The 273,418-nt window shown below is 46.3% G+C and overlaps 81 protein-coding genes across 81 annotated transcripts in view; 39 read left to right on the top strand and 42 right to left on the bottom strand.

Moving 5' to 3' along the window:
- Positions 1 to 637, top strand: part of BP5553_00081 (uncharacterized protein) — a gene marked incomplete at both ends in the record, with an annotated part of 1,113 nt that extends 476 nt beyond the window's left edge. Inside the window, 2 exons of the mRNA XM_032008704.1 lie at positions 1 to 106; positions 165 to 637. The exon at positions 1 to 106 is cut by the window's left edge and continues 113 nt beyond it. Of these exons, the coding sequence (XP_031872758.1) occupies positions 1 to 106; positions 165 to 637 (579 nt within the window). The remainder of the gene's footprint in view (positions 107 to 164) is intronic.
- Positions 638 to 1,310: 673 nt separating this feature from the next.
- On the top strand, positions 1,311 to 2,156 carry BP5553_00080 (Uncharacterized protein; the record flags this gene model as incomplete). Its single annotated transcript, XM_032008703.1, has 2 exons — positions 1,311 to 1,323; positions 1,372 to 2,156. 2 exons carry the CDS (start codon positions 1,311 to 1,313, stop codon positions 2,154 to 2,156), a joined length of 798 nt encoding a protein of 265 aa, XP_031872757.1.
- A 309-nt stretch (positions 2,157 to 2,465) lies between these two features.
- On the bottom strand, positions 2,466 to 5,111 carry BP5553_00079 (Uncharacterized protein; the record flags this gene model as incomplete). Its single annotated transcript, XM_032008702.1, has 7 exons — positions 2,466 to 3,229; positions 3,285 to 3,358; positions 3,414 to 3,493; positions 3,545 to 3,683; positions 3,730 to 4,257; positions 4,313 to 4,849; positions 4,903 to 5,111. The coding sequence occupies 7 exons, from the start codon at positions 5,109 to 5,111 to the stop codon at positions 2,466 to 2,468; spliced, it is 2,331 nt and encodes a 776-aa protein (XP_031872756.1).
- A 1,335-nt stretch (positions 5,112 to 6,446) lies between these two features.
- BP5553_00078 (uncharacterized protein) lies at positions 6,447 to 9,754 on the top strand (the record flags this gene model as incomplete). Its single annotated transcript, XM_032008701.1, has 5 exons — positions 6,447 to 7,605; positions 7,657 to 8,414; positions 8,461 to 8,572; positions 8,619 to 9,001; positions 9,080 to 9,754. 5 exons carry the CDS (start codon positions 6,447 to 6,449, stop codon positions 9,752 to 9,754), a joined length of 3,087 nt encoding a protein of 1,028 aa, XP_031872755.1.
- A 7,295-nt stretch (positions 9,755 to 17,049) lies between these two features.
- Positions 17,050 to 17,820, bottom strand: BP5553_00077 (uncharacterized protein; the record flags this gene model as incomplete). The annotated part of the gene is made up of 3 exons (XM_032008700.1): positions 17,050 to 17,323; positions 17,379 to 17,590; positions 17,650 to 17,820. The coding sequence occupies 3 exons, from the start codon at positions 17,818 to 17,820 to the stop codon at positions 17,050 to 17,052; spliced, it is 657 nt and encodes a 218-aa protein (XP_031872754.1).
- Positions 17,821 to 20,062: 2,242 nt separating this feature from the next.
- BP5553_00076 (NAD(P)-binding protein) lies at positions 20,063 to 21,190 on the bottom strand (the record flags this gene model as incomplete). Its single annotated transcript, XM_032008699.1, has 1 exon — positions 20,063 to 21,190. One exon carries the CDS (start codon positions 21,188 to 21,190, stop codon positions 20,063 to 20,065), a length of 1,128 nt encoding a protein of 375 aa, XP_031872753.1.
- Positions 21,191 to 21,676: 486 nt separating this feature from the next.
- On the top strand, positions 21,677 to 23,821 carry BP5553_00075 (Cytochrome P450; the record flags this gene model as incomplete). The annotated part of the gene is made up of 11 exons (XM_032008698.1): positions 21,677 to 21,811; positions 21,876 to 21,974; positions 22,031 to 22,153; positions 22,206 to 22,392; positions 22,442 to 22,537; positions 22,595 to 22,691; positions 22,744 to 22,870; positions 22,917 to 23,036; positions 23,099 to 23,264; positions 23,322 to 23,592; positions 23,650 to 23,821. 11 exons carry the CDS (start codon positions 21,677 to 21,679, stop codon positions 23,819 to 23,821), a joined length of 1,593 nt encoding a protein of 530 aa, XP_031872752.1.
- A 955-nt stretch (positions 23,822 to 24,776) lies between these two features.
- Positions 24,777 to 26,327, top strand: BP5553_00074 (Uncharacterized protein; the record flags this gene model as incomplete). The annotated part of the gene is made up of 7 exons (XM_032008697.1): positions 24,777 to 24,996; positions 25,047 to 25,066; positions 25,128 to 25,164; positions 25,220 to 25,293; positions 25,347 to 25,729; positions 25,784 to 25,879; positions 25,943 to 26,327. The coding sequence occupies 7 exons, from the start codon at positions 24,777 to 24,779 to the stop codon at positions 26,325 to 26,327; spliced, it is 1,215 nt and encodes a 404-aa protein (XP_031872751.1).
- A 581-nt stretch (positions 26,328 to 26,908) lies between these two features.
- BP5553_00073 (MFS general substrate transporter) lies at positions 26,909 to 28,328 on the top strand (the record flags this gene model as incomplete). Its single annotated transcript, XM_032008696.1, has 4 exons — positions 26,909 to 27,054; positions 27,125 to 27,522; positions 27,592 to 27,650; positions 27,711 to 28,328. 4 exons carry the CDS (start codon positions 26,909 to 26,911, stop codon positions 28,326 to 28,328), a joined length of 1,221 nt encoding a protein of 406 aa, XP_031872750.1.
- Positions 28,329 to 30,614: 2,286 nt separating this feature from the next.
- BP5553_00072 (uncharacterized protein) lies at positions 30,615 to 33,875 on the bottom strand (the record flags this gene model as incomplete). The annotated part of the gene is made up of 4 exons (XM_032008695.1): positions 30,615 to 31,607; positions 31,707 to 31,767; positions 31,956 to 32,033; positions 33,136 to 33,875. 4 exons carry the CDS (start codon positions 33,873 to 33,875, stop codon positions 30,615 to 30,617), a joined length of 1,872 nt encoding a protein of 623 aa, XP_031872749.1.
- A 970-nt stretch (positions 33,876 to 34,845) lies between these two features.
- On the bottom strand, positions 34,846 to 36,363 carry BP5553_00071 (uncharacterized protein; the record flags this gene model as incomplete). Its single annotated transcript, XM_032008694.1, has 3 exons — positions 34,846 to 36,048; positions 36,117 to 36,239; positions 36,343 to 36,363. 3 exons carry the CDS (start codon positions 36,361 to 36,363, stop codon positions 34,846 to 34,848), a joined length of 1,347 nt encoding a protein of 448 aa, XP_031872748.1.
- A 1,423-nt stretch (positions 36,364 to 37,786) lies between these two features.
- On the top strand, positions 37,787 to 39,915 carry BP5553_00070 (uncharacterized protein; the record flags this gene model as incomplete). The annotated part of the gene is made up of 6 exons (XM_032008693.1): positions 37,787 to 37,833; positions 37,934 to 38,336; positions 38,499 to 38,766; positions 38,858 to 39,521; positions 39,577 to 39,702; positions 39,759 to 39,915. The coding sequence occupies 6 exons, from the start codon at positions 37,787 to 37,789 to the stop codon at positions 39,913 to 39,915; spliced, it is 1,665 nt and encodes a 554-aa protein (XP_031872747.1).
- A 944-nt stretch (positions 39,916 to 40,859) lies between these two features.
- On the top strand, positions 40,860 to 41,785 carry BP5553_00069 (Succinate dehydrogenase [ubiquinone] iron-sulfur subunit, mitochondrial; the record flags this gene model as incomplete). Its single annotated transcript, XM_032008692.1, has 2 exons — positions 40,860 to 41,214; positions 41,313 to 41,785. The coding sequence occupies 2 exons, from the start codon at positions 40,860 to 40,862 to the stop codon at positions 41,783 to 41,785; spliced, it is 828 nt and encodes a 275-aa protein (XP_031872746.1).
- A 2,108-nt stretch (positions 41,786 to 43,893) lies between these two features.
- BP5553_00068 (Uncharacterized protein) lies at positions 43,894 to 45,565 on the bottom strand (the record flags this gene model as incomplete). The annotated part of the gene is made up of 5 exons (XM_032008691.1): positions 43,894 to 44,185; positions 44,237 to 44,941; positions 44,993 to 45,072; positions 45,123 to 45,177; positions 45,249 to 45,565. 5 exons carry the CDS (start codon positions 45,563 to 45,565, stop codon positions 43,894 to 43,896), a joined length of 1,449 nt encoding a protein of 482 aa, XP_031872745.1.
- Positions 45,566 to 47,674: 2,109 nt separating this feature from the next.
- BP5553_00067 (uncharacterized protein) lies at positions 47,675 to 48,323 on the bottom strand (the record flags this gene model as incomplete). Its single annotated transcript, XM_032008690.1, has 3 exons — positions 47,675 to 48,058; positions 48,127 to 48,150; positions 48,201 to 48,323. The coding sequence occupies 3 exons, from the start codon at positions 48,321 to 48,323 to the stop codon at positions 47,675 to 47,677; spliced, it is 531 nt and encodes a 176-aa protein (XP_031872744.1).
- A 3,394-nt stretch (positions 48,324 to 51,717) lies between these two features.
- Positions 51,718 to 52,842, bottom strand: BP5553_00066 (uncharacterized protein; the record flags this gene model as incomplete). Its single annotated transcript, XM_032008689.1, has 4 exons — positions 51,718 to 51,928; positions 52,066 to 52,219; positions 52,366 to 52,613; positions 52,664 to 52,842. 4 exons carry the CDS (start codon positions 52,840 to 52,842, stop codon positions 51,718 to 51,720), a joined length of 792 nt encoding a protein of 263 aa, XP_031872743.1.
- A 1,517-nt stretch (positions 52,843 to 54,359) lies between these two features.
- On the bottom strand, positions 54,360 to 55,740 carry BP5553_00065 (uncharacterized protein; the record flags this gene model as incomplete). The annotated part of the gene is made up of 3 exons (XM_032008688.1): positions 54,360 to 55,478; positions 55,545 to 55,594; positions 55,650 to 55,740. 3 exons carry the CDS (start codon positions 55,738 to 55,740, stop codon positions 54,360 to 54,362), a joined length of 1,260 nt encoding a protein of 419 aa, XP_031872742.1.
- Positions 55,741 to 56,867: 1,127 nt separating this feature from the next.
- On the top strand, positions 56,868 to 57,936 carry BP5553_00064 (uncharacterized protein; the record flags this gene model as incomplete). Its single annotated transcript, XM_032008687.1, has 2 exons — positions 56,868 to 57,493; positions 57,582 to 57,936. 2 exons carry the CDS (start codon positions 56,868 to 56,870, stop codon positions 57,934 to 57,936), a joined length of 981 nt encoding a protein of 326 aa, XP_031872741.1.
- Positions 57,937 to 58,348: 412 nt separating this feature from the next.
- Positions 58,349 to 59,482, top strand: BP5553_00063 (RING protein; the record flags this gene model as incomplete). Its single annotated transcript, XM_032008686.1, has 1 exon — positions 58,349 to 59,482. One exon carries the CDS (start codon positions 58,349 to 58,351, stop codon positions 59,480 to 59,482), a length of 1,134 nt encoding a protein of 377 aa, XP_031872740.1.
- A 940-nt stretch (positions 59,483 to 60,422) lies between these two features.
- Positions 60,423 to 61,424, bottom strand: BP5553_00062 (uncharacterized protein; the record flags this gene model as incomplete). Its single annotated transcript, XM_032008685.1, has 1 exon — positions 60,423 to 61,424. One exon carries the CDS (start codon positions 61,422 to 61,424, stop codon positions 60,423 to 60,425), a length of 1,002 nt encoding a protein of 333 aa, XP_031872739.1.
- A 379-nt stretch (positions 61,425 to 61,803) lies between these two features.
- BP5553_00061 (uncharacterized protein) lies at positions 61,804 to 63,561 on the bottom strand (the record flags this gene model as incomplete). Its single annotated transcript, XM_032008684.1, has 1 exon — positions 61,804 to 63,561. The coding sequence occupies one exon, from the start codon at positions 63,559 to 63,561 to the stop codon at positions 61,804 to 61,806; it is 1,758 nt and encodes a 585-aa protein (XP_031872738.1).
- An 837-nt stretch (positions 63,562 to 64,398) lies between these two features.
- Positions 64,399 to 66,740, bottom strand: BP5553_00060 (Eukaryotic translation initiation factor 3 subunit B; the record flags this gene model as incomplete). The annotated part of the gene is made up of 3 exons (XM_032008683.1): positions 64,399 to 64,812; positions 64,876 to 66,424; positions 66,475 to 66,740. The coding sequence occupies 3 exons, from the start codon at positions 66,738 to 66,740 to the stop codon at positions 64,399 to 64,401; spliced, it is 2,229 nt and encodes a 742-aa protein (XP_031872737.1).
- A 418-nt stretch (positions 66,741 to 67,158) lies between these two features.
- On the top strand, positions 67,159 to 68,850 carry BP5553_00059 (Uncharacterized protein; the record flags this gene model as incomplete). The annotated part of the gene is made up of 3 exons (XM_032008682.1): positions 67,159 to 67,267; positions 67,318 to 68,741; positions 68,794 to 68,850. The coding sequence occupies 3 exons, from the start codon at positions 67,159 to 67,161 to the stop codon at positions 68,848 to 68,850; spliced, it is 1,590 nt and encodes a 529-aa protein (XP_031872736.1).
- A 1,957-nt stretch (positions 68,851 to 70,807) lies between these two features.
- Positions 70,808 to 71,886, bottom strand: BP5553_00058 (Arsenite methyltransferase methyltransferase; the record flags this gene model as incomplete). The annotated part of the gene is made up of 5 exons (XM_032008681.1): positions 70,808 to 70,839; positions 70,901 to 71,077; positions 71,130 to 71,472; positions 71,526 to 71,630; positions 71,695 to 71,886. 5 exons carry the CDS (start codon positions 71,884 to 71,886, stop codon positions 70,808 to 70,810), a joined length of 849 nt encoding a protein of 282 aa, XP_031872735.1.
- A 428-nt stretch (positions 71,887 to 72,314) lies between these two features.
- Positions 72,315 to 73,226, top strand: BP5553_00057 (uncharacterized protein; the record flags this gene model as incomplete). The annotated part of the gene is made up of 1 exon (XM_032008680.1): positions 72,315 to 73,226. One exon carries the CDS (start codon positions 72,315 to 72,317, stop codon positions 73,224 to 73,226), a length of 912 nt encoding a protein of 303 aa, XP_031872734.1.
- Positions 73,227 to 74,805: 1,579 nt separating this feature from the next.
- On the top strand, positions 74,806 to 80,320 carry BP5553_00056 (Uncharacterized protein; the record flags this gene model as incomplete). The annotated part of the gene is made up of 8 exons (XM_032008679.1): positions 74,806 to 77,176; positions 77,223 to 78,240; positions 78,681 to 78,733; positions 78,880 to 78,913; positions 79,164 to 79,422; positions 79,485 to 79,946; positions 80,006 to 80,056; positions 80,132 to 80,320. The coding sequence occupies 8 exons, from the start codon at positions 74,806 to 74,808 to the stop codon at positions 80,318 to 80,320; spliced, it is 4,437 nt and encodes a 1,478-aa protein (XP_031872733.1).
- Positions 80,321 to 81,354: 1,034 nt separating this feature from the next.
- On the top strand, positions 81,355 to 83,778 carry BP5553_00055 (RING protein; the record flags this gene model as incomplete). The annotated part of the gene is made up of 2 exons (XM_032008678.1): positions 81,355 to 81,669; positions 81,847 to 83,778. The coding sequence occupies 2 exons, from the start codon at positions 81,355 to 81,357 to the stop codon at positions 83,776 to 83,778; spliced, it is 2,247 nt and encodes a 748-aa protein (XP_031872732.1).
- Positions 83,779 to 84,652: 874 nt separating this feature from the next.
- BP5553_00054 (Uncharacterized protein) lies at positions 84,653 to 85,531 on the top strand (the record flags this gene model as incomplete). The annotated part of the gene is made up of 3 exons (XM_032008677.1): positions 84,653 to 84,894; positions 84,967 to 85,254; positions 85,357 to 85,531. The coding sequence occupies 3 exons, from the start codon at positions 84,653 to 84,655 to the stop codon at positions 85,529 to 85,531; spliced, it is 705 nt and encodes a 234-aa protein (XP_031872731.1).
- A 1,246-nt stretch (positions 85,532 to 86,777) lies between these two features.
- Positions 86,778 to 88,046, bottom strand: BP5553_00053 (uncharacterized protein; the record flags this gene model as incomplete). Its single annotated transcript, XM_032008676.1, has 1 exon — positions 86,778 to 88,046. One exon carries the CDS (start codon positions 88,044 to 88,046, stop codon positions 86,778 to 86,780), a length of 1,269 nt encoding a protein of 422 aa, XP_031872730.1.
- A 435-nt stretch (positions 88,047 to 88,481) lies between these two features.
- BP5553_00052 (uncharacterized protein) lies at positions 88,482 to 89,228 on the bottom strand (the record flags this gene model as incomplete). Its single annotated transcript, XM_032008675.1, has 3 exons — positions 88,482 to 88,708; positions 88,768 to 88,979; positions 89,032 to 89,228. 3 exons carry the CDS (start codon positions 89,226 to 89,228, stop codon positions 88,482 to 88,484), a joined length of 636 nt encoding a protein of 211 aa, XP_031872729.1.
- A 2,724-nt stretch (positions 89,229 to 91,952) lies between these two features.
- On the top strand, positions 91,953 to 94,057 carry BP5553_00051 (GTPase activation, GAP; the record flags this gene model as incomplete). Its single annotated transcript, XM_032008674.1, has 3 exons — positions 91,953 to 92,418; positions 92,485 to 93,315; positions 93,354 to 94,057. 3 exons carry the CDS (start codon positions 91,953 to 91,955, stop codon positions 94,055 to 94,057), a joined length of 2,001 nt encoding a protein of 666 aa, XP_031872728.1.
- A 1,599-nt stretch (positions 94,058 to 95,656) lies between these two features.
- BP5553_00050 (Uncharacterized protein) lies at positions 95,657 to 96,327 on the bottom strand (the record flags this gene model as incomplete). The annotated part of the gene is made up of 2 exons (XM_032008673.1): positions 95,657 to 95,977; positions 96,043 to 96,327. 2 exons carry the CDS (start codon positions 96,325 to 96,327, stop codon positions 95,657 to 95,659), a joined length of 606 nt encoding a protein of 201 aa, XP_031872727.1.
- Positions 96,328 to 98,590: 2,263 nt separating this feature from the next.
- BP5553_00049 (uncharacterized protein) lies at positions 98,591 to 99,781 on the top strand (the record flags this gene model as incomplete). The annotated part of the gene is made up of 1 exon (XM_032008672.1): positions 98,591 to 99,781. One exon carries the CDS (start codon positions 98,591 to 98,593, stop codon positions 99,779 to 99,781), a length of 1,191 nt encoding a protein of 396 aa, XP_031872726.1.
- Positions 99,782 to 100,475: 694 nt separating this feature from the next.
- Positions 100,476 to 101,967, bottom strand: BP5553_00048 (SGNH hydrolase; the record flags this gene model as incomplete). The annotated part of the gene is made up of 4 exons (XM_032008671.1): positions 100,476 to 101,055; positions 101,126 to 101,236; positions 101,299 to 101,729; positions 101,782 to 101,967. The coding sequence occupies 4 exons, from the start codon at positions 101,965 to 101,967 to the stop codon at positions 100,476 to 100,478; spliced, it is 1,308 nt and encodes a 435-aa protein (XP_031872725.1).
- Positions 101,968 to 102,426: 459 nt separating this feature from the next.
- Positions 102,427 to 106,513, bottom strand: BP5553_00047 (uncharacterized protein; the record flags this gene model as incomplete). The annotated part of the gene is made up of 5 exons (XM_032008670.1): positions 102,427 to 103,715; positions 103,831 to 103,941; positions 104,039 to 104,230; positions 104,281 to 106,253; positions 106,329 to 106,513. 5 exons carry the CDS (start codon positions 106,511 to 106,513, stop codon positions 102,427 to 102,429), a joined length of 3,750 nt encoding a protein of 1,249 aa, XP_031872724.1.
- Positions 106,514 to 107,126: 613 nt separating this feature from the next.
- BP5553_00046 (Uncharacterized protein) lies at positions 107,127 to 107,728 on the bottom strand (the record flags this gene model as incomplete). Its single annotated transcript, XM_032008669.1, has 2 exons — positions 107,127 to 107,576; positions 107,645 to 107,728. The coding sequence occupies 2 exons, from the start codon at positions 107,726 to 107,728 to the stop codon at positions 107,127 to 107,129; spliced, it is 534 nt and encodes a 177-aa protein (XP_031872723.1).
- A 501-nt stretch (positions 107,729 to 108,229) lies between these two features.
- Positions 108,230 to 109,414, bottom strand: BP5553_00045 (HisG-domain-containing protein; the record flags this gene model as incomplete). The annotated part of the gene is made up of 4 exons (XM_032008668.1): positions 108,230 to 108,462; positions 108,509 to 108,649; positions 108,714 to 109,265; positions 109,327 to 109,414. The coding sequence occupies 4 exons, from the start codon at positions 109,412 to 109,414 to the stop codon at positions 108,230 to 108,232; spliced, it is 1,014 nt and encodes a 337-aa protein (XP_031872722.1).
- A 1,115-nt stretch (positions 109,415 to 110,529) lies between these two features.
- On the top strand, positions 110,530 to 112,138 carry BP5553_00044 (uncharacterized protein; the record flags this gene model as incomplete). The annotated part of the gene is made up of 4 exons (XM_032008667.1): positions 110,530 to 110,538; positions 110,913 to 111,138; positions 111,195 to 111,415; positions 111,515 to 112,138. 4 exons carry the CDS (start codon positions 110,530 to 110,532, stop codon positions 112,136 to 112,138), a joined length of 1,080 nt encoding a protein of 359 aa, XP_031872721.1.
- Positions 112,139 to 112,894: 756 nt separating this feature from the next.
- Positions 112,895 to 114,785, top strand: BP5553_00043 (Uncharacterized protein; the record flags this gene model as incomplete). The annotated part of the gene is made up of 2 exons (XM_032008666.1): positions 112,895 to 113,302; positions 113,454 to 114,785. 2 exons carry the CDS (start codon positions 112,895 to 112,897, stop codon positions 114,783 to 114,785), a joined length of 1,740 nt encoding a protein of 579 aa, XP_031872720.1.
- Positions 114,786 to 115,267: 482 nt separating this feature from the next.
- On the bottom strand, positions 115,268 to 116,323 carry BP5553_00042 (Uncharacterized protein; the record flags this gene model as incomplete). Its single annotated transcript, XM_032008665.1, has 1 exon — positions 115,268 to 116,323. The coding sequence occupies one exon, from the start codon at positions 116,321 to 116,323 to the stop codon at positions 115,268 to 115,270; it is 1,056 nt and encodes a 351-aa protein (XP_031872719.1).
- A 568-nt stretch (positions 116,324 to 116,891) lies between these two features.
- On the top strand, positions 116,892 to 118,161 carry BP5553_00041 (Uncharacterized protein; the record flags this gene model as incomplete). Its single annotated transcript, XM_032008664.1, has 5 exons — positions 116,892 to 116,996; positions 117,053 to 117,353; positions 117,423 to 117,874; positions 117,933 to 118,057; positions 118,113 to 118,161. 5 exons carry the CDS (start codon positions 116,892 to 116,894, stop codon positions 118,159 to 118,161), a joined length of 1,032 nt encoding a protein of 343 aa, XP_031872718.1.
- Positions 118,162 to 119,804: 1,643 nt separating this feature from the next.
- Positions 119,805 to 121,726, top strand: BP5553_00040 (uncharacterized protein; the record flags this gene model as incomplete). The annotated part of the gene is made up of 3 exons (XM_032008663.1): positions 119,805 to 120,668; positions 120,876 to 121,237; positions 121,291 to 121,726. The coding sequence occupies 3 exons, from the start codon at positions 119,805 to 119,807 to the stop codon at positions 121,724 to 121,726; spliced, it is 1,662 nt and encodes a 553-aa protein (XP_031872717.1).
- A 791-nt stretch (positions 121,727 to 122,517) lies between these two features.
- On the bottom strand, positions 122,518 to 126,127 carry BP5553_00039 (DNA mismatch repair protein msh3; the record flags this gene model as incomplete). The annotated part of the gene is made up of 2 exons (XM_032008662.1): positions 122,518 to 125,126; positions 125,176 to 126,127. 2 exons carry the CDS (start codon positions 126,125 to 126,127, stop codon positions 122,518 to 122,520), a joined length of 3,561 nt encoding a protein of 1,186 aa, XP_031872716.1.
- A 456-nt stretch (positions 126,128 to 126,583) lies between these two features.
- On the bottom strand, positions 126,584 to 127,813 carry BP5553_00038 (uncharacterized protein; the record flags this gene model as incomplete). The annotated part of the gene is made up of 1 exon (XM_032008661.1): positions 126,584 to 127,813. One exon carries the CDS (start codon positions 127,811 to 127,813, stop codon positions 126,584 to 126,586), a length of 1,230 nt encoding a protein of 409 aa, XP_031872715.1.
- A 370-nt stretch (positions 127,814 to 128,183) lies between these two features.
- BP5553_00037 (Uncharacterized protein) lies at positions 128,184 to 129,956 on the top strand (the record flags this gene model as incomplete). Its single annotated transcript, XM_032008660.1, has 1 exon — positions 128,184 to 129,956. One exon carries the CDS (start codon positions 128,184 to 128,186, stop codon positions 129,954 to 129,956), a length of 1,773 nt encoding a protein of 590 aa, XP_031872714.1.
- A 2,434-nt stretch (positions 129,957 to 132,390) lies between these two features.
- BP5553_00036 (Uncharacterized protein) lies at positions 132,391 to 134,026 on the top strand (the record flags this gene model as incomplete). The annotated part of the gene is made up of 6 exons (XM_032008659.1): positions 132,391 to 132,608; positions 132,660 to 132,961; positions 133,048 to 133,287; positions 133,338 to 133,480; positions 133,542 to 133,689; positions 133,743 to 134,026. The coding sequence occupies 6 exons, from the start codon at positions 132,391 to 132,393 to the stop codon at positions 134,024 to 134,026; spliced, it is 1,335 nt and encodes a 444-aa protein (XP_031872713.1).
- Positions 134,027 to 134,349: 323 nt separating this feature from the next.
- Positions 134,350 to 136,748, bottom strand: BP5553_00035 (FAD protein; the record flags this gene model as incomplete). The annotated part of the gene is made up of 4 exons (XM_032008658.1): positions 134,350 to 134,644; positions 134,704 to 135,818; positions 135,887 to 136,659; positions 136,715 to 136,748. The coding sequence occupies 4 exons, from the start codon at positions 136,746 to 136,748 to the stop codon at positions 134,350 to 134,352; spliced, it is 2,217 nt and encodes a 738-aa protein (XP_031872712.1).
- Positions 136,749 to 138,609: 1,861 nt separating this feature from the next.
- On the top strand, positions 138,610 to 140,447 carry BP5553_00034 (MFS general substrate transporter; the record flags this gene model as incomplete). Its single annotated transcript, XM_032008657.1, has 6 exons — positions 138,610 to 138,723; positions 138,799 to 138,843; positions 138,913 to 139,121; positions 139,171 to 139,240; positions 139,290 to 139,428; positions 139,528 to 140,447. 6 exons carry the CDS (start codon positions 138,610 to 138,612, stop codon positions 140,445 to 140,447), a joined length of 1,497 nt encoding a protein of 498 aa, XP_031872711.1.
- Positions 140,448 to 141,396: 949 nt separating this feature from the next.
- BP5553_00033 (Alpha-galactosidase) lies at positions 141,397 to 142,879 on the top strand (the record flags this gene model as incomplete). Its single annotated transcript, XM_032008656.1, has 4 exons — positions 141,397 to 141,490; positions 141,543 to 141,637; positions 141,701 to 141,764; positions 141,828 to 142,879. 4 exons carry the CDS (start codon positions 141,397 to 141,399, stop codon positions 142,877 to 142,879), a joined length of 1,305 nt encoding a protein of 434 aa, XP_031872710.1.
- A 2,883-nt stretch (positions 142,880 to 145,762) lies between these two features.
- BP5553_00032 (uncharacterized protein) lies at positions 145,763 to 146,767 on the bottom strand (the record flags this gene model as incomplete). The annotated part of the gene is made up of 2 exons (XM_032008655.1): positions 145,763 to 146,183; positions 146,304 to 146,767. The coding sequence occupies 2 exons, from the start codon at positions 146,765 to 146,767 to the stop codon at positions 145,763 to 145,765; spliced, it is 885 nt and encodes a 294-aa protein (XP_031872709.1).
- Positions 146,768 to 148,787: 2,020 nt separating this feature from the next.
- Positions 148,788 to 150,590, top strand: BP5553_00031 (uncharacterized protein; the record flags this gene model as incomplete). Its single annotated transcript, XM_032008654.1, has 1 exon — positions 148,788 to 150,590. The coding sequence occupies one exon, from the start codon at positions 148,788 to 148,790 to the stop codon at positions 150,588 to 150,590; it is 1,803 nt and encodes a 600-aa protein (XP_031872708.1).
- A 1,285-nt stretch (positions 150,591 to 151,875) lies between these two features.
- Positions 151,876 to 153,701, bottom strand: BP5553_00030 (FAD-binding-containing protein; the record flags this gene model as incomplete). The annotated part of the gene is made up of 6 exons (XM_032008653.1): positions 151,876 to 152,403; positions 152,454 to 152,504; positions 152,560 to 152,820; positions 152,875 to 152,918; positions 152,968 to 153,153; positions 153,209 to 153,701. The coding sequence occupies 6 exons, from the start codon at positions 153,699 to 153,701 to the stop codon at positions 151,876 to 151,878; spliced, it is 1,563 nt and encodes a 520-aa protein (XP_031872707.1).
- Positions 153,702 to 156,630: 2,929 nt separating this feature from the next.
- Positions 156,631 to 158,190, bottom strand: BP5553_00029 (Uncharacterized protein; the record flags this gene model as incomplete). Its single annotated transcript, XM_032008652.1, has 2 exons — positions 156,631 to 158,070; positions 158,119 to 158,190. 2 exons carry the CDS (start codon positions 158,188 to 158,190, stop codon positions 156,631 to 156,633), a joined length of 1,512 nt encoding a protein of 503 aa, XP_031872706.1.
- An 810-nt stretch (positions 158,191 to 159,000) lies between these two features.
- On the top strand, positions 159,001 to 159,987 carry BP5553_00028 (Uncharacterized protein; the record flags this gene model as incomplete). Its single annotated transcript, XM_032008651.1, has 2 exons — positions 159,001 to 159,052; positions 159,104 to 159,987. 2 exons carry the CDS (start codon positions 159,001 to 159,003, stop codon positions 159,985 to 159,987), a joined length of 936 nt encoding a protein of 311 aa, XP_031872705.1.
- Positions 159,988 to 161,352: 1,365 nt separating this feature from the next.
- BP5553_00027 (uncharacterized protein) lies at positions 161,353 to 161,928 on the top strand (the record flags this gene model as incomplete). Its single annotated transcript, XM_032008650.1, has 1 exon — positions 161,353 to 161,928. The coding sequence occupies one exon, from the start codon at positions 161,353 to 161,355 to the stop codon at positions 161,926 to 161,928; it is 576 nt and encodes a 191-aa protein (XP_031872704.1).
- Positions 161,929 to 165,003: 3,075 nt separating this feature from the next.
- Positions 165,004 to 172,835, bottom strand: BP5553_00026 (Uncharacterized protein; the record flags this gene model as incomplete). The annotated part of the gene is made up of 2 exons (XM_032008649.1): positions 165,004 to 172,179; positions 172,254 to 172,835. The coding sequence occupies 2 exons, from the start codon at positions 172,833 to 172,835 to the stop codon at positions 165,004 to 165,006; spliced, it is 7,758 nt and encodes a 2,585-aa protein (XP_031872703.1).
- Positions 172,836 to 173,796: 961 nt separating this feature from the next.
- On the top strand, positions 173,797 to 175,533 carry BP5553_00025 (Uncharacterized protein; the record flags this gene model as incomplete). Its single annotated transcript, XM_032008648.1, has 4 exons — positions 173,797 to 173,810; positions 173,861 to 173,957; positions 174,013 to 175,301; positions 175,380 to 175,533. 4 exons carry the CDS (start codon positions 173,797 to 173,799, stop codon positions 175,531 to 175,533), a joined length of 1,554 nt encoding a protein of 517 aa, XP_031872702.1.
- A 582-nt stretch (positions 175,534 to 176,115) lies between these two features.
- Positions 176,116 to 178,545, bottom strand: BP5553_00024 (Uncharacterized protein; the record flags this gene model as incomplete). The annotated part of the gene is made up of 10 exons (XM_032008647.1): positions 176,116 to 176,565; positions 176,635 to 176,744; positions 176,802 to 177,182; positions 177,229 to 177,370; positions 177,427 to 177,554; positions 177,620 to 177,826; positions 177,991 to 178,038; positions 178,098 to 178,110; positions 178,238 to 178,258; positions 178,321 to 178,545. 10 exons carry the CDS (start codon positions 178,543 to 178,545, stop codon positions 176,116 to 176,118), a joined length of 1,725 nt encoding a protein of 574 aa, XP_031872701.1.
- A 1,198-nt stretch (positions 178,546 to 179,743) lies between these two features.
- On the top strand, positions 179,744 to 181,096 carry BP5553_00023 (uncharacterized protein; the record flags this gene model as incomplete). The annotated part of the gene is made up of 1 exon (XM_032008646.1): positions 179,744 to 181,096. The coding sequence occupies one exon, from the start codon at positions 179,744 to 179,746 to the stop codon at positions 181,094 to 181,096; it is 1,353 nt and encodes a 450-aa protein (XP_031872700.1).
- Positions 181,097 to 182,251: 1,155 nt separating this feature from the next.
- BP5553_00022 (uncharacterized protein) lies at positions 182,252 to 183,925 on the bottom strand (the record flags this gene model as incomplete). Its single annotated transcript, XM_032008645.1, has 1 exon — positions 182,252 to 183,925. One exon carries the CDS (start codon positions 183,923 to 183,925, stop codon positions 182,252 to 182,254), a length of 1,674 nt encoding a protein of 557 aa, XP_031872699.1.
- Positions 183,926 to 184,645: 720 nt separating this feature from the next.
- On the top strand, positions 184,646 to 185,411 carry BP5553_00021 (Uncharacterized protein; the record flags this gene model as incomplete). Its single annotated transcript, XM_032008644.1, has 2 exons — positions 184,646 to 185,234; positions 185,314 to 185,411. 2 exons carry the CDS (start codon positions 184,646 to 184,648, stop codon positions 185,409 to 185,411), a joined length of 687 nt encoding a protein of 228 aa, XP_031872698.1.
- Positions 185,412 to 185,598: 187 nt separating this feature from the next.
- Positions 185,599 to 187,119, bottom strand: BP5553_00020 (uncharacterized protein; the record flags this gene model as incomplete). The annotated part of the gene is made up of 3 exons (XM_032008643.1): positions 185,599 to 186,574; positions 186,635 to 186,848; positions 186,906 to 187,119. 3 exons carry the CDS (start codon positions 187,117 to 187,119, stop codon positions 185,599 to 185,601), a joined length of 1,404 nt encoding a protein of 467 aa, XP_031872697.1.
- A 501-nt stretch (positions 187,120 to 187,620) lies between these two features.
- Positions 187,621 to 187,992, top strand: BP5553_00019 (uncharacterized protein; the record flags this gene model as incomplete). The annotated part of the gene is made up of 1 exon (XM_032008642.1): positions 187,621 to 187,992. One exon carries the CDS (start codon positions 187,621 to 187,623, stop codon positions 187,990 to 187,992), a length of 372 nt encoding a protein of 123 aa, XP_031872696.1.
- Positions 187,993 to 191,598: 3,606 nt separating this feature from the next.
- On the bottom strand, positions 191,599 to 196,351 carry BP5553_00018 (uncharacterized protein; the record flags this gene model as incomplete). The annotated part of the gene is made up of 6 exons (XM_032008641.1): positions 191,599 to 195,274; positions 195,323 to 195,565; positions 195,616 to 195,695; positions 195,752 to 195,892; positions 195,950 to 196,172; positions 196,224 to 196,351. The coding sequence occupies 6 exons, from the start codon at positions 196,349 to 196,351 to the stop codon at positions 191,599 to 191,601; spliced, it is 4,491 nt and encodes a 1,496-aa protein (XP_031872695.1).
- Positions 196,352 to 197,402: 1,051 nt separating this feature from the next.
- BP5553_00017 (NTF2-like protein) lies at positions 197,403 to 198,032 on the bottom strand (the record flags this gene model as incomplete). The annotated part of the gene is made up of 3 exons (XM_032008640.1): positions 197,403 to 197,531; positions 197,637 to 197,766; positions 197,869 to 198,032. The coding sequence occupies 3 exons, from the start codon at positions 198,030 to 198,032 to the stop codon at positions 197,403 to 197,405; spliced, it is 423 nt and encodes a 140-aa protein (XP_031872694.1).
- A 1,396-nt stretch (positions 198,033 to 199,428) lies between these two features.
- Positions 199,429 to 200,133, bottom strand: BP5553_00016 (uncharacterized protein; the record flags this gene model as incomplete). The annotated part of the gene is made up of 1 exon (XM_032008639.1): positions 199,429 to 200,133. The coding sequence occupies one exon, from the start codon at positions 200,131 to 200,133 to the stop codon at positions 199,429 to 199,431; it is 705 nt and encodes a 234-aa protein (XP_031872693.1).
- Positions 200,134 to 200,591: 458 nt separating this feature from the next.
- On the bottom strand, positions 200,592 to 201,431 carry BP5553_00015 (uncharacterized protein; the record flags this gene model as incomplete). The annotated part of the gene is made up of 2 exons (XM_032008638.1): positions 200,592 to 201,052; positions 201,314 to 201,431. The coding sequence occupies 2 exons, from the start codon at positions 201,429 to 201,431 to the stop codon at positions 200,592 to 200,594; spliced, it is 579 nt and encodes a 192-aa protein (XP_031872692.1).
- An 879-nt stretch (positions 201,432 to 202,310) lies between these two features.
- BP5553_00014 (uncharacterized protein) lies at positions 202,311 to 203,448 on the bottom strand (the record flags this gene model as incomplete). The annotated part of the gene is made up of 2 exons (XM_032008637.1): positions 202,311 to 203,087; positions 203,149 to 203,448. 2 exons carry the CDS (start codon positions 203,446 to 203,448, stop codon positions 202,311 to 202,313), a joined length of 1,077 nt encoding a protein of 358 aa, XP_031872691.1.
- A 1,371-nt stretch (positions 203,449 to 204,819) lies between these two features.
- Positions 204,820 to 208,636, bottom strand: BP5553_00013 (putative peroxin-1; the record flags this gene model as incomplete). Its single annotated transcript, XM_032008636.1, has 2 exons — positions 204,820 to 208,452; positions 208,511 to 208,636. The coding sequence occupies 2 exons, from the start codon at positions 208,634 to 208,636 to the stop codon at positions 204,820 to 204,822; spliced, it is 3,759 nt and encodes a 1,252-aa protein (XP_031872690.1).
- Positions 208,637 to 209,092: 456 nt separating this feature from the next.
- BP5553_00012 (DNA helicase) lies at positions 209,093 to 211,774 on the top strand (the record flags this gene model as incomplete). Its single annotated transcript, XM_032008635.1, has 5 exons — positions 209,093 to 209,141; positions 209,201 to 209,463; positions 209,516 to 209,649; positions 209,699 to 211,619; positions 211,682 to 211,774. The coding sequence occupies 5 exons, from the start codon at positions 209,093 to 209,095 to the stop codon at positions 211,772 to 211,774; spliced, it is 2,460 nt and encodes an 819-aa protein (XP_031872689.1).
- Positions 211,775 to 214,109: 2,335 nt separating this feature from the next.
- BP5553_00011 (putative Glycogen debranching enzyme) lies at positions 214,110 to 218,880 on the bottom strand (the record flags this gene model as incomplete). Its single annotated transcript, XM_032008634.1, has 3 exons — positions 214,110 to 214,196; positions 214,258 to 218,602; positions 218,660 to 218,880. 3 exons carry the CDS (start codon positions 218,878 to 218,880, stop codon positions 214,110 to 214,112), a joined length of 4,653 nt encoding a protein of 1,550 aa, XP_031872688.1.
- A 1,257-nt stretch (positions 218,881 to 220,137) lies between these two features.
- On the top strand, positions 220,138 to 223,459 carry BP5553_00010 (uncharacterized protein; the record flags this gene model as incomplete). The annotated part of the gene is made up of 7 exons (XM_032008633.1): positions 220,138 to 220,199; positions 220,270 to 221,411; positions 221,466 to 221,528; positions 222,122 to 222,147; positions 222,230 to 222,287; positions 222,340 to 223,242; positions 223,296 to 223,459. 7 exons carry the CDS (start codon positions 220,138 to 220,140, stop codon positions 223,457 to 223,459), a joined length of 2,418 nt encoding a protein of 805 aa, XP_031872687.1.
- A 243-nt stretch (positions 223,460 to 223,702) lies between these two features.
- BP5553_00009 (Cytochrome c1 heme protein) lies at positions 223,703 to 225,170 on the top strand (the record flags this gene model as incomplete). Its single annotated transcript, XM_032008632.1, has 4 exons — positions 223,703 to 223,954; positions 224,078 to 224,238; positions 224,374 to 224,436; positions 224,483 to 225,170. The coding sequence occupies 4 exons, from the start codon at positions 223,703 to 223,705 to the stop codon at positions 225,168 to 225,170; spliced, it is 1,164 nt and encodes a 387-aa protein (XP_031872686.1).
- A 655-nt stretch (positions 225,171 to 225,825) lies between these two features.
- Positions 225,826 to 229,654, top strand: BP5553_00008 (uncharacterized protein; the record flags this gene model as incomplete). Its single annotated transcript, XM_032008631.1, has 3 exons — positions 225,826 to 226,053; positions 226,131 to 227,698; positions 227,728 to 229,654. 3 exons carry the CDS (start codon positions 225,826 to 225,828, stop codon positions 229,652 to 229,654), a joined length of 3,723 nt encoding a protein of 1,240 aa, XP_031872685.1.
- An 818-nt stretch (positions 229,655 to 230,472) lies between these two features.
- BP5553_00007 (uncharacterized protein) lies at positions 230,473 to 231,744 on the bottom strand (the record flags this gene model as incomplete). Its single annotated transcript, XM_032008630.1, has 1 exon — positions 230,473 to 231,744. The coding sequence occupies one exon, from the start codon at positions 231,742 to 231,744 to the stop codon at positions 230,473 to 230,475; it is 1,272 nt and encodes a 423-aa protein (XP_031872684.1).
- Positions 231,745 to 233,223: 1,479 nt separating this feature from the next.
- BP5553_00006 (uncharacterized protein) lies at positions 233,224 to 234,008 on the bottom strand (the record flags this gene model as incomplete). Its single annotated transcript, XM_032008629.1, has 2 exons — positions 233,224 to 233,398; positions 233,455 to 234,008. The coding sequence occupies 2 exons, from the start codon at positions 234,006 to 234,008 to the stop codon at positions 233,224 to 233,226; spliced, it is 729 nt and encodes a 242-aa protein (XP_031872683.1).
- A 1,118-nt stretch (positions 234,009 to 235,126) lies between these two features.
- BP5553_00005 (uncharacterized protein) lies at positions 235,127 to 238,261 on the bottom strand (the record flags this gene model as incomplete). The annotated part of the gene is made up of 4 exons (XM_032008628.1): positions 235,127 to 235,159; positions 235,214 to 236,211; positions 236,275 to 236,497; positions 236,546 to 238,261. 4 exons carry the CDS (start codon positions 238,259 to 238,261, stop codon positions 235,127 to 235,129), a joined length of 2,970 nt encoding a protein of 989 aa, XP_031872682.1.
- A 601-nt stretch (positions 238,262 to 238,862) lies between these two features.
- On the top strand, positions 238,863 to 240,002 carry BP5553_00004 (uncharacterized protein; the record flags this gene model as incomplete). The annotated part of the gene is made up of 1 exon (XM_032008627.1): positions 238,863 to 240,002. The coding sequence occupies one exon, from the start codon at positions 238,863 to 238,865 to the stop codon at positions 240,000 to 240,002; it is 1,140 nt and encodes a 379-aa protein (XP_031872681.1).
- Positions 240,003 to 240,284: 282 nt separating this feature from the next.
- Positions 240,285 to 242,454, top strand: BP5553_00003 (uncharacterized protein; the record flags this gene model as incomplete). Its single annotated transcript, XM_032008626.1, has 3 exons — positions 240,285 to 240,612; positions 240,663 to 241,420; positions 241,486 to 242,454. The coding sequence occupies 3 exons, from the start codon at positions 240,285 to 240,287 to the stop codon at positions 242,452 to 242,454; spliced, it is 2,055 nt and encodes a 684-aa protein (XP_031872680.1).
- A 420-nt stretch (positions 242,455 to 242,874) lies between these two features.
- Positions 242,875 to 243,640, bottom strand: BP5553_00002 (uncharacterized protein; the record flags this gene model as incomplete). Its single annotated transcript, XM_032008625.1, has 3 exons — positions 242,875 to 243,024; positions 243,093 to 243,363; positions 243,432 to 243,640. 3 exons carry the CDS (start codon positions 243,638 to 243,640, stop codon positions 242,875 to 242,877), a joined length of 630 nt encoding a protein of 209 aa, XP_031872679.1.
- Positions 243,641 to 244,913: 1,273 nt separating this feature from the next.
- Positions 244,914 to 247,015, top strand: BP5553_00001 (SGNH hydrolase; the record flags this gene model as incomplete). The annotated part of the gene is made up of 2 exons (XM_032008624.1): positions 244,914 to 245,295; positions 245,349 to 247,015. The coding sequence occupies 2 exons, from the start codon at positions 244,914 to 244,916 to the stop codon at positions 247,013 to 247,015; spliced, it is 2,049 nt and encodes a 682-aa protein (XP_031872678.1).
- Between the last annotated feature and the right edge of the window lie 26,403 nt (positions 247,016 to 273,418).

Raw genomic sequence — 273,418 nt, 5'->3', positions numbered from 1 at the left:
GCATGGGAAGCTCTTACTGATGTCGGGGTTGTCATTATAACTGGCGAGGAGGTTTCAAAGTTGGGCAAAGACCCGAGCAAAACAGTGAAAGCGCCACGAGAATGGGGTAAGTCCCGTTCGAAGAACCTTTTTATATATTCTACTTATTAACATCTGTATTTTAGGGCATGGGGACGATGCTCATCTAGCCCAGCTTGATGGCCAGCACGCCCTTCACTGTTTAAATGCGGTCCGTCGCTATGCCTACCGCGAATACTACTTCCCGGCAGTGCAAACCTCGAACACCAGCAGAAGCAGCCCTTTCGAGCCTTTTGATCAAGCGCACCTCTCTCACTGCCTGCACGTTCTTCTGCAGACTCTGTCGTGCGACTTCAGTGCCGATGTGATTACTCACAACTGGATGGATACACAGAACTACCCATTTCCGGACTTTGCAATCAATAAGAAATGCAAGGACCATGAAAAGCTCGTGGATTGGCAAACCAAACATAGGATCTCGCAAGATCAGTGGATGGAGATGGGGATGCGGGGTGCCTCCAGAAGAGAACCAGGAGAATATGTCAAGCAACTCCCACCCATGATGAAGCACTGGGTAGAGCATGGAGAGGAGGATGGGCAGACTGGACATAATGGTTGACACTGACACTTGAATAAAAATCTATCCAACTACAAATTCTTATAATAAATGTTTTAAACAAAATACCAGTGGGAGTTTCCTGCCTTGACCTAGCAATGCTCCCCACTCGAGTTTAATCCAAGTTATTCCACAATAGTGTTTACAGGAACTTTCTCTAGTAAATTGAGTTCGACTCCTAAGCCACAACGTGCACAAGCAGGTGCGGGGGTGGTTGATCCGTAACACTGTCACACATCAGACGGAACAAACCGCGAAACAAGAACGATGCAACACTGGTAACCTTAGCAACACAAAATGCATTAGCCTGATATACTGTCGCAAGATGGTGCTAATTTTCGCAGTTAACTCGGCACTTGACTCGGAGTATTGGCACATTGTGGCGTTTGGTAGCGATGCATGCCGACCGTTGAATGCAGGTTGACAATAATAGTATGCATGCGCGGCTTGTGACCAAGGGTCGAATGGTTGTACCGAAGGAGCATCCTCCATACCAGCTGAAGGAGCACCAATTCAGCCCGTCTATCTTCCGAGCCCTGAAACCATAACACTCTGGAGAACTTGACCCTGGGGCTGTCACCTTTATCGTTGGGTATCTTGTAGTTTTGCGTTGGCGCATTTTGTTTCGGTGCTGCTTGAGAGTTGCTCCAACTTGATCATTTCATGATATTTCATTATGGGGGCAATAGGTGAGATCTTAAAGGAATGATTTAATAGCACTTACTCATGCATAACAGATGAAAAATACGACAGCACGCTTTCTCGTCCGCTTCTGGATGAAGAAGAAGGATCAGATGCACCATTGTCAAGGTCCTCGAGAGCTTCACTTCGAATAAGCAGCTTTTATCGGCCATATGTCTTCGGCTCACTACAGATACTTCTCATAGCCATATACACCGTGATCTTCTTCTACATAAAGCCCACATCATCTCAAAACCAAACAAATTCTGCTCAGTTAAGCGGCTTCCCACCCGCCCAGGAAACCCTAAAATACCAACCACAAGTCTTCTTAAAACACGGCAATCTCGTATCACCGTATGCGAAGCCTCCTTCACCAACAACATCTCGAGCCTGGGCAGAACTCATGCACGGTGGCAACATGCGGATCTCTCAGTCAGAAATGGACATGTACAACGCCACGTCTGTACGTCTTGCTGACGGGTCTGGGTATCTGGCTAAGATGGGCTTCTACCACGAGCTACACTGCTTATTCAAGATGAAAACTTGGCTGTATCCAGAACATTTCTATCCTAATGCCTCATCCGAGTGGCGAGAGGAAGAAAGAGATCACTTAGAGCATTGTATTGAGTGGGTTCGGACCGCGGCTATATGTCGCGGGGATACGACATTGACGCTCTTTGAATGGGTCGATGGGGAGTTGGAAACAAAGTATCCTATTCCTCATATGTGTGTCAATGGAGAGGAGTTGTTGGGTTGGAGCCGCGAAAGAATTGTCGATATCGACCAAGAAGGGGCTCTGGAGGGTCCTGATGGAAAGCCGTCGGCGTTTGGGCATGGTTGAATCCTGGCTGAAGATGCCAATTATCAATCTGAGACCGAATGTAAACAGACTAATGAAATTGACCGAATATGCGCATTCCCAGATTCTGCTTGTGATGTGTCATGTGTTTTGGTACCGCGGTTGCAAGGGTTGAGTATCAGATACTATGATCATTAAATAATCCGGCTCAAGCTGATATGCTGCAGTTAACCTAATATAAGTTCCACTATCCTCCATGACACCTATAATAATCCTAGAAATAGTTGAGAAGCGGATTGATCACGCAAATACCTCGCACATTGCCCTGTTGCTCTCCTCTATGTCGACGCCTCAAACTTCCAAGTTAAACCAGTTTAACCAGTCCAACCCCGTGCGATCATCCATTTGCAAATTGGATAGGTTCCAATCAAACTGATCGCCCGCATTATGAATTGCTTCGTTTATCTGATCATCGGACATGGCCGAGAACTGTAATAATTCAGCTGACATAGGAACAGCTGCCGAAGCTGGCCCAGGTGTCAAATCGAGTTGCTGATGAGGATATATCTGTGGACCCTGCGATTGCTGACGTGTATTGATAGGACTGTTGTTCTGGTCTATAGGACAAGAACTTTGCGTATATAGTTGCTGGTTATGGGCACGACTATCCCCTTGCCCTAATTGACCGATGGTGTTCGGCTGATTAAGCAAACTTCGCACCACTTCTCGCAGATGCCTACCATACAAAGCGGATGTTCCATTGCGATGAGGGGGATTAGATCCGATCCTCTCGAGAACACCAGCCGACTCCTCGATCAGCATTCTAATACTTGGTGCTAAGCTCAAGTGCCCTTTAGGCCCAGCGCCCATAGTACTTAGATAAATAGCAAAGCAGGCGGCAAAGGAGATCATGATACACGTATTGTTCGGTAAGGATTGCAGGCTACTCTCGCCTTGAACTGCGGCGCGCATAACATTAAGGGAAGATGAAAGGCCAGCAGCTCGGAAGAAGCTCTTCACTTCAACAGGCGCGGTGGGGTGGTTTATGACCGAACTATAAATAGACAGACGACCATGAATGACTAAAATCTCAACGTAGGGCGGGACGGAGTTATCTATCACATGAAATTAGAAGAGATATATGAGATGGGTTAGGACGAGGGAAGCAACCTTCTGTTCCACCAATTGCGAAAGCCCACGTCGCATACCAGCGGTTGAAAAAGCCGTCAATCAATTGTTGAAGGCTGAAATAATATTAGCAAGGTATAAACCTCTGTTTGGTAACGAAAAGAGACTTACGACTGGGCTATTATGACCCCATTGATGCTTTGAGCACGATTGCTGTCGCAACTCTTCTTGACATCTGAAATCAGATCAACCTACAATTGTTAGTCAGCATATTGATAACGTTGTACATTGTGGTAGCATACGAGGTCTCTTCTTAAAGCCGTTATACAAATCGCGGAGCCGTCCCAACGATCTGCAATTGAACATAAATGCCAGTCGTCACATGTCTCGATAAGCGGGGTCACTGGCACCGTGAAACTTCTTCCTCTTGCCAGGCAAACTCTGACACGTCAGCGCAGTTCAACCAATTTTGTATACAGTAACCTACCCTCTGTCAAGTATAAACAATGCAAGCCAAATCCTTTCCCTCCGGCGAAGGAGTCTTCTTCCGTAGTCGGACATTGGATCGACATCTCGGAAGCCATCCATGTCTAAGACTTTCCTCGCGGTAATGTACTCTGATTGTGTTCTACCAGCTTGGCTATTGCTGCAAGGATCAATCGGAGACGTGATGATGAGCTTGTCCAGCGAGCAATCCATTGCAATATTTACAGCCGTGGCCATATATGAGCACGTCTCGTCATCTGACCAGTGAGCTCCTGGGGCCATCCAAGGTATGTTCATCATGAATCCCAAAACGATCTCTGGTGATCGATGCCGATGGGCAATAATATTGCGAGCTAGGAATTTGCAATGGGCAGACAATCTTTTGGAGATTGCAGCGGCCGTTGGGATAAATAGTGCAGAGGCAGCGAGGATCGATGTGAACAAAAATGACGATTGCCCCTGGACAAATTGAGGAGTGTGTAGTACAGGATCCAGTCCCCACCTTGTATGTGAGAGGGTTTTGTGAAAACTTGACATATTATTAGCTAAGTTCATATCTCAAGGCGAGAAAACGAGTAGCTCACTAATTGAAGAGGGCATCTGTCTCTTCCTGGGTAACAAGACCCATCTCAATCGGATCGATGTCTTCCCCGACATCTAAACTAGGCCTAAATGGCCCGAAGAAATCCCGGAGAGCCTGGTCTTTCGGGGCATCCAGCCGAAGGGCAGCAGGAGCAGCCGGAATGCTTGGGATATCCTTTGCCGCACGGGTAGGACCGGAAAGATCGGATGCTCTTGCAAGCAATTGAAGCGGGTTTTCCGCATCGTCGACAGCAAAATGGTCGTCAGAATTCTGATTAATAGCTGCATCTGACTCTGGTAGGCTATGTCCAAGGGTATCGTGGCGAGGTATCCTTTCGGGTTGAGAAAGGTGGTTCTCCATCTGGAAATTTGATTCGACATCATGGGAAGGATGTCTGGGAAGTAGATTCTGGGCTTCATGTAGAAGGTTCTCTAATTGTTGAACCGTTTGCCCGTCTTCTGGCTCGGGGACGTGTGTCTTGCGCCGCTTGATCGCCTGCTCAATCCGGTATACGGCTTTTTCTAAACCGTCCCGTTTGCTAATTTATGAGTGTTTGCTCATATTCATTTCAAAGGTATACATCATACTTACTTCTTGATGCCTTTCTTCCGCCCAACCCGATATTCTGGTATGACACAGTCCAAGTTTGTCTGAGAGCACTTTTTACACTTGAGATCCCCAACATCTCTAAGGCAACGGGTCTTGCTACGTCTACAGTTCAAACAGGCCGCTTGCTTACTGTGACCCGACGTGTCTCCCTTCTCTGCCGTACTCGAGCTCGATGGAGACCGGTCTTCCATGTCAGCGATTCTGAGGGAAGGGATAGGGACAATGTGAACATCGCGCCGACACGGTCATCGGAGCTATCAGGTCCCAGAGGCGTCTTTTGGGATATGGTTTGCAGGGCCAGCAATACTCGAGTATCTCGGGAGAACGCGTGATGTCGCGGGTTACAACTGATGCAACTGATGGGTTGAGTCTCAGACCCTCGGCCATGCGACGTCTCCTTCCGGTCACACACGATTCGCGGAAGTTCGACTGTGCACGTGATCAACCTGGATGCCTCACCTTGAAATCGCTTAATTTCGCTTAGATAAACGTCACCAACCTGACGACCGGGACAACGTTTTAGTAGTTGAAGGTATCAAGTATAGGGCTGAAAATAAGAGGATATTATTCTCTTATTCGCGTGGATGACCTGCTAATTCCAACATTTTAAGGTATATTTGCTCTCAGGCTCTGTTTTGACTTTGTTGCATGGGCGCAAGAATAGGCTGTAATCCCGCAACGACCCAAACAGAGTCTACTCTGTATAAAGGGCATTTATTTGTCGTTGTGAAGGTTTCTAGTCCTGTTAATTACCACCTTATCCGTCGGTTAACCTCTACTTTTAGAGCCCTCGAGAATGCCAGAACAGAGGATTGTACGCCGTTATGCCGCACCCTTTTCCTAGTCAATAAATTCATAGCCCTATAGTAGAAGTAAGTATTGCTAAATGGATAGAAATACAATAGTCATAAGGGCAATTTATGAATGGACCAATGACTCTAGTGGACCGAGATCTGAATAAACCGAATAAAGACACACCTTATCATGAACCCGTGCAGTCGTAGGGCACGGTAAGTGGTGCCAGCAGCGAAGGCTGCTAGGCGATGAATGTCAGAGTTTAGGGAGCCAAGGACAACAAACATCATCTGGCCAAAACTTCGTATATGAAACTGTTAAACTTCTCGTCTAATTGGTGAGCCTAACCAAAGTAATAAGTACAAAAATTTGGTCGCACAGGATAGCCCAGCCTTACTTATGTGTTCTTCGAAGTAGAGCCGGTCGCGAATAGGGATTTCGGTGAGGTCAGCCCTGCATCATGCTGCATGTATTGGGCTGGTTTGGGCACCGCCCGCCTCAAAAAGAACCTCGCAAAACTGCTCCGACCCATAAACTGGGTATTAATCACAGATGTTCTTGAGGCTGAGAAATATTCCTAATACATAACTGTTTTAAACCAGGACTGTTGCCACAAGTGCGGCAAGCAACCCAGGAATGCAAATGTTCTTGGACATTTTGTTGTCACGTGCGCAACACCCGGCGCTGACTAGTCGCAATACCCTTGCTAGCCTTGCCAGATATCTCACAAGATGCAGCTGGCAACTCAACCCAACGGCAAGCGTTCAGCAGTTGACGCCTTTTCCACACTCGGCACCTTTGACTTCAACCCGGGGGGGCTCCAGAATCAGACATCACCCCACAAGCGTGCTCGACTTCTTAGCCCGCCGTGCTACTTGACGGACGAGTGCAGCTGGAGTACTGTGACAACGGATGATCAATACCAGCTCAGCACAACCGCCGCCATTTCCTTTCCCTGTGCGCCGTTAGTATCCTTCCCAGGCTATTACAATCCTTTTGAGGGGAAGGGGGATGCAGCCTGCTTGTTATCGACTGTGTCTGCCAGTGCTTCCGGTAGAGACGTTCCATCAATACGGGCCCGCCCAGTCCAGTCGTCAGATACGGGAAAAGGCACACCGATAAAAAAATGGGACCTTGAAGGTTCCTGTTCTAGACAGCCTAGCCCTTCAAACTCTAACAAAAATACTCATGGGTGGGCCCCTCGTCGTCGGCCTCGTCGTCGGCCGTTTCCAGGGGAGAACGCCTCTCACTTGGCGACCACGTGGGGGGAGACAACTTCCTCCAGGGGGGCAGAGAATACTATCAGTGGACGAAGTCAAGAACAATTAACCCTTGTTACTGCTTCCACGCCCAGTGTCTCATCTTCCGGTTCTATGACTGATGCTTTGGAGTTTTACGACTATTGTAATATTACATCTCGCAGGTCGTCATCCGCTTTGAATTTGAACTTTATCGAGGAGCAGTTAAAGGCAAACTGTACCGGACCCGGAGAGAAAATAGCTTATCATGAAAACGATCCATCAATCACAGAAGTTGATCAAGAATGCCGTGCCACTTCAATCGATTTTGAAATCTCAAGCACTGAACCCGTGATGGCCAGCAACTGGCTAATACACCCGGCGGATCCTAGCTTATCTAACATTTTCGACGATAGCAGTGTAATCGAAGGGCCACTTGAGGGAATTGGATCGATGAGCCATGATGCTAAGAATACATCCTCCTTTCAGATACCGCCAGCTGATACATTTGAGTGTTTCACGGACTTTACCTCGGCCAGTTTCGATTTCCTTCCTCCACAAAAGACTACACAACAACCACCCACCCATGAATTGGAAGCTAGAGGAAATTTGGAACGAGAAGACAATCATCTTGGTACTCAGGGCACTCAATGTAAGTGTCTTGTATTGTCGAGCAATACTTTGAGGCGCTAAGATTAATTAGTGAAAATTTTTCGTCCTGCGAATAGCGACCGTTTAACCATGGGACCTCCATTCCAAAATAATATGGGTCTTGGTTATGCTGACTTTTGGGGAGTTCCTTCCTTCGATGGCTGGCAGGTTGTGGAAAGAGAGCTTCCTCTGAGTTCGATGGCTCTTTCCACTTTGCAAGCTGGCCCATGTAACTTTCCACTTCTGCCAGCAGTGCCAAAAGAACAACCCCTGGAACGCAGCTCAAATCCGCATTCAAAAAAGCCTCCGATTGATGCGGCCATTCGACTGCTAGAAGCGATACAAAGTCATGAAAATTTCGACGAGAGTAGCGCCAAAGAATACTCAAGTCTCCCGCTTCAAAATCTACGAGAAACCCCTGCTGTAGGCAAGCCCCTGGCTAGCTCGCGTTTTACTATTCCAGATCTTAACACCAGTGAAAAGAACGAGTCCCCACTACTTGTTATCGTCGAAGACACCAACGATACCCAGCAAGAGGTTCAAGAATTTTTGGCAAAAGCAAATCAACCGTCCAAGGCCCGGAATAGTAGAAGTTCGAATGATTCCTCGACACGCGAAGTCGCGACGACCTGGCAACACACCTTTGTCCCGAAAACCCACTTCACAGAGGCTGGAAGAGAGTCGCCCCCAAAACGTACTGCACAAAAGCTTGTCGGGAGGACACGTCCTTTATCCGTGGATGCAAGGACAAAGGCCAAAGAAATGAGGAAGATTCGGTCCTGTTTACGGTGTAAAGTATCGAAAATTGCGGTAAGTTGTAAGACCTGGACTCAAGATTGTTTACTCATGTCTACAGTGTACCCAGGGTGAAATATGTGAACCATGTTTAAAGGTACAATCACCATCGTTTCCCAACAAGATCTGTTTCAGAGCCCATCTAAAAGATTACTTGAATCTCTTTCTACCAGGTCTGTAATATGCGCTCTTTAGCTGATGGTAACTAACGTGCCACAGAACAAGCAGTACGTCCATTCCAAAGGGCATCAATTGATCAACTCGTGGGGAAAAATATTTCTGGATATGGCGACAATCGATTCAAAGTCTCCTTATCATCCGGCCCTTGTTACCCACCAATTCAAGTCACTGTTGGTCGGTTTCGTACTAAAGATTGGTGCGATCCAAACTTTTCAGCAGTTAAGAAAATCGTGTCTGTTGACAAGAGTAAAAAATTGCGCTTCGTCGAGTTCTACTCCCCCCCGTTTGGTATCACCGATTTCAACCAAGATCTGGAAGGCAAACTCACGAGCCATATTCAAGTTATCGCTAAAGGCGAGAGAAACTATGGAGAAGTTCTATATGGCAACACGTCCGGACTAACATGGGATTTGTATGAGGCTGTGAGGTATTACCAGTGCGCTAATCCGACGGTAATATTTTCGGTCCTTTCCTTGTTTACCAGCTGAATTTTCAACCAGGATCAACTACTCCGAAAGGCGTTGATACTCTACGCCATGCAGTTTTTCATGACGAAAACTATTGTGCTGTTACGAGAAGAGTCTGAAGACGCTCTAGAACATCTTTCTGTCCCCAATGAGTTAAATATGCGGAGGCCCAACCTGCGCATGATCAACATTCAACTCAAGCATGTGATGCTCCATTTGATTCGCGACGCCTACGCCGAAGTCCTTGAGAAGTTAGAGAAAGATCTACGACCGAAAGAGCTGAAGTTATGGGCACCAACATTCTGCTGCATCCTGATTCTGTGTATGTGCGCGGAGATGGTGCAGGTTACCTCTGATCACCGAGTTGTATGTGCACTAGATGACATGTCGAAGTCCCGCGATGGGAAAGATAAGAATGGGAATGAAGCCTCTCGAGACGCCAGCTTTGACATCTGTCGTAAGCTTGATGATTTGCCTATTGCGAGCGCTGAGAGCAGCTTCCACGTGATCTACAAAACCATCAAGCTTAAGGACGGACCAGGCCCAAAACGTGAACATGGGTTTAATCCAATACGCGATGGACTTGATGCTGTGAGAAAGGCTAAGCTAGGCGCGGATGTGGAAGAGTTTGTGGGTAGGATTCGTGACGTTGTCGCCAAACACAGTGAGTATGCCCGCGCAAAACGCTCCAATGGTTATAGACATTAACGTGATCAAGAAAATGAGCTTAAGCCCGAAGCAACAATCCCGTCTTTCAACCGTCTCCCAGACGATTTTCTCGGAGATCATACTATCTTTCGAAAGCACAACTCGGGACGACTGGTATCTAGATTTCTACAGTCAATGCTCTGAAGTGTTTTCGAGGGAGTCATAAAGTCCAAACATGATAACACCAGAAGGCAAGGGCGTTATGAGGGGTTGCGCTATGTACGCAGAACTGTATGGTGGGATCTGAATAGTACGAACAGTTAAGTCCATGTAGCTATCCAAAAGCTTGAATAACTGCTTGATAGTAACATATACGAGCTTTAGCTAGAGAATTGCACTACGGCGGCTCGCAAGCTCGTGGGCGGTAAGCAGTGAAATATTCCTGTACTAAGCTCGCCCAGTGGGGCCCGTGGTGTACTGGGTAGAGGCTGACTGAGGTGGGATGATTGTTTTGATAAGAGCTTGGTCATATAGGTAATACCTTAGTCAAATATAACCGTACAGTCGGCCAGCGTGCCTACCTACCGACGCACCTAAATTAGCTATATTCCTACGTATCGAGCCCGTAGTTGCATCTATAATTGTGAGTGAGTAGCTTGCTTTGACCTGTCGAAATGGTCTAAATACGACGTGTACGAAGGCACAGCTAACCTGTGATCTGCACGTGCGTACTCGCGTGCGGATACAAAATGGAAGAGGCGTCCAGGGGGGCCTCCCTAGTAGGGGGGGGGGATATTATATAATTTGACTTTTTTTCGTATAATCAATGATCAAAAGGGGCTATAATAATGCAATATAGTCACGTGATTAATTTTAACCGTATTAGGACTACGATTATACAAATTATATAAGGCATTTTCCATAATAATAACGTAGCGGTGTCACTATTATATAATTATATATAACGAAAATATCCGATCCCTACACCTTGACCTACCCAGCCCCGGCAACACACAAAATGACACGTGCCCCATTCTGATCTACTGGTGGCTGGCAATATGCAGGATACCGATACCCTAGCCCCAATAAGGCAATTGAGCCGACTCGCGCACGGCTCACACCGAAATGCTCAGCTTTCATTTGCCGACTAGTAAAAGTCTTATCCTACCCCGTTTTGTGCCGGGCTGTACTGTATGGGGGGGTGGTTCGCCCTAAATTGCTGCATCGTGGCCGCCTGAACACTCTTCTTACCATCACCTGTTTCACCACCTCTCAAGTGGGTATGCTGTTACTGCGCAAGAAAAAAACTCTTTTGCCGATTCTATTGATCTTTCCAATACGTAGGTATATTTCACTACTTTCCATCCAAGGAAGAAACTATGTCCGGAACATGCGTGTACGAAGAATGCGTGCCTATGCCCAGCAAATTCCTTCCCACGCCCACCCACCTCGATCCTCGACGGATTCAATCACTACTCTGTACACGCATAGAGTTAGCGGTACTGCTGAAGGCAATGAACGGCGCGAACTATCCGAAGAATCGACAAAGTGTTTGCAATCATTGCAGAAGAAACACGAATGACGAGACGAATCAATAGCCAACCCATCGCTTTGTGCTGAGCCGAAACTGTCGAGATTGAGAGAAAGAAGTGTTCGCCAAACTGCCATCGAACTCCAGCATCACACTGAACGAAGGGACCTCTTCTCTGCCGTCTCTTGACACAAAGATAAATCCGGCAACTCCCAACTTCGAAGAGGCCATAACTATAACGGGCAAGGGAGAGAGGGAAGGGAGCGACACCCGATCCGCGAACACGATAAACAAAGGAGACTTTTGGTGGGAATGGCATAGTGCAATGGGATATGCGCAACGTACAGGTAATGCCCCCTCCTGCGCTTGAAGATAGCACGATATTTGTTTTTTTTCTTCAGTATTCCTGGTCGCCATCAGCGCTGTCGCTCGCTCCAACGGCATCACTTTGGAAGTCTCAATGTCTACTCACGGGGTCGTCATCGTTACCGGTCTCGCTCTCGCCACCTTCGCCGCGCTGCGAAACCGTCGGCGGAACGGACAGCTCCCTTGCGCCGCCCTGGAATCTTGGTTAGTCCTACCAGTCTCCATTTCTCTAATCAAAATGGCCTCGGATCATCCTGATCATCCCTCTCGCTTAGGCTCCATTTCTCGCCTGCAACCCCTTTCTCGCTTACAATCCCTTTTTCTTTTTTCTCGCCAACGTCACATGTGGGTCACACGGCTCCGAATTTGACACCTCAGGCCACGATTTCTTGTCCAGCTACACCTCCGTTCCTTGCACATCTCCCAGCGCGGTGGAAATTGGCAGACCCGCCTGCCCAAAGGAGCAGCACAAAAGCAGAGGAGATCAGAGGGAGGAAGGAGTGGAATACGTACCCCGATTCTTTCCGTCTTCGAAGCCATGTCACCGAGCCCAACACCCCTTCCACCCTTCGCGCCAAAGCCGAAACCAAAGTCGAGGATACCCTTCACCATCCCAACTTCACGGCAGCCAAGTCGTGTAGGTAGGTTGGCGTCTGAAGCGATTATAATTGTTCGGGGCGGCAGTTGCAACGGAGCCGAGCGTAGCCGTCAGGTTATCTCGCAGAAGCTGGGGTGTTGGAGGTAGATGCTCGTTGCACCTTACGGGCTGCCGACGACGGAGGATGGAGGAGTACTTGCGGCTCCTGATGTGGCGAGATACAGTATATGGCCGTCGAGTCTTCCGGGGTGACGAGTGTTGCCTCAGTGGTGAAGCGGAAGGGTCGAGAGCTTTCGCCGTTGATCTTTTGGCGTGGAGGAGTATGGTCAGGTAGGAATGCAGAATACGCTCGATTTCCAGGTCCGAGCTATGGAGTCGTCAACTTCACCAGTGTTGGAGCCGTGGTGAATCAGCGAGGTCGAGTTGTCGTTGCTGGTCGCTGGTTGCTGGTGGTTTTGTTTTTAAATATAACGAGAGTAAATCCAGGGTCCGAGCTGTCGTTACACACCGTCCTTCGACGCTAAAGTGAAAGAGACTCGGGCACTAGTGGTGTAGCAATTCACGTCCGATAATACGGTATAATCTTCAAGCATGTTTCTTGAAATGTAAAAGATATTGTCATTATAGTATTCAGGAAGCTCTCAATCACTTGCACAGTTTTTTTTTGGGAATAACACCTCGTGGTTGTCGATTCTTTGTAATGGACTGCTATTTGAACCCAAATCGACCAATTCTCTGCCATATGCGGGTTACCCCGCTGCTTAAGGCTGACTGTCGCCTGCGCCCCTGAAAAGTATGGTATTTGCCACCCAGACCTGAAAAGTGATGCTTTTTGCCACCCGGACCTGACGCCTTCCTTGGCATTCTGGGATACGGGCACCTAGATCAACAAACAGACAAAATAGATGTTTTGATTTAACCCGCCTCCTAATAGTTGGGTATTTGTACGAAGGTCGCGGTCATAAGTTTGGAGAATACAGGCCCGAGACCCTGTAATGCCCTGTAAGAAGCCTGTAAGGTCTCACCCCCTAAAATGTAAGGCCTTTGCCCCTAAAATTCGCTGCCGTTAGGTCTTTGATTGGCTGGTTAGGCCTATAATCTAAACCCATCGCCCAAGCTTAACCAACCAGAGGCTCTAGGGTTACATTTTCGCCTAGCCAGACAATCAGAGGCCCTGAAGCTTGAGAATTTTAGGGGCAAAGGCCTTACATTTTAGGGGGTGAGACCTTACAGGCTTCTTACAGGGCATTACAGGGTCTCGGGCCTGTATTCTCCAAACTTAAGTTATGACCACGACCTCCGTAGTGGAGTTTACTACTCGTGCGGCCAGTAAGTCCTAAAATTAGAATGAAAGGCCCAATTCGGCAATTTGTTAAGTAAGCAGGTAGCGAGCCACTGGCAGTCCAGCTTGCCGCTTAACTATACAACTCCTTACTAAATATTTGACTTATACTAAAATTAAAATATATTAATTAATATTCCTATTTTTAATAGGCACGTATAGTATTATAAGTCTATAGAATTATAATTGAGGTATAGAAAAAAACACCACGTCATATAATCATGTGACCCCCTTTGATTCTCGTCCCGCCAGCCAAATGAAATTCGTAAGCGTAGCGAATGAAATGGCTCGCTTAACACTTCTTCCACACGATCATTTAAAATTTAGAATAAGCAGAAACCACTCAATAATTGGCCTGATAGTTCAGTGGTAGTGCGTTCATCCAGCCCTCAAACCCATTATCGCAGTGTCTAACAATCAATTCAGGAATTCTTGCTTTGGGTTGTCATTACTCATAATTGTAAGAGGTCTCCGGTTCGATCCCGGATTAGGCCCTAAGATATTTTTTTCCTTCTTTTTTGCTTCCTTTTTCTTTTGTCTACCTGGGTAGGTTTCAATTTGATTTAGCTGCGCGACGAAAGGGAGGTGCTCGACTCTTTTGAACTTACTTCTAGTGGTAAAGTCTACTACTAATAATACTAACGATTCACTATATCCCCCATCCGCAACCCAAGCGGCGCTCCTCCAGGCTGCAGGCATGTTGCAGATGCCCCTACTAGCACCACCTTCTCACTGCTCTGTGCCTGCGATCCCAGACCTGCAAGCCACCCATCCGGACATGGATTCGCGACCTTCTACAAGAACTGAAGCATATCTAGCAAGGCTTTCTCAACTCGTTCATGGCTTCCTTTCCTTGGAAGCGGAACATACAACCACTGTGTGGAGGAGCCTCTTACGCAAACGATCACCTGAGGAATGGGTCGCTGCTATTGATCATTGCACGACGAATGATTTCAAGCTTCTGCTAAGCTGCGATGCCCCACCTACTTTTGATCAGCTGCAACGATTAAGCTGGAACGACACAACTAGGCCTGGGGTTATCTTGGATTAATCCAAAGGACTGATGGTACAGGGAGTAAGTTTGTCTATATTGGCTCGGCATCAAGCCCAAATGGTGGCCTCAGATATCGAGTTCGCCAACATCAGAGTCCCCAGTATAGTACTAAGGCTGCGTAAGTCTCTTAATACATCGGTTAACATTGATACTGATTCTACTATGTCTAAAGTGCAAAAGGCTCCTTCCATCACGGCTTGCTCCACCAGAAAGGCGTCCCACGTGTTGAAGCATTTTTCACCCTTGCTATCAGTAGCTTCGAAAGGAATTCACCAGATTCGGTACAGCAGGCTCGTGTACTATGCCTTCTCACTGAGGCTGTCTATACTCATTGGCTGCAAGCTATCTGCCTCAACACGATCCAGGATCATAAACCATACCTCCTGCTTTGCCCTTGGCCCCTAGCCTCTATCACATATCTCGGGGCCTGTAGAGAGAGGCCATTGCACCAAGCCTTCCATAGCGCGCCCCACCGAATGCCACAAAGTCAATAGGAGATGCGGTTAGCTAGGAATGAATACCAGAAGCTCGGGAATATAAGTTCTACAGTATATCAAAAGAAAACAAAGTCGGAAAAGAAGCAAGTTTATCGATTGTCTCACAACGAGAGAAGGAGGCAATTGAGAAAGAACGAATCTATCCAGGAAAACCGGAGGCGCCTACAATGCAGGTACCAAGAACCAAAGTACACAGGAAGAAGCTCGACTAAAGGTACACTAATGACTTGCCACTATTGTGGAGGAAAAGGCCACAACAGAAGGTCCTGTCCTGACATTCCTGATTCCAAGCGGGACAAATCGCGGTGTAGCCATTGCCACAATTCCGGCCACAATATGCTCTCCTGTGAAGTTATTAAACTAGCATTCAATAATATGGAATAAACTAGAGGGCACAGGATAACTTGGGAGTAGTTATCCATATTTTTGCAAACTGTGCGTACGACCTAGTACCCGGCATGTGTAGGGAAGGCAGAAGAAGAGCCAGGAGTCAAAAGCTCAGCTGGCCCCACTTATCCTCCTGTTCTAACAGCAAATCCAACTATTTCCTAATGCTCCTAGGCAAAAATGAATCCCCGGGCTGCCCCGCCACAGTATATCGGTGCTACCTTGGACAATGTCAATAACCAAAATTCCCGACGTTAAAGCATCGAGTTCTACTAGATCTAGAGATAAAGATCAGGGTCCAAGGCTCCAAGCTGTATAACTTTGCGTTCCCGGATTCGACTCGTGCATTTGCACATCCTCTTAAGTTAGTTGTCTCAGATAGTCTACTATATATGTACTGTAGGTTTGTATCATTGCTCATACAAATATGACCTGCCTCAAATAGCAGCTTTCCCGGGTGTCGGGTATTATATGTGCAGGTTAAATTGTTAAGATATGGGACTCAAGTCGAGTCATAGAGTTGAATGTATTGAATTAGTTACTTGCTACAAAAAGTAGCTGAGAGTAGTAAGTATGTATATAGCGTTGTTAGAAATACGCATATAGACTAGAATTGCTAAGTTAGGCTTACACGTCTTATATAACCGGCTACACGGCTTACACTCTTGTAATTAGATTAATCGTCTTAATCTATACTTTGGGGTACACTTACGTTAACTACATCAATTATTAGAATCCTGCAATACCGCTGATGCTTTCTTAGCGGCAAGATGTGTAATGAAGCTCTTTAATCGAGGACCAACTTCCTCTTCCTAGGGCGGTATGCTCTTGTACGGAGTATTACGGTTGATTATATTATAGCGTCTAAATGCTACAATATTTAACAACGTATTAGCGACGATAAACATTAGGTTAAGACGGTGCTTCGCGATTGGCTACAATCCGAATCCGAAACTGCGCTCTTTTACGAGTGCTCACACATTATAGTCTTAGATATACTAGTAGTAGAGTTTAGTGCTAAACTAACTAGCTATTTGGATGATAATGTGATTTTCACATCCAGTTACTAGCCAGTCTTAACCGACGACACAAAGTAGTTGCTCGTCGTCGTAGAGAACTTTATAACCTTAGTCGATATTAACAGGCTAGAGCGTGGGTCAGTAGAGTTACTTAGGGGATATGTCACAAATGTGCTTCCCGATGAAAGACCAGCTTACATTTAGGTACCACAAGGAGAGCCACGAAGCTAGATGGTGGAACTGCTGCATCGCGATAGGGCATCTGTAGGTGCATGAATGGAGGGGTTTCAAGCAAGGCTAGAAAGATCAGAGGAAGGCATTTTTGATATCTGAGCCTGACCAGGGCATCAAGACCTAATAAATGCGCACGAAAGAAATTGGCAAGGGAAAATGGGCTTGAAGTAAATAGGCTTGATTGTATAAGCATAGGTGCCTTTTACTATTTTCATATCCCTCATAGAATCATTTAACCCTAATGACCTATCATCTAGCAACCCAGCCATCCATCCATCCATCCAGCCACCCATTTGTCCACCCATCCGATCTTTCTTTTGTGGCGATCTATTGGGCAGCCTTGATCTTCTTGGTGAAGAAGGCAACAGCCTCTGGGACTTTGCGAACATAGTCCAAGTGAGGAGCTAGGATGGTAAGAGTACCGGAACAGACCAGGTCGCCGACGTTGCAGATGACCAGGACCTTGTCCTTGGGGAAGTTGGGGATCTGGCCACGGTCTTGGAGGTTCTGGGTGTCACCGTAAGTGACGGCAGCGGCGATCTTGTCCTTGACGTTTTGTGGGAGATCCTCAATGGCGCGATGGGTAAGGGCGGCTCCCTGACTGTAATGGCATTAGCAATCTGTAGAAGTAGAATGAGGGCAAGAAAACAGCATACCTGTAACCACCACCGACGAGGATGGAATCTGGGCACTTGGAGGCAGCGCTGATGAACAAATCCTTCATCTTCTTGATGCCAGCGAGATCAGCTCCACCTGGAAGGAAGTTGGTGGAGAGCGCGGCGGAATAGTCGATTCCCTCCACAGCAACGTTGCCACCGCCGAAGGCCTTTTTGATTCCCTCTCCAGTTGGTGGTCCAACGGTGCTTCCCTATAGCGCCAATGGTTAGTCTGAAAGCTGTCTTGTGCTGGGTCGTCAAGAACACATACCATGTTTCCGATTTCAGTGGATCCTCTGGCGAAAAAGAAGATAATGGGCTTGCAGCCACCCTTGGTGAATTCATTGGCAGTGATTCCGACATTGGTGCTTTGGCGACCCTCGAGAGGAGAAGCAGTGGCAAAGGTAGCCAACAATGGCAGGAGGATTTGAGAAGTCTTCATGATGAATATTTAAGAATCGAAGTGATTTGCAGCGGTGCTTGAGCAAAGAGGAGTATGAACGAGTTCAGGAAGACCGGATGATGATTGTGAGGATGATTGTGAGGATGGCTGTGAGGATAATACTTTATGGCGGATGGAATGAGGACTTATATACTTGAGGGTCCCGGGGATGTAGACAGGAATTGAAATTGTATTCTATCAACATTGAAGCTGTCAGATGTGGGGTGTCTCCAGGAGGCAGTCACACAAAATCCGATGTGCGGCCCAAAGACCCAGAAACGGCTTGTTTTGCGGCGAACTCAAGACTTGGGAAGCTTCCGGCCGTGTAACTGAGGCGGCCAAGAGGTACCATCGAGGCTAGAAAACGCCATTCAGAAAACAATTTACGCTAGGATTCTTGGGCTGAGCTTTCCGCAGATCGGTTTTATAGAAAGAGCCACCGCGATTGGTTAGAAATAGCCTCGGACCATTCTGTGGGGAAGGAGATAAAGGGGGTGGACCAGGACCATCAGGCCCCGAGATCGATGCGATCGAACTCCCGTTACGCCCAGCAGCAAGCTACCGGTGCCAAGAATAATACCAGTAGAACGGCTGATGCCCCGTTTCAGGGGAAAGAATAGTTGCGATTGGCAGACTCTGTATATAGAACAATCTGCTGCTAGAAGAATGCGGGGAATCCTAACATAGCTCTATAACTCTAGAGAAGTATGAGATGCGATTGGCCCCAGAACACCTCGGTATCTACTCTACTTCGTAGGCACCGCGACCTGGGGATAATATTTATACCAGTAATTGGGATAATGTTTATCGCAATGCGGGGTACTTCCCTATCTTAGCGTGCAGGAGATCTTCAGATGACTTCTTTTTTATCCCTGCTGAGCAAAGGACACAACACCACCTCAGAGAGTTCTCCGCAGCAGCATGCATGGCATACCGAGGCCAAAAAACATGGTCTCTGATTCCAAAATAACAGGCAGTACAACGTCCCCCTCACGAAAACCCGATCAGATCTCTGTCTCAACTTGAACTGCCGTCATTGCGTAAGAAGCCATCAAGTGGGAGTTGCGGTGCTTCGAACAACGTTATCCGGAAGCAAAACTTGCGATAAATGCCGATACAACCAAAGACAACAGCTCCATCAAACCCAGTACTCAGGATCCTGATACATCCCACCGCTAGAGGGTGATAGAAGTCTTATGGCACTAAATCCTATCATCAGCGCGAAAATCCCCTCGTGGGAGACAGCTCATCGACAAATTCATCGCCAAAGGTGGGACTGAGAAAGCCGAGAATAGTGAACATAGTCGATATGAGAAGGTAGATAAGCGCATCGAAAACGCCAACATGGCGGCGGTACTTTGCACTGCAACCCAGCTCTGAACGAGTGGATCCCACAGTAAAATCTGTTTTACAATTGACGGTGATGTAGCCGTAGATAGTGCGTTTAGATGGTAGGATTGACTGCAAAGAAGAAGAAGAAGAGGTGAGTAATAGCGGAGGGAGAGATCCAGGACTTGTCCATCCGCACACTCGCCCACTGACTCAATCCTTCGGAACGTTCATGTTGCAATTGTTTGTTTTCGGCGTCGAGGAGGTGGCTGGCATAGCAGAGCGCACATACTAGTATATAGGAATAAGATCAAGGAGTGAGTGGTTGTTGAAATGGTGCCGAAAGCACGCACTTGTGGGTACTAGCCATAACGCGTAGGGGTCTTGTAAGGCTATGATGAGGCGCACTTTGACGGTGTTAAAGGCGCTGAGAAGGTTGTAGCTGAAAAGCTATATTTATCGAAGATATGTCTTGGGGGGATAGTGGGGATAGTGGGGATGGCAGCTTGGTGGACGCGTTTTGTGTTTGTTTTAAAAATTCCACCGAAAGTTCCAAGGTTAACTACGGACTATGATACGGAATACGTCGCTTAGTTCTGCCGAAGTGGCGCCCGTAAAAGGTCAGTAACGTGACTTTTCGGGGTCTTTGCGTACGAGTAGGGCCCCTAATTTATTTCTTGAATTTCAGGGGGCTTTACTGTAAGACCGACGTTCTCTTCTCCTTTTGCTCTACTTTGTATAGCCCGACTGGAGTAGTGCAGACTCTATAACACTGACTTTGATTATATCTACCTAGGTACTTATAGTTACTAACTTACGTACCTTAACAGGCTTCTCTTGGTCAGACTTAATACTATTATATACTTGATCCTACCTGCAACTTCGCTGAAGCACAAAACTCGCTATTTTGCTATCAAGCACTCTTCTTCCCTCGCCTTTCAGCTCTATTCTTCACTGCCCATTCCACGCCTCTTCGAGCCCCTTCCTCCAAGCTTACCTTCGGCTCCCACCGCAACCGCTCCTTTGCCTTTGTAATATCAAACGTCCGATCCAGACTACAATTCTCCATTTGGCTTTTGTTGAACTTCTCTGGCCGCTTCGTTCCCGCGCTCAACGCCCACACGGTCCACTCCGCCATCCATGCCACGAAGAATGCCAGCCACATTGGAACCACGATGATTTTCTCTCGGGGGGTGCGGTCGCCTGCAAGACGCCATACGAGACGCGCGAAGCCCCAGAACTCGATCGGCTCGCCATTCGTGATGAAGAAAGCCTCCCCAGCGACCTTCTGGCCCTGAGGCCCGCCTTCCATCTCGGATGCCTCCTCCTGCTCTGTCTCTCTCACCATCGCCTCGGCGCAGCACACACATGCGTCGGCCACGTTCCCAGCATAGACAAATTCAAACTTACTCTTCCCGTCTCCAAGCTGGATGCGCGCCATGCCTTGCCCCAGAGCTGTCAACAGCCCGGGAATAACCTGAGTGTCCCTCTCGCCGATAATCCCAGAGGGCCTGAGCACGGCCGTCCGCAATTGCGGAGGGTGGTTCGCGGTAAGGACCATGGTGTCGGCGGTGGCCTTGGCCGCGGAATATGGATCATGATGCGAGGCGGGATCAATCAGTGTTGCGGTGGACTCGGTGAGGAGGGAGAAGGGTGCGCCGGTCACGATAGAGCTGCTCGAGATGTAAATGTAGTCTTTGACGGAGGGACACTCAGCCGCGCAGGCGAGCGAGAGGCGGGTGCCCGCGATGGTAGTGGCCGCGGAGGCCTGCCCACCTGCCTTAGCCAGCGGAGACGCAGCGTTAATGATGATAGTTGGGCGGAGGGTGGAAAGGATCGCCTCGAAGGCAGACTGCTTGGAGATATCGCCCGCGTGATAGTTGGCGCCGTCGACGAGGTTACGGGTGGGCGAGCGACTCACCACAGACACCGTTGGACGTGAAGGGTGCTCGAGCAAGGCGTGCACAATGTGTGAGCCGAGGAATCCACAGCCCCCAATTACGAGTACATGGGGCAGTGTCGGCGAAGCTACGCCTGCCATATTATCTCTGGAAGAATTGGTATACGAAGTATGTGCAGGAGTAGGATCAGAATGGTGGCAAGAAAATGGTGCTTGCAAAGTTGCACTCTCCAATCGCCCATGTTATGTTATATATGTTCAGAGGCAGCCGCCGGAGCCCACGGCGTTGTATGCAAGCTGAATATCAATACCACGTTGTGCAAGAGCAAGGCAATAGCCGGAGACATTGGGATGTATTCTGCCGGAAGGCTTAGCATGGAGCAAGGTACCTAGGTCCAACAACTCGGTATGCAATTGATTAATTAGTACCTAGGTACTCTAGCTACCCTGTTTGAGTACCGTACGTACATTTTGATTGGATAAGTGAAATCGAATCAGTTGATCCGGGAGCAGATAAAGTATAAAGCGCCATTGGAATATTTAATCCCATTTCTATGTCGCTCATATTTCTACCCCTTCTTTTTGCAACGAAATTAAAGGTTGTCTTACATATTCCTTATAGCAAGAATGACTTCTATAGACTGGAGTGCCGTTCAGGATGTCTGCTTCAGCAATGGCGGCGTTATCCTCGGTATTGCCTTCTGTGCTGTACTTTTGGGCATCTGGATTCACAGAAATATTCCTGACTTTCCTAAAGCTCCTGTATGTTGTATGTCTCACTTACTCTGTGCCACAAATCTCATGGCAATACTAACTCACAGCCTAGAACGATCTGGATATCACAACCGATCTCTCGCTCGCCACCCGCTGGATTCAGAGCAAGAAATGGCTTCTCAGAGGGCGGGCTATGTTGATTGATGCACATGTAGGTCCCTATGGGACTCTTCCAACATGCAGACGATAATACTGATATCTGCGAAGGTGCCTGGGAAGACGTATATGCTCCCAACGCCAAAGAATTACTGTGTGTTCATTTCCGCCGAAAATAACATCAAAGAATTTGCCTCGTCGTCAAACTTCTCCCTACACCAAGCTTATGATGATGTACGTTCTGGGTGTGGCTTTGAATATTGTTCTGGCCCTGACTTCTTTGAAGCTCTTCTCGTATAGATACAACAAACTCTGGCACGACGAGGGCGAGTCCGTACACATGACCCAAATCTACTACTTTCGAGTCTTGCGGGAGGGCTTGACAACGAAGTTACCAGTATTGTACCCTTATATGCATGAAACACTAGTCAAGGGAGTTGCCGATCATCTTGCACGCAAGAAAGCGGTAGACGGTGAGTTTAGCATGTAGCAAGGACTTAGGAACACCAGGACTAACATTAGTCAATCGCCAAGGGTGGAAACAAATTCATCACTACCCGTTCCTAGAGTATATCACAGTCTCGGTGATTGGCCCCATATTCTGGGGCGAGTCGCTGTGTAAGGTGGCCCTCTTGCCTTTGATTGTAGCAGCGGCTAATATGTGCTTCTCATTAGGGGCTAATCCAGAATTCCAAGATGCTGCACGCAGATTTCCTGCACAATATTTCGCCTTTGGAGAAATTGTGCAGCATGTACCGACTTTTGCAGTGCCGTAAGTGACTGTAATAGAATTGCCGTCTTTGAATCTCCGCTGATATGAACAGACTTGTAAAATTCGCCGTCACGAAGGGCAACAAATATCGCAACATTCTGATTAAACACTTGCTACCTATTGTTAGCGAGCAGATGGCTGAGGCAAGAAACACGCCTAAGAGTGAAGAGAATCTCCCAGTATGAACCGTTTACCCCGAAGATAGGACTTTTTCTTACATATTAGTTTATCAACTTTATCCAATACACGGTACTTATGACCCAGGGCAAACCGTACTGGACCCAGGAAAGGATAATACTCCTGCTGGAAAGTCTTTGGCGGGCTGGTGGTCACTCGGTTCCTATGGTAAGTAGCTGCCAGAGTTGATGCAGGTTTTTTTCGAAAGTTGATCTCTAATACTAAGTTAGACGCTTACACATATCATGAACTCTTTGTGCCAATACCCGGAGTATATGGAGCCCATACGGGAAGAACTTGACCAGCAGCCGCAGATGAATTTCAGCGTTCTCGAGAGCCTTCCGTTATTGAATAGCTTCATAAAGGAAGTCATCCGAACAAAGCCATTGGACAGCGGTGAGATATCCCAGTAAACTTACATATGATCTAATGCTGACATGGCCGATTCGCAAGCCTCGACCCGCCGCAAAGCTCTCAAGACACACACATTCAAAGATGGACCGCACGTTCCTGCGGGAAATCTGGTGTGCATTCCGTCCTACGGCATCATGAATGACGCCGCCCTTTACCCAAATCCGGAAGTTTTCAACGGCTTCCGCTTTACAACCCGGCCAACTTCCGATAACCAAGAAAGTATCAAGGGGAAACAAGGGGAAACAACAAGGAGCAAAGTCACGGATGTGGATCTAAGCTTCCCATTTTGGGGTTATGGAAAAGAGGCATGGTACGTATAGCACAGTCACGCTCTATGGAAGTGTCCATCACTGATATACCTGTTCAGTCCCGGTCGTTTCTTTGCATCGTTCGAGATGAAATCGGTGATAGCCCTTTTGGTTAGCCGATACGATTTCAAGCTGGCGAATGCAGACAAGCCTACAACCTGGCTATGGCGTACATTTACATTGCCCCGTAAGGATACTGTGCTCTTAATACGTGAACGTTCTGAACATTAGGGTAGCGCAGACATGTTAGGAGTGGATTTACAATGTAACAGAGTTATAGAGTGTGGTGTTGTAAATTTTTCTTTAGGTTGGTGACGAGTTTTGTACCTTGCTTTTTGAGCTCCAATGAAGTAATTATGACATATCTAAATATAACTAAAGCCTTCTTGTTCTGTTACTATTTTCAACATCTAACCAGATATCTTGATGTACACCAACTGAGTGGTTCTCTTTACCTGGAACATAGAGTAATGGGTTGGGAACTAGGTTCCCACTCCTAGGGGCCCGGAGCGCTGGCTCCGAGGAATCCTTATGTAGGTAACTTTGTAACTCAACTATTGCTATAGACTGCACTAGGATCCAGCATCGCAATCTTTTCTTTCTTGTATAGCTAGCCTATATGCACACATTTCTCAATCAGGAGTTTTACGAAATTGCATATATCACTTCATAGATTGTGTAGCCGTTCTATCCCAAAGTATGAGTTGATCGTCGACTCTCGGGTAGCTCGGCGATGACTTCTAAATAACACATACGCGCTGAAGCGGCGTGGTTGAGTGACCACACCACGAGAGTCGAAGTGCATTTTGGAGCAATGATTTATCCAAACAATGAGGACCACTTAATTGGTGAGAATTTATCATGAGCCATGTTTTACATATATCCGCGAACGCCTTACAACTCTCCAGGCCAGCTGAAAACCCCGGTATGTCTAACACGCCGCACACCTACAGCAATTTATCCAGTCCACACTAAAGTGCTCATGTACATCGCCCTCCATCAACAATGTCAATATGTTTTATACCCAGCGGCGCAGCAGAAGCATCCTGCAATTGCGGTTCGTATGGGTGCTGAAGATAATGCCCAGCAGTTGCCAGCCCTAGGCAGTGGGCTCTAATACCAAGTTCGCCTCAAGGCCGTTACAAAATTATTTCTTCGCAGTTCTTGAATTGTAAATGCAAAGATTATGCCTTCGCTGAACATTGACCCAAGCCTGTTGCCGTTGCTGGTCGACCTCCCGGCTGGGACGCCTCCGAAGGGAGTCGAGGCCAACTTCGAAAACCCTTTTACTTTGGCTCCTCTCGTTCACTCGATTGGTTCCATCTTTGTATTTATCATGCTTTGCTTTGTTACGGCGCGGTTTTACTACAAGATATTTCTTATTCGACGCTATACATGGGATGATTGTGAGTCTATTCACTGCTTTATTTGTTTCCAGGACTAACTCTCCTCAAAGTGACCTGTCTAATAGCAACGGTATGTGGCCCACATTTTAGTGTGTCGAAATAACTCCAAGATGTTAATATAATGAATATAGCTAGGCACAATCGAACAGCTGATCACGGCCAGTATAAGTGAATATGGAATCTACTTAGCCTTCACTGCGGTTCGTTAACCAAAATACTACAGTCTCTAAAGCCGGAGCCGGCACTCATCAGTGGGATCTGAAAATAGGTCAGATAATTACCAACGACTTCTTAATTGTCAGTCCGCTCTGAAGGCCTGCCTGTGTTCAAAATTAATTCCCATCATCTAGGGGGGCGCCGCCTTCGTCGTATCAACATTGCCAACCATGATGTTTGCAAAGCTCACATTCTTCATATTCTACCTCCAGATATTTCGACCACGGCCAGCCCTCGCGCGCTGGATCTGGGCTGGCGCACTGGTCTCCACAGGCTTCTATATTGCCACTTCGATAGTGCAATTTTACTACCTGATACCCGGAGCTGGGCAAACATGGATCAGCAAGATCGATCTGAATCCAAACAGCCCGTCGGCCACAGTGGGAATAGTTACTGCGTGCTTTGGCATGGCAAGCGATTTCTATTTATTCTTTTTGGCTGCAGCGGGAATATGGCAGCTACAAATGCAGAAAGAACGCAAGCTGGGAATCATTGGTGTATTTGCAACCGGGCTGTTGTAAGTTTTTGCTTCCTCTGTCGGATATCCTAAACGCTAACTCTGTTCCTATAGAGCCTGTATAGTTAGTATCGTGGCTCTTATTTACCGGCTCCAGTCGAAAAACGGTTTGGATGGAACCTACCAGTTATTGCGCCCCATCTTGCTCATGTAAGTGGTGCCACGCGGTCCTTACCTAGGCACGTTGCCAAAGACGCTAACTCTCTAATTTAGCATTATTGAACTCGCCGTCGGCGTCTCCTGCTCCTGCATGCCCTCGGTTGGGAACTTGACCAAACGCTATTCTAAACAATTCTCTGGTCTCACGTCTTATTTCTCACTACTTCGAAGTCGAACATACCGTCGAGGTAGTTCCCGCGATGAGAGAAGTCAGCCGGAGGAATACAGCGGCCTGCGTGGTACAGGGGACAGCAATATTCATGTGGACCAGTCAGCGCAATACTCCAAGCTCGAGGGAGGGGAGCTTATGCAGTTGCAACCTGTCGTGACTTCAGGCAATCGGAGTAGGAAATGGGAAATGGAGGCGGCTGTGATCAATGTGCAACAGGACGTCCTCCAGACTCGGGAGCCTCGACCCGTTCATGACTCTAGAAAATGAGGTAACTCGTTGAGGTTTGATAGGGGTTAAGTAGGCGTGCGACTTTCATGTTTAGACTTTACGTAGATATACAGTCATATACTTTGTTGCTCACTCGCAATTGGGAGCATCACATTGGCCTAGCCATAGTCGCTGTAGGTGTGAACAGGGCAGACTTTAGCCTTTCTACTCTATATACCGCTATGTTGGTGTGATAGGGTGTTGTAGGCTGTGATTTTGCAGGAGAGCGACAACACTGTACATAATCGTAGCACCATGGTAAAAAGGGACAAGTACTCCGTACATATCTGAAGAATCCTGGCGCTAATATGCCTGTAGGCCATGCTTGCAAAACACCAACATACAGCCTGTGCTGACATGCACGCAATATCAGACACTGCACATCGGTTGTTCCGCAGCATACCTTCGTACGTATACATTTCCAACTTATCCAGAGATGGACTACGAAGTACTCGGCATTGTATCTTCTATGGCGAGCTGGCGCCCCAATGATCTACCGCCTACTGGTAATGCTTTACTTCAATTATACGTTCCTTAGCCACGCCGCGTAAGGGCAAAATCATCGCGGGTACCTGGACAATATGAGCGACCGGGAGAAGGCCTCAGGAGCGGAGGATGTGGACAGCGTCGACTTTAACGGGCTCGATGACCCAGCACGAGCTCAGAATTGGAATCCATTCAAGAAATGGATGATGATAGCGGTACTTGCGCTCATGACCTTCATATCGTAGGTATTCCGCACCTCCTATTCATATTGGCTTTCATCAGTCGTTCTAATTCAGTCATATATTTCACAGCACCTTAGCCTCCACCATGTTCGCGCCTAGTGTTCCATCAGTCATGATGGAATTTCGGTCGAAGAGCTCGACTCTGGCCACTTTCGTGGTGTCGGTATATGTACTGGGGAACGCCGCCGGCCCTCTCATTCTCGCGCCGCTATCAGAGGTTTATGGGCGGGCGCCCGTCTACCATGCCACGAACTTCATCTACGTCGTTTGTACGGCAGCATGTGCTCTCAGTGTAGATCTGCCTATGCTGATTGTGTTTCGATTCCTCGCCGGCGCGATGGGCTCGGCAGTCTTGTCTCTGGGTGGAGGCACTATCACTGACCTCTTCGTTGCTGAGGAGCGCGGAAGGGCGATGGCTGTGTGGTCGCTGGGCCCTCTGCTGGGTCCCGTCGTAGGACCAGTTGCAGGTTGGTTTTCTCGATGATTTGCCTCTACTGTAATACTGTTAGTATGGAGACGACGTTGACGACGAATAGGGGGCTTTATCGCTGATGCAAAAGGCTGGCGATGGATTTTTTGGATTCTCACTATTGCAGTATGTATTCAAGCATTTCAGACCTGCGGTGCAAAGCTCAGGGACTAAAATCCAGTCCAGTCCGGTGTAGTGACAATAGCCTACTACTTCTTCGTGCCAGAAAGCTACTCGCCCGCCATCCTGGAGAAAAAAGCGTCGCATCTGCGCAAGACAGAGAATCCAAATCTTCGATCTAAGCTCGCGTCTCCTCTCCCCCCTGGCTTGACACTTTACAGAGCTGTTATCCGCCCGTCCCAGATGCTGCTGTTCTCCCCAATCGTTACCCTACTCTCGGTGTTTATCGCCGTTGTCTACGGCCAACTATACCTCCTCTACACGACTATCACCTTCGTCTTTGAAGCCCAATATCACTTCGCTCACCGTGTCACAGGTCTCGCCTTCCTTGGTCTAGGCGTTGGTATGCTCCTCGGAGCCGGAGTATTTGGCGCTGTATCAGACCGTACACTGAAATCCAAGGCGAGAGTAAACGAGGGTGGTGAACTGAAGCCTGAGTACCGCCTTCCGGTCATGGTGTATGGTGCCATTCTCATCCCTATCGGTCTATTTATATACGGATGGACAGCAGAGAAAAAATCCATGTGGATTATCCCTATTATCGGAACGGGCTTTGTTGGCGCAGGCATGATGGCTACCTTTGTGAGTTCCAGGTCAAATTCATCCAGCTTTGATCGCGCATGACGAATAGAAGCCCACTAATTGAATTACAGATACCTACACAAGCGTACCTTATAGATGCCTTTCCATTGTACTCAGCCTCTGCGGTGGCGGCAAACACTGTTCTTCGGTCTATCGCTGGAGCGTTCTTACCACTTGCAGGCCCGCCTATGTACGCTTCCCTAGGACTCGGCTGGGGTAATTCTTTACTGGGATTCATTGCTATATCATTAATCCCATTTCCCCTTTTTTTAATTATATATGGGGAGCGTATTAGAAAACCTATTTCCACATTGAGTAACTCACTCATGGAGGTTCGTCCCTAGTGGATTATTTTATATATTTGGTTGGTGTACAGAAAATATCAGAATATAACAAACTTTTGTATAGATAAAGTACTTGGATAATATTTTTTTCCGTAAGGGTGCGCGTACCATGTTGTGTGTTGATTCTAGCTACCTAGAAATAAAGGTGTAATTTAAAGTACAAGTGTAAAACTATACGATAGGCAGCTCAACAGAGTGTTTTAGACAAGTAGAGTGGTAGACTTATACCACGACATCCACGACAACGACCCCATGCGAGTATAAAAACTGTTCATTAAGCTCGGGCTAGAACTGCTGTGTGATAAACTACATCTTAGTTTAGAAAGGGACTCCAGAGGAAAAGTAAATGTTATTGTTATTCTGATTATAAGTAACAAAAAAGCCAAAATAATAACTATAAGTAAGGTAGATATAGTAAGAGTAAGAGTAACTTAATATATAAATACGAACGATTAATCTAGTTATAAGAATATATACCTCGTAGGCGGTTATATATAACGAGCTTAGACTAAGCGTTAGTTATACTGCTATAGCTAGTATGGCGGATCGAAACTAGTATAAGGTTGTAGAAACTCTGTAAAACTAATACTAAGATAGAATTATTCGGAAAATCCAACATAGCCTTGTATTAACTTCACTTATACTATTAACAAGCAGGTCTCCTGCTACAATTGCTCAGATTGTATATCGCAGTGTCGATGCACACCTCCTTGATCAGAGCGCCCAACTTGATCGACTTTGTGAATGACATAGCGGGGGAATTATTGGAAGCTTGAAGGAGTTTGTGACGCACGAACACACAAGACGCGCGGTAAAAAGGAGTATAATAGCAAAGTAATGGGTCTTTCGCCACATTATTAATTGAGCAAGTTATGATTCGACCTAGCCAAAGAGCACTCCGTTGCAGCAATCTCAGTATTCTCCCTAACTTTTCTCCCTCGAGTTGTTCCCCGTTATCAACCGACGTCTTATTCTTCACCAATCTTTGCTCAGGGGAGCATTTCGGGGGCAAAATACCCTCATCCGGTTGGAACAGGGCCGCACCCATAACATTGCGTCCATCCACGCCTCGAAACGTCTTCTCAGCTTCTGGGTTATATGGATCTCTATCAAGGAACTCTTTGATCTGCGCCTGGCTCAGGCCTCACGCATCGAGAATTGAGCGGTCGGCTGTGAATGTGCGGAGAACCCCGTCCAAGCCAATCGAGGAGAACCCCTTTCGTGTTGAATCGCGCTTCATGGGGTCTAGTATTTCTCTAAGTGATTGCGAGCCTTCGTTTCCTTCTACCACGGGCTAGGCTGGAATTAGATGCTACTTCCTGTAGCTATTAAGAAAAAGGTAGTAACTAGATACTCACTGCTTACTATTTATCAAGTGATCAAGGATCTGCCTGTGAGTGCTCAGGCAGGTTGTTATGGCTACACGTTGGAGTGGGGTTAAATACAGAAAAATCAGGTGCGAGTATATACATAGTAGTTGTGCGAATATTACTTTAGGCATGATAGTAAGACCACGTCATAAACCTTGTGCCGACCTAGTTTTCAAAAATTGTACATACGTAGCAACTAATCCGACGGGAAGGTAACTGTACAGCAGGAGATCTGGCTTTCTACTTTCCGTGTTAGCTTACCTAAAGAATCCTATGTGGTATAATTGTAGAATGGGGTGTTGGGACTGGTAGCCGGGGAACTACTATCGTTGCGCCTGAACTCGCGAGGATAATTCCGAGGCTTGTAGAGAGAAAGAAGGGAGGATAAAGGGTTCTAGATCGAGGGGCTTGTCACGAGAAGTATTTCCAAGGTCGTCTTTCTATTGCGGGCCAAAGAGATGCTATGAGTGCGATTTCTAGAAGCTGCAAGGGGGTTCTAGTAGGAATTCACCATAATAAAACTTGGTTCAGTTGTCTGTATTAGCACTAGACTCGTGTATACCTAATACCTTAGGGCATCCTGAGCTACTTCATAATCGTCGACCGCTCTATCATTACAGATCCCACCCTTCAACCTCCCGCTCCCAATCATCCACCGCCTCCTCGTTCTTCATCTTCTTCGCCAACTTCGTGCCCAACACAGTAAACGAACTCTTAACTCCAACTTCCCCCACTACAGGTGCGTTCCTGCTACGGGCCGCTCCTTTCGCTACTTGACTCCACCCCCCAGATTCAGCTGTGCTCTCGTCCTCCCTGCGCAGCACGTTCAAGTTCCCATCAACAGTACAAAGCGTGGTTCCGGTAGCTAGGCTTAGCGACTTGATCTTGTTCGCCACGGCCACTTGCATGCTCAATAGGTTCGCTTCCAATTTCTGGCCGGGTAGGAAGTGGGCGGGAAGTGGTTGGACCACCACATCGCCTGAGGGTAGGAATGATATGTTAAATTCATGGAAGTCGCCGGCAACAAACTCCGGTTGGATATCTGAGCGCAGCTCATCAATTGTCAAGCCAAAACGTGGGTTGATGAGCAGAAAGGCATTATAAGGGACCGCGCTTTTCACAAGTTTGGAAGACGTGGAAGGTTCCGTACTTGTAGAAGGCACAGGGCGCACTTTGATGCACTGCGAAAGCGTCTTCATAGGAGCAGACACGAAACGGGGTGTTTTGAAAATACACACATGTCGATGGGGTTCCGGATCCTGGCTCTCACTGTCAAGGCCGAAGTCCTCGGCCAAAGAATGTATGAAGGCACGTTGCTGTGGTTGCATGGGTTTGAACCGGATACGTATCTCCTTCTCATCGGCAGCGAAGACGCGGAATTCTCTTTCGTACTGCTGGCCAAACTTGACGTTGTCCTTGAACGCATCAAGCGTCTGTTGAGAGTATGGAATGTGGTCATCCAAATGGGTAGCCGGGTCAATATTAAGCGCTGCGGCAAGTTTTGCGTTGCGCTGAAGCTTGAGGCACTCTTCATTGCAACTCAAAACCTTCGTCGAGTTACCCTCGCTAGTCTTGGAAGCAAGGCATTTGATGGGTTGCTTCTGGTTCTGGCAAGCACAAGTGATAAAGGTCTTCGCTTGACATGGAGTGGTCTCTTTGCATGGATATGGCGCGTGACAAGGATCGGAACAGGTATGTTCACATACTGTTTTCTTCCGACCGCAAGGTTGAGCACATGGTGACGTTGCATCTTCACACTGGCCGGTTCTGTGGCATGTCTTTTGGCAGAAATGGATGCCACACTTCAACTTCTTACCACAAGGCAAGCCACAACGCACTTCGGTGAACCAACATGGCTGGTTCTTCAATGTCTTCTTGCCGCAAATGCAAGGTTTCTCAACTAGGAACGGGCATTTAGGGCATTCTTCGGTATCTGGATGGCATTGATGCTTGACTTGAGGATGACCACAATTCCGTTGTCGAGAACAATCAAAGCGGCACTCGGGGGGTTGGGTTCCACAGGGCTGTGGTGGCTGCAGGATTGTTCTGCCGCAAGCACAGGCAATCTCCTCAAAGACAGCCTCGAGGCAGCTTGTGCAAGGCCCTTTGTGGCATAATTCCTCACACAAATGATTTCCACATTTCAATGGACGGCCACAAACCCTAAGGCAGATATGTTCCGCCTCGACGTTCTCGTCGGCAGGGCGGGGCCCAGAATTCAATGGGCGATGCCTCCGCTTCGAGGATTGCCGCTCTGCCGCTTTTTTCTCTCCAGGGCAGCAATGCTCTCCGCACTCGTGCCTACCACAATTCATAGTAGCCCGACAGATCCGCATACAACTAGGAGGCTCGTCTCTACCCTGGTGACAGAAAGTATCCGTTGTCGTCCTCCCACAACGACAGGTTATCTGGGTTGTTTGGAAACAGGGCCGGCAGTCACCTTCATGACATGTCTCCTGGCAAAGATGTCCACAGGGGAGTAGTTTCTGGCACTTCTCTCTGCAGCGAGGAATAGGTGCCGAACAATCCTTCCGCGGCTCATCGAGAAGATCAGACAAGGCGGCCTTTCCACAGGGGCAATGTGTAACAACGTCGGGAGAATATGGACAATGAGCGGGCTGTGCATGCTGCACATGGCAAGTGCTCTTGCAGAAATGATCGGGATTCCCACAATCGAAATGTCTTCGGCACTCAGAACCGCAATTAAACGATCCTATCCAAGTCTCATCATCCAACTGACTCTGAAGTTCGTCATCTCTTTCGGAGCATGGTACCACTTTCTGTGTCTTGCCGCAGTAGCATCGAGAATCAATGGGCACTTCACAACTGCCACACAGCCCCTCATGACAGCTTCGTTGGCAATTGTGGTCTCCGCAGGGAAGGATATCATCACATATCTGTCCGCAGCTCCATCCACTATCATAATTCGTATCAAGGCATCTCCGTGTTGATGTCCCCTTTCCGCAAAAACAAGGTAGAGTAGGCCCGGTATGGCCACAGGGCGGGCATGGGCCAGCATGGCAGACAAGCTCACAAGGATGGGGACAGTGGCCCGCCCTTAACTTGGAGCAGGTCTGTCCACACGAATGTGGAGGTAGGCCAGCTATAGAACGAGGTTCTACTTCCTTAGCACACCAGCAGGTATAAGTTTCCGGTAAATCAACCTTCGGTAGGTTGCAACCGGGGCACCGCCATTGCCTTGGGGGTGGCAGCTCTTCATTCTCTGATGCCCGTTGCTGATGCGTAGAAACATCATTTTTCGACCATCGTTTTACACATGATAAATGTAGTACCGACCAGCACGATTTGCAAGTCCATATTTTGGAATTCGACAGAACTTCATTGGTGCAGATGACACACTCGTATTGACGGTTTGCAATGTCTTCGTGCGTTCTTGTAGCTATATCCGGTGCTTGTGATTTGGACATTCGTCGTGGGCGGGGTGCCTGGGTTCGAGGCCTCGAGGCAACTGGTCGACCAGGCACGAAGACCGGAGCGTCGCCAGCTAATGATCCCTCGCCGTTAACGGATGCAGCTGGGGAATTCGCGGTGAGCTGTCCGCCAAACGCTCTCTGTCCGTTGACCATTGGCTGCATTCCACCTCTCCTCCCACCTCGTCCTGGTGCCCCGCGTCCCCCACGCCTGCCACGATTTCCTCTGCTCGGATTTGGATTTGGATTTTGAGCTGGTGCAGAAACTGGAGTCGATCCGGGTTCTGCAGCAGCGGGCCGCAATGGTAAAGAGCCATTGGGATCTTGAGTGGCGGTAGTAGGAGCCCCAGAGCCTGCAGCCCCTCCACGGTTTCCACCTCTTCCACGACGATTGCGGGGAGGTCGGTTTCGTACCGTTGGAGCGGGAGTTTCGATAGTCGACATTGTGCTTGGAGAGTGCAGCAACTCGATCGAGAGCTGGGAGGCCGTTGTGATAATGTTGCGAGGTGTCTCTCGCAGCGTTGTGAAGGGCGATCCTTTGGTTATTTTGTGGGGGGCGTTGATTGAACTCGATATAATATCGGGCAGTTCCACACTATGCGTTGAATCTCGTGTACGTCGGGGTACTACTTAGGTGCGCCTTTCAAATACGGCGTCTTCGAAGATATAAATATAAAAGAAAACTCAGAAACGAGAGGTAGACGGTGTTTGTGTGTAGAGGGAGGCGGAGGTGAAGAAAGTGGTGGTGGACGAGGCTGACTTTATTTATTATAGTCAGTGGCGACGGCGGGAGGAACGGGCCAGGATGATGGAGACTCACACACAACAAGCGAGGGTCAGCAGCCAGAACTCAAGTATCGCTGAGTCATAGTGGGAAGATCCGTTGTTCTGATTATTATTAAACATGCATGAAAGCGAAATGCAGCATGCACGGGGAACGTTGTTTGGGTCGGCGATAATAATGTCAATGTCAACGTCCAGTGTCAACATTATGTGTCATCTAGCACTGTCGATCATCGTCAGGGGGCAAATTGTTCTGGATTTCTTCTGGCTTTCGTCGTAGCCGGAGTATCTAGGATGCTTGGGATGGTCGATATAAAGAATAATAAAGCGACCGGTTCTTCAGATATACCCAATAACATACGAATCACCTCTGTTTAGCCCGAGTTAAGTCACCTTAGGTATGTTTAGAAAGATGCTGCCTTTTATTGGGCTTGAGTCTACTTGGTAACTATAACTTATTCGTATATACTGAATTAATTAGCTCCCACTCCGGTGGCCAGCCAGGAGCTCCTATACTTGTCATGCTCAGATGCAACCAGATGCAACCAGATGCAACCAACAAAAACGGTGCGATGCAGATGCAGATGCGCCCATGTTCCTGAAACCTGACAAAATAAAAACCCTAGGGGTATCATAGAAATAGAACGATTTCTCCTCGGTCATTCCGCTTCATCCTCAGACTCCTCCAAAGCTCCTTCTCCTCTAACCCCTTGGACATCGCTGAACCTGTTGCGTTTCTTTCGCGATGATATCTCTTTAATGCCTTGTGCATGCTCATACCTCTTTCGCTCTCGGGGCCTTTGTTGATAAAGCTGAGTAGCAAATCTCCTCGAGGCTTGTAGACAACCATTTCCTGTTGGCCATCATAATGCTGAGTTTCGTCGTCTCCGTTAGGCTTGTACTCAATCATCTTCCGCGATGGTTTCTCAGATGCCTCCCGGTGTTTGCGGTGTTTCCTCTTTGGCTGGTCCGCGGAATGCTCACGGGATGGCTTGCGACTGCTTATTAGCGACATAATATTGTTTCCGATTGTGTCAACACGGCTTCGGCCCCGCTTCGAATGTTTCGTCTTCTTCAACGGGCTACCGGGCGAGGCATCAGCTACATCCCCGCCAGAATAATCGGGAGAGGGCGGGAACACCGACGGACGAGACAGGAGTCGGTTTAGACCGCCGGTCAGTCCAGAGTGAAGCACCGGTGGAGCATCGGTCATGATCTCGTCGCCTTGGCGCGGTGATAGGTCCTGTGTGTCGACATGTAGCCGTTTGCGCTTCTTGTCCTTCTTCTCCTCCCTGCTTAAATCGCGATCCCTCCTCTCCTTCCTCCTCTCGCGCTCACGCTCTGTTTTTGGCACTGGTGTTTCGTATGCCGAAGTGGGCACGGGTCCATTGCCATATTCCACTAGGTCCGTCACGCTCTGGCCGGCATCCTCGAAATGGACACGAACCAACTCCCGGCTCTGATTCTCTTCATGCGCCTCTTCGATCAAATGCATAGGTTCGGGGGCGGGGAGCTCGAGTTTGGAAGCATTCGGAGTCTCGCTATCAACAAGAAAGTCGAAGACGTTGACGTTGGCAGGGTCGGACTGCATGGTGAAGCCAGGAGCTGCCGAGGGCGGCTCAGGGGCCTCTGGCATGGGTGGATCGACGATAACAATATGCGAGTTGTGATGGTACTCATCCTCCGCATCTGCATCCTCGACATACGCGTTATGGGGGACGAGGGCCTGCGAATTCGAATGGTTCTGGTTCTGGTTCTGGTTCTGCCTGTTTTTCTTCTCCTTCTCCGGCCTGTAGAGGGCACCTTGGTACTTCTGCGCTTCACTAATGCAACTCTTGAAGATTATTAGACGATGATATTTTTTTATGGCTCGACATGCGGCTGCTCGGCATGAGTACGTACGGTGTGGGCGCGATACTCGTTCCCTTGAAAATGGACCATGCAATCCAGGCAGGTGAAGGAGGCGCCGCGACATTGGTTGCGATGCTGGTCGAGTTTTTTCTTCGTGAGGACGTCTCCGCAGCCCTAAACAGTCAGAACAGAGGCTTCTAGCGCGCAAATGTGGGCATCCGCGATGGGTTTCACGGTTCCACGGCGCGTAGCGGGTGGGAACCAGATGTAAACATACCTCACAGGAAAAAGAGACCATGGTGGGTGCTGGACGAGCGGAAAATTGATTGCTGCCCGATTTGTGGGATTGTTTGCTGCGGGCCGACGATGTTGTTTACGCAGTGGATGCAGAGGGATAGCGATGGTTATGATTGCGCAAAACAGAATCTCGTCTCACAGCAGCGGGGGAGAGGAGGGCGGCCTTGTATGGCAGCCGTAGGGGGGGGCGTAGGGGGAGTCTGAGGGCGATGGATCTCCGTCTGTCAGAGGATGTTTCCAAGAGCCTTCGAGCCCTATTTTCGGAATGCGAAATCCTGGGAGCGGGCGCTGCTGCAAGGTCGCGTCGCCGGAGTGCATGAGCTGATCAGCGCCGCTGTTTGGGGCCTGAAGCCTGAAGCCTGAGCCTGAGCCTGAGCCAGCGGAAGGGGGCGGAGGGCCGCGGGCGGAGGGGCGGTTGGTTGGTTGGACTGCGCTGGCTCTGATGCTCTGATTAGCCCGGGATAAGGCCAAATGCGTGCTCACTAGGTGGATGCTGCTAATAAGGGGTTAGGGATGAAGTGGGAAAAGAGGCGTAATCTTTCTGAAGGAATGCGACATGCTAGACATTATGGTGGAAGGGCATCCGGGGTATGTGTGTGTGTGTGCGTGTGTGTGTGTGTGTGATATGTGAAGGCTTGCGAGTTGTGGCGGTGGTGGTTCATGGTTGGTGTTTCGTGGGAGCAATGGTCGCTTGCACGGCGAGTAGCAATTAATAGATGATGCTCTGTAGGCGCCTGTTACAATACATGAGGGTGCGAAACACCGCACTGGATCTAATCAAGGGGTGCACCGCTGGTACTGTACAATGATGCGGTACATGTACATAGCAGTTGAATACATTAGGTTGAGGAACTAAGAACACCGAGTGGAGGGGAGCCAGATACTTCCCGCCTCGCCGCCTCCAGGGAGCAAGTTGGGTAACTTGGGTTGTATTATTGTCATCGCAAGAATGGATAAGGGCGCGTTGCGGCCCAATCAGGAAATTGGGCGCACAGCCATCGTCCGCAAGGGATGGAGGAGAGGGCGGAGGGAGGATGATGGATGGAGGAGGAGGTTATAGGTATGAGAGAATAAGTACCAGGTTAAGATCCCACTTGGATACAGAGCAGTCCCTACTACGTAGTATGTAGAGTACAAGGTGGGAGGGTTTTGGGTGAGAAGTTACTTGTGTAGAGCACTCAATAGCTACGAGATATACATTCAAGGCCTGGAGTTGCGAGTACTCTCGTAAGTACCTATCTAACAATCTATACTTAGTAGTTGTGTAGAATGAAAAGGGGTAACAGGTAACAAGGCATTGATTGGTACTCGTACATGTACTGTACAGCTATCGCTATGCCTTGCTGAGATGTACAGTCAGTACAGTAGTACCAACTTACAAGTTACACAGTACTGCCATACTCGGGCAGGCTTATCCCCAATCCATGTGGCCATCTCCAACCTCTGGGATCGTCCTTATCCGCTATCTAAGGTACTGTATCTTGGTGACTTGGTCACGTACACGGTCTCCCTCCACATGCCCTCGGGCAGAATGCTTCAGCCCTGGGTAGTAATACCGGGACGCAGGTCAGGCTACTATCTACCTTCACCTTACGGTATCTGCCCGGTCTTCCGGATGTCTTGGAAGAAGTTGTTCAAGTTGTCAAGTTGTCAAGTGGTCACACACTCTTCTCGGGCCTCAGCAACAAAGGATATCAACCTCCTACACGTAAATTACACACGAGCAGAGAGTCACGGCGTTCGTACAGTGGTAGGTACCTGACGTGGAACGCGTTGTCGGCGTCGCACAACACGGTTCTTAACTTCTTCGCTATCAGCCACCTGGATCGCCGACCCTGTGGCAATCAACAAGCATGGAAATACCCGCATGAACCCACTCTCGCATCTGCCCTGATCTTCGTCGTTTCTCATGCGTCGGAGGTTAAAGACGAGAGGGAGGGAGAGAGCACGAGCAAGAGAAAGAGAACCCCCAAGGTAAGGAAAGGCATAGCGTACGAAGTTATTAGCTCTCCCTGGCCGAACTCTCCCACCAAATAATGATGCGCCGCTGAGACACCTCGGTCAACCACTCGAACTTGCTGCCGCACGGTTGGTCCACGAGACAACATCACCAGCGCAGGCTTATTATTGTTCCAGGCAAAACCCCGATTTCGAAACATCAACTTCGCCGGCTCTTTATCCCTCGCCTTGGACTCGTCGAGTGAGTCTTGGGCTCCCTTCCCTGCTGCTGCAGTTGCCGGAGTAGTATTACAGACAGTCAGAGCAATTGCCATTGCCATTGCCATTGCCCATCGCACCGAACATGTCCTCCCAAGACACCGCCTCCAACACTTATCTCCAGCAGATGACCTCCATCCTCAGTTCGGTCGCAAGCTACATGCGCCTCCCGGTGCTGATCTCGTCGGTACCTTGATACTCTCCCTCCTCCCTCCAATATCAATCAATATATTTATTGGAAATCGCTACCGCGCATGTCAAACTTACCATGGCGACAGGGCATTGCTGCGATCCTGAGCTCCCTGTTGTATTTCAAGCAAAAGCAAGTTCACCCGTCCCCACCTCCCACCCACCCATTGTCGCAGTCAACTGTCAAACACACCTCGCGCACTCCTACTTCGTATTATTAACAGTTCTTTTTTATTCCAGAGCTCTGATCTACCCCTCCCACGTCCCGAACCTTGCCCGCACCGATGTCCCTCGACCGTCTCAATTCGGGATCTCAGACTTTGAAGAGCTGATGATCCCGACTCCTGATGGCGAGAAGCTCTCCGCATTCTATATCCGAAGCCCCAAAACCCCGGCCAAGAAGAATATCACTGTATTAATGTTTCATGGAAATGCGGGGAATATTGGGCACCGAATACCTATCGCCCGCATGTTTATGCAGCGCATGGGCTGCAGCGTGTTTATGTTGGAATACCGTGGCTATGGGCTCTCGACGGGATCCCCGGACGAGGCCGGCTTGATGATCGATGCACAGACGGCTTACAACTACCTCCGGAAACGCGCAGAGACGAGGGATAATGATATTGTCGTGTTTGGACAGAGTTTGGGCGGTGCTGTGGGCGTGCAGCTGGTGGCTAAGAATCAGAACGATAGCAGACTGATTGGCTTGGTGCTGGAGAATACTTTCCTGTCTATGAGGAAGTTGATCCCTTCGTAAGTCTTTGCCCTTTCGACTGTTACCATTTTTAATACTGACTAACTGGGCCAGTATCATACCACCAGCAAAATACCTCACCCTTCTCTGCCACCAGGTCTGGGCGTCTGATAACTATATGCCATCCATTACAGAGGTCCCAATTCTTTTCCTCTCTGGGCTGCAGGATGAGATCGTACCGTTAGTCTCCCATCACCCACTCTCCTATGATTAATATACTTACGGAAATACAATAGGCCGTCCCACATGGCCCGTCTCTATGAAATCTGCCAGTCACCGACAAAGATCTGGAAACCCCTTCCGGCCGGTGACCACAATTCCAGCGTTCTAGAAGACGGGTACTTTGAGTCTGTTGAAGATTTCGTTGCAAATCTAGATAGCAAGCGTGAGTAACTGCTGGGGGGTTTAACGCAACTACTTCACTACGAGTTTACGAGTTTATGCACCGGGTGGCTTGGAGATCATTCCTCTTTCTTAGCATTTGGCGTGGCGTTCGGGGAATTGGCATATTGCAAGGACTGGAAACTTATGTTGCGAATAAAAAGCGAATTTAGATTGCGTTGCCATGATCAGTGGCGTGTATAGTACCCGGAGCTTCGGTGGTTCAATTCAATATTATATCACGAGTATAGAGGGGTTTTATACGTTGTACAAAGCCTGATTCCCCTGCCTTTAGGCGATGGAGTATATGGCCACTCTTATATATGTTATTCTACTTCGTAACCGTTTGCATTCTTCGCTGGTACTATAAACTCCTGAACATACCTCAATGACATCTCACATGCTTTGTAGTAGCCGAAAGCTCCCGGAGAGATTACAGGCGGAATAAAGTCGCAGGCGGGGCGGATTCGATCGAGGCAACTGAAGCAGTGAAATTTAACTTTGCACTTGATATAACCATTCGAGAGGAGAGATACCAAAAGTACCTCTAGCCACAAGTGACCATAATTGTTTGTTGCACGTCGACTGCTTGTACTTTGTACTCCCTTTATACCGGCAACCAGCCTCCGAGTTGCTCCGTCCACTCCCCGCCATTTAGTGGTTGTGATTCGCAACACGCGCGCCCTGATTGGTGGCTGGCGGGCAGGCGAGCTTGAAAGCTCACTCGTCAAAGTTATTCCCGAGGTCAATGGAGAGTTGCCCATCAACGGCTTCAACTTTCACTTCCAACTTTGCCTCTTCAATTGATCCGCCACCACAACATCTCGTCCTCCCTCTCCGCGCAGTGCGCACAGCCAACGTCTGCCGCTCTACCGCACATTGGAGGCATTTAGTCACTACCCGGCATCGATTTCCTTCTTACGCTCTGCACGCTTCTCTCCACTCCACCCGTCAAAATGGCAGCTCTTCGCACCACGTCACGCCTGTTCACGGCCACACGCCCCATCTTCCGCTCCCAGTTACGGACAATGGCATCGGTGAGCAATGCGCCAGCCGCTGCTCCGGCCGACGAGACTGCCAAGATGAAGTCTTTCAGCATCTACCGATGGAACCCGGATGAGCCGTCAAAGAAGCCGCACATGCAGAGCTACTCCTTGGACTTGAACAAGACGGGGCCCATGATGTTAGATGCGTTGATCAGGATCAAGAATGAGGTTGATCCCACTCTCACATTCCGGAGGAGTTGTAGAGAGGGTATTTGCGGAAGTTGCGCAATGAATATCGATGGCGTCAACACTCTCGCTTGCTTGTGTGCGTAAATTATTCCATTACCCTTCGGAATTGACTTTCATATTGATGGCAATCATTTTGTTCAATATGAAGGAATCGAATACTAATCTCTGATACAGGCCGCATCCCCACCGACACCGCCAAAGAGAGCAAAATCTACCCTCTCCCGCACACCTACGTCGTTAAGGACATCGTTCCCGATCTCACCCATTTCTACAAGCAATACAAGTCAATCAAGCCATACCTGCAGCGAAAGGACCCCTCACCAGACGGAAAGGAATACCGCCAATCGAAGGAGGAGCGTAAGAAGCTAGATGGTCTCTACGAGTGCATTCTCTGCGCCTGCTGTTCGACCTCCTGCCCATCGTACTGGTGGAACTCGGAGGAGTACCTAGGCCCCGCAATCCTGCTACAGAGCTACAGATGGCTAGCGGATTCCCGAGACCAGATGCACGAGGAGCGGAAGGAGGCGCTGGATAACAGCATGGCATTGTACCGGTGTCATACTATCTTGAACTGCTCGAGAACGTGCCCCAAGGGATTGAACCCTGGATTGGCGATTGCGGAGATCAAAAAGGAGCTGTCATTCTAATTAGCTTGTTGATGGTCAAAAAGTGGCAGTAGGGGACGGAGGCGGAGGTAGATGTGGAAAAATGAGGATCGCTTGCTCTGCGTGAGTGATTGGGGTGTTTTGCACCGTGGGCCAAGGTTCCGGCCTGTGTAGATTTGGCATCTGTTAGCAATATCAATTTTCCTATGTTATGTTTACTCATCTCGGCTGCCCATGCGTTATCTTCTTTTGGAAAGGTAAGAGCCAAAGAGTGCGCGGCTGGAAAGTGCCTGGGGCTATTTCTGCCCATATATATCGACCCCCTTTTCCGTCCTTGAAACTCATTCTTTCATTCACAGCCATCTCAAATCCCCTACCCAGCCGCATACCCTCTTCCCTTCAAAGAACAACGCCCTATCCACAATAGTCTTTGTCTCCCATATATCCCTACTCTCCCCCTCAAACAAACAAACCCATTGTCAAAGCTTGTACAAGCTGATTTCCACTGTTAGCCATGAAACAGATAGTGTTGCCCCGTAATTTATTACTAGCAAATACCAGTGAACATATATATCCAAGCACCATCACAAAATAAGACGCTCTACATCGACCAAGACATCTTCACCTGCTATCAAAAGCAGAAGAAAGCTACAGATCAACCACCAAAACACACCCATCCCATAACCAAAATCAACAAGTATACTTACTCGCTCCCTCAAAATGTGCCAAACAATCAAAGTGCTATACGAGGTGTGCAACCACGCCATGCTCGAAGTCTGGGAGTGCCCCCGACGCGATCGACGTACACAAATGGACACATGCCCGGACTATAAGGAGAAGCGCAAGTACCTCCTCCGAGAATGCTCCAACTGCCAGCAGAGGGGATGAAAGTACTTTCCTACTTCCAAGTGTCTCTCCTATCAAGATTTTGTGCTAATTCCTAAGCGTAGATAGCTAGCGTAGATTCTGCGATTATATCTCAGGATGTTTGATATTCTAGGGAGGATGAACTAGCTGGAAATGCCCATGTAGATGTTTCTTTCTTCAAGGGAATTTTTTTTTTTGGCTTTGATAAGAAGGTAGTTCCTATTTTATCTAATACAGTAGAGCAATAGACAATCATTTTAAAAATAAAACTTGCAAAGAATTATAAACTTACAATCTACCTAGTTATCTTTTTCTGCTAATTAACTAACAAAATCACACCTATATAGCCACCATAGCCTTTGAACTATAAATACCCCAAGTATACCTTTATATATCTTCCCACATTCTCTCGTCCCACCTTCCATCTGCTGTCGTCATTATGGTCTATGTAACCTTTATACCTCAAACACACAATCTGAAAAAAACTTACGTAGTAGTACTTACCAGTAGATGAAATATTAGTATGGGCTAAACCGACCATTAATACATTGAATCAGGAGTGACCGAGCTAGCGGGGCCGGATGAAATGTGGATAGCGAGGTTTAGTCTTGTATCGATGTACGTAGTATACCTAGGTAGGTACTTAAGTACGTTTCTTCCTGGCTATGAAACAGCACTTGCTTGGTTCTAGAAACCGCAACTCATACACTGGTTGCTACTGCGGGGGTGTTTCTGACTATCATGGATGGCAGAGGATGGCGCCATATATAATCGTATGTTTTATATGTACCTAAGGTACCTATGTGATGCACGCCCAAGCAATCAAAAAGCAAGTAGTTACGAGTCCCGCACGACGATAATGGTATTTCTAAAATGCTCTCAGCACATCCTCATATTACCATGTCAGGCTTCAATCCACAGCTGCGTGTCCTCGAGAGTTACATGCAATGTCCTTTCCCATGTCATGCTAAAAAATCAATCAATCCAGCCGCCCAATTTCCATTTCATGATGCATCGTGCAGGATACCTATTCCCAGCAGGAAAAAAAGTTCACTTGTGGATAACACAAACACCTCTGGTGCGACTCCCGAAACGCCTGCTTTGCGTATTTGGGCTAACTTTGAATGTGTACCAAAATTTCACGCACTCCTGCCGCCAGCTAAAAATAAAATAATAAAGTGAAAATGAAATATGCAAAGCCAGCGTATATGGTATTCCCGGTCTATCCCAAAGTAAACCGCCGAAAAAAGAGGAACAAGGATTCAATGCGTTCAATGTCACAACTAATCATCCTCGTACTCCTTATCCCGATCCGCTCTAGTCGGTCCCTGACCGTCCTTGCGGATTGGGATCTTGATCCCCTGTGTTGCAAAGCACTTGCTGAGGTTCGTGCTCTCGACCACACCTGGGAATCGTTTGGCTGAATAAACGGTAAAGCAATCCGAGAAACATGCGGCCAGAACAGGCGCTTTGCCAGTGTTGACTTGTGTCATTGGCTGCATACCATTTGAGGAGCCAGTGGCGGATGTGGGCGAGCTGGAGGAAACGCCAACATTTACGAACGAGAAGCGGAGTCTATGGGTATGTCAGTATGAGGAAGACCGGGCGGAAGCAGAGTAGAAATACCTGAAAGTGCCTTCCGTTCTGACGGACAAATCCTGTAGAACAAACCAGATACCAATTCGATCATCCGGGTCCGTCAGCCTAAACGCGCTGGCCGCGAGGCTTCCAATGAGGTTTCGGGTAAACATTCCACCAGGCTGAGTGCTCGTCACAGGCATGCGGTGCAGGTTCATATCTGCAGGTGTGTACGGACGGCCCCCATATGCCGCTGACTGGGACGGGAGTGGTTGCGGAGATGGGGCATACTCAAGACCTTGACCGCCGTGGATTTGTGCTCCAGTGGAAAAGTATACCGGTTGACCAGGTGCTTGACTGTAGCCGTTCTGGGGCGGGTATGCTTGCACGGCGTTGGGATTATTGGGATAGGCGGCGTGATATTGAGGGGCACCACCGTACGCAGGAACTTGAGCGGGAGGTGATTGAGTGTAAGGGTTTACTTGTGGGGGCCCAGGATATGGATTATAATTTGACGTTGTGTAGGAAGCGCCTCCGCCGTGTTCGAATTTAACATCCCTTGGAATGGCACCTTGGCCAGGAAGTATGTTCGAGTATGCCGCGCCACCCGCATCTTGGACTTGGGCGTAGGAAACAGGTGTAGTCAAGGAAATTGATGGCGATGTTTGCGAGTGCCGGACAAGATTCACTTCTCGAGTGCCATCTGCGGACCACAGATCAACATTCAAAACGAACATCCCATGATCAATATCACTATGAGAGGTCAGTGGGAGAATGTGCTTCGGCAAGCCGTGTACCACTCACTTGACATCACACTCCTTTCCGGTCTTGATATCAGTGATGATAAGTCTGACACATGGCGGAGGGGTGATTGGCCGTCGGTCCTTCAAATTGTCAGCTGTTGAGCTAGGCCATTCCAGAGAGCTGCACCTACCTTATCTCCAAACCCGCACATTCGAGCTCGCTGAGGTTGTTGTGTCACGCAGAGTCTGGAGCAGAATTAGTCTTTCAGTCCCTTCAATTTGACCCCCACGCCAACCCCACCACAGGAAGTACATACTCATATTTCCATCCATTCTCTATGCAAGATCGAGGCAGAGGATCTGGGGCGGCCGGCTGGGTGCCCGGCACCAACGGAGCCAGCCCTTCTGAGGGATGCGTTTCGGGTATAGGAGCTCTTGTGACTGCCATCGAGTTGTATGGATCGCTATAGCCTTGGGCGATTTGTGACTGTGATGGGAGAGGCATGGTGTGCGAAACAGGATAATGGGGGGCGGTCGGCGCACCAGAGCGGTAGGCCGCCTCGTGCATGTTCGGTATCGACTGGCGATGCATGTTCGAGGGCGAAGGTGGTTGTTGAGCGTAGGCAGTATTCATCTTGAATCTTTCGCGACTGGAAGGGCGGCGGGCAGTGAGGTTATGTGGGGTTCGCGCTGCTGAGAAGCTACCAGCTACGAGCTAAGCCTACGTAAAGACTCGCCGCCGGAAGCTTGTTCCTAGTGGCTTTGGGCGTACTCGAGTACTTCGGAGCGGTCAATGACGGATTTGAGGATTTGAGGGTTTTCGAGCCTCGCCTGACTTGGTACTAAGGCCACGCATTCAACGGACGCAATGCCAAATCCAGGGACGCGCCGGGCAAATATGACGAGCACCCAAGCCGGAAGAGGTGGTAGTGGGCCAATCAGCGGCGGAAAATGGGGCGATGGGAGCAGAAACTCGAACAACGTCGGGCCTGATTGATATACTGGCAGGTCAGGCAGGATGTACGGATGTATGGTACTGCACTGTACGAGGGTGGGCGGGGCAGCGCCGAGTATATAGATAAAGAAAATGCGAGTGGAATGGGATGCTGGGATTCTGGGAACAGAGCGTCCGCGCAGGCGAGGTCGGGGAGGGGAGCACAAAGGCTCTTCTTTGTAACAACGGGCGAGGCTCGAAATGGAGCAGCGAGGAAGCTCGAGGCAGCTTGGCAATGGGCAATTGGGCGGAAGAAGGGATTGAAGGGGTTTTAGGGGCAGAAGGGGTCGAGGACTTGAAGGGGCATGGAACAGAGGAAGTGGTCTGTAGCCAGCACGCTCACTGCTTGCAAGTCGCAAGTCGCAAGTAGTCAGGTTGCAGGCCTGTCCGAGCTGTCAGGAGGCTGCACTTCGTAGCTCTGGGGCCTATGGCAGCTTTTGGCTTGTGGTCTCGGGGGATTTTTAGGATTCTGGGATCCTGGGACTCCAAGGATTCTGGGATCCTAGGATCCTAGGGCAAGGGAATCGGAAGCTTGGATGCTATAGCGCTGGGTCGCGATGTATAGCGTTGTATAGCGCTGTCGTGGTGCAGCGATGCCCTGGAGCGCGATGCTTGGTGGTGGACGGTTTGGCCATTCGGGGCGGGCGACCCGATAGGCACTGGGCAGGCCTGGCACCCCCGGGGCTCAGGGCTGCGGGCGTTGGGAACCTGGGATGACGATCTCCCGGCAGCTCGATGTACATGTACGAAAGTACGAGGGGAGGAAGGCTCCTGCAGATGCAGAGGAAAAAAATATGATGAGGAGGGCGACAAAAGGGGGCCCGTCCAGCTCGGTGGGTGCTATGGTATTGCTGCTGAGCCCGGGTGGAAAATGGGGGTTTAGAACAAGTTATATATACGCAGACTGCGAAAGTAGTAGCATAATGGCATAGAACAGCACCGCCCACCACTCAACCCCGAGAGCAACACCCACGATCAGGGATATCCTGTCCAGTTCGCAATGTAGCTTCCAACGATGGCTGGCGATAAGTCGTAGTGGTAGCACTTCGTAGCAGCGGGGAGATCTGGCACGCCGCGCCATCCCGCCCCCCATGCGATATCTCGCCCCTCTAAGCAGCCCAGGATCGGCCTTGGTTTGTTGATACGTTGATACGTACGGGGGTACTGGACGTCCTTCGGACTGGATTGATGAATGATAATACTTCCCACAGTTCCCTCTCTCCCTCCCTCTTAGAGTCTCATCGCCGCCCCCACCATCCATCGTCCGTTCTCCCCTTTTAGCTCCTCGCCGTCCTCATGCGCCGGCTCAACCTTCCTTCCTGCCTATCCGATGGCTCCCCGGTGCCGTGGACAGACTGTCGGTATGCGCTCGTTATGCGCTCGTTCCGTCTGCTTGGAGAGTAGGCAAGCGTCGGACAAGATTCCACGCACGCGGTCCACCAAGTCCACCAGAACGATTCCATTAGATGTACACAGTACGCACCGCAGTACTTTGCAATTGCCAGCTGCACGGCCGTTGGATTTCAGAAGCTTCCATCGCACAGGTTCCGCTGAGTCGGCCGTCACTCGTCACTCGATTGGCACGGATATTCTGGATAAGGTTGGCCCGTACGGAGCATCGGTATGATATGATATTTCTCCACGGCAAACTGCAGACTGCAGTTATTCGAGCGCAGGACGCAGCAGGATGAGATTGGCACCAGAGCACCATCCACGGCAACTGGGCGAAGAGCCCACCCCTCTAACCGATCAGGCAGTTGGACAACCGAATGTCAACCTCCATGCTTCGAGCTGTAGTACCAAGTGTACCAAGTGTACCAAGCGTCCTTGACCAACCAACCTTTGTTCGGGCCGTGCTCGGCACTGCCTCTGTTGGCTTTGCCGCTGCTGCTTCTCCATTGTGCGTGGCAATCGCTCCTTAACTGGAGAGTTTCTCCTGCTCCGGGTACGAGTAGTTGTGGGTTTCGGCCAACAATGGCCCTCGGGACTGGAGTCGCTGGCCTCGGATCTGCACTGCTCTCGAGTTTGGACGGGTGTCTCGGTCAATCTGGATTTTCGATCGACGATTCTCGATCCCGTGCAAGTGGTTGTGCAGTGCGCCTCCTGCACGCCGACGCTTTGAATATGCCCGTCCTTTCAGGGTGTAAATGGTGGCTTTTGGCGCTACGGAGGGATGGACCACCTGGGCTCCGCCCGCATACCTGTGGTCTGGGCTCGTAGACAGTCTAATCTGTATGAAGTATGAAGTACCTTTACATATAGGTACCTTACGTACCTTACGGGCGAGTACTTCGTACCGAGACGCCGCCGATACGACAGCAACTCTCTCGAAAGAAAGTATTGCTTCCCATGGACGTAGCGAGACCAGCCTCACAGGAGATCGGAGCGCGTACTCCATCTGTCTGTCTGTAGTACGAAGTATTGCGGACACAGTTGATAGACTATAAAATCACTAATCACTAAGAAGACAAACAGGTTGAATATAGACGAGAGACGAGAGAATTCAGGGTGATGTTGAAGTTGACGACCCCTCGCTTAGAAGCCAGGCCCGTTGCCCATTTCCTCTATCGCCAAGTTACTTCGTACTCATGTGCAGGTTGTCCCATCCCATCTCATCCTATCGCACCTCATCTTTCCCATTGTCACGCTCTTTTACTTCATACCTCGAGTTTTATCGGCGTATCGACGCGCGAACGGACAATGTCAATGTCCAGGAGAGCGCTGCCAGCCTTAAGACCCCCGCGCTATACCTCAGGGTGGCTGGCCGGGTCAAGTTCCTAGCCCGTACAGAGGACTTCGTATTGCTCGTTAAACGGCGTGTGCATACCACGTACTACCTAGTTCCTCAACGCCAGGACAAGGTTCGGAGGGACATTCCCAGTATCATATCCTGCACCGGGCCCCATTGTTCGGATATCCCGCTACTGCTGCAATTCCAAATCAGAATCCCGTTGTGGTTGTGGTTGTGGTTGTGATAATGACATTGCGGAGGAAAGCTGCCACCGGACATCAACGCCACTTGGATGTATTGCAAACTGGATAGGGGGAGAGGAGGTATTGGGGGGAAGCTTGATATCGGCGACATGACGATCTACGTTTTTCGGGAACGCTCGGATGCTGTATTATTAAGGGAAAGGAAGGATCGAATCCGGCGTGGTGGACTTCGGTACCAAAGGCTGGCCGACTCTGGAGTGAATACGCTTCCCACATGCATTTGGTGCGTGACTTAGCAGGACGAGGTCAATCTACCTACACGACATTGCGCTTCCTGCGGAACGAATTTGGCCTCTGCCCAAAAACCAGCATTGCCACACTGAAAGGGAGAATTGATGTGCATCGCGCGGCCGCAGCGGCAACCATCGTCAGTTTCAGCATCTGCACGTCACCCTCTGCTGGGGGCTCAGTGGACCTTCGAAGCAGGTTGAGATGGCTCACAAAAGGAGATCGCCAAGGTTGAGGTTCTCCAGCCCATTATGGCACTGCTCTCTATGCATTGGATGCAAATTCAGTTCCCTTGCTCTGATTCCCGTGGCTGCCTCTGCTCTGCCGTCCCGTGTGCCTCTGGCAGCGTTCCGGGTGGCCCAGCAGCTCGGGGCAGGGTCCTGAAGGGACGCATCACAATGGCCCCCAGTAACGCCCCAGCCCCAGCTCTCTGTTTCTGGCATTCTGCCTGAAACATCCCCCCCGTTGGCTGTGCTGTGGCTTCCATGATGCGGGGGGTGGTAACACAGCTTCTCTCCCACAGCCTTGCCTGCAGCCTTGCACACCAGTCTCCCCACCAGCATTGTTGTCTTTACACCAATCTCTACTTCATTTCTAAGAGCATTGCTTGTCCATACATGACATTGCACCTTCGGTTGTATTGCATTGTCAGCGGCTAAGGAACCAATGCTTCCCCCTGACTCGGCGCTACAAGCCTACAATGAGCAAAGTACTCGAGTTGCCAACCAACCTTTTTTCAGCCGTGAGAATATTTTCTCTTTGTTTCAGCAGTTTGGGGTCTGGCCAGTTTATCCACTCCAATGCTACCGCAATCATGGCTGTTATTCCAGCCTTCTGCACGCAGCGGGCCCAAGGATAGAATGCAACCCAAGGGATTGGGAGGTGCCTGCCTGTCTGCACGAAGTCATGCAGGGCTAATGCAAACGCAAGACACGTCGCCAGTCTGTAATTGCGTTTTACATTAGTTACCTATAGGCAATGCCTGAGAGAACAGCCAAATTATGCTTATATGTCGATCTAAACTTATAATCATGCTTTTCATGCTCGAGTTTTTATGTAAAGAGTTATTCCACCAGTTGCGTGCAACCAAGTACTTCGTAAGGCAGACTTCGGCTTATATAGAAAGGCCGAACAAAGCCGGTTACGGCAACTGCAAATCAAACAGCACATTCTCCAGCTCAGCTCTGAATTTGTTCATCAAAGTAAGACTTACCTATTAATGATTCATAGGCATTAGAAACAAACAGTCCGTCCAGCCGCCGCTCCAAAGGAATGCAACATTAAGTTGCCAAAATAAACATCCACTGGAATCACCAACTCCTATGCTTTCCAGGAATCACACCTTCGGTACGTGTCCCAGTATCTCGGCCTAGGAACTGCCACTGCATAGCCGGCCATGCGGCGAGTTCAGTCCCGATAAGCCGGCAACGTGGCTCATGGTCACCACCAACACAAGAGCACCAACACCAACACCAACAGTAGCAAGTTTAAGTTTATTTTCATCGTCCGCCTCGTTACACACATCCACATCTACATCGACGGTATCAGACCCCATGATACGCCTCAATCTCGTATATAGCTCCTTTACCTACCCAGCATATGGGGCCGGCGTTTCTGAAGCCGTGGCTATGGTTGCTCTCTATGCGTTATCATCAAGCACGATTGGAGGGCTTGGTGTGGGGGTTAGTGTGAACAAACAAACATCTATGAAGTAATAATATGCTTAGGGAGTCTTTTGCCGCGCAGGCCATACATAGCCACTGTCCCAACGCCCCAAATGACGAGCTACCAACTTCGTATAGGGCTGAGTCGTTTGATGAAACACCGAAGGCCAACATCAACATCTAACTATGGCCGCTCCTTGTCTTTTGGATTTGTTCTATATATTCTATATAATAGCTACTTCTGTTAGCGCCGGCACCCCTGCATGTTGCACCTACCTCGTTCTTATAACACTAAAACAAACATATATATACGCTTTACTAGGTTAAGTTTCTATTGCCATATAATATAATATAAAATTATTATATCCCACCGGCGAAGCCTCGGATAGTAATTATAATGCTTATAAAGCTCCGGCACCAATTTAACTTATTTAATGCCGCACCTTTCGTAAGAAAGTACTGTATATTATGTTCCCATTAAATCAGTGTGGGCATTGATTAAGTTAAATTAAATTATTACTAGTGAATCTAATTCACACACTAAATTTTTTAATTTAATTTTACTAATTAACTTTGCCTACACTGCGTTAAATACTTGCCAGCTTGAAATACTTTTTCTCCTCCGCTAATACAATAGACATAAGCGTAGGCATTCTTGATTTGACCAAAGTTCATTATTATAAACTTATTAGCGGACGTAACGGTAGGTGTTTGCCACCCGTCAACCATTCGGCAAGAACCCACAGCAGAACAATTGTAGTATACACACACCCAATTTCCACCATCCAAGGGCTCCAAACATACACAGGTAAACAGTTACAGTAACGCCGGATATCATCCCCCAATCCCCCCATCCCAAGTTTTCATTTTCACGATTTGTCTGAATCATCCACCCTCGGCACTTCCTCATTTCTTCCCAAACAACCACTCTTTCCCCTTATCCGCCAACCCCTTCTCTGCAGCCTTCGACTTGCGGTGCTCATCATCAGCCACTGGGCTCTCCCAGCGAGTATTTTCCCGCGTAGCCTGTGCGATTTCCTCGGGACTGGGCCGGAAAACGTTGGCTGCGCCGCCGCGGCCGACGTGTGCTGAGGAGTTGGATTCGCGGCGTGGGTGTCTGTGGGATACTGTTAGCTGGTTGTCTGTTTTCCTGTTTCTTGTTCCTGCTTGGGATGGGAAAGACTGGGAGGAATTTGTATTTTGCAAATTCGCTTTGGGGATGTGTCATAGATGGAGATGTATAAATCGACATACCCAACCACATCCTGTGCCCGCCGCGCCTCCTCCGGATCATCGTTCTTGGCCATGTTGCCGCTGCCTCCTCGACCTGTTGTGTATACATCGCTCTTGATAGTAGGCGTCTCCAACGTTACGGGGTCGAGGTCTGCATTATTGCTGCCGATATTGCCTTTTGCAGTTAGTAATTGTTGCGCTTTTCATTGTTTCTCTCTGGTTCTTTGGTTTCTGTGCCAAGTCTGGCAAGCAGGAACGGGGAATTCAGAAAGAGAATATGAAGCAGTAGACATGGGCAAAGGGAAAGAGGCAAGGACATACCAGCGCCGCCTCGACCATGGGAGAGGGGGACCTGTCGCGACGCTGAGGAGCTGCGACTGGCGGAGGGGTCGGTGAGGGAATGCGGGACTGCGGCCATCCTTCTGGTGATTATGATTCTTTGGTATCCTTGGCAGACTGGAATAGGTTCCTCGCAGTTCGTTCTTGGTGTCTGCTTTGCGCGTCCAGAAACCTTGGGGTTCTGGGGTCGGTAGTGGGGTGTAGGCGTAAGGGTCTTGACGACGTTGACACTGAAGTCACCAATCGGAATGTGCAAATTTCCAAGTCGGAGGGAGGGTACGAGGCACTGGAGTGAATCCAACCACCAATACCTATGAGAGCTAAGAAGAATACGTTGGCTTTCAGTTTGTCTTTTCCTGTCGTTTTGTTCTGTCGTTGATCTCGAGATGAAGATAAGGCGCCGGGGTGGCGTGGTGGGGTTGCTGGCTGGTCTTCAACTAGCGCGTGTCCCTTTCCCATACAACAATCCGGCGTGATCTCAAGATTCGCTTCCCTCAATGCATTTTTGTTCTTCTCCCTTACTAAGGCAGCTAAAAAAGTCAAAATCAATTCTTACCCTTGGCAACCATGTGGTAGCACAACCATTTCCCGGCCGTACCATGGATGCTTCCACCCAGGTCCTTACCTAGCTTCGGAGACTTACGAGTACCAAAGAGAAGACAGTATATGGCTTACTGGTGCAGGATGCGTATGTACATTGCGTAGTACCCGCCTCCGCCGCCTCACCACTCGTCCAGAGCACGAGATGGACTGTTTCGTGGACATCATACTCGTGCAACACGGCCAGGCCCGGGCGAGCAAATAAACGTAATGGAAATCCGCGGCTTCAGACTTTCGTTGATCCGCTGATCTGATGTGTCGGTACCGAACGATGGAGTCAACTTGCTAGTGTACAGTACAGCGCCACCTGTGGAGTACCGTGTGGTACGGCGTCTGCAGCCTTAATTGGCAGCCGTGGGGGATTTCGAGTGGCTCTGGCCTGCGCTGAGAAGCATTTGTTTGCTTCTTTGGAACCTGGAGCTGGCCGGGAACGAGGAAGAGCGTCTTCGAGTGGAGTGAGGCTGTTGATATCCCGCTACCGGAGCTCTGGCTCCTGGGAACAGATGAGGCACAGAGGGCCATGCAGTTGACAGAAAACTCAACAAGATATCAACCTCCACGCAATCAAATTCGTTCCCGCCGTGCCTCTGGATCAGGGTAACCATCACGCATTGCGAAGGTTTCGCTTTGACCGTTTGCATTATCCGTACTTCGTACTTTTGCTTATCTTAGGTTTGCTTATTTGCGCCGGCTTGGCATGCTGTATGTCAACACTGGCTTGTTCGGAGTACTTCCGTATGGAGACCACGGGGGAGACTACACCTGCAATGCGGGGTCCGGCTCCAAGGGAATGGCCCTGCATGTTGGCATTATGATATGTTTTCTTCTGAAAATGATATCTTCAAGCCCGTTGGTATGTAGTGTAATATCAAGATCTCGTTGTTTCTACCGTTGTTGGCTCCAATGCTTGTTCGTTGGCTCACACGTGTCCGTGGATCGTGGACGATATCTACCCGCCCTATGGAAGGGAAGCATGTTAATATATGTTAATATGCTTAAGGTATTTACCGGGTCTAGTATGCAGCTCCAGAATTCCAACACTATAATACCTTTGGTCCATGTTCAGAAGCGATGGCAATTTTGGGATAGGAAAGGTCACACCTGTATCTCCCCGACATTGCAACAAGACCAAGTTTATTTGAATTGACTTTTCGGACGGTGTTCAAAGTAAACAATAAAGTTTGCTCTCCTTTGCCTATCTCTCGTGTAATTTTACAAAATACAGTATATTCCCGCATTTCTATATCCATATCTATTTCCACAAGACCCTCTCAAACATTACCGCGCCTTCCAGACCATACGGCCATCCCTTGACGAAAATTTTCGCTCCTTGCTTTTCTTACACCGTTCCTCAGTTGCCCAAATGCAAAGTCATCTTAGTCGTCATCTTCCTTCCCACTTCCATAGTCCCCCAGCAGCACATCATTCTGCCCTGGCGACCCCAAACCACCAGTACTTGTGCCCCTCACCCATTCCGTCTCCACACGGAAGAAAATCCAGATCCAGCGTCTCACTACCTCTAAAAGCCCCAAGAAGAAAATTCCGCTCTCGATATCGGCGAAGTGGTCTAGGCTTGAACTCAATTTTAGAGACCATGTACAACGGAGGAGAAGGTCCGTGACGATGGCGATGTAGTATATGTTTGGATGCGGGAAGTAGAGGCGGGGACGCAGGCCGAACGGGTGAGAGGGGCAGTTGCGTTCATGAGCTGGCGAAAAGAGTGTCAAGTCCCAATCTTTTGCAACGTCCCAGTAGAAGCTGTAAAAGCTATTAATCATAGCGGCAAGGACCCATAGGCGGAAAAGAGATGCTTCTGTGATGCCTCGCTCGTCAGGGCTAGGGCTTAAATTTCGTTGCATGGCTGCAAGAATGATGACAGGGAACGCAGTGGAGTATTTTAATGCGTTTGCGAGGTGCTGGCCTCCCCATCCCTGGGAACCAATGCATCCATTCCGTCTATTGCTGTCCTTAACTCGGAAGTATTCTATCATGCATTGCCGGAATCGGATGAGTGATGGGATCGCGATCACGATCGGCACTATATATTTCCCCCCACACCCGCGATCTGGTCGTTTTGTAGCGGAACCTTCGCGGCTGAAGAACATGCACAGAGCGACGAAGAGATCCGCAATGATCTTTGCGTACGAGGTCAACACGTCTGCCAATATGATATCTCCGAATTTCCCTTCATGGGCATGGGCGATTCCGCCAATGGAAACGCGGCGGATGGTGGTGAGGAAGCGCCTCCGTCCCGCGGAGGCAAAACGTCGGAGGGGGAGTAGGAAAACAGCTAGAATTATGCCGAGGTAGGATATCGGGAGGAAATCGTAGTGGATGACCAGTGTTGGATCGCGGTGGGAAACGGCCCAGAAGAGGAGGAGGGAGAGGCCGAGAGGAATACTCAGGAGGGTTGCGAGACGGTATGTTGAGAGATGGAGTGAAGGGTCGGTTCGAGGGGACGACCGAGCCGGGTATTTTATTAATGAGGCAACATCCTGTGTGATAAAGTGTTAGGTTTCGATTTGCAAGATAAAAGGGTGGTGGACGAGGGACAGACTCACGATCTTAACCGTGGAAAGATAATGCAGATTCACACCCCATCCCCAAACTCCTGTACGATATTAGGAAGTGAAAACAGGAGCGGGAAAAGTCAAGCAGTGCAGTACCTAAAACAATAACCAGAGCAATCCGATAAGGAAGAGGAAGAGAAAGACTAAAGGAGTCGAGCTCTGGCTCCACAGCCGGGTCACCGTCCATTATTACCGCAGAATATGTTATGGCACTGCATCGAGGGAGTGCCTTAAGGAACGACTAGTACGGGACAGAGAAGTGAAGTTGGAGATGCTGGGTTTCGTTGGAGTTCAAGGAGGTAATTACTTACTCAAATGTTCTACAGGGCACGTAGATGTTAACCCAAAATAGAAAGATGTGGCTTGACCCTTTTAAGTGCGCAATTGATATAGCCACATTCCCCGCCACATTTACCAGCCACACCTCCCGGCTGGATAACCCCGTCAATTGCGGAGGGTTAAGAAGGTTAGGAATAGACATGACTTGAGCTTATAATTGATCTCTTTTAGCGCGTTTATCGTCAAGTATTACGCCTAGATCAACGTTCTCCGGCTTCTTGATAACTTTCGATCGCCAAGAGTACTTCCTTATTGTAAAGGAGGACACATCTTGATCCAAGGCTCAAGCTTCTTAGAGCCAACCGCGTTTGTAGTTAAAACAAGAGCAATCCTATCTTTTATTTTCTTGCTACCACTTCCTGCCTCTATTTCTAATGATCGTATAGGTGTAAGCTTCCAAAACAGCCCTATTTCATCCATATTAAAGACATCGCGATGTAGGTATTTAGCACAAAGTGCTTAGACATCGTTTATCTAGGAAATCCTCTATGGGTTATTAATTTCAGTAGACGCGGCATTTCCATATTGAATAAACTGTCGAATGTTGTATCTCCTCTTGAATCCACTTTGCTCATAATACCAAGATGCCAGAGATGTCAGGGAGCCAGGGTGTTTAGTATTGCGCCTACGAATATTTCGACGATCGAGATCAGCCAAGGGGCGTCTCTTTTGAGGAATATTCGAGGACTTTGGAGTGAGCTCTGGCTGTGCAGTTGGCATGGCTGCTGTAGTATACCTATACGCATATGCCCATATAATTGGTAGTATCGGACTAGGATCTGTAAGCATGTGCTAATAAATATCGGTTATGGTTAATTGCCTACGCGTACAGGTTGTGCTTACATCCAGGACGCCTTTTGGGAGTTTTACTCTGCCCACTCTTTAAAACCAACATCGTCTCCTGTGCAGCGCTGAATCTCAGCTTCAGCTTCATCAAGGTCTCAGAGAGAGCAAAGCGTGCTCAGTGCCAGATTCATGTATGCTTTCAGGCTATTAAGTACCCTAGGCTTCTTCGCCATAATTAGAGATGTGGCCGCCAACAGCCCCTCCCCCCTCCCATCCAGTCAGCCACCTCTAGATAGCGGCCAACTGCTATCGAATTCCAATTCCATTCAATACTTCTGCATTCTTGATGGCATATTTACAGCCAATGCGACTATAGCCGCGAAAGGCTGCAACACCACGCAGACCACGCTCCCGCACTGGCTGGCCAATCTATACATCGGATCGGTGCAGAACGGGACCCAGTCATTCGACCACAACCCATGGGACTTCGTGGTGCAAACAATTGTATCTCTAGATGGCGATTTTTCCAACTTAAAGCTGTGGGATCTGAACTTCGCTAGTGCAGGGCTCTTTGACAAGACTGGAAATAGTGAAGGGGAATTTGATGTGTTAGGGGGGGTTGATATGCTGAATCTAGCGCACAATGCCCCCGGTTCGCCCCAGATCGAGAAAATTGAAGTCGGCGGGACACCGGGATACAGAGCCAGTGGTGATCAAAGTGGATATGTTGGGAACAGTAGTTATCAGAATGCAGTGAGGGTCGCCTCTGCAGACCTAGAGCCTACTTGCTCGTCGTTTTATCAGTGGTTTCATTGGTAAGTTACTCTCTCCTATCTATTATCTCTGGCCAGAAGCGATGACGCATGGAGAATTCTAATATCTAATTAATAAATTGAACCTTAGGGACAACACAAACAATTGGAACTGGACACTTTCGTTTACTAACAACACTGCCAATGTTTCCATTTTCACCAGTCAGCCTGTCGGGACGCTGAACGTTGGAGCGACATGCCAGAGGATGCTGAATAACTCTCAACAGGGAGATCTAGGAGCCTGGCCGGTATTTCGGGGAGATGCGATTGAGTTGTGGACTAATGGAACAGAGCCCGCCTTCCACAGTTGGAATACCTCACAGACATCATCAACGACCTCCTCTCCTAAGTCTCCTTCGACAGCAGTGGTATTTTCGAGCCCGCCATTACAAGCGGTCGTTATCTTCTTTCTTCTAGGACAGATTGGATCATGGATACTTTTGTAACGTGTTCTAGGTTGATTTTGCGTCTTTTAAAGGGGATACACGACTTGCCTTGTGTAACAATGCTGACGTGGATACTCGACACGTTTGCCAATCACGTGATCTAACACAGTCCAGAGCCATGTCCTTACAGGAGGCCTTGAGCCCTGACAACTATTCCATAAGCACCTAATCCGATTATAAAGTACTTAAAATAGTGAGATATAGCTTGATCTTACAAAGTACGTAATTAATAAAGCTAAATTCCGTAGCTAAATTTACAAGCTACGGTTCCCGGCTAGCGAGCTGTTTAAGCCGAGGTCTCGACAACCTCGTCACAGGCAGAGCGTAGTTGTAAACGGAACCATCACGACGACGTGCTTTCAAGCTCACTTTGACAACGACAGCAGAACCCTGGAAATAGTTTCTATTTCAAATGGCTGATCACGTCTCTGAGAATACCGTCGAGACGCCTGCAGATAGTTACAAATACCCCTTTGCAGCTGCGCCAGATATCATTCGATCGCATCAAAAAGATACATACTTCGAGGGCGTCCTCCTAAACCACCTCTCGAATCTCTTACGGCGTCTCTATGGAGCGCGATTTATCCACACTTATACGTCAGAAGCGCGCACATTCTCCGAGCTTCTTTATCTCGGACTTACAACCTTCATTGGAAACCGGACGTTGGGAGAGGAATACTGCGACATAATCCAAATCGAGGATGATACCCTCAAACTCCCAGCGATATCCCGCCGAGCGGGCTATATCATCACTTCGATCCTTCTCCCCTACTCTCTAAATCGAGTCCTCCCCTCATTCCGAACGCGCATTCGCACCAAACTAGAGGCCAATATCCGCCGACTATCCCGAAATGAACAACAGAAGTCAATATCATACAAACTCCAATCCTATCTTCTAGAGCACCTATCAACAATCACCTCACCCACGCCGCTTCATGCCTTAACAATTACAGTCTTCTACTTTACGGGGTCCTATTATCAACTCTCAAAGCGGCTCTGGGGCCTCCGCTACATCTTCACTAAGCGCATTGCGCCATCCGAGGCACGGGTAGGATATGAAGTTCTCGGCGTGCTACTGGTATTGCAAATGGCCGTTCAATCATGGCTTCATTTAAGCTCTACACTCCGGTCTGCAGCATCCGCGAACGCCCCTGCGATGGTGGGCAGCTCAGCTGTACTTGAAGGCGGGGTGGAAGTCCCGCTGGACCATAATGCTTACTCGTCGAATAACGAAGAACTATTCGAATCTTCGCAGCGCGCGGATATACCTCAGCCGTCTAACTCTGAATTGGGGAAGATAACACATACCCCTATGTCGGAAGAACCGAGGATTAGCTTGAGGAAGGAGGAGACGATGAAATGGATCAAGGGCGAGCAGCAGAGGAAATGCACGTTATGTTTGGAAGAGTTGAAGGATCCGAGTGCCGTTTCTTGTGGACATGTGTTTTGCTGGGTTTGTATAGGGGATTGGGTTAGGGAGAAGCCTGAGTGCCCTTTGTGTAGAAGGGATGCACTTGTCCAGCATATTTTGCCGCTTAGACACTGACGTTCTAGCTAACGGGAATAATACTGTTATATCTAGCAGTAATCAAATTTAAAACTACATACCCACTTATCTCCAATAGCCACTTTTTGGGTTTAGCATTACTATGGAATCTTGCAAAGCAGAAACGCTTAAACGGTGCTTACGGCACAACGGAACTAATGAGAAGCGTATGCTTAATATGACGGCAATATTGTTGACTAAGGCTGGTGGACCTTATGGGTTGGGTTTCCGTCTGCTCTACTTGCTATGGCAATATTTGGTGCTTTCTCGAGGATCCAACAGATATCGACATTGAGCGACGAACTTCTTTGGGCAAAGCAATGATAGACGAGCTCCGTGGCATCCATTTATGTTGGCCACGGGGATTTAACATGTAGTAATATGCCCTTAGGCGGACAACTTACCGCTAAATCGTCTGACTTTAGTATCTCCTCCATATACCGATCCCGTCTTCTTATCGTAGTAACAACTAGGTGCCGATGCCCTAGACCCTCCCTATCTATCCAAGGGGATATCTCCGTATTTGAGACTACCTTATATCAGATTATGCCGCGAGTTGTTCCTCCCCTTCCTTACCATGATTTGTCTAACAAGTAGATGAAAGATCGGTATTTGAAGGGTGAATTTCCTGAACAAAGTCTCTTGCATCAATTGGAGTTATTATTTTGGATTGTTGGTCAGTTAATATAATAGCTTTGATACTATTATCGCAGATATCCATAGTATGTATGTGTCTATTGATTATTGATTTGTAGCTAATACATGTATGCTTTAGAATGTTATTCGGCCGCAACCTCACCCCTGATGATGGAGCCGAGAATGGAAGTACAGTAAATATTTGTTATACCTCCATGCCATGTACCGGGTATAGTCCATACAAGCTATGACATTTGCGATTTGTCAAACCCCTCAAACTTGAATCCCCTCACCCGCTCCTCACCTATTTCGAGTAGGGTGGATCCGAACCTCTTATGAAAGGTATCCGATAGGAGAGAAACTTCGGAAGAGCTTCCACGCTCACGGGATTACATACGATTTTCCCCTCCTCCAACTCGAAGGTTCCCAACAGCGTCCCCAGGATGACGGCCATCTGGACCACATCTAGATTCGCATCTAGGACCTTTCGCAAATCTACCGGGACGCCATCAAATACCTCCTGCCAAAATCCCCTCTCCGACTCATGGAACTCATCCGGCATGTGGAACTTCTTCTCAGAAAACTCTCCAGCAAGGGTATGAATTCGGTCAAAGCCCATTCCGAAAGGGAGGGGCTTCGAGAACTCCCAGTCAACCATGCCCGATACCTCACAATTCTCGTCCAGCATGACATTCAACTCATTCAAGTCAAAGTGTGACATGAATAGCGGAAGTGTCTTCAACTGATCCAACTTTCCAAGTAAATCTGTGATCATATCTTTGAATGGGAGAATTTGTCCATCGTCGGAGGATAGAAGCAATTCTAGACGGGGGCGGAGCTTGTTGTCGACAACTTCATCACTGCTGCCCTTGATATGTCCTTTCGAGAGGATTCTGCCTAATGACTTGTTGATAGTGACGAGCGCCTTTGGGCCTTTCCTATTTCTGGCTTCAAACCACGGTTTGCCGGGAATGCGCGTCATCCAATAGACCCAGATGTTATCGGACTCTAGCTCTTTATCCTCGAGGAGCTCAATGTCGGGAACGAATGACCCGAATGCCTCTCTAGCGAGCTTGAAAGGCTCCATATCTAATGGTTCAGGACGAAATTGGATGACGACCTCTTCACCATTTTGCAAGGTTACTATCATAGTTCTGCTAAAAAATCCTTGGATTGGCGGGCCTTGAGCTGTCTTCGCAGGAATGCCAGAGTGAGAGTGAGCCAACTGCATTGCCTTTTTGACTTGTTTTGATTCTGTATCCAAACATTTCGGAAGGTCGGCGTTGGATGTGATAGAAATTGTCATTGTAATGATTCGGAATGTAGAGGCCGAATAAGAAATAAGAACTGAGTTTGTATACTGTTGAGCTGGCGATGGAGAGGTAGAGGAGCGGATGGGAAGTAATTGAAGGATGTGTTGTCACGGCGACGTTCATGCAAAGCGTGAAGTATTGATACTCCTCTGTGATAGGCTTCATTTGCACCACCAACAAAGACCTGCAGGGTTCCAGCCTAACCAGTTATAGCTGACTTCCTTCATTGCTCCCAGGCTTAGGCAAGGTTACGAATCATTTTCTAATATCCTGAAAGGTCATAGTGACATACTTGAGCGGGCTCGTTGGGGGTGGATTTTATATCTGAACGTCGAGAATAAGCTTCCCCAGGTGATGCAGGGCCATTAACCATCATATTGCAATCCCACTTTCCCACCAATGTTTACCGGTGTACCAGCCGATACCGATATGATCGCCCCAACACCACCATCCATCACCTTTTCCTCCAAACCCTAGTCCCCTCAAGGGACTGAATGGAATTGGCTCGTAAAGCCAAACTCCGCCTCTCGCAAAATCATCCGTGAGCAGCCAACCAGTGTAAAACATCCATCCCACAGCGAAAACTAAATTCCCTGTCCGTCTTACAGTCTTAGGAAGGGCCTTGAGGGATGGATGGAAGATGGTGCAGAATATAGCTTGGATGAAGATGCCTAGTATCTGTGACATGAAGAAATACATTGGATTAGAGGGATGTGAGTGCGGGAGTTGCGTAATTGAGCCACCAGCATGGAGGAGCCCGGAGATCCCGAATGCGAAGAAAAGAGCAATGAGCTTTGTAGCCTTCGATCGAGCATGAATGTAGCCGTTGCTTTCAAGAGAGACTGTCGGAGCAGCGAAAGCAAAACGGAAAGTCTGGTGCCACCAACTTCCCCAAAGACCGTTCAAGCCTTTGTCTAAGACTATGGAGAATGATCCCCATGTTGTTGGGTAATACCATGCTTCTGCACGTTGACCTAAGACCTTTGGCCCTAGAAGAGAGGACATTCCTAGAGGAGCTAGGAAAAGTAGCATTTCGAGAGTGACAATAATCACACAGGCGCTCTCAACTTGACGGACAAACCTCAGAGCCTCAGGGTGTAGATGCTGGAGGAGCGGAGGCAAATCGTAGGTATTTGGGCCAAAAATGAAGTATGGGTCTTTCATTAACAGGACTTTGAGGGCGTCAAGGACGAAGTAGCCAATTATAAATTGTGGGAACCGTGCCCGGAATAGCTCTCGACGTGTGTTATAGCACTTAAGACCGGTAAAGGATCGTCCGGTTCGAGAAGAGTCGTCAATAGGGCCTCCGAGTTGCTGACTGATATATAGAGGGGGGAGGGGAAGCGGGTCAATCGCCCAGTTCCATCCTGGTCCACGGAAGTTTAGAACAAGGTCAATGACCCATGAAATACGTTCTCCCAGCTTGTCCGGGTACGATTGCCAATAGTATTCCTCCACTTCAACGCCCTTTCCTGGGACTTTCCCGTTTGAAAGACTTCTTCCCAAAGTCGAAGAGCTTGTTCCGGCATCCTGTGCTCGTCCATTTGCCTCCACGGGAGTTTCGAGAATTTCAGAGCTTTTCCGGAGAACAGCTCCATTTTCCTCTGCCCTGTGGGAAGGTCCCCCTCTTCGTTGTTTAAGAGTTGAGTCTCCGTTTGGCCGATCCATAACATGTCCGTTCTCTCGCGATGTCGAGATTCCAGCAATAGCCTCACTTCTTATTCTAGAACTCGTCTCTCGTCTCTGTACCCTCTTTGACTCCGATTGCGGGCGGTAAAATATCAACCACACCCAAGCCCACACCCAAATCCACGCTGCCACCAAGCCCGCTGCAAAGCTTATCGCTGGACTGGCGCTACTGGTCTGCCACAATGTCTTCCACTGGAAAGCGGATATCACCCCTAGCACTAGCCATCTCGCTGTATACAGCCAGGGCCGCTTTGTATGAGGAATGCAGAGGTAGATCATAAGCAAGACATAGCCGTACATATGATACGGAAAGACAAAGGGTCGCAGAGTACCCGCCTCGACGAGCTTAGAGAAGGACTGCCGGTACACAAAGGCAACATCACGAGCAGATGGAGGGGGTCCCGTTGAGGTAAGGTGAGGGAAGGATGTTAGATTCGGCATCTTATGCCTATGAGGCCGGAAGATGAAGATCACTCGTACTGCTCTCGAGGGGAATAACAGTGCTGCAGTGGTGGATGTGTAATTGCGTCCATGATGTGAAGTTAACGACGACGATGTTTTGGCTTGGACGTCGATCACCCAAGTTTGCCTTCGGTCTACGTAGTACCAAAACAGGAAAGTCAAGGTACAAGTATTCTTTGAGTGACCGAGTGGCGTCAGACTTCGAGATCCATCCAGTCAGAAATCGTGGACGCCGAGGCATCGTAAGCTAAATCAGCGCGACCCTTGTTCCACAAATTGTGGAAATATGGACTTGTACAACGCTGCGAGTAACAGGTCACCAAAACCAATGCACCAAGTGTATATACTCACAGATTATCTAATAAAAAGAAAGTTAATTTTTCTGAGTTCATTAAGCCCTTTTCATTGTTTCGTGATGCTTCTTCCCAAACCCTAAATTTCTAAGTTTAATCAAAGAACCAGTGTAGCATGTGATAAAGAACTCTGTGCCCAGTCACAAGGTTTATATTACCTCTATTGGTAAAAAACCCCCCCCCCCCCACAACATCAACATCATTCATTGAAGATATAATGAAATTGACAGCCTCATTAAGTGGCAATGGAACATCAGAAATAAGCCTATAGTTCACACATACAGAACTTAATTTAATTGAGGGGATAGATAACATTGTGCTATGCTATAGATCATCGATGAGTTCGTCTAAGCACCCATGATGTGCATCATTATGAGGACTTTTGATCCCCCAACATATGATCAGATCCCGACGTCCGAAAAAACCAAACGTTAATGACATGCGACGGAAAAATCTACAACATTCACGGCATAATCTCCTCAGACTCCTCCACGATTTCTTCGACAATCTCTTCGATGACTTGATCCTCGCTCTCATCCGTCTTCTTAATCAAGCCCTCGATTGGATCCTGTGGTAGACCTCTAGCCTCCCGCTCCTCCTCGACCTCCTCTTCCACGCTTGCTCTCCACGCCATCCACTCATCTAGCAATCTTCTCCTGTGCTCGACAACAGCAAGATCGGCTGATGCGTATCGGTCTGCATCTTCTTGTTCGAAGATCTTGCTAAACTCGCGCAGATTTTTGCGAGTTTGTTTTTGCTCTTCCTTGGTAAGCAGCGTTGGTGGTCGTGGGCGCCAAAGCCATTGCTTGAACTTCTCCACGGGCTCCTCACGGAGCTGCTCGCCCTTGAAGTCGTACAGATGGTAGCCATTTTCCATCTAATATACATGTTAGCTGGGCTACAAGACTCCAGGTTCTGAATTTGGGGGGGGGGAACTTACAGCATGCTTCCAGATACTGGCGCTGGTGGCGACAAATCGGCCAGTAGGGTCCCAGTCAATATCAGTAACGCCATAATGGTCAGCAGTATTCATGAGTTGCAGGTTCGCCGTTAAGTCCTTTTCGCTCTCTGGTTTCTCTCCTCCTTCAAAGTCCATATCGAAGAATTCCATATCGTAACTTTGCTGGGAGTGGACTGTAGCAACGATGACAAATCGACCCTTTGGAGACCAATAGATACCGTTGCTATTCTTCTTGTCATAAGTCCGGATGTGCTTGAAGTTGCCAACACCGGGACCCTTGACCTTCTCCGGGCAGTAAAATGAAACGGACGTCTTTGGCGGAACAGCAGACGGGGCAACCACTTCAGCCGTAGTAATGATGACAAATCTGTCGCCCTTTGGCTCCCATGCGAAGTTGATGACAGTGTCCTTGATGGAATCGACCACTTCGACTGGCACTCCCTTTTCGCGGACACGGAAGATTTCAAGACTGGTAGCCAATGACTTCTTTGATTTGGAGTGTCGGTCAACTTTAACACACAAGTACGAGGCATCAGATTGCCAATGGAGTTTTGCGTCCGTAACACTGAAGAGGTTCATGGTTCTGACGACTTCCTTTGAGGGGATGCTCATCAGGCCCACCTTCGCAGGGTTACTACCGATTTCAGGGGTCCAATAGCACAACAACTGCTCATATGTCTTCACACCATCTCGGTGAGGCGTGGCAGGTGCCCACTCGAAATCCATAACGCCCTCAATCTTGATCGTAGTCTTGTCGAGAAGAACCATATTGGGTAGCTCATAAACGGAGATTGCAGTACCTTGCGTTAATCGGGCAACATATTTATCATCAGATGACCATTTGAACGCTGGCCAGATAATCTTTCTCTTGATGGGCTGGCCTGCTTCATCCGTACTATTGCTTGGAAGCTCGATGTTTGCGAAGGAGCGTAGAGGTTTGCCGGTCTCGATATCCCAGATAACATAGTTCTTGCCATCATCATCGACAGATAATGCTGGGTGGCCTTCCTCAGGGATTAAGATGGGGCGATTTGACCAGGTAGTAAGGTACTTTTCTCCGGGAGAGAAGTCTACCAAATTGACAAATGGATGAGCAAATCGCTTTTGTCTAGTCCACGATGGACCTCCCCAAAGTTGCACACCCTGCTGATGCATTGAGGTAAGATATGTTCCTTGTGGCGACCACTGGACAAATGACTCGGTCCAGTGTTGGCGATCCACGATGGATTCCGGGGCGTCTTTTTCGCTGTTCCAGTACACTGCTACCCGGTCGTCCTTGTACATAACAAATTGATCCCGACCACGGCCACTAGGATCAGCCAACCAGGATCGCAAATGCTCCTTCTCACTAAATGCGTCCATCTTTGGAGGCGTGTATTGTTCATCGACACGTCCTTCCCGGCCGAATCGCTCAATATCCGTCAGCTTGTTAACTCTCAGCTGATGCTTCTTGTCGAGTTGGACTTGGTCGAGAGCCTTGCAAGCGGCAACTGCTTCGGCTGCAGTGGAATATTCCACGAATGCGAATCTATTCCAGTCAGTATCTAAGCAACTAGATTGCGGGTTTTCAATGCTCACTTGTTGGACTTGCCATCCTCTCCGATAGGCATGTATATCGAGTCTTCCCGAGTCCTGCCCACGGCATTCAACTTCCGTAGCAAAAACTTGATAAGCTTTGGTCTCGTTTCCTCCGTGACCTCTGGTAGGCCATCAATCACAACAAAGGTATCCAACCCTTGCTCAAGTTGAACCTCGTAACGTTGGTGTAGATCGCTGAAGTCGAGCTCCTCCTCATCATATTCATCCTCCTCTGGGTCTGGCAGATGGTCAAAACTGGGCGCCATGATTGCGGTTTGATACGAATATATCTGTCGCCTTGCTTGGCTTTGACTTTAAACGTTGCGCTCTTGCTCAGCGGAATGTGGGCGACCGAAATTTGGGATTTTTACCCCACTTGCCTCGTGGCTAGGGTTTTCGAATCAGCCTGGATGTTATAAAATAGCAGAAAAGCCGGGCAGAATTTTGCAATATTCAAATTTCTCTCGACAGAGTAGAGAATCGTGGGAGGGGCGTAGGTGGCTGTTGTGTTCTTGTCGCCTTTGATGTTTCGGGCTGCTTTTTTTGATGGTGGGAGTTTGGCGAGCCTGCCCTACTAGCGTGGTTTTCCAAAAAATCGCGTCGTCCATCGCCGTCACCAAAAGAAGCTCGCGACGTTGAGACTGGCAGACTATCCCTTTCCTACGAGAGCAATAACACATTACCATGGCATCCTTCAACCCCACCCAAATCTTTGATGATGGCACTACAGAGGAGAAGGGCGAGAATGCTCGTCTTTCAGCATTTGTCGGAGCTATCGCTGTTGGCGACCTGGGTAATTTAGCTTTTTGTCTACCTAATATTCCTCTATCTAACGAATCCTAGTAAAATCTACTCTGGGACCAAAGGGTATGGATAAGATATTACAGTCTGCTTCAACTGGTGAAATTTTGGTCACCAACGATGGTGCTACGATTCTCAAGGCTATAGCTCTCGACAACGCTGCCGCAAAGGTCCTCGTGAATATCTCGAAGGTTCAAGACGATGAGGTTGGAGATGGAACTACTTCTGTTACAGTCTTAGCTGCCGAGCTGCTACGAGAGGCGGAAAAGTTGGTTGACAAGAAAATCCATCCCCAAACGATCATCGAAGGCTACAGAATAGCGAGCCACGCCGCTCTGGCAGCCTTAGAAAAGTCTGCCGTTGATCACAGCAACAACACCGAAGCCTTCAAAAAAGATCTCCTAGCGATTGCAAGGACGACCCTGAGCTCCAAAGTCCTGTCGCAAGATCGGAATCACTTTGCGGAGTTGGCGTGCGATGCGGTCTTACGACTGAAAGGTTCTGCGGATCTCAGCCACATCCAAATCATCAAGAAGGCAGGCGGAAAGCTCAACGACTCCTATCTGGATGAGGGGTTTATTTTGGACAAGAAGATTGGTGTGAACCAACCGAAACGTCTTGAGAATGCCAAAATCCTGGTCGCCAACACGGCTATGGATACTGATAAGATCAAAATATTTGGAGCCCGTGTGAAGGTGGGGTCTACTGGGAAGCTGGCAGAGCTCGAGAAGGCCGAGAAAGACAAGATGAAGGCGAAGGTCGATAAGATCAAGGCACATGGCATAAACTGCTTCATTAACCGACAACTTATCTACAACTGGCCTGAACAACTCTTCGCAGATGCTGGAATTATGTCAATCGAGCATGCAGATTTCGACGGCATAGAACGACTAGCATTGGTGACTGGGGGTGAGATTACATCGACATTTGATAACCCAGAACAGGTGAAGCTCGGCCACTGTGACCTGATCGAGGAGGTCATTATTGGGGAAGACACTCTCCTCAGATTTTCTGGGGTTGCAGCTGGTAAAGCTTGTACCATCGTTCTCAGAGGAGCCACAGAACAACTCCTTGATGAATCCGAGAGATCACTACACGATGCTCTAGCTGTACTATCACAAACCGTCAGAGAGCCAAGAACCACATTAGGAGGTGGATGTGCCGAGATGCTGATGGCCAAGGCTGTTGAGGGTGCCGCATTGAAGGTAGATGGAAAGAAACAGATTGCTGTTGGAGCCTTTGCGATGGCTCTCCGACAGTTGCCCACCATCTTGGCAGACAACGCCGGGTATGACTCCAGCGATTTAGTTGCCAAGCTTAGAACTGCCATCTACGATGGTATGTCCACTTATGGACTGGATTTGCTCACCCCAGGGGGTGGAATTGCCGATATGCGAGAGTTAGGAGTAATTGAAAGCTACAAGCTGAAGAGAGCTGTGGTCTCATCTGCCTCCGAGGCAGCAGAGGTAAGTGACCCCTCCGTCCTATTAATTTTATAACCCAGCTAACTGTCTTAAGCTTCTTCTCAGAGTAGACAACATCATCCGGAGTGCACCAAGGAAAAGAGAGAGGTGAGGGACTGGTGGAAACGTGTCTTAATACCTAATGAAGGCGAACGGCTGGGAAAAAGAAATTTGTACCATACCACACCATACCATGATTTGTGCCAGCCTTCGCTGCGGCCATCCTAGCCCACTTATAGACCGTCATGATTACACTACACTGCACTTCATTTCATGATATATGTACCATCTAGACTATGATGTTGCTATTACTCTGTATGGGTTGTCTCTACCTACATGTCAAGGCGGTCACTGACTTGGCAGTATCTGAAGTAAAGCACTGCATTATGAGTGCTGCGAACCTGTAAATGTAATATGCCTCGAACAGCACAATAACACGGGCACACATTGACACAATTAGATTTCAAGTATCGACCGTGGCTCGTGGAAGAGTGAAGTCCCTGTAAGTTCCGCTGTTTCTTTCATCAGGTAACAGCGTGGCAGGTAGCATGCAAAACTACCCAGCTGCACACCCCCGAACCGATCCCTAAGTTAAATACCAAAATAAGCAGTTTCGGTTTTTAAGGAAGATAAGGGCGGCCACTTGGCTAAGTGGTTCTGGTCAAATTGTCTTCTGGAGAGGATCGATTAGGGAAAAAGCGACAAACCGACAAAACGACAAAATCGACAAGAGATGTAGGCATTCGACATCGGGCTGAACTCTTTTGCCTCCCGCGACTCCTTTTCTGTTTAAATATCTCCCTGGTATTTTTATTTTTATTTTTCCAAGTGTTGTAGCTGAACACGTGGTGATGTTCTTTTTTTACTTCTTCGCGTCGCTAAATCGGGTTGGTTCTAAGCGAAACATGAAGGAGAAGCGGAAGCGGATGAACTGAGAATTCGTAGGTGATATAACCTCGTTCATAGCGAAAGGCTTTTTGTAGTCTATCATTATGGCTACACTCTTAAGGCTGTTTTTATATATGGGAGTTTAGTAATCCAATACCCACGATTAGAAAGACAATTCTGCTTCTGGATCACATTTGCGCGGGTGAGATCGACCTAATAATAGCAGAATTAAGGTATATATGCCTAGCTATTCAAGTCACGAATTCAAATTTACGTTATTACACAAAAAAGATAAATGAAAAAGGCTCATGGATAGTAAAGTAATTCTACCTTGAACATCGACGTTGAATGTAGTTGTACCTAGACCAATCAGACTCGCATATTTTCTTAGATCACTCACATGTGTTAAGCGCGCGAAAGAGACGCGATATATGAAGCAACAAAAACTCTATCAAAATCAGCTAAGCAAAGACCTGACAATAACCTCTCTTTTTAAATTAAAAAAAAAAGGGTTTGGTGACAGAGGTCACTAGTACAGGAGTACCGTATTATACCGTCAATTTCGGGTTGCCCTGAGCTGACAGGCGTACGTTTGTTTTGCTTAACGCCCGACGGCTACCAGGACCCGGCGCCCAACGAGGCTATGGCTCTAACCCCCCAGTTTCCCACTAGGCCATCCGGCCAGTTTATTTTAAGGGAATATGCGTATTCCATATTATGTATTTACGTTTCGGTTTTTACCCGCATTCACCTACAGTTAGATCATGTGACCTCTATATGCTTACTCAGCACTGCCCATAAATCCTCTTCACCTATTAGGCTTCTCCTGTTCAGATTTAATACTATCAGATACTTGATCCTACACTTACTCACGCAAGCAACGATGTTCTTATGTCATACGCCCCTATATTTCAGGATTTCAGAGTCCAGCCAGTCGTTATCGAGTATCCGTCTAGTGAACCAGCCTTGGCAAACCATAAAAATAACGACAATCACGAGGCATTGGTAGATTGTCTCTATTCAGTTCAACATAATATATTTTCTAAAATCGAAGGTTTTTGTAACGCCCACTTCTACATTTGAAGCCCGGTAGTCATACCACTACAGTATCTCGTTTAATTCATAAAATGCCCCTCTCTCTAATCTGGACTGGAAAGTCGAAGGTTCTGATTCGGAATTCTTCACGGCTTGACGGCGAAGATCTTGTACGAAGCTAGTATAGCAACAATATTAGCAAATATTGCTAAATGAAGATTCTGCACTTAGATACTCACCGGCCCATTCATTGAGATTAATATCACGCGGGGTGCCGGCCGCGACGACAGTCTTCTTCTTTCCGTCGCTTATATTTGCGCAGCAACCAACAGGCTGCTTGTCACCGCCGCAGCTCGGTTCCTCGAGCATGTCCATATAGACATTCAAGTCGCTGTTGGTATCGACGATCCGGAAGCCTTTTTACCACATTAGCTATGACTTTAACTCTCCACTTGAACCCAAACTTACTATCAAACCCAGCCTCACGCAGATATTTCTCGTAGCCCGAGACCTGACTGGCTCCGGCTACACACCCAACATACAGTGACATGTCCTGTACGATCTTGTCGGGGAGCGGCTTTTTCGCTAGGATATCAGAGATTGCAAGACGTCCACCGGATTTCAAGAGACGGAATATCTCCTTGAAGACAAGCGGCTTTTCGGCCTCGGGAACAAGATTAACAACACAGTTGGAGATAATGCAATCAGCTATCCCGGATTCGAGATTGATTTTTGTAATTTGCGACTCGACAAACTTGACGTTGTCAGCACCGGAGTTTTGCTTATTTTTTTCTGCCCGAGCGAGCATTTCCTTTAAATGTCAGTCTTTTGTATGTCACTTAGATATGAGCTGAATCAATATACCTTGTTCATATCAACACCGATGACACGGCCGCTGGAGCCAACTTTCTTTGCAGCGAGGAAAACATCGAGACCAGCGCCAGAGCCAAGGTCGATGACTGTCTCTCCCTATCTAGTATATTAGTACAGTATGAAAAGTGTATTGCATAGGAAAATACGATTCTAATCTTACCTCTGATAGACTTGCAATAACGAGTGGGTTACCACAACTCAGTCCCAGGTTTGCCTCTTGTGGGATGTTGGCCAGTTCCTCCTCGGAATAGCCAAACGATTTTGCTACGGATGTGGAATATTTGGCATCGCCACTATTGGCAGCGGAGCCGTAGTGGTCTTGGACTTGCTGGTAGATGTGGGCGGAGTCCATGGTGTTATCGACTGGTGAAAGAGATGTTAAATAGATTGATTGAAGTTTGGGGCGAGTAATTGAATTGAAGAACGGTATTTGAGTTGACTGGTTATAATGCTGTTCTCCGCTCAGAAATGCCCCAAGTTTTATACCTGAACGGCTCTTGAGGATCTGTCACCACTTCGATGCCGAGTTGGGTTAGAGTCTTCTTCGCGACTTATTAGCACCACGGTATGGATCTGATTGCGTTGCCAAGACGCTGTTATAGTACGGGCTAAGCGAGATCTAGTAATTTTTCGATATGTCACCGCGTGGTCAACCAATGTAATTCTCTCGGCATGCATTGGTCCGCCCCCACAGCTACACATCCTTGATAGGGAATATATACTTCGTACTGAACATCAAATTCCACTCCATACTGTGCCATGAAGGATGGAAATCAAATCATGACTGCCGCGAAGGTACCTACCAAACTCTCTGCCATGACTGGCAAATGGTCAACGAAGCCACCGGACCATGCGATTACCCGTGTGCGGAACAATCAGCGCCGCCACCGGGCCAGAGTTAAAACTCACATTTCCGACCTGGAACAGAAGCTGGGAGATACGCAACGGCTCCTGAGCCACGCAGAAGCACGTATTGCCCAACTCACAGCTGAGCTCGACAGCTTCCGAAATGGCCATCTTCCTAGTCCTCCCTGCGAGGAGCCAGGCCCAGAATCGCCGAATGGAGACTTTATTGCCTCTGCTGGTGGCGAACTAGCCGATTCTAGTATGAAGGAGCACATTGTCCCCTACGGAACTCATATCTCTCGCTGTTCCAGCGATCCCAGGTCCATCTCGATCGAATCTGAAGCCGAAGCGGTCGCTGGTACCCAAACTGAAGACCATTTTGCTGTCTCCCCATTAGCATCAAGCATAGGAAGGCCCAGATACTCATCTGTGGAATGTACTGCCCCTATCGCAGTCGACGAGCCGCACCCGCTATGTTGCTCATCCGGCCGAGTACAGCCAAGTCAGCGACCGGCGGACGAAGCTTCTGGCTGCACATCGCAGATATCAGCAGGAGCAAAGGATGCTTTGGAGAAGGCCTTTTTGTCGTTGCCGATGCTCCGCGGAAACAAAGAGAGCGTCGATCAGCAATATCCTGATCTAGATCCTGAGCAACCCGATGAATCGACAACTCTCTGTAGCAACGCATTTGTGCTGATCGAGCAACAGAATGTCCGCGGCCTTGATATTTCGGTCATCTCTGAGCGACTACAACAGGGCTTCCGGCGGATTGAAAGCGGGCATGGCGACTGCGGGGTAGAAAACCGAGTTCTGTTTGCTTTGCTCGACCATATCAGCAGTTCATGAATTGGATTTCCGTGTCAGCCAATAGAGGACCAACTTTCTTTGATGGGGTGGACGGCCGCATTCTTGCTGCTCTCGATGGAGAGCATCCCACAACCGGGTTTCGTGAGTGGCGATAACGAATGGTCGATTGTCTACGGTACGGCGGAGGCGCTGGGTAGCCGCGGTCCACCGAGATTGCCACTCTTCTTAGTGTTGCTGAATACTACGTAAGTACCACGTACTACGGTTTGAGAAGAGAAGCACTCGAGTAAGAGAGGTACGAATAGTACGAAGTACTACGTACTTAGTACAGCGAGGTTTGATGAATAGGAGACGAATGAGCCGAAGTTAGGCCGGGGACCAGGGGCATCGTGGGCCACTAAGCGAGAAGTCGGTGAAAAAGTCGTGGCGCTGGCTTACCTAAGTACGGGGTATTCTGCATTATTAGCGGCGGATGACCCGATCTGACAGGGGAAACTTCGTAGAAGGATTGATTTAATTGATATCTGATAATTGGTGATGGATACTTGATGATTGATACCGCTCTATGCTCTACGCTCTTATACTTCTCTCTCTGCACAGTACAGTACACTCCGTACAGCTCAGTCCAGCACAGTAATCCTCGCACAACCACGGCAGATCCTGCCCCTTGCTGCCAGGGAGACGACTCGGAGGTGTCGGAGTGTCGCAGAAAAACGCACGGCATCGGCGATGCTGCATATAAACGGACGATATGACGAATAAAGAGCGCGGAGGGTGATGGGTGATGGGTAATAGTGATAAGCTGACGGCGCAACTCTTCCTGGACCTGACCTGGCCACAGAAAAAAAAAATGAAAAACAGAAATCCGTGCGTGGTACTACGTGCTTCGTAGGGAGTAGGTATGGTGAATATCAATGTGAATATCAATTTATCAGCACCATTGTGAATCTTTTTCTTTGCCGTCCGCCCTCTCTCTACCCCAAACCCGACGCGGCTGCAAAGAACCTCGTGGCCCCCGCCCAGAGACGCTGGATGCTTCGTGCTCTGTACTTGGCTCGTTATACGTGGAACATCGTTCGATCCCTTGCGAAGTAAAACGTTCCAGCAACCTGTGCCTCCTCGCCCTCCTCGCCCTGGTTCTCTCTCCTCTCTTTTTGCGGAGGCGGAGACAGACGGAGGCGGAGTGAGTGGAGCGGCGGACAACCAGCACAGCGTTCCACGCATTTCTAAATCGAGACCCCAATTATAATACGTGCTACTCGAGTACGACGTTCAACGCGCAATACGACAGTACAAAGCCCTGGGAACGCCAACCTCCAGCATCCAACATCCAACATCCAACCTCCCCGTCCTGCCACCACCAAACATCCTTCTCCCCCATCCTCCCGAGGGCATTCGATCTTTATCATTGTGTTGTTTTTCTCGCGTTGCTTTCGCATTTAGCAAGCTATTTAGCACCCGATCTACAAGCCTATTGATTGTCGCTTTCGTGGGCTCTGCTCGCATTACCGCCCGCTACTAATATCGTTCCCGCACACGTTCATTGCGTCCGCTCACACACACAAAGACATCGCCTTGGCGACGTCGCGATCCAGCCAGCAACGTTGAAGGCGCCAATATGCCGCGACGGCGGCCCCCTCGAGATGGCCCCGTCGTAAATAATCTAATTATCTTTGCAGCAGCCATACTATTTCTCCCATGGCTGGTCGACGCTCAGCAGCAGCAGCGACCGCTCCGCCAGCGACACGAGTCGCCCCACGAGAGCCTGGAGGCAGAGGCCGTACACACGATCGGGGCCACCAAGATCCCCCATCCCATCGAGACTCCCCTCACCTCCGGCCGGCGGAAGAATACGCTGAGCGTGAACAACGAGATTGAACATCAAAACCGACACATCAACATCAAGAACGATGCGAGCGCCATCGCAACTTTGGCTCCGGCGGATTCCGCCGTTGCAGCACCTCCTGCAAGACAGTCCACCACCACGCGTGCTGGGCTCTCCTCGCCGCATATTGCGCGGAGTCTTGAGGATTGGGAAGTGGAAGACTTTGTGCTTCTGGCGACCGTCGATGGGAAGTTACATGCCAGGGACCGGAAGACTGGCAAGGAGAGGTGGGAGCTGTCATACGAGCGTCCCATGGTCGAAACAAAATACTTTCGACGGAATAGATCGGAAATCGAGGAGGATTATGAGTCGATCCCGATCGATGACTTCCTCTGGATCGTCGAACCGAGCCGAGATGGAAGTCTCTACATCTACAGACCCGGTGGGCCAAACCCCGGCCTTGTGAATACCGGTCTCACCATGAAGAAGCTCGTCGAAGAAATGTCTCCGTATGGAAATGAAGATCCTCCCGTCATGTATACTGGAGAGAAGAGGACCGATATGATAACGGTGGATGCCAATACAGGCAAAGTTATCAAATACTTTGGCCCGAAAGGTGCTTTGGTCGGCGGCGAGGGTAACTGCGCGAATAGGAACTTCCCTAGTGAGGAGTGTACTAGCGCAACCCTGACAATTGGCCGGACGGAGTACACAGTTGGTATCCAAGCACGAAAAGATGGCCATCAAATTGCTACTCTAAGCTTCTTTGAGTGGACACCCAACACCTACGACCAAGATCTACAACGACAGTACCACGCGACGCCCGATAACAAGTACATCTACACAAGCCACGATGGTGGTGTCATTGGATTTGATCATGACCGAAGCCGGGCGGATGAGCCCGGGAGGCTGTTCAAACATAAGTTTGCATCGCCAGTCGTCCGGGTCTTCGACGTCGCGAGGCCTTGGAACACTGAAAAGAATGATCCAGAGCTGATTATTCTTCCGCAACCAATGCCGCCTGATCATGATGATGAAACAGCAGCTCAACACCGGGCTAGCAGTATCTTCTTGAACCACACTGAGGATGGCAGTTGGTATGCCATGTCTGGTAGAACATACCCTCTTGCTGTCCAGGGCACTCAACAAGCCCAGGTTGCACAGCAAGGGTGGCAGCAACACCGACCTTCATGGGACATCATGAACGAATTGCAACTTTCAGAAGCGCTTGTTGGGCTGCACTCGATTGAGCATGCTAGAACGGAGCCCCTGTTGACTATCTCAGCTCCCCTGGACAAAGATCAATTGGACCACACCTTTAACGACAATGTTCCTGCATTGATGGATGAACCAACTGTGCTACAGCGTTTCCAACAAATCCCGGGCATTGCAGCACATAACCTTCTTGAATTCGTCAAGAATCCCGTGTTGATAATTTTCTTGATCGGCTTGCTACTTACCAACCAACGGCAGGTCCGAACTTGGGTTGGCCGTTTGAGTGGAGACAAGAGGTTCACTTCATTACCGGAAGGTCCGGTGCGTGAGGATACTCCAGAAAGCGACCAGCTACCCCAAGCCCCGGAAATTCCCGTTCCCAAGGTGGAAGAAGAACCCAAACCAGCGCCCGATGCAACTACTGAAAAGGAAGCTCCGTCCCCTCCAAGAGAAGCTCCAGCGCCCCCACAGGCAGTTTCAGAACCAGATAAGTCAGCCGATAAGCCAGTCGATAAACCGGCAGAAAAACCGGCCAAGAAGGCCCACAGGGGGCGTCGGGGTGGAGTGAAACATAAGAAAGGAAAAGCTGCTGCAGGTGATGGCTCTGAACCTGCTCAGGATCGTTCTCAAGATGGCAATCCGCCAAAGCCGCAACCTACGGTCGAAGATGCTGTTCGTGATGCCCAGAAACTGGGCGAGCAGACAAAGCTGGAGCCCGACATCCACACCATATCTAATGACCCGTCAGAAGTGTCGGGGCCAATTATCCGCATTGGTGCACTCGAAGTTAATACTGAAAAGCTTATCGGGACTGGGAGCAATGGGACAATGGTCTTCGAGGGCAATTTTGATGGGCGCTCCGTCGCTGTGAAGCGGATGCTCATCCAGTTCTTTGACATCGCGTCTCAAGAGACCAAGCTCCTTAGAGAAAGTGACGATCATCCAAATGGTAAGTTATTAGAAATTTCGAAACGGTCGAATACTAACAGTAGCAGTCATCCGATACTTTGCTCAACAACAAGCGGCCGGCTTTCTATACATCGCCCTTGAGTTATGCCCAGCATCTCTCGCGGATGTCGTTGAGAAGCCACATCTGCATCAGGATTTAGCTCGAGGCGGCGAGAGGGACTTGCCGAATGTTCTCTATCAAATCACCAACGGTCTTCAACATCTGCACAATCTTCGTATCGTCCATCGGGATCTGAAGCCTCAAAACATTCTAGTCGCAATGGGCAAGGATGGCAGACCCCGCGTCCTCGTCTCGGACTTCGGTCTGTGCAAGAAACTAGAAGGCGAGCAATCATCCTTCCGTGCAACTACAGCCCATGCGGCAGGTACCTCTGGATGGCGTGCACCCGAGTTACTCTTGGACGACGATGCCAAGGAAGGACCCTCGATGGTCGACGCAAGCACAGATGGCGGCTCAGGTTCGATTCTCGTTAGTTCGGATATAATGCCCAATCGGCGGGCAACTAGGGCGATTGATATCTTCTCGCTGGGCTTGGTATTCTTCTATGTCCTCACCAAAGGCTCACATCCCTTTGACTGTGGCGACCGGTACATGAGGGAAGTAAACATTCGGAAGGGCAAGTATGATCTCGGCCGGCTTGCCATGTACGGAGAATACGGGCTAGAAGCCGACGACCTCATCGGTTCCATGCTTTCACCAGAACCTAAACAGCGGCCCAATGCCCGCGCAGTCATGGCTCACCCCTTCTTCTGGACTCCAAAGAAGCGTCTCAGTTTCCTTTGCGACGTCTCGGACCATTTCGAGAAAGAGAAGCGCGATCCACCTTCCCCTGCTTTGGAGGAACTCGAGCGTTTCGCTCCTCGAGTTGTTCGCGGCGACTTTCTGAAGTATCTTGGCAAAGATTTTGTAGATTCCATGGGCAAGCAGAGGAAATACACTGGAACTCGACTTCTGGATCTCCTCCGGGCTCTACGGAACAAGAAGAACCATTACGAGGACATGTCCGATAAGCTAAAGAAGGAAGTTGGGCCCCTACCAGACGGGTACTTGAGTTTTTGGACAATTAAGTTCCCGGAGCTTTTGATCGTTTGCTGGAATGTAGTATATTGTTTGGAATGGGACGAGACGGACCGCTTCAGAGAGTATTATCTACCAGCTGGTGTTCTCTAATAGAAGGTACATTTGGAAGTAGTATTTCGTGTAGGCATATTTGTAGGAAATAGCGGGCACTTGGTTAATCTTTGAATTTCTGGGATCTTAGTTTACTAGGACGCGATGGGATAATACAATGAATGTTTCTCGATGCATCTCAGCTTTTTATGAAATCATACCTGAAAGTGAAACTGAGATATTAGCTACCAGGCCACGGACCTGATGGCTCTTCATCCGGCCATATGGCCATCAGCGCATTTTGAAACCGGGAATTACCGAAGAGACCAGTGCTTGAAAATAATAACCTATCAAATAATAATACTTTGCTTAGAATAATGCCATTACCCGGGCTTAAAACCGTGATAAAGAGGAAGCTCGTACAGAGTACGTTGTACCGTAGCAGGTCACAGCTTATAACTTGAGAGGATGCAGGCTCCCGAATGTGGCTTGATATTCCCAGCCACATCATCCAGCTCGGCCCAGAACGTTGGGGAGGTCACGCATCCCGGGCGGAACTGACACCTTCACAGTTGCCTTCCCTCTGGATACTTCCTACAATCAATTGTATTTCTTTGGGCGCATGCTTGTATAATATCTATAGGCGCAATCCGGCCACATTCAGCGCTATATTGAAAGCAGCACGAATCTAGCTCTGAAGCAAACATAGCACAGCGACACTTCCCTTCACCTTTGCGACAACCCCTCATTAACACCGTTCAAATACGCAACTGATTAGCCGTGGGTATGCGCTTCACCTTCTCCCATGGGTTCATCCTATCTAATTCCAATAGCTTACAAGATCTTCCTAATCTAGGCACGCACAACTCTCTAAGCTGGACTTCCGTCAGACACTCGGTCAACAAACCGCCCCAGATGTCGGTTTCATGTATGGAACCTACCACGGCCCTCAAAAGTACCCAGCTAATGCCAATACAGTACTACCGGCGGAGAAAGCGCAGTATTCTGCTATCATTGATGGAATACTTGCTTCGAGCGACCTCCAAACCATCTCCGCGAAACAAATCCGGAAAGGGCTTGCGGCGCAACTCGACATTGACCTCTCAGATAAGAAGGTAGGACAAACATGCGCCATTCACACATGTGGCTCCAAATAGCTAATATATAACTCCTACAGAGCGCGGTTCAAGACCTTATATTAGAACGATTCGACCGAGCCTCAAATGCCCACAATATCCCCGTCCCGACTACTGAAACCGCCCCTCCACCTGCCACAAATGGGTACCATTCCGGGGTGAAATCAGAAGCGGAACCTATACCATCAGGCTCAGCCAGCAGTCGTGGCATATCAACGCCATCTGCTATTAAAGATGAAGACTCCGAGGTTGATGTCAGCCCGCCAAAGAAGAAGCAGAAGCGGGCAAAGCCTGTGGACGATGCGAAGCTGGCGGCGATGCTGCAGGCGCAGGAGAATAGTAGGGCGAGGCCTACCAGAGGAGGCGTGAATAAGAAGGCGAGCGTGCGCAAGAAGGCGCCGAAGAAGAAGAGCGAAAAGAAGGTGAAGGCGGAGGATGATAGTGATGTGGAGCTGGATAGTAATGGGGAGGTGAAGGAGAAGGTCAAGAAAGGCGGTTTCCATGTGAGTCTGCCCCTCTACTCCTAGGTGTTGGGGCTGTCGCAAGTGCTAATAGTTTGTAGAAACAGTACCACCTTTCGGCGCCGCTTGCGGATTTGGTCGGTGAGCCTACTGTAAGTCTTATGTTATTTTCTCCCTTGATTCCCATAGGTGCTGCCTGCTTGGTTCTGACTATGATATCTTAATAGCTCTCGCGGCCGCAAGTCGTTAAAAAGATATGGGAGTACATCAAAGGTCGAGATCTCCAAGACCCAGCCGACAAGCGCCAAATCCTCTGTGACGAGAAGATGCAGCTAGTGTTCAAACAGGACAAGGTGCACATGTTTACCATGAACAAAATACTAGGCAAGCAGCTCTATGACGTCGAAGAGGAGTAATAAGGTATCTTCACCGCTCGTCATTCTCCCAGGCGCGACACTATTGATGGGGAAGGGGCTATTTTATTGAAATATGACTGAGGCTCGCCCCTGGAGCTTCTTATGGCCAACTGGGAAACAGGGATGAGACGCACTGGGGTTTGGAAACTGGCCATACGGCGTTTTAAATAACATAATGCGGTATACGCGTTCGGAGTGAGTTGCTTTTTTTGCGTCTGGGCTGCTTCTTTCTGCATTGCATGGCTCGCGGTGGTTGGAAAGCGGCTTCGGAGCACCTGGGTATGCTATCAAATGGGATGGAGATAAATAAATGGTGACTTATGAGCGGATAATTTACTTCGGTAGTTATGGTTGCATAAAAATGGCATTTTACGTTTGCGTTATCTCGGAATGAGTGTTAGAGGGTGGTATGTGCTGTGTTAGTTAAGGAACTATAGCTTTTAGCCTCTTTATGCCTTTAGAGGATAACAGTTGGAGGTGTACAGTACAGTACCAGTATAACTTAAAGCCATTGTTAACATTGGTTAGTAGCATGACAATACAAGTAATGTCTCTCTTTTCAAGTTGTACATGTACGTAGTAGCAACATTAATGTGACTCCTTACCGCCGACGCCACCTATCACCTGGCTGTCCTATGTGGTCATAATTGCACTCATTGTGAGTCGAAGCGTCGATGTTGTCAGCAATCAGTGTGGCGCTGGTGGCTCAGCCTTCCGCGGGGTCGCTTCTGGTTGCTCCCGTCGCATTTATTATTATTGTAGGGAAGTGACCTGGATTTCGCTTCTTGTTTTGCCCCACCACCACTTCCTGGCTCCCCAGTTGCTTTCAACATCAACCCCAGACAGCGAACGATAAAGTATAAAACCCCCATCAGTGCAACTTGCTTTTGTCCAGCAACATCTGTTTTCTACTAGCATACAGAGATTTGGGTGAATAATTCGGGTTGGATTGTGATTCCTCTGCCCTTGTGGCTAATTGAGCTTTTTCCTGGTGCATAACGGAACAGCGGACAACAACGAATCCCGCAAACGCAATGGCTTCTATAGGAACGGACCCAGGAGCAAATGAGCGCCGACCTGCAGACGGTCCCAGAGGCGGCCGAGGACGAGGCAGAGGTAGGGGACGGGGACGAGGAAGAGGCGATGCACAGAATCTGGGGGACGAAATGCGACCCGCCCAACACCAGATGCGACGGAGAGGAGGCGGAGGGGAAGGTCCATCTGGACTATTGTCACCTCAGAAGGCGCCTCGAGTTATGCCCCAGAACGAACAGCTGCCAACGCCCGCCAATGGAAAATTAAAAGCGAAGGAAGTTGAAGCTTCGCAGGAGGGACAGGTGGAGGCTGAAGTATGCTTCATTTGCGCGTCGGAAGTGATGCACCATTCTGTTGCGCCGTGTAATCATCGGACATGTCATATCTGCGCCTTGAGGATGAGGGCGCTGTATAAAACGAAAGATTGTCCGCATTGTCGAGTCAGTCTATCCTCCTCATTTTTCTATGAACCCATGCTAATCATTCGATAGACGGAAGCCCCATTTGTAATATTCACTGATGATGCCACCAAACGATTCGAGGACTTTACCGCAGCGGATATTTCCAACACAGACGAGAATATTGGCATTCGATACGAGAATAATGATATCATGGAGGATACAAGACTGCTCTTGCGATATAATTGTCCCGACGGCGATTGCGATGTTGCATGCTTAGGATGGCCGGACTTGCATCGACATGTCAGGGGTCTTCATCACAGGAAGATTTGTGACTTGTGTTCGCGGCATAAGAAAGTCTTTACACACGAGCATGACCTGTTTACTGATGCGGAATTAACAAAGCATATGAAGAAAGGGGACGATAACCCGGGTGCTATCGATCAAAGCGGATTTAAGGGCCATCCTTTGTGTGGATTCTGCGGGGAAAGGTTTTATGGTGATGATGAGCTTTATGTTCATTGCAGGGACAAGCATGAAAGATGCTTTATCTGTGATCGAAGAGGGGGCCCGCCGCAATACTATCTTAACTATGAGAAGCTGGATCAGCATTTCAGAAAAGATCACTTCCCATGTCTGGATAGGGAGTGTCAGGAGAAGAAATTTATCGTCTTTGTGTCAGAGATGGACTTGAAGGCTCATCAGCTAGAGGAGCATGGAGATAGTCTTTCAAAAGACGTACGGCGAGATGCGAGGATTGTCGATATGTCGTCGTTTGATTATCGAGCTCCTTATTTTCAAGAAAGGAGAGGTGGAGGAAGTCAACGAGAACAACGTGAGAGTCGAGGGAGAGGAGGGAGGGGAAGAGGAAGGGATCCAAATGCGGAAGCAATACCTGCTTCAAGTGCACAGCCGTTACGGCGAGATGAGCAGGCGTTCCAACGACAGATGGCAATCCAAACTTCCCAGTCGGTAGCGCCCCGCACATTCGGAGGCCAATTATCGACGCCTGCACCCACGCGGGAACCAGCCAGCGTTACTGCACCACGGCCCTCTGGGAACGTGGATGCTGTGGCCGAAGGCGTTCAAAATATTGGGATTTCCCAACCGAGCCTAACACCCCAGGAACAAGCTCGCCAGCTTCGCCATAGAGAAGTTATTGAGCGTGCCAGCTCTCTACTCCAGAACGATCAGACAAAACTTGGTCGATTCCGGAGTTCGATTTCTGCTTTCCAATCTAATAAACTTGCCGCACCTGCGCTTATCGATTCCTTTTTTGCGCTCTTTTCAGACACAACATCAAGTGCTCTGGGGACTTTGATTCGCGAGGTTGCGGATCTTTATGAGGATAAAAGCAAGGCAGATGCAATTCGGACAGCATGGAATGATTGGCGAGCTATTAACGAAGATTATCCCTCTTTGCCTGCGGCTAGCAGTGCCACTGGTGGCTCTATTCCACTTGGCTGGGCTTCTATAACTTCATCCACCCCCGCATCTTCCTCCTCCACTCCATCTGCAGCGAAATCAACTCGGGTGCTCAAACTAAAATCATCCACAGCTAAATCCTCGCGGTCATCAGTGTCACAAACGCGATCATGGGGTACAGCTTCAGGACTCTCCTCGTCCAGCAATCCATTTCCCGGTCTTCCAACACCAGGATCGTCGAGTCGGAGCAAAGTCTCGACCGTACCATGGGTCGGTTCCTCATCTGCTCCACCTTCAAATGTATCGTCAGCGCCCACCTCCCGACCTGCTTCTCGTGGTCCACCTCGAGCAGCCGTAGGCGGAAGTGATGCTTTCCCAGCGCTGCCACCAGCTCCCAAACCCCAGAGTTCTATCTTTGGTTACGGCTCCGGAATGGTACGGCGCGATGGAGGTCGCGGTTCAGGCAACGCGGCGTTCTCGTGGGGCGGTGGTGCCGGTGATCAGGGTACTATTAGTGAGAATGAGGCCTTGGGAGGAGATGAGGGCGGGAAGGGGAAGAAGAAGCAGCAGAAGAAGAAGGTTTTGATGAATTGGGGATAAGGTGCTGTGTTGTTTGTGTACTGATTTCTCACTACCTGCCATAGAGGGATTGGCGTGAGATTAACAATGATAGCTAGATATATGTGAGCGGATACGTTGTGTAAAGGAGTATTATAAAAGCGCATCGGTGACCCGAATTTTTTGGACGTGCGAAGATCAATAAAGTCCATTAGCAGTGTTTATTCATGTATTCCATTTTCCCTTTTGCATTCGAAGCGACTCGTAGATTATCGTTAATGGCTAGAGGTACAGGGGTTTCTACTCTTCCGGAGTGAACGATATATGACTTTAATGCCAACTTCTCTCCCCTTCAAGTTAACTACATAGGCAACCTTCTCCACTACCCCGCCTTACTATTTCATGCCATCAGGAGCACGCTTAGAACGCAATTGTGGCGCTAAAGCTTTCTTTCCATCAATTAGCAATGACACCCAACCACGCTTCGACCTCTCCCAATGCTTTCTAATCCCTATTTACCTTTAAGCTACCCCACGGCTCCCACCTCTTAATATGATCTCGGATGAATTAAACTTTGAAAGTACATCACCGGGATGCGCGGAGACTGCTTGGATCTTGGGCTTTTGTGGAGTGCTCACATCAGCAGGATACTCCGTGGTGGTTGTCACGAATTCGGAATTACCCTTCGTGGCTAAGCCCGCTTTGAAATCATTACAAATATAAAAGTATCTACAATCTATAACCCGCATAAGATCAAAGTCCAAATTGCGCTTTGAAATGGTTATAAAACGTACAAGTATCTATAATAAGCCCATAAGGTCAGAGTCCAAACCTCTCGCTTTTTAATTTCATTCTCCATCAAACTATTTCCTTTAAATACTCTAGTAAGGGAAAAAAAGGTAAAACGCATAAAATCATGGCTTCAAAAATCGTTCTTGTCATTGGTGCAGGCCAGAATATTGGCCGGTCTATCGCTACGCATTTCTCGGGAAAAGAATATAAAGTCGCGGTCGTGTCGAGGAATCCAACTAAAGAGATCTTCAATTCTGCAAACTTGCTCATCCGAGCCGATTTATCCGATCTCTCTGTTATGCCTTCCATTTTCTCGGAAGTCAAGGCTAAGCTTGGGGTTCCAAATGTGGTGGTCTACAATGGCACGTATAGGTTCCTATCTATCACCCTGTCTCCTTTTCATAATTGAATATTTTCTCTCTCCAAACGTTCTAACAGATATCAAGCAGCTTATGTAACACTTAACAAACCGGATCCGTTCTCCATTCCTGTGGATGAATGGGCCTCGAGTTTAAATGTCAATGCCATCAGCGCTTATGCCGCTGTGCAGCAAGCACTTGCGGGATTCAAAGAATTGCCAACGGAGGTGCCGAAGACTTTTATCTATACGGGTAACTGTGGGACTCACACTGCCATTCCACATCTGATGAACTTGATGGTGGGAAAGCGTGTCGCTGCGCATATGATTGAGTGTGCTGTGAAGACGTATGAGAAAGATGGGTTTAGGTAGGCCTCTCGCTTTAATCTTTCTTTTCCTCTTCGAAACGTGTTTGAAAAGTTGGGATGTTAATCGACTTACTGGGAAATGGGCAACTAATGCTGAAATAGGTTCTATTTCGCTGACCAGCGGCACGAAGATGCAAGTCCCATGTATACGGGTCTGGACGGGCAGGCCCACGCTGAAAACTACCTTGAGTTGGCGGAGAAGGCGGAACAGGGACCGTGGGAACATACTTTTGTGAAGGGGAAAGGGTATGTTGATTTCGAGGGGAGGACTGGATAGATTCCGGAGCTTTGATGAAGGCTAAATAGGGAGGTAGGGGTAATTTGGAGTCTCGTATATGCGTTGGTACTGTAGCGTGAAATACCCCTAAACACTAAAATTATAGCAATACCAAGCTATATGTATATTTGAGATCTATGTTTTAAAGCTCAAATGTTATTATTGTGGTTGACTCTGTTTTCAGGCGCTACTAATACTCGCTAAGGGGACGGGGAGGAGTCGAAAGAAACAGAAAGAGAAAATGGAAACAAAAGGAACGGAAAAACTACAAAACAGAAATGAGGAGTAAAAATACCAAAAGAGTTCATTGCCCACAGCCAATTAATCTCTGCCGTTTCGTAGTTGTCGCTAGACCTAGTTATATTTCTCTCCGTACTGAGTGTCGTGTGATGCTTGTAGGGAGCATCGTAAAGAGCTAGGTTGTCGTTACAATATTTTCTTTAATTGAATATATATACCTTCGTTGAGGTCGTAGCGAAGTTATCCCGGCCGCCGGCAGTGAGCCCAAAAGGGATGGGGCTGCTATAGGCGGGATGGAGTGCGGTGAAGTCTTTCGGCTTTATAGTTTCGTGCCAAATTCTCTCTTGAGCTTCTTACTCATTCATTCTCAAATCATTAATACCTCCACAGAACGACTATTTCCAAACAGAGAAATCAATTAAAATACAAATGCAGCTCGACAGTTCAAGGCATTGGCCCGATACAGTCGACTAAACCAGTGCTACTAGTGCGCCTCCGCTCCGGAGTCTCAGACTCTTATATAGCTATCTTGTCCATGACGAGCACCTCAAGGAAATAAAGACCATGTCATTTCAAGCGGAGTTTAGAAATGGAGACAGTGTACTTGGCATAATTTCCCATGCATAACATCTTTAAGGGTAAGGTTAGGGGAGGACATAAAATATAACCTCACTGCTAGGCTGCAACTCGGGGGCCGGAATTCTATGGGATGGGCCCAACTTAAGACGAATAAAGGCAGCGGGAGAAAGGTGGAAGGTCGAATTAGAGACTCATTTCAACATCTAGTGCGATACCTCACACTAGCTCTGCACATACAAAGTACCTCTAGAACACTGCTCGGGATTTGAGGAAGTTTGGAGGTTGAGATAGAGATGAAAGATGTCAAGCAAGGAATGTCAAATCTGGATTGTAGTAGCGCCGCACAAGGGAAATGAAGAAGCTGGTACTTATCAGCGTAAGGTTGACAAATCTCTATGTTATGGGGGTATACGTTATCCATAACTTATTAACTCCTGCCCAAACGTAATTTCTCATATAATTCAAACCCAAAATTCCAAAGCTGCCCTGCTGTCTCGTCAAACCCATGTCCTTTCGGGCTTGACGTTCCAATGTGCTGTAGCAAAGCCGGCGTTCTCGCCCATCTAACCCAACCTTCGTCGTCTGCAATGTCCTCTATCATCATATCCACGAGCCAATCTGTCTCCAAGTTGGTCCTTTGAAGGAGAGGAGCAACGATATCACGCGGATAGACGTAACCTTGTGAGCAACAGCCGAATTTGTTCATTTCATGGATTCCAGGCGTAAGTGGCCAAATCGAATTCCTACCAGATGCGAAGAAAAAGGCACCCAGTGCCGGGATGCACACCCCGGATATCGTCAATATAGCTGCATTCGACAGAAAGGCTTGCATAGATCTTAATCTGCTTCTCACGGCAATTAAGGAGCTTGTTATAATTGCCCAGCTCATGAATGACCAAAACACATATATTGGCCAGTTTTCACTATTCCATCCGAAGAGCTCCTCTGTGTAGAAGAGTCTCAGAAACACCCATTCCACTCCTGCTCGGCGTTCCATTTCCTTTTCGATGTCTTTCAGTGCCTCTAGTACACGTGGATACCAACCCTCTACCGCGAGAGTGTCATCTTCTATCATAGCAATATAACGTGCACCTGTCGCATAGCAATCGTTTAACAAGTACGTGTAGTCAAATATCGTCTTGTTCCGGTACCATCCTCCTTCCTCCCATTGTTGTATGCGAGCGATATCCGTCTTCCTGTATTCTAAAACCTTGTCCGGGAGGGTCTCGATCCACTTCTCCCCGGAAATCGGATGTTCCGACGGCTCTGCATGGCCAACAAGGATGTTAAGGTATATACTGCGTCGTTCCTCGTTAGGAAGGCCTTCCAGAAGAGACCCGATTGTTCGCCGCACGTATTGGTCCTCTCTTCGTTTTACTGTTACGACGCCGATACATACTACCGGTGGTTGTTGCGAGGGCTCTGGGCCGGCGGATTGTAGCTTTGCAGATTGGATGAAAGCATCGGCTTGCTCTATCCTATCTGTCGAGTATATTCGCTCGTACGCTCGGGCCGGGTCAAAGAAGTAGGACGTTGGATCACGGTAGTTGGCTTGGCGCAAGTACTGTACTAGGAATAGGTATAAGATCGAGAAGCAGGCCAGAATCGTGACTGGAGGTCTGGTCACCAGATATTGGAAGGATAATGACCCATCATTCCCAGCTCTTCCTAGTACAATCCTCGGGCGCAAACGCATGGCCAAGGGACCAGGATATATGTGCGGGTGAGACTGTCAGCGGATTCTTGTTGACGGTCTATCAGGATCCGGAGTAGTTCATGCTCCGTAGGAGTAAAGATGTTACGAGTGGGCTGGGGGTTTGCAGAAGGGAGAGATGTGGTATCGTCATAGGGATATTATATAATCAGGACATTCCAAGTGTAGTTATATGAGTATAAGGATTCAACTTTTTAAAATAAGTATCTTTTTTATTGACAGAAGCTTAATCTTTTTTGTTTGCGTCAAGATAGTTTTATCGAGTTAGAGTGGTGTAATTATATTAATGCCGATACTTTATACTATACTGAGAGGCGCCTTCTGTTACAAGTATGATTAAACAGGTGTGCGTATGCCATCTGCAAAGTTGAAACAAACAAAGTATTACGTCTAATAGTAAGGCTGTAATATTCTCTTCTAGACCTTGCCATTGGCAGCGTCCTGGGCGTCAGAAGCTATAAATGTGCGCACGATCGCTCTACCTTCTTCATGGTCTTCATCCTTATAGACTTTGAGACCATATTGTTGCAGGAGGTGATATTCATCTGTAAAATGCTCCTTAATCCATGCTTTGTCAGCAGACGTGTACGGCGGTTCAGCAGAAGTGTACGGCTCGAGTTGCTTGGTGGCTTCCCAACGAGCGTCTGTTTCGCAAAAGTCAGTGGCATTAATTTGGTAGGTTTATTAATGTAAAGGAACCGACGTTCAGAGGGGTGCCATTCGGCATTGATATGGTAATGTCCATCTGGATCCGCGTCTTTTAGAAACAGTGAACGTGCTGTCGAGGGACCGACTGGAGGTCCGCTGAGCTTGAGACAGAATAATCTCTTCTTATCATCGAAGTAGGCAACGGTACGACCATGCTGATCTTGCAACCCGGACGTATAGGAGACGCTGTACTGGTCTAGAATATCCCTGCCTAGGATGTTGCACATAGCGGTGGGCACATGAAATACATCGTCTAAACGAATGCTTCTTGCCACTCCGACTAGAGCGCCGCCTGACGGGAATTTCGACGGTACCAATACCTACGACAGCCAGATCGTTGCTGAGGCGAGACATAAAAGGGGTGTATGAAATGAACCACCCCCGGTCTTTCGCAATGGAGACGTTGGAATTGTCGGAGAAGACCCAGTCGGGGCACACTGGCTCGTCGGTGCTCATTGCTAGATAGGAGCTCGTAGGCACAGTGAGGGCACGGTGACGGCTTAGGTGTTATAGCTGGAAGAGAGTAAGTTGAGCTGGAAGAGAGTTAATAAGTTGAGCTGTAAGATGGAAGGGTTGTTATCAGGATATGGTTACATAGTAGGTTGGTGTTAGAACCCAGGAGCTAATTCCAGGTGTCAGAATACGGGAGTTTCAAGCTGAAAAGTGCCGCTTGGCACTCGATTTGCCACTTACCAACACCCCTTACGAACTTTGCCTCCACCATTATAGCAAATGGTACGTGCATATCCCAGATGAGATGAATATCAGCTGTTATTACTCCTTATAGTAATTAGTAAAGTAAGCTCAGCTGTCACCCGGGTATCACCGGACTTATTTCATTTCAGTCACCTGACTTATACACTCATTTACCTAGGTGTATATAGGAGGCTTTCACCCATAGTATTAGACTCTTTAATCAATACAATCCCTTCAATTCCATGACATATTTTGACCAATCAACTGCCGAGTTTTACGTGTGCCAGTTTAGTCTCAATTATGAATAGTTGCCGAGTCGGGCTTAGAAGCTATCTAGTCTTGTTTAGCGCCACACTTTTGTGACAGACATGAGAATGTGTCAGTGTTTTGGGGCCAAATTGGTGCATAAAAAGCAAGGTAGTTGATTGGTGACAATAGGTCATGGAATTGAAATGATTGTATTGATTGACGTCCCTAATATTAAGGGATCAAAGTCAGTGTATATGTAGGCAAATGATCCTCGGTAATTTCAATGTCATCGAGATGTTCGATAAGCCATTCCATAATACCGTGCCGTACAAATTACTCTGGTGAGTAATGCTTGTCTTTGGGGTTATATTACCCCTGGTGGATACGTCAGAATTGCTGTTGATTAAGATTTTCGTAACAAGCAATTAAGTGTTTTTAACAGAATGGTTAGTCGGGCTTGGCTGCTATGTAGGTAATATACTACCTACCTTAGGTATATACCAAGGTATACTAGATTGTATTAATCCGTGACTACCTCGGCTTATTCGTTGCTTATATCCCCACCGTCCTTTGAGCAATCAACGCGTGCCGGTGGGCGTTATCCATTTAATGACCAACATCCTACCTATTCGTCGACAGGGCCTCGGAGCTTGTTCTACCAGCGATTCTTTCACCACTAGGAGAGTCGGATCCAAGGCTCCTCCCACGAAAACATTCCACGGCAAACCTATTAAGTCACAAGACATGTGCCCTACCATTGGAGGCTGTTCCCGGCTAGAGTGCCTTTAGCTGTGAATAGATCGCGGACACTACTTCGAAGTAGGCTTTTACCCCATATCCCCTTGTCCTTCTCCCAGAAAAGGGAACCTTCGGAGCCTTCGGGACTTCGTACATGTGTCCATCCAGATTCCAGTGATGGCGGAGTTCGGGCAGCGTTTCAAGAGAGGTAGGGCTGAATCGGGTCTCTGGATCTGGTACGTTGACGCCAGCAATTACGCGTACGCTTTGATGGCGCAGTGCTCCGATACAAGACACTTGAATCCATCTTTGAGGCGTGCACATCCCTTTTCTCGCTGCCCCTTTGCTCCTTTGCCCGTGCCCTTTTGGTGTGTTTGATTGGCGGATAATAGAGGGAAAGGCTCCGCTGGGCTGTTAGAGGGCGGGAATAAAGGATAATATCGATAACTCCTTGCGGCGGACGTCGATGGCTTTATACTGGAGACTGGAGCGAAGTAGACCACCTACGTAGCATCTCTGCTAGTCGTGTGCTAGATCTAGTTCTGTGCAATGGTGCGGCGCCGTCAGGTACAAGACACGCTTAGTAATTAATTAGCCAGGAGCCCCAGATACTTCACCTCCTCGCCAGTTTTAGACTCAGGTACAAGTATTCAGGAACAGGTTATTCTAATTATTCTACGAACGCAACGCAACCCAGGAACCGCCCCCATTTGCAGATTGCTGCCCATTATCTGGAGTCTTGGGCCTATTTGCAGCTCTAGCCTCTTGCCTAGACTCCTAGTGCGCTTCACCGTCTACTCCAGTTTCCAGCCTCCAGGAGCAACACATTCCATCCCAACCCAGCCCAGCCTTTACGGAGTAGCCGCGCAGCGCCCCCAGTGCTTGCTTGCACTGTAGCTTTCAACGTTTCATCGCCGCTGCTACTGCTGCTGCTACTGTCGCTGCCGCCAGGAATGGTATATCGCATGCATCGCGTTGCGCCGGGTTACAGACACTACTGTGCGAAGTGCTGGACATAGTAGTAGAGTACCGCTTGCACCGAGCAGCTCTCCTTTCTCCCGCGCTTGAGTCTCTGCCCTCTCTGCCCCCCGAATGCCACGCTCAGGGGACCAAGCAACCCCTCCTATCTGAACCCTCAACCCTCAACCCTCAACCCCGTCGCAACAACCGGCCAGAGCTTGAAACATCTAAAACAGCGTTATTTTCCCTTGCCCGCGTCCCTTTTGATTGCAACCACCGCCTTTCCCCCCACCGCACAGAGGGAGAGTGGTGTGGAGTCTGGAGTCGGTCCCTGGATGCAAACAATCCGCATTGTTCTTCCTCAGGTCCCCGCCCACGCTACGCCGTCCATCTCACGATTCTCACTTAAGATTTGTGCTGTAGTTTCGGCATAATAATATCTGAAGGCGGTGCATACGAGACAGCAACTCCCATTAACCTTATCCCTGGGCCAATCTGCGAAGTCAAGGCGCCAGCAACGACCAGGCAGGGCCCACCATGGCCAGAAAACCGAGCCCCCAGCCGCTGACGCTCACCGACCCAAATACCGGCAACCCTGAAGTGAGAGACACCTTCTTCGATGATCAACGATCACCGTTGAGCCCAAAGTCCCCGAAATCGCCCAGATCACCTTTCAGATTCAGCTCCAAGAGAGGTCAGGTCGACGGCGACCCGCCGCTGATGCAAGCGTCCGATCTACACCTCCCGCGAACCACACTTCCACCCTCAACAACCGTCTCTCTCCCTTCATTACAATACGCCTCGGGCGCTTCAGAGGTATACGACAGGCAGGAGCGTGAACGGGAACGCCCTGTTCGAAGCGGCTTCTTCTCTAATTACAAGGCATCGAAGAGTTCGAGTCGTTTGCAGAACTCTGACACCGCCAAACAGCTCGCTGAAGACAGCATGTCTAGAGACACCAGTCGCCCCAGTCAGGTTTCATCGCAGAAATCTGCTAGAAATGGTACGACTCCGATCTGTCTCGGGGGCCTCCCCAGGTATAGCTGCTAACTTTTAATTGTGCAATCAGAGTCTAGTGCAGATAGATCAACTACAAGAAAACCAGTTGGTGGCCCCTCAAAATCCGAACCCTCCCTCGAATCGACCGCCGATTCTCCGCCATCCTCCAATCCCAATACCCTTCGGAAGAACAAGCCCAAGCCTTTTAGCCTTCTTTCTAGGACCAGATCGATACGAGATGACCCCAGCCCGCGAGAGGAATCACCCACAGAGAAGTTGCCGGAGTATCCAGAGCGGACACATGCGCACAGCAATTCCATCAAGACCGCCCCTCTGCGCTCGGACAATGATAGATCGTTTAGGGAGATGATGGGTTCAAATATGCGGCAGCACTCGGAGGATCGTCATGTCAGTCGGAGGAATGGCTCGCGGGGCAAGGAGCCCAAGGAGAGCAGCAGGCTGCAGCCATCTCTGATTAGGGATACACGGGAAGGTAACCGAAGCCAAAATTTCTCCTCTTCGTTCCGGGACGGCACTGGATCTACGTTCCTCAACAACCTTAGAAGTTCTGCGACGAAGGGCGCCGGAGCCATCAGCAAGGGTTTATTTGGAAAAGGGGTCCGTACTGTGAGCACAGTGGAAAAGGAGCCCGTGGTAGACGATGAGCATTACGAGCTGAAGACTATTAATCTGCCATTGGTGGAGCAGACACGAATTACTAGGATTTCAAAGAGATTAGAAGATTCGCGGGATAAAACCGAATTCTGGATGCCAGCATTCCCCTGGCGGGCTATCGACTATCTGAATTATAAGGGTAGTGATGTTGAGGGGTTGTACAGAGTCCCTGGCAGTGGACCGCAGATCAAGAAGTGGCAGAGGAGGTTTGATGAAGGCAAGTTAGGTTTGCTGCTACTAGTGAATTTTGCTGACCATATTTAGAACTCGACATCGACCTCTTCGAGCAAGAAGATCTCTACGATATCAACATCATCGGCTCCATGCTGAAGGCTTGGCTCCGTGAACTGCCTGATGAACTCTTCCCAAAGGCCTCCCAGGATCGCATCTCGCGGGAGTGTGCTGGTTCTGAGACTGTCCCTCAACTACTCGTCGAGGAGCTATCAAAGCTCTCTCCGTTCAAATATTACCTCCTCTTCGCCATTACATGCCATCTTTCCCTCCTCCTTGCTCACTCCGACAAAAACAAGATGGACTTCAGAAATCTGTGCATTTGCTTTCAACCATGCATGAAAATTGACGCATTCTGTTTCAAGTTTTTGGTCTGCGATTGGAGAGATTGTTGGAAAGGCTGCAAGACAGAAACCTATCACATCGAACAGGAATATATGCTATTGGACGCTGGACCCCCGGGCAGCGCGGAAGGACGGAGCAGTACCGCAGTGGAGAGCCATGAGGAACGTAATGTTTCTAGCTCCGATAGCAGCAAGCCTTCGAGTGTCAGCGTAGACAAGGAAGGCAAATGGACGCTAGGAGGAAGTCAACCCAAGGGTCCGAACCAGAGTCAACGAAGCATAAGCACTGTTAGCACCAACTTGACTGTTGTCCAGGAGCGCACGCCTCCAAGGAGAAGTACCGACATGAGACCCTTGAGTCCGATTAAACCATTAAGCCCTATTGGCCTTTGAGAGAATTTCGGGCTGGCTTAGGCCAGTTGCCAGAATTTCTTCGACGATCCTGACTATGGCACGATTCTACAATATCCGTCTAGAGAGTCAACTCCCACTCTAGACACTTCTATGGGTGGGCGGTTTTAAAAATGCAACGCGTCAGATGATCTTAAGGATAAATGTGATCTCTGGGAGGAAACAATAACTAGATCATCTGAGGCATCCAGCCACACTCAACGACTTTCCTGCATACACGGAAGCAAGGCCAACCAAAGTCCGGATATTCAATTCTGATACTGTCTTCTCACACATTTATAGATGCCCTTTTTATTCCCAGGATGATGAATGCCTGGATTTGATTGATTGCCATGCGTTAGTTGAATACCCCAGCGTTTTGCACATTATGATATCATAGTAGCCCGCTCTTCGATCGTTCGCTTTCATTGTGGCTTCCCGCTTCGAAGTTTTGATTTGTCGTCATCTCGAATGCATTGCGTACGAGTTTGCATCTCTGTTTGGGCTGCGATTTAAGCAGTCAAAGCCATTCGGGTTGGCATAGTTGAGAGGTCAAATCGTCTGAAGAATGGATAATTGGAAACGCGGGAAGTTTGAAGTATAAGGAGCGGTATTTCGGCTTGGGTTGAGTTGATGCTATAAGGCAATGGTAGCGGTGGTTGCGTTATTAGTGGGGGACGGGTATAAGCAGAGGCCCTTTCATCGTGATAACCCCAGGGAGGTGAGGTGTTTGGGCAGGGGGATAGCCGTTTGTACGATAGAAGAGACATAGGCTCATATGAGGAGCGAACGTCACGAGCGACGGCACTGGATAACGAAGAGATATTATTATTGAAACCCTACCTAACATGTCTATTGTGCCGTTGTCTAATCGCAAACTCTGTATACTCACCTTCTTTGCTCGTTCTCGCCATGCACACTTATATAACAAAATAGACGATTCCCTGTACCAAATCTCACAGCCTTGATGGCGCAGTGGTAACGCGTCGCACTTGTATACCACTCTTGGCATGTAATGCGAAGATCCCTAGTTCAATTCTGGGTCGAGGCAGAGTATAACATTGAGTTTATTTTTTTGTATTTTTTGTTTTAAAGAGGTCCTTTTGCTTTGTGGAAGGGTAGTTTTTACTGTTTAAATGTTGTTTTCTTTTAGGCTGGGGTTTCTAGGTGGGGTTGCTGATTTCTTGGTATAAGTGGAGTTAGTAAGCTTGGTTTTTTGTTGGCATTAGGAGTTTGATGAATATGTACGTTTAGCAGTGAGATTCTATTATAGTTGATGATAGAAGTATCATCCGTTACAAGATAGCTAATGTATATACAGGTGTGAATCCACCCCATTTTGTAGTACGATGTCGGGAGTTTCGTGGGGGTTATTTACATGAGCAACGATTGATTTTAGGATGTAGCAGTAAAAATGTGAAGAACGAAGGAAGATGCAATTTTTCCATTCTGCAACTAGTTCAGCTACCCAAATAAACGCCTGGCAGTAAGGTAAATCCTCCCCAAACGCCAATTTCCACCTGTATAAACCCAGCCGTCTCACTTTTTAATCTCATCAATGACGAAAACGAGCGCAACTCAACCCCTTCTGGTTCTTGTTTATCACTGTCCATTCTTCCTCCCCTTCCTCTCATTCGCTCTCTGAAGCCGCTCATTCCTCCTAACCTTCTCCTTCCGCTCCCTCCTTCCATCACCCTGTCGTTCCGTGCCCTCTTTCCTCTCCCTCTCCTTCTTCTCATCAACCTCAACAATCCAGTCATCCTCACCAGCCTTGTTCTTGCCCTTGTAACCCCATTTGGGCACCCATTCACCGGTGGCCTCGTCATACACGAGCTTTTTGCGCTGATCAGCTGTCTTGGCTTTTATGCCCTTCTTAGCGGCAAATTTCTCCCATGTTGTTTGCGCTTTTGGTGGTGGCAGAGGCTATTGGGAGAAACAATACGTTAGTATGTGGATTAAAACTAGATGAGTGAGTAGAGGGTAGGCACCTTCTCGCGCGGGAGACGGGTCTCAATTGCCGGAAGTGAAAGCAAGACGCCGTTCGGTGTGCTTGAAATTGGACAGGTAGAGAGCAATTGATTTAAGAGCGCTTGAGCGCCATCTCGGGCGGTGCTTGCGAGGTCTTCTTCGAGGTTTTCGCGGCCGTTGAGGAGGAGCGGATTGGGGTCGGCGGCGAGGAGGAGGCCCAAATCGAACGTGTAGGGAGTGGGTTTGTTAACGGTTATAGGAAGAGGCTCTTTGGTCTCTACCTCGGTCGCCATAGAATCTACCATGTTGCAAATGGTAAATCGAGGACTGAAGTAATTGATATGTTGCGGTGTTGTGGTGTTGTACTGTAGAGAGCGGGGAGCTTATCGCATAAAAAGTTGCGAACGACTGAACTTTTTGGGAAGCCGCTTTAACGAGCGGCCGCATTTTAGGACCCTGGGAACAACAACTTTCTTACAACCTCCCTTCATCACCGCGGTCAGTATTTCATTTCCACGGCCAACTCTGCGTGCACTGCACCACCACAACGGAGACAATATGGCGTCTTCACTCAATTGCTGGAAGTGCCTATCAAGGCCCAATACCTCCTATTCTAAATTGAGCCTCCAACTTGCTCCGACCGCAACAGCCCCCTTCTCCTCCACAGCAACACAGCGCGCTATGCCTGTGGTAATTAAAAAGTCAAGAATAGTTCAAAAGGGAAATAAAACCCTCAGAATGAAGAAGAAGGCGATAACGAAGCCGACAGGGAAACCGCCTATGCCGGGAGAACGGAAGGCGCTCAGGAAGAGAATTGTGCTCAGCAACACGAATGCGATTGAGGTGGAAGGCMTGGAAGATCTGTCTCACGAGATGATAGATGGCATGATAAAGGAGGCAACAGAAGAAGGTGCCATGCCGCAGGTAGAGGGGAAGGTGGTGGGATTACCAGGCACAATGGTGGATTCCCTACGAGCTTCCGAAGCCTTCAAGACGACACAAGGATGGGGTCTTTTTCGACGGCCTGCACTACTGGTCAGAAAGGAGGCCCTGGATCTTACAAAGGCTATGGTTTCTACTGCGGAGCAAAAGAAAGAGTCGTATGCGTTGGTGGTTGATGGGGCCAAGGGGACTGGCAAGAGCATAATGCTTCTGCATGCCATGGCGACCGCGTTCGCTAGGGGCTGGATTGTGCTCAATATTCCTGAAGGTAATAACTCTTGTCCTGTTCACGTTTAAAGTGCTAAAGAATACTGCAGCTCAAGAAATCGCGACTGCCGTCAATGACTACGCTGCTATCCCTGGCACCACTCCAACCCTCTGGTCCCAACCCACTTACACAGCGAATTGGCTAACCCAAATCGCCAAGGCCAACAATACCATCCTATCAAGTATCGAATTATCAGAGAACCACAACCTCCCCATGCCAATTCAGCCAAATACATCCCTCGCGCGTCTCCTCGAGCTCGGATCCCGCGACCCAGATGTCGCATGGCCGGTTTTCCAAGCGTTCTGGGCTGAAATCACCAAGAAGGGCCGCCCACCCGTCCTCATGGCCCTTGATGGGATGAATTGGATTATGGGGAGCAGCCAATATCGAGATCAAGCATTCGAACTCATCCACACACACGATTTCACAATCGCAAGACATATCCTGGATCACCTGTCTGGGGCTGCCAAGTTCCCCAATGGAGGTGCTGTCATTGGCGCGACATCGAGAAGCCACTCACCCTCGGCTCTATCGATGAACTTGGCCTTCACCCAGACGCTGGATAGACAGAATAAAAGGGCAGTTACACCCAAGGATCCGTTTGAGAGGAAGTATGATGAGCGCGTTGAGAAAGTGCTTAAGAATGTACCAGTTATGCAGTTAGGTGGGCTAAGTAAGACCGAGGCCAGAGGATTAATGGAGTATTGGGCTGCGAGTGGTGTTTTGAGACAGAGAGTGGATGAGAAGGCTGTGGCAGAGAAGTGGACTTTGGCTGGGAATGGCGTTGTGGCCGAGATTCAGAGGGGTGCGTTGAGGATGAGAATGTAGGTGTACAAGAGCTGAGGGGTAGCTCTGCTGTATCATAGCGCTGCATGCATTGTTCCTCAGTACATTAGCTGGATGTAGATTATATTGTGGAAATAGAACAGATGGTATGTACTACGTAGTACACTAGTTCCATCCCACTTTTGGCTTTATCGTCCTACCCTCCCGCGATATACTACGTTGCGAATTGGTCTGCACCATCTCGTGCTCCAGGGACGATTGTCATTGGAGGCTGGCTGGAGGATATTTCGTAGTTCGTACAGCTTCAACTAGACCGATTGATATACTATCGCTATTAGTATCGATTAGTGGCCTTTCGTGCGGCGTGTTTAAAATTGAATCTTTTGGCTTTCCTCCCTTGGGGAACGAGTTGGCGCAAGACTCTGAGGGAGCTTGCATATCCAATGAATTGTGCATGTAGTACATGGATTAGCAAAACAGGTAGGTTAAGATCTACTCGAGCACGACTCTTTCCAAAATATATATATTGCGCGTGCTCCTCCACTTGGAAGTTGTTCTCCATCTTATCAATCATGTTGAGCCTCAACTTCATCCTCTGGGTTTCACTGAGCTTGTCAGCGTCTGCTTTTGCTTCCCCGGTCGAGCAGCGAAACGCATCACCTCTCGCGCAATTTGCTCTGCAAAAGGTCTTGAGTGATGCTTCTCCTATCTTTGGGAACTATGTCAGTCCCAACAAGAAGCGCAAAACAGAAACTTGGATGAAGGCGTATCCCGATTCCAAACGCATAGTTCACATGAATATCCCTGGGACCCACGATGCATCTACCTGGAACTACTCTCAAGAGACTCAGGATGCCCTGAAACATGTGACAGCTCTCAATGGATTCGCCCAGCACGAAACTCCTCCTCAATGGCTTCGTTGTCAAGAAAGCTCTATTGCCACTATGTTGAACGCCGGCATCCGTGCCTTCGACCTCCGTTTCGCATTCGATGTTACGAATAGCACCTTAGTATTTTACCACAGCCGGGGGCTACAATCACAGACCACCACAGTGGAGGACCTCCTGTTTGGCCTTTACACATGGCTTGACGACCATCCCTCAGAGGCGTTGTTCCTCTCATTTCAGTACGAAGGTGGAACAACACAGTATGCTTCGAACAACGCCGCTGTCCAAATGGCAATGTTCAACACTTTGACTTCCCCATCGGCCAAGAACTACTTTCTTCAGACAAAAGGAGAACTCGGCACTCTCGGCCAGGCCCGCGGGAAAATCACTCTTTTCCGCCGCTTCGATATGGATCAATTGTCCAGTTCATATGAAGCCGCGTTGCCAGGTCTCCATTTCCCACCCGCGTTGTGGTCCGACAATGGCCCAGATATAACACTCGTGTACAATGAGGAAAAGAATCTTACTGCGTATATTGAAGACTTCTATGAAACTGGGTTGGAAATAGGCTCTTCGGCTGAGCTCAATATTCAGCTGAAATATAACCTCACCGCCGCCCATCTCCTCAAGGCCACCACCGAATCTCCGGATAGTTTATTCTGGACTTGGGCGAGCAGTGAGTACACTAGTAACGTACCGGTTGACACTCCGCGAATTATGGCATTGGGAAATGGAACGGAACTGACGCCATTGGGTGGGGTAAACCAGAGGCTGCTTCCGCGTTTGAAGCAGTTCAAGGGGAAGAGGGTTGGGATTATCATGTTTGACTTCTTTGATACTCCTTCTGACCTCGTGGAGACACTTTTGAGTCTGTAAGCGCGAGATGACAGAGAAACGTTTAAGGAAAGATAGATTAGTGATATTTGCAATAGATGAAGTTGAAGGTAGTTGAGGTAATCCTAATTTCATGTGCTATATTACCTCATGAAATTGTGATATATAGACAGTGTCGTGAGGGAAGTTGGTGGAAGCGGATATACATATGTAAAAATAACAGCAGTTTGCATCATTTCAACACTTTGCCACTTTCCATTATTAGCTTCAATGTACTTGGGTTTGTCACATTTCAACATCTTGTCACATTTCGCAATATCAGCTGTATTTTAAAGTCTTTGAGGTATAAGTCGTATTAGCTATTGGAAAGTGGGAATCTGGGATAACCGGTGGCTACGTCCCTGCTGCTGTTCTAGTCGTTTAAAAACGCTACTTTTCCTTGTATAATTCGACTCGGAAGACTTCCCATGTACAGGATGTCAACGCCAATACTGAAGCTGCCTGGGGAGCTAGCAGCTAAAAACAAAATAAGCGTAAGTAATTTGAGGTGTCTAAAACATAGTTTGCGTAGTGAATGTAATCGATAAAGGCATCACTCACTCTTTATTTTAATTATCGAGAACGCGCCTACCGTCACGAGGCATATTTATATTTACAACCACGTCCCGCTTCTTGCGTACCTTATATACCATATCCCTTATATACATCAAATTTATGTAATCCTCGTGACCTCATCCTACACCTTAGCAGCACTCTTGCTCAAAATTGTAAGATCAAATGCCTCGGCCATAGCCTGGTATCCAGCCCCATTAGGATGCAAGTGATCGCCGCCATCATACTTACTAGCCAGCTGGCTGGCTTGGTTCGGATCCCTAACCGCCTTATCAAAATCAACAGTAGCATCAAAAACACCGCCACTATTCAAAATCCACTTGTTAACTTTCTGTCTCGTAGCTTCCCTGGTGGGGTTGCTATAACTCTGGCCGTTCCCACCAAACGGCGTGATCGTGGCACCAATGGTAATTATGCCAGCCTTCTTCGCATCAGCGGCAATCTGCTTGAATGCCGCGATGAGACTGTCGCCAATTCGGGTCTGGGTGCCAGAATCGGTGCCGCCCCCGCCGATATCGTTAACGCCTTCGAAGATACACAGGTATTTTACGCCGGCTTGGGTGATGCCATCACGAGTGTAGCGGGTTAATAGAGTTGGTCCCAGCCCACCAGTGAGGACGGCATTTCCGCCTGCGGCTTGGTTGTTCACGCCGACGTTTGTGATGCCTGCCGTTTGCATTCTGGCGAGCAGAAGGTCGGGCCAGCTGTGGATATAATGTTAGAGAATAACTCGATTACTACAGGAGGTTGCCATGAAAAATGATGGGAAAGTACCGGTTATTAGCATCATCAGTGCTGCCCCTCCCATCTGTGATACTGTCACCAAGAATAACCAAACTACTGGTGTTTTGCGGAGCCCAAGCTTCTACACCACTGACGAAATACCTTTCAGAAAACGAATTGTTAGCTATAAATTCCACATATACACATCGCCAAAGTGGTCTTACCAGTGCTTAGTATTCGCCCCGGAGATATTCGTCTCGTTAACCCTTTGCCCAGTCTGCATCCAACTCGTCGTCCTACTCCCAGGATGACCTGTGATGCTAGTTCCAGACTGACCCTTGGCAAGGTACATGGTGACGGTAAGCATAGATTGAGGCTTAATAGCAAAATCGATCGAGTCCGTGTACGCCACTTTTCCCTTAGGGATGGTAACTGATTGAGAGCCGCCATTGAATGTCAGACCTCTTATGGTCATCGGCTGGAGATCATTTACACCGGCCTTTCCGCCATTTGGGAGCGCAAGTGCGACGGCGTCAATAGTGAGGTCCGATCCTCCAAAGGTGTTCGAAATTTGGATGCGGATGTGGTCCGCTCCAATTGACATATGGAGTGTTTGGCGAAGTGTTGCACCGGCAAATACGGCATTTGAACCTTTCTGTGAGAGGTTAGATATGTTTCTGGTTTATGTGGTGTGGGAGTGAACAAACATATGGTGCCGGGGGGAGATTGTCAGGCTCTACGAGCTGCGGCATTGATGTCCATGTATCAACCCAATGGTAATCTTCTTGACGGCCCCCAAGTACTTTGGTGCTGGGGAGTGCACTTCCGTACGTTGAGGAAGTGAGCCATAATGTGCCCAAGACAACAGAAAGAACCGATTTGTAATGAAACATCTTGACTTTATTCTACTCCCCTAATACGATAATGCAGTCTTCGACATTGAGTGGAACAAAAGAGGTTGAAGCCGTACTTTATACTTGGCGCCGAGCTGTTATGCACTCGCCAACCCATGATCGTCTCGGATTGAGAACTTTAACAAAAACAAATACCCAAATTACATCCACTCGCGGCTGCGAAACTCCGGACGGGCCACGAATAATGTTCCTGCGTTTGGTGGAATATTCTTGTTGCGCAGCCTAAATATACTATGAACAGCCTGAGCCCTAGGCGAGCCGCCCACCTAAGCAAGGAATTCCGAGATCTTTAACATCAACTCACTCACTCACTCCGTATGCTATCCAATAACACATACATAATAATGTCTTTGCCCGACATTGAAACTCATAAACACGGTTCGTAAACACCAGTTTTTCCATTGGTGATCCATACGAAGCATGGCACTTCGATCCCGATTAAATAGGCTGCGAGAAAACATAGCCACTAACATATTTATCTTTCTTCTTCACCTGCGTTTTACCTCCCGTATTCGGTGTCCCTGTCCCACGGGCAGTTGAATTCCTCATCACCTTTGGACTGGCAATACTATATTGGCTCCCTTTAATACTTCCATCGATACCGGCAATCTGAGCTGCGAGCTGATTTCGCATTCTTGTCGTCTCATCTGAACTGCCAGAATCCGAATCGCTTGAATCGTTAGAATCCGAATCATCGGAATCAGATGTGTGGGCAGGTCTTCCGCTCTTCGAGGCTGGCGTGGAAGCGGGTGCGACATATTTTGTTTGTGGATTGTCCTCTTCTTCCGACGAAGACGAGTCTTCATCACTCTCTTCTTCCGATTCTTCTTCCGAATCGGACGCGTGTGCAAGGGTCTTTTGTAATGACTGAGAACTTTTGACACCGCTATTTGTCGTCGAGGAACCGAAAATAGGCTTCTTCGAGTTTAGTGACTGGAGACTGGCGCCAAACTTTATAGTAGGTCTCGATGCCGTTGAGGATGGTGCGTTCGGCGGAGAACTTGATAAACCGCGTGGCCGAGCTTCGTACATAGAAGACGTCAGTTGTTGATCTATCTCCTCTTGAGTATCTGAACGCTCATCGGCGATATGGTCCTTACTTTTAGGATGATTTGAAATTTTTGGTCCCGGTACTACCGAATGCCTTTGAACAGGTAAAACAGGAGGACTGGATTTTGGAACTGTAGAGCTCGCTCCCTCGGCCACTTCAGACTCCTCGTCGGATGTCCCTTGACTGACTTCGGCCGTCTCCTCGTTTTCGCCGGAGTCATCATTCAATTCCGAGGCCCCGTCTTCTTCTTCTGAAGCCCCTTCGCTTACTTCGGCCATCTCGACATCTTCTTCGGATTCGTCCTCAACATCCTCGTGCGCGACATCACTTTCTTCGGCGGAGTCACTGGTTTTATCCTCGGACTCCGAATCTCTGTCTGATTCTTGTGATGTTGAACGTTGGGGTTTAGTTCGATCAAAGTGCCGGGGGTGTTGACTGAAGACAACAGGTGATCGGCTTTCACGAGCAGAAGATGGATTACTGGCCATTTCCTCATCGTCATCCTGTTCATCTTCTGATGCGGGATCAGGCGTAGCTGGGGATTTACTATGGGTACGAAGTACAGTTGCTGCTGCTTTAGCAGGGCTGACTTTTGCCGGAACGTCTTCTTCAGAATCATCGGACGATATTTCTACAGCTGAAGCTCGTCCTGGTGGAGGTATCATTGATTTGGATTCTATAGATTTATTAACAATTTTCAATATTAATGGTCATGTGGCCATGACCTAGGGGTACCAGTAGATTTTGGGGATTATATAGATGTAAAATCTGCATGTCTTGAACTACCATACCTTTAGCTGGGCTGCCTCGACTAGGAATTTCTTCCTCAGAGCTAGTCTCAGATGACGTATCTGCAACGGAATCTTGTTCGCGCGTTTCCTTTGGAGTTGGAGTTGGAGTTACTAGCAGTTGATCAGCAAAATTAATCCTGATGAATCATTTAGAGTTTGGCACCGCAACTCGGGGTTACGAGAATAGAGAGCGCCAAACCGAACGTACTCTTCTCTTGAGGAGGAATTGGAGTTTGACTTCTCCTAGCTGGTGGAGGGCGCATGGCCGGAGGTCCTCGCCCAACGCTATCTTGAGGTGCGGGTGCCTTCTGGGCTGAAGCGGGAGTAGCGCTTCGTTCCTTGCTCAATCTGCTCCTTCCTGGAGGTAGAATGGGCGCATTCCACTGCGGAGGGAATATTCCTGCAAGCTTATTAGAATGAAAACCTAACTAACGAGGAGGCTAAGCATACTATGGGCTTGAGAAGGGGGTTTAGGAGTCAACGTTGCCGGTGTAGAGGCTGTGCTTGATCGCGGAGGAAGCACCTTGGGAGTTGGTGTTTTCGGTGCTGAGGTTGGTATTGGGGTTGATCTTTGAGGCATCCTGGGAGTCGTCGTTTTCGGTGTTGGGGTAGATGGTCTGAGGGCACTAATTTTAGGAGGAAGAATCCTAGGAGAGGGCTTTATTGGTGTCTCTTGTTTTGTCCCATCGGCAAATGATATTCGCCGGTTCTTGTCTTTGGGCAAAGGCATTACATCCTCGATCCCAACCCCCATCACGGGAGCGTCGGGTGATCTCGATTGAACTAAGGGAGAGCTAGCCACGGCTTGGGAAGAGAAAAGGGGCGTTTTCAAGGCGGACTTTCTTCCAGGTGGTATAAATGGCGTAGATGACCGAGATCTAGAAGCAGATGTTGGCTTGCCTTTGGTAGCTGAAGAATGAGCTGGGGCTTCCTGAGGTGAGGAAGCTACCTTGGCCTTTTTTGCTTCATTCGCGGCGGCCATTTTCTCCCGGCGGATCCTAGCTTCTTCGACCTTCCGTACTCGTTCAGCTTCTTTTGCCTGGGCATGTTCTCGCTCCAGGCGTTCTGCTTCCGCTCTTTCTTCTGCAATCCTCTCCTCTTTCCGTTGTTCCTCCTCTGCTTTTAACTTTTCTTTTCTAAGTCGTTCTTCCTCAGCCAGTCTCTCCTTCTCTTCGCGCTCTTTTTGCTGAGCCTCTCGCTGGGTAGATTCTTCGGCCTTTATCCTTTCCTCTTCTCCCCTTCTTGATTTCGCTTCAGAAATCTGCGCCTCTTCTTGTCTTCGCTGGGCTGCTGCAAGCCTAGCTTTCCTGGCCTCCTCTGCCTCTTGCTTTTGCCGTCGGCTCGCTTCACGAACCTTTTCTTCACGCTGCTTGCTATTTGGCGTCAGCTGCAACTCCCCAGGACTTTCGAGCGGCCGCTCGCGAGACCCAGAGCCGGAGCTCCGCAGATTTCTATTTGGCGGTGTCTTGAGTTTGCCGTTGGCAAAATCCAATCCAGGCAAACCAGATGCACGGCCCTTTCTACTCCTCAAGGAGGCCCTTTTCAAGGCCATAATAGCGGCTGTTTCGCTGTCAGACGGAACATCATCGTAAAGGCTATCCTCGTTCTCTGATCGGCGGCCTCGCCGTTCATTCCGGCGGCCATTTTTGGGCTCAAGGTCTAACGATTTCTGATTTTTATCAGACCCCGCACCATTGCTTCTAGTTATTTTATCTTCACCAGCAAGCGGGGTGGTGGCTGCTGTAGATACGGAAGCTCCTCGCTCTGTAGTTCTCTGAATATGATAGCTCGTACTTTTCGCTCTTGGGGACTTGGAAACCTGGGCCTGTGCTGTCGTTTCCATGTTGGAAGTCATGTCAGGGTCTATATCTAGAATCGTGGTCTTTGGATCCTGCTTGGAAGTAGGTCGGTCCCCACTGGAGGAATCACCCGAGGCTGGAGCAGGCGACGGCGAAGGTGTCTCGGGGATTTGTAGTGGATCGGCGGGTACATGGCGTGAAGTGGTGGAGTGCGCCGTACCTGCCTCCGAAGTAACAGCCTTTTGGGAATCTGGAACAGCGACGGTGTTTGGTATGTCTGGATGTTTTGGAAGGGCGTCATCGTTATCGTGATCACTTTCGCGAGAGGGTAGAGGTCGGTCCGGATCAATAGTTCCCAACCGTTGTCTTTTGTTCGGCTTCCTAGAGCTAGATCGCGCAGAGCTGTTTGGGACAGCACTGTCTTCTCTCTGTCTCTTGCGACTTATAGCATTTGAGGGATCGTATCTTAGAGCGGATGTAGGAGGAACCGAGTCGCGGATGCCTGGCAGGATGGAAGCCTGGACGATTCGTATAGTAGCTGTATTTCCGAACAAATTCCCCAAGATCTCGCTCTGGGTGACATCAAATTGCTCTTCATCCTGGCACTTCTTGATCGCGATAGGACTGCAGAAAAGGGTTGATTAGCAAACGCCTACTAAGAGTGAGAAAAGCTGAGGTTAACAAACGGAATCCACGTACTGGCCATAATTTATCTCATGATATCTTGAGACCTCCTCGCAGAACTCCCGTATGCTAACATCTGGAGGGGTAACAACACGGAAGCATCGAATTGGCTTGTCACTCCCACTGTACGCATTAGTTGCAAAGAGCTGTACTCGGAGCGAAAAGGCTGGAAGCTGGGGGGGGGCCATAAGCATAGCCATGCCGCCGACCGGAATTATAGGTAGCTATGAGTATATAAAGCCAGTATCGAGAGCCTGGGCTTAAAAGTGAGCACACAAGAGCGGCATCGAGAGCCGGAAAAAAGCATTGGAGTCATGAATTGAAGCTTGGCAATAGCCTACTCTAAGTGCTGCAAAATCCACGCGACGCGAATTTTTAAGCTTTAGGGAAACTCCCGGCGATAAGAGGAGCGAGCTTTGATTAGCATTTCTTATCGCCCAAATATACTACGGGCCTGCGAAGTACAAAGTCCCCTTTTAGTACCACGTATGAAGAATACTTGCTTTAAGGCTCTTGTTATATTATTTTAACCTAGCACTTTGCTTTTTAATCCGCGTTTAATCTCTTACCTACATTAAGATATTAGCACTCATTTCGAGGCAATACCTTCGAGATATCTTTCCTAGGTCAGTATCACAATCCTAGTAAAATAGCCCCCACATCATGTCTCGTCTGATGGGTATTTCTCGCTCGTTATTTAAAGCCTGCTACCCATACCCCAATGCCAATCATCAAAGTCTCGAAGGCATACTAAGCAATAGCCCCCATCGTTAAATCGTTCGTCATTTCCTCGTAAGAATTCCGTCGTCCAGTTCACCATGGCAAGTACATGCCGATACCATGATTCTCCACGATCTTGCGTATCAAGAGCCCCCATCCCCACCTGATCACCGTCGCAAGCACCAGTATAGTACCAATTAGAAGCCCAATTAGTACAAGCATAACGCTCCTTCGTAGCCTAAACGCATCATCCATCTCCGCCTTCATCATTTTCCTCTGGTGCGTATGCCAATGCCACGGTTCCTCCTCTCGTGTGCCATTCCCGGCCCCAGAGCTCTTCGCCTCGGGCGATTTAACATAAACATAAGGCGAGGAGATGCGCTTAAAGAATATAGGATGGAGGAAAGCCTTGATACGTCCGAAAATTGTGGTTGGGGCATCTTGAGAGTTGGGATGGGAGTGTTGTCGAAAAGAATAGTTGCGCGAGTCGATTAGCGCGAGAGAGAAGAGGAAGGAGATGAATATCAGAGGGGATATCAGTAGCTATTCGCAATTAGTTCAGTATGGTATACTATTAAGATAGTAAATGGAAGGAAAATGGAGGTACGAACTCTTGTGATAACACTCTCCTTCGGGGCCTCTGTAGCACGAGGCGAGCGCAACTGTGTGCGCCAAGATGTTGATGCGGATGCCATTCCTTTTCTCTATCTCTCTTTCAAAGTCAAAAATTCAAGGTGAATTGAATTATGAGAAAGAGACATAACAAAAAGTTACTTTTTCCATTGTTTACGGGGTGGATGTTGTTGAACTTTAAGACGAGGCTGCAGTTGGGATCGCCGGAAGGGGACTCGTAATTGGAACGTCATCGCTAGGCTGAGCCATCCATGTCAGTTTCGCCCCAATGAGTACGGATGTAACAATGAAGTTAGACATTCTAGGATATGAGCTTGCTCAAGCAAGAGAGAGAAATATTTTGGGAAATAAAAAAATTATTGGAATTTCCAGATCTTGTCAGATTTGGGACGAAGCATGGTTTGCCCAAGGCTGAGATAAAGGCTACCTGTGGCTGTATTGAATAGCTCACCAAACCTTTGCAAGAGATCAGCACAGGAAAGCTTTAAAATTATTCATTGATATCAACTCCAGCCCCAGAAGACCCGTAATCCCAAACTAGGTCGTCTTGTTCTTATCTTGTTCTAGTATCTAGTATTTGTAATATTCAGAACCAAAATATCAGCTGCCCCAGCTTCGGCCAATTCATCCATCACCGTAGCGATCTTCTTCTTCTCCACCATGGAGCTGACAGCCAACCATCCTTCTTCTTCTAAAGCGTTGATAGTTGGAGCCCTTTTTCCGGGTGTGATCTTTGCTGCGTCTGCTAGCTTTTCCCGGCGAATGTTATATTGGCAAAGGACATATTGTTGAGCGGCTAGTTGAAAATTAGTAATGCTTTGAATTGCGAGATGCAATCTTACTGATAACGCCTCGTATCCTTGAAGCAATGAGATTGACTAATTGTGGATTTGACGGCTTCTTTGATTTCACCAAAACTGCAATGCTGGATACTACAGTATCAATTGGCTTCAAGCCTGCGGCCTTCATTGTCTCGCCAGACTCTAATTTATTGGTTAGCAAGAGGGTTAGCAAGAGCATAGGGGTGACTCGACGGCGAACACTTACCAACGAGATCAACAATTCCGTCTGCGACACCTAGAGCACATGCTGCCTCCACGCTCCCGCTGAGCTCGATAATGTTCGTCTTCAGCTTTTTCTCCCCGTTGCTCTCGGCAGCCTCTTTTTCTAGACCAGCAAAGTAATCCGCGGCCAGGTGGACAAAACTGGTTCCGATATTCTTTCCAATCAAGTCCGACGGCTTCGCATACTGGCCCTTCTCCGGTACCTGAACCTGCAATTTGCAAGAACCAAACCCTAGCTCCATCACCTCCTCACAGCCAATGAGGTCCTCCTCGTCGGTCGGCGTCGATTGTCCAGATTCCGCCCGTTCCCGTTTGGCAGCAACTACAGAAGCTGCATGTTCTGCGACCGTATCCCTTCCAGTTATCCCAAGACTAACTCTTCCTTCGCCAACGAACGTAGGGATGTCAGCAGCCGGCAGGAAGACGAGCGCAATAGGGAGATTTTTCACGAGGGCGATGTCGAGCCGCGATTCTCGCCGGAACTGTATGTCTGCGCCTTCGAGCAGGTTAAGAGCTGCTTGTAATAATCGACCCTCTACGGGCAAAATATTAGCGATTTGTTCGGGGGAAAAGAGTTCGGGCGCATGTTGACTCACTCTTGGGCACCGCAAACAGCAGCCTCCCCTCTAAACTTTCCGCATTATTAGCAAACGTCTCATGAATTTGCTCTTCGATCAGGGGCATCTTGAAATTGAAGTCAAAGGATAGTGGCTCACTGATTCACGAGGTCCATTGCGCAAGTATTGGGCGCGAGGCTTCCTTTGTATGCAATGCACAGTATATGCGCAAGAACAAAAAGATCCGATAGCGGGGTACTTTTTTACGTTGAGATAGCTGTGCGGCCTCCTATATTGACTGCACAGGCTGATATCAGGGTGCAGAAAAGGGAAGGATAAGCTGACGTGATCTGCTGAGAGGCCAAATGAACGAGAACCACGGCACCATGTGTGGTCGCACGGTACAAGTGGTAATGGGAATTGGTAAAGTGTAGGATGTATACTTGGAGGATCAAATCCTAGTGGAAGGTTTTCGCGTGAGCAGTGAGCGCCCAGTGGCGCCCCCACGTTCCATGCTGCTTGGGCGGAATTAGCGAGTCGGCGTGGGGCCAGGCTGCTTCGGGTTAGCGTGTAAGCACCATAAGCTTCGGACAGGAACACAAAGTCTGGGTTCTTGAACTACAACAACAACACCACGTTCCCCGATATCACATAATTGTAGGATCACCTATGGTAACATGGACATTCGGAACCCGGCCGCTCTTCAACCCGGACACCTTGCTGCAGTGCCGTTATTGCAACGCGGCTATTACCCGTTTCTCTTGGATCGTCACCTTGCGGTAGCCAAGGAGCCTTGGGCTGATACCCGCGATCTCTACAGGGAGCTCTGCCTGTCTTGAGGCTGCAGAACTCCTAGTCTGGTAATGCTACAATTGTATATTACAGTTGCTGATATTATACCAAGCTACGCAGTAGCGCTACAATAATGCTCTCTGGGAAAGCTATGATTTAGCCACAGATTCGCTGGGATAGCCTGCTGAAAAAGGGGAAGAAGTCACGTGTTTCAGAAGCATCTAACCCGGTTGCATATGAGCAATTGTTAAATGTTATACTCTGTAGTTGAAATCCTATCAGTGACGGGGTCTAGACAAGTATACCTAGGTACCTAGGGTGTCTATGCGACTCTGCAAGGTCCCTCAGCAGCGAATGGAATGGGGATTAGCTCGGCATATGCAAGGTCAGCAGTCTCTCTTCGCACGGGACCCGCTCTAAGCTTCAATATTTACCCTACCTATTACCTAGATGTACTTCGTAAGTGATCATGAGATATGTTGCGGGTTGGGGGGCTTGCAATTCCTGCACGGTAGCGGATTACGCCGCGTATCTATGTCGTGTTCATCCTTGCGGATTGCTTATCCCCCGCCTGTCTCGCCGGTCGCGGCCGAAGTGAACGACAATCGGTTTACAGAATAGCTTTGAAGCCTCAAGGCTTTGCTCGACTATTGTCTCCGTTTGTGTTTAGCCATCTCGACGCAAAGCGCCTTGTCCAAATAGAGTAGAAGTCGTTGAATACAAGTGAGCAGTTGACTTTTATTGCCAGTGCTTACGGTTGAACACGTATATTTTGATTACGAGATATGGGCAAGATACTTCTGTAAGCCCGCAATATGACCATTACACGATAGGATGAGGTTGACAAGGGCATGGCTGGTGGAACTGGCCATATCGGTGGTGCCGTTCTCGATGGTATTTACGGCTACCCAGGTTGGACATCTTTGACGGTACTAGTGCGAGGTGATGCAAAAGCCCAGCGGCTTCAGGCCAGATATCCCAAGATTTCAGTTCTAGTTGGCGACATAGACAATGTCGAGATTGTGGAGGCTGCAGCTAAGGATGCCGATATAGTTATCAGTAAGCCCCATGATAGCTTATTAGGAAAATAGATGTAGGTCGCTGACATCGTGGAGATTGTTGCCCTGATATATCCCACGAAGAAGGAATTTCTGCAATACTTCGCGGCCTGGCAAGCCGTGAAGTGAAAGGATTTTATTTCCATACTTCTGGTGCGGCTTTGATCTGGGACGAGCCGGATGGCTCCAAAGCCGGAACAAAGGTTTGGGATGATATTGAGGACATTGGTGTGATTACCTCGCTACCCGAGGACAAATCCCATAGGAAGACAGACAAGGTATTATTCTTCAAACAACAATCCTTCAATTGTTCAAACTTTTATATAATCGTGTCTTATAACACAAGTCAGTGATTTATTAACGCATATTTTGTATAGTTGGTCTTTGTAGCATCAGAAGATGTGAATGTCGCAATCATTTCTCCAACAATGGTCTGCGGCCTCAGCCAGTCAATCGAGCATCCGTTCCCACTTACTCTGCCCAGTATATTGAAGGTCATTCGCTCACTTAACTCTGGCTTCACCGTCTCTGCCGGGGAAAATCGACTTAGCTATATCCATGTCCAGGATCTTGCCAGCCTTTATTTTACGTTAGCATGTCACGCCCTCAGATATATCGCATATGAAGTCGGATCCACCAATGATGACCCAAAAGAAATTGTCAGCTATTGTGGTCCAAAGGCCTACTACTTCGCCGAGTTTGGCGACACGTCCTTTGGGAGCTACATGGCCGATATGGTGCGAGAGTTGAACTTCCTAGGAGTCCTGGAGAATATAGAGGTGAAACGCATTGATTTGAGAGACGCTGAGCAAGCTAGTGGCGCTATGGAAGATGACGCTCCAGACTCATGGGCAAAGCACATCGCCGCTAGTTACGGTATTGATATGCGGGTGAAGGCAAGTCGAGCCAAGAAACTTGGGTGGGACCCAAGGGTTAAGAATCTTCAACATGACTTGGGCGAAGTATTGAAGAAGTATTCGGAGAGCGAAAAAGGTGTCTAATATATGGTGCAATCCGGGCCTTCAATTATTTTCACTTATACCTAGCTTCCTGGCTCTATTTTACAAACTTCCTGAATTCAGTAGCTACTTTATATCCCCATTTTTGAGTTTGAGATTAGCTGCGATCACTTGGTGTTGCGAGACTTGCCATGAACTGCCACGGAGCATCCTCCATCATCAACGAGGACTTTTAAATAATTAAAACTGGCAAGATGCTGCAGAGATGCTTGGGTAACCAAAGTGCCCTGATACATATGGCACTAGATTCTCTTAATCTCTACTACTAATATCTGATTTAATTATGCCGAATTTTGTCAGCTATCCGCCTTCAATAATAATACCGTTCTTCTTGCGATTAGCTATCCACATATTTTTATGCCTAGTAGTTTTGGATCAGATCATCAATGAGTACTAAGCTATATATACAGCTGAAATTGTATGCACCTATCGCGGTCAAAATGGGTCAATGCTCAAGGGGGGGGATTTACCCCTGGCTTGCTGACTCATCCGTAGTCATATGCACGTCTTCACCATGAACCACCAGCTGAATATTCAGCATGAAGATTTTCCCTCTCTTTTAAGCACCCACTGTGCTTCATTTCCTGCGCTTCCACTGTGGTGGCATCGCATAATTTAGATTATAATCTATGTTTACGAATGATTTAGAGAGTTTGCCACGCCCTGTTTTCTCTATCTGCATCGGAGACGCGAGAAATGCGTGACGCGCGCAAATCTGGGGATATCCAGTAATCAGCCATGTCGGATGAAACCACCCTCTCAGCAGCAGCGCTGGGAATCGCCCTAGTCGCTCTCGTAACCGCCTTCGGTCAATTACTTCAGCAATACCTTGCCACCGCTGATGGCTTTCGACGGTGCCAGAAATCTGTAATGGGCGAATATGCTCGAAAGACGCATCGCCGTTGGAGATGGAGCGAGTTCCGTTTTGAGACTTTATATACTGTCCCTGAGATAACCATGGTCGGGGACGGAGCCCCCAGCCGAGCTGGTCAGGTTGTGCTGACGGGAACTGAGTTGACAAGAGAGAAGTCCCTGGTTCCAATGGGCATCATGATTGGGGGTGATAGTATGATCATTTCAAAGAACACCGGGTCTTGGAATCTACGCCGCGTAAAGTTGGAGGATGGACACGGACAGTCACAGACGGTAGGAATGCTTGGCCCCTTCTTTTGTGTCGTTTCTTATGGAGACAGAACTCTCATATACTTACCTCGGGCATCTTTCTGAAAGGCTCTTCATTGATTTATTAGTCTCTTAGAACAGGCGGTCATGTAAACACTTACTCACAAATGCATAGTGGTTAGTCAAAGCCCCGAAGCAAAATATTGAAGACCGCGGGGAAATGGCCTGCTGGGTTCCTTTCCTACACTGGATCCATGAATCGACCAGGGTGGCACTAAAAGACCACAACCCTCAATTCGAGAGTGTGAATTTCCCTCCTCCCGATACCAGAGCCCCGGCCATAGTGTTCCGCGAAAGGTCCTGGGATTTCCAGCTGCCGGATGTTGTTCGACCGTTGGCTAAATCAACTCTTTCAGACATAGCTGTCATTGCCAGGCGGATGGGAATGAAATGGAAGGAGTTTCGACCCTCAGATGGCATCCTACGAGCTGAGGGGCATTCACATATCATCACCTCGACGATAGTGCGGTCCCTCGGCATTGTGCTGCAATATTCTTACACAGGACAAGACTCGCGTTTAAAACTAGCCGAGAGGCGCGTCAGGGGCATCGTCACAGGTTCTCTAATCTCGGAACAACAGGAGATATATATCCCCACGGCTAGAGCAGACAGATTAGGATGTGGTGTAATTAGAACGCATCCTAGGCTCGGTCTCCCAGACCTCACTGTTTCCACACAAGGTGAAATAGTCACCGCGCTCTTGTACCTCGATAAAACCGGCACATCCTCCGCAGCCTTGAGCAAGATCCTAAAAGAGAACCCAGACTTCTGTTTCCGCGTGGCAGATCTAGTCGCTTTCACTTCGCCTTTTATACGTTTGGTCGGCTCAAAACTCGTACAGGTCCCGGCACCGAGCGAAAATGTGCATGGCGTAACGACGAGTCCCGTTGGACGAAAAGCGTTCCGGGAATGCCTTGAGGAATACGTGGCTGCACGGAATGATAAGATACCTCAAATTACCGAGGTCCTTAATATATGCCATAAGCTCTCTGCCCAATACGCTGCCTGGGACCAGACAGATGAGACGGCCCTACAGGACGAACAATGGGTCATCACGCGGGATCCAGTTTATCTTGACAAGCTCCAAGATACATGGCGCAGCCTAACTGACCAAATATTGGACTCCAAACTGGAGAACAGACAAATCTACCGCCATTTACTAGCCAGCCACATCCGGGTCGTTATGTTTTGCGAAGGGGGGGAGACATCTATGTTGAGAAATTGGGGCGCTGATTATAAAGCTGATATGAAGGGATATTTTGCCGCCTTGCCGAAGATTGTGGAGGAAATGAAGGAGTTGGGTGTCGTTGATGAGGAATGGGTTATTCATGCTTGGTTAACGATGATGCTTCGGGGTCTGTGTTGGGGTGCTAGCCACTTTTTTGTGAGGGGCGAGAGGGTGCCGATCCAGTATTTTGGAAGCCAATTACCGGTCTACATTGGGTAGCCTGGTGTGAATGCAGGAAGCTAAGCTGGTAAATTTTGATGGGGGAGGTGGGAATAACTTGGGATTTCCTAGGGCATTCAGACCTTCAACTGTGACCGAGTGTCACTCGGCAACACCTTCTGGTATTTTTATAGACTCGGGTAGTCTCTGGTGGCTACCTACCTTAGGTATGGAACAACTACTCCTTTCCTCGGCCGTTCTCGCTTCGCAGCTATCTACAACTATTGTGCAGAGGGCCCCTCAGCCCCACCCCACATTTGCAAATCCAAGAATATTGGAGGCATTTTCAATGAATGGGCTTGACAAGTGCTACTCAGCGCTACTAAGAGAGGTTGCCGGGCTGTTCGGTTTATACTCCGTACAAGGAATGGGGTGGAGCCCAAGCATGCTTCATGGCTGGGATATGAGCGGATGGAAATGAATCAGTCTCTGGTGCCCAACGTCAGGAGAAGGATAAGAGGGGGCATGTATTATTATCATCACTATATCACAATTGCCGCTTGGCGCGTCTTCTCGTCAAGCCACTCGGGGCTTGCCTCTTCAAGCCATCTCCCTTCATCCTTTTGCTCGTTCATCGTCCTCTCTCCGTCCCCAAAAGGACGTTTGAAGAATACGTCGTAACTTCCCCACAATCCCTTGAACAAAGCGCCCATGATAGGAACCATCCACGTGGGCATCTTCCCTTTTTTATCCGCTAATATTTTCCCTAGCCCCATAAAAGTCATTACAATCGGAATCCAAGATGTCAAAAATATCGTCCGCCCTATGCGCTGTCTAAATGTGGTGATAGTATAGGGCCGGATATTATATAGATACGCAAGGTATTCGGAAGGGAGGGAATGTTCTTCTCCGCCATCTGTAAGGAGTTTGAGATAGCGAGCGGAAGGTTGAGCGTATGAGGGGTCCTGACGCTGGATGGGGCGTGAGGTGTTTTTCACTTCGATTTCCCCAGCGTCCATCTCTGAATGGTCCCGCGGTTGTAGAAGCGTGTGTGCTTTGAACGGTGTGCCACTAGGTATTGGGGCCACAATATCGTCCTTTGCAAGAGCATAGCATGGCACAACCACCTGCTGATATCCTGCTCCGCCGCCCTCAGTAGCAATTATCGTGCGGTAATCTTCGGGTGTTATTTCGTATACGACTCCAACAAGGCCTTTGTGCCATCGATCTTTATGATACCCGGGGGATTCAGATGGGGGGTCGCTGGAAGGGTCGCGATACCGCGTATTGGCGAAGCATGGCTCGAGATAAGGGATCCCAGGTAGATCGAAGGTTAGTGCGAGGGTGGGCGCGTGGACGTTGACGGAGGAAAGGGGTTTGACGCCGCGGGTCCCTTGGAATGTTTCTCTGGCGAGATTCGAACCGTAGGCAAGGTAGAGAATGGTTTTCTCTTTGGGTGACGTGAGGCGCTCTATGCTGGTTTCTGGCAGCGGGGAGAGCTTGTGATGGCTCTGTTTGGACCGGACATTCCAGATTCCCCGGAGGGAGCTGATGGCTTTTTGGCCAAACCATGCCGATTTTGGCTGGTCGGACGACATGGTGAATGAGGAGCAGAGCAGAGGCTAGAGCGAAAGCGGTATTGACAAAAAAGAAAAAGGAATTTAAATGACAGCTCACAATAGAACTATAACGAAAGGAATGTAAGGTATTTGTGACGGGAAATTGGGGTATTTTACATAAAGAGTCAACAAGAGATGTTTGATTACAAACTCGGATTTTGTCAAACCCCGAGCCGTGTAGGCCTCCAGCCAGCTGACAAATATGTCGCCGAGGCTGACGTTGGGTTAAATTAAGGGAAGAACAGAAGCCATGATGATGTCTGTAAGATCGGGAGAAGGTTTAGAAGCTCTTCAATGTAGTCTAGTCAAAATAGAAAGATCAAACCGTGAAACTTAGCCTTGTGGAAGAGGTGATGTTGTTGAAGCCGATTAACATGCGACAGGAACCAAGGCTGTCAAGTCATTTGGGGCTCCGATTGGCTGTCACTGGAGACTTGTCCCTCACGCAACATCTTGCTCCGATTGCGACTATTTACCTAGCGCACCTCTACTATTATATGCCAAAAGCCTAATCCAACATCCCAAGGCTGAACGTTCTCATCAAATCATGTCTTTGGTATCAGGACCTGGCCGCGCAGCCTCCTCCGCTCTCCCGGACGAGATCCAGCTTGCGATCGAGCCCCATGTGAAATATATCCAAAGCCTTGACTCGGTTGGCTCCCCCTCTCCGGCATCTGTATTTCACCCCACTAACATACCTCCATTCAGCGTAGGAATGAGCTCGAATATTGGCTTACAGAGCATCTCCGTCTGAGTGGACTCTACTGGGGTCTTACAGCTCTTCATCTACTCGGCCGCCCAGATGCCCTTTCCCGCGACGAGACGATCGAGTTCATCTTAAGCTGCCAGAACGAGAATGGGGGGTTCGGCGCTGCGCCGGGACATGACGCTCACTTATTGTCCACGTTGAGTGCTGTCCAGGTGCTTGCTACAGTTGATGCGTTAGACGAACTAGATGAGAGGGGGAAGGGGGACAAAGAGGGAGGAGGAAAATTGGCAGTAGGAAAGTGTGCGTGATTCTTCCCCTGCTGATCTTTATCGTGAATCCGGCTGATTGTGCCCCTCCCTGCTGTTGTAGATATTGCGAACCTCCAAAATCGAGAAACAGGCACATTTGCAGGCGATGAATGGGGCGAAGAGGACACCCGCTTTCTTTATGCGTCACTAAATGCACTGTCGTTGTTGCTTCTCCTGCATTTGGTGAACGTGAATAAGGCAGTGGATTACGTCGTCTCTTGTGCGAACTTTGACGGCGGATATGGTGTTAGTCCGGGTGCCGAGTCTCATTCTGGTCAGATCTTTGCTTGCCTAGCTGCCTTGAACATTGCTGGACGGATCGATCTTGTAAACGTCGATAAACTCGGTAGGTGGTTGAGTGAGAGACAAGTTGATGGCGGTGGCCTGAATGGTCGCCCGGAGAAGCTGGAAGATGTCTGTTATAGTTGGTGGGTGGCGAGTAGCCTTACCATGATTGGGAAGCTGCATTGGATTGATGGGGGCAAGTTGACTGAGTTTATCTTGAAGTGTCAGGTCAGTGTTCGGCTGAAAAGTAGAGAGGCCATTGGTATGGTGTGCTAACAATCCACAGGATACCAAGCAGGGTGGAATTGCTGATCGACCTGGTGATATGGTTGATGTATTCCATACACATTTTGGAATAGCTGGCCTTTCCTTGCTAGGGTATCCAGGGCTAGAGGAAGTCGATGCCGTCTAGTGAGTGATCAATCCAGAGCCGCTTTGCTCTTCATACTGACCCTCTCTTGCGCAGCTGCATGCCAAAGAAAGTTATCGAGCGAGTGCTTGGCCCAAATAAATAATCGGGAGAAATATAATATATAATAGTTCTGTACACGTAAAGTTGTTTTTTCGTTCGATTACCCCCATTATTTTCCATACTAGATACCTCCTGCCATCTAATAACCTGGGACTAAGCAACACGTGGTTCAAGGATACAAGGCAGGAGAAAAGCAGAATTCATTCATCAGCTACGAGAGTAATCATACTTTTTTGATAGTGTGTTTTCTCAAGTGCTGGTGGGACATATGATGTCTTCGAGATTAGAGTTGTTTTATTGATTGGAAATAGTACTATACTTTTCGTCTGGAGCTAGTAAGCACCTGGTGCATCCAGTTTACCGCTTCTCATAGAGTAGCATCACTTCTTCTAAGCTTTCGTACTGTTCCATAGTAGTCTAAACCCATATATTTTTCTTTGGTCGTTGGGAGTTTTCTCCTGAGTGGAGCGGGCGTTTCGACGTGTGATTCGCCTACATCCGGACTTGGACTCAGGACCTCGAACAGGCTCGAATAAACTCCCACGACTGACTATATATTCAATATCTCTGTTCTCTTTGTAATGTTATCTCAATTTAACTTTACATTTCTACATGTTGCTACACGTAAGTCCTTTAAAGGATGGCTAATGTTCACGCAGTTTGTCGCCCTGTGTTGCTGGTCGCTGCCCTGTACGGTTCCCCGTTGGGACGACACTAATGTGTTGACGTGATCACCCTTCGCCCTTTCCCTTTCCTTAACCCCCCCCCAAGTTCCAACTCTCCTCTCTTCCTTTCTTCCAAAGTTCTTTCCCGCAACATCATCGTTCATTTTCTGCGTCCGCAGCACAAGACAGAGCTGTTCAAGCATCTCTCTTGCGTTGTGTCAGCTCCAATTACCCAGGGCATTTCCATCTGCATTTCCACCAGGCATTGGCATTGGCATCCTGCTTGCATTGGGCTCCGCAAAGTGAGTTCCTGCCTGTGCAGCCCTCAACACCAGCTCTCGTAGCTATGGGGAAAGCACCTCCTGACCACAAAGCTATCCAGAAGAAACGGAGAGCATATGTTCGTCTTCAAAAGTAGTGACGATACAACCCAGCTACCCAAGAAGTTACGACGGAAATAGACAAGAGCAGAACTTGATTCTTGCAGCCTCAAACAAGGCATTACTGCTGGACACACGAAATTCTATTTCTACAACCATACAGTAAGTGAATCGACTTTATACATCTATTTCCATACTGCCTATACCGCCCCTCAATCAACAAAATGCCCTGGCATGCCAATGCAGGAACCAACAGTGCCGCCTCGCCAGCTTCAATTTACTTGCGGCGGTTCTTCTACGATTACACAGGAATGGTGACACCTTTCACTGTTCCAAGAGATTAATTTTCACGAACATCAACTTCAGCGAATAGCAGTACAGGCAAAGGGCCTTCTCACAGCTCTGCACGCATAATCGACAAGTCCTGGGAGTGTCGTCTCAGAGATAACAGCTCCGATATAAGTTATCTCGAATCTCGAATCCCGTACTTATATTCAGACATTCTGCACCCACACAGCCTTCTACACACGCGGGGTAGCCACAGGATGACGTTCAATCACTCAATGCCTTGCTATTTCAAGTATTATCACCACCACAAGACTCGAGAGCTAACAAACTGCAAGATCAACAGATTCCCCACCATGCCGCCCAAAGTCAGACGAATCAATTCGGTTCCCCTGCTCTGCAGCCTTTGCGAAAAGAATCCGCAATTCTCCGATGTCTCACATCTACTTACCCATATATCTTCCAAAGGGCATCTCCACAGTCGGTTCAAGCTGCAGATTCGCTCTCAAACAGAACTAGAAGCCAAGTGGCAACTCGATAATTATGATTTATGGTATCGTAGCTATGGCCTAGATGCTTTGTTGTCCGAACGACTTGCTGCTAAAGAGCTCAAGCAAGCAGCCAAGGAAAGGAAGAACAGAGTTTCAAATGTAGCAGATCCTGTCAGTGAAAATGCCCTCTCTCATGCTGCTCATGGTATGGCCCTAGTTAACCTCAAGGTTTCTCAGGTAAAGAAAGAGGAAGAGCGCCAGAACGAAAGCACTCTTAACACTACACCTATTTACCGGGCCCCTATTCCCCGCATGCACCTTTGGCCTACCACAGGAAGTCGCACATATTCTACGCCGGCTGCTGACGATTGGGTGGGCAATTCTATCTATGAAACGCCGTCTGCCATGCGTCGGCTTCCGCATTTTCCGCTGGAGACTCCGGCCATAAACATGCTCGATCCTGAGTATCTCTCCCTACGCCTTTACTTGCTTACCGCAGCTAATCGACTTGACAGGCTCCGCACACCGCTTATGAACCGCAATAAGAACAATGAAAGCGGTCGAGAGAAGATTGCGGACAGTGCCACCAAACTGAAGGGCGTCTTGTGGCCGGGCATGAATTTGTTTGACTCGGCTACCCCAGAGATGAAAAGAATGAGAAACCAGAGAAAAGATATTAATGTTTTAGAGCAGATGATGGCTACGTCAGCAGATGTGGAACCATCTGAGGTAAGCTACTTTGCAGATGGTCAATTTAGAGCCTCGCGGGATATTTTCGGGCCTCCTTCGTGCGAAAACAGTCCGGTATGTATACCACGCTCTTGCTGCCATCGATCACTCAATGATTACTCTTTTCCGAAGTATATTCATTTTTGTAGCTCTGATGTCCAAGCTAGTTTAACTATTTGGAAGGAATTGAATTGCTAACTTGTGTAGATTATGGAAAAGGAACCCTCACCAAAAAAACGCAAGGCTCGAAAACCTACATTCTCAGATGTCAGTGTTAATGCTCCTCGGTCTAAGCCTTTGCGGGGAAAGGCAGCTGCGCCCAAACGCCCAGAAAAGAGAACTCGCCCAGCATTGGTGCAAGATCAAGCTCCTCGTGGGGCACCACAACCCAAAATGGCTCCCGAAACCAACCCGCTCTCTACTATGGCGTTTGGTCGAGGCATTGCGTCGACTTTAGAAGAGGATGAAGAGTTTAAAATGACCATTGGAAGCACTAGCAAGAAGCGCTCATTCGGTATCTTTCGCGAAGGAACTGACGATAGTCCCGAAAGCTTGTTTGGGGAACATCGGTATGGATTTGATCTATTTCGAGGTACTATTTCCAAACTAAATTTTCAAGTAGATTCGACTTCCCAAATCACGGTTTGCATATCTATCCAGCCAACACAGCACCTTCCCGCCACGTTACCCCCACCCCAGTCTCTAAGTCTTCGATGGATATTTACGGCAAAGAGAACTCCAAGCCTGAATTCCACCCTGGACTTCGCCCTCAGAGACCTACTCCCTCCTCATCGTCCGCATCGCTTGTCTTCCCATCTCAGGTGCTCCACGATGCGACATCCAACCCACTATATAACGAAGCCTTAGCACGATCGTTCGTATATGGCGACTATCATTCTAGCTTCACCAAAAGTATGAAGCCTTCTCGCTCCACCTCTAGCTTCAACGGAGACTTTCGGCCTCTTCACACGGTCACTCACGCTGACGAGCTTCAGGACCAAGCTACAAGCTCGAAGAACGGATCCATCTCTAGGAAGAACATGCGTTACGGCATGTAACCAGCCGACTGTGGCACAGATTCATGACGGACCACCGAATTGGGACGCTTTTGTGTCAATGGCTTATTTAACTATGCGGATTCGGGAGGAGAGTTTCATTTTCTTCGCATTCCTTACACATGGATTTGCTATATCCATTCGGTCCGTTTTACCCACTTGAAACACAGGTATGCCATGATAGGATGGGTGGTTCAGTAGCATCATTACATGACTGCATTTTATTTGCTTAATAGCACTTAGGAAGCTTTGAAAGGGCAGTTGGGCGAGGGGGCATGGCTACACGATTGAATTATTCTATGGCTTACTGTTGCATTTTAGCCGTATCGTATTGCAAGAAGATCAAGAATTATAACTCTTCAACTGTGCAACAATTATAACTCTTCAACTGTGCAACCTCGTTTACCCAACCCGGTTCTTTCGGTCTTTAATTAAACGTAATTGATTTGGGAATCAGTTACTAACTAGTATAATTAACGCAACGTTGTAAAACACACTGTAGCACTAATCTGCCTCGATTTTAACAGTGCCACACTACTTTGGGTTTGAAATTCCCGGGAACCATATGAGCCTAACTCGTAGGCATGTATTTATGAAGCATCTTTGTTGACTAGTAAACCGCAGACAACAAATCACGAATCAACTACCTTACCTAAGTATATTCATCATCTAACTGTGTCACTGTTGGTAAAAATAGCAGTACTCTTTAGCTTTCTACAGCAATATCTCAAAAGCTTATTACCTATCGCGAAAAATATTCTACTGCATTAAGATAGTTAGAAGTATATTATGAATTACAACTCCTCAATGCCAAGGACCAGCTGATCCAGCTGGTCAGTATCATCCTTCAATACATCGCCTATAAGCTTTGAGAGCCCAAGCAGCTTCTTCTGCTTGATCTCCATTTCTAACTCTCGTGATTTTAAAGCAGCCGTCTCTAACACTGGTTTAGGCACCCTCGCTAGCCGTGCAACGTTCAAACCGTACGAGCGATGAGCAACTCCTTCGCCTACTTCATACAAGAAGGTAATTTGCTCATCACCATCACCCTCCCCAACCTCGCCATCGGAAATCTGTCGCCCGTCCTTGCTCTGGGCCGTAAATCGCATATGCACATTCCTTAACTCTTTAGCCTTCTCGAAACCCCTCGCTACACCCGCCAGAGTCTGATAATGCGTGATAAATAAGCAGAGGCATTTTGTTTCCCGTACAACCCAATCCAGCACGGCGCTCGCGATGGCCACGCCGTCATGTGTGCTTGTTCCCCGGCCTAGCTCGTCTAGTATGACGAGCGAGCGGGAGGTTGCGCTTTTCAGGATCGATGCCGTTTCACTGAGTTCTACCATGAATGTACTCTGATTGGTGAAGAGCGAATCAAAGGCCCCCATACGGGTATATATCCCGTCAAGGAGGCCGAGACATGCAGATTTGGCGGGGACGTATGAACCGATTTGAGCGAGGATGGATATCAGCGCTACCTGGCGGACATATGAGGATTTACCGCCCATGTTGGGGCCTGTAATAAGGAGAGCGCGAGTGTGCTCGTCTTCTGCCGAAAGGGATGTATTGTTGGGTATGTAGGAGGTGGGGAGGAGCTGCTCCACCATTGGGTGCCGACCTTCGACTACTGTTATCTCGGTAGTAGTGGTGAAGGTTGGCTTGGTGTAGCCTGGAAGGGAGGCGATTGTTGCGAGGGAGAGGAGGCAATCGAGGAGAGCGAGGGAGGCGATGCTATCCCGGAGGACGGCGTAGTGTGTTGAAACTTGTGAGAGGAGGGAAGAGAATGCTACGTCGCAGGCCGCGGAAAGTGATTCTTTATGTTGATCGCGTTCGCGGAGCAAACGGACTACATCGGGGGTGTGGAAGCGTGACAGTTTCTTTGTACCTGAGATTTTGGTCCATGAGGCGGGGACATTTTTAAGGTCTGTGTTGGGGATTTCAATGAGGTATTCGATTCCAGCGACAGTTACGTATGTGACGGGAGATTTCTTTTTCAACTTCGTGGCTACTTCGGAGCGGTGGACGTCGAGGTCTTGTTCGACAGCTGCGATGCCCATTTTGTGGTCTCCTATGGCCCCGGTTTCTTCCTCTTCGCGGAAGAATGCATATTTATCGTCACTCCGCGCGGCTTGCGCATTGATCTTGTCGAGGAAGGAAATTACAATGTCGCCGATGGTGGGTAGTGAAGCTATGGCTTCATTGATGAGTGGAGATTGGAAGCCAGCATCCGCAGGAGATCTAACATGCGCGAACTCATTTGCGATCCTCTGCATGGTTTGTAAGGCTGTCAATAACTCTGGGCGAGTGCATTTGCTGTAGTATATCCGGAGGAGGCTTCGCTCCAGATCCGTCTTGATATTCCTAAGGAGGGAGCGCAGTTGATCGACCTTCAGAGTTTGAGTACCTTCTTTCAACTCTTCTACCGCCGAGACTCTTTCCTCTAGTCGATCTTTATCTAGAAGTGGCCTCCCAACCCATTTCCTCAAAAGTCTCTGACCGAAGCGCGTGCAGGTCTTGTCTACCGTCCAGAATAAACTTCCCTTCTCGGTATGATCCGTCTGATTCTGATAGATCTCGAGATTTGTCAACGTGTTGCCATTTAGTAGCATGTGTGACCGAGCACTGAAGGATTGAAAATACTTCGTCAAGTCAAAGACGTGCTCAAGCCCATATTCTGTCATATGAGTTATCATTGCAGATAGGCAAACAGTGACCTCCTCTGGAAGTTTGAGAACTTTATCCAAAAGATTTTGCTCTCGTTCATTTTTATTTTCCTCGTTAGATGTCAATTTGTCTGCGTAGAACCGAGCAACGTGGGAATAAGCTTCAGCAGCCGTCGTCTTCTTCTTTTCCACACGCTCAACTCGGATCTTGTCCCCAAAGACATTGGTGCTACTTCCCGACAGGTGTTGAGCGAGCTTTTCTGTAGCTTTGGTAAGTTCTCCGACAATCAAGAACTCGCAAGGCGCAATATGTAACAAGCGAGTCTCAATTTCGCCCCTCATGAACCCGTCCTCAAAAGTATCATAGATAATATCTCCAGTTGCTGGTTGGACTGCCAATATTCCAACATCCACCTTTTCGTCAGTGCCCCATCCTTTGGCTTTAGACTCGGTAAGGCATAAAAGATAGCCAGTAGCGGGAGCACCACCGGTTGGAGCGGCTGTAGGCTGGTCAAGTCCCTCCACGTCGTCTATATACGTTCCCTTCGTATAGACATTCGTAAGTTTCCGTATGAAGGGAGTGTTTCTATTGTCGCCAGCTTTTTTCAGGGCCGCCGTTTCAATTTGTCTAACAACCCCAATCTTGTGCCCAGCCGCAACAAGTCTCTTTGCATGTACTGACAATCGATGTACAGGAATACTTGCGGAAGCAAAGCGATCAAGATGTGCCTCGGAAATATCTATACATAAGTTAATTATAAGCACGAGTGGGTATATTGGAGAACTTACGCTCATCGTATCGAAACTTGCCGGGAATACACACTATGCCCAGTTCTTTGGCAGCTATCCTCGCATCCTCTCCAAAGAACTTGAATTTATATCCCACCTCTACGATTAAAATCGTATCCATATGCTTCCTCTTGATATCTAATACCTGTAGCTCTAGAGGAGTCAACTTGCCCGTTTTGGCCCCCTTCCTCCTTGACTTCGTAGGAGGTAGAGCATCATCCTCATCGTCGTCCCCACCACCCTCGGCCGGTTCCTCCGTCTCTTCGCTGGCCTGCCAGCTCCTTTGCCGAATCTTTGCTATGCTATCCGGATGGCCGAGTTTCTTGACGAATTGCCTATGTAACTCCTCCTTTCTGGCCTTCGTCGCCGCATCGACCTCCTCACCAACTGCAGATTGGCCTGAGGAGCTATACATATAAGTTTCGGTTCGGGCAGTGATAGGAGCGATAGGAGTGATCTTCGAGTTTCCAGAGGACGGTTTGCGCAAACCAGTGGTCGGAAAGAATGAACTGTGGCCGTCCCCATCGTTGTCGTCTCCTTTCACCCGTTTGGATGGTCTCCTAACTACATCCTCCGCCAATGATCTCTTCGAAGATCCATTCGTAATGGACTGCAGCGGTTCCTCGGATTCGGAGCCAGTCTCGGCATCGTATAAATTGTCGTTACTTGACTCCAGCCCTTCTGGTGATGGTTGTGGTTCCTGGGGGGCTTGTGACGGCCTTGGTTTGGCAACACCATTGGCGGTCTTTGGTGTGAAGAAGCTCGAAATCGACTGCTGCTTCCCCTGGCTGGGAGTTGGTGTGGACTTCCACATAACTTGTTGTCGTTGTCGTGGTGGGCACTGGAATAGTTTGGGTGGGCTTCGTTGGGTTGGGTTCACGTAGATTTGAGTTTGGGAGCTTCCGGGGGATGGATGACGCGCCGAAGACGCGTTAAGTGGTGATGCGCTCATGACCCCTGAACACAGGTGGCATCGCTTGTTTCCTCATACTTTCAGACTTTACATTCTAGAGTATAGTACTCACAGATCTTTCCAGGTTCTCTCTATATATATTGCTTATGGATGCTGGCAATTAGCAATTGGCAGCTGGCACTGTAATTGATTGACCATATTATATCGCTTCAGTCAGTTGACATTGTCCCTCCAGAGGCACTGAATGCAAGTACTATTCTAGGCTCGACATTATCATTCTCTCCCGCTAAACCTGTCCTTTTTTTAATATTCAAATTGCTTGCCTTGCCGACTTTTCCCCTCTCTCTCAGAAACGCTATACTTTTGACTGTTTATTTTCCAAGGTCATCGCTTTTCGGGTCTGTTCTGTCACGAGAAGAGGTAGTTTTCTCCGCCATATTGTTCACGGTACAATATATTTTCGCCCTGTAGCTACAAGTATCGGTACTGGAGTACCTACACCTGACGTGGTGAACTTGGTTGCACGTCTGTTCCCTTCTCACCAGAGATACCCAAGTTCTCCTCCATCCATGTTACCACTTTCAGAAACGCCTTCAGCCAATCATATTCACGGTCATCATATGGTTTGAATCTTCTGGCAACACATCGATGTATTCCCACGGGGATATTTTGAGAGTGGCATCCGGCATCAATTAAGAATACAGGGCTCTGGTTTCTCCCTGATGATTCCAAGGCTTCATTCTCTGGCCACTGAATTCGAGGGACAACCAGCAATGGCGAGCCGGTATAAACATACATCAAGCCATTCATAACCACTTCCAAGTTAGCAGAAATATCTTCTGGATACTGAAATGGTTGGGCCTTGTCCCCGTCCTCTTTCAACGCGATTTTCTGGAGCCGGCCAGAGATATCCAAATCAGGACTCTCTGGTGGATACTTTTCTAACGTCTCCAAGAATAGCAACAAATACCGATCATATGGGATCAGCTCGATAAAGTCAACCCCGCGGAAGCATTTATGGGGACGCATGCGTGGATACCTTGTATTTTTCGCGGCGCGTTTGGCGTTTATCTTGAATCTGGTTGACATATGGGCGGTGCTAGGCCGGGGACTAGTCTGCGAAGGATCTAACCGGCTTTTCAACATAACCATTCCAGGATACTCAGATATGAGGTCAGCCACCGTGTTTAACTGCCGTTCTTTGGCCTTGTTCATATTGGTGATTGCTTTCTTGATCCATACCCAACGCGCGACCAAATCTTCGAGTGGGTCGCCTAGGCGTATTATCCGGTATGGACTAGGAGTATGTGCGAGTAGAACATCTCTCTCAAACGGGTTTAGATGCACGGTGGCTTTTATTTGGCGTACGAGGTGGTTTCGCACATCTTCAGGTTTGACTTGGGATGTCGTTCCTAATGTACACGACAGGGCCGAACTGCGGCTGGGCGAATTTGGGCCTGTGAGAGCCTTGCTCCTGAATTTACAAATCTCCTGGTGGAGATTGAAAAGCTCGACGAGATTCCATGGATCTGTTTTCGATGGGAAAATCCGTTGATATGCGGCTTGGGTGAAAATACAATCATTGAGGTACTCGTTGTTGTAGGAGACGGTTTGGAGGACTTGGAGGAGACTCAGATCGCTGATAACCTTCCGGACTTCCACACGGGGTAGCATCGAGAGGTTACAGAAGGGGGCTGGCAGCGGTTGCAAAGCGGTCTTTTCCATGCTGAAATATCTGCTCCCTCGGATTGGAGAAAGTGTTTTTTTGCCCTGTTTAGATATTGCAGAGCGGCGGCGTTAATTATCACAAGATGATATATACGGCGCGTAGGAAGGAACGAAGTCTATGGGGTTTTGGAGAAAGCTTGCTGGTGACTCAGGAGTCAGCAGTCGGGACTCAGGATCAGCAATCAGGACAAGCCCGGACTGGAGTGTGAAGCTTGGCGCAAAACCAACGACTCGATCTTCACGCGGACCAAAATTATCGCTCCAGGTTCTGAACATCCGGGCCAAGAACTCCGTACAAAAGCCAAATTCGACACAAGATACCAAAGTCATCTTCAGCAATTCATTACGTTGTAGTTGAAGGGACAATATGCTGGATTCAGCAGCAGCCTGCAAAGAGTATCTGGAGACTCAGGATGCAGCATCTATTGCCAGTCAGATTATACGAGATGAAGCTCTCTGTAGGGCGCAGAAGCTTCCAAGTCTGCTTGCGTTTTATCTTCCTCCCTCAAACACAAGTCTGGCAGAAGCTATCGCATCCGAATTACGTCCTGAGAGTGCACAATACTCGAGATCGCTCAAAATGCTCCAGTATTCGAGTATTGTTCAGAGCATCAAAGGATATCTGGATCAGATGAGTCACCAATCTAGACTGGAGAAGTTGCCAAGTGACCCTGAACAAGAGAATTTCACCAGGCCTTCAACAGCTGATATTGAAACAACGTTGAAGGTGCTCATGTTCTACATGAAAGGAGATACCAAGCCTGAGATCAATGCTACAACATCCCTTGAAGAAACTGTTGTAGCTTTGAACAGCTATATGGAGGCCTCTTACCCCGGTCAACCAGACAACATCCCAAAATTTCCAATCCGACAACCCATCGGTGTCTCTAGGCGGACAAAGAAATGTTACATTTGCCAATTTATACTTGTTAACCCACATTATCAGTATTCATCACTGTGCAAGGCATGCGGGAACTTCAACCTTGCATCATCCAATCTTTCTCTTCCCGAAAACCTACAGCTCGACGGCAAGACCGCGGTAGTTACTGGAGGGCGAATCAACCTAGGCTATCATACTGCGCTTCGTCTCCTTAGGTGTGGCGCTAGGGTGATTGTATCTAGTCGTTATCCACGCGATGCCGAAGTTCGATATCTAGCTGAGAAAGACTCAATGGTATGGAGCCAGTCATTGAAGATCGTAGGTGCAGATTTTAGAACCGCGAGCGATGTTTTTTATTTAGTCGAGATGGTCAGGGATATTTTGAGAGACTGGGCCGACAATAATATTGCAAAACTGGATATTCTGATCAATAGTGCAGCTCAAACTTTGACCGATCCGGTTGAAAAAGAAATGCAAGCTCTCCAGCGAGAAAATAAATTACTCATTCAAGGATCTGGATCAGATTCGAAACTTCTCCTGGATAATTCGAATTACCAGCCACGAATAAGAGGTGGAGTTCAGAGTTCGAGATTGCTTGCCCCCAGCCAAGAGGAACAGAGTAGGAATACAGATGCTGTACATCGCCCGAGTACCTGCGCCGAGGAACTTGACAACACCACCACCCGTCTTCCGAATAGCAATAAGTCCTTGGAATTTCATGATGCACCTCAAACCTCCTCTTGGATGCAATCTCTCCATCAGATTCCGTATGAAGACGTCATATCTGCCCACTCGGTGAACACGTTTGTTCCTCTGATATTAATACGGGAACTACTTCCACTTATGGGCTCCGTCACCGCACATACCAGCGTACCTAACAAGCCCGCTATACCGCTCGCATATATCATCAATGTCTCATCCCGCGAAGGCATTTTTGAATCCTCCTCTCCACTCTCACGATCTAAAAATGGAAAACACGTTCACACGAACCTCACAAAAGCCGCACTCAACATGTTAACCGAAACTGAAGCAGGTCCAGCGTGGACTAAACGTCGTGTTGCAATAAATTCAGTTGATCCAGGATATATGAGCGCTGCTCCTGAGATAATTGCTAGAGGATTAGAGTGCCCTATTAGATGGGAAGATGGTACGGGGAGAGTTTTATGGCCGATTGCTGTCGGTGAGAAGGGAAGGCCTGTTTGGGGTCGGTTTTTAAAACATTTTGGTGCGGCCGAGGTGGATGTTGGAGTTGGAAGGTGAAATGATCGATGTGATTTCATATTGATATGCTCCATTTGTTTTACGACAATTCACATATATCATTTCGCGACGAAGTAAAGTTGGAGCACTGTTTATGCACACCACACATCCCGTCCAACCTACCTTACAACCAGAAGAAGAGATTGTTGCATGGTCGTGGTAGTACAATACAAGATTTTGTTGGCGATATCTGGATAGCTGCTGAACTGCTGTTCAAGACAAGAAGTGGGGAACCAAGGTTGAACACTGAACACGAGACGGCAAAAATTGTTCGATTTTATGAATAGAGAAGTAAAAGAAACTCATACTGCGCAAAAGTGCCGCAGTCTCTCCACCACTCGAAGTGTTGTTCTCCTTGCAAACAGCCCAGCAGAAGACAATTATCTACTATTTATACTGTCTTAGAAGCGTCTATTCAGAGAAGTCTCGACATATTCCTTGATAACGGGAGTCAGCGGGTTCCGCTTGTTGTTATGGACCAAATAACCCCCATAGCCATTCGCGGGGTCCTCCACATTCGGATATATATGGATGCAAGTGTGTGTCTCCCTTGGGCAACGTTCCCATCCCACCGAAGAGGCAATCATGATAGTAACATGGTCAAGCTCGCTCGGAGTAAAGGTCGAGGCATGATTGCCGGAACTAAATTAATATGTAAGCTGAGTACAATAATAATCGGAGCCATGGTCAGTTACTAACGTTACCATTGCTACTCTAATAGGCGAACCCAGTGCCTTCGTAGTCCTGCCATTGACATCCTACAGCATGTAAGTAGTCGGCTGACTTTGCAATCCCATGGGGGGTAGTTAACTTGTTTCTGTTGGTCCAGTCGTCCAAAAAACATTGTATCAAGTTCAATTCGTCGGGTAGTTTGCCTTCGATGGGCGCCCCGTACAGAAACACGACATCAACGGCACCCGGATTTGTTGAACCTGCTGCCTGTCGTTCCATTGTCCTAAATCTTTGTTAAAGGTGAGATAGCAAGTTATCAGGATGGACTAAAACCTTGAGGATTATAAGTGAAGGCAAAGGTGATATTGCAATGGAGGAAGGCTCGAATGAAGTAAGTGTTACTATGCAGGCGTTGTTAAAAGTAACAAACTGGAGGCACCATAAGGTAATATTGAAAGGATTTAAACGGATATAAAGCAATGCTGCTATTCAAGTTTGGAGAATCTGCCTGCCCGTTTACATCCTCGAAGTAGGTGCTACGTTTGTAGCATGGTAATAGATGCAGCATTTGCACTATCAAAGTGGAAGCTGCGTTTGTAACATCGAAGTAGATGCTGGATTTGCACTATTGAAGCACATGCAGCGTTTGTAAACTAGAGTAGAAACAGCGTTTACAATAGCGTAGTAGATGCTGCCTCTGCAACATCGTGGTAGAAGCTGCGTTTGTAACATCGAAGTAGATGCTGCAGTTGCACTATTGAAGCGCGTGCAGCGTTTGCAATATTAAAGTAGAAGTAGCGTTTGCAATTGACTGCATCAAAGAATTACCTACATGCAAAATTATATTAACAAATTGTTAGTCCTTGCTGCTAACATGTAAGCTCCCTTAAGGGACGTGTCAATTCCGTGCCGGCCGCTTCCGCTACCTATCTTAAGATAGGTAGCTTAGAGTGACTGCCATTAAAAAGTAGCAACTGTAGACGGGATTCAGGGGTTATTAGCTACAGTGTTGGAGCAACCAGAGGGACACCTAGAGCGGGGTCTCGGGTAGACACATAACGAAGTACCCGTATGCAGGTCTCTAGGCCGGGGCTTGATAGCAATATCAATAGCAGCAAGAACAGTAGCAGCAATAGCACGGCACCACTACAGCGAAGACCCTGAATTTTACGTCAGATGTAGAGAATGTAGTAGCAAGAAGCAATACCTATACAGAATACAGTAGCAAAGACTGATTATGGTGATAGGCTAGGCACGGGAATAGCGATGCTAGCAGACTCTGCTCTCTTGCTGTTGCTGCAATCTCAAAATTTCCACCACCATGACAATCACAGGCTACGTAATCCCTTATTAGCTCAGCCACCGGGCCAGACAGAGTCCAGACTCCGAGCTCCAACGGATCAACAGACAGTTAGTCAATCAGACAGCTCCCGTGGTTGTGTTGCCGACCAGCAGGCGACGGGAAGGTGCAAATGGCTTGAGGTGTCGGGTTGTAGCAGGACCGGGAACAAATAGGTACCTTAGTAGGAAGTAGGAAGTAGGAAGTAGGAGCAGCAAATTTGGTGGTAGTTTTTTGGTGCGGTGTGCGCAGCATGCCTGATCGGCCAGGCGGCCGTTTCCTGTAATGGAAATGTCACCTACAGCGACATTCCTTTGTACGGAGTATAAAGTATAATCAAACGCCTTTGCAACAACAGCGGCTTGTAGCACTTATTTGCCAACTTTAGGGCGCTTCCTTGGAGCACCACTTCTGTGTTCAGTCATGGCTACTAGCGGCAGCTTCTTCTACGATACTGATAGCATCACGGGCAACGTCGAGGACGTCGCCAACTACAAACCTGGAGGCTACCACCCGGTCCATCTTGGCGACGTCTTACCCAAGAAGTCGGGCACTCGTGAACCAAGATACAGAGTCCTTCAAAAACTTGGCCATGGTTCCTTTGCAACAGTATGGCTAGCGCGTGATACTCATGGCGATTAGTGAGTAGCGCCTTGCCTGGGGTCCTCGACTGGTCGCTAATCGATGTACAGTGGTTTCGTTGCCGTCAAGATTAGTGTTTCATGCACCACCGGCACAAATAACGAGACTAATATCCTCCGGTGGCTAAGAGCCAACAAACAGGATCACGCAGGCAGCGGCCATGTCATCCGGCTTCTCGACGACTTTGCTATTCAAGGTCCTAACGGAACCCACGAGTGCCTGGTCACCGAAGTGGTGATGAACATTTCGGATGTAAAAAACAGCTCCACCCTTCAAGCAAGAACCAAAGACATTTCATTTCAGACCATGTTAGGCCTCTCATATCTACACGAGCAAGGAGTGGCACACGGCGGTAAGAATTCCTCACCCCTTATTCCACGAGGAGGATGGTTATCAGGTCTGCCACAAGCCCATCAACCAGCTGCTAACGTGTTCAAGACCTTCACTCGGGAAATATAGCAGTTAGCTTGCCACAGTTGAATGATTGCTTGGAGCAAGATATAATGGACAACGCTTGTCCTGAATATGTTCCTGTGATTGCTCGAAACCCCATGCACCAGACTGATTCACTCCCGGCATATCTGGTGTCAGCCTTCAATATGATCTATTACTTCGCCGAAGAAGATTTGCCTATAATTACGGAAGACTCATGTGTCAAAATCATGGATTTCGGAAATTGTAAGATTCTCCAACCCTACTGTTATTCAATCAAGCTGACCTAGGTAAAGCATTTCGACGAGAAGATGAGCGGCCACCTCCCAATACTCCAAGTTATATCCGTGCACCTGAGGTCACTTACTGTGAGCTTTCTAAAGGTGAGGTTGGATCTGATTGGAACCATTCCGTGGACATATGGCATGCTGCTTGTACTGTAAGTAGATTGCCAGACTTCTCATTTCTTTCCAAGCGGCAGGTAAACTGATCTTGAATAGCTCTATGAGCTAAATTTTGGCACGGACATGCTTGGTAGAATGGCTGGGGAGAACTATCTTATTTACAACATACTTCAGCTATCGGGGCTGCCACCGCCTGCCTGGCAACAGTATTGGGATATGGAAAAATTCTGCAAGGAACAGGGTGGTGTGTATTATCAGCTGTTCTAATCCCCAAGATACCAATTAACGTCTGTCTAGTATTGTCCACAATAGATCTCGAAGCTTCCTGGACTGAACGACGTGCCAGACGGAATAATTACCTCGCAAAGGTATCTCCACGTTCAGGTTTGGAGCAAGATACAGATCAGCTTATTGATTTGTTGCGGATGATGCTAAAGATCGACCCGGAGGAGAGACCGAAGATAAATGGCCTGCTATGCCACTCATGGTTCGCTGAGTTAGATCGTGGAGATCCTAAATCCTCTCCACTGCCCTTGGCAGACCTCGCAGATCCATCAGCAGACCCAGTAGCTAAGGATTGAGATTGGAATCCAGCAGCTGAGGATTGAGATTGGAATCCTTGCCAAAGGTGACCCCCCTGCAGTCGTTCGCTGGAGATTTCTATATGCGTGGACTTATTCCTTTTGCCATTCTAGCTGACCCAAGAAGAAACGCATCCCAAAAATCTATGCCGAGAGTTTTGTGACATGAATAATAAGGTGCGAGCGGAACAATCTCCTTACAAAACGATCTAAAGCCACCTAGTTTCAGCCAGATCAGACCTGGAATCCGCAAACCTCAGCTGGCAGCATATTTTAACCTCCTTCATCATACTAAACATCTTCCACCCCCTGGTAAACCCATTTTACCTCCTATACACACTCCTAATACTATAATCTTTCGCGGGTCCTTTAACGCTGTACTCAAGAGACCACTCCCTCAGTTGGGCACCCTGGAAATAGAACTTATACGCCACATCATACAGATCCTGTATACAGAGATGTGATGATTTTGCATTCCAGGGTTGGTTGGCTTGGCGGGGTTGCGCGGGAGGAGGGACGAATTCGAGTTCGTGGAAGAGGTAATCGACGGTTTTATGGTCTGGTTTGGTAAACCAGACACTGAGGGTATCAGTGGCTGAATTGTAACGGTGTGCGTAACTATTTCGCTTTAGCTTTGGCCAAAAATGGGAATGACTAGACTATATGCGGGCATTTACCTCCGTTTTGCCTGGAATTTGAATCCGTTTGTTGCGTTAAATTCGCCACTCTCAAGATACAAGTATTCCAAATCATACCCCCTTTCCGTCGGGAGCCGGGGCTTGAAGTATGCGTTTCCGGATAGAGTACCAGAGGGGTAGGAGTCTATGCGACTTGCTATTGTACGCTCAAGTTTCCAATCACCCTGCATGGCTCTAAAAGCTGCTTTTGCAACGAATTTGGCGCGTTCTGTAGAATCTTCGATTGCTTGATCGACTATTCTAAGAGCTGTTGATGCTTCTTCGCGTTCTGTTTCGCTGGCTGTATTGGGTAGATAGCGGTGTGGCAGGACAAGTCCTGTTCGTCCCGTTGAACCTTCAGGCTCTGCGCGTTTGATGTCAAGGATATCGCTGAATGACTCCATCAGGTAGGCATAATCGCCCATAGGGAACTGTGCGCAGAGAGGATCATTCCGAAGTTTGACCATTGATTCTAAAGTAGTGTCTTCATTCATAGCTTTGGCTGCCTTGCTATCGCCGCTCCAGAGTCTCCCGAGATAGCGCGCTTGCATTTCCATTATGCCCCAGTAGGGACTGCGGTAGAACCCAACAAAGCCGAGAGACGGTATTTCTTTGTTGATTGTGGAATGGACGTTTAGGGCTAGTGGGAATGCATCACTCGTCGGTTCGAATTGCAGAGTCTCCAGAATATCCTCTGGGAGGAAGTCCAGGGACGGGCAAGCTTCATACCCCGTTGCAAAAACGACAGCGGCAACTCCTTCAATCGAGGATTCAATACCATCATTCTGTAGAACGATAACATCACCGTCAGATCCCTGACCACGAACAACTTTACCTTGTACAGTCCGAATTTTGCCAGAACGAACATATTCGCAATAGCCATCGCTGACAGAAAGCCATGGCGTATCAGAGCGGACATCTCCCTGCATTTCTAGATGAGGAGTTCCTAAATCACTTTGATCCGTCCCAATATATGTATTCATGAAGCCATGGGTAATCTTCGCTGCTTCCGATGAGATGTGGCCCGAGCTATTTTGCAGTGGTCCTGGTGGTCGCCATCCAATGTTGTAGGTAACGAGATCTACAGGCAAGAAATATGGAGAAGGATTAGATGCCTGGAATATCAATTAGCATCCATCGGAAAAATAGAAGCCATGACAGTAATAAATCATGCCATACATACCTTTTCACCTTGGCTATTAGGGTTTTCGAGAATGGGGTTCTTCGGAAAGAACAATGGCATGACCCAAACCGGGCGTTGCACAACATGCGTTATTACATATTCAGCTGCATTTGGAATATCAGATTCTCCAGGCAAGTTCTCGGCGGAGGATAACTGGAAGGCAATCGATGCCCCAATCTCGACACCAGACATTTGCCCTCCAACGACTACAATATTTCGACCAGCAGGGAGTGCCCTTTTACCGTTATCCGTGAGGAGACCCTTTACATCTCTGACCTGAGAACTATGGAATATAGGAGCTGGAATACCCTCAAGAATCTTAGGAATTTTAGCTGTGCCAAAAAAGCCAGAGGAGATGATCACGTGATCAAACTCGTGGATTTCATCTGCCCCTTCGATGTTTGACTTTGAATTGGATTGTTTCCGAGTATTGATTTCCCATTTGCCGTTATGCAAACGGGCCTTGACAACGCGACAATTTTTCCGGATTTCATAGCCGGGGTACTTCTCGATGTATCGTTCCAGATATTGGCCTACTTGCCAAGCTTTTGGAAAGGAGTGAGCATCCGCTGGCCAGGCCAAACCACTGAAGCTCATGGTGTGTCGGCTCTGGTTCGTGCACATGTCCGGGTTGATCATGCCATTGCCATTTTCTGATACCGGCCATAGCCCTCCTATTCGATCCAATGCCTCAAAGACCGTCACGTGGAATGTATCTTTGGGATGGTCATGGACGAGTGTTTTCGCGGCCACCAGTCCAGACGGTCCGGCGCCTGTCTTCAGGATCAGTTGGGTGACAATAGGCACTGCAATACAAGGGGGGTTTACCAATGACACACACAGTCTTCGGCCTGGCCGCCATCGCAGCAGAACTATGTATACGGATGGATTTTGGCCTTGAGAAGATCCCAATGGCGGGTCCGAAAAAGGTGTTGACCGACCGTCAAACCAACCGGGATATTGTTGAGGAAGGCATTATTATGGACGGGTGAGAAAAAAACTAACTTCAAAACGCTGGTAAAGTCCAATATTCGAGTCCAACTCTAAGGATCTCCTGGGGCCGCCACGCGCATCAGTTTATAAGCAACAGGCTCAAGCTGTGGTATTATTGTGTATGAGGTGCTTCATCGTGAGCTGCACCAAACGTTATCGCCGAGAGGTGAGTCTATGGGAGAACGGCATATTATACTCTAGCCACACCTGTGTCTAACCACGTGGCTGTGATTTTTGCAATCAATTAGCATTGCTTTTAAGTCGGTCAAATGTTCTATTAGTTTGTTGATTGCCATATATACGGCTGTAATAAAGAGAAGAACCTGACATATGTTGTTCCGCTAATCATTTTGTTGAGGGAGAGTCTTTTGGGGCACGATTATTTCTGTGGTGCTAGTTGAAACATTAGCCGTCCGTCCGTCCGACACCGGAAAGAAGAAGTTTGTGCACGAAACAGTGGAAGCCAAGAGCAAACAAGCCTGGTCGGCTACTCCCGACCGCCAATAGCGGGCTTGGGCTTGGTCTTATTAACGTACTGTACTTCATACGTCGTGCCACTCCTCTTGATTAATAGGGGTTACAAGGATAAAAGCCCTCTAAGATCTCACCAGCCAGGTGCAACGTTGTACTTCGCAATCATGAATCATGATTACAACAAGAACAACAGCAAGAACAATAACACGCAGTATCCTGATCAAAGCGCTCTTTCAGCACTCTTCTATCCTATCGTATGGTGCAACTACCATCCTATACGAATGCGGCTCTAATTCGAGCTGTATCAAACACTCTGGAATTGTTAATTGAGCGACCAGTTGGCTGTGATTGGAACGTGCATCTTGAGTACAACCTCGGCATGGTACTTGGTTGGGGCCTGTTCAACCCCGCGATTTTCGACTTTTCAATATCATGATCTGCTCTACTTCTGGGACTGCTGGTGGGGACATCCCGCACTGTATTCCAGAATCCACACCTCAACACCGCCACCGGCTTGCCTTATCCGGAAATCACCGGGCTAACATTATGTCACGGTATCAATGTTAGTCGGCAGAAAGCCGATTATTGGCAATAATAACCTACCAGGAGGAAGTACCGTTATAATGAGGAACAACCTCAACATATGGAGTATCAGGTAGTAAATTGCGCGCCTAGAAGGCGTAATGCATAACGCTATGTGGCCTTCCTTATCTCCATTTTTATGTACCTCTCCTGTACCGTCTAGACTCTAGATGCGTTTTAATCGACCCTGCGTAGGAGTTCTTGCTAATGTATAGCTGCAACTGCCCGGGTAATTATAATGAGCTGAGCATGAACCCTAATGGCGGGCAGAAGGAGGCGGCGAAGTGAATATTCATACGGCCGGTACTGATATGAAGGATATGATATGGTCTGTTTCCCCACGTTCCCAAAACACCACTACAGTATTATCTCCTTCCTTTCAGGGAATTGCCCCAGCGTGCTTACCAAGTTCAAGTTACCACCGCACACTAACTGCCGATCTGCACTACATTGGAGTTGCAACACTTCATTGCGCCCCAGTTTCTTTCTCACGGATGCTTGCTTCCCCGCAGATCAAAGTTCGATCTCTCCCCGCGATTGATAGATAGCAAGCAATTATAAATTCCTTTAAAGCGAACCCCGTCATACACACATGCACTCTATAGATCTTTCGTCACAGGCCACAGGTATAAGAAATTTCCTCCCGCCTAATTTTTGACTGCGCCAACGACAAAATGATGGATTCGCAAGATGATGTTAGCAAGGAGCGTGCTGTCTCACACTCCGAAATCCACGGTCTTCCTCCTGACCCCGATGCGCACTTGAGCGAGGAGGAGAGGGCCGCGATCGTAAGCAAAACAATCAGCCATTGGGTCGACTTTGGCACCTCTCCAACATATATGTAACTAACACTCCAAATCTAGGACCGAAAGCTCTTATGGAAGCTCGATTTAACCTTGATTCCCTGGGTATGGGCGCTTATTTTCTTGAATTGTTCCTTTACCTTTTACCTGCGCAAGCCGCTAACTTAATAATAGCTCTGTCTCCTCTACCTCTTGGCCTTCCTCGACCGAACCAATATTGGAAATGCCAAAATCGATCACTTGCAGGACGACCTCCATAACATGTCGACCGGGAAATACAATGCTTCCCTCTCTATCTTCTTCGTCTCATATTCGGTCTTTGAACCCCTTACCAACGTCATGATGAAGAAGTTCCGGCCCTCTATCTTCATTCCTGCGATCATGTAATTTATCCCCATTTATTAGTTTAGCTCACAGCTGATTGGCCAAAAGGGTAGCATGGGGTCTCTGCATGACATTTATGGGATTTTGTAATAATTGGTCGGGTCTGATGGCTGCCCGTGTACGTCTCTCTTCCCTTTCCGATTGGATATTCACTAATATTGATGTAGTGGTTCTTGGGACTTGCAGAGGCTGGTCTCTTCCCGGGAATTAACTATTACCTTTCTTGCTGGTACAAGCGCTCGGAATTTGGCGTACGAGCCGCCATCTTTTTCTCCGCTGCGGCGGTATCTGGTTCCTTTGGTGGATGTATGATCTCCCCAGTTCCGTAAACTGTTTATTGTTGATGTCCACCAATGAATAACGACCGCACGACCAAAAATACATGCTAATGCCATGCTCATCTAGTACTCGCCGCTGCAATCGCCAAAATGTCTGGTATTGGCGGTAGACCAGGCTGGGCATGGATCTTCATTCTGGAAGGACTTGTCACCGTGGTGTTCGGCTTCCTGTCAATTTGGTTTGTGCACGATTTCCCCGACGAAGCAACGTTTCTCTCGGAACAAGATCGGGCACGAGTTGTCCGGCGGCTGAAGGTAGACAAGCAAGCATCCGCCGAACATGAAGAATTCAGCATGAAATATGTTTGGATGGCCATGAAGGACTACAAGATGTGGCTCGGAATGATTATTTATATGGGTACCGACATGCCTCTATATGCATTCTCCCTCTTCCTTCCGAGCATCGTCAAAGAACTCGGCTATTCGTCCGATCCTACTACCGCGCAGCTTCTAACCGTCCCGCCATATGCAGTCGCCGCTGTCTTTACAATCGCCATTGGATTTATCGCTGATCGAACTGGAAAGCGGGGTCTCTGCAATATCTGTGTTTCTCTCATAGGAATCGCCGGGTTTGCCATGCTTCTTGGTAGCCAACAGCCCGGGATTAAGTATGCTGGGACTTTTCTCGGAGCATTAGGCATTTACCCCTGCATCGCGAACACGATATCCTGGATAAGCAACAATATTGAAGGAGTTTATAAGAGAGGAGTGGTGTTGGGATTCGTTATTGGCTGGGGAAATCTGAATGGTATTGTCAGCAGCAATATCTATTACCAGTCTCCCAAGTACATCGTTGGGCACGCGGTTGTTATGGCGTATATGATTGTCTGCCTGCTGGGTGGAAGTATTACGCTCCATCTGCTTTTGAGACGAGAAAATCGTTTGCGGCGCGCTGGCAAGAGAGATCATTGGGTAGATGGCATGACTGAGCAAGAGGTTGAGAAGCATCTTGGTGATCAGAGGCCGGATTTCATTTATACCCTTTGAGGTATCTCGTCCACCTTTCTGCATGGGGCATTATGTGGTGCGACTGAGCACTGGAGGTTGACAATACCCATCACGTATTCATAAGACTAGATCGTTTGCCTGTGGCTAGACAGTCCTAAGGCCATAATTCCCAGAAAGTGTCAAAATTCGTGGAACATTCAAATATCCAGCCATCGCAAAAAGTTAGTCGCAACTCCGTAGCAGCCTTCGTCCTCTGCTATTATATTTTGTATAGGAATTGCTTCCAGCCACATCCTCTACACTCGACCGAAATTGGGGTATTCGCGATACTAGCTACCTACCGTAATTAGGTAGGATCTATTAGATTTTGATTCTACACTACTAATATCTGGCTTAAGCAATCTCTGCAACTCAAGACGTATTTATCACCGTTTTGGTAAACAGGTAAAGCAGATATAAAGCAGCGGAAGAACTTGCTCCCGGGGGTCCGAAAACCCCGCAACTTAGGCGGGGCATTGTTGTGTATCGTACTACCAACCTCGTAGGATCGTCGGGCCTTCTTTTGTCGGCTTCAAGCATCAAGGTTAGTCATATATATAATCTCGAGTAGCAGAGAGCCTCGATGCGCGGCAGCGTCCTGGAGTTGGCCCGATTCGCGCGCTTCGAATCAAAGTTCTCCCACGAGCGCGGGGAGGCAACTTATGATATAGTACCTGCATTTAGCTAACCTACATAGAGACGACGGAACCAGAAAGGCCGATTTGTTCATACGTCAGTTGCATTTTTCGTTAACTATGTATCTAGTAGCAATCAAAAGGCGAATCTTTAATGTTTAAAGATGGGAGGATTGCAGCTCTGCTTTTACTTAAATCTATGAGTCCTGTGTCATTTACAGAGCATCATCCCGCTTAGCATACCACTGTCTAAAGTCACCTCGCAAAATATCTTAATGGGCTACTGATTCTCAAGGTTTCTTACTCCCTAAAAGATGTTGGCGTCAGTGATTTTCTACCTCGCCTTCGTGGTCGGGGTGACTAGTCTAAACAATGGCATTGGCAAACTTCCCAAGTTAGGCTACAATAGTATGGCTCTGCTACTTTTAATGGATTTACTTTTAATAACATGTTTAAACAGCGTGGAATGTGTACCAGTGTGACTACAATGCCACAGTCTTGCTGGCTCAAGCTCAAGCGATCGTTGACGGCGGACTACTTAAGGCAGGATACGACGTAAGTCTCCAGGACTCTGACCAACGTTTTATATTATCTTGACTAACCCCCCGGATTTTCTAGACTTTCATGCTTGACGACTGCTATAGCTTGAGGAAGCGAGGTGATGGTGGATCTATTGTAGCAGGTTAGTTTGCGCAATTGCACACTTGACTCTCTTGAACCTCACCTGATTAACTCTCACTGTCAGACCCGGAAAAGTTCCCAGATGGCATGAAGAGCTTTACAAAGTCCCTAAAGGCTTTAGGATTTAACGCGGGGATCTATAGCGACGCAGGATATGAGACCTGCGCTGGATTCCCCGGCTCGTACGGACACGAGGTGCAAGATCTTGAGACATTTTCCGACTGGGGTTTCTCCTACCTAAAGTACGACAATTGCTACATTCCCTTTGACCAAGTCACGCAGGAAAATGTCTACGGACGCTATGTGCGGATGGCAGATGCCATAGAATCCCACGCACAACAACCAGGCTCAACCCCATTTCAACTTGCGCTCTGTGAGTGGGGGTGGCAACAACCATGGGTGTGGGCTCGACGGCTGGGACAGTCCTGGCGTGTAGGAGGGGATATACGACCGGTATGGTCGGCGCTGGCCAGTATCATTAACTCGGCGAGTTTCATATCATCAAGCTCGGACTTTTACGCCCACAACGACTTTGACATGCTGGAGGTGGGAAACACTGGCACTGGAACACCTCCTGGAAACCTAACCTTCGACGAGGCGAAAAGCCACTTCACGGCGTGGGCTTTCCTCAAGTCACCGCTGCTTATTGGTACCGATCTTGCTAACACAATTTCCGACACATTTGAGATCCTAGGCAACAAAGATATCTTAAAAATCAGCCAGGATCCGAATGTTGGAGAGGCTATCGTACCGTTCCGCTGGGGAGCTAACGAGGACTGGACGTTCGATCCCGTCCACCCAGCAGCGTACTGGACAGGCAACTCATCGTACGGCGTTGTTTTCATGCTCCTCAACACACTGGATGAACCGCAAAACATGTTCTTCAATCTCACTGAAAGTTGGGCCATCCGTGCAGGCCGCGTCTACTCCGTCTACGACATGTGGTCACATACCGAAAACGGCACCGCATTACGGAACATGACTGTTACTCTTCCACCCCATGGTGTCGCAGCACTTTTGTTAAATGATGCCGGTCCCGAGCCCGAGAACTATGAGCCGTACTGTGCGGGATATTGGCAGTGCAGCTATCCAAACGGGACGTACTATAGTAATTAAGAGTTAGTCACCTTCGAAGACTACTCGGATTATTACCTCTAGTCATGACTTGACAAAGCTCTTATCATATTTTAAAAAAGCATTCGGTATCCCGGATGGGCCCCTTTTCTACGCTCGTCGGTCGGGGAAAAGGGGAGTTGGTCACGTGAGGACCAGGAAATCGACTTTCAGAGATAGCCATATTTTGTAAATATTCTAAGAGCAGCAATTTGCAGGAAAGGCAATCGTTCACCTGATTTACAAAATCCAAAAACTTCTTAAATTTATACCTCTGATCCGTGTGCTTATTCCACTTCTCTCCTCAGTTCCTTCATTCCTTAAACGACTCAAAAGACGACGCTTAACAAACGCAAGGACCTGGTGGCGGCTTTGGGACAAACGTGGCATTCCTGCAATATGGCAATGCTTCACCCAAAAAGTTAGCTAATATCTATCTTTAACAAAAGGCACTTACTATCTGTGGTGGGCCAATCCTTGTCAAAATAAGTGCAGTTGGAGTAACGCCCGGCCAAACCCGAGGCGTAAAAATTGTTTTCCAGAAACATCCATCGGCTATCAGAATTAGTCCGTCGTGCTTTCCAATTTTATTTTCGAGGAAGTTGATTTGAATAAGTGGAAACCTTTGGGGTGCAGTAAAGGTTATACGTACTCAGGAGCATACATATCATCAACTGCGCACCAAATCCACGCTATGTCTCCTATCTTCCAGGTACCCTGTACGGGGCATGTTGCGTTTGGGCATTTGTAGTAGTTAAGATTATCTCCAACAACCGTGCAATTCAGCGAAGCAGCGGTGCTCTTTATGAAGAGTCCTACAGAAAGGATGACGGAAGCGAGTATCTGTTTCATTGTGAGGAATTGAGAAACTATAATACAAATCGAATATCAGACCAAAGAACGGCTACTTTGATTGAGGTGACGGAGTATATTTAAAAAGCAAGTGTTTGAGCGTTGATAAGTTGTAGAGTTATTTATTATAAAGAAACAAGAGCGGGAGGAGTAATTCCGTTTTCCGGTATATGTTTAGCCTGTGCAAGTACTGGGTTACTCCTGTTGCAGCGGAAGCTTATCCGGACATATCCCATGCAGATATCAAAACCCCCTCTCCTACGTCTGACGCCTCAATTCCAAATAATTTATATTAAGCGTACTGCAGTGAGCGTCAAATTTAGTTGACGTACAGGTGAACAGTACGATGTAATTCATTCACTAAGGGCGTCCTGATATCTAATCGGCGAGGCTTTGAATAGGAAGCCCCACTGTTAAGTTTATTCTCGCTATTAAGCAGAGAGTTGTTTATACCAGGTTTGAAAAGAAGCAATAACGTAAATCAAAAATAAATCAAAAATAGCAAAAGAAATACCGCTATAGTAGCGGTACCGAGAAACATAAATTTTTCGAGTAGTCCCAACCATCTATGTTATCTCCAGCAGATCATCCAGGTTCCTCCTTGGTACCATTACTATGGTGGTCGTTAAACCGGTATAGCCTACTACCCAGTCGCCTGTCTCTGAAAGTGAAATTGCTTATTTCGATTTATAGGCTTCCAGAAGGACGAGGCTGGCGCCACAATTGCCGATATTATCCCGGAGGCTTGCTTGGCGCTCCGCGCCGAAACCGTTTTCTACAGGGCGTAAGCTTACGTGGCGCACCGCCGGCTTTGCTTAGGCATGGCTTACGTTGAACTGCTTCCTTTGTGATGTATCCTATCAGATATCGTCAACTTTTAACGAGGGGACTGAGCAACATAGTATCAAAGTTGATAACGTCTAACGTTTCTCACGCTACTAAGTCCTTCCTAGTGCTACTATCTAGAATATTATCAAGCCCACAACACGAAGTGTCTAAGAACCTGCCTCGTAGCGATAGCTATGCTTTCTTTTGCGAGAAATGCAAAGTTATAGCTTCGAACGACCAACTACATGGCCAGCAAGAGACAACTTTGGACGACGGCCAAGTCGTGCTTGATTACAAAGGCGAGTCCCTTGAGCTCGAGTTTGACCACTAAAATAGCTTTCCAGATTTTCCTAATCTTCAAGCATTAGCTCGAGGAGGTTGCAGCTTTTGTAGTCCTCCAAAAGCTACACCCCGCGAGCAATTTGTAGATGCATTTGCAGCTTTCCCAAGGGTTGCGTCGTGGGCCGAGAAATGTACATGGCACATCTGAAGTATATGTGGGATCGTGGGTACCATCACCATCCGGCTAACTACTAGATTGATAACAGTAGACGAAGGTATCTCTAGCCTGGAATACCAGCTAGCAACGCAGATTAGAGCATCGTTATCGACCTTCCGTTCGGTGTTGTGACCGAGGAAGGCAAGCTACAGTGTGTCAGTAGGTATTTCACTGTGCTGACGAAATAATTGTCGGGACAATTCATGTGACGGAAACGGGCCAGTAAAACTCCAAACTAAGGGAGTCTTGAAGACGAGGACGCAGTAATCTACGAATATGAGATGTCTACCCATTGGGACAAAGTTAAAAGCTTTTTTTGCTCTGGGCATTACATAGCTCGATCGTTGGCTTTAATAAAAACTCTATATGCATTCACAACTTCAAAAAGAGGAAATTTTCGGGCTGGAGCTCGCTTTTGCTCATCTATTGTGAGGATACCCAAGTGCCCCTCAGGGCTACCATAAAATCAAATTACTCAGACAACCCCCCCCTGTTCCTAAACAAAACGCCTTTCAGAGTCAACATTAAATATGATGCGATAAGACATCTTAGCCACGGGGGTTACATGCCCGCTATCCCCACTTTGGCCCTCCTATCCGAGAACAATGAATAAATAGTTCCGAGGAAAAGACAGGTAAGTGACAACATAGTATTGCAGTCCAACCGCCGCGGCAGTGACAGGAAATCGAAGTGCTAGTATTGCAGTCCTACGGCCGATTTTTTCTCAGCCATCCCCTACTCCCCCTGTTCTCCGTTGTCCCATCCGCAGGCGTAGCAAGCGGCAAATCTTGCGCAGTTGCCTCCTTATAGTGCCCACCATCAGTGGCACCAAGGCCCAAAGGAGAAGGTGAATAATAGCCCTCAGCCCCAACACCCTGTGACTTCTCGCCACGTCTCATACTCGATCTCACACTCGATCTACTAGCATCCGCGGTACCATCGACATACGGGGGTGTCATAGCTGGTGATTGGGTTGGGCCCCAAGGGACAGCAGGGGGGCGCATCTCGAATGCCCTTTCCTTCTTGCGGATATAGCGTTTTCGCCAGATGCAGGCCCCAATCCATATCGCCATGAGGCCAAAGAAGATTACGGCGACCATGATTACCCATTGATAATGAGTTGAGATCCTGTTTTAGGACACATTAGCGAGGAACTCTCGTTGCTGTGATCTGACCTGGATTAAGTCCACGGAGAGGGATAGATAAAAAGAGAACGTTGAGGATCATAGGAGGAAAGGAGACACATACCAGCTTTTACCTCCCTCCCCAATACTCGACTTCCCCGTCGAACTGCCAGAGCTCGTGCTCGTTGCGCCTGGTGTGGCTGTCGTCGTGGTTCCCGAGCCTGAGCCAGAGCCCGAGTCTTTCTTGCAGAAACTCTGATACCAGGTCTTAATCGATTGTAAATCGCTCGCCTGTGTACAGCTCGTAGCCCCGCAAACACTACTAACACCCTCTGTGCCAGACGTAGTGGTAAATGCTGCGAGTCGCGCATCGCCGCAGAAGCAAGATGAAGATGCTGTGGGTATGTTGGGTGGCGCGCATGCGCCTTGAACATCGAAGAGGGGCCCGCATTTTGACGCGCAGGCAGGGAGAGAGGATTTGAAGGGGACGATGGCACCGTCTGCTACTTGCTGGGCGTGTGAGAGATATGTGAGGAACGGGAGGAGTGCGAGGTGTAGCAGAGGGAGGGAAATTTTTCTGGAAAACATGGCTTAGGACGATGTTGGGAAGCTTTTCGGTTTCTGTTTCCAAATGCGACGGAATGGATGTGGTCGTGTATTCGGCACCTTGTTGGTCAATCTCAATATCGTCTTCCGATGCAGCATACGTGTAGGTATCTTCTATCTGTCTCCCAATCAACCAGAGGGTCCTCGTGCGATTCGATTCGTTTTGATTTGAACGAACGGCGCAATGCGGCACTAATCGAATCGAGCTTCGGAGTCAGCGTCTGTTTCAATTATATATATCGTCTCTGGGGAAATGATCGAATCGCTCAGTAAAGGTGGTGGGGTTTCCGGGAACAGCGATGGCGATCAGGATAATGCCGTTTCGACTCTGATACGTTCTTCTCTCAGTTCACCAGATCATATCCGCCCAGTCCATCTACGAGACACTATTGATCGTCCGTGGCGGTCGGGAATCGCATAGATAATCGATCGCACGCCTTCTCGTTCTCCCGTCGATTTCTGCTCTGCTTCGCCCGCAAGATTCCACCTCTTCTACAGTCTGCTCTGTGGCTGTCCTTCTGCTTTGCCGAATCTTCACGTGCCTCCAAATCCACAGTAACGCACCGATAGAAGCGCGCAACGAGAGAAGTGACCCGTATAGAGTCAGTAACGAGCGTGGGGCGAATGCGCGTGAAGAAGAGACAAGACCTGGCGGGATCAATTCCAAAACGCGACTCGGAAAGAATTGAAGGTTCGAGGTGTGTTGTGGAAGAAGGGGCAGCTGACGATGAAATTGATCCGGGAATATGTACGTACGACTCTGTACGCACCTCCGGAATGCAGATTTTGGGCTGTGTCAGCCACCGTCATCTCCCTGGTGCATCCCTGTTCAGGAGCATGACCGGCATGACGACAAATAGTAAATTAGCAAATAATCCTCGACGACTGCCAGACTTTTAAGCTCGCAATATCTCTACGTTAAAAGATAAAACAACGAAATGCGTTACCAGCTCCATGATTTTATTGCCATGGAGATGCTTTCTTTCTCCTGAAAATTTCCTGGAGGCTGAATTGCTTCCTATGGCGATGCCGTGCTTGGATACCCCCGACCTGGAATGCCGTTCGTCGAGCTCAGATACAGCAGCTTTTTGATACTGAATTTGTGTGATTTCGACCTTACCTACCTAGGTAGTTATTTAATAGTAGTGGTTCATTTTCCGCCATAGGGAATGTCGTTCTCCCGTTTCTTCTCCTGCTTGCTTTTATTACTCCTTTGCCCCAACAATGCTTGGGCGGTGTCACAGTCGAGCAAAACCCATCCTTTACCTTCACATATGAAACCCAATGTTTATAGCTGTCATTATTGAATGGACTTCCTCTGCTCCTTCCTAAAGTAAAGCTCTCACCATTTTCGCTTTGACCTGAGTTCTGATATTCACCCTTTGCCCACAAAGGCTATTCCAACTTCATTTGTTACTTAGAACCTTTCACTTCCATTATCTTCCCTCGTCTTCGTCTTCGTCTTCCATCGTCTTTGCTACATAATTCACTCTCAGTTAAGCGATCGCACACAGAAGAACTATTTAAACTGTGCCTACCTGGGGTGTTCATACCTCTACTTTCCAACAACAACAACAATATTGACCTTCGCTTTTGAGAATAAATCCTAGAGCAAGAACATACATTCAAGAGAAAGTCCTTCAAGTGTAGACTTGGATCTGAGGACGAGGGGTTGACACCATATTCGATAATATACCTACAAACCGCTTGGGGTACCTACTTCAAGGGCATTCTAAAACATCACCGGGTACGCCTTGAGAGCAACTTCAAGATTTTCAACTCCACCATAGGTGAGACCGCAACAAGTTCCTTTAATGTCATTTTTAACGGGGGCATCTCTAGAGACAAACGTCAAGTTGACCTGGGGTCCTTGGCCGAAGGCAACAGTAACAAGGAGTCCAAAGTCCATATCATACAGCGAACATAAACACGGAGTTCAACTTCGAGCAAACATTCCAGAAGGATACTTACTCTATACAACCAACTAAGGCCCACCTCCAACATGTCTTATCATAATCAAACACACCAAGAACGAGACAATCTACAAGAACAGATCATCCGGCTCAGAATACGCACCGCAGTGCTTGAGAATGAATTGAATATTAAGACCAGAGAGGCGGCGGAGGCAGAGCGGAGCATGATTCTGGTTGCTAAGGCATTTGTTGGCCACCCTGTCGGTACCTCCATTTCCCCTACCTATAGAGAAGGAAGGAAGATTAACCACGAATATACGCAGGAGTGCGGCGAAGAAAATGGAGCATCACTGAGGGAACAAGTTAGGATAATGGAGAGAGAAATCGAAGACTTGAGAAGGGAGAATAGGGCATATAAGGAGAAGATCAAGAAGAGCCGTCAAGTCAATGCCTTGATTCCACTTGCACCTGCTGGAGTTCGGTCACATGAGGGACAGCCAGCAAATACTTCGATTCCTGCCGGAGGTTTAGGGCCTCATACTCCCGAAGCTCATTCTGAGAATGTCTTCTTTTCCTTGGCTGCACCTTCTTCGCCTTTGTTGCCCGCTAACTACTCGGCTGGTGTGGCCAATATTGGCATCATATCGTTGAATGACGAACTTGGACCCGAGGATGAGGATATCCCAAACACTCCATCCCCATCCCCCAAGGCAAAGGATGCAGCACATGCGCCCTTGAGCAAGGCCATCAGCCCCCAAGACTTTCTGGGCGTTACATATGAAGCCCTAGTCAATAAATCAAGTTTAGGTGCTATACAACAATTTCGAAATGTGCCTACTCCAACTGTTCTGAAGACGGGTTTTGAGCTAAATGGAAGCTACCGGGGCAGAACTTATGAAGTGGGAGGAGGTCCTGCCAATTCAGAAGACGATTCCACTCGCCAAATACCTGCTCAGGGTTACCTTGCTCAGTCCAGGTACGCCCATGCTGACGACAATTTACCAGGTGGCGTTAGGATTTGGAAGTCAAGCGAGGAGAAGGCATCGTCTATGTTTAATCAGACCCAGTCCGTTGGTCCCCAAGATCTTCGATGCCCCAACATCTTCAAATATGGCCTTACATATGTGCCTACCAAAGAAGACTCCAACTATATCCGGACAGTTCACATCGGTAACTTGCCAAAGGGCATCCATCTCCGGGACGTACTGATGCGGGTCCGCGGGGGGCAGATTGTTTCGGCCATCCTCGCCGACACGACTTCTATTACCGGTAGCGCGACCGCAATTATTGAGTTTGTCCATGAGACTGCAGCCGAAGACTATGCCCGTTTCACATCGCTCCACCCGATTACCTTCGATGATGATGACAAAATCACCGCAGATGTTACTCACATCCACACGCCGACCTATCCACTTACCTCTGCGAACAAGTACAATTTGCTCAATCGCAACCAAACACGTTGCTTTTGCATTCGCAGCTTCCCGAACAACATGGCGGTATCAGACCTTCAGCATCGCTTCTCGGGCAGGAATCGCCACCGTGCCAATTGCCTTCTCGAAACATATTTTGACGAAGAAAAGAATTTGCATCTGGAGTTCTCAAGTCTCCTTGCTTCGGGAAATGCAAGGGCAGTACTCTCTAGTTGGAGCCCCTACCGGGACATGGAAGTTCAATCTGAGCCTGACCCATGCGCAAGGCCGGTCGAGGAGTTGTTGCTTGACGTGCCGATGAGAAGACCGTTCGTTCCTAAGGCTGGATTTATTGATTCTCGTGAGGTGCAGCGGGGCCTGGGTGGTCATGAAATTGAACTAGATGGATATGATGATAGCGAGGTAGCACTGGGTCGTGGCGGGGTTATTCAAAACGCGGACGAGATCGTGTTGGACATCTAGGCTATGGCGTGAAGGGGGTTTGGCCTGGGTCCTTTGCCTTTATCATCAATCCCCACAAGTATGAACGTAATTAATTTCTCAATTCAATCTCCATATTCAATACGTCCTCTGTCAGGTGTGTCTAAATGGGGGACTCCGTGCCTCACGTCTTGTAGTCTCCGAATGTAATAGGGCAGCGAGGAGTGAGACATTAGGCACGTCAGGTAATCCACAAATCAAACTCTGGGTTCTTTTAAGAACATAAAACTAATATTTCAAGTCATCCATAATAATAATTTGATAAAGAGGCTGCAATAGGTGAGTTTTCACAGACGACACGTTACTTGACGAAGCAGAAAGGCTCCTGAAGATTTTGGCTCATTACGGATGAAAGAAGAATAGCCAATCGTATCTTTCCCCACTTGCACATTCTAGGAAAACTCCTACCCTATAAAGCACCGAAGCGCAAAAACTTGTCAAAACCCCCATCTATAACTAGAAAGAAAAGATGAGCTTAGATTTATGCAAGAAGTTCCGGATTGAGCTTACCGCTCCAGCTTACCCAGGAATTAGCGAGGACAAAATAGTGAAGGCTATGTTCGGGTTATATATATATACTTATAGAAATTATCAGGTGCCCAGTAGTGTTGCTTTTACTGCGCTATGATTTCATGGGAAACCAAATAAACTTCTCCTCTAGCCTGGTGATCTCAAGCCCTGATTTTTGCTCGTGTCCTGATTTTGCTCCCCATTCTAAAATTGAACGTTGGCTTTGTTTAAATATATCCGCCTGCGTAATAAATATAAAAGAGTATTTTGAGGGATATATAAGGCTTTATATCAAGCAGCGTATAAATAAACTGAGGGATCTATACGGAGTATCTAGCTTATAAGTAAGGTCTAAATTCTACCTCCTTTTTTACTGTTAACATTATGCTGTGTGCCTGCAGGATGAGCGTGGCGAAAAAGTGACTTGTTTATGTCGCAAAAGTGCTGATCCAATCCACTCCCAGAGACCCCCAACCTAAGAATTCCAGCTTACTAGTGTTCTGGTGGTTCACCCGCTACTGATGGTTTAGAATTCCGGGAACAGCGAATATTACTGTGTAGTAGTAACTTTATGGCCTAACGTAAAATGAAAATTCTAAAGCAACAGAACTTGTATTTGTAATTAATGTTATACTTTTATAAATTCCCTTTGGGATTAAATGTTGTAATGTAGCCGAAACAACAGATATTAAATTCAAATATTCCACAAATCCCGACTCTTTCCATCTTGGAGACTTGCAATGTGTTATCTTCGAGCTCAGGTGAATTTGAAACCCCCGGTTCGGCCTGGAAAGAAACCCTCAGGGTCCACGCTTTTCTGAATAGTTTTGAGCCGGTTATACCCATCGTTCTCATAGGTCTGCAAAGGCTTCTGATCATACGTTGCGTCATTCATGAATATGGGGCCATACTCTAACCCTTCTAGATCTCCCGATTGATAATGGGTGCTCGGAACACCTACGTAGGTTTTCTTAGCATACTCATCAATTGTTGCTGTAATGTTCATAGCCATTGAATGTGCAGTATCGTCTCCCAAGGGTGTCAACCAGGATAAGTTGTAATCCATCCACATCCTATCGCCATCAGTGGGCTTCATGCCGAGTGCATTTCCACCAGCTGCAACGGATTGTGCTGGAATGATGTATGGCATGGGCTGGAATGCTATACTGAAGATGAAGCCAGGGTAAGGAATGCTCTGGGACTTGACATATTTACTCCATGTCTTATAGTGATAGTTGTACAAGTCCTTCCCGGTCGTACCTGGCAAATTTGGAAGAGTTGTACCCTACATTCGATTAGCCCATGAGTAGAGGTTGAAATGATCTGAATAATTACTCGGATAAGATAGCGCTGTCCATAAAGATTTGTAGCATCATTACTATTGACCTGGAGTTTTAGTGAGCTTAAATAAAATTAATTTGGATAGCAAACGACTACTTACTAGGTCATAGTACGACTGCACTTTGACACCGTCGGTTAGAGTGGGGATAGCATTAAATGCGTCAAAAACACCCGTAGGTGGAGTTGGGCCATCATAGAAAAAGAAAACGACAAAGAACTCAAGAAGAGTCGAAACAGCTATTTCTCCGGTCACAATAACGGCAGCCTTGGGGTGCTTGTCGTAATTCGCGTTGAAGTCTTGGGTGGCATTCAAAAGGGCCGCTGCCTCCGATGCATCATATGAACGGATCCCACCCCAGATCTAAGAAGACAATCAATTTGTTAGTACTTTGGATGAGATGCGAATGGTACGTACCTGGCCAATGACATGTGTTTTCATTGTAAATTTTGTCACGATACCTAGGAAAGGATAAGTGATTGGCGTTCAAGGGCAACAAATTAGACTAACCAAATTGGTTTCCACCTCCTTTAAGAGCCCAGTACAGGCCGGTATTGCTTGAAGCATTGGCATTTACAATAGAGGCATCCGCAAGGACGACTTCAAAATTGATTACATTATCGCAAACCATACCATACTCAGCGCTCAAGAAGCTCAAGCCCCCGCCAAGAGTAAGGCCACCAACTCCGACATCCCCTTATTGCCAAAAGTCAGATAAGGTGGCTGCAATCATAGGAGTGGGGGTATTTACCAATTCGGCCACTAACTACGGTGATGCCGTAGGGGTCTAGAGCTTTGGCAACCTCAACCCACCTAGCACCTGGTCCAATATCTGCTGTCGTGAGATCAGAAGATACCACAGTCGACGAAATTTTGCTCATGGAGATCAGGACGCCTCCATCTGTGGATGAGAAGCCAACATTTGGATTATGTCCCCCGCTCTTGACCGCAAAATTCACACCAGTATTGTTCTGTAGGATGGTGACAATCTGGGAGACTTCGTCCGCAGATGTTGGGAAAACGGCACAGGCAGGGTGCAAGTCTGCATTTGCTGCAGACCAGTAGTGGTTCTTGGCGTCTATGAATTGGGGATTCAGAGCATCTGTGGCTGCCCCGAGGCTCTTGATACCTGCTGCTGAGATTGCAGAGCATGCTGCTGAAGCACTGGCTGAAGGGGGTTGGCCAGCTGCAGGGAGGACTAGGGCTAGTGTTATAGCACTGATCAGGGAGAGCAAAGCCGACATTTTTGAAGCCATTCAGACTTTCTACCGGTCAGGCCAAAGGGATATTAGGAAGACAAGTAATTGATTCGGAGGGCCCAAGTTGAAACAGATGGGCCACAAATGAAAAACATATGAGGCACCTCCATAGTATTTATCTTGAGCCTTGAAAAGCTATATGAAATTGCATGATGGTGCAGTTTGCTGCGCCGCGTCGGCCTCAGACTGCGACGCTGGGGCTGCCATAGAGCGGTCTTTTCTTTTTAATGGTCCGGAGATAGTGGAACTGTCCGTAGCATGGGTCAGCATTAAAAGTACAGTGCCGCTGTATACGCACTATAGTAACTAGTTCCTCCCTCTCGCCCGCAAATTGAAGCTATTCCCATATCCCTATTGCACTTAATGCCTCCTCCACTAATTCCTTATTCGATACGGAGCATTGTTGACATAGGACACCTTAATCATGTGCCCGAAAGTATCAGGGTTAAACTCGCCGACCCGACCAGATCCAATTTTGTTGTGGTACTACAAAAGAAGGACGATCATTCTATGTGCTAAAGGCATTTAAACATGCTCCTCTTAGCCAAGCCCTCGCGGAGTGCTAGAAGCCACGTTGCGCTACGAGCAAGTCTTTGGTTATACTCGATACTTGGTACGTTTGTTAATTTTTAAAGAATGGCAACTGTTGGGCGTAATAGTTGGATTTGGGATTTCTATTATCTACGTATTTATATGCTAGTGGAAGTAGGGATATAGGAATAGCTTTAATTTGGCGACATAGAGTTACGATGCGTAGGAGAAGCAGTATACTATGGTAAGTATGTAGTATACAGCGGCACTGTTATTGTAGCGCTGACCCATGCTTCGGAGCGTTCCACATTTTCTAGACTATTGGAAAAAAAGACCCCATATAGCTCACCGAGCCACAACTATCGTAAAATATATTATGGTACTACGTAGCTGTAACCTTGTGGTCAGAGAGTAGTTGTGATCGACAAAAGTTCTGGGGGATTGGAGAATAGCTTACCAGAAAATCCGTGAAGGCGCGAAGCCACCTCGTCAGATCCACGTTAGTTCAGGGAATAAACCATGTTCAAGCTTGTGTCCCCTGGTTCTATCCCCTGACACTCGCGTCCGAAGACTGGCGTTTAGACTTCTTATGTTAAGCGACTAACCACCTATAGAGCCGGAAATATATCTATCCATACAAGTACGAAGTATAGAGCTAAGATCAGCGGTTAAGGGTTCTTGAAAATACATACGCGACAGTCAAATCTTCGCATGCCTGCAATCCAATTTGGCTTCGATTCAGTTCAGGTTATGTCGGGAAACAGTCGAAGAATACATGCAACCCAGGTTCCCCCGCCTTTACCCCGGGGTTTTAAGTACTTACTTAGGTAGGTATGGGTAATTAACCGCCAGATATGTGAATGGTGCAAGACTATAGAATACCAATATCTAGTCGCTCGAAAGGACGGGTGCACAATCGGGCATTTTCTAGGCAGTAGACCGAATACTAGGCTACGGAGCAGAGACATCAAAAACCGGCTTCGGCAGATAGCTTTCCGATCTTTACGTAGGGTAGATTACCAGAAAAAGACCCCCTGAACATGCTTAGGCCGACTTATCGCCCCGCTCAGGGCTCAGCTCAGATTAGAGCCGGGATTGCTCAGCCACATCGATGGAAATGTAAGTTGGAGAGATTAATATTCGTTTTGTAAGACTTTAGTGGTAGTATTGTGTTGCTATTTTGGCACTTACTTAACTACCTAGGTCACGGTACCTTATGTATGTATAGAGACTATCCAGTAGTCGGCACAATTGCACCTTACAATATATGTTCGTGTACTGGAAAAGGGGGGAGATAGCGTGACACGTGACTAATCATAGTCACGTGTGGAATTTGCGTTGAATTTTGTTGCAAATCGCACCCGCGAAATCTTTGTATCGCGCCAATGTACACGTCGCCCTCGACAGTCGAGAGACATCGCGTGGCTCGCTTGTTTTGAGTTCCTTCAAGACTCAACACTCAAGAGCCGCACGGAACCACCGAGCTCTATTGTTCTGTACCTCTAATAAGATTTTAGTAATTGGCCGTTCACAGCACTTGATGCCTCGTTACAAAACCTGTTGTGCCATTGACGTCCGGCAGCTCCTTGTCGAGGCGCTCAAGGAAGGATGCCAATCTCCCGACGTGCCCTACCACTGCTCTGTCTGGGTAGTGCGTGATGGTAGCAAACAGGGCTGCGAGCTGTGCTGGTGGGGTTGGAAAGATATAGAAGAGGAGATCAACGTCATACGCGATTGAAGCAAAAGGGAGGAAAATGACTTCGGCCACAAGCTTGGCAGCCTTGTGCTTAGTGCGACTGCAACATCGTCGTTCAAGGCCATCATCAATGTGAGCTGGCCATGGTCAGACGAGATTCGGTCGTTTGGGAGATTCTTGTCCATGTTCCAGCCCTCAAGCCGTCGGTAGGGTCCATTGAGTCTATCCCCTCATCATAGCCTCAACATGCTTACATTGAGGCATTGGGGTCCTGTTTTGAAGACTGCCAGGTCAAACGGTGGTGTGTACAAGCTCGATTCCCTTGGTTAGCGCCGCGGTAGATTTCTGTTGTCTGAAGGAGATTTCGAACTACCATGCAAGACTACAAATTAGGTATGGACTGCCCCAGACAAGGAAAGGTATCTATTTATAAACGAACCCTCAGTAGAACTAATGAAGCTGGGCTTTGCTTGAGATTGGTTAAATCGCATTTATTATCCCAGGCTTGACTTTCAAGTACTAACGGTGCTTCTGGAGTTACCAGTCTGGTCAAAACTACACAAATAATTAAATACAGCATCAATCCTTCTCAGGCCAACTTTTTCGACCATGAATACTAAAACTAATGAGTGACCCAATTAACTAATCTGCGAAACTGGTAAACGGAATGTGGCAGGTCCATTGTGTCTACATACGGTGGCTCAAACGCACTCTCAGTGGCGGCTTCTCCCTCATGATAAATACTCGTTGCTTCCCAATCTCAAAAGCATCATCCATCAGCTCCAGATTCAACCGGAAAAAAAGCCGAGCTAGGATCAGTTTCGTCTCCAGATACGCTAAATTCATGCCAATGCAATTCCGGGGCCCGACTGAAAACGGTTGGCAAACCTCTAGATGATCATTCTTCGTCCAATCCGGCCGCTCATCGGTCGTCAACCAGCGCTCAGGGGTAAACCTGTACGGTTGTGCAAAATTGCTAACACTGTCATATGCAGCGAGTGCGTAGACGCTGACAATTACCCCACCTGGGATGAATTGGCCGCTAATCGTGGCGCCCTCAGGGGGCACTTCGCGGCGCAAGTCACCGGATAGAGGCGGGTACATGCGTAGCCCTTCGTTGACAACGGCTTTGATGTATGGAAGACCCGAAAGATTGACCATGGTGATTTCGGATTCTGAGGTGAATTTCTCCGTGAGCTCTATACGGAGCCTGGCGAGGGTGTTTGGATTCTTAAGGAGGAGGTAGCAACAACCGGCGAGGGTGGTGGCAATAGTGTCGCTCCCCGCGGGGATCAAAATCGCCGCATTCACCTCCATCTCCCTGATAGACATGGAGCCTTGTTTCTCCTGGTTTTGGCGAGAGATATAAGTCCAGAAGTCATGCCGCCTATCATTGTCGGGCATCTTCAAACGTTCCTGAACTTTTTGAAAGCTCCGTCGGAAATGCTCTCTGCCTTTAATAAGATCCCTGATCGGACCAAAGATAATTAGGATAGGAAATAAGATCCCGAACTTTTTTGCCGTCAGGAAATAGTGCACTGACTTGAAGAAGTTCATGAGGAGTGTCACCCAGGGGTGGTACCGCTGGTTTTCTAAGCAGTGGAAGGAACTGCTAAAAGCCAAGGTGCCAATGATATCAAATGCGAGGAATTCAAACCACTGAACGATGTTGATGGGCTCCACTTGATCACATCTCTGTTCCATCCTCTCCATGAAGAGATCAATGTGACCCTGTAAGTGATGCTCCTGTTCTCGCAAGGCTTTCTCGGAGAACGCCCGGTTGAGTGCGGCACGCTGTCGGGCGTGATCCACGCCATTGGCTGTCAGCACATCGGGCACGCCTGGACGCAATTGGAGATATCCTGACTTTTTGAACTTTTTGACCGCTGGGTAGCCGTAGATATCCTTCCAAGCTGTGGGTCCAATGAAGGAGACCATCTCTGGACTGACCCTGACCACGGGACCATATTTGTCGTGAAGGTCTCGGACAGCGTACGATTCTCTGCCCTTCAGACTGGCGAAAGCACAAGGAAGATATGAGAACTTGCGTCTTTTGGGCCCAGGAATACCGGCAAGGGGACTCAGAGTGACTATATAGACTGCACTAAGCACGTAGTAGGCCGAATACTGACTGTGTTAGCAATTATCTCTTTAGCTATGGACACAGGGACTCACTAGAATCGCAAGCACCTTGACTAGTTCCGGAACTAGAAGATAGCTCACAGTTGTCCATGGTATGGAGTCCATAGCTCTAACACTGAATATCAAGAATAATTTGAAGCAACCTTTCAGGAAGCATCGGCGGGCTGCGGAAGTAGAGCGACTGGGTGAATGTTTATTCCGTGGCGTTGATAACGAGAGGTACTTGCATATTACACTCAATCGATGCTCACGGACATGCTGTATCCGCACAATCGCGACAGATTCTTCTACCAGTGTGTAGACGCGTGGTAGTCTTGTACAGACTCTCTAGCATGATTTTGATTGGTTGCTGAATTTGACTTCCCGCATATACATCATTCAAACCTCAAAGAAACCCCCGAAACCCTCCGAGCTTAGGAAAATAGAAAATGTTAGGTCATACTTAGTAGACACTCGCCAGGAGAAACCGGGTAACCGTGGCCCTATACCCCACTAAACACAATAGGAGGTGCTTAATGTGCCTTTAGGGCCACGATTACGTCGAGTGATACGTAAATAATCCATCAATATGGCTAGTAACGCCAGAGCGGAATAATATTTTTAGGGATGTTCTGTGCGTTGGTTAGCTATCTGAGGTTGTATCTATTGACACTTATGGGGGGAAAGTGCTCTACTCACGTTGTCACTAGGCACCCTCTCAGCTCATCTTCCTAAAACCAGCCGGCGTCGTACAGGATAAGTGTAATTGTGCCGAAACAGCATCTTGCTAACAACATATCCGACATAATTTTGTAGGAGGGGTCCGATACTGGGTTCGAGATAGCTGATAGCAAGTATAATAACACACTACCACCTAGCCGGCAAGATATTCAGAGTGCTTCGGACCACTCAGATCGTTACTATTATAGATTTAGGATGGGCACCATCGATACTCATCATCACCTCATTCCGCCGAAGTTTGTTGAACGTAGGTTGAAAACAATCCCCAGCAATATGCCTTTTTGCTGAATATCCCTAGTGTGGAACGCGAATATCGAAAAGGCTCGAGGTCTCAGGCTGCCTTCGTGGACAGAGGAAGGCACCCTTCAGCTAATCGAGCAAGTCGGGATTGGCACGGCGATCATATCACTCGGACATCCCATCCACCCCTATGTTCAGGACGCCGCTCAGGTGGCCCCCATTTGCCGGGAGATCAACGAGTACACGGCAAAATTCCGAGACGCCCATCCCACTAAGCTTGGGTTCTTCGCGACGCTCCCGCCGCCAGACCATGTAGAGGCATTTATCCAAGAGACTCGGTATGCGCTAGACGAGCTCAAAGCCGACGGCGTTGTCGTCTTTAGCAGCTATTCCGGGCGCTACCTGGGCCACAAGGACTTTAGGGACATGTGGGAAGAACTAAATTGCCACCATGCAGTGGTCGTCATTCACCCCGACTTCGAGGGAATGGCGCCCATCGAAGAGCCGCGTCTTTTGGCGGCTCCGATCGTGGACTGGACACATGAAACGACGCGGACAGCGATCCATTTGATCACAACAAATACGATTCGAGAAAACCCCAACTGCAAAATCATCCTCTCTCATGCGGGTGGCACTTTACCGTACGTTATCGAGCGAGCAGCAAACCTCTGTTGTCGACTTGGCGTCGTAGACAAAACGGTGGAGGAGTTCGTCGACGAAGCGCGGTCGTTCTACATCGATGTCGCGTTTAGCGGCCACGAACCGGTGTTGAAGCTTCTGAAAGAGTTTGCGAAGCCGGGTCATGTTTTGTTTGGCAGCGACTACCCCTGGGAAACCGGAGAGGTTATTAGTAGTCAATTAGCAGCAACAGAGGCGGTTTTCCAGGAAGAGACGCGTGAGGCGGGCTTGAAACTCTTCCCACGACTCGCGCAGTACGAATAGGGAGCAAAAGAGAGTCCGGAAATGTAGCTAATTGAGACGAGACTTCCGCGTCTACTTCTGCATCGATTGAATCAACTTGACTTGATACCACACTGCCAGTGTATGTAGAGGTAGAGTGGCGGCATGATTCCAAATTCGTGGCCTATCGGGGTGATTACGTGTTGAATTCGATATCGGAGATTCGTTCGTCCGCTTTTATTTTTACCAGTGCTTACCTTAGGTACCTCGGTACCTACCAATATAATACGGCTATGTCCCCATACTTCACTCCAATTCAGTCACTCCTTTCACCAGCTTCAAGCCCCCCCTTACAACGTCAACATCACCCGAGATCTTGGAACTTGATCTGACACGGAGACCCCAGTGAGTGATCCGTCCTCAAGAAGGCAATTGAGAAAAAATACGTATGTAAATGATGCATGGTTTTGGCAGGGTTAGTGCACTGGTGGGAGAAGGGGCGGGCTGCAAGCGGTAGAGTGGTATACGTCGATGTTTAGCTTCTGCCCATTAGCAACTACGGTCCATGTAACTCGAAAGCACATGCCAGACGCTTTCATCTTCAAGATCTACTAGGATATATTGCAAGAGTTCAAACCGCTTGCTTAGGGACAGGCCATTCTGTTGGACTAGACGTATTCCAGTTCGTTGACCTGAAACATAAGAGACCGAAGGGACCAAGTTTTTAATTATACAAGGGGTGCCTTCTTCCATGTTGCCCCAACTATCTAACACTCAGAGGATCTTGTGAGGAGGTTGTGAAGGCTAGTGGGAAGAATCTGGGGGAGTCGGTGGATTTACCGAATGACAATTTGGCTATCCATTGCCAGGGCCCGTAGGGTAAAGCCATTGAATTGCTGATATTCAGCTTTGCATAATTGATATCTAGAGGTACATAGGATGGTAAATGGGCGACAAATGTACCTACCTCAGTTACGCTCGAGTATCAACCCGGTCCCCTCAACATATATACCCTGGTATATCCTTTTTATAGATACTTGCAGAAGGGAGCACTCGATGCTGGAGCCGTGTTGCAGTTGTGGATTTGGTCCAGGGGGCAAATTATAACCTATCATCCTACCGTAATGCGGCTTATTATTCGACCACTTCTCCTGTTATGATATGTCTATAAGCGTTGGACATAACCATGCAAACTTCCAAAAGTCAACTTTTCTATTCTTGTGCTTGGTGTTTATATTTTCCTTTATAGAATACTGAGACTTGTATCAAGCCACAGATTTGTTCCCGGATCAAAAACAAAGAGGTTCTTGTGAGGAAGGAAGGGTCAATGTCCGAATTGCCTCAACTGTGGGATACATGTATCCAGAGCTTGAAAACCCGCCGGCTTCCTGCATATGCCGTTCAGAGATGAGTGCAATTTTGCAAAAGACCCAAACCACCCCTGTTGACGTCACATACATCTTCGATCTGACTGAACACGTTGTCGCCGCGTTCCAAGGTTCCTGTCGTTGCAAAGACTGCTGCTACCAACCCCCGCACTACACTCAAATGCTCTTGGAATCTGTAGCCCACCTACTGGACCTTTTCGACGTGGTATGGTCCAAAATCCATAACGATAAAGCAGCAATAGCATTCAGTCATCCTATAGTCCCACAGCATCCCAGCTACGAATCAACGCCGAGCCATGATCACAAAATCCCCGTGGTGACCGGACACCAGGCTTTAGCTACTGTTGATAAATTCGTCCTAGATGACTCTGAAAAGACGATTCTAATACAAGAAGTTCTTCGAACGTCAACAGCATCAGTGAACAACATTATGAAAGACATTCATTACCGAAGGTCGCAAGCTATCATGGTATCGGGCTCTAAACGACACCCGCCGGCACCGACGCACTTCGATGGGTTGATAGACTTGTCAGGCAGTCTCCTAGAAAGGACTTATTCTGCAGTGGCAAGGTATGGGAGTTCTTCTGTCCTGTGAATAGGGGCGATAGCTAAGAACCGCGAGACTGATTCAAGCTAGAGTGCTACGAACTCAAGTCAGGCTTTTCAATACTTCAATTTCTTTAAAAAAGAAACCGGGGATCTGCTAAGCCCGGTTGGTCAATCTCGCCTATTAGTCAATGGGCCCTCCAATTAGTCAATACACCACCCCATACGTCAATTCAATATATATTGACTTTTGGGCCACCCCATTACTCAATATTGACGTATCGGATATATTAACACCCTATTGGTCAATTTAATATACAATTATTAGGTTCCTGCCCTACCCTCCTGAATTGCCTTAGCCTTAACTGAAGCCACTTTTGTTCTTTTCGCCCGTACAGCCTGAGCCTCCCTTTGAGGCTCTATCCTCCTTTTGCTACTAGTACGACCTGCAGCTTGTTGTACAGAGACAGTACTACGATTATTAAATAACTGAACAGCTTTATTAAGCGTAATACAGTCCTTTTTGTRTACYGCGCCTGTTTTGGGAAAGTTGGAGTATATATCCTGACTATGGAGCTTATTCAAAGTCCCAGGGGAATGAATACAGGTCAGCTGACCCCATTGTGTAAGTAGAATATACCCCTAAGACTTAATTAGTAATAAATAAAATAATAAGAATATAACTTACTTTATACTCTTTTCGTAATACCTGTACAGGTATTCTACTTACCTCATTCCCTACCCTTAGCTTTTTTGGGATCTGTAAAGTAGCTACCTCCTGATCACTATACTCAACTACCTGCCYCTTTTCAGCYCTAACYATACRCTCAGCTGTAACTTTATTATACTCACTTACTCTCTTATTTAATTCAGAGAGTAAGTGCTCCTCCTCAGCCTGARGCTCCTCCTGATTGGCTATACCTAGCTCACCCTCCTCCTCCTCATCAGTACTCTCTTCAGCAAGCTCTCTGTTCTAGTTTTGGGGCGAGATATTCGGCCAATTAGGAGGCTCCTTGCCAAACTATACTTGGTATGGGGTAATACCTTTTGGTAAAGTGGAAGGTCTAGTTGTATTAATTACCCAGGCAATAATAGAGAGTAATTTTGACCATTCTTTAATACCTATATCACCCTGCGCAGCCTGTAGCCGGGCTTTAAAGATCTTATTGGCCACTTCCACGGATCCTTGGGTTTGTGGGTAGTAGGCTCGGCCCCTGATTGGCTTAATTACCTTCTCTTTAAGAAAGTCTTCAAGTTCCCCTTTAAATTCAGTTCCATTATCAATTGCCCTATACTTTATTAGCTTATATAATACTAAAGATAGAATAGAGCTACTTACAGCTTTTTTGGGCACCTATTACTGTCTAACTACGTCCGTAAAGGGGTAGCCACTTCAAGGGCTGTCTTACCCTCCAAGGGCTACAGCCAAATATACCTGGAAAAGTGGCACTTAAGCTGCGCAATCCAGTAGTACGACCCGTCGGCCATAGATCGAAAGTCAATTAGATCAAGAACCATTCTCTCTCCTAGATAGTGCGATTTGATTAGCTGAAGGGGAGGCTTCCCTTTTTGCTGTATAGTTCTATTACATTGAGCACATCTTTGTATAACCCATTCTACGTCCTCCCGTGAGATACTGTAGTATAGTTGCTGCAGGCGTTCAAATGTTGGTTTGACTTCTATTTATTATTAGTATAAAGTTTATATATAAAGTTACAACTTACTATAATGTAATAGTTTTTCGTGTGTAGAACAGATAATTTCAAAAGTATCTGAGTAACAGACAGTATACCTTGCAGGGTATAGATTACCTGACTTATCCACCCCACCCCGACGATAGATTTGACCTTTTTGAAGCTCAAAGTTATCCAAACAATAGTACTTTGTATTAATCTCCTCCTGCCTTTCCTTTTTGGAGAGCCCTTGAGGCCCTGCCTTTGGGTTCTCCAAATACCAACGGTAGTCGTACTACTTACAGCTAGTAAGAACCTTCTTTGATTCTCCTTGAGCAAGGCGCTTATCCCAGGCCTCCTCAATCTCTGCTGACCAATTATCTGCTTTCTCCTGGCCAGCAGGAGCTTCTGGGGAGGAGGGGAGAAAGGAAATGTCTGAGGTATGGACTAATAGATTAGTAATATCAATATATTGATCATGGCGGCCGTATACCCTGTTACGTGGAGTAAAAGGGGGGGTGGAAGTGGAAGTGGAAGCCATATTGGTATGTATAAGTGGAGGTAGAAAATAATTGATTTGGATAAGTGGGTGGAAATGAATTACAAAGTTGTACTTTGACTAGAATTTGATGATAGGTATAGTACTATTTATTAACAAACTATCATTTTCTAGAGAATAAGAGTATTTGGAATTAATCCAAAGGTAAAACTAACTATTTTCCTGGAAGTGCAGATCCCGTGATTTTTGTACATGGAAGTGGAGATCCCGTGATTTAAGCCCCTTAAAGCCCCCCTAATTGACTGATCGCTGTATTAACTAACGGGCTATGATTGATAATCCTATTAATCAATATGCCTTTAATATACTACCCTAGAAGTCAATATATATTGAGTAATAGGGTGGTATATTGGTTAATGGGGAGAAATTGAGGTATGGGGTGGTATATTGACCAATTGGAGGGTCCGATTAGTCAATAGGCGAAATTGACCAACCGGGCTTAGCAGATCGCAATTCCTTCAACAGGAAAAAGTAACTATGGGCTACATCAGAAGAGGCCCGATTGACCGGAAAACCACAATTATTTCCTAGACTTGTCTTTAGAGGCGTCTCAAGCCAATATCAAATTCGTGTTCTAGTGGCTATTGGGAATCGTGATGATTGAGCGACTCATCCACGGCTCCAACAACCCATTATAGCCAAGCCCTTTCAAAGTAGCGCAACTTTGGCGCAGTTTCCAAGGTACATTTACTACGATGAGCTGCTCATTACTTCATCATATGGATACGGCTGACAGTCTGTGTTGAAAGTCTATCGCTAGAAATAAACTATATGGAACTACGAGAGATTCTGTGAAACAAACTTTTAACCCTCCTACATGCAAGCAACCTACCATAGCACTCTTCCGGTGACCCATTCATTGCATCAAAATGAGACATTCAACCCATAACCTTCAAACATTCAAAGCATCAAACAAAAATCGATAACCAGGTGCCACCTGTTCGTCCCATTTACCATTTCCGGGCTTCAAATGCAAGTCATGGATATGATGTCCATTCTTAACCACCAAAAGCCCAGACTTGATCCCCCTCTGACTCATTTCCTTATGAAATTTCGAAGCAGCTTCAAACGAAGCAATGTTATCTTGGTCGCCATGTATAATGTATGTAGGTACATTGTACTGCCCTGCTTGCAGGCGGGCTGTCGGACAGATTGCTGCCTGTCGCTGCAGGCTGGGCGGCTCCCACAAAAGCTTCTCAATATTTCCTTCGGCGCCAGGTTGGCCATTAAGCATCAGAGATAGACCGTACTCCCTAGGCTCTCTAAAAAGCGATAGCAGAAGCTCAGAGCGCAGATCTCCGGACTTGGCCCAATTGAGTTCTGGGGAGTCCCCACCGTTTATACTGTAATTGCTGATGGGTTCCGATATGTTAGCCTTTAATATTTGCTCCCTCGTCATGCTATGAGGGATAATCGAAGCTCCACGATTAGTGAAAGCGTCCTTTGACAGGAAGTCTGTGGGAGCATAAAACGATAGAATTGCTTTCGGTGGAGTTTCCCCTGCAGCTCCGACTGTCCACGCACTCGACATTGCAAGGTGACCTCCAGTAGACCAGCCGATAACTGCGATCCGCTCTGTATCCAGCGCGATTCCCCTGTGGCGTAGAATGGATGGGAGTATACTTCTTGCCCAACTAAATGCATCGCGGACATCCGTCATTGCACCGTCAACAAGGTTGATCTCAGGGCAGAGCCGATAATCCAGGCTGATTGGCAAAATACCATTCAAAAGCAGATATGCCGTTTGAGCGGGGCGGATGGCCGTTCTCGAAAGTGTCATGTGCCCGCCGCCATGAAGCATCAGGGCAATGGGCATAGGCGCTGTTTTTGCAAGTGTTGGTACAAAAATGTCTGCTTTTATTTGAAGGGTACCTACCTCCTTGTAAACCACAGTTTGTTTCTCATGGAGGTTGGTCGCCTTAGGTAGCATGAAACTTTCACCAGAGGGGTCAGTAATCAGACGATTGCAGCCAATGAGCAGTTGCTGCGTGTTAGAATCTTCGGTGGTTCCTTGAGAAAACAGTCCGGAAGAAAATCCAGCTTTTCGAAAAGCAGTCATCCAAGTTTCGGCGGGCTGCAATGGGTAGGACAAACCACAATCGGCTAACCACCAACCTTCAAGCATTCCAAAAACAATGTCATACCAGTCGATAATGCGTGTAACTTCGGAAAGCACCATAAAACCGTCGTTATTGAGCATATCTCGTATCCGGCTTGTCGTGGCAGCCTTGTCACTTGTCGCATGCACGCAATTTGTGCCGATGATGATGTCGAACTTCCCCTTCATATGCGGAGGGACAGACTGTTCAAGATCGAACTTCTCGAACGACACCCAGCTGTACTGCACAAATTTTTTCTTGGCCTTTGATACCATGGTTGAAGAAACATCTGTGAATGTATACTCGACTATAATACCCGAGGCTGCAAGACGATCGACCAGTCTTGCGGTCGTACCTCCAGTCCCAGCACCAACCTCTAGAACTCGCAATGGGGCAGGCTGTGGCCCATTAGAATTACCTAGAGAGCCCATAATAAACGTCACTAGTTGGTCCGTTAGAGTAGAAAGCATCGGAGAATGTCCGTAATATTCTTCGAGAATCTTGCCGGAGCCGGCAGTCCCAAACAGCAGTCTAATCGGATCAGCATCGCCCTTGAGGCATTCTGCCAAATTAGAACCAGTGATGGCCATTAACTGAGCTTCAATTGAATAAGTTGCATGTTGGTTTATGAATTCTTGGTGTAGTTCAGAAGCAGATGGACTCAGAGCTGACTTTGCGCCACGGCAAATAGTTGCATTCTCACGGTTGATAATACCGTGCTTTTCTAAGATGTCCCATAGTCGCTGGACTATTTTCGAGTGCTTTGGCAGATGGGTGATATTTGGCACGCGGTTCCCTTTCTCAAGAGACGAAAAGTCTACTCCAAGAGTTGTGAACGCTTCGAGCACATACGCAAGGACCAACTTGTCCTGCTTAATTGCCACATCATTCCAGTAATTTTGAAAACCCCTATTTCTCGCCGCATTTTCGAATTGAGCATTAGAATAATGCAGTCCAGCTTGGGGGTCCATTTTAATGTACAGCTTCTTGCTCTCTATTGATGAATTCGACTTCGATGACGAGGATTGAGGTATGCCATCGGATGTGCCATGTTTGGATTCGGAATGGGCCACAACGTCCCTTGAGTTATTGGTCTCCCTAGCATCACCCGATACTCCGAGGGCAGCGAGTACTTCTTCAACCCTTGACTGTAGAGATATGTCGTCGGTGTTGAGTGCGGCTGTGGACTCGTCCATAAGGCCTGACAAAATTTCCGTTAGAGCAAGTGAGTCTACTCCTAGCTCCTCCAATGTCGTCTGAGCTTTGATAGATGGGGCAGAAACACCCGTAGTCTCAATTAACAGATCCGTCAACTTGTTTGCGAGGAGTATCGAGCCTCGCTGAGTTGGATCTATTGTCTCTGGGGACGGTCCTACCGAGTCGTTAACCCCACCCTGAATAGCCTGAATTTTCTCCTTGAGGCTTTTCCTCAGAGAAGTGCCATACAATCGATTCTCGAGTTCTTTAACGGTCATAGACAGTAAATCCTGACTATCAAGGATGACTTCATACGAAAATTGAAGTTCCCCTGCCATCTCACTTGCTGCCAATGAGTCCAGGCCCAAATCTGCAATCATAGCCTCGCCAAGTATACTGGAAGCAGCGGCACCGGTGTAAGTCTCAAGCATTTCTCGAAGAGTGTTTTCGCGAATGGAAGGTGGTGTCTCTATCTCGTCGTCACTCGACAAGGCGGTGCTCGTGTCTGAAGTAAGCCCCGGTAGTCTTTCAATGTTATGTGAAGTCGAGCTCGATAAAACACCATGATCGAGCCTCTGGGCTTGCTTACCACTAGTATTCCGGTTGACAGGATCAAGTAATCGCTCAAGTCGAGTTACATCAAGTTTAGCGAAGCGGCACCCGGTGAACGCTGCGGCGATAGTACCATCCTCTGAAAAGGCGAAAACATCTCCAATCGCCTGAGACGCGCTCGTTGGAGTGAACGAGGCGTGGACCGTCCAAGATCGGCAACCCACCATATCACAGCCTTTGCAAATCATTGAATTTTCGATCCCAGTACAGACCATGACCTCACGATCGTCAACCATGTCGCTAGTGTTCATCAGCAACCCAACTACTTGAATGAAGTTATCCAAAGACACAGCATCACAAACCCCGGCCACAGTGCTTTCATCTAAACCAGGTTGATCGGCCGGAATAGTAATTTTTGCAACGGCTTCGGTATCATTCATCAAAATGCTTGTAATACCCTTAAGGAACTTGTCATACGTGACCACCCGGGAGAAGAGGTCGTATGCACGTTTTGACAACATTCTTTCCGCGTCTTCATTTCCGGCAAGGGCCTCCATCCGTTTGCCAAGAAGCCTTGCCATCGTGTCAAGTTTTGAATCCGAAGATTTCATCAGCAGGCCTTTGGCATGAAGAGTAGTCTTCTCGTGGTTTGCGTTGTCTCGACTTATAATAGTGAATTCCCACCATTTGCCAGCGCTCTGTTCCTGAAGAGTTACCTCGACATGTTCTGCTCCAATGCCCAGAGGAGCTTGGATGTCTAGTCCCTCGAAGTCCAAATTCGACTTTTGCAGGCCACCTTCCACAATGTCAAGGGCCATTGCGGCACATTCTAGATAAACTGATGCTGGACACAATGGACGGTGCCTCACTGCGTGGCCAGAGACAATGCTCCTAAAACGTTCTCCACCCACAGAAATCTTGAAATGCTTTTTCTGCCCAGAGTTCGTTGTATTGGGTAGTAACGTAACCATATAGGGTCTGTTTAGTGGAGATTCTTCTCTTGTGGCCATTTCCGGTCGCTCCTTCAGCTGACGTTGTAGCTCAGCAACGCGATCAATATTATCAAGCCAAGCTGCAGTTGGATCAAACTGGTATGGAGGCAGCCATACCTGCTTGGGAACGCATTCAGTTTGCAAAAACGACCAGTGTGTTACATGTAGCGACGATTGCCACAAACCACAGATAATACGCGAAATGAGATTCGTGGCAATACCCTCGTCTTTTGTAGACATTGCATAGAAGAGGTGGCCATTGGACTGCGAAGTGGCCCTCCTTGTCATTGATATAATAGGCGTGTTCATACCGGCCTCGAGCCAGATGCATTGGCCATGTTTATGTTCGATCCGTTTCACGGTGTCTGAGAAGTATACAGGATTCCGTGCATGGTCCGACGGCATGTACATAATGTCAGACGGTGAAGAATCTTGGGCACATATCTCAATAGGAATAGTTGGCTCGTTCCAATCAAGTGAATAACTCACTTGATTTAGGTCTTCAAGGATCGGCTCAACCAGTCGGGAATGGAATCCATGGCTCGTGTCTATGTGCAGATACTTGATTGATGGCGATCTTAGCAGCAAATGGTTTTCCAGATCCGCAATCGCGCTGTGGTCTCCAGACACCACTTGACTTGTCTCAGAGTTATAGCAAGCTACCTCTAATTTGCTATTAGTGCTGGAAAGGTTTGTGCTAGCAATGAGTTGCTGCACGTCAGGTCGACTGGCAAATATAGCAAGCATCGAGCCCTTATCTTGGCCCCATTTCCTCTTCATCAAATCGGCACGAGCAGCAACGAGCTTAAGGCAGTCACGTATTGATAGCATGCCACTAACAGCTAATGCGGTCAATTCGCCCAAGCTATGCCCAACGATAGTCTTGACTTTTAATCCCGCATCGATCCAAGTGAGTGCGCTTGCGTACTGAATAGCCACAAAACCGGATTGCAGAACGACAATATCCGAGACGTTGCCGGTGTCAAAGACGGCCGGTAAAATGGGTGGGTGGCCTAACTCTTGCAGAATATTATCACACAGGTTCATATATGTCCGGAACGTGATGAAATGCTCGTATAGCTCTTTGCTCAGGCCGATAGTCTGTTTACTCTGTCCGCCAAACATGAGCACCACAGTGTTCGAAGTGGGTCTCTTAATCGTTGACTCCTGATCACTTAAGAGGGTCCTTATAAGCTCCGTAGTATCACATGCTTCAAATGCAGCATAGTGGCACTTGTGTCGTTGACGCTTTTCACTCAATGTGTAAGCAATTTCAGCGATGTTGGGCTGGGGAGTTGCTTTAGCAAGGTAGGACGCCAGTGATTTTTTATATGCCTTCAGGCTTGACAATGATGCTGCGCTGATGATAATCGGGTGTTTTAGACCGGGAATCGATACCGTATCGCCCTGTGGGGGGTTCGGTCCTTCGCAGCACAGAACGGCAGCATTTGAGCCAGCGGCGCCATAGGAATTAATCATAGCGGCGCGAATAGGAGCATCCCACACTCGCAGCTCCTTTGCAATAGCCATTCGGTCAGGCGCCAGGGCTGGTATTTTGGAATTCCAAGTTATATGACTGGCCTGGGGTGGTATGGCCTGATGGTCAAGCATGGAAATGACCTTGAGTAGACCCGCTACACCAGCAGCGGTTTCGCAGTGGCCAATGTTTCCTTTGATTGAGCCAATGTGCAATTCATCATTTCTCGTAGAGCTTCCAAAAACAGATCGAACACTTGCAACCTCGAGGGGGTCCCCTGCCTGTGTCCCTGTCCCGTGAGCTTCCACGTAGGTGACTTGATCAGGGCTCAAAACGGCTTTCTGAAGCACCTGTTTGTACATCTTGGCCTGAGCTGCAGAGTCCGGTATGGTTAAGCTACTGGAGAGTCCGCCTTGGTTGGTGGCAGCACTAGGTATAACAGCCATAATGTAATCGCCGTCTGATTGTGCCCTTTTCAGGGATTTCAGGACGACGAGACCAGCTCCCTCAGCTCGGCAGTAACCATCTGCATTTTGGTCGAATGGTTTGCATTGGCCTGTTGGACTCAAGAAGCCGGCTCTTGCCAGGTCTAGGAAATTGTTTGCTCCCGTCATTATGTTGATACCTCCGGTGAGAGCCATAGAGCATTCACCTCCTTGTATCGCTTTACAGGCACGATTAATGGCAACTAGGGAGGAGGAGCAAGCAGTATCAATGACCTCGGCTGGACCCGTCCATCCAAAGTAGTAGCTCAATCTACCGCATAAGAATGCTCTAATGGTGCCTGTTGATGTGTATGCAGTTGGCGGATGGGCATTCGTATTGTCGAGATACTCTATGAAGCTCGCTCCAATGAAACATCCCACGGCGTCACCATTTTCTCGCAAGTGAGATCGTGTGTAGCCGCTGGATTCCATTGCCTCGTAAGACAGCTCCAGCAGGATCCGTTGTTGCGGATCCATGTTGACCATCTCTCGTGGATTAATGCCGAAGAAGCTATTATCGAATCTTTCCGCACCTTCGATGAAATTTCCATAAAATTTGCGATTCTTGGTGAAATTTCCGGTTTGGGAAGCCCGAAAGCTACCATAGAGATCAAACCGATCGTGCTTTAGCTCCTGGTGTTTGTCCACGCCCTTTGAGATCAGGTCCCAGAGCTCGTCCATGTTTCTAGCGCCCGGAAGGCGACACGACGCACCAACAATAGCTATTGCATCCTCGGGGTACGAATAGCCGCCCAATATCTCACTACGCGCCCGCCGAGGGGGCTGGCTGCCCTTTCGCCCACTCCAATTTGTTTTTGCCATCCGAACGCCAAACATATTGAATGGCATTAGAGGAACACAATCTCCGATTCCAAAAGAGACAAGATTATGGGTGTCGATTCCAGTCCGGTTGAGGTCCGCGGCAACGTTTGAGAGAAGCTTAAACCATTCACATCGAGATGCAAGAACTGTTTTGACAATCTCCTCAGTCAGGGAACCTGCGGTAATACAATCGCCAGTCCGGTTTGACCTCACAGGAACTTGTAAAGATTCTGCTCGGGGAAGGTCGAGCAGAGCTGTCTCCCGGCATATGGCTACCAGTTCAGTCGCCAGATCTGCATTTTCTGGATTGTGTACTTTGCCTCGGATATCCATGCTCTGGACTAATAAGCCTTGCTGGTTGGCAAATGCCTGGAGGTCTGCCAATTGTTTCACTGGGCCCACTATGCTGACGGATTTGGGGTCTGTGATGGCAGAAATATAAGTCTAGCAATTATTAGCCAGTGTAAGATGTTGTATCATCAGTGTAGATGAGCACTTGCACGTGGGAACATTCCAACAAGCTCTTCAGCTTGACCTTCTCTTTTCAATCGGACCACTATCGTTGTGGTTCCCGGGATTCCTGAATCATCACCAAGCTCTGCGTACACTCCAATCGCATATGCGAGCCGAATCGCCGTGCAAATCAATTGTATGAGTTCAGGTTCGTTTTTTGCACAAGCAAGCGCGACGGCAGCTGGCAACCCTCCACAATACCCTTGAACTCCTCCAGAATCCCGAACCTGGGCAGTGAAGTCCGCATGTGTCATATCCCGGCTCTCCAGAAACTGAAAGTACTGAGTGATCTGAATGATGACTAGCCGCGGGAGAGCTACAATCCCAGAAGATGTGGAAATAACACCATCTGAGATGCCATCGACAAGCCACTCTATGAGTAGCTTCGCATAACGTGGGCCTTGTGAGAGCTGTGAAATCTCGGGGTTTTCCTGAGCGAGGATGGGCCATACATCCAGAAGTGTCGTAATATTTTGGACGATGTGTTGAAGGACATGATGATTTGTGATAAATGATTGTATCGAGTCAAGGTATGCTTGCTCTGGGGCCCTGCTCTGGGGACAGAAGACTGCCATAGAAACTGCCATGGTTGCAGCGTCTCCTTCGCCGTATGCCGTACGCCTGTATGAAAGCAAACCGGCAAATATAGTGTAAAGGTAGGATGAGGGATAAGGGATAAAGGGTAAGACGGAAGAGCGTCATATTCACCCTATTGCAGACGTGTGGTGTGGCGTTGACGATAACCATCTGTTCTCTCGCGAAGTATATCGCCGAGTGTGACTATCTACCGGAGTGGCCGAGGAACCAGTACAATAACTAGATCAGAGCCTGCCAACGACGATTACGTGCCAGATCATTATAATCGTGTCTTGGAAGAAGGGGTGTACTCCGTGCAGGGGTTGGGAACTGCAGACTAGAAGCTGCCAACACTTTCGGAGGGTTTCTCACACCCAACCTATCCTGTGTTACTGATGTTAACCGGATTAAACCAAAGAACTGTGTGCAGAAACAGCCGTTATCATACGGGGTTAATGACAAAGGTTTTGGCCAAAAATGAGCTTTAAATTCGATAGGGTCTTCTCCTTTACTGGCTTTCTAGCCGTCAATGAATTTCAGCACATGAGTAACTCACTTAGTGATCTACATTCCTATACAAAGTCTTAGTACGTAGCAGATCACCAGCTCTTCGACAACAACATGAAGGCGATGGATAGGTTTGGTTTCACCGAAGTTCGGAGGTTTGATAAGATCGGAGGCTAAATAAGACCGGAGGTTACATTAGTTCGGGGGGTTTAATGGGACGACGTACCAGCTAGATAGTCCGTACTACGAGTGTAACTCTCCGTATCTCTTTGAATTGCGCCCCCCTCCTCCCCTTTTCTTTTGGGCCGAAATAATCGCTTAATTTGGCACTCGCCCAGGTAAAGACTAACCTGAAGGTGTCGGCTTAACGTTCGCACGACCAGTTGCCTGTGAAACTGCTCAGTATCACCATTTATCGTCTATCACCGTCTATTAAAGTAAAGGAACACCTACTTCTGTTTGAAAATGGGAAACTCGAAGTATTACAACCTATACCAAATCATCATCTCTTCTGCTAATAGCTCAGCAGTTCTGAATTCGCCTTACGTCAAGGCATCGTCCTACCTACGCTGACAGTCTTGCAGCTCCCCAAGTTTTGGATTGCAGCAACGATACTGCTAATTTGCGTGAGCATCCTCTGAATAAATATGAAACTAAGAAGCATTTCTAAAGGTTGAATAGGCAATATCTGCGCGATTGGCCTACTTGGCCTTCTTCCATCCTCTCTCACAATACCCAGGGCCGAGATTATGGGCGATCTCACGCCTCCCATGGGCATGGCACGTTATCAGAGGTGATATATGGGAGCCGCTGGACAGATTCCATGATCAATATGGACCTATCGTCCGAATTGCTCCTGACGAGCTGACTTATATATCTCCTGATGCGTGGAAGGAGATATATGCAACACGGCCCCAATTGCTTAAGGATCCTCGCAGCCAAACTCCTCCGCTGAATGGCGCAGACTCGCTCTTCACGGCCGTCGGGGATGACCACAGACGGATCCGCGGAGCTTTTATCAACGCCTTTTCCGATAAAGCCCTGAGAGACCAGTCAACCCTCATCGAAAATTATTCAGGCCAGTTTATTGAAAGACTGAAGGCTGAGCTCGTTGATAACCCGTCTCACGTTGTCAATATTCAGCGGATCATCGGCTATGCTGCGTTCGACATCATCTCTGATTTGACCTGGGGCGAGTCTCCTAAGGCGTTGAGGATGAGCGGCGATCATAACTGGATCCACAGGTTCTTTCTCCATGCTCAGTTCAGCACAGTCCGCAATTGTCTCACTCGATTCTCCCCACTGGACAAGATCCTCAGCTATTTCTTCCTGCGCATCACATCAAAGCAACGAATAGCTAACGCGAAGCTAACTTCGGCCCGAATCGATCGTCGACTGGCCGCAGGCCACACGCGCTCGGATTTCATGACTCCTATCATCGGCAAGATCAGCGAGGATGGTCGCAAAGGTATCACCAAGAATGAAGTGCTGACGAACGGTCTGGCAGCCGTGATTGCAAATTCGCAGCTTTCGACCATCGCCATGACCACGGCTACATACCTACTCCTACAATACCCACACCATTTCCAACACCTGGCCAAAGAAATTCGCAATGCGGGCTTCGAACATGAGACGGATATCAAAGTCTCCTCAACACAATCCCTCCCATACCTCGACGCAGTTATCAATGAGGCCCTGCGTTTGCACCATCCCACGCCAGGAAGCCTGCCAAGAATTGCACCAAAGGACGGGTTGGTAATTGGTGGCAAATATGTGCCTGGAGGGACGGTAGTCGGCGTCAATCTCCACAACGTCCACAATCGATCCGAAAACTTCTACAAGCCACGAGAATTTCATCCCGAGAGGTTCTTGGGCAAGAATGATCCAAGGTATAGTGCGGTGTTTGAGGGTGACCGTAAGGAGGCGTTCCAGCCGTTCTCGATGGGTCCTAGGAATTGCATTGGTGCTAAGTAAGTCATCAGCCATTTTTCATGCACATTTATATTTTGACAATTGGAAGCATGCTCACAACATTTTTTTCTATTCAGAGTCTTCTTAGCGGAGGCACGAGTAGTTCTCGCACGGTTAATCTGGACCTTCGACATGCTGCTAGCAGAGCCGGAAGCGTTAACTTGGCTTGACCAGAAGGCATGGCTAGTCTTTGAACCGAAACCTCTAAGGGTTAAGTTATATGTAAGATAATTGATAAGGCGTAATATGCGGGCAAGCTTAGTTGCCACCGTTAGATGCTGTCTTGTTGAGGGACTCGGGAGAGATATAATAGCATTGTTTCCACGCCCTAATTTTAGCACCGCACCATGTCACCCAGGGCTATCAATGTCCAAGAAAAATAATCAAATCGCAGTGTTTTTGACAAAGGAATGTGCAATAGATCTCTACCAGGACCCGTAGTGAGCCATTATCAGGCCCATAATTTGCGTAAAGGGGCGGACCGAGAATAAGTATGCTACCCTGTAACGTCCTCTGTTTGAGCCAGAATACAAAATATAACGCTCAAAAGTAACGTTTTCAGAGGCTATGAGACTTCATTCCACGGCGTGCAGAACGTAAGTAACGTCTGTGACTTGTAAAATCCAGGTAACAAGGGTAGCAAATTCCCAATTATTTCACTGGAAGTATAATACTAGGGGCAGAACGGAAGTGGAGTAGAAAAGCATTAATAAATATGGGGGATATAGTACTTTCCGGCCATGGGCCAAAGAAAATCAGCTCGTTGAAAAGGATAGACCCCATCAAATACATCACCCATCGCGGTAGAGTATCTTAGACATCGGTCCTCTCTGTCCCCCTAGGATCGCCGTTCTCGTGCTCCTCGTTCCCCTTAGGTTTCTTTGCCTTGATGTTTCTCCACTCAACGGTCAATACACCAATAATCGTGAGAGCTGCCATAATAGTGGCAACCAAGAAAGCGCGATCAAGGGCATTGTTATATGCCAAAGTCACCCCTGGAAGGTATTCCTTGTCAGTCGTCCTTTGGATACTAGTTGCTCCCGTCTGTAATACGATACTGGGGTTAAGAGTTGGCACGTATTTCGCGAGGTCGATTGCTAGCTTGTTGACAAAGACGTTTTGGCCGATGGAAACAAACAAGGCTCCACCCAGAGTCTGTAGAAAGTACATCACCGATGTGCCAATCGGAACTTCAGAGAGGACGAGTACGGTCTGGACGACGATAAGAGGTTGTTGGATCCCGCAGCCTATACCAATGCCAACCTAAGTCCCGATAAGTCAGCTTTTTAGTACAGAGACAGGGCAAATATGCTCCGCATATGACATGTTTACCAATGCTTGGTACCCAATCCACTCAGGATGGCCAGTATTAGGTTGAAAGGTCGTCATTAAACCTACTCCTACGGTAGAAAATATCGAGGCTGCGACCATAAAGGGCGCATCTATTCTGATTAACTATCCGCACGTTTCTCCAGAGATGATAGATAGCAGTAACTTACAGTAACCAACAAGGGTGACAGTAACCCCGGAGACAATCGAAACTATGACCAATCCTAGGATCAATGGCAGACTCATAATGCCAGATTTGACCGCCGATGCGCCTTTGACAGCCTGAAACCACACTGGAAGGTAATAGATCAACACGAGGAAGAATGAACCCATAGTAAAGGCAAACCAAGATGCACTAGCTATTGATCGTTTTGTCAGCATGCGTGGTGGAACAGTAGCAGAGTCTCCTTTCCAGAATTGGATCCCGACCCATGCTACAATCAGGACACCAAAGAGGACGAAGAGGAGGATGATCCTCCAACTAGACCACGCATACGTAGTCCCGCCCCATTTAAGTGCTAGAAGCAGGCAGATAATAGCCGGCATAAAAACTAAACTAGTAAGCTCGACCCTTCTTCGTCGAGTCAATTCTCTTACCAACTGTGCCATGTAAATCAAACTCCACCACACGCTCTTTCCATCCAAGATTATCGACTTTGGCTCTTTCAGGTGACTTAAAATAGACCAGAATAACGAGGACAGCGATAGCTCCGATTGGAAGATTGATGTAAAAACACCACTACGGAAGGTCAGTCAAAATCAAGTACCAGCTTGGTGTTTACTCCATCCACATACCCTCCACGTAACCTTGTCGGTGAAAACACCACCGAGCAATGGGCCAGCAACAGATGCGATGCCGTACATAGCGCCAATGAGGCCGGTGTACATTGGTCTCTTCGTAAGTGGGACGGAGTATGTGAGAACTGGAACCCGTATGTGTTAGCGTATCGTCCTAAAGCGAGATGGGTCTAGATATAGATATTCTTACTAACTAAAGCACCGCTAGAAATGCCTGCAGACCCTAGGCCCGCAATAGCTCTACCGCAAATCAATGCTGTTGAATTTGGAGCCACGCCACAGACGAGCGAGCCTAGCTCGAAGATTCCGATCGCGGTTAAAAAAACCCATTTAATCGAGACGCAAGTATAGAACTTCCCAAAGAGCAACTGGAACGACGACTGAGTCAAAAGGTAGGCTATTAGATATTGATGATTGGTTAGCTTTATTAGTTCAAGAGTCATGCTAGGGGAAGGTGGGACGACGGAGCGGAAGGGAGTGGTGGACGCGATGGACATTTGCTCATATAAAAACAGAAATAAAAACAGAAAAGGCAAAAGGAAAAGAGCAAATTTAACATACAACTTCCATACCATCCAATGTCGGACTGACTGTGGAATTGGTCCGTAACTAAAAAAAAATACGTTAGTTGACGAATCGAAAACCGGCTGGTGTCTATTCCCACATACTCTTTGGAATGGCCTACAACGCACAAGTTAGCATTGTAAAATTAGGACATGACAGGAGAGAACCTCGCGCCTCATGCCTTATGCCCTAAGAAGCCCAAACGGTATATATAGCTAGCAACTCTCTCGATAAAACTACTTACAGTTGCGATGATTGTGTTATCCTACTATTTTTTAGCAAACATATCAAAAACCTTAAATCATGTAATTGAAACTAGTAACATACCAAAGCAGTTAAAAACACCGAAAGGCACAGACTTAGGTTGATCAAGAACAGTGGAATGCCACTAGGATATTCAGTAGCTTCTATTTCTAAGGCGAACTCTCCCGATTTCTCTTCTAATTCGGCATTGGTCCCCTTTTCAGGCTGGACAGGGGGTGACTCTGGCTCATCGCCCTGCTGTGAACCCACCGACCGTGCAACCTCTACTGTGTTGTTTTTGACCTCCATATTGGAAATGAAGGGTTGAGGGTGTTAGCCGCGTCTGATTTAAGGGGGAGGGAAAACACGAACTAACAACAAAGACAACACTAGCTGAAAACTTGAGGACGATTTTTCTACGCCCAGCTCATAGCTCGAGAGTTTCGGGGGCGTTGCTGTAGTCATTATATAAAGACTGTGTGCAGACACACTCAGCTACTCCTACCGTCTTATCTCCGTCTTAACGGCGCCAATCGGGGCATTTAGTTGGTTCATGTGGGTGGTTGCTCGCGAGATGATTCATTCCCGGGAGAAATGTTCCAACTAGTCAGGGAAACCGGGGATCATTAATTAATGATTGCTGATACCCTTTCCCTACTTCTTATAAAAAGACAAAGGTACGCGATCAAATTAAGAGTGCACCAGTCGTACTAGGCCGTGCACCATTTGGCTCAGTTCAGCTTGGCGTCGTTCGGCTCGGGCCGTAAAAACTCCGATAACGACCTAGGTACCTAGGTACCTACCTAATACCCTTTCTGGTTCTGCTATAGTACCAGCAGCCTTGACCAGCGTAAAGCCTTTCTAGTATCCTCCATATATTGCTTCCACGAGAGTCTGTCTATACGGCGGTCCGAGGAATTCAGAAATTGGTGTATGCCGATTCTCAAGGTGCATTTAATAAGCACCGACAAAAGCACCTCCGAAGCAAACGTATAACCCAAGGGATAACAAGGGTTTTGAGCCAATGAAGCTGAACAATTTTAGTTGGCCCTGTACATAGTAGCGTCAGATTGCGTAGGCACTTTCGAAACTTCCTGATCGACATTACTGAGGCCAGGGATCTGCACAGCCAAGCTCCTAACAGCCGCGCCACCAACCTTCAGCTTTCAAAACAGACCTTGTTACACAGACTCGGGAAGGATAAAGTGATGCCTCGTGCATATTTTAACGGAATTTTCCCAGCCCGAGCTTACTATAGTCTCATGAGAATGTCAATGGTGTCCGCCCCATCGAGGGTTTGTTAGTACTGAACCACCTACACATCCGCTCGGCTATATATAGCGTCTGCGCCAGATATTGATACTAATATTCCATCATTTGCACATCTCGAGGCGACGAGTTTGCTAAATCCAGGTATGTTCTTCAAAACGCTTAGAAGAGAGTTTTCGGTCCATGCATCCGATTGTGATGCTTGAGGTGACAAGCCATTAGCCACTTGAAGAGGACTATGATTTCCCAAACGAAAGAGCCCGGTCATGAAGGAGGCTCTGGCGACGTCGCACCGTTGTACGGGTTGAGGAATTCCTGTGATCCATGCCACTCTTCCAAATTGAGATGCAGTCGAGAGAAGCCAACATGTGCCCGCTGCAAGAAAAATAGAACTGTTTGTATTTACAGCCCAACGAAGCCTCCAGGAAGACGGCGTAGAGTTACGACCGTGTCGAGTGCTGGCCAAGGTGCTATGGCAAATCCATCATATTTAACAAATGCGACGAGGGTAGATAAGACGGGGTCGGATCAGACAACCTTAGCAGACAGCCAGGAGGTAGCAACCCCAGCCTACGCCAACTCACATCCCACGAACCCGGCATCACAATGGGATGCCCTACACACCGTGATGGACAATGAGGATTTCGAACGATACATTAGCGGTTTAGACTCTCTTGACCCATCAGCAATGCTAGATACCCAACTATCTAATGTCGACCTTTTGGCAACGCCAATCAACAATACTGCTCTTGATATAGGTGGGGGTGACGGGGCTCACACGACAAATGAGGATCGCTGGCTGGCACTGGATCCTACCAGCGAAGGATTCAATATCCCGGACCTCGTAACAGCGCCGGGGTCCAGCTCTCAAAGTACCGACCAATCTTTCTCGACGCCAGATTCTTCCTGGCTTTCCAACTCGATGCAGTTTTCGGCGGAGTGTGTCTCCCTCAAGCAATGGGCGTCGTCTTCTCGACCGCTGCTGCTGTTCAGCAATGTCTCTGAGCCGCAGGACTTGACCGATGTCCAGTGCCTCTGCTACTCTGCTGTGGCGAACCTCCAATTTCACAGCAAGAGCGCGTGCAACATGCAACCTGCTGTAGGCCTAGGGGCGTGTCTACATATGGAAAGGCTCCTCCGCTGGACCTGGACCATCCATAAGGGATGCCAAGGTTGCCGCAACGATGAGTTGGTCAAATTTATAGTGGCCGGCGTTACCAATCAAGTGGTGGGCACCTTCCGAACCATCATCGACGACAACGCGAAAGGGCTGCATGGAGGCGTGAGAAGCGTAGCCCACAGCGTGAATCGGCCACTAGACATGAGGCCGCAGGAAGAGACGCAGCGGTCTCTGTTCGATTGGACGAGTCTGAACTTTGGTTCGAAGAGCATCCATGGCGCTGCCAAAATAACTTTTCTACGTCGCTTGATGGGCCTAAAACTTCGTCAGATTGGCCAGTTGCTAGAGGACCTCGTGGATGGAAAAGGCTCGGAGCCAGGCAAAGAATTGGCACAGGCGCTCCGAGTGCTTATTTCCGGCATCTCAGAGCGTCTCAATGTAACCACTGGTATGTTGTCGACGCTAGAATGAATGCGTTTTGCCTATGGAGTACGTCGGTGTATTTTCATGCCCAGGGAGTTGGGGAGTTGTGACCGTGAGGTAAGGTACATACCTAAGGCACCTAGGTAGTCGGACTGTAGTAAGATTAACAAGGGCGCTTTAGGAGAAAGGCGGTGTGTACCAATCACTTGCCCAAGAACATTGTCACACAGTATCTTAAATTGCTTATTCGCGCAAGCCCCCTTCAACATCGCGGTGCTACTCGTACATAACCTCAAGTGGATTGGGGGACGTGACAGTACATATTAGTCACTTCTTTGTGCGACATTCTTGTTACGGCAGTTGGGATATCAATTCCAACGCCATACGAAGTACTCGGTAGCGGAGTATATTAGTAGAGTTGACGTGTCAACTGCAATCGTATCATAAGTGTATAGGTAGTTGCCGTTTGTTGCAGCGCTATGAGTCGTATATAGAAGTGACTCATAGTCCAGGAAGAGTCATGGCAATATAGAGAATGGGAGAAAGAGCTCAGAAGCGGGAGCTGTCAAAGTCAAGCCAAATTAATGTAGGGACCAATGGATTATCATCCGTCGTCGTCGACATCGTCTGCATGTCTCGGGTTAACCCTTAACCTTTGACTCGGTCTTAAGTTTCTCCGTACTTTGTCTCCAGGCTCCTTCATCACAAGACGGGGTTGTGGGCGCTGGATTGGATCATCATTTTTGCGACATGCAACAAACTTGTTCACCTGCAACCCTTTCGCACAATGTGGGGTCACAATACGCAATCCGATTGGGCTGGGCGGAAAAAGGGCGTCAAGAGGGCGATGTGCGATATGCGACGAATTATGCACGTTGGTATAGAGCACGTGCAAGCTTGATAATAGAGGTACGAATTACAAAGTCTTGCCAGAGAGCAAATGCAAAAAAGAAGAACGCCAAGCGCTCGGATAGAGAGTAAGAGAAGCTGGTAGTATACACTTGGCAAGTGGAGGTTTAGAAAACTAGATTTTTAGGACGGGCCATTTTCAGAGCGATGACGAGTAAATCGCGGCGACTGTTTTACATATTAATGCTATAGCATGCTAGTATCGTTGTTATCATGATGCAAAATATCTTGCGAAGATACATTCCCTAGAATGGTCCTTCTGAGAGAGATGCGCAACTAGAAGCCTTCACTTCCTTAGAAGCCATCTAAATCGTCTGTGCAATCGCTCGTAACAACCTGACCAGGGGCTTTCTGCTCAGTCTCCCTGTGTTCTTCCTGTTTAGCTATATCCCGAAGCTGGTTGTCGCTGTCGAGCAGCAAATCCTCTTCGGTGTTTTGATCTTGGAGGACCCTGCCTGTAATTCCGCTGTGGTGTTGCTTTCTACTTCCAAATATTGGGTCATCGCCAAGCTCGTCCTTATCGGTACCACTCCTACTGCTTCCATTAACTTGATTTTCCTTCGTTGTCCTATGGCCACCACCATCTCTTCTAGGACCAGGTATATTCTCATCGCCATCCAGCCGGACCGCCCTACCCGTAGCGATTTTCTTTTTATCGTATTCCTGAATTACGTCCTCGCTCATATTCTCAGCAGGCTCCCAGGTATTATCCCAGTCACCGACCCATTTGACGAGGTAATATTGTTTACCCTCAAGGATTGCGTCGTCCAGAATGTCATCAACTGCCCATTCATCACCTTCATTTTCGTTCTCTAGATCCTCTCCTTCTTCCTCTTCGGAGCCAAGTCCCCCCTTGGAGGCGAATGTACCGGGCGTGAAGTGAGATCTGATATCTGACTTGGAGAGCATGGTTGGGCCGGGCCGGAAGTTGGAATATCGTCGCGCTATAGTCTGCCCTTCAGGTTTCTTGCCAGACTTGCTTTGAGATTGCTTACTCTTGCGCTCTAGGCGTTCGATAGCGTTCGATGCCTCCCTACTAGAGACACGAGCGCCTGCATCTTTATTAAAGAAACTTGAGTCGTTCCCTGTTTGCTTTTGTTTGCTGTTGGGATGGAAGGAAGCTCTTGCCCCAGGCCGTGAGGGTAGCGATTCAAATTTTGAAGATGGCTCTGGTATAGCACGGGAAGTATGTGGTGGCATTGGTGTAGTTGTTGTAGACCGAGAAGACTCATTCCTTGAACTAGAGAGATGACCCATGGCATTCAGCTGGTCCACAATGGCAGCATCAGTATCATATAGCTCCTCGTCCATCCCACCAAAGTCCATCATTCCAACAGCCATTAGCCCTTTGACTGGCGTTGTAAGCGAGGGGCCTTTTGATTTGTGGGATGTCGTTGGCGATGCAAAAAGAGGCTGGTCAGCTACGGGCTTCCTTCTCCTAGTCGGCCCAGCTATAGCTGCTACAAGAGGGACAGACTCGGATCTTGTAGGTCTCGGCCGTGGAGTCCGGTCATCCAGGGTTTGGCGCTTCCTCTTTTTCCCAGTTGTAGGTTTCGTACTTTGACTAGGCTTGGTAGTGGAGACGTTTTTCCTCCTCTGGTTCTGACCTTCGCTGTCTGTACTTTTCCTTCTCTTCGTATCACGTAATCTGCTGATCTCAAGTTCAAAGTTTTCAAAAGTTCGTGGGGAAACCCAATCTAATATATTCTGTGGTTTGACGCCAACACGCAACTGGGGTTTTGCCTCGTATCCGACGAGGTAGAAGAAAGGCGCCCCGTAAGATTCAACTTTCTCAAGAATAATTGCATCCTTATCGTGAATAGGCATGCCTGAGATGGGTGCAAGTGGCGGCCCTGAGTTAGGGATATATTTCGGTCGTTCAGCCACCACAAAGTCGAAGTACGAAGTACCCGACTTTTCTCCTCCCCAGCCAGGTCCAGCCTGGTCGAAATGTTGGGTTATAGGCATAACTCCTTCGAGCGAAAACGGGACGAGGCAGTTTCATGCCATTTGTCCTATTTGCCGATAAAAAGGATATGCCGGTGAGTTGGAACCTACCTTGAAGGTTGATTGAATGAATACCTTCCAAAGTATGCGGTGGCTTTACTACGGTGTACCTTCCGAACCGTAACCGCTGGAGGTCACGTGAAGCAGCCCAAACAGTCCGTACGTCGAAGTAAATGCTTTTAGCAGCTGGTAAGGAACCTAAAGTAGATATGGAAATATTGAATAAGCTAAATAAATTTTTGGAACTAAGCTCCTTTCGCTTTGTGGGAAGTGTTATTTTGTGGAAGAGTTGTAGGAGGACACAGAGTTGGAATTAGAGGAAGACGAGGCCTAACATAGGCAATTACCCAACTGGTTCCATTTTTGAAAGAGATCTTTTATTGACATTTAGAACTAAATAATCAATCTTTATTTCCTTTTCACTATATTTTCAAGATACAACTAAATTTGGCGATGATGTCAGTTCGAGTCATTATTGGCCAATAAACGCCTAAACGATACAAGCGCGGTTGCTATCGTGACAAGAAAGCTCCTACTTCGTAGAAGCTACATCGGGTCCCCAGCGCCACCATCTCTACCACCTTAACGACCTTACGACTATCGCGGCATCAACCACAATCGAAAGTCAGCAAGATGTTGTACATAACCCCCACTCTGCGTACAGCAGCAATTGGCTGCAGGATGCAACCGGGGCTCCTCACTACCAGCACATACCATACCACAGCTCCCCCGCTCCAAGCACAAGACCGCCCATCCACAGCATCACGACGACGAGTATCTCTCCCAAAGCGACATGTATCATTCAAGACATCCGGCCTGACAACTCCTACAACCCGCTCCAACTCTTCAATCAGCAGCTCCCCTTCCGCCGAAGCATCCGCAGGCACAACTAGCTCACAACCCCAGCAAGACCTTCTTGACTGGAACACTTTCTTCAAGCTCCGCAAGACGCGCCGCTGGTACCAGCTCGGCTCATCCATAGGCACCTCGCTCAATGGCTTTATACTCGGCGCAGAGGTCCTCACACGGACGGATATGGAGAAGGTTGTTTCGCAGATACCTCTCGATCCGTTCATCACCTTAGGCATGATAACATTTGCGTGTGGAGGAATGGGATGGCTGGCTGGCCCAATTTTGGGCACAGCTGTGTTCAACTGGCGAAACCGCAAGTTTAGGACGCAGATGGATCTGAAAGAGAAGGAATTTTATAGGAGGATCAAGGAATACAGAGTTGATCCCAGTGCTAGCTCCATGGCGAACCCAGTACCTGGTAGGTTTCGCATGCTCCCTTCTTTCATATTTTGTTAGTATCTGCGGATGAAAGCACATTGTTCTGACGTAATATATAGACTACTATGGCGAGAAGATTTCGAGTGTGGCGGGCTACCGGCGATGGTTGAAGGACCAGAGGGCCTTCAATAAAAAGCGACAAACGTATGTAAAATAGGGCGAGACCATTGAAGTGTGCAAGGAGGAAAGCTTGTCGGACTGGATATTCACATATCGTTTCTTTTGTTATGGAGGGAATGGAAACTGTTAGCTATACGATGCTAAGCCACTGGCGTTGCAAACTCTCCCATTACTGGGATCATTGAAGAATATCAAACCCTCTTCTCAGATGCATATCCATCCCGTCAGTATTCGGGCCAGGAGCTATCCACTTGTTGTTTCCACGCCCTTAATCCCCCCTTTATATCTCTGATTTCCCGGGTTCCATTTTTGTCCAGTCCACTGTCTTGCAGTTTCTTCGCGACCACTTGACTGTCATTGCCAAGTCTGCAAACAACGTATATGGGCGCATCTGGAGAAAGGGTCATCGACAGCCAGCTAGGGCATTCTCCAGCTTGGACCAGTGCTCGATTCCCTTGAAACGTCGAGAACGGAACGTTAAGAGAGCCGTCAATACTGCAAATATCAAACTGAACCTTGTCCCGCACATCAACCAAAAGGTGTTGCCTTCCCTCCAATCTCATTCCCTCGTATTCCCTTGCCTCGATCCTCATTTCTGGCCCCAAAATACTCACCGGTGCCGCAACACCGCAGAAAAAGGCATAATCCATAGCTTTCAGCGTTTCTAAAGTCATAGCCGCATTTGCTGAACAGGCGAGACATTTTGGGTTCCTGCCTCGCATTTTGAGACTCCGGAATTGAGGATTACCATTTGCGGCGAATAACAGCATGGTATTCGATCGCTGTTCCGCCCTCATTAAGTCTCCTCCCAGCCTCCCTTCGGTAATCACTTTAATAGCTTCCAACGCTTGCATCACACCCATAACCCCCACCACGGGACCGATAATACCGCCATCACCACAGCTTACGACGCTTTCTGCTGGGGGTGGCTTAGGGAATACGCAACGGTAGCAAGGCCCTCCTTTCTCGTCTCCAGAAGGAAGAGGGGGGCAGTTTAGGACGATTAGTTGCCCTTCGGTCTTGAGTGCAGATGCGGAGACGAGCGGCTTTTGGAGAAGCACGCACGTATCGGAGATGAGATAGCGAGATGTAGGATGATCAGTGCAATCAAGGACAAGATCATAACTAGATACAATTTCCGCTGCGTTCTCAGGCGTGAGGTGCGTGGCGTGGGCCGTGTATTTTATTTGGGAATTTAATCTATTTAAGTATTAGCTATTTCATCACGCAAAATAAGACAGAAGTATAAGGTAAACTTACGATTTAAGATATGATATCACGCTATCCACTTTCTTCATCCCAACACTAGATGTATTGTGTAGAATCTGGCGGTGCAAATTAGATGTCTCTACGACATCGCCATCGACAATCCCTATAGTGCCTACGCCAGCGCCGGCAAGATACACTGAAGCAGGGCAACCTAGTCCTCCGGCTCCTACGAGTAGAACAGAGGCAGATTTCAAACGTAATTGGCCTATTCAATTATTAGCCATGAATATAATCAAAATAGAAAGAACTCAATTAAATTTACCTTGAATCCCAATATTAGGGACAATCATCTGCCTCCCATACCTCTGATATTCCTCTGCGGACAACGGCCATTTGCTCTGAGTCACGGGGCCATCTTGCTCAAGGGCGGTCTTTTCTTCGACTTTTGAAAGCTGGTCTTTAAGTCTCTTCAACTCGTCTTCTGTTTCCAGAATTTGGCGTCGAAGAGCTTCTGCGCTATCGTTGGCAGTCTCCATGTCATGTTTTGCGTGGTGGGGGAGGTGGGGTTTGTGAAAATTGTGAAAGCTGCTTCATAAACCCGTCAAGCTTTTTGTGGAGTGTACGAATTAAGCTTATCTCATTGGCTTGAGCTTCGAGATACACCGCGAATTTCCTGCAAAACACAACCACCCGGTACAATTACATTTATAGCATTCAAAGCAAAACCTTTCTCAATCCCAAAATACGGCTCTATTTCATAGCCAAAACTTCGAAATACATCAGTCATGGTAGGGTTCCCGCCATTCCAAACACCTAACTGCACTCTGCAATGCTAATCCTTTCCCCAGGCCCCAACAGTCCCCAAAAAGCGGCCCTCAATCCGCAACAAAACGCAAAAGTCTGGCTCAGGCTTGATATCCCGCCCTACCCCAGCTCACCGTGAAGGCGCAGTCGTCTCGGACAGTTTTATATCCTCGAAAAAAGACAAACGCACAATCAAGCACTCGGCTTTCGTGAACCGGATCGAGAAAGCACATATGAAACCCCTAAAGCGTCGGAGACCGGGCAAGAAGCTGGTCACTACCATGGAAGGGTTGGCAGATTCATTGCCGGAGATTGAGGAAATATCGAAGGCGAGCAAGGAGGGTCAAAAGATTAAAATGGATAGCTTGACGAATGGGCCGGGATTAATGAAGCGGAGGGGCAAGGTGGAGAAGGTCGAGAGGGAGAGATTTGGAAAGAATTTGGCGCAGTTGATGGGCGCGCAGAAGGCTGCTGGTGGTGAGACCGTGGCTGAAGCACAAACCGATAGTCAACAGCCGTCTGCGACGGCATCAAGATTTGCGGCTTTGAGGGCTTGGATAGGACAAACTATGGAGAAGGAGAAGGCATTTGAAGAGAAATCGTAGGGGATGCCTTCATTTGCTTGTCTAGCGCTCATTTCGTGCTCCCCCACCACGCTGAAAGAGTATGACCTCGGGGTTAGAGAAACGGCCCCGAGGAGGCAAAAGCACAACAAGACGGCCCCCGTTGTGCAAAACGTTAGGTCGCTATCATCACAGCTAGATGATGCGGCATGCTGCAAGTATGCACACCCTGCCTGGTGACACTCCTTCACAATATCATCCAGCGTCTATCATTGCTAGGATTTTGCTATTCTCTCATCAGGGCGACATTTCCCGCTCGTCCACTAGGCTACATAGCCTCCGCCTCCTTGCGAACGGCGGAGTTGACTTCTAATGGCCAGCGGGCCAAAATGCCAGCGCTTCTAGCGGCGCTTGATTAATGGCGCCTCTGACGAAAACGCACCAAGACTCGCCGGAAATTTTGGGCATGGAGATACGGAGTTAGTTCGATGGGAACGCTTTGATTTGGGCGAATGCTGGAATGGAGTTGATGAAGCAGAATGGGGTAGGAAATACTTTCCCAGAGGCTATGAAAGTTACTAAACACGGTGAAAGGCCGATATAGCTGAATCAGTGCGTTTCGCAGTATACATAGCTAGCTGTTCCTCTATTAGGAAGCATAAAATAGTCATGCTTGAGGGGTCTCAATAATATTAGATACCATTTGACGATTAATTAAGGCAAGCCCTGTAGGCGGTTGAGTCCTCTAGGAAACCAATTTGCTCTCTGCAGTCGTCTTTTCGAAGCTAATCACATGTTTTCCGCGGGCCTGTTTTGTCACGATACTTCTGACTTAAGCTTTATATATATTGAATTAAGCAAATAGCTGTCACATACGACCATAGACTGAGGAGAAATGGGCATCCCGTCCGCTCTGCCATACACAAGCCTCAGATCGGCAGATTAGTAGTTGGGTGGGTGACCACCAGCGAATACCTGCTGTTGTATGTTTTTATTTTTTTGGTACTTTATAAGGTATGGTTAGATGTGCTTCTTTTGGATATACGTCGTAGTGGAAGCGAGATAGTCGGAACCAAATAGGAAAGGACGGTCTTTATAATTAACTAATACAAGATACGAAAAGGAATAAGCTCTAAGAATACCGCTGTTACACACGTAACGCTCTAAGTTGGAAGAATGGTACATTCTGGCATGGAATTCTATTGAGTAGCTCCACGCACTACTTTCTTTTAGCTGCTTTCTAAGAAATCTTCCAGCGGTACGTCTGCAATCCTTCCTCTAGTCCTTCTAACTCCCGGATCCCCTCCTTGCTCACTCTATCCTAACCCGCTATACACCCTGAGCTCCCCATACGCGATACACCCCGATCTCCCTATACCATATCAAATGCGATCAACCTAGCCGGACGATATAAAAATATTTACAGACGTGAATTCATAGCCCCGTACCCTCCCTGCCTTGTGGTAAGAAGTCCGAAAGGACTAATATCCCGCTCCGGCCGTTCCGGTCACTCAAACAGAGCAGCGCCTTCATCATCACATTAAACGAAGGGTTTGAGGAATAAAACAAAATACTCCAAGCGCCTCATGCTAAAGGTATAGGTCGTGTATCATATGATAACGAATTGCGAATGCGTGGATCTAAGAATCGATTCTGGGCGGACTCCGCGAATCATTACTCTTGCCTTTTCGGAAGGGGCTAGAACTGCGACTTTCTTCGGTCCTATAATTCCGAAAGGAAAAGAAGCACAGTTAGCATTCATTCATACTCTAGCGATAGAAACTAAGAAATTGCGTAAAGGCGACAAGAGAATGGCGGGTATGGAGGGGCACATGACATACGATCTTCTCCTTTCGCCCTCCTTCCTGAACCCCTCGATAATCTTCAACATCTCCTTCCTCCCACCCGCCGCATCTACAAGTTTATTGCCCATACTCATGCTAACCTTCTCTCTCGAATTGGCGCTTAGCAAGCGCGTCAGAAGCAGATGCCGCATCTGTATACACACATACACGCCACAATCACTGCCATTTTCCTGTTGAGGCGAATCTTCTAGGTTCACGAATCGCAGATTCCTTCCTAGCAGTGCGCCAAGCTGCCGCGTTGCATGGTTCGCCTCGTGGAAATTCGATGGGGATAGGGAGTCGTAGTGAAAGGCGACGCCATCGATCACTGATACTAGAAGTAGGGACCAATGTGAGCCGCCTTCTGCGACAGAAGCGTTCCGCGCATCGTTTATAGGTAGGAATATGTGTGTTGTTTTGGAGAAGTCAGGGAGGGCCTCTTTGAGCGTGAGGGGATTCGGCGTTTGCATTAGCATAAACGCCATCGACGGACGTAGGAGCACTATGTTCGAGTTCGGGTATTTTCGTAACTGTTCACGTTCGAGATACCTACAATGGTCAGCATATCATACTGCAGAAGTGGCCGAAAGCGGTGCGATGCGGTGCGTACTCTTCCCAGAATGCTATGGTCTGCTGCGCATTAGCGGGAGAACAGCGTGCCAGAGAAAAATGGGGCGCTTGCATTATCCGTAAGCCAGTCGTTCTTGAGTGTATCTACATCTTCTTTCGTGACTATCCGGTCATTAACACATGCTTCATTTCGTATATGTGATCTCAAGGGAACGAACGCCGTATATCATAGTCTTTGAAATGGTCAGAGCAGTACTTCTAGAGGGTCCCTGATATGGTATACTCACAGCTCAAGTACGCATCATCGGGTGCCAGCTGAATAGTGTCCACGCGGCGAGTTAGCTTTCAAGGTTTACAGTATGGTAATCCATCATTTATTTGAGGAGAATGCCACGGAGGTCTGAGCACGGCGCAGACTGTAACTATGAAGTCTAGGGATGGAACGTACGGAATCGCCAAAGTGCCTGCTAACGCGTCCTTTAAACGGGTGGAAACCTCCTTTGCTGCCCATCTTTATTATCCTATCGCGTCCGAGGCGATCTGGGTTGTCAAGAAGGGAGGCGGGGTCCCTGGAGTGGGAAAGTAAGGCTATTCGACCCTATAGGAGAGGAACAGAGTTCGGACGACGAGTTGAACTCGCAATCAGTTGCTAGTTGCGGCCGAGGGAAGTCCAGAGGACGAGGAGTGTCGTGTGACTCGTAGCTCTCTTGGCCGTGGCCGTCGTTGTCTTGGACGTCCGCTTTGTTGATTTAGGGTGTTTGTAGCTGTATTTTGGTGGTGATCGGGGCAGGGGGACGTGAAGTGTTCTCGACCCCTCTACTCCAGTCGGTTAGACGTCATATTATTCGGTCGCTCGCAGCCAAGGAAACAACACCACGATTGTCCATTTCTCCCGTCGCCCTCGGTAGCGAGACCGGGAATCACAGCACAACACCACCACAACAGACGCAACGTGCTAGGTATGGAGTTATGAGGAGATAGAAAGCTCGTTGCATTTTGCTATCCGTTTACCTCGTACTCATCAACCATACATCTCCTTCACTGGCCAAACAAAAGCAATCAAGTCCCTCTACACAGACCATTAGACTGGACCTACTCCCAGCTTCAAACTTCAAATCAAGCCAGCTATATGTACAAGTACAGTAATAGCAACCTAAACCGCTATATCTATTCTCGGGAACCGTCCAGCAAATATATAGCGATTCCGGCCCTCCATCGAACTAGCTCACTACAGTCATGGTCGAACTCCGGAGATTTCTTCCCGGACGAGATCCTGCTTCCTCTGCCAATCCTTTTCGAATGCGCAAACCGGTTGTTCTTTCAAGTCCTCCTTGATTTTGATGATAGAATCCTTTGCCCCTGCATATGCAATGATCATTGAATCCTTCTTCGCTTTGAGGCTATTTAGCATGTTGGCCTTCACTTGGGCACGCATTTCTATTGCATCGTTACTAATGCGACCTCCGTTCTCCTTGTACTGGCCGACGAGAAGGCCTATCCGATCCTCTTCGCCGGATAATTGAATAATCATCTCCTTCTCCTTGTCAGCAACGGGTAGAATAGCGTTGAGGGGATAACGACTTGCATCTGCAATTTGATGGACGGCATCTGTCACCCTGGTGTAATGAGGTCTCAACGCCACATTCCACATCTCCCTTGGTGTAATATCCTTTAAAGGGGTTTTAGAAAGCTCACTGCCATGAGATTCGAACGTGCTTCCACTAGTCGAGCTAGGAGTGGACTGGACAACCATTGGGCCATATGCGGAATCGACCAGCGTCTTTTCGAGATCATCATGTAAAACTACGGCGTATCCATTATTTATACCGCCCTCTGTACCTAACCTCTCTCTACGCCTAAAGCCCCTTTGAAGCTGGTCTTCAAAGCCACTCGACGTTCGGGTTACCCCGACAAAAGGATCGGGCAGTGCTGTCAGTGGTTGGACAATGTGGTTGGTGGCAAGCTCTTCGTATTGCCCATTTTTGTTCTTTTGGTGAGGAATATATCGAGGCTCGCACTTCTCTGGTGAGGCTGGACGGGCTTTTGCTTGACTTTGAAGTCTCACCCTAGGCCCAAAAATGTCGGAGCCTCTTCCTCCGCGAACCTTGAGAGCTGGATCTTTTCCATGAACCTCAACCACCTCCTCATCATTTAGCTTTTGTTTCGCCTTTGCAATATGGTCAACTCTGCCAGAACTCGGTGGGGCATGAGGGCTGCCGTTTATATCCACCCGAGCAGCTTGCGAACTGGTCCTGGGTTGTCTCGATTGCCTTGTCCGATTCATGGTTGGATCATGTACCTTATTTAGAGGGCTACTAGGGACACCGGGAGCATCATTCTGTTCGTATTCATCCACATCACTACCTTGGGCTGGAGGGCTGCTTTGTCGCTTTCGTTGAAGGCTATTCGTGTCACCAATATCGATTTGTTCAAGCTTCCTTTTCTTCTCCCCCGAATCTTCTGCCGACCTAACCGGTGCAATCGACGGCTTCATGGATGTCCTAAAATTACTTGGGCGACCTTGGTTTAAGGGCCCTTTTTTATCAAAGCTGATCACTGGAACTTTTCTATGCAAACCCTCGTCGATCAACACCTGGCGAGAAGGTTCTTCTCCCTCTCTCCGCTGTTCTTCTTCTGGATGCTGTGGACAGGGCTTCAGCAATCGCCCCTTAATGCCTGATTTCGGTTTTGCCTCCTCGTCAGGCTTTTGAGGTCCAGGAGGCTTCGATTTCGAAATCTCCTTCAATCGCTTCTGCGACTTCTTTTGAAGCTGTGGGCTGTGTCTAAGTGGCTCCATTTCATGTATCCACGGCTCCAGCCTAGCCCGTCTTTTCTTTGGGGACATGACTTCCTCGACTCCAGCTTTGCGCTTTTTAGAATCCAATAAATCGCAGCTTTCTACGTCTGGTGGGGGTTGTTGCCTGACCGGGGTGCCTTTGGCCGGAATTCGGACAGTCTCCTGCTGCTTTAATTCGTAACCCGCCTGGGAATCTTTAGGCAGTGCCGTGTTATCAACCTTGATTTGTGGACGAATCTTGGAGGATTTCAGGGCTACTGGCATTCGGCTCGTGTCTACAACCTCCCCGTGATTTGGGTCAATGGAATCTAAGATGTCGCCCAATTTGGTTGAAAGCTCTACCCCTCCGTTCCTTGTAGATTGCCTCGCCCCCTTGTGGAGCCTCGCCTTCGTCCGCTCCATGGGCGAAGCGACGAGACTTTCCTTGTCGACATTAGGGCTCGCTGCAGCAATTTGGGTTGGGTTCGAAGCTTTACTGATATTATCCTGCATAACTCCCGACACAACTAGTTTCTCGTTTTGCACCTGGGACGGTTGGACACCTTGATCCAACTCTACTATCGCAGCCTTAGCGACTAGTTTCCCCCTTGAAGTTCTCGAAACTGGTCCCCTTTCAAGAGGTGCGCTCCTCCGAGTTGTGTTCAATGAACCAGGTGTTATTTGAGCGATCTTTGGCGCCACTTCGCGCCTCTGATTCTGAGGTTTTCCTTTTGCACCTGTCTCCTTACTAGCTGATTTGCTTGCCGTTGGTGGTTTGGATGCCTTCTTTGAATAAGTCTTTGTTATGGGCTTTGGCGGCCTGGCCGACATGTCCTCATCTCCCTCCGGGGGTAACTCGTACACGGCGCTATCACTAGGCTCGTGCCCAGGCCCCTGCTTGGTATGAAGATTTTGGTCGGCTTTTTCCCCCCTGAAAGTTTCTACAGCCGAGCGGCTGTCGGCAGGCTCCTGGACTTGAACCTGTGTATAGCTGATATTTGGTTGAGTCTCATTACCTCGAGCACCAGTGACTGGACTTGTCGTGCCCCTGGGTGTTGATGTATCGTCTTCCTCTAATCTCCAGAGAGACTCCGGTTCGAAACTGTCTTTGATCTCGATCGATTCGGTTATAGTTGAAGATGGAGCGCTGCACACATTTATCTCGACGTTCATCTTCAAAGCTCCAGCATCAGCTGAATCATTATTCTTCTGCATCTCTTTCGAGCTTTCCATTTCAGTGCTAATCCTAGCACGACTCCGCAACCGGGATACTTGAGGTACCTGGATTGGCGGTTTGGCTTTGGGCCGGATATTCTTTCTCACTTTCGGAATTACTTTCTGAGCCTGTTGCTCCCGCTCCGTCTGTAGCTTCCAGTCAGAAGGGTTGGTTAGTTCATCGGGCATTTCCCGAGTTAACTGGCTCTCGTGTCTTGTGTCCGTTGGCGGAGGGGATGCAGAATAAAGATCTGCCGAACTCCTATGGATCTGCTTGTATATCGTCGATGTTGAAACCCCTTCCACCTCTCCTTGATGCCTATGTGGATTCGAAGTTGCTTCTGTCGGGGACTGTTCACCATGAGTCCTTGGGATGGATATGGGTGGCTTGCCATGCAGGGTTCTATCTCCAGCTGACTCAATTGTTTCGAGTATCTCGGGACGGTCTAAGGATATAGCCTCACAGCAGGACCATAGCTTAGCGCCTTCCAATAACTCCTCGCCGCTTCCCCTGATGATGCTTTTAAGATCGTGATATTCCTCCGAGATCTTCAATTCCGGACATATTCGCGGAAAGGTCTCTTGCATGGCTTTAATCATCTCGAGCCTCGTGGAAATATAGACCCCTTCCAGACTTGCCGGCTGGCCATTGAGATGACATCCAAGTCGGTGATCCTTCTCGAGCTGAAAGAGTATATCGCCATTGCCTTGCTCCTGCGAGCAAGTCTCAAGAATTATTTTCATATGGCTGATGGAACCCAAGGCAACATCAAGAATTTCTCCCTGGCAACTTTCGGTCGGTGTTGTCATAATTGTTATTTCATCACCGACCACTAGCATGTCGACGTTATGGTCGGGAGGCCCAAACAGCTGAGACGGTATTAGGCAGCACTTATGCCCAAAATACAAATCTCCAGTGCTATACCTTATTAGTACACGGTCAGCATTTAGCTAGGATTTTACGTACGCTTCTGGCTTATCCTCTTCCTCTAGGGTTTCGAATACATCATCAATATAATTTTGGAATTTCTGCTCCCAGCCTGAATCCCCGAGGGTCTCCGGGAATCCCTGGTATACTTGTTGGTTGGCAGTAACTGGCCAGAGGTCGCCCAGCTCTGTGCCATACTCATGCATGACTCGTATCAACCTGCCGCAGATTATTCTAAGAATCTCATTTGTCTCCTGTGTAATAAGCTGCCCTATTCTGCGGCTGAATCTGAAATCAGCCAAATTCACATTCATTCTGAAAGAGTAACTTACCGGCTCTCTTCAGGACCTAGTTCCATTCTACTGCAGTTCTCTTCACAGCCATCAAGAAGCTGGATACATAGAATTCCAACCTTGCTAGAGTATTAGCAAGTATAAATCAGCGCGCAGTAATGGCAGTGCCACGTACCCATCTTCTCAATTTGGTATGATTAGATATGTTCACGAAATAGAGTACCAACGAGTCCAAGCATCTTAAACCAATCAGCAACTGTTTCTTTTCTAAACCCTGTTCCCTTGCTTTGTTCCCATTGCTTTGTTGCAACGCAGCCTAGATATCATTAGTAAAATACAAGCGGATTGGGTCTTGTGGTAGCTTGGTGCTTACTGCCAGTAGGTAGAGGCCGCGTTCACTTTTTAGACAGTAGTCTGTTTGCAATATTGTCTCAACTACCAGAGCGAACAGCGGCACCCCAAGACGGCTGCACATATCATTTTGGCCCTGTTCTAGTATCGATATTAAGCCTGTCACAAATTTTGACTCTAATTTGGTTGACGTTTGCCTTTTTGCCTTCAAAGAGTCCTTGAGCGTGTTGACAAACTCCGGGCAACTACCACCTCTGTCAGATGAAAGTTCTTTTAGCAAGGAGTATATTTCTTACTCGATCTCTCCTTCGGTTGTCTGGGCTTTGTGGAGGTGTTCGGACAGCTTTTTGAAGGCAGTTGTGATTGATTGACGAGAATTGGATACGCGTTGCGTGGGCTTTTTGGGCTTGCCTTTTGGCGGCATTGTCACGAATCCACGGCGCAGACGCTTGTGGCTGGAATGCAAGAGCAGAACGTACCCTGCTGCTCAACGTTTGCTAACGCCTGTTATATTTTTGGCGTGATATATTTCTTAGTCTATCACGGGCTAGACTCAAGGTATGTAAGGTATATTGTTGTGGCGCGCGGCAGGACAGAAAGGGTGATGCTGTGGCTGGCTGCCTACCGTTTTACCGTGTATTTTCTGCTCTAGAAGAGGAACCTGATCAGCAAATATTCACAGAGGAAGGACTGCGTCTTTCGCTTTTTGTGATTGAGGCTCGGCAAAGTCGATTTGCTGCTCCCGAACATTATAATTTTGGCCTGGATCTAGGGAAACAGCGCGCTCGACAAGTCATCTTTGCCGCAGTGTGGAAAAGGTGTCACGAAGCGGTGAATTCGTAATGCTTACCGCCGCTGCAGGAAATTGAGATTTCAGATGATCTTATCGCTCTCCCTTGGAACCGGGACTCAATCACCTGAATATTTTGAGAGGCTTCGATGCGTCCGCACTTATTTTCCCCAGAGCTGCGAAATCGAGTTTGACGTGTCGTGGGGAGACGCGACCTCGAATCTATCAAAAGGGGCAGGAGCGTTAAGCGAAGACCCTCCACGTGATCTTCACTCAACATCAACACTCGGGAGGTAATTTATTTAGTAATTTTCTACAAAGCTAATCTGCAGATAGGAATAGATTATTTGAGAAGTCTAAGTGCCCTTCTCCATATATGCAACCTATCGCCTATAGTACCGAGGCCGTTTCTCGCCGGTACACTGCTAGTTGAGCCCCAAGGCCATCATATCATCACTTTATGTTTCTACCACAACTAGGAAGAAGTTACCCATAACCCTCATATTAATAGCCATCAACTAACTTATCGGGTAGATAAATTAAGATGACTATTTAATATAGATATATATATATATAGGGAGGTTTTGTTAGTCCTACCACTTAATCTTCCCTTTCGGAAAATCATGAAAACTGCATGGTACGCTACTCCATCCATAGTTTCCCCTTTGCCATACACATTAGCTACTCACTTCTTCCCAAGTCCTCCCATAACATCAGAATTTCCACTAAACCATACCAGATCCGCCTTCAGCATCGAGATCCTCCACGGATTCCCATCATTATCAGTTCTCACAACCTCGAACTCATATCTCCCCTATAATATAATCAGCGTCGCTCTTGGCCACAATCCAACAGGCCAAATCCCAAATCAAAAGGCTAATTAGGTAGATCAAGAAATCCACAAAGAAACCAGACGTACTCCGTTCCTAATTTCTGAATCTCCCTTCGCAGATGCCCTCTTTAAATTGACAATGCAGTTCGCAATAACCTGTGCAGTTTGAGGGGTCTTGCTGGCCGCTCCTGGCTGAGGGAGATCAATCAATACGCTCCTATTTCTCAGAAAGCACAAGTATCAGCGTCTACCTGATTCTGCTTCTGCTAAATATTTCACACTCTCACAATGAGAGTCAGCACGGATAACAATTACATACGTAGTAATATGCTGCCAGGAATCCAAGCCCTCCATCTGCTCTCGCCACATCTCGACTTGCTTCGCGCCGCTAATCTGATAAGGTTCTCCACCAAATAATGATGTATAATCAATTGTTACTTCCTCTGCAAATGCTTCTTCCGCTAATTGGGAATATTTCTTCATGTCGAGGTAGAGGGTCTGATCAATACGGTTAGTCTCGCGCTCAAATGTTTCAAGTTTTGCTTGGATGGAAGAGGGAAATGGGAAGTGATCCTCATCCGGAAAAAATAGTTAACATCGTAAGGGACGGGGTATGGGAATGGGAGCACACCATTTTAGTGACAATATCATGAATATTTGCTCGGTCCAGCAAATAGAACTGTATATCATAACTGGTAATTGTTCCCACAGCTTTAATAAAGTTAGATGAATGCTTTTTGTGGACGCTAGCTGTGGCTTGAAGAAAAGGAACAGTTCTTTAGAAGATACAGTGAAATTTTCTGAAGTCTAAAGATAGTGGAGGCTTCTCTCTGTTATATATTTCCTGTGCTATACGGCTACAGGCTTCTAGCTTGCTAAAACAAATTATAATAAGCCCATTCAATAATCTGAATCTATCCTCATAAGCAAGATTAAACCCAAAACGCTACGGCGAGCTCCCCCTGACACCTGCAGATTTTTCCACACCTAATACGACTTTTGAAACACCTGATGTCCGTAAGCTCTCATTCGGCCAATAAAATATATCATTGCCCCCACGAAGTGCAGGAACTAGTAACCTCTTTGGGGGTCGGAGGTTTGAGGTGAAGAATGCGAAAACCTAAAGCCGACGTCGCCTCCTATTTTGCTATCTCCGAGAGTAAAATCCGAATGTTGCATAAGACTAAGTACAGAGTAAAACTAAATTATTATTGAATTTAAGCCAAGCAAGTCTCTGGAGGAGATTGAGTATATTATTTGCGGCGCAGGCTATTTGACGTTTGGATTGTTGATATGCAGGATTTCTCTCTTGACTCCGTTAACCCCGATTCGTGCAGGAGAGGCACAGTTACATCGATGATCTTGCATATCGATCATTCCGGTACTGTGCAAAGCTTGGATGAAAAATTGCCGTTCTTTTACTTGCTAATTCTTTGTGCTCCCCGAAAAAGCAGATTTTGGTTCCACCTTCGTGTTCCTACCGCTTACTATTTCACCTTGAAGCAGGAGCTCGCTCACAACTATGATAATATTCAGTTTTTTATACAAACGTCTTGCGAGTTATAACTCCATAAGGCCAGTCAAACTGGCGATGGCCGTGCATCCATACTCTAGGTACCTGTCCGAATCATATCTTCCCCTTGGCTCCTCAAAACTGAATGATTCGGTGGGGATTGTCCCTGGCCCTGTTCTTCGGGGTTCTCCGTCCCGGATCTGGGATATCTCGAAGGACGTTTTCCTCCAAAGTGTCATAATAATACAAAAGGTGACCTCACCAAAACCCATTTCCGCCTGTCGGCCCTGAATATCCAGCTTGAACATCCAATCCACAGAGTCATTATAGCATCTCATCCAGTCGCTGGCCCAAATCTTCTCTGGGTTATACCGCAAAAATGTCCCAGGGTACACCAATTGGTGGCCATACTCCTTGTTGTGGGTCCCCCCGTCGCCAGATACTCTGCTGCGTTTGTGATGGCCAGCTCACGAGAAATATCTCGGTCACAGCAGAACCGGGAGCAGTCAAGTTCGGATATTCGTAAAGAGTCCAAGTTGAAGCGGGAGCGAATACTTTGCCGTCCTCAACTAAAACATAAGCGTTTCTACTAGACGTCTGTGCGAATACTGCTGACATGACTTGAATCTTTTCCATATATTGATTATCCACAGGCTGGCCGTTCTCATTTACAGATTGGAAGTAGACCCAATCTGGTTCGGGAAGTGCCTCATTGTATAGAACCCCCCGTTCGCATCCAATCACATCTCTTTTATAAGCTCGTCCAGCAGCGTAACCGTCAGAGGGAGGTTGAAACCCGTTCCAGAAAATCGACACCTTATTGTTCATGCGGCCTCCAGCAATAATCTTTTGGCGGATGTACGGCACAGACGGCACCGTAAGTCTCTTAGCGAGACCATCCCGTCCGTTAATTAGTTGGGTCGCGGTAGTTATAATTTCATCTCCCACGGAAGAAACTGCTATCGCTAATGCAGAACAAACATCCTGAAAGGCAAAAGCAAGAGCGAGAAGCTGAATAAGGCTACTGAGAAGGTTGCGTGTATAGTAATAATGAGCCGAGTAGGGTTTCATGTCGAATGAGGAGGCAGTTGATTAAAGATGATGTTGAATTATTCTTTTGGAGATCGGATTATGAAAGATTGCAGAATCCAATATATTTGTAGTAAAGTTTTAACGGCAGAGGAAGCAATGTGTAATTTCAAGGCAGGGTTAAAGATACTTCATCTGCCTCTTCAGCCAGCGTTATATAATTCCTTTCCAAGCAAGTCATTTCTAACAATTTCCAACAGGGCCGTTAATTCTTAGGATTATTCCTCCAAGAACACAGCCCCGGACATTTATAGTAGTATGCTAACTCAAGGCCAGCCATGGCACAACGCATAGCCAACTTACTGCACTGCAATTCAGGCTTAATCCAATGAGTAACTGGGTGGATGACGTAGAAATAAACATAGTAATATCATTTTTATGTTCATTTATTCTTCTGAATTCTTTGAAGGAAAATAACCGACAGCTTGACATTGAGCGTGTTAAGTCCCTAGACAACCAATCTCGTGCGAGTTGATCAACGAAACTATCCCATCATGGCCCATAGCCCTCGCCCTTTCCATCGCAGTATTGCCCTTCGTATCAAGTTTGCTAGAATCCGTGCCATTATCCAACAAGTATTGAACCACTCTCTTGTACCCCCTCTCCGCAGCATAGTGTAATGCAGTCTGCTCAGTTGGAGAGAATCTGGCATTCAATGGGGTTGTCGCTTCCACCATTCCATTAACATCCGCTCCAGCCTCAACCAACACACGCACCATGTTTGGTTTTCCATACCCAGCGGCAAGTTGGAGAGCCCCAGTACCTCGTAAAATGGCGCCATGTTTCAACAACAGCCGAACGTTTGACTCGGAGGATGAGTATGCAGCAAACTCCAGCGGCAGCAGGGTGTAAAAATATCTAGTCGATCCGAATGACCTTCCCGGGTCGGCACCACAGGTCTCTAGGAGATAAGTCAACAGTTCCACGTCGTTTCATGTAAGAGCCAGGCAGACTACATCTCCCAGGCCTTGCCATTCATACTTCAAAATACTCGGATTCTTGGCTAGATACATCTTGTAGATTTTAAGCCCTGCCATGACAGCGGACAATAGCAAATCTTCGGGAAAATCAATATTTGTGGCCTGCTGAAGCAGGAACTCAACAAGTGCCTAGTGTTTCTTCGCTGTTGCTTCCCTGAGCAGAAGGAATATGGTTGCATCACTGTCCTGCTGGGAAACCTGCTGGGCGCTTAGGAGAGCGCTCAATGTTGGTATATCTCCGGTAGCACAAGCAGCCATGAGTGGCGCTGATACGGCCTTTTGGGGATTCGCCGCACCCATTATTGATCCTTTGAATCCTTTGTAGTTGGTGGCTCTTTTTGAGGTGTTTGATAAATAGATGTCGAGCAGCGCGGGGTTTGTGGCCGAGTTGGTTGGAAAGCCTGACAGGCAGGATTGGCGAATCATTGTACCTTTGTCTTCAATTATGGACGAAAGTCCGCCACAGGATGATTACAACGCCAAATATACTGCATAGCGCCTAGGTACGGGATGCCAACACGGCCGATATATTGTCGCTGCGTCCCGCTGTTTGCCATTATGCAAGGCAAATTAGGGAGGTTGGTGGCGTCTAGATGATTTCACCCCTCTCGACGGATGAACAAGTGGCTGAAGTATGAAGATCCGCCGGCGGGCATCACTGAGTATAACTACGCCAGATGAACAAAAATAGAATGAATACCAACGGAGGCTGTGGAGACGTAGGATTGCCAACATGTCGGGGTGTCTCAAAAGAAGTAAGAGATTGTGCTGGCCCTCTGGGGATCTGTAGTTGCATAAACTGCACAAACTACGTCTCAATGAGCCTCCACGAGGTCAACAAAATAGTGACCAGACCTCCAGGTGAATTTACCTATTTTTAATCAGATTTTTCCCAGCGTTGATATTGGGGGTATGTCATAGGCTTTGCTTTCTTGCACCTCGCACACCTTCAGCACCTTCAGCACCTTTAACTAAATCCTCACGTTCAATCCTAGTTGCTGTTTGGTCCTAATTTTATTCTGCAAATACCCCCATGCTTTAAGGAAGAATATAAAATGAAGGCTTCACTTTTGTGGCTCTTATGCTCTTCGGTATTGACTGTTAACGCTGCCTTCTCGCCGGATAGAAGGAGATGCGACTATGGCATAAGTACTAGCCCCATCTTGATGTCCTAGTCTCCTAGATTGCTTTCTGACATTCTGTAGGCCAAGATAGCACCCAGTCCAACTTTGTTGATGGACAGACTGGTATACCGCACGCTGATACTATGATAACAGTGTCGTCTTCTGGAACGGCTGCTGTTGAACCTTTCATGCCCGCCACACTTTCCCTATCCCTATTAAGCATATCAGACTCTAAAATTTCCACTTTGGGTAGAGATAACAGGAGCAGTACATTTACTGCTCTAACTGGGGCAAGTGGAGTTGGGTCGGAAGCACTCAATACACCCTCAAATTTCCCAATTGTTTCTCCAATGGCGTTTTCATCAATGGTGCCAAGCAATGGTACGGGTAATAATACAATGTCGGTGGCCCAGGGCAGCGGGATGGTAGCAACACTAAGTGTGGCAAGCTCGTTGTTGATATCGTCCAAGTCACAGGTTTCGCGGACAGGGCTGGCGCCAATCCCAATACCAACTACAAGCACTACTACTACCCCTGTGGCTGGCAAACTTCTACCTCTTCCATTCATCACGCCACGCCCTGCGACTGTTTCGGTGGTTAGTTCTAGCATATCGGGAGTAACAACCAATGCAATAGTTACGGTAAAAAAGGGTTCAGGTCCAAAACTTGTCATACCATTCTTGTTGTGAGTGTAAACTATCTGCCCTATTTTCTGGACAAGTGTGCTGATCGGAAATAGCCACTGCATTATCTTTTGTCCCGCCAAAGATGTAGGGCTACTACTTTTCGGAGTTGGCAAGAGTATATAGCCTTGGCGGTCATGTTCAATTAGCTGATTTTACAATTCAGGCCCCGGTCCAGGAATATATGTCTTGCACTCTCCGCTGTTTTACTAACTGCTCATCCGGAGCGAGCATGAGTTGCTCAACAACGTGTACGACTGTCTCTGGCTGCACAGCCACAGTGACGAATACTGCTACTACTTCATCGTGCGAATTTCCGAACACTTCTGGTTTCCCTTTCGCCTTCGGACCCGACGGGTTAATCCCCTTACAGGTCATGAACAAGTCAGCCACAGCTTCAACTGCCCAAGGAACCTCGTCGGTAGTGTCTTCAACGAGCTTGATAACTTTAGCATCTACATCTGCTATTATCCCATCCACGCAATCTCTATCAGTAACAGTACCAAACATAACGCTGTCATCTGTGCCAACTCCATCTGCTACAAATGAGCGCAATGGTGTCTATTGCCTTCCAAAGTAAGCCATGGGTTGTCTAGTAATACGAACCTATACTAATAGTCATTCTTAGCTTCATCAATCCCGATCAATGCACTTGCACTAACAAAACAATAATCGCCAAAGACAATATGGGAAATTGTCCAGACCCGCTACCAGCGGGAAGTTGCGACATGCTCTTTATCTGGCATTATTACTATGCTTCGGATAATAACAACCATACGAATGTTTACCAAGTATCTCAAAACTTCAATGTAACTAAGCCACTCGTCGAATTACATAAACAAGCAGTTTTCAGCTCACCGACCGAAGACAATATTTATGGAGTCCCATTCCAGCTTGGACCATTCAAAATCGAGGACACCACGGCCGGGATATGCACTTACACGAGAACGGCACCTGGAGAAGGAAGGGTGACGTGCGGCAATAGCTCGGTGATCAAATGCCATAACATTGCCCCTGGAGACCCCGCTCAAGCAAAACCGAGATCTTTCTTGGTCGAATTCGGCCGTCTATTAATAATATGCTCAAACTTCTTATAAACTTCGGATCGATAGATAAAGGTCTTGCTATCCCGCCATGCCTAACCCAACTTCTTTGGATCCACTCTCCTCAAATTCATGAAAGACATTCCAAGTTCCAGGATAGATTTTAACAATCATTTCCCCAGCGGCTATCAAAACTTGATCCCTATCGCGGCAGAATTATTGAATGGAGATCCGCTAGTATTCAAAAAAAATGGCTTTTAGTATTCTACGACGGAACTATAGTCTTAGGTAGCCGTGGTGGGATACAGAACTGCGCTTCATTTCCTCCATTTTCATACTTCGGAATCAAGCGTCTTTTGGCTTTCTCATGACGGTAGTTTCTCAGTGTTATAGGTACCAGCTATGGCGATGGTAAGAACTAGGGTGTCTACTTTAGTTTCCGACTATCAAAATTTGAGTGCAATTGAGGGGCCCGGTCACCAAGAATTTGGTCTTGGGCCTAACTAGCTGGCGTTCACTGGCTATCGGGAATCTTGACTTACTCCGTAGCAAGAATTTAGCCCCTTCCCCCTCGCTTTTACCTACCCCTATGTGTACGCCAACATTATCTAAACAAATAACTATACCCCGCTATCTGGGTAAGTAGCTGGCAGATAACGAAAACTCTACGACTAAAGAAAGATACATGCCGTTCAATTTGCAATTGCATCCCGATGGCATCCTGAGACCCTTGTATTCTGTGCTAACCTGAATCTCCTATTTACTTAACATCCGTTTTATACATTTAAGCCATTCAATACGTATAAGTGAGTCAAGGCTCCACACATTTAATTCCATATCACATAAGAGTCGTCCTCCCACCAACATCCCTCGTCCCCTCCCCATTCTTCATCTCGCCATTTCTCCCCACCACAAACTCGTTATAAATAGCAGCTAGCCTTGCCCTGTCCTGGGCACTAATGCTTGCCCTAGTAGTCTGAATGCTCTTCTCGATATGTTTCCATGCAATCACCACCTCCTGCTGCTCCTTCTCCTCTCTGTGATCTTTTTCCTTTCCTTTGCCTTCCAGTTGTCCTCGCTGGACAGCCTTAGCTCGTTTTTTCGTCGCCTTTATCTCGTCCAGTTTTGTGGAAATAGCGGCACGCTCGGCAATGAGCTTGCTTTTGTTGTGACCTCCTTTTTCCCTTGCTTCAGCTTCGGCGCGATCTTCTTCCTCTCCATAGCGGAATTGTACGAAGTTTTTATTCCTCATGGTAGTTCCATTAACGCCGTTGGTGCTTTTTGTGCCGACTTCAGTGTGGTTTTGGTCTCCAAGAACATCGTGGATAGCTTCCAGATGGGCGTTGTATATTAAAGCTTGAAGATCAGCACCACTATATCCTTCTGTCCTACTGGCAATTTCAGGTAACTCATCGATGACTTCTTCGCTGAGCTTTAGCTTCTTCCCTAGTGCTTGGAGGATGTCGATTCTGTCCTCACGATTGGGGAGATCGCAAATAAGGCTCTTATCCAATCTACCAGGGCGCAACAGCGCCGGGTCAATTAAGTCAGGTCGTGAGGTAGCAGCGAGCACGTATACTCCGGATAACCCCTCCGCACCATCCATCTGGGTGAGCAATTGGTTCACAACGCGGTCAGTGACACCAGTTGAATCATGTCCTCGTTTAGGTGCGATTGAGTCGAATTCATCAAAGAAGAGGACACAGGGTCTGGCAGCCTCAGCACGGTCGAAGAGATCTCGAACTGATTTCTCCGAAGCACCGATATACTTATTAAGAATTTCAGGTCCTTTAACGGAAATGAAGTTTAAGCCACATTCCCCTGCCACGGCAGAGGCTAGCATAGTTTTGCCGCATCCAGGATAGCCGTAAAGAAGGAGGCCAGAACGCAATCGAAGAGGGCATTGAGCGAATATAGGAGCGTATGTGGTAGGATACTGGAGTGTCTCAAGAAGGATCTTACGCGTTTCGTGCAATCCGCCAATAGATGCAAACGTCGTGGTGCTAGTCTGGAGTGTGACGTTTCGAAGTGAGGCAGGTGTAAATCCTTTTAGTGCGCTATCGAAGTCTCCTCGGGTAAGGTAGATGGACACAGTTTTAGAATCCTTTGGAGATTGAGAGACTGATCGTATTAAAGATTCGCTTCGAGCGCGACCAACAAGTAGCACCAAATCACCAGGCATATATCCGTCCGTTTCGCCGGCCAGATCAAGAAAATCAAGATCAGGAGATATCACAAATCCAGGTGCTTGGCTCTTTGAACTAGCCCTGCTGGGCACGCTTGATCCAACCATCCATCCACCGTCCTCTTCACTTGCGCTGCCATCTGCTGTGGTCGGACGGCTGCCAATTGGTGATTTAGGCCCACTTGGATCTGGATCAGTTGCATTCTGTCGGACGATCATCTCCATTACCCTCCTTCTAGCCTCCTTATTAGGAGCTTTCAAACTCACAATCTCGCGCACAACATGCCCACCAACGACAACGTTGTGCAACGATTCTTTTGCTTGTGCCGTGGCTAGGAGAACCACTCCGCTATCTCTTTGGCAGTATTGCTGTACCAAGCTGCAAACACCTTCGCTGATCTGGCGGCTACGACCGTTGTCATTTCCAACTTCGAGTTCTGTCTCAGCAGGACAAAGCTTGTCAAGATCATCCAAAATCAGAAGAGATTTGCCACCAAGTCGGGCACCCCAAGATGCATCCATAAACAGTCTGGTAAAGGTTTCTTTGATTGCAGAAACTTGGGTTTCGTGGTTGACAAGATTTCGGCAAGAGAAATATGTAGTATGAAATAGGGTATTGGCCCGGAGTCGATGTGCAAGGAGATATGCCAAGGAGCTTTTACCGGAGCCAAGAGCTCCTGTGAGCAAAACGGAGGACATATGCGAGAGGTGCAATTGCAGTTGGGTGATGAGGTTGTCAATCCCAACAAGTGTGGGAGCGGTTGGTGGAAGGGGATCGCCAAGGGAGCCGCCCGAGAGGGATAAAGGTTTTGGTACAGCAGGCTGGACTTCAATAGTAAATTTCCGTTCGGAGCCCATGAACCAAGAGCAAGTTTTGTTTGTAGACTCCGATGTTCGATGATCAAATCGAATAATTCCCCCCTCCCACCCGGATATTGGGGATGGGGGTGGCCCCAGAATCATACCAGAAGTCAGTGGGCCATCAAAAAAGCCACCGGAGTCTCCCTGTTTGCCGTATATTTTCAAAAGTCGCTTTGAGGCTTCTTCCCGTTCAGCGTTGGTTTCACCGCCGAATTTGAGGCCTTCGGAAGCCTTAGCCGTGCTTACAGCAAAAGAATACACCTTGACGATCTGAACATTGGGTTTGGGGGCAAGTTGAGTAGAGTCTTCGGGCCTCTTTGGCGCCGGCTTGTCGACTGATTTTTCCGCTTGTAAAGGGGCAGGCTCAAGTTTTACCACACCGCCAACCAAGCCCTCGCAGGACATAGATGCACAGAGCGCAGATGATAGTGCAACGTGCTGACTATCTGGGGGGTCATCCCATGGCAATAACCTCGCCACCACCTTCGAGGCTATCTTGCCCACATCCCGCAGAGTCTCAGCCTCCTGCTGTGCCCGCTGTGGGTCGATAGGGGGCTCTAAGCTTGGAGGTTTGACCACAGTGACACATACCCATGAAACACCTTTCAATGCCTTAGAGAGCAGGACATCTCGGTCCACCCATACCCTCAGTCCTTGGTCTTCGGCATCCTTGCCCTCGTCGAACCAATCTTTACAAATATCTCTGGATAGCCCTCTAAAGAACATGGCTGGTCGGGCTTCTTCAATGCCGCTTTTCCGCCGCACCGTGCTTGCACCACTCCTAGCACCAGCACTTTTCTTTGAAGTGACGCTGCGGCTTTCTCCCGAAGAGCGTCGTTGTTTCGACCTAGTCTTAGGTGCAACAATAACCTCGGCATTAGGCCCCAATTTTGCAAAGGGGGAACTCGACGGTGGAGCTGGAACCAAAGACGTAATCGTGATGTTCGCGGTCGATGTCGGAGACAAATGAAGGGTAAGTGGGTGGGGTGCCGGCGTTTGCCCTGACGTTGCCGTATAACTCGGGTTGGGCAAAGCCCGAATTTGTGAGATAAGATTGAGCTCCAGATAACTAGCATGTAGTTCGATGATTTCCCAATCATCTGGGGTCAAAGGCTCTATATGGACGGTGTGGGCGATGGGCGGATCCATGTGCACGCTTGCCGTTACTTTTTGTCCGTCTGTTAACCGCAGAGTTCGCGCAAAGGCCGCATCTATCTCGACGAGAGGCACTTCCTGTTCCCGGCTTGCATTCCCTCGTGTGCCACTTATGCCATCTCTGCTGACTATGGGAGCGAGCTTGCGCTTGCTCTGCATGCCCGTCCATCCCACGTATACCGATTTTGTGGCGGGTGCCCCGTTGGCTTGATTCGCGCCTGCAGTAGCCGGCACGCGGTAATTCAACTCTATGACAACATTTTGGGCCGGCTATAACATTAAATCGTTAGGACCCAGTCGGATAGAGCACATAGGCTACAAGACTTACTGTGTTGACATTGACTAGCAACGAGCACAACGACGCCGGGAGGTTGACCAAGCAGTTCTTCAAATGAACCAGGGAGATTTCTGCGGATGTGCCCTGGCCATTGCGTCTCTTGGAATCTGGAGCCATGGCAGCCAAAGCAGTATACGTATATCAAGAACCAACAGCTCTATACTTTTGTGTTGTTGTATGGAGCAACTCTGAATCGCACATTTGCCAATGCCTTGAGCTTGCCTTGAGCCTCGGCAAAGAAAGCGGCGAGGTGCACGGGATGGTTGCGGCTTAACTGCGGCTAAACTTGCCCCCGGCATTGAGTTTCGACGCGAAAGTTCGCGGTTTCGAACACTGTTGGCGCGTCGAACGCGACTTGACAACCGCCCTCCATTTCCTTACCAGCCATTTGCTTACGATCAAGATCGCAATTCTTCTTGCGACAGCCAGCCCAACAACGACGACAACGCTCACGTTCAGCTATCCGACAGAAGATCATCATCCGCAATTGTCGGATATTGTGCTCAGTACATCCTCATCCATCTTCAAATCCGGATACCTATTCAAGAAACGAACTCTAGAGATTTGCGCAAGATGGCGCTCCTACAATTCAGAGCACCTGTCAATTATGAGGAACATCAGAGTATGTCATGCTTGATAGTGCCGAGTTGCGCATATAGCTGATCATTTTGATTTCGACAGAGGCATTCGAGGACTTCCTTCAGACATTCAAAACGACTCCAACCTCTGCAATTACCCATGCGCTGGGGGGGATGAATATTGATCAAGATGATTTGAGCGACGAGTATGACTTTATGGATGACGACGATGTCCAAGGACAAAATGCGCGCCGGCAAACAAGTTCCCAATCAAAGATGCCTAAATTGAAATACCTGGATTTATTGCAGAAGGTCGCAGACAGATATGAGGACGAGATCACGATCGACTTAGATGATGTTGCAAAGGTAGGCCTGTCCAACAGTATTTCTGGGACGGAATTAACCTAATTCCACACAGGCCGACCAGCAATTAGAAGCGAACGGAACCCCAATGAAGCTAATTGAGTCCATCGAGACCAACGCTAAGCATTATCTCGATATCATGGCGAAAGCAGTAGATGCAATCATGCCCGAACCCACGAGAGATATTAAGTAAGACGCTTTCTGCATTACGCCGAAACCACTCTAATTGGATATATAGCTATAAAGATGATGTCCTTGATACCCTCATGACACAGCGAACTGCCCGCAATAATGCCCTGATGCGCGCCGCAGCCGACCAGACGGATCTTACAGTGGAGCCTGAATTGTTCCCAGCTGAATTGACACGGAGATATACGCTCAATTTCAAGCCCCGCACCAGCGAGGGTGAACCCTTGAAGGCATTGGCAGTGCGACAAGTGCGGGGAGAGCACCTCGGCCACCTAATCACGGTGCGGGGAATTACCACCAGAGTCTCAGATGTCAAGCCCACAGTGGAAGTGAATGCATATACTTGCGAACGCTGTGGATGTGAAATTTTCCAGCCCGTTAACTCCAAGACGTTCGGGCCACTTGTTGAATGTCCCTCGCAGGACTGCACAACCAACCAGACCAAAGGTCAGCTAGTCCACTCTACACGAGCATCAAAATTTCAACCATTCCAGGAAGTGAAGATCCAGGAGATGGCCGAGCAGGTTCCAGTGGGCCATATTCCTAGGATGTTGACCATTCTCTGTCATGGTGCTCTCGTCCGTCGGATTAACCCAGGGGATGTTGTGGATGTAGCGGGTATCTTCCTACCTACGCCATATACTGGATTCAAGGCAATCCGGGCTGGACTACTAACAGATACGTATCTGGAAGCGCAACACATAACCCAGCACAAGAAAGCTTACGAAGATTTGGCAATGGACAGTCGAGTTTTCAATCGCATTGAACAACAACTTTCATCAGGCAACATCTATGAGACACTAGCCAAGTCGATTGCGCCTGAAATTTATGGCCATTTGGACGTAAAGAAAGCCCTTCTATTGCTGCTTGTCGGTGGCGTGACCAAGGTTATGGGCGACGGCATGCGAATCAGGGGAGATATAAACGTCTGTTTGATGGGTGATCCTGGAGTGGCCAAATCCCAACTGTTGAAATATATCACAAAGGTGGCCCCGCGAGGGGTATATACGACTGGTCGAGGTAGCAGCGGCGTTGGTCTAACTGCGGCCGTGATGAAAGACCCCGTTACCGATGAGATGATCTTGGAAGGTGGTGCTTTGGTCCTCGCTGATAATGGAATCTGCTGTATTGATGAGTTTGATAAGATGGACGACAGCGACAGAACCGCCATCCACGAGGTCATGGAACAACAAACCATTTCCATCTCCAAGGCTGGAATCTCTACAACTTTGAATGCACGAACCTCGATCCTCGCAGCAGCAAATCCACTTTATGGCCGCTACAATCCTCGCATCTCTCCAGTCGAGAATATTAACCTGCCCGCTGCCCTTCTTTCCCGTTTCGATGTTCTTTTCCTCATTCTCGATACTCCCTCTAGAGATACAGATGCTCTCCTCGCCCGCCATGTCACATATGTCCACATGAATAACAGGCACCCAGACACGGATGGTCTTGTCTTCACCCCCCACGAAGTTCGCCAATACGTCGCCCAAGCCCGAACCTTCCGACCGATCGTCCCGACGTCAGTCTCGGAATATATGGTTAAAGCATATGTCAAGATGCGTGAACAGCAATCGCGAGATGAGAAAAATAAGAAGCAATTCGCTCATACTTCGCCGCGTACACTTCTTGGTGTTCTCCGTCTGTCGCAGGCCCTAGCACGTCTTCGATTCAGCGAGGAAGTAGTCCAAGATGATGTAGATGAAGCTCTACGCCTCATCGAGGCAAGCAAAGAAAGTTTGTACCAGGACCAGGATGGATATAGAAGAGATATGTCCCCCAGCTCGCGTATTTACAATATGGTGCGTGCCCTAGCCGAAGCAGGGCAGTGCCGACCGGATGATGCAGACGACGACGATGAAACGCTAGGTATGGAATTGAGTATGAAGAAGGTGGAATATCGGGTTATTGCCAAAGGCTTTACCAAGGATCAGTGGCAGACAGCCGTTTTGGAGTATACCAATCTCGATGTACGTCCCCTAACCCGCCCCACGATCCACATTCCTTTAACTAGTGCTAACGCGGAAATCAGATCTGGCAAACGGCAGGTAATGGTACAAGACTTATTTTCATCGTCTCAGAGGCGGCGCATCTGGCCCGGGACGCTGAGTTTGAGATGGAGTAAAAACGATCAATGGACATGGATGATGCCGGCGTTACGGGGATTTATTTTCTATCAGAATGGCGTACCTGTTGATACCGCTGTGAGAGTAGAGTGCGCTAATAGAACTACTGCTATTTTTCAAGTCATATTACTCTACATATTACCGAATAGGAAGATCTAGATTGATCGTGCCCGTAGTACTACGTACACTTTATGTGGTTAAACAGGTAGTAGCTTGGCCGACTTGCCCGTCGTAATAATATCTCAAGTTCTTTAGTATTATCTCCACCATACACTACTAATCTTATATTCCACTACCATACATACTCTCCTATTAATGGCACCCTACGATGGTTAACCGAATAAAAGGGGGGTGGTTGCACGTGACTTCGCAACAACCACAACTCCAAAAGCCAAGTCCGCATAAACCAAGCCTATTCGCTAGCTACAGGTTTGAAGGATATAATAAACATATCCCTATTTTCCTTACCTCGCTTCAGGGCTAATGCCCGTATAACTCGTACGATTTAAAAATGACATTTACAAAAAAGAATTTTTGGTCTTGTGGTCTTACTGTTTAGAGGAGATTCGTACTTACCTGGGGTCCTGCTTCTTGCGTCATTTATATGTTCTTGTAGGGCCGGGCGTTATACGCCCAACCCGAGAGTACTGCCAGTGGGCTGCTTTGGATGGTGTTCCCGACCCAACTCCACTTTTTTCCTATATTGTTAGTATTTCTTCTAAAAGCCCGTGGCAAGTCTGTGCCACTCCTGTGTCGTTCCTGTGTCGTTTATTGACCCTGCAATCGCAGAGTCCTGGAGTAATACGCTGTTTTGGTTAGTGGTCTCGACCCAACTCCACTTTTGTCCTATATTGTTAGGATTTCGTCTGGTAATCTTCTGGCAAGTCTGTTATGGAGTTTGTTAGCGATCATTTGATAAGGGAGGCTGGGAAACAGCTAGACCAGAAGACCAATTCTGTTACCCGAGTTTTGTCTATTCTTTTTTATACGGTATTGTGGCGCTTAGGCGGTGAGGCTGTAGTGGATTGAGGTTGAAGGTGAAGCCGGCGGTCGTTGCTGCAACAGGTGACGAGGCATAGTTCTCCACGGCCATTCAATGGCAATATCGGTTTCATCTTAGTAATATTTTTCGGCTGATAATTGACAGAGTTCAAGGAGAGGCCAACTTGTCTTTAATATTCTGAATAAACTTTATAAATTTAGCCGAAAACATAATATTCAAGTTCGATTTATAAAAAAATCAAAACCGCACCCCATTATCGCGGTACTGCCGGGAGCATGTCTTTCTGTGAATTCAACAAACTGCAAAGGCCGAGTTGGCATTACATCTTTCTAAATGGCCAAACACAGAGCGAGTAGTATCGCAAATTGCTCCCCTTTTTTCTTAGGTCGTCCGAGAACGAACATCATATCAGTGACAACCTCTACATAGATAACATATTTTCTATGCACATCGAATTTATGCACCATAGCAACGAGCGAAGGCTTATCCCGTGGACAGAAATTGTCCACAGTCCTATTAGGCATCTTAGACGGACAGCGAAACTTATTATAAGACTAGGGATGTAATGATTATATTATAGGCAATGACAACATTTACAAAGTTGACAGCACTTCCATAGTTGACAATAAACTATACATTGACAGCACTACATAAACTCGACATCGAATTTTCAAACCCATCTACTTATTCCTCTCCGGCACTAGCAAGTTAAAAACACCAGAGCTCCACCTGTGATCTATAAATCTGAGCGCGAAGACATAGACGTGCCTCCCAAGCCTTGACAGAATGAAATTATTACAGCAGGACGTGAGATGCATGCCCTTCTCCTGGCCCCTATGGGATTGTATAAACTCCTAAAGGGGCGAATTAGAGGTCGAGCACACGTTGGAGCCTACAACTAGCGTAGGTTATGGGCATGGAGTAACATGGTGGCTGGAGAATGAGAGACGAAATGCGGGTTTGTTACACTTGCGATTAACACAAGATGGAGACAATTGGGCCTAGCTGGGGAGATTCATTCCACTCCTCTAAACTAGTGCTTCAAAGCTTGGGAGGAAAGCGTCAAGGAAAGATAAAATAGGCATATGGAGGAAACATAGTATCGGTAACCTGGTAGTTGGTGCGAGGAATTCTTATTGCTATCGACGCCCGAGCTCATACCCATCTACTCATTTCCATACAACGATCTCTATTACTCATGACGGTCATCCATTACTATTCCATCTCTTTTCGGTTTTCAGGCATCAGTCATCAATACCCGGTCGATGAGCGAGTAGAGAACGGTGGAGTGGTCTATTAAATGCTTCGAAGGTACAAGCACCCAAGCAGGCTCACGACGATAATTGTGAGACGTCATACTGTGCGGCATCATGGTACAAATCGATCAAGCAGCCAGCGCTCCAAGCCTGTGTCGGCGACTAGAATCACATCAAAATATTAGCACACGCCCCCTACGAAAGCAAAAAGGCAAGAACTCACCGAATCCCCACAAACCTCCCCATTCTTATTCGTCAACTCCGTCAGCCCCGCCCAAGGACTCTCCTTAATGGCTTCCTTACACCCTATCAACCTCTTTGTGATCTGTTGAAATGCCTCGGTCTTCTGCCCCGGGTCATCGCATCTCTTCAAGTCAAACTTCAGTAGGGCTCTGAGGAAGAAACCCGTGGGCCACAACCACTCTGGACCTTGGTGGTAATTTCTTCCTTTGCTCGTGCTGAAGTTGTCGCTATCATCGGAGTTGATGTAGTAGGGGTGGTAATTAAGATCTGAGGGATCAAGGGTCGCCATTCCTGTGGGACCACGGAGAACTTTGTCCGCGACAGTTAGGGCATGAAGGGCGTGGGTGTCATTGAAGATGTCGGGCGCCACTGCCATAGCGATGGTGAAGTTGGGACGTAGCTGATAGTCCTCGTATTCTTTGCCGGATTTATACAGATCTTTATAGACCCCGCGACGATTGATGATCTTTGGATTGACGTCGTAGCTATCATCATCATCGGAGTCAACTGGGATGTAGTAGCAACGCTCGAAATTGTGTTTGATGAGAGCAGACCAGTCACCGAAGGTGATGACCTCTCGATTCGGATCCGAGGTACTGACGCCAGCATACTTATATTTGCCCTCCTTGTGCAATTTTGCCAGCCATACCAGAGTACTATAATGGAGACCTGTGATCTCAATAGCTGCGCCATCACGAGGTGTACCGGGAACGCCTTTGTTGTGAGCTTTCTCACTCTCACCCATCTTGTCCATCCAAGTCCCGCAGTTATATTGGTTGCCACCGAAAATAATCCCGGTACTCCAGTCAACCTTGATATCTTGCTGGAAACCTTCTGGCTTCATCTGCATATCCAAATCGGGGCCTGCATTAGCCTCTCGGAACGACATTCCGGTGGCATGTCGTTGGAGAGCCTCTTGAACAATGTCTTCCAAAGTTGATGATTTCGAGTACGCTCTTGGATCATCAACCTCGAAGTATGTATCATCGTAAGGGAGGAATCGCCGAGGTATTTTTTCCTTGAGAATGTCCAAGCCATTTGGAACAATCTTGGTGTAGTCTTGAATTGTCTGCAGCATGAACCAGATCGCATCTCGGGCGTTATATCGAGGGTTGCTGCCACTGCTAAGAAGATTGGGGATCATCCCATGTTTCATGACACTTGCAAATGCAAGAATATGCTCTCTACATTCTGCGTATCGGCCAGCGCCAAGTAATAGACCTCTGGCAGATATAAAAACATCTCGACCCCAGCATCTTGCCCACGAAACCGCGAAGTGCGGGAGGCCGGCTGCCAATGACGGGACATCCTTTTTGGGATATAAAGACGCGGATTTGACAAATCCAACCTGCTGCAGACTGACCATAGCGAGACTTTGCAAGAACCACTGCCCTTTTTGAACATTATCGTTCATGAGTTCTAGACTACGGTCCCAGGCAGCCATGTATGCAGTCCGTAGAACCAGGCCAAAGTACCGTGGCAGTAGGAAGCTTGGAATTTTTCGAATCGCAGCAAACCGTTCTTTGAGCCACTCAGCAGGTTTGCAAAGCCGCTCATGATTAACTCTCTCTGATATCCTCTCGAGACGTCCCACCATATAATCCAACGGCCATTGGCCATCCCGTAAGTGTCGACAAATAGGATGGGCCAAATTGTTGTTCCTAATAACGTCTTTCATTACACTCCACCAACCCTGCAAGCCAGCATAGACGAGTTTGCCATGTTCTGGAATATCATAAACACCGTTCTTGCCATCGCTGGAGTCAAGTTCTTCGGCCTCGCATCGGTATAGCACAAAATTAAGATCTACAAGATCCAATTCCGAGAAAGCAGCCTTAGCCCCTGAAGTGACATATGTATCAAGACCAGAAGAATGGTCTACGCTGGGTATCCAAGTCTCAAATAACGCGATGCTACCCGGTGGAAATTTATCTGGGATAGTGATAACGGTCTCATTTTCCTTGATCTCCAACCGAACGCCTGGAAGATCGGACACCTTGCTTGGCAAGCCTCTCAAGAACTTCTTATCTTCTGAGGCAGCCTTTTTGGCTTCCTCGCTAGTATCAACCTCAAGCATCCAACTTCCCACGTGGCGAGCTTTGGTACCTGTCAGACGAACTGGACTGAGCTCGCCATTTCCGTCTCCATACCCAGGAAATGCCGTGTGTGCAATAAGGAAATACCCTTTCCGGGATTCTGGATGGACACGATGAACAGTGATATATTGATCCTCATGATGGATATGAGTCTCATCATACCCATCTTTACCCATCAGAGTGTGGATTTGGTTCAGGAGTTTCTTGATCCCGCCAATACCACCTTCACCACCACCAATCTCCACAGGCTTAGTGGATGAGATTGAAGAATATAATCTTGTTTCTCCAACAAGATCGATGAGTTCAGGGTAGATCTCATCATAACCAAATACACTCCCGGTAGAGGATGCACACATATTGACAAGAGCAGTGTTTGGAAGTGTGTCTCGCGCATCTCGCTTCTGTGCAGGTGGCTCGTTATCATGCGTGCAGTCCATGAAGAGCGCATGCACAGGTGTATATTTCATTTGACGAACAATCTCCCGCTTGGCAGGCTGACTACCCGCCAGGCTTTCTGAATCAGCCCCTGAGACTTCATCGGCCTCGAAACTGCCTATTGGTCGACCGCCATGTTGATGCACAAGCCGACTGAGTTCGCCTGTTCCCCATGCTTGCATGGCTTCGCGGATCAACGAGCTTAATCCAAGGCGCTTTACAAAAATATAATCTGTCTCCTCCGACCCGGTGAACAGTTCAGCGACAATGAAAAGATTTGGTCGGACCCTCCTAGCTTCGTCTAGCAAAAATTCGGCTACATGTATCGGGGTTGAATGGCAATTATCTATCCGGAAGCCAGTAAAATACTTAGCCATCAGACGAGCGTAACTCGCCATAAAGTCCCACAAGAAAGGACTATCTTCTCGGCCACTTCCATAGCGAAGTTTTACACAGTCGCCCCAAACAATCACCTCCCGACGAAGATATGCCCGGGACTTTGGACCTGCGTGGTCAACTAGAGCATTAGCAGCCCATATCCAGCCGTTGTTCACCAAGGCAAGATCGTCCTCCTTGTGTTTAGAAGTAATAGAGTTTTTGGGGAGGCGGGTGAAATAGGATTCGATGAGAGGGTTCTTCATGTCGATAGGCCCAAGCTTTGGCCCATGCTCGTCTAATCTGACATACTTGACCCGATTGAATACCTGCTGAAGGAGCTCGGCAACGTCGACGTCATATTCTCTGTACAAGGGAAGATTGAGTTCGTCCAGGACCTTCACGAAATGGTTGCGTGCGGCTGCTCGGTCGGCAGAATCGGAGTCATCCCCTTCAAAGCGGCCATAAATAGCCGTAAGCAAGGCTGCTGCTACAGGAGGGTTGACCTTTCGACGGAAACGCTCCCCAAGGCGGTCATTGTCGAGCATTCCGTGCTTAATCAACAATTGAGCCTGTTCCGCCGGACCGGCGCTTTTTATGGCTTCAAGCCCACCATTGTTGGGGTCCCCGAAACCATCCTTGGGAAATGATATATCGCCTGTCGCCCAGGCCTCGATGGCGGCATCGGCGTTACGCTCGGCATGAACGACATAGAATTCCCAGAGTCGAAGTTTTGCAATCACTTTCTCCTTGATGCTGTCCATAATTTTCAAGAGGTCATCTACGGATGTCAACGTTGTAGGTAGATCGTATTTGGCCATATTCTTGCTAAATTCGAGCAGTTCGGTGTCCAACTCTAATGCCGACCGTAACCACGGTGCAGTCGAAACATTATAACCAGCTTCTGGGTGTTCGTGTAGCCATTTGCTATTATTTGCCGTATGGTTAAAAACAACGTCCGTGAGCGCTAATAAGTTGTATTTGTTTTCCATGCTATCAATTAACTTTTTAATGTCAGCCTCGCCATTGGGGAAGCATTCCGGGTCCCACTTTAGTTGATCGTATATACTGTAGGGGGAATTTGACTCTCCGCGTTGCTGCAATGGTGTAAAATGAACCATGTTATACCCTCTCTCATCGATACCTCGCAAATGTTTCTCCCAGTCTGCGGGGTATTTCCCCATAAATTTTGAGATTAGGGAGAATACTGACACCGCCGGCAATGGCATCTGCGTTCCCCCCAAGGTCAGTCGAGGGGCAATATCGATGTAATATGTGGGAGTGCGCGAAGTTGTACTCGGGGCAATGGTGGTTTCGGACAGGTCGGGGAGGGAGTGATAGGTCGTATAGAACGCAAATGCACCGGCGCCGTGAATGGGAATCGAAATTTCAATCGTTCGATTGAAATCTGGCTCAAGCCTATTCCGTGTCAGTCTGCAGGGCCCCAAGAGGGGGTATCTCCATGTGATATCCTACTTAAACGCCCGGAAATTGTCTCTCCGAAACTCTGCACCCTCCTCTGGGATGTTCACCCACAACCTGCCGTGCCTACATATTGACGATGTGCCCTCGATCTGGAACCGTACGATAATTGGAGCGGAAGTTTTTGGAGTAAGGTAGATGTACTGGTGTTTGTCGGACACATCGGGGCTTCCATCGTCCTTCAATGGAAGTAGATATACTTCGTCGGGCACCATGGTCTTGGGGGGTCGTAGTCAGCTACCGTGTCAACAAGTTGCTTCTCTGGGGGGTTCTAGCTTATGCTGCCTGAGGAGCTAGGAAATGACGATAGCAATGAGCATAGAGGTGGAAATGTTCAGAGAGTGGGCGGGCGATAGGGGTAGGAAAGGGGAATTTTGGAGTACATGGAGGGGCAATATAGAATACCTACCTAGGTACCTAGGTAGGTAGGCAAGGAGTCGGAGCAGTAGATCAACAGGTACGGAGCACAAACATACCGGGAAATCCAAGAACACAGCGACAGTGACGGTGACGGTGACGGTGAAAGGTAAGGTACCTTGTACGACGCAAAAAAGCGTGATAAGCTTCAGGTCCTTGCAGAGCAGTCAGGCTGGAGCGTGGGGTTGAGCCACAGACACACTACGTCATGTTCAGCAGAACAAGTAAGGGTTGTTTACTGTGGCTTGTTAACCTCGCTAACCAAAGCCAACCCCTTACAATCTTTGCAATCGGCGATACCGACAAGCCAAAATTCTAACCAACTGAGTCGATTGGGATCATTGGGTATACAACTGCCAAGGAACGCGGACTGCTGGTCTGGACCGCAACGGGACCTTATAAGTTACGTACCACAGCAGTAGTTAGGTTGGTAGCTATTATTAGGCGTCTAATAGTTCATCGGAGGCTTTGGATAGCCAAGTCGAATAGCTCGGCAGGCTTGATAGACCGAGTACCTAAAAGAGACTATTCAATACGCCGGTGGTTGCACAGGCTCTCATTCCCATGTGAATGCCCCATTATTTGTACCTATGTTTCTACCTAGGTAAGTATATACTTTCCAACATTTAGAGTGCCTAGGTACTGTCTTATCTATATCTCTCCACGGAGAACGCCGTTGTCGCTGTATTTGCCCCTCGTCCTCCCCGGGCGGGCGGTGAAAGCTGCCCCTGCACGTGCTCGGCCCCAACGCCGCGGCAACCCGTTGAAAAGGCGTCGAGGGCTCGAAAGACACAAAAAGCATTGGGAAGCCCGACTTTCTTCACGATGTCTCAATCCAACCGTTTTCTTCCTTGACATTCCTCTCTTTTGGTCAAGCCCTTCCTGTCTCTCTCTTCTCCAATCTCCTCTCTCCTTATATTTGTATAGCCTGGCTCTATCATAGTCTTATGATCCTCCCTACACGGCTTGCACCAAGCCCAAGCCACGCCGCCAGACGCCTTTCTCAGACGTACCGCCACCTGCCTCCAGCGATACCTCAACGTCACAGCGCCAACATGGCTACTCTCGGTGCGCCAACAAAGAAGCACAAGGTGACTGTGGTGGGATCTGGAAACTGGTACGGTTTTACTTCTGCTCATGCTTCTACTTCTGCTTCTCTATTCATGGAAGCTCTCTAACTTTCGTAGGGGCTCGACAATTGCCAAAATCGTCGCCGAAAACACAAAGGCCCATCCCCACCTTTTCGAGGAGAATGTGCAGATGTGGGTTTTCGAGGAAGAGGTTACCATAGCAAAGGACTCTAAACACTATGATGCCTCGGTGGGCGACGGACCGCAGAAGCTGTCAACAGTAATCAACAAGTGCCACGAGAACGTCAAATACCTTCCCAACATTGCCCTTCCGAAGAACGTTATTGCGAATCCATCCGTTGTCGACGCCGTCAAAGACTCTACCATTCTCGTTTTCAATCTCCCTCATCAGTTCATCGGTCGCATATCGAAACAATTAGAAGGCAACATCCTCCCCTTCGCCCGAGGAATCTCCTGCATAAAGGGTGTGAACGTAACGGAGACGGAGATTAGTTTGTTCAGCGAATGGATTGGTGAAGGCCTCGGTATCTACTGTGGTGCTTTATCAGGAGCAAATATTGCCAGCGAAATCGCAGCTGAGAAGTGGTCGGAGACTACTATCGCATACGACCCCCCGGTGATTGATTCACGGGCCGGGACGCCAGCGGGACCTTCTCCTACCAGCTCGCAAATCAACCTCACAGTCACAGATACGGATGCCAAACAGAAAGATGCCCGAGGACGTGTGACCAAGGCGAGGCTGGTGCCCGTTCCAGGCGGTTACCCCGCCCTCGATCACGCTGTTTTCAAGACCTTATTCCATAGACCGTACTTCCACGTCCGACTGGTCTCAGACGTCGCGGGTGTATCTCTCGGCGGTGCGTTGAAGAATATCGTTGCGCTGGCCGCTGGCTTCGTCGACGGACGAGGCTGGGGTGATAATGCCAAGGCTGCCGTTATGCGTGTGGGCTTACTGGAGATGGTCCAGTTTGGCAAGGAATTCTTTGGACACTCAGTCAATTCAGGAACCTTCCTCGAAGAGAGTTGTGGCGTTGCGGATTTGATCACCAGTTGCAGCGGAGGCCGAAACTTCAAATGTGCAAAGATGGCCGTGGAGAGGGGTGTGAGTGTGGATGAGGTTGAAAAGACCGAACTAAATGGGCAGAAGCTACAGGGAACTAGCACTGCTAAGGAAGTTAATTCGTTTTTGAAGTCGAAGGGAAGGGAAGATGAATACCCGTTGTTTAAAGCTATCTATGGTTAGTACTTCCCCGTTTCTCCAATAATGAGGGATTCAACTGACATTCAAGCAGATATTCTAGAGGGGCGAAAGTCAGTGGATGATATCCCTGATTTGGTTGCACGCGCAGATGCGTGTTAGATGAATTATAATGGATGTTCTAATGTCGTGTTGCTTTTCGGCGCGGTTTAGAGGCAGTGGAGAAGGTGGATATTAGTAGATGCTCATGCAGGCAAACCACAACTACCACATGCACGGAATGATGAATATATAATGAGTCTGTTTAACCCCATTAAATGCAAGGTGTTCATTATGTTATTTGGATATGGATGTAAAAAACGAAGCAACTTCTAGTGAACTCCCATGCCAAATTTTTAAGAACCTCGGCGTAGTACTAAGCGCCATTGTGTTACTCTTGTATGCATGAGTCCATAGACCGGAATGCAAGGTTATATACATTCAATTGCATATATGCTGCTTTTGGATGCTATGGGGTGATATTGCCGCTCGGTGTGTCTGGATCCGAAATTTGGTACACCGATGGTAATCGGAACATGTGATTGGTCTCGCCAGCGGCCGATGAACTTTTGTTTTACGGAGAGAGTCATCCTGGTCATCACCCCGCCACAAGAAATCTTACCATTAAGCAAGAACACAACAAAACACAACAAAACACAGCTCTTTCAACAACCACCTGATTTGCCTTCACCAAAACTTTAATTCTTGCAGATATAAATCAATTGGTCATGGCTCCTGTATGTACAACCTTTCAATTGCGCTTGGAGAGCTGCTTGAGCCAAGAGTTCAAAGAGTCGCCTCTGACTGACTCACTCACAGACATACCATATTGAAAACCCCAATTTGGGCAACTCAGCAGATACAGAAGACTGGCGAAGTATGCCCCTAATCTCCTCCCTCTAAAAGTATGCGCTGAACATTTTCTATAGTTCGAGGTTACAACCCATTGACGCCGCCGAACCTCCTCCAACATGAAATTCCCCAAACCCCGAAATCCAAAGAAACCGTTCTGAATGGACGCAACGAAACCGTCGCGATCGTCAATGGCAAAGACCCCAAGAACCGGCTACTAGTCATCATTGGACCATGCTCAATCCACGATCCCGAGGCCGCTCTCGCATACTGCGATAGACTCGTCGCCCTAAAACAAAAATACGCAGATGACCTCCTAATAGTCATGCGATCCTACCTCGAGAAGCCGCGCACGACAGTTGGATGGAAGGGGCTGATCAACGATCCTGATATCGATGGTAGTTTCCAGATTAACAAGGGGCTGAGATTGAGTAGGCAATTGTTCGTGGATCTGACATCGAAGGGGATGCCACTTGCGAGCGAGATGTTGGATACGATTTCCCCGCAGTTTTTGGCCGACGTGCTAAGTGTGGGTGCAGTGGGTGCTAGAACCACGGAGTCTCAATTGCATAGGGAGTTAGCCAGCGGGCTGAGTTTCCCGGTGGGCTTCAAAAATGGTACAGATGGTACCCTTGGGGTGGCTATTGATGCCATTGGAGCTGTGAAACATCCTCATCATTTCTTGTCTGTCACAAAACCAGGCGTGGTCGCTATTGTAGGAACTGTGGGTAATGAGGACTGCTTTGTCATTCTGAGGGGTGGCACAAAGGGCACAAACTACGATGCCGAGAGTATCAAGGAGGCCAAGGCTGCGTTGGCGAAGAGTGGTGTTAATGGTCGGCTCATGGTTGATTGCAGTCATGGTAATTCGTTGAAGAACCATAAGAATCAACCCAAGGTTGCGGCGACGTTGGCTGAGCAGATTTCCAAGGGCGAGGAAGCTATTATGGGCGTTATGATTGAGAGTAATATAAACGAGGGTCAGTATACCGGCTAATTTTGTGGTTGGATTTTATACTAATTGTTTCTGTAGGTGCCCAGAAGGTTCCTCCGGAGGGTAAGGCTGGTCTGAAATATGGCGTCAGTATCACGGATGCTTGCATTGGGTGGGAGGACACGGAATCTGTGTTGGAGGGGCTTGCCAAAGCTATCCAGCAGCGTAGGGAAGTGTTGAAGAGTACTAATAGTCAGTCTTGAGGAACTTTTGTTATTCTGAGGGTAATGGAGATACGTCGTTATGATTTTGATATTCAGCGAGGTAAAAAAAAAGCTTTGCGGGCATTGTTCGAGATAAAATATTCAATCCCTTACCTATAGAATCTTACTAAACACTGCAAAACACCAATTTCACAATATTACAATGACGTTATACTTCTCGGATTTGTTATGCCGGTGGTTTCTACTGTACGGCTAGAATAATTACATTGCACGTGATACCCCATGAACCAGCCGAACAGCCAATCAATTGCGATGCTTAGCGAGCCAAAGAAGTCCCGAATCAAATTCGTAACGACTCTCGATGTCGGCTGCACCATCATCAGACACTCATTCTACCACTCAATTGAGCTGCCGTACCTCCCGCAAATTGATCTCCAGCTGAGGCATTCCGTGCTGAATATGTTGGCTAGGTCATGTCTGCGCTCAACGCGCGCGTTCGGAGCTGTTCGGAATGGCGCCGTTAACACTACCAAGGTACGATCACCACCCGTCAACACCCAGCCCCAACTGCAAACTTCTGGGATTGGCTCTGGAGCTCCCGAAAACTTTGATTGAGATCATGGGAACACCATTGAGTGCTGACGATGTTCTCTCCAGCGGACTGCCTCCTCCTCAAGCTCGTCGACCGCGGACGCTGCGTCTCCCTTCAAATTGAATATGGCTGGTTCTGCGGCTACAGCGGTAGCTGTTGGGTCAATGGCCTGGTACTACCATCTATACGGCCCCGAATTACATGCGATGACTCCCGCAGAAGAAGGGTGAGATACTCCGTTGAAATCCTCGACGCCCTCGGTGGTGCTCCCTCGAGCTTGGAAAGTGGGACCATCATCAAGGGCTGATCGAGGACGACTCATCCTATGAATCCGCATCGGTGGCTGACTCTTAAATAATAGCCTTCACCCTACAAAATACCCATGGGTCCACGCAAAATGGGTGAAGACTTTCGATCATCAAGCGTAAGCAGCCCAGTCTCCAAAACCGATCTTCAACTAACAGGAGCAGCCTTCGTCGAGGTTTCCAAGTCTATCAGGAAGTTTGCGCATCCTGCCACTCCCTTAGCCGGATCCCATACAGAACATTAGTTGGTGTTACTCACACTGTCGATGAAGCCAAAGCCATGGCCGAAGAGAACGAATACGATGCCGACCCCAACGATGAGGGGGAAATTGAGAAGCGACCAGGAAAGCTCGCTGACTACCTCCCAAGCCCGTATAAGAACGATGAGGCTGCCCGTGCTGCAAACAATGGTGCTCTTCCTCCCGATCTCAGCTTGATTGTCAAGGCTCGCCATGGCGGTTGCGATTATATCTTCAACTTGTTAACCGGATACCCCGAGGAGCCACCCGCGGGCGCCGTCGTTCCAGAGGGCCTCAACTTCAACCCCTACTTCCCCGGCACCGGCATCGCCATGGCTCGTGTTCTCTACAATGAGCTGGTCGAATACGAAGATGGAACCCCGGCTACCACCTCACAGATGGCGAAGGATGTAACTGAGTTCTTGAACTGGGCCGCAGAGCCGGAAATGGACCAACGGAAGAAGATGGGCATCAAGGTTTTGGTTGTCACTTCCGTCTTGTTGGCAATCAGCGTGTGGGTCAAGCGATACAAGTGGTCTCCTATTAAGACGAGGAAGATCGTTTACAACCCACCATACGCCACTAGCAAACCCCCAACTGGCCGTGGTCATTAGACGATGAATTGGGCTTTCTTTTGTCAGACATGGGGACGGGATGATGGAAACAATTGTGCTACTAGTCTCATTAGATGCTGAATGGAGATATGTGTTTGTATAAAGGGGCGGATGGGGTAGAACACTCCGGTTTAGGAGCTTTCCTCTCGAGCACTTTAAACCCGCAGCGTGGTGATAGTGAGATTTTAGACTTGTGTCAATATTTTGAAATCACCTCTTCAGTCAGTAACCCTCCTTCGTGACCAACGCTTTGTACAAGTACTTCGTAGAGTCCGGCTTGCACCCGAGCTTCCTTGCTTTGGCCTCGGGAGTCGGACTCGGACTCGGGACGCTTGGAAAGCAAGCTTGCCGAGCGATAAGTGCACCTTGACCCTTATCGTGAACGTCTCTGTTTCGCTAAGTAAAAAATATATTGAGCTTCACTTTCGCTCACACATCGCAAACAATCATTCTGCAGGCTTTCTCTCTAGAATTACTCTCGTTACCACTCACAATTTCTACAAGGAAATATCTGCACATTCTCATCTACAGTCATTTTCCCAATCAACCGCGAACCTCCTCCCGCGCAAACCAACCGCAAACCCCCCCTTCGTACACGAAAAGTCGGCACAAAAACGCGAATGATAGTGGGGTAGGGAGAACCCCAATTAGTGATATGGAGGTTAGCAATGGGGTGAAACCGCATGCGGCTAAGGCTAGTAGCAGCGGCATTGGAAGTAATGGAGTTGGAAACCAGAGGAAAGCTTCCAAGTCGAGACAGCAGGGGGGCACTGGACAGGTGACGCCGAAAGGAGGGCGGACGGGTTTGGCTGCGCAGGGGAAGGAAGGTTTATCAAGCGACGAGCCTGCTGCTAAGAAGGAGAATATGAAGCTAGTGAAAGTGGTGAGTGAGAGATTCGGCTTTGAACAGAGGGGTTTATACGGGAAAGATGTGAAGGAATGAGGGGTTAATTATTTCAGCTACCACAGACGCCTATCAATGCTAAGAAGAACAAGAGTGGCATGCACCCCAAGCCATCCGGCAAGTCGCAAGCCACAGAAGACGATGCTTTCGAAGAATACGACGTCGATCCCTCGCAGAAAGAATTTCTACTGGAACTGCTCAAAGTCGCGCCAAAAGAAGAACTCATACAATTAGTTGGGAATACAAAGATGAAGAGAAAGCGAGATGATGACGCTGAGGATGGTACACTAGATACCAAAGATATGGCTCTTGCGGAAACCGTGAATGCCAGGAACAACGTGGATTTGGGACATGCCGTAGCAGCCGCAGCAAGCCGAGTTGGTGAGATTGTGAGTATTATGCAAACTCAGTTCGCATGTGAACCTCCAACGAAATTGACGAAGAGGAAGTCGAAAAAGCAGAGGATAATAGAGAGAGATTTGGAGTCCCCAAAGGCAAAGATCAACGAAGCACCGCCTAAACTTCAGGAAGCTAAGGTTTGGTATAAGGACGATAACAGCGGAGCCATGGAGGTCGACGTTGTTGAGGGTCTGGAACCAGTTCTTACCTTCGCTCCGGATGATCCCGGAATACAAAAGAAGAAAAAAAATGCCATACTCCCTGGAGGCGTGGTACAGAAGTCGGAGCACAACCAAAAGACTTTAGGGGATGTCATAGTACCGGTGCCCGCCGTTGCTATGGGTTCAACGCCTGCGTCTCAAAAAAAATCGCACATACAACCAGCAACTGGCGATGCCAATATCAACGGCAGCGGAACTCTTTCTACAACGGAGAAGCAAAAACCCCAAAAAGTAGAGAAGCAGGAGAAAAAGAAACCTTCCAAGGGACTGACAACTTCGGAGTACTTTTCGCCCTCACCAGTGAAGAAGCAACCGGCTAAGCAAATTGCTTCCAAGGAGAACGCTACAAAAGATAAACAGGTACAACAACCCCAGGGAAAGAAAGCACAACGAAGAGCTCAGTCCCTAGTTGAAGCAGGAGAGGCAACAAAGAAGCTTGCTTCGATGGCTGGGCTCCCGAAAGAAATCGTTGACATGCTGCGGGAGACCAACCGGGCCATCCAAGCCGCGAATATCGGTGGTGTGGTTAAGAAAGCCGTGGAGCAAAACGTGGCGAGAAATCAAACGAAAAATGCTCAAAATAAGGCTAAGGGAGAAGGAGAGAAGGCTAGAAGCTTGAATGCTACGGAGGCTGCAAAGATTCCGGAGAAAAGCAATAAGAGGGCTGCGAAGAGGGAGAGAGCGAGGCAGCGGAACCATAACCGTCTGCGTGAGCAGCCTGGTGCGCTTGGCGTGGCTATTGACGGTGGCGAGAAGGTGAATGCGGACAGTACTGAGACCAGCAACGCTCTAACTACTGAGAAATCCTCTGCCACTTGTGCTACCAATGATTCCGAAGCCAGAGATTCTGTCCAAAGTACGGAGAATAAGCTTGCTTCATCTATCGCGGCTGAGATAGCTCTAAGTCGGACGGTGAAGGGCATAAGAAAGACAACTGCTTCAGAGCCTACACGGATGGATATTGACCCTAAGCCTGCGAGCCAGGAATTAAAAGCCAACCACTCGTAGACGGCCAGGGCTCTGCGAGTGGTAGTCATTGCCTGGAAGCACATGTTACATATCAAGATAATGGAATCGTCGGGGGACCTGCCATGCCCGACACGACGATGGATGACAGCAGCGGAAATATTGATATTAGTGAAGATGTTAGAAGCTCAAATGCTCCAGCTTCTCAGGAAATGGTCGATGCCCATACCCATTCAGAGGTGGTGGGCTCTATCGACCGAAATGACACCTTGCAACCCAATGAACCTCGGGCGACTGAAGGGGTTCAACATGATAAGCAAACTGTCGGTAATCGCTCCATTGGCAACAACCCTCTGTATAATTCTATGGGTAATGACCAGACTGGGGATGAGCTTAATGAATCTCCAATAACTCCAACGCCTCGGCGACGGACCTCGTCCGCCTCCCAACGCAGCGCTCCTGAGGCCGGTTATTTTACCCAGAATTCCCCCAAGATACAGAGACTTTCTAAATCTTCTCCCAGCTCGCAGCCACTACCTCGAACACCTGCACCAAAGATCCAGCAAAAGTCCATATTAGAGATCATACTTAATAGTCCAGCTGAGGAGGCTAAGCCTAAACTTGAAAAATGGCTAGATCCGTCGCATATGTCAGGAAAGAAATCTCGTGCGGTTAGGAGAGATAGCAACGGGCGCTTCTCCGCCAAGGGTCTTGTTATCACCCCTACTGAGAGTACCAAAAGGCCGTCAGTAGATGCTTCAACTGGCAGCCCACTCAAGGTGGAGGGCGCTGAAGCAGACATGTCAGTGAATGCCTTCGACGACCGTATATTACAAGCAGATTCTTCAGCCACACCCAATAGGCCCATCTTCGATGAGGAGTCGCCTATCTCGAAAACGCAGAACTTGGTAGAAGATGGCGGGCCCGAGAATGGCAGTTTCATAAAGCTAGAGAAGAAGGTAAAAGCGAAACGGGCATCAAAGAAATCCCCATACTTCACGGCCCCCGTCATCTCTCAGCCGAAGAGAGCTACATCTAAAGCTGCCCAAGGAAGTGAAGACATATCCGAAAGAACGCCAAAGTCTACTCCCACGACTCCGAAGAAGAAGGGCGACTTGAAATCAGAAACTCCCAAGAGGCGCTCTCCAGGAGGCATCGTGTCATGCATCCCATTCCCGCCCTTATCTTCTCCACACTTCGGACTTATTCAAGAAAAGCTCGCCCACGACCCTTTCCGTCTCCTCATAGCTGTTACCTTCCTCAACCGCACCAAAGGCAAAGATGCCATACCCGTCTTCTACGAACTACTGACCAAATACCCAACCCCTGAATCCCTCGTGTCTGCGGGAAAAGAAGATATAGTCCCTATAATTCGCCATCTCGGCCTGCAAAACCAACGCGCAGCGACCTACCAAACGTACGCAAAATTTTGGCTCGAAGACCCACCGAAAAAAGGCCGCCGGTACGCAGTTCGCGGCTACCCAACAAAGGAGTCCGGTCGTGATATCAAAAACGGTGAGATCCTGGCTGATGACGATGAACGCGAAGCTTGGGAAATAGGTCACATGACTCAAGGCCCCTATGCCATTGATTCGTGGCGGATTTTCTGCCGCGATGCCCTGAGAGGGAAGGCTAAGGATTGGAATGGGGAAGGTAATACCGAGGAGTGCTTTCAGCCGGAGTGGATGAGAGTTCTGCCGGAAGATAAGGAGCTCCGAGCATACCTGAGGTGGATGTGGCTTAAGGAGGGGTTTGAGTGGGATCCATTCACAGGGGAGAAGGAGGTTGCGGGTAAGGAGTTGATGAGTGCTGCTATTGAAGGGCGAATTGCGTGGGATGATTTTGGCGGGATGAGAATCATTATGGAGGGGGAGGATAGTGGCAGTGGAGCGGGTATTGGAGAACCCCTGAACCATGATGTTGGTCCTATGAAGGATGATGTTAAGGGCAAGGGGGAGCTGACTGAGACGGAGGATATGGATTGGGAGATCTGAGGAGAAATGATTAGGATAGTGTGTTTTGCGCTTGTATACCCCCTAGAATAGATATGTAGACGTGAATAAATGCTGGCTAGATGATAGGCACTAAAATACCAACATACTTGTTAAGAGCTTATGTCCTTCCTCGCCGTAATCGTTGATGCCCTCTACCGTTTATTCCCTTACCACAATGCAGCTCTGACCTAAAAAGGGCCATTGGTATAGCAGGGGCTTTGGGTAAATAATTTATGCAAGCTGAAAGATACAGGAATTCCAATTACTCCGTATGTCGACTTATATCGGGTGGCGAATAATAATACAATAAACTCGAAATATAAGTTTCACTTGGCAATGATTTACTTCTCGCCACGCTTTAAGGCTAGGATAAAGTGAAACAAATAGCCGTTCTAATTACCGGGTTGAGAAGAAAGTTCATTCCTCCCCTCATACTTGAGAAAATCATAAAAGAAAATCTAAACTTTGAAAACAAACATAACATTCAACAATCCTCCCACATCCCGACTCCAGCCATCCGTTCCCCCTGGTTTCTAAACAGAACGCATTCACCAGCTCAATGGAAGTCGTCCGAGCATAAATGTCAAACCACAGATTCAAGACAAAAAGTAATTGTACCGCAAAATAATACCGGGGGAATAATGCAAATGTGAAACGGAGCCAAAATCAAATCATCCTTTCAGTACCTGGGTAGTTGTAGACTAGGTCTAGTTTCATGAGTTAATACATGGTTTGTGACCGTTCCAAGAGCTGGATAAAGTAGGGCCGGGTGGCTTACTGGGAGAGTTGAAGAGGGTGCTTGTTCAAGTGGTGAACATTCATTGAATTTGACAATCGCGCTTCTTGCTCCTCCGGCCAAAGAAAGGCCAACCGCGCCTGCTATCGATCGAATTGGCGCTGGCAGGGCGGGAATTGTTATCGTCATGAATAGGTGCTGCTCGGTCTTGCGCAGTATTGCTGGTGCCACCTGGAGTATGAAGTTGCGTCTGTTCCTGGCCAACGGGACTCTGGGCGTTCGTAGCGGCATTGATCTCGGTTGAAGACGAGTTCCTTGGTCCTGAGATAGGAGGTACGATAGTGTCGGGGCTTAATTCGTATATTGGAGCAGGTCGAGGGTGCGTACGGTGGGCCCTTCTAAAGCCCACAGTTCTCGTTTGCCCACTTATGGTGGGAGGTGGCTGGAACACGTTAGCTGAAGGAGAGCCCATAGCCAGGTTCGGCTGCTCCTGACGACTTGGATGTTGCCTAAGGAGAGCCGTTGGGCCTGTTTGCATTGCCTCTCCTCTAGGGAGGAGGGGGCCGAATCCGTTAACTATTACGCCATTAACTAGATCATCTGGACGTAACGAAAGTCGACCCCTACGTGGGATGAGATGCGCTATCAGGCGTCGAGCGTGGGCAAGCTGATCTACCGGATTGTTCTGGCTTGCAATTGCTGGTCCCACTTGCGTCCTTCGAGCCTTACTCGACGATTCTTCACGGATCCGCGGTACGATTGGAGAGGAACACTGACCAGTAGTTGACCAGTTCTCATGAGCTTCCTCAGGATGGTCCCTTAGGGTTATGGCCTCCTCCCTAATGAACGGGGGATGGGTTCTATTGAAATGTTTCGTGGATATGGAACTTTGCTCCTGGATGGAGCGGCTCTCTCGGGGTGCTGTGATTGGGGTGGCGCATGAGGCGGTGTTGTCTTTGCGAGCGTATTTGGATAGAGACAGTTGCTCCAGGTGGCTAACAATATGACCTATTGCTTCTGCGAGTATGGCGTTGCTGTTGGAGCAGGTGCATTTAGACCCAGAATCATCCTGTACGCGGGCGATGCTCTCCAGGATTTTGGATTGGGTTTCTTCGATCGAGGAAATGATTTGGTTCAAGGTATCGTCGAGCGTAGTTGCTTTCTCCACCACCTTGCTGATGGTTGATCCAATGCTGCCAAGTTGGTCCATGATGGTGCCGGCAAGTTCATGGAAGTGGTCGAGAGGGTCATCGCTGGCGCTGCTGTTTCCATTGTCTGACATGTTTGGCGACTCCTCCGAGGAAAATGGAGAGACATTTTCATCAATATGCTCAGCAGAAGTTGTGTCCGCCATCATCAAGAAGCAAGTGAGCGTGTTGGTTTATAGATGGAGACAGATGGGTATCGGCGTACGAGTTATCGACGCCTAGTATATTTGATAGTGTACTTGAAAGGTGCAGGGGATAATTTAGTAGATGACAGAAGTTGGAATATATAGCAACCCGACCTCTCTTGGCTAGCTGTTTGTACGCTATTGCGACAGCACCAAAAGACAAGATTGACAACTTTGCCAGTATCTTACAAAGAAACACATCGATGCAGCTGTTAATACAAAGTACCATTTTTCAGCAGCAAATGAAGACATGATCGCCACAAGAAGATGCACAAAACAGCAGCATGCTTTGTTGCGATGCAGGCTCCCGCGACGATCAGGTAGCCCACAGGATACGCACCTAGCCATCCAAAGAAAAGTAAGCCCCCAAAAGGAAAGTGTGGGATGATGTAGAATCCATTAGAACATTCACACAACTGCCAGTATGAAATCCCTACAATTCTTTCAAGCCTCTGATTATATGCATGGATTCACAACACCTTGTGTCATGGACTGCACGCTGCCACGGTAAAAGAAAAAGATATCTTGGACATCACGATAGATGCACGTTCCTAATTATTGATGAGAAAGCCTTGTATACCTTTAAGACGACTTAATAGAAGCTACGAGAAATGTAATCTCCCGGTGGTAGAGTTGGTACAGGGTCCTTCCTGGGAGGTCTGTTACCTTGCTCGCTTACTTTGGAGCTGAGACCAAAATTGGATGAGCAACAGCTCCACTTGGGCTTGTGGACGGGAGACCACTGCTTTCGTCTGCCCAGTTCTAGAGAGCTTCTACTGTATATCGAAAGAGCCGGGCGATGCTCACAAGAGGTTGGCATAAGGCATACCAGGTAGAGCTAACCCACTTCCTTCTTCTAAATCCGAGGGCCTACTATCCTGTTTGCAATAAAACAACAATTTCCAATTGACCAAATACCAAATTTTTGGCATAATGATACATACCCATAATGGAAGACTGCAAAAACGCGGACAACTCCTCTAGTGGAGTGCGAAGTCTATTGGTGCTTTGTCAAGAGTTCAAGTGACGGAGCGTGCAAGTCTAGTAACATCCCAGCTACTCCTTAGTAGTCAGATCCATGTTAGGAGGTTCACTTAAGCCCCGCTTACCTCGGTATCAGCAGATAAAACAGAAAAATCCAAACCTCCTCTTCTATGTACATGCTCCATTACCTAATCTATTCCTCTATAACAGTAAGGACCTAGTGTTCCGCAGGTAGGGTATCGTGGTAGATAGGCACCTATATTCCCATTGTGGAGGGGTGAGTTCAGATTGTCTTGTGCGTAGTATCCATGTAGTTCGCACAAAAGATTTGGTAGATTCCACATGTTTAGAAGCTGGAAAGTATGATTGCGAGCCCTTGAGCAGCCTTTATACGGCTAGTTTTATTGGATGGTGTTGCTATGATGTCGGTAAGAGGCAGAATATGATCACATACGATCACTCTCCTTTAATGTTCCCTGGTCGGCTTTGAGTTCGTATCCCCTGTGTCCCGTTGACCCTGCTATATAACCACTTTAAAACTGAGGTAGTAGCGGCCATTGCCAAAGCTGCCATGGTAAATAGGATAGATCTTTGCGTCGTATCAAGCTGTTCAAAAAGGGGGTATGGGTAACTGCCAGGATGTTAGCAAAAGTCTATCACCATTGCATGAGGGTACCCATGACGTACAATCCATTGTATTTATAGCATTGCTCAACCCAAGCCCAATAAGATACTGCAAGCACGGAGCTCAATCCAATTGCAGGCAACACAGCGATAGTCCACGGTGGAGATAGGAAGAGTAGATCAATAACAAGTAGTATCGCGGGCATAGCATGAAATCCAATATCCGCTATGGGAGCAAGATCAATTTCGGGTGGAACCACAAGCTCTTTGTCAATCGCGCAGATGACCCCATATAACAGACTTATCAAGACCGCGAGCGGAGCGCTACATAAAGATAGCACGTTCTTAATGAGGAAGAGCTTCGGAGAAAGAGTAATGTCAGCGAGGAAGGCGCATATGAAGGTCGCGTAGGCGATTGCGAGGCCGATGATTGTGAGGTATTGCATGTGCCAGCCGTAGGAGTCATTCATCTTTGTAGGATTGTCGATCATGTATTTGAAGGAGAGGGTGAAGGATATTATGCCAGCAATATGAACGAGGGCTGAGGTGCTGCGGGAGGGCGAGGGAAGCCGTTGGAGGGGATGGCGGGCCATTAGTTTCTGCGAGGGGGATGCCATTTTGATTATTCGTTATTCTTTAGGAGAAATTGAAGATGGGAAGCTGATGCTCAAAAGCTGTCTTGGAGTGGGTAGGTATTTACTCAGTACTGTACAGAGAAGATGACGATGCTTTATATGTACCAGTACATATGCCCGATTCAGATAAGATGAGCTTGGGGCTGAGGCTGAGGCTTGGCTGACGGCACTGTCTTTCCGTGCCGAGGCTTTGCCGATCGTGCTCTTCTTCACGAGACAAGCGTCAGCAACTTTCTTTGAACGTCCAACATCCTTTTAATTATATCCTCTCTAACCACCCAGTGTCTCTGCACGTCATCTTCCTCCTTTATATATTTATATTGTACTCATTCTAACGATTCCGCTGTGGAGCAAGTAAGCTGCTAGCATCGGGGCTATGAATATTTTGCAGACCGGCGGTTGGTGAACCTGATGGGCCCCAACTTTGAGGGGCAGGACTCCCGGAATTGCACTGTCTGCATCTGAGAAGCAGATAACTGTGGTTGAGACTGGAAACCCCGCGTGGAAACTGTCTGGGGATCCTAAACAACTGAGAGTGCCTCAACGCATTCACACAGCTGTTGGTGCTGGCCGCCGGCCCTCGCCCCCAGTTCAGGGCTGGAGCCGTTCTGGGGAGAAGGCCGGGGAACTGATTTTGTCCGTAGCACTGGTACGCTGGTGATCCCTGCGAGTACGTTGTAGTTAGCGCCTAAGAGCCCGAACTGCCATATTCCAACCTCACCTGAAGGCAGAGGGACGAGAAAACAAATATATCAACCAAACGGTCGCTTCTTTGAACATTTAAACTATTTTTCAACCTCTTTGGATGTGCTGCATTGGGTTTGGTATGCCTCAAAACTCAAATAGACAAATTACTACGCAGCATCCCATTCGTTCCGCGTGCCGCCTTCTACCTGATTATGCCTGCTCTTAGTCAACATGGAAGCTAGAGACTTGCAAAAGAAAAGATCTATCAAATGTGCGTTTTCGAGTAGTTCCATTCTTGCTTAGGTACGATTTTACGGAATTGGTCGGCAGGATATCGATTAAGGGTGAATGGTATATATAAATACCAATTATATAGCTAAGCTAAATATCAAAAAGGCGTTACATCAAACCCCTTAGCAAGCCCACCGGCAATCCATCTGTCGAGTCTATTTTCAAGTTAGCACAAATCTCCGAATCAACCCAAAGAACTTTAAACTTACCGGAGCATGTGAATCCGCCCCCAAACTAAGCAGCCCATCCAAAAAGTCACCAAAGTCCCCATTGTCCCACCCGCCAACATTGCAATAAGGCATTTTCGCCTTATCCCTCTGAGTACTATCCCACTTCGTCCCCCCCGCCGTCACACCCACAACCCAGTTCTGATACAGATACTGCAATGCCCCCGGTGGCGCTCCTCCAGCTCTCCTGTTCAAGCCCCTCTTCAGTGCTTTCGAGGACTTGGAGAATTCGACGTTGAGATCGTAGGGGAGTTTGGAGCCGGCTTTAGAGATGGTAGCAGTTTCGCTCCATTTGACTTGGAAGTTCTTGCGAGCGAGGACAGCGCCGCCGCCGTCGGTGATTTGGAGGCCTACGAAAAAAGGGTTGGCGACGCCGTTGGATGCCTCGAAGATGTGGATGTTGCAGGTGCCGGATTTAAAGGCTGGTGCTGGTGCTGGTGCTGGGGTAGGAGTGGGTGCTGCTACAGTCTTGACGGCGATACTTGTGCCGGTGCCGACTTGACAAGTATAAGTTGTGTATTCGTTGTCGCCAACCCTAGACCCAATTCCGGCTGTCCAACCATCGTTGCAATTACAGGCAATTGTGGCTGGGATGTTAATGTTGCCTGTGCTAAGAGCACCTTGATTTGAGAGAGTACAAGAGGTGATTAGTGGAGCTGAGGTTCTGCTTCGGGATGAGGAGGAGGTGGAAGTCACGTTATGGATCGAGGATATAGAAGTCGTGAGCGTACTGTCTGTCTTAGTTGTACTGTTTGATGATGTTGTTACACTAGTCGTACTCGAAATCGTGGAGCTATTCGAAGACGAAGAGGTTGAAATCAAGGAAGTCTGAGACGACGAAGTGTTCGAGCTTGAGGAAGTTGTGGTGGATTGGCTAGAGCTGGTAGGTTTGCTACTAATTTGGCCTTTGCACGGATTTGGGTGGCCAACATCTCGCGCTACAATGGCAGTAGGTGGTGTAGTATTTGGAACCCAGAAGTCTTGGAAATTAATCAGCCGGTCCTCTACCCATAATCGCCAACGATCGACTTAAAGACCAATACCATTGGGGTCTTGGTCAGCGGCAAAGGTTGTAATCCAACTTTGATAGGGATCAACTTCCAAGATGGCTCTGCCAGCTACGCCGAAGCGTTTAGTAGACTTTGTGGCGTTGGTACGTGTGTAGCCCGTGGTGAACCCGGAACCGCCCGAACCAGGAATGAGTCTAGCAAGCCTGCTAGCCAAATCTTCAGCGCGTGCTTGATATTTCAGTGGAGTGGTGATCTTCTTTACGTCTCGATCCCAAACGGATTATTTTGGGGAGATGACAAAGACTTTTGAGGAGTATATAGCATGTAAAACTCCAGGCTGGGCATATGTTCCGATCAAAGCTGTGATACTCCGGGCATTTGCTGTGCCATCACGGAGCGCGTTGAACGTATTACTGATAAAAGAAGCATCGTCAGTTGGCGTCTGATCATCCCCAGTAACGAATACAGGATCCTCCCAAATGTGAGAAAGATACACACCCAACTCAGATGCGATGACCACCGCCGTGCAACCATAGATGCCATTAACACCTACGATAGCTATACCAGCGTTTGGATAGTTGTACCAGATTCCAGACGTAAGGCCGTGTTGACTAACCCAGTTGGCATTTATACTCAGACTTGAGACATAGTTGGTGTATAGAGCAGCAACGTCCGGAAGAGCGCGTTCAAACAAGGATTTGGAATTATCGACCAGAGTTCCATTGTAATCGATTGGGCTATTGAACAACTCTCTCTTAGAAGCGCCGTTCCCGACGGCTCCGTAGCTAGCAGTTGGTAGAGCGGAGGTCGAGATCATCTTACCGTTTACAGTCGTAGCTCCGATGCCCATACTGGCGCCACTAAGAGGGCCGCCAGCGAGTGGACAAGCATCTCCGCAAGTACCAGAAGCACATACTGTTTGGGTTGCGCTTGGCGCGCTACTAGAGATAGTGATTGTACGTCCGGTGGCGGTGCAACCAGTGGTTGTAACCGTGGCTGTAGACGAGCAAGTTGTAATCGAAACAGCTTTGCCCATGGTCGTGTATGTAGTCGGTCCACATAGAACAGTGACTCGGAATGCTGTCTGTGTAGCGGTGCATGATCCATCCGAAGATGTCGAAGTGTCGGACTTTGAATCAGTCTCGTTTTCCTCCTCTTCTGTAAGTTCCTCAGTCTCTGATTGAATGTTGGACAAAATAATATCAACGCCTTCAATGATACCTCCTTTGATATTCTTCGTGACGTTCTCCAACTCGCTAGTGATACAAGTCAATGCATTGGCAACGTCGCCAATAATGCCAAATAGACCCCGCTTCTTTTTCTGACTACATGGTTTCGACGACGGCTTGGTGCCCAGACTAGATATGAGGTTGTCCACAGTTCCTTTGATCCTGTTGATTTTGTTGAGTGTGTCGGTCTGTAATGGGATTGGGTCCTTTTTCCAGGCAATGATAATAGGTAGTATGCCTATAATTTGGGAAGAAACTGAAGATACGGCAGATGTTGCCTCGGAGCTGACGAATGTCGTTGTGACTGGTGGGAGAGTAATTGGTGCGGTGAGCGATCCGCCAGTTAGGACGTCCTTTGTAATGGTTGTACCGGATTGAACAATGACAGAAGTGATTATTCCTATCGAGACGCCAGTGGGAGATGGTCGAGTTGAGGAAGATATTATAGAGGAAGACGATGAATTTCCTGTTGCAACTGAAGAGGATATAGATGACGTTGAAGTGGTAGCTGATGAAGTAATCGCATTGGAAGTGGTGGTCATGGTTGAGGAACCAGTAGATACAAGCGCTGAGGAGCTGGAGGAGTTTGAAGAGATGATTTCTGTGCCAGTGGATGGAATGCTGATCGTCGACGAAGAGGTAGTAACAGTCGACGAAGAAAACTGAAAAGTGCTAAAGCCGATTGCAGTACTGTTATTTAAGAAGCGCTGTGCAGATGCGTATTGAGCAATGAAAAGAAGAGTAAAAGCCGCTCTTCCCGCCGCAAGGGACCGACGCTTATGGTCTCGCATGATGAAGTGAAAGCAGTTGCAAAAAGAGAGAGGAAAGACACTGATGCGAAGATAGGAAGCAAAAGCATCTTCAGGGCAGGAATCCAGAGAGCATAAGAGGCTTGAACGTTTGGGGGTATGGACTTACGGTTGGCAAGAAGGCTTGTAGCCAGATTAAAAAATAATCTCAAGCTCGCCCAGAGGCCTTTCGACACCTGAAATGTGGTCGGCGCAGCATACGACCATATTCCGGATCAAATTTTAAATTTCCAGGTGAAATGGGGGTTTGGTGAGGCTGCAGGGGAGAGGATGAGGCGGCCGATATACCCGCTGTTGGTTAAGACAAGGCTGTTTCAAGGGAAGGGAGGCCAACAAGTTGTGCCAACATACAATCATCATTCCCTCAAGACTCAAGATCCTGCAATCCGCACTGAACCATTGTGCGTGACACGACATATCCAAATTCAAATCCAAAGCGCCCGTCCTCGAGACCTCTACTCGACCTACAAACTCCTTGTAATCCACCAAGATGGCAGATAGCGACCTACTGTCACGTCACCAACAGCGTCAACAACACGCGTAACAGTCCGTGGAGAACGCCCGCCAGCTGCAAATGCAAATGATGGGTGCTCAGCAACAGCGTCAACAACAGCTTCAGCAACAGCTTCAGCAACAGCGTCAACAACAGGCGTTACCCGTTGGCGAGCCCCAACGGGTACAAGCCATGGAGAACGCTCGCCAGCTGCAAATGCAAATGATGGGTGCTCGGCAGCAACAGCAACAACAACAACAAGCACTTGCAATGGGCGCAAGGCCCGTCACTAACTCTCCATCTCGGACCCCAGCTCAGATGCCAACGATGCAGATGCATCAGATGGGCTCAGCCTACGATGACCTCATCATGGAACCCGCCGACTCGCAATACAGCTCTGCCACCATCGCATCCTTCGAATCCGCCTGCCAACCCGGCCCCCTTTCCAACATCCAAACTCGCAACCCCGACTTCCTCCACCGCTGTCTAATCCATGCCATTAGCACTGGCAATCTCGAAATCGCCCGTGATCTCCTCTCTACAGGCGCGCCTATCGTCCGCCATACACCAAACAGCATCCTCACGGCGCCGTCAGCGCAGCAAATCTCCCTCTTTGAACTCTTCACTGAGTATGGCTGGACACCAAATACACCGGGCTGCTACGGTGCCATGCTTCTTCCCTGTGTCGTCACGAACCTGCCTCTGCTGAAATGGTTCCTCGTCCATGGCGCGAACCCCAATCTGGGCGTACAATCCGACTATCGTGACCGGCTGGGCGGGCCTGACACTGATTCGTGCGCGGCTCTGCAAAAAGCCGCTTCGACGGGCACGCTTGAAGCTGTGCACTTGCTCTTAGACGCGGGCGCGCAAATCCGGAACGGGACGCCGCTCCACTGCGCCGCGGGGGCTTGTCCTCCTGGCACTCCTCTCGGAGCGCCGTTAAACGACGGCGTCACACCGAGTAAGGAGTTTGATACAAGCAGGATTCCAGTGATGGCGCTCTTGGTTGAGCGTGGAGCAGATGTAAATCAGGCCCAGGAATCACGGCATAAGGTTGCCAAGTATCCTATCGTTCACGCCGTACTGGTTGGAGCTGTCGAGAGGGTCAAGTGGTTGTTGGAGAATGGAGCTGATCCAGAGGCGAGGGGGGCGTGGGGAAGTGCTGTTGAGTGCGCGAAATGGCGAAGTAGTGCAGAGATGAAAAGAGTACTAAATATAAACACCCCGTGATTTCCTATATCTTAGTTTCAGAATGAGAAAAAGATTTGCACTTGGTGTTTTTAGAAGAATCGCGAGATTTACGTTTTGGTGTTTTGGCTCGTGGATAGAATTCTGGCAAGCCCTTGTTGGGTCGATCATACTGCTTAGTCATCGGTTCAACGACGACAGGAACGTTGCACAGTCCATGATGGACACTTTTCTTCCCCTACAACAACTATTCCACAATATTCAATTATGATATGTAAGTCGTGTAAAGGGTTCCTCCACTGGGTGCAGAGCCCACCACCGGAGATGCCAGAGAACTTCTACCACCACCAAACATGGAAAGCGTGGAACGAGGGTGTCGCGGACAATTGTTCATTATGCATCTGGATTCAGGAGCAATTCGGTCTCAAGATCAACAATCTTTTGGAGGGGGATTATAGTTCCTGGATTAATTCTGACCTAAATAGCGTTTTGAATATTGACAATACCTCCTCGCGCAAACTAAATCCAACCTGTTTTTGGAGTAAAGGTTACGACGACTTTCCAGCGCTGATCTTGAGTTGCGAAGGACAAGAATTCCACCGGCTCTGGGAACGCTCGGATTTTGACCTATTCGAAGTCAGGCCCGGCCATGGTAGAATCCCCCACATGGGTAAGAGGGAACAGAAACTAAATGAAATATAGATCGACTCGAGGTAGCGGGTTATGAGCCAACAGTGTATACCAACTCAAAAGCCTGTTTTGAACTTGCTAAGCACTGGCTTAGAACTTGTGAGATGAAACATACGAAGTGTGAACGCCCACGAACTGAAGGAGAGAAGAGTTGGAAACCAACCCGATTGATTCGAATATACGAAGATAATGATGATCGTCAACTCTTCGAGGGAGAAGAGATTCCCGATGAGGTCACCTACGCGACCTTGTCTCATTGTTGGGGAAAGATTGAAGACAAACTTGTTCTAACGCTCGAGAACAGGGATGATTTAAAGCAGGCTATTCCTCCATTTGGGGGATTGAAGACCTTTGAAGATGCAGTCAATATCGCGAGACAGCTTGGGCTTTGGTATTTGTGGATAGATTCTCTGTGCATTGTACAGAATTCCAAAGAGGACTGGCTTGCTCAATCAGCTCAGATGAGCAATGTCTATAAGTATTCGTTTTGCAACATTACAGCAACTTCGGCGACCAGCGATCTTGAGGGTTGCTTCTTCAATCGAAGCCTCAATCAAGTTTACTTGAATCCTCTCTATATTGATTTCACGGACGACTTATCCAGCAACTCGTTGGATGAGCCCCACTTAATTATTGCTGTACCAAGTCGTAAGGACTCTCCAAGAAGTCTTGAAGGTAGGTATGAGCTGCTCCAAAAAGGAGCAATATGGGCGTGGCGGGAAGATATTACACTCGCTGCTGTGAACCGCAGAGCATGGGTAGTCCAAGAAGTAAGTCTAGAGAAAATCAACATATTATTTTGCTGTTGCAACAGTAGTCTAATATCCGGTGCCAGAGGCTACTCGCTCCAAGAGTGTTACACTTCAGCAAAACTCAATTGTATTGGGAGTGCGCTGAGCTGCAGGCCTCCGAATCATTCCCCTTCGGCCAACCGATGGAGCAGGAGTCCGACTACAAGGCTCAAACCTCATTTGCAACCGAAGCCAAACAATATATGGCCGGAGACTCAACTGATGCGCAAGTAGCTTCAGAAGCACGGAAATTAGCATTCAGTACCTGGGGTCATGCTGTAAGAGCATTTACATCTGCTGAGTTGACGTACAATTCCGACAAACTGATAGCGATCTCTGCTATTGCAAGGGAAATGAAACTACTCATGAAATGCCGCTACCTAGCTGGTCATTGGGAGACCGATCTCATCCATCAACTGGCATGGATCGGACTTCCTCCGGGCGGTGGATATAGACAACCTTCCACCAGCACACAATCTGGTGGCCTTCCAGATGAATATTGCGCACCATCCTGGTCGTGGGCTTCGAGTAACCAATGCATAGATATATTTCGACAAATGTCAAACGATCCACTGAAACCAGCCTTAGCAGAAGTCATAGCTGTGCAAATTGAGCTTAGTACGGACGACGAGATGGGTCAGGTCAAGGGTGGCTATGTCAAATTACGAGGGCATATGGTCGAATTTCAACTTGGTTCAGTGAGAGAAGAGGATCTTAGTAAGATGTATGTGACTCTGGATAATGACGACGCTGGCGATACACTGGAAATCAGTGCATTATCATCCGTCTTTCCCCACAAAACCATTTGGTTCATGCCAATAGAGGCAGAAGGCTCTCCGCCGTACCCAATGCTCACATGTCTCGCAATAGACAAGGTGGAAGATCAGATTGGTACATTTCGTCGAATTGGTACTGCTCTTTGGTACAGTCCGACGAAAGAGGAGGCCGGTGACTTGGAGGGTCCCGATTTGATCAACAGAGGGATCACATTGACAGATATTAAAATTATCTAAGGTTTATTTGATAATACTTATTTTGCGTACTGCATTGGAATCAACCACGAAACAAGGTAGCACTGGCTAATTCAAGAAGTCTTGGATTTAGTTGAGGAAACGGGAATTTCCCCAAAAGACTTGTCTTTATTCGCTTTTTATTGTTTATATCCCTGTAGTCAGAAATCTTACTGAGCTACCAAAAACAAAAACGCCGCTGACATAGCTTCGATTCAGTTCTCTGTCGTTAGTGCTGATGAATAGTGCACCCTCCTGCTATTATGGATTTTGAAATGTCCACACTACGCCCAAGATACATTGGAATACGCAGCGGAAGTGTGTGAATTTGCGCTATGTAAGATGTCGATCTTCGTACCCAGAACATTACAGAGAGGGTAAAAGCAGAGAAAAGTTCAGTCTTAACTTTCAGGTTTCCCGACTCTATCTCGGCCACGTACAATTATTCCACGGACCTTGCCGATAACGCTTATTCTTCTCTTCGTCTTCCCACCGCAAACAGACTTCCGTCTGTACACAATAAATTCTCTCACCATCATCAGTCTTCGCATCAAATGTGAAGTTGTACCAGCCCTACTTTGTTAGCCAGTATCAAAGTGCACAGCATATGCAGGTCAGGGCAGGAATTTGGTAGTACTGACAGGGACGTTCAAAAACATGGGGAAAACCCATGCCGGCGAACTGAGCAACGCAAATCCCTCTTCAGGTGGGCAAGTTGCCTTCTTGCCGTGCAGAGGCTGTTCAATATTGCTCATCTCGCAGAAATCAAAGCTAGTACTCTCACCAGGGGAGTCTACTGGGGCGCCATATTCTTCGCAGTGAGAGCCGCAATTGACATTGAGTCTGAGGGTTCCATTTCCCGTGAATGACTTTTGGAAGTCTCCGTAGAGATGAACGAGGAACATGTCGTCGCTATTGATCGTCAGTACATGCTTACAAATCGTAGCCGAACGGAATCAATGAGAGGTCAAACAACATACATGTAAACTGGCCGCTTGCTGAGTGAGACAGATGTGATGTCAAAGAGATCGGCCGGGCGGGAAACCTCACAGAGGCTGAATGGGCCGCCGGGTATCGCTGCCTTCAAGGAGATTGAATCTTGGGGACGTTCGTTGCTGAGAATTGGCTTCTGGAGTGCGGAAGACCACGACAGCGCCCTTGCAGCGCCCTCTAGAAATGGGATACGCATCTTCGAATTTTACACCGTGGCTTTCCTCCAATAATTGTGAAAAGATATGATCGTGAACCAGAAATTCTTTCATGAAAAGTTGTTTGAAGTTCAAGTTGCTGATTTTCTAAAACAAGTTGCCTCAAGACTTGAGACTGGCGTGATGTTGGTCTGTACTAGAAAATACGCTAGTCTCAGAATTACCCTCTTACATAGGTCCCTAAGGTATGCCAAATCACCCCCTCTCAGCTATGCACAGCCCCGCCACTTCCTTCCACAGCTACAGTAGAGGTCTTCTAATCTGTTGGCGTCGTGTCGCGCGGAAAGCGCCCTTCCGCGTTCCCGCAGCTACGCGCGCGCGAACAACCTGGGCGATCTACTGGCACAAGTAGGGCTTAGGCTCTTGGCAAGTCGAGGCTTCCACGCTTATTGCGGCCCCGCCAAGGAGCGGCCGAGTCCTGCAGTTGGGACGATACATTCGAGAAAGGTCATCAAGTTCAAAGGGATGCGGATCGTTGTTTAGGGGAGATTAGTTGCGTTGGAGTTTGTTATTATCAGGGGCCTCAAGTGAGGTTGGCCAATTGCTACAAACTTGTGTTGGTTCTATGAGCCACAGAACACACCCTGAAAATAGACCAACCATAGCCCTGTTTCAGTTACCATTTGCATAGAACGTTGCGGACCTTAGAGTCACACCATACCCGTTGGCCTTGGTTGGATTTTGCAGGTTCGGACAACCCGTTCGCCGCTTATGGGGTTCTCTATTACGATGGCAACCACACCGATTAGAGAGATGCTGCCTTGCCGTTTCCGAACTTGATGGTCTTCCCAACTTATTCACACCAACCACCGATCAGCTTCCGTGGGTGGAAGGATTGGGTGACCGGGCCCAGGCCAACGGGTATCGCCCAACGAAGGATTGAAGGATGCTGTTCTGTGTGTTTTCTGTTGCAAGTTATGTTAATTTGTTGGCCGTAAGATACATGGCGGAATATTTTGGGTGAGAGTTGAGGGGATGGGAAGTTGCTTTGTGTAATGAAGGAATAGATGGGATGTTTGTGCCTCTTCCTGATGTTGGAATATTGGTAGTAGGGAGTTGGTAGGGTTCTTTAGAATTGGAGGATGCTGGACGTCAAAGAAGGAGGAGAAGTATATAATGAAGACGGGATTTGGGCAAGAAGAATTCCCAGCATACTTATCAACACTCGCCGTTCTGTTCCTATACCAACTCCTTCTCTGATCTCTTTGCAACATTCCTTATTATATCCAATTCACATAACATTGAAGAGCCACAATGGCGGTCCTCTCGAAGCCCCTAGCTGCGGCGTTTACGCTTTCCATGGCTCTCTCCGGGGCCTTTGCTTCACCACTTGCAACCAGAATCGAAAAGATCAAGCAGCTACTTGGCCGAGACACCTTCGAGTGGACTGCTCTGGGAGACTCGTATTCCTCAGGTGTCGGAGCTGGAGAATACACCCCAAACTCCTACCGCTGCCTACGCTACGATCATGCATATCCGGTTCTGATGAATAGTGATAATAGACTACCAAACGGTGATCACAAAGATCTAACTATGAAGTTCAACAATGTCGTATGCTCTGGATCTAGCACCGAAGATGTCGACGACTATCAATTCTACGACGAACCTACCTCCAATGAGCCGAGTTGGCAATTCGGTAAGCTTCCCAGAATGTAAGAGCTGTAGTGTTGTGTACTGACTGCCGTCTAGGTGAGCGACCAGCGTTTGGAACGCCAGACCTCGCCACACTGCAAGTTGGTGGCAATGACATTGATTTTCCTGGTATTGTATTTAACTGTATCTTGGAAACTTCCCTGCCCTTTGGGGCTGGCCCGCCATACCGCACATGTGACGAGCAAAGACAAATCTCTAAGGACTTGATCAAGGACCCTAAGCTCGTGGACAATATCAGTAACACCATCAAGAGAGTCGTCGACAAGGGTCGCAAAGGCCCAATCGGTGACAAGTTCAGGCTCTACGTCCCTGGATTCCCACAATTTTTCGACACTACCACTAGTGAATGCGACACAGTCACATTCGCTCGAACTGCCAATCCAAACCCGGACGGAAAAGAGCATACGAAAATGACCCAAGCGATCCGAAAGGAGTTCAACGAAATGAGCGTCGGTCTCAACAAAGCCATCGCAGACGCAGTCGAGCGAAACAAGGACCAGAATGTCAAATGGATCCCCATCGACGACCAAATGAAAGGCCACAGATACTGCGAGCCAGGAGTCAAAGAGCCCGATCAGGAAAACGACAAGCTCTGGCTTTGGCACTACCCGTACAACGAACCTGACGAGGATAACGACGTTGATGGCCCGCTACTGAAAGCCTACCAAAATGTCACATCCGATGTGGACTTCAAGACCAAATTCAAAACCTATGCTTCGTTCGAAAATGAGCTTTTTGCAAATATTGAGGGTGATAGCGCCCAGGCAAAGGGAGTCTACGATCCGTTATGGCGCAAAGTCGGAGACAGAGTCAAGGTTTTCCATCCTCAAATTGCTCTGCACGAAAAGATTCGTGATTTGGTCCTCGATCAATACACCGATGACATGGGCGGACTCTCACAACCCCCACCAACAACAGTTCCTGAGAAGAATGTATGCCACGGCATCAATGGTGATACCTGGGTCATGCACTTCAGTACAGCGATCAAGAACGCGGACGACTTCTGTAACCAAGACTCCAAAGAGGTAACCTACAACCAAGGCAGCGTCGACGAACTCAAGATGTCTGTCAAGGCCCCCAACAACCAAGATAAAGGACCCAAGGGGGCGCCAGACTGCGCCAACCGTTTCAAAAACGCTGTTATTGACGGCTGCGATGGTAATGACCCGGTTAACAACCCTCATAATTATAAATTCGGATCTACCTTTACCGCGACCGATGGATGGGAATACACCATGACACCTCTCAGCAAGCAAATCAACCAAGTTTCCTGCGACGTATCTTATAAATTCCTCTGGGACTCCTTTGAAATCCGTGGTAAGAACCTGCCTGACGCCAAACTCGGCGCCGAGGGCGAGGGCCTCAAGAAGCAGCTTGACGGCTGTGGAAAAGTCAGTGAGTATAAGTTTGAGCGGACGCCTAATGATGTGAAGTTCCAGTGGTACGCACATGGTCATCTGCCGATTGGTACTAAAACGTGTGTGGGCGATGCTTTGGTCACTGCTGGCGGATCTGGAGACGGTAGCTGTCATGGGCCTGGGAAACGTGAGGTTGAGGAGAGGGAGATTGGTATTGAGGATTGGCCGGGGTATGGTGATGACAGTAAGCATGTTTTTGGGAGCGCTACAAAGAGGGATATTGGTATTGAGGACTGGCCGGGGTATGGTGATGACAGTAAGCATGTTTTCGGGTCGTCTGGATAGACGGAGGGCATTGGAGTGACGAGTATATCTTCTCGCGGAACGCATTGGTATACTAGCGGGGTTTGGGATTTGCGGAACATTGTACAACGGATCAAAACCCTTTTTAACCCCAAGTTGTAAGAATATCTTACTAAAATTGAGGTATTCAAGTTGTATAAATATCTTACCAAATTTGAGACACTCAAATTGTGTAAATATCCCACCGAAATTGAGGTATTCAAGTTGTGTAAATATCTGACAGAAATTGAGATATTTACGCTACTTAAATATCCCAATTTCGGTCAGATATAGAGGTTACAGTAGGCGAACAAGGCTTAATAGAGATCTAGGAATAGTTTTACTTTGCGACCAGCCAGATATTCGAATAGAGTATAGTCTTATACATTGACTATCTTCATTATATAGAAACTAGAAGCTCGATATCAGAGATATATATAAGTAATAGCTGTAGGTGCCTGATATTTCTAGCGAAAAGAGTTTTATACTAAATTTATATAAGAATGCTATAGTCGACTGTACTTTGTACTTTATTTGTTTTAATAATTAAAGATAAATTATACTAGCGATTAGATCAATTTAATAACTGTTGGGAGAATAATCACGTGAGCGCGTATACCTAGTTAACAAACTAGTCCCGATTAAGTATAGAGAAGTATATCCTCTTGGAGATCTACCCCTCCTCTTTAATCTTACTCTCTTAATATATCGTCGATTAACTACACTACAGCTTACTAGTACATACTGTGTAATACACGTAGTACTGTGCCCTGGGCAGTAGGTGGACTGACACTGATCAGTTTAGTATTCCACAGATCAGAAATTCGATAATATACTCCAAAGTTTTCCAAATTCACTTTTGCTTACTTCAGCTCCTTAAAACTTCACTTCGAGTCCCTGATCAAACTCTACTTGAGTCGATCAAGCTCTATTCGAATCTTCGATCAAACTCTACTTCGATCTATCAAATCTACTTCGATCTTTCGATCTAAATATATACTCGAGTCTTCTATCAAACTCTACTCGAGTGTAACGGTTCTATTATTCTTCTGACAGGGAATCCTAATAGAGGTGTTCTGTTTCGTTTATATAGCGAAGTAATACAGTGATCTCTTTTAATGATCTGTAAGTGATGTCAGAGTGAGTGAATCACGGAGGGAGTCAAGTGTAATCAAAGTAAACTGTTATAATTAATATTCAAGAATCAAGTTGAGTACGAAGCTCCTATCTAGTAAGGAAATTACATTGTTTATATAGAACTTTCCTGCTCCTAGATTATAGTGAATCGATGATCTCTATAATTCTCTATACGAATAGATTATTGATCTTTCCCGATCTATTTACTATCACGTGACTTCGTTATATAATTTTCTGTTGTTACGTGACTTCGTTATATGTTTTCATAGTTCTCTGTAGTAATATAACGTATTACCTGAGTTTCAGGCTATAAAGTTAACGTTCGTAATACTATCTTCTATGTAGCTTAGTATAGTCCTTTAGCTTTAAAAAGTTATATCGAAAATATCGAACGTTAGATATAACCTTCTTCCTTCTTCATTATATTATTCTAATATACTCTGAAATATAAAGAGAGAATTATTCTCTATAATAAAATAAATTCCGATAATATCGAAATACTACTTTGTACGAGTTACGAGAAGTACAAGTAGTCCTGTATTGTTTTGAACGAGACGTCGAAAAAGTATAGTGAATACGTTCGTTGTAGTATGAAATATAACGTGAAAGGAATTTCGTTCTCCAACTTAGAGTCTTTTTAACACGAGGAAGCCTGTCTTTAGTTCGAGCGAGACGCAGTTTTTGCTGTAGTTATAGAGAGTTTTACTCGAGTATAACAGCTCGAGAAATAACAAGCTCTCGTTAAGAGACAGAGTGTTGAGTTAGTCTGGCGCAGGCTTCGCGACTTGAACGAGTTGGATAAAGTAGAAGAAAAGGAAAAGGAGGAAAAAGAAACGGAAGTTTGTCGTGAAGTAAAGTCGAAGTAGCTAGCTGCTATAGCTAGCAGCTTAAATAGCGACTTTTCTTTCGACTTTAGTCTTTTACTAAGTTTTAATAACTTGATTTAAATAACTTTTGATTTTAGTAATAGAATTCTTCAAATATCTAATAACAGTTAAAATAAGTTCTAAGTTCTTATATGTTTTCCGAATATAAATAGTCTAACTATTTGATCAAATATTTAATTGTACTTTTAATTTATTTATAGTCTAATATCTATTCAACTTCGTACTCGGCGTTTAAGTTAACTAGTTCTATTTCGGTTATTAGTACTAGTAGTATACTTAGTAATATTAGTTCGAGGAGAGAAATATAGAAAACTGGAAAGATATTTATTATTTTTAGTAGAGTAAGTTCATAATTCAAACGTCTTTTGAATTTCTTAATTTTGAATAGTTTTAATTTTTTATAGTCTAGTTTATTACTTAGTCGTTTAGTTTTGATATTTTTTCTGAGTAAGTAAACTCTGTCCTTTTCTTTCAGTGTTAGCTCTTGACTATATTTCGAATTGTAGTATAAAGCGCTTTTCTCTATAATAAACTGAAGCTCGCTGTTTAGTTCTTTATATAAATCTTTGATTTCGTTCGTTTAGACTTGTACTAACTAGTTATCGATATCTAATGTCTGAGTTTCGTGATAAACACTGACGTTGTAATTGTAATTAACAAAGAATAGTAATACTTTCGTTATATCTGTAATTGTACTATTATATATAAATATAGTAAGTAAGAGTAATAATATTTAGTTGTTTTATTTGTAATTGATATAACAGTGTAAGTATATTTCGATTATCTGATTTATTCTTTCTGTTCTACTATTTGTTTGTATATAGAAAGTAGTTGATAGTTTCTTTTTAATTCCTAAGTAAATAGTTAAAGTAGTCTAAAACTTGGATATAAAGAGTTTATCTTAGTCGGATATAATTTCTTCTAGTATCCTATATCTTGTTACGACTTCTTGCAAAAAGGCGAATATAAGTTCTTCGGTTATACTGGATTCCAGATATAGAATAACGATTATATATTTCGTAAACTGTTCAATAATAACTAAAATTGAGTTATATACTACTTCTGTTATTAGATCTTTGGAAAGTAGGAGTTTAATAATAAAGTCTTATTAGATTGATTTCTATAGTTGCTCTAGAATAAAAGTAGTTCCTATCTTTCTGTATAATATGTGTTGTACACTTTTGTTACAAATACAAATGTCGTACTCTTCTACTATTTACTTAACCAAAGTGTTAATCTTATTAATATAATAGTGTTGTCTGATTCGCCAAAAGTGTTACGAACGCCAACTTTATAGCTTGAGGCTCGGGTAATGCGTAGTATCACTACAGAGAACTATGAAGGTATATGACGGAGTCACGTGACAGTAGGTATCACGAGACGAGTGTCACGTGATATAGATCGAAGGGATCTTAGGGATAAGATCGCGATTTACTAGATCGGACTTCGACTTTAGATATCTACTTCGATCTAGTAGTAGGAGGATTCTATATAAATAATGTAATTTCCTTACTAGATAGGAGCTTCGTACTTAACTTGATTCTTGAATATAAATTATAATAGTTTACTTTGATTATACTTGACTCCTTCTGTGATTTATTCACTCTGATATTATTTATAGATTATTAGAAGAGATTACTATATTACTTCGCTATATAAACGAAATAGAACACCTCTGTTAGGATTCCTTGTCGGAAGAATAATAGAACTGTTATACTTTGAGCACTTCTTTGCTGAAGTAAATAAATCACTATAGCTCTAGTAACTCTATTAACTGCGAAGCTATTTACTGCGAAATAGTTAGCTGTCGCTAACCCGAGTATTAGTTAGGTGAACTTCACACTGTCGACTAGTAGACTCTAAGAAGATATCGAGATATCTGATTTACTTTATAAGTTCAAAGTCGAGACTAATGAATTAATTCGTGTTACTTTCTCCGACAAATATAATAGTAACCGAAAAGACTTCGAGACTTTCATCTTTCAGGTAGAGATCTACTTCAACTTTAACTACGAGAAATTCGAAGCTAATTATAATTAATAAAGCTTTTAAGTAACTTCTTACTTAAAAGGACTAGTTTTGGAATAAGTTCAACTATTCTTTGAGAACTTCTTTAAGAACGAATCGGAAGACAGGAAAATAGTTATAACTAAAACTATCTTTAAATTATAGAACAGAATGAAAAAAGAAATACGACGAATGTTTAGAAATATCAATATTACTCAAATAGTAGTACGAAAGATATTTGATCTTCGCTAAACTGGAACAACTTTTGTTTATATAACAGAGTTCCAAAGATATAGTACTAAAATAGGATAAGATAGTCTTGTTTTAATAGAATTATTCTGTCGAGGATTGAAAGAATATATCTACAAAGAGATAGTACGATAAAATATAATCTATAACAACATTGTTAGTATAATTGAAAGTATTATCTAACTGGATAATCGTTTATAGGAATTCAAGAAGAGCTACGTTCTACGAGAAAGCTAAAAGGGAAACTACTAGTCCGGACAAAGATATTAGTAGAAGAAAACTAGAACGATTAATATAACTTAGTATAGAGGAAAGAAATTCGTCTCGAGTAAAGAATAGGATAAATGTCGGGAGAAAGACTTATACTTTGAGTGTAGACTTCTAGGATATTAAACTGTATTTTACTATAAAGGGAAATAACTAAAGAATAAACAATTCTAGAAAGGAAAGTCTCGACAAGTCAATATTATTAGCTACCGACAAGTGAATGTAACTGGACGAAGAGATCTGACTGAAGAAGACTTTGAGTTTATAAGTATTTATAGCTAGCTTGGAGTTATAGAAGTTCAGTAAGCTAATAACTTTCTATTATATTAGACAGTAAAGAACTTAGTATTACGAGTAAGAACTACTACTTTAGAAGACAGCGAGACTACTAGGTTCGAGGAAGAACCTAAAGAACTTAGCGGATAGACAACGTCTGACATGAATGAAGAATTGGGAACTATACTACAGGAAGGGGAAGAGTAGTTACTATTAGAGATTACTGAATATAGTAATATATAGAGAAAGGAAAATAGTAGCGAAGTTTTCATATTCTCAGGAGTAACTATAAACAACAAACTAGTAAAGTATTATATATATCTAGTTATTTATATTAACGTAGAGAAAATTACTTTCAAAGAAACTGGGACAGGGAAAGTTACTATCGAAAGTATTGACTTAAAAGATGAACTATTTGACTTAGTAGATCTCTTAGAACTTAGAGACATTTAAGAAGTCCTGACGACTGGACTTTATAAAAGGATTTAGAAGAAAGTAGTATTTACGCTAGAAAGACGTTATTAGTATATTTAGTAAAAGTTCTACTAACTTACAACTAGTATATTCAGGACTGAGACTCTTTATCAGCTGTTAGTATAAGAAATCTATTATAGAATATAGACTGACTTTTACAGAAATAATGAAGTCGTAGAAATACTAAGGAACTTCTCCGAGCTGAACGTAGCTGGAAGATGGGGATATATGAACGTCGAAATAACGTTTAGAAGAAGGAAGTTCAGAGTAATAATTGACTCTAGAACTAATAGTAACTATATTTCTCCTGCGACTGTCGCTAGACTTAATATTCTAATTACGAGAATATTACTTTACGAGTTAATAGTAGTAGACAGGTCGCAAATAGATTATAATAACGGAGTAATCAGCTAGAGAACTGTTCTTTTAAGATTAATAACGAAGGACGAGTATATAGTAGATATACAGTTTTATATTATACTAGTAAAGAAGTACTAAACTATTTTGGGAATACTTTGGATCTGCGAGTATAACTCTGAAATCGACTAAGTCACAGAGACTATTATATTTAGTCGATATTATTACGAAAGTTTGTAATAACTAGAAAGTTGGAAGGAAGTTAGTACTACTTCTTCTAATATACTAGGACGTCTAGCTGAGAGTCTTCTACAAGATACTAGTAAGAGTAGTAAGAAGATCCCCGTGTAGTATAGAGAATTGGAAAGATTGTTCGAGAACTTAGAAGATATATATACTTTACCTGAATATCAACTATAGGACTACGAAATTAATCTGAAAGAAAGGCGACAGCTGCTTTCTGAGAGATTACGACGATATCGCTACGATATTACTAAGACGTTGGAGGAATATGTCACAATAGTACTAAAGAAAGGATAGATTCGACTATCCAAGTTACTAGTAATATCGAATATACTGATCGCTAGTAAACTAGAGGATCCGAAAAGGAGACTTTGTAACGATTTTCGTAAGTTTAACGACACTACGATAAAAGACTAATATCTATTACTTAACACTTAATATTTATAGAACAGACTAGCTAAAGTGAAGATATTCACGAAAATTGATCAGCGAAATACTTTTAACTTGATCAAGATCAAAGAAGGATATAAGTGGAAAATAGCTTTCCTCGTACTTTCGGGATTATACGAGTATACAGTTATATTATTTGAGTTGACTAATATACTAGTAATATATTAATATTAGAATAATAATATTCTACGAGAATACTTAGATAAGTTTGTTATCTGTTATTTAGACGATATTTTAATTTATTCCGAGAAAATCTAGGAATATAAGAAATATATTAGATTAGTACTAGAAGCTTTTGCAAGAGTTGATTCTAGACTAAAAATAGAAAAGTGCGAGTTCGGAGTTATAGAGACTATGTTTCTAGAATATGTAATCCGACTAAGAGAAATGAGTATTAATTTAGAGAAAGTTTAGCGAATTAGAGATTAGCTTGAATCTCAGAATATTAAAGATATCTAGTCGTTCTTAGAATTCGGGAACTTCTCAAAATAATTCATTAGGGATTACTCAGACATCTCTGTGCTATTTACACGTTTTACGAAGAAGGACATTCTATTTATTATAGGAGACAAAGAGAAAGTAGCTATACAGGAACTCAAAGACAAGTATACTGAAGAACTTGTTATATTAAGCTTTTACGAAGATCGGCTAAATATTGTCGAGACTGACGTCTTAGATATAGCTGTAGGTACTACACACTTTCAACTAGACGAAAACGGAAAACTATATTCTGTAGTTTATTATTCCGAGAAATACTCGCTAGCTGAGTAGAACTACGACATTTATAAGAAAGAACTTATAACTATAGTCAAAGTTTTGAAGTACTAGAAGATATATCTCCAAAGTGTAAAGTTTCCGATTATTATATATACTGATTACGCGAATCTCAGAACTTTTATAACTACTAGAGTCTTAGATAATCGACGAATAATATAGTAAGTAGAGGAACTTTCTTAGTTTGATTTGAGAATTAAATATATCAAAGGAATTGACAACTCTAGAGTTGATATACTGAGTAAGTAACTTGGGTACGAAGGAGACAAAGTCTACAAAGAAGTAATAATTTTTCGAGAAGATAAAAACAAGAACTTCGTTCTTAATACGAAGGAGATCGCTGCTCTCAGTAGGACTAAGAGATTATAAGATGATAAAATCATCTAAGTTTAAAGAAAAGGTCTGGAATACGCGGACTATACTAATGGGAAGCTGCGAGTCTTAGATGTATTTGCAAAAGAATTCATCTTCAAATACTATGTAGTACTAGTTTATAGATATCAAGGAATTAGTAGAACTTTTTAGTGAATTAAACAATATTATTATATTAATAAAATTAATATTTTAGTTAAGTAAGTAGTAGAGGAATGCGACATTTGTATTTGTAATAAAAGTACTAAATATATACTATATAGGAAAATAGGAACTACTTTTATTCCGGAATAACTATAGAAATCAATTTAGTAGGATTTTATTGTTAAACTCCTACTTTCCAAAGATCTAATGACAGGAATAGTATACAACTCAATCCTAGTTATTATCGAACAGTTTACGAAGTATATAATTATTATTCTATATTTGGAATCTAGTATAACTGAAGAATTTACGTTCACTTTCTTGCGAGAAGTTGTAGTAAGATATAAAATACTAGAAGAAATTATCTCCGACTGAGATAAGTTCTTTATATTTAAGTTTTAGACTACTTTAACTATTTATTTAGGAGTTAAAAGAAAACTATCAACTATTTTCTACGTATAAACAAATAATAGAACAGAAAGAATAAATCAGATAATCGAAATATATTTACACTGTTATATCAATTATAAGTAAAACAACTGGGTATTATTACTCTTACTTGCTATATTTATATATAATAGTGTAATTACAGATATAACGAAAGTATCGCTATTCTTTGTTAATTATAGTTACAACGTCAGTGTTTATTACGAAGTTCAGATATTAGATATCAATAACTAATTAGTACGAGTCTAAATGAACGAAATCAAAGATCTGTATAAAGAACTAAATAGCGAGTTTCAGTTTATTGTAGAAAAGAGCGCTCTATACTATAATTCGAAGTATAGTTAGGAACTAATGTTATAGGAAAAGGACAGAGTTTATTTATTCAGAAAAAATATCAAAACTAAACAACTAAGTAATAAATTAGACTATAAGAAATTAGGACTATTTAGAATTAAGAAGTTCAAAGGACGTTTGAATTATGAATTTATTCTACTAAAGATAATAAATATCTTTCCAGTTTTCTATATTTCTTTCTTTGAACTAGTACTATTAGACGTACTATTTATACCGGTGACTAAAATAGAACTAGTCAACTCAAACGCCGAGTACGAAGTCAAACAGATATTGGACTATAAACGAGTCAGGAGTATAGTCAAATATTTGATTAAATAGTTGGACTACTTATATTCGGAAAATATATAAGAACTTAGGACTTATCTTAGCTACTACTAGATATTTGAGGAGTTCTACTGCTAAAATCAAGAGTTGCCTAGATCAGGTTATCAGGACTTAGTAGGGAGCTAAAGTCGAAAGAAAAGTCGCTGCTTAAGTTGTTAGTCGTAGTAGCTAGTTACTTCGACTCTGTTTCACGACAAACTTCCGTTTCCTTTTCTTCCTTCTTTCTCTTTTCCGCTTCATCTAACTTGTCAAAGGATTGGAATCTATGTTATAGTATCTCCGACTTACGTTTTTTGAGTTGATTATATTGGAGTTCTAAGTAGTTCAACTTAGCTATAGTTGTAGCTACAACTTCTCAGGTTATTCGTGTCTCGAAAGTAAGACGTTCTTCAACTTTGTTGAGAACTTCCTATTTATTCTCGGAAAAGCTCACTATATTATATTTATAACTATAGTGAATATACTCGCTATATTTCTTTGAACGTTCGTTTAGGACTACGTAAGTCTAGTTATAACGTGTATAATTCGAGTAGCGAGGTATTTCGTTTCTACAGACTATAATCTAGTCAACTAAATTATATCGCTTTTTAAGTTTTCTTGAACGTTCAAGTAGTATAATGAAGGAAGAAGAAAGTTATATTTGACGTTCGATGTTTTCGATATAACTTTTAAGTTAAAAGACTACATTAAGTTATATAGGGGATAGTATTACGAATACTAACTTTATAGTTTGAAGTTCGGGTAATACGTAGTATTATTACAGAGAACTATGAAGGTATATAACAAGGTCATGTGACAGTAAGTATCACGAGACGAGTGTCACATGATATAGATCGAAGAGATCTTAGAAATAAGATCGCGATCTACTAGATCGGATCTCGACTTTAGATATTTACTTTGATCTAGTAGTAAGAAGATTCTATATAAGTAATGTAATTTCTTTACTAGATAGGAGCTTTATATTCAATTTAATTCTTGAATATAAATTATAACAGTTTACTTTGATTACACTTGACTCCTTCTGTGATTCACTTATTCTGATATCATTTACAGATTATTAGAAGAGATTACTGTATTATTTCGCTATATAAACGAAATAGAACACTTCTGTTAAGATTCCTTGTCGGAAGAATAACAGAACTGTTACAAAAGAGTTCTGCTGATTCCTTGATATCTATGAGCTAGTACTATATAGTACTTGAAGATGAATTCTTTTACGAATATGTCTAAGACTTGCAACTTCCTATTAGTATAGTCTACGTATTCCAAATTTTTCCTTTGAGTTTAGATGATCTCATTATCCTATAGTCTTTTAGTTTTATTGAAAGCAGCGATCTCTTTTATATTAAGAACGAGGTTTCTGTCTTTATTTTCTCGAAAGATTACTACTTTCTTATAGACTTTGTCTCTTTCGTATTTAAGCTGCTTGTTCAATATGTCGGCTCTGGGGTTGTTAATTCTTTTGATATACTTGATTCTCAAATTAAACTGAGAAAGTTCCTCTGTTTATCGTATTATTCGTCGATTATCTAAGACTTTAGTAGTTATAAAAGTTCTAAGATTCGCGTAGTCGGTATATATAGTGACTAGAAACTTTGTACTTTGGAGATATATTTTCTAGTATTTCAAAGTTTTGATTATAACTATAAGTTCTTTTTTATAAATGTTGTAGTTCTACTCAGCTGGCGAGTATTTCTCGGAATAGTAAGTTATAAAGTATAGTTTTCCGTTCTTGTCTAGTTAAAAGTATATAGCGTTTATAGTAGTATCTGAAGTATCAGTTTCGACTATACTCGGCCGATCTTCGTGAAAGTTTAATATAATAAGTTCTTTAGTATATTTATTTTTAAGTTTTTATATAACTACTTTCTCTTCGTCTTTTATAATGAATAGTATGTCTTTCTTCGTAAAACGTGTAAGTAGTATAAAGATATTTGAATAATCTCTGATAAATTATTTTGAGAAGTTCCTGAATCTTAAGAATAATTAGATATCTTTAACGTTCTAAAATTCAAGTTAATTTTTGATTTACTAGACTTTTTCTAGATTAATACTCATTTCTCTTAGTCGGATTATATATCCTAAAAATATAGTCTCTATAATTCCGAATTCGCACTTTTCTATTTTTAGTCTAGAGTCAACTTTCGTAAAAGCTTCTAGTACTAATCGGACATGTTTCTTATATTTATAGATATTCTCGGAATAGATCAGGATATTGTCTAAATAACAGATAACGAACTTGTCCAAATACTCCTGTAGAATGTTGTCGTTTTAGTGTTGATACATTGTTAGTATATTAGTCAACTTAAATAATATAACTGTGTACTCGTACAGTCTTGAAAGTACGAGGAAAACTGTTTTCTACTCGTACTCCTCTTTGATCTTGATTAAGTTAAAAGTGTTTTGTTGATCGATTTTCGTAAATATCTTCGCTTTAGCTAGTCTGTCCTGTAGATACTAAGTATTGAGTAACAGATATTAGTCTCTTATTATAACGTCGTTAAATCTACGAAAATTACTGCAAAGTCTTCTATTAGGATCTCTTTTCTTTCTAGTTATCAATATATTTGATATTACTAGTGATTTAGATAGTCGAATCTATCTTTTCTTTAATACTTTTCGTATATATTCTTCCAACGTCTTAGTAGTATTGTAGCGATATTGTTGTAATCTCTCAGAAAGTAGCTGTTACTTTTCTTTCAGATTAATTTCGTAGTCTTATAGTTGATATTTAAATAGAGTATATATATTTTCCGAGTTCTCGAATAATTTCTCGAATTCTTTATATTATATAAAGATTTTCTTACTACTTTTACTAATATTCTGTAGAAGATCTTCGGCTAAGTATCTTAGTATATTAGAAGAAATAATACTAACTTCTTTCTAGCTTTCTAGTTATTACGAACTCTTGTAATAGTATCGACTAAATGTGATAGTCTCTGTAACTTAGTCGATCTCAGAGTTGTATTCGCAGATCTAAAGTATTCTTAAAATAACTTAGTATTTTCCTATAAATATAATATAAAACTGTATATCTATTATATATCTGTTTTTCGTTGTTAGTCTTGAAAGGACAGTTCTTTAGCTGATTATTCTGTTGTTATAATCTATTTATAAGTTGTTTACTACTATTAATTCGTAAAGTAGTATTCTTGTAATTGGAATATTAAGTCTAACAACAGTCGCAGGAGAAATATAATTACTGTTAGTTCTAGAGTTAATTATTACTTTGAACTTCTTTCTTCTAAATGTTACTTCGACGTTCATATGTCTCTATCTTCCAGCTACGTTCAGCTCGGGGAAGTTCTTTAGTATTTCTACGACTTTATTACTTCTATAAAAGTCGGTCTATATTCTATAGTTGTTCTTTTATACTAATAGTCGATAAAGATTCTCAGTTCTGAATATATTAGTTGTAAACTAGTAAAACTTTTGCTAGACGTACTAATAACATCCTTCTAGTATAAATACTACTCTTTTCCAAATTCTTTTGTAAAGTTTAGTTGTCAAGATTTCCTAAATATTTCCGGGTTCTAAGAGATCTACTAAGTTAAGTAGTTTATCTCTTAGGTCAATACTTTCGATAGTAATTCTCTCTATCCCAGTTTCCTTGAAAGTAATTTTCTTTATATTAATATAAATAACTAAATAGATATAATACTTTACTAGTTTGTTGTTTATAATTATTCCTAAAAATATAAAAACTTTACTACTATTTTCTTTTCTTTATATATTACTATATTTAGTGATCTTTAACAGTGACTACTCTTCTTCTTCTTGTAGTATTATCTCTATTTCTGTATTCACGTCAGATGTTGTCTATTTACTAAGTTCTTCGGGTTCTTCTTGAGAGTTAGATAAAGTCAAATCCTCTAAACTAGTAGCTTCTACTCGTAGTACTAAGTCCTCTACTATCTAATATAGTAGGAAGTTATTAGTTTACTGAACTTCTATAGTTCCAAGTTAGCTGTGAATATTTATAGATTCAAAGTCTTCTTCGGTTAGATTTCTTCGTCTAGTTATATTTACTTGTCGGTAGCTGGTAGTATTGATTTGCTGAGACTTCCTTTTCCAAGTTAGTTTATTTCCTTGTAACTTTCCTTTATAGTAAGAAGTAACTTAATATCCTAGAAGTCTGTACTCAAAGTATAAGTTTTTCTCTCGACACTTGTCTCGTTCCTCGTTCGAGACGAACTTCTTTCTTCTATATTGAGTCGCGTTAATTGTTCTAGTCCTCTTCTACTAATATCTTTGTCTAGACTAGTAGTTTCTCTTTTAACTTTCTCGTAGAATATAGTTCTTCTTGAATTCCTATAAACGATTATCTAACTAGATAACACTTTTAATTATACTAACAATATTGTTATAGATTATATTTTATTATATTATTTCTTTATAGATATATTCTTTCAATCCTCGATAGAATAATTCTATCAAAGTAAAACTGTTTTATTCTGTCTTAGTATTATACTTCTAGAACTCTGTTGTATAAATAAAAGCTATTCTAGTTTAGCGAAAATCAAGTATCTTTCGTACTATTACTTAAGTAGTATCGATATCTCTAAATATTCGTTGTATTTCTTTCTTTATTCTGTTTTATAATTTGAAAATAGTTTTTGTAACTACTATTTTTCTGTTCTCCGATTTATTTCTGAAAAAGTTCTTAAAGAATAGTTAGACTTATTCTAAAGTTAGTCTTTATAAATAAGAAGTTACTTAAAAACTTTGTTAATTATAGTTAGTTTTAAATTTCTCGTAGTTGAAATTGAAGTAGATTTCTACTTGAAAGATGAAAGTCTCGAAATCTTTTCAGTTATTGTTATATTTGTTAGAGAAAGTAATACGAATTGATTTATTGGCTTCGACTTTGAATTTATAGAATAAGTCGGATATCTCGATATCTTCCTAGAGTCTACTAGTCGATAGTGTGAAGTTCACCTGACTAGTACTTAGGTTGGCGACAGCTGGCTACTTCGCAGCAAGCAGCTTCGCAGCTGGTGAAGTTACTGGAGCTATAGTGATTTACTTACTTCGGCAAAGAGGTACTCAAAGTGTAACAGTTCTGTTATTCTTCCGACAGGGAATTTTAATAGAAGTATTCTATTTCGTTTATATAACGAAATAATACAGTAATCTCTTTTAATAATCTGTAAGTAATGTCAGAGTAAGTAAATCACAGAAGGAGTCAAGTGTAATCAAAGTAAACTGTTATAATTAATATTCAAGAATCAAGTTGAATACGAAACTTTTATCTAGTAAGGAAATTATATTACTTATATAGAACTTTCCTACTTCTAGATTATAGTGAATCGATAATCTCTATGATTTTCTATACAAATAGATTATTGATTTTTCCCGATCTATTTACTATTACGTGACTTCGTTATATGATTTTCTGCTGTCACATGACTTCGTCACATGCTTTCATAGTTCTCTGTAGTAATGTAACGTATTACCCGAGCTTCAGGCTATAAAGTTGGCGTTCGTAATATCGAGTCCCCGATCAAGCTCTATTCGGATCTTCTATCAAACTCTACTCGAGTCCTCTATCAAACTCTACTCGAGTCCTCTATTAAAAACTTCACTTCAATCTTCAAACCTCGCTCCGATCTACTAAACTACACTTCAATCTCCTACTTACATCAAAACACGTCCTCAAAACCCTCCAAAGTCAACTCAAAGGCCTTATACTCACTTTACTTACCAAAAGACGTATTACTCACTTTCGGAACGCGACTCTAATCTTACTATTACTTTAATCTAACTTCTACTTCGAACTTGTCTCTACTTCGATCTCTCACAAGCTAGCAACTCTACTACTATACAAGCTAGCAACTCTACTACTATATAAACTAGTAACTCTACTGTTCTAATTACAAAAGTATATAAACTAGCAACTAGACTACTTCGAATTAAGACTCTTAGATCTTGATCTACTTCAACTACAATCGTGATTACTAGTAAAACAAAAAAGAACTTATATAATATCTCAATCAAATACTACTACTAAGTTCTAAGAACGTATATACTACATTTATACTAATCTTCACTCTAGTGAATAGTTGTTACTATATAGTATTAGATCTTTCTACAACGACCCCGTACTCTTCTCTAGCTAGTAACGTTAACTAACTAACTTAGATCAAAATTATAGAATCAAGAATAAAACTAAGAATAAACTAATAAACTGAAACTACTAAATAGAAAGATAGTATCGATATTAGTATTTCTACGACTTAGGATTTTACTAGTTATATATAAACTAAAGTTTATTTATACGAAATCGACAAAATTACAGATTCGGACTTATAGAAGATCTACTAAGACGAATTCAAAGACTTCATTATTGTTTTATTCAAAAAAGTCAGTATTAAATTATTTCAAGAACTACGAATTATATTATACTTAAAAGGAGTCTATGTTAAAAAGAATAACAAGAATATTATATTAGTTGAAATACTATATAAAACTGTCTAAGAAGAAGAGTTATATATAACGGTTCCAATAGTTCCTCCGGCGAGGAGTTGTATTAGAAGTATTCTATTTCGTTTATATAGCGAAGTAATATAGTAATCTTTTTTAATAACTTGTAAGTAATGTTAAAGTGAGTGAATCACAGAAAGAGTCAAGTGTAATCAAAGTAAAAAGTTATTATTAATATTTAAGAATTAAGTTGAATATAAAGTTTTTATCTAGTAAAGGAAATTACACTATTTATATAGAACTTTCCTGCTCCTAGATCTAAGTGAATCCCCAGAATTCTTATAAATCTCTAATAATTCAGCAGATCGTTTAACAAGTTCTTGATCTAACTATTACGTAACTTCGTCACATGTTTTTATAGTTCTCTGTAGTAGTAAGTTATACTACTCGAATTTCAGACTATAAAGTTGGCGTTTATAACACTATCCTCTATATAGTTTAGCGTAGTTTTTTAGTTTTAAAAGTTATATCGAAAATATCGAACGTTAAATATAACTTTCTTCTTTCTTCATTATACTACTTAATCGTTCTAAAAAGATTAAAGAAAATCGCTAGAACTTTTATTCCCGGATTCTACGAGATAGTATTAATATACTTTCTTATTCTCGTTATTGAAAAGACTTTTGTCGTATCTACATTATATCTGCAGAATCTAATCGCTGTTCGAACTGCGTTTTAGTAAGTAGTTCGGCGAAGTATAATATCTAGGAACTTTCACAAAGTAAATAGCTGATACTAGAACAAGAAGAAAAGAAGTTAGTAGACGAGTAGTATACAACCTAAGAAGTGTAGTAGTTCCTCCTCGAAGAATAACAATAAATGTTCGAGCGTTTAGTTATATCTTAAACTAAGTTACTCTGTCTAGATAAATAGCGAGAAACTTTTCGGAACTATATTGCTGAAATACTTTGTCGGAGCTATAAGTCCTTAGATATTCTAGATAAAATAGAGAGGAAAGAAAAAGAAGAAAAGGAAACGGAAGTCTATTGTGAAATAGAGTCGAAGTAGTTAGTTACTATAACTAGTAGTTTTAGCAGCGACTTTTCTTTCGACTTTAGTTTTTTGTTAAATTCTGATAACTTAATCTAAATAAACTTCGATTTTAGTAGTAGAATTCTTCAAATATCTAGTAGTAGTTGAAATAAGTTCTAAATTCTTATATATTTTCCGAATATAAGTAGTCTAACTATTTAATCAAATATTTGACTATACTTCTAATTCGTTTATAGTCCAACATCTATTCGACTTCGTATTCAACATTTAAGTTAACTAGTTCTATTTCAGTTATTAGTATTAATAATATATTTAGTAGTATTAGTTCAAAGAGAGAAATATAGAAAACTAGAAAGATGTTTATTGACTTTAGTAGAATAAACTTATAATTCAAATATTTCTTGAACTTCTTAATTTTAAATAGTTCTAATTTCTTGTAATCTAGTTTATTATTTAGTTATTTAGTTTTAATATTTTTTCTAAGTAAGTAAACTCTATCTCTCTCCTGTAATATTAACTCTTGACTACGTTTTGAATTATAATATAAAGTATTTTTTTCTGTAATAAATTGAAGTTCGTTATTTAATTCTTTATATAGATCTTTGATTTCGTTTATTTGGACTTATATTAATTAGTTATCGATATTTAATATCTGAGTTTCGTAATAAATACTGATGTTATAACTATAATTAACAAAGAATAGTAATACTTTCGTTGTATTTATAATTGTACTATTATATATAAATACTACAAATAAAAGTAATAATACTTAGTTGTTTTATTTGTAGTTGATATAATAGTGTAAATATATTTCGATTATCTGATTTATTCTTTCTGTTCTATTGTTTATTTATATATAGAAAGTAGTCGATAGTTTTCTCTTAACTCCTAAATAAGTAGTTAAAACAGTCTAAAACTTAGATATAAAGAATTTATTCCGATCGGATATAATTTCCTCTAATATCTTATATTTTACTACAACTTCCTACAAGAAAGCGAACGTAAGTTCTTCGGTTATACTAAATTCCAGATATAGAATAACGATTATATATTTCGTAAATTGTTCGATAATAACTAAGATTAAGTTATATATTATTCTTATTATTAGATCTTTGGAAAGTAAGAGTTTAATAATAAAGTCTTATTAAATCGATTTCTATAATTGTTCCGGAATAGAAGTAGTTTCTATTTTTCTGTATAGTATATATCGTACACTCTTGTTACAAATATAAATATTGTATTCCTTTATTACTTATTTGACTAAAGTATTAATTTTGTTAATATAATAATATTATCTAATTCGCTAAAAAGTCTTACTAATTCTTTGATATCTATAAACTAATACTATATAGTATTTGAAGATAAATTCCTTTATGAATATATCTAGGATTTGTAACTTCTTATTAATATAGTCTATATATTCCAAACTTTTCCTTTAAATTTAGATAATCTTATTATTTTACAGTCTTTTAGTTCTACTAAGAGTAACGATCTCTTTCGTGTTAAGAACGAAGTTCTTGTCTTTATTTTCTCGAAAAATTGTTACTTTTTTGTAGACTTTATCTTCTTTGTATTTAAGTTACTTACTTAATATATTAGTTCTGAGGTTATTAATTCTTTTGATATATTTAATTCTCAAATTAAATTAAGAGAGTTCTTTTATTTATTATATTATTCGTCGATTATCTAGAATTTTAGTAGTTATAAAAGTTCTAAGATTTGTGTAGTCAGTATATATAATAACTAGAAACTTTGTACTTTGGAAGTATATTTTCTAGTATTTTAAAATTTTGATTATAGTTATAAGTTCCTTTTTATAAATATTGTAGTTCTACTCAGTTAATGAGTATTTCTCGGAATAGTAAACTATAAAATATAGTTTTCTGTCCTTGTCTAGTTGAAAGTATATAGCGTCTATAGTAGTATCTGAAATATCAGTTTCGACTATATTCAGCTGATTTTCGTAAAAGTTTGATATAACAAATTCTTTAATATATTTATCTTTAAGTTTTTATATAGCTACTTTCTTTTCGTCTTTTATAATAAAGAGTATATCTTTCTTCGTAAAACGTATAAGTAGTATAAAGATACTTGAATAATCTCTGATAAATTGTTTTGAGAAGTTCCTGAATCCTAAGAATAATTAGATATTTTTAATGTTCTGAAGTTCAAGTTAATCTCTAATTTGCTAGATCTTTTCTAGATTAATATTCATTTCTCTTAGTCAGATTATATATTCTAAAAATATAGTTTCTATAATTCTGAATTCGTATTTTTCTATTTTTAGTCTAAAGTTAACTCTCGCAAAAGTCTCTAATATTAATCGGATATATTTCTTATATTTATAGATATTCTCGGAATAGATTAAAATATTGTCTAAATAATAGATAACAAACTTATTTAAATATTCCTGTAGAATGTTGTTGTTCTAGCGTTGACATGTTACTAGTATATTAGTCAACTTAAATAATATAACTATATACTCGTATAATCCTGAAAGTACGAAGAAAGCTGTTTTTTATTCGTATTTTTCTTTGATTCTAATCAAGTTAAAAGTATTTCGCTAATCGATTTTCGTGAATATCTTTACTTTAGTTAGTTTGTTTTATAGATATTAGGCGTTAAATAATAGATATTAGTCTTGTACTATAACGTTGTTCAGTCTACGAAAATCACTGTAAAATCTTCTGTTAAGATTTCCTAGTTTTACTACTATTAATATATTTAATACTACTAGTAACTTAGATAGTCGAATCTACTTTTTCCTAAGTACTTTTCGTATATACTCCTCTAACGTCTTAGTAATATCGTAGCAATGTCGTCGTAATCTCTTAGAAAGTAGTTGTTGTCTTTCTTTCAGATTGATTTCGTAGTCTTATAGTTGATATTCGAGTAAAGTATATATATCTTCTAAATTCTCGAATAATCTTTCGAATTCTCTATACTATACAGAAATCTTCTTACTACTCTTACTAGTATCTTATAGAAGATCTTCAGCTAAATATCCTAGTATATTAGAAGAAGTAGTACTAACTTCTTTCTAGCTTTCTAGTTATTATAAACTTTTACAATAACATCGACTGAATATAATAGTCTCTGTAACTTAGTTGATCTTAGAATTATATTTGTAGATCTAAAGTATTCCTAAAATAGCTTAGTACTTTTCTACTAATATAATATAAAACTATATATCTATTATATATCTGTCTTTCGTTATTAATCTCGAAAAAACAGTTCTTTAGCTAATTACTTCGTTGTTATAATCTATTTACAAGCTATTTATTACTGTTAATTTGTAAAGTAGTATTTTTGTAATTGGAATATTGAATCTAGCAATAGTTGTAGAAGAAATATAGTTACTATTAGTTCTAGAGTTAATTATTACTCTGAGTTTCTTTTTTTTAAATATTACTTCGACGTTTATATATCTTTATCTTCCGGCTATATTCAGTTCAAGGAAGTTCCTTAGTATTTCTACAACTTCATTACTTTTATAAAAGTCGGTTTATATTCTGTAATAAGTTTCTTATATTAATAACTAATAAAAATTCTTAGTCCTAAATATATTAGTTGTAAGTTAGTAGAACTTTTACTAAACGTACTAATAACATCTTTCTAGTATAAATACTACTTTCTTCTAAATTCTTTTATAAAATTTAATTATTAGGATTTCCTAAATATCTCCGGGTTCTAAGAGATTTACTAAGTCGAGTAGTTTATCTCTCGAGTCAATTCTTTCGATAATAACTTTCTCTGTCCTAGTTTCTTTGAAAGTAATTTTCTCTATATCGATATAAATAACTAAATAAATATAATATTTTACTAGTTTGTCGTTTATAATTACTCTTGAGAGTATGAAAACTTCACTGCTGTTTTCCTTTCTCTATATATTACTATACTTAGTAATTTCTAATAATAACTACTTTTCTTTTTCTTATAATATTATTCTTATTTCTGTATTTACATTAAATATCGTTTATCTACTAAGTTCCTCAAGTCTTTCCTGAGAGTCGGATAAAGTCAAATCTTCTAGACTAATAGCTTCTATTTGTAGTACTAAATCTTCTACTATTTAGTATAGTAGAAAGTTATTAGTTTACTGAACTTCTATAGTTCTAAATTAACTGTAGATATCTATAGACTCAAAGTCTTCTTCGGTCAGATCTTTTCGTCTAGTTATATTTATTTGTCGGTAGTTAGTAATATTAATTTGTCGAGACTTCTTTTTCTAAGTTTATTTATTTCTTTGTAACTTTCTTTTATAATAGAAAGTAGTTTAATATCCTAGAAGTTTATATTCAAAGTATAAGCTTTTTTCCCGATATTTATCCTATTCTTCGTTCGAGACGAATTTCTTTCTTCTATATTAAATCGTATTAATCGTTCTAGTTTTCTTCTACTAATATCTTTGTCCGGACTAGTAATTTCCTTTTTAGCTTTCTCGTAGAACGTAGTTCTTCTTGAATTCCTATAAGTAATTATCTAACTAAATAACGTTTTCAATTATACTAATAATATTATTATAAACTATATTTTATTATACTATTTCTTTATAGATATATTCTTTCAATCTTCGATAGAATAATTCTATTAAAGTAAAACTATCTTATTCTATCTTAGTATTATACTTTTAGAACTTTGTTATATAAATAAGAACTATTTTTATTTAGCGAAAATCAAATATCTTTCGTATTACTACTTGAGTAATATCGATATCTCCAAATATTCGTCGTATTTCTTTCTTCATTCTGTTCTATAATTTGAAGATAGTTTTTGTAACTACTATTTTTCTATCTTCTGATTCGTTTCTGAAGAAGTCTTCAAAGAATAGTTGGACTTATTCTAAAGTTAGTCTTCTTAGATAAGAAGTTACTTAAAAGTTTTATTAGTTATAATTAGCTTCGAATTTCTCGTAGTTGAAATTGAAATAGATCTCTACTTGAAAGATGAAAGTCTCGAGGTTTTTTCGGTTATTATTATATTTGTCGGGGAGAATAATACGAATCGATTTATTAGTTTCGACTTTAAATTCATAGAGTAAATTAGATATCTCGATATCTTCCTAGAATCTACTAGTCGACAGTGTGAAGTTCACTTAACTAGTACTCAAGTTAGTAACAACTAGCTACTTCGCAGTAAGTAGCTTCGTAGTTAGTAGAGTTATTGGAGTTATAGTAATTTACTTACTTCAGTAAAGAAGTACTCAAAGTGTAATAGTTCTAATAGTTCTTCCGGCAGGGAGTTGTATTAGAAGTATTCTATTTCGTTTATATAACGAAGTAATACAATAATCTCTTTTAATAACTTGTAAGTAATATCAAAGTGAGTGAATTACAGAAGGAGTCAAGTATAATCAAAGTAAAAAGTTATTATTAATATTCAAAAATCAAGTTAAATATAAAACTTCTATTTAATAAAGGAAATCATACTACTTATATAGAACTTTCCTATTCCTAGATCTAAGTGAATCCCCAGAATCTTTATAAATCCCTAATAATTCAGTAGATCGCCTAACAGGCCCCTGATCTGGCTGTCACGTGACTTTGTCACATACTTTTATAGTTCTCTGTAGTAGTAAGTTATACTACCCGAGCTTCAAGCTATAAAGTTGGCGTTCGTAACACTATATTTATAAACTAACGAGGAGATTATAAATACTAATAAATAACACGAACTAATCTTCTATTTACTCTAACTCAGACTTAAAGAACTAGAAACTAGCTACTTTTAATATATAGTCTTTATAATTACTTTAGTTATTATTAGTATTCTAGTAACAACTATTTTAACTACTATTAATATTCTAATTATTTATCTACTAAAAGAATAAGTAGAATTTAGCTTTCTTCTTTACTTCTAAGTTAGTAGTAATAGTAATAATAAGAAATAAATTACAGAGATCGTTAAAATCTATACTAATAACTAGAAATATAATAGAACTACTAACTTTGACTATAAACTAGTTATTTTTACAGATATCTACTAATATATAAAGTTACTAAATGAAGTTATTATAAAAGTATTCCCAACTATACTGAAAGAACTAGTATAAAACTACTTTTATAATAACTAATTCTTTTAATATATATACTCGGAGACTTATACTAATCTTCGTAACTTCTTTGAAAGTTCTAGATATAACTGTCGAAACTTTGATAAATAAAACTCAATTATTTTAATATTAACTATAACTGAAAACTCTCAAAAGTCAATTTACGAGAACGTTCAGTTCTTGATTAACTTATTTAAATAATTTCAGTATAACTTTATATTTATATTATAGAGTACTGAATTCTTCTATAACAAGTTCGTTATAGTATACTAGAGATTACTTACTTACTAGTATATTATAGTAGATCTATTCTAAGATCTAGGAAGTTTTATTAACAAACTCTAGTCTTCAATTACTATATATAAGAAAGAACAGGAGTTTACTGAGATATATTATATAAACTGATATTATTATTCTAAAGATATACTAAATAATAGAATTAGTCGATTTAATTTCAAAGAATACTGATTAAACTACTTTAGTTTAAGTTATTCTGACTCAAGCTATTTTAATATAAGTTATAATACGTAGAACAACTACTTCGTATATAAAAAAGAAAGCTGCTAGTTATAGAAATATATACCCGAAGAATAAGCTGACGAAAAAGTTAAATTCAAGTCAAAATATTGTGAAAAAGTAGAAGTACTTGACTGCGAATCAAAGTTTTAGAGTTGTAGTTATTTAAAAAGAGAATAAGAATATACGTATACCTAGAACTTCTTTATACCTCTATTCTTCCGGTCGTATACTCACGTGATATATACAGTTCCACTTTACTATATATATCCCTTCCTAAGTGTAGTCGCTCTTTAATTACAAAGTGCAAGAATTCAGAGCTACTTCTAAACAAAGGAAATACTAGTTCTCGGGTACTCTCTGTACAACTAGCTATTTCCCCTGCCCAGTAAGCTAAATCCCTTGCGCCCTGCAATCCTGCAGCTTCTCTAGTTACAAGAAACAAGAATCAGAGCTGCTTCCAAGTAAAGGAAATACCAGCTCTCGGGCACTCTCTGTATAACCAGCTATTTCCCCTGCCCGGCAGGCTAAATCCTTTGCGCTCTGCAACTCTGCAACTTCCGACTATTTCCTCTGCCCAGCAAGTGAAATCACTTATACACTTCCATCCTCAATCTAGTAGAACTTTACTGGCCCCAGCTGTACTACCCTGTCTCCGCCGCCCCCTATATAGACCTCCGGTCGTCGTATAACTTCTACTGAAGCTTCCGGTCGTCTCGCAGCTTCCGCTGAAGCCTCTGGTCGTCGCGCAGCTTCCGCTAACTGTCGTATACTCTCCGCTTGTCGTGTAGCTTCTGCTGAAGCTTCTACTCGTTGTATAGCTTGTACTCGTTATACAACTTCCGCTAGAACTTCCACTCGTTGTATAGTCTCCGCTAACTGTCGTAAAGCTTCTACTAAAGCACGTAGCGTAGTCTCCGTAGCTTGCTGCTGCTGTGATATACTAGAAAAGCACGTCGTAAAGAAAGAAATGCCGAAAAGTACGTTGTAAAGAAAGGAATCGTTATAAAGAAAGGGATGCGAGAGCGTATATGAAGATAGAGGCTCTAGTCGACTCTCTGCGTCGATTACCAATATGAAGGGGTAGAAGTACTTGACTGCGAATCAAAGTTTTAGAGTTGTAGCTGCCTAAAGAGAGAATAAGAATACACGTATGCCCAGAACTTCTTTATACCCCTATTCCTCCGGTCGCACACTCACGTGACACATGCAGTTCCACTTTACTACAATATCAGTCAAAGTATTAACAGAGATCTAAATTCAATTCTAATTTTGAAAAACACTTTGAGAACATTTACAGATAATACATCACCGACTATGAAGACGATAACTCGGATATTGAATCATTAGACGTATTTGAAACTTTCTTATAGAACGATTATAATTCTGAACTAGAATTTATAGAAAGTAGTATTCCTACAGTTTACTTTATTATTACTAGATCTCTGTCAAATGAACTAACAACTTATATAATTATAAAACTATTAAATAAAGCTTTTCTGTCAAGAACGTATACTTTTGTCAGAAGGAGTACTTGAAAGAAGTCACAGGATTAACGAAAAAGGTCGTTTAAATATACTATAGCCGAAGCTAGTTAGCGGAATAAGTTAGACACTGTCTCGTGACTATAGTACTCCGACTTAAAAAAAAAGGGACTAACCCCTTTTTTAGAAGAAGCTAGAGATTAACTTACGTAATAATACGAGTGTTTACTATCGATTGTGATTCTCTATCATATAAGTCCTTATATTCTAATCTCTCTATTCCTTCTAGGAAATAGTTCGTCACAAATCAGAAAATACTCGGAACTGACTCGAAATCGACTCAGAAATAACAAGATCAAAGAGCAAGGAAAGAGCTCAAAGAAACTTCTCGAACTTGGGTAAACGCTTTATTACTCGATCTACCGACAAGCTGGAGACGATAACTCTCTAGGAAAGAGAGACTTAAATAAGAAGAATAACTCTTGAAAGATTGCAAAGTCTCTTATCTTCTATCGCAAAGAACGAAGGAGACAGTTTCATAGACGAACTCGATTTAGAGACGAGATAGATTAAATAACTCAGTAAATAGATCGAGTAAAAGAAAGAATAAACGTAGATTTATAGAATAGTTCGGAACTGAATCGAAGAACTCGAAGAAATAGTAAGAACTCGCTAGAAGTTCGAAGAAAAACTCTATAATATCTTAGAAGTAAAAAGTTATAAAAGAAATAGTAACAATTTAATACTAAACCGAAAACGTAGTAGAACTAATATAGCTAAAGACAATATAATTTAAAGAACGACTATTTACTATCGATTTATTAATATAATAACGAACTAAAAATACTTTATATTTAAAGTTCTTAAAATACTTTTATATAAAAGAAAAAATATATAAGAAACTTAAACTTTTATAACTAAAGTAAAAAGATAGTTCAAATAAAATAATAAATATTATTATTCGATAAATTAAACTAAAATCGACTTCTATATTCTTTTATTCGAAACGAAGTTAGAACAGAAATAGACTATTTTCGAAAACGAAATAAAAGTTAGAATAACTATATAAAATAAGTTCAAAGAGTTCTTTTTTAACTTTATTATCGACAAAGATAATCGTATCTTTAGTACTACTAATAAATACTAAGAAGTTTGACAACGAAACAGACAGTCAGTCGACAACTTCGCTATTTATTTGAATAATTTGGAGAAAGAGCTAAGAATTATTAACAATTAATATAAATAATAGTCTCTATATACTAAACTATATACAGACGTCAAGAAAAGAATTAACTTCTATACTGAGATTCTAAAGAACTAGAAAATATTCTTAGTACTAGCCCGATAAATAGAGAACTTAGAGAAAGAAAATACTATTCTCACTCGAAATAAGTCAAGTTATTACGAAATAGCTAAGAACTTACTAAGACAGGACTGCCCCGAGTAGTGTCTACGAAATACTGAGCTAAGGAAACTCGAACAACGTTAGAACTCACTTAGTAATATAAATCGAACATTTATAAAAGTCAGGACTAATTCGATTTAAAGAAAATACAAGTACTTTTATTATAAATCTACTTAGTACTATTCTCGTTAATACTTTGAAGTAGAGTATTATAACTACTATAAAAAAGACTATATTTCCACGAACTATATGAAACTGAGATAAACAAGAAACGGACTTGTTTAGTTATAATATCGAGTATATCCTAGCTAAACGAAATAAAAACAAGATAATAAATCGTTATTTCAATCTAATTACGAACTCCCGAGAAAGGAGTCGTAATAGAACAAACGTTAGTAAATAGTAGAACTAAACAGAATACTGTTAAACAGTCTCTAATTACTTAATAAGACTAGCTTTCTATAGATAACGATATCTTTTTAACTTCTGTCGAAAAGTAAGAAGTTTTCTTTTACAAGAAATATGAACTTAAAGTCAATACTACTGACAACGAAAATATCTCGAAATAGAGCCGATATAACTTCGTAGTATATAACTTCGATATACTTAATATATCCTTTATTTTAGGATTTCTTTAATTATAGTAAATAGATCCAGTTATTATTTAAAGTATAGGACAGTAATAGTACTTTTTCGGAAAAGCTTAGATTC

The sequence above is a fragment of the Venustampulla echinocandica genome, assembly GCF_003357145.1.
Source record: "Venustampulla echinocandica strain BP 5553 chromosome Unknown scaffold_0, whole genome shotgun sequence".
NCBI lineage: Eukaryota > Fungi > Ascomycota > Leotiomycetes > Helotiales > Pleuroascaceae > Venustampulla > Venustampulla echinocandica.
The sequence above is the reverse complement of the archived record's forward strand: the minus strand, read 5'-3'. Positions and strand labels throughout refer to the sequence as shown.